The sequence below is a fragment of the Bactrocera neohumeralis genome, chromosome 2 (genome assembly GCF_024586455.1).
Source record: "Bactrocera neohumeralis isolate Rockhampton chromosome 2, APGP_CSIRO_Bneo_wtdbg2-racon-allhic-juicebox.fasta_v2, whole genome shotgun sequence".
In the NCBI taxonomy this organism is placed as follows: domain Eukaryota; kingdom Metazoa; phylum Arthropoda; class Insecta; order Diptera; family Tephritidae; genus Bactrocera; species Bactrocera neohumeralis.
The window spans coordinates 84,287,376-84,540,784 of NC_065919.1; the positions used below are offsets into that span (position 1 = coordinate 84,287,376).

Below are 253,409 nucleotides of genomic sequence, written 5' to 3' on the forward strand. Positions count from 1 at the left end.
CGAGTGGTTTCAACGTTTTCAAAGTGGTCGTGAGAACATAAATGACGATCAGCATGTGGGCCAATCAAAATCCGTGATCACCGGAAATTCCATCGAAACTTTGCGTGAATTCATCAAAAATCCGACGAAATCATCATTGAAATTCATGGAAATGGAATTGAACATCTCCAAGACATCGATTTATCGCATTTTGACCGAATATTTGGGCTTACGAAAGGTGTGAGCACGGTTTGTTTCGCACAAATTGACTGATGACCAAAAAATGCTCAGAATACGTCTCATCGATCGACACTTCTGATCGATTATTTGACCAAAAATCACATTTTAACCCTTAACCATTCCCCGTATTCACCTAATTTGTTCTGTTGGAACGCTTCTTGTAGTAGATTGAAATTTCGATTAAGTAGTGAAACTATATTGCCTAAAGATTTCAAATGGAATATTTATAGAAATTATCTTAGAGAAAAATAAGACATTTTCGGTTTATAATCGTACTCAATACCTCTTTTCGAAATTTAAGTACTTTTCAGTCTCTAATATGAATTTCAGACTAGCACCTTTAGCATTTCTGTGTGCTTCTTATCATTTAACTCAATATGAACGTAGACGTTATTTTTCCAAATATCGAAGTTGAACATTTATCACGAACTGGAGAGAGACTCTTCAGTTAATTCATTTGATCGATATGTGAGGCAATAAACACACAACAAACGGACCAACCACATTTCAATGCCTTCAATGCTATGTCGTATGGGTATTCAATACCTATTTCCAGAGACCAAAACTCTCACAATCAACATTTAACATAGTAAGAACCCAACGTCAAACAGTTTTCCATATCTCTCTTATGACCAAACAGCCTTCATTATTATGAAGGGCAAAAAAAATTAACCAGTTCGGATAACCAAATTTATATACATAATTTTTTTTTATAAAACACTTACAATTTTATTTATTGGTCTTAGAATAAAATTTAACAAACAACAATAACAAAGATCCCTAGAAATATATCACTGCATAACAATAAACCTATTCTCACGCAAATTATTTTCGGATAATCGAGGAAGGCAAGTATGAAGCGCCTGGAGCGCTTATTGGACGGGCAGCTGGTCGCGAGGCAGGAGACGAAAAGTCATGAACTGGTGCGGCGCCACCATCGTGCGATTGAGAGTTGCCACCCAATTGATCGTATTGCGATTGAATAGCACGTTGGGCATTGGCAGCATCCTCTGGTGTGCGGTACTTGACGAAGTGTACATCGGGTTTGTGACCTGTAAGGTCGTGTTGAGACTGCAATTTGTTGGCCAAATCACCCAAGTCGGCTTGTTTTTGTAGAACATAGATTGCGGTCTTCTGTTCGGCAGCAAGTTTGGCAAGATTGAGGGCGGCGTTCTCCAAACCATTATTTTCGGGTCCCTTAACGAAGACAACACGCAGATTCTTCTTCAATGCAGCTTCCAGTTGTTCACTGCCGGCGGGTTCATTGAAATCATCTTCATCAGCGCTGTAAGTGTAGAACTCCTTATCGAATTCAGCAGCGGGTGCGGAGTAAGAAGGTGATACTTGTGTCGCTGCACCTCCTGGGCCACCATAACTACCCAGACCACCAAGTCCACCACTGCTGCCACCTGGTGCAAACGAGAGACCGGCGTCTGAGTGTCCTTCCGGGCGATAGTTGTAGCCCAAGTTGTCGGCACAGGCAACGGCGAATAAACAGAGGACGAAGAAGGCACGCATTTTGAAACGGTCGAAGGTGGTTTGAAACTAAATTTAATCCAATGATTGCACTGTAATGGTTGTGGTTGGAATGATTAACGTACTTGAGTAGTTTCACTTTTATATGATCGCAACATTTTTTTAAGAATGAGTTCTCAAACGCCCAAGAACAAAATGCATTCAATTGTGTAAAAAAATGTCGAAAATGCATTCTACAATATTTCTTGGCGCCAAGAGACAAATACATATATCTATAGCTACTGCTAACGAATGATGAATACAAAGGGAAAAAACGTATTAGAGAGCATGAATGACTCTCTGTTATACATAGAAAAATGAATTTGAAAATGAAATATTAAATAATGCAAATTAATTTATTTTTTCTTTTGTCAATTTTCGCAATTGTTATTTTTTGCTATAACATTTTTGAAATTTTACTTGAACTGGTCCATAAATGGAACCGATTCATATTTTTTTTACTATCTATGACTATCAACTATTAGGTCCACATTAGGCAGTGTGATTGCTTGTGGATTTGGAATGTATGTATTCATGGGTGCATAGAATAGGTTATGTTAAGAGCTATATAAGTAATTTTTTTGCCAGACTTTGGAGGAATATAATTCATTTTACGGACAAATACTTATTTTATAAGGAAAATGATCATCGTTTTCTGTAAGAATAGTTCATTCTAGCTTAGTATGATAATATAGTCGTAATTAGGTGAACAAGTACTTCAAAGTCAATACTTTGTATACGCTTTTAACATGTTGCTAAAGAGTATGATAGTTTTGTTCGCCTAACTGTTGTTTGTAACGCCTTAAACTAATTATCTGTCCGTCCATGTAAGCTGTTACTTGTGTAAATATTAAGATGTATTGATGACATTTGTAGCACATGTTCCCTGACACCAAAAAAAAAAGGTATTATAAATGAGCGTAGTCCCAGCCTGCAAAACGTTAAAACCCTATAAACTGCCATAATTGAGCCAAAAGTTAAGATATAAAACTGTAATTTGGTACACGGGATTGCAGTATCAAGGGGTACTAGTGGTTTGACAATTTTTGAAAAGAGGAAGTAGTCACGCACTATAATAGTGTATATATCTCACAAATCCATTCATGCAATTTTGCAAATTATCAATCCTTTCGATAACTCCTACGACGGAGTGAAACTAGGTGAAATCGAATAATAACCTCACCCCTCCCTCGCATCGCCCACCTTTAGGTGAAATCACATATTTCAGGACATACTCGATCAACTATGTATAACTAAATTCGGTAAATAACTTTATCCTGACATTTAAATGTAACCTGTCTCTGCTCCTAATACACTCTGTACAGTGATTTCCTAATTTACAATTTGGAGATGATTTCAAAAGACAACTGGTAACCCCCTTTATTTGCTTCATAAGATCAAGGTGGATATTACAAACATAGAAACATCTAACAAGTTACAGATATTAATCCAAGTAAAAAATTACAATAGTTTTTTTCTAACAGATCATGCGTGAGTTTCACCATTGTTTCTCGTTTTATCATGAAAAAACTTACACCTGAACAAAGTTTACAAATCGTTCAACTTTATTACAAAAATTCACGCTCTGTAAAGAATGTGTTTCGCGCGCTTCACTCAACTTATGTTCAATATAATGGGTCTACTGAGTGTACTATTCGCAACACCATTACCCATTTTGAGACGCAGCATTCATTATTGGATAATATTCGAGCGAATAGACCACGTCCAGCGCACAGTGAAAAAATATAGCAGCTGTAGCTGAGAGTGTACACGAAGATCGTGGAGAGTCGATTCAGCGCCGTTCGCAGTTACTCGGATGATGTATGGAACAACTTTTACGTCAAGATCTTAAATAAAAAGCATGCAAAATACAGCTTGTGCAAGAACTAAAGCTGCTCAACTTTCCAAAGCGACATCTCTCTATGGGCTCTTGAAAAGTTCCAATCAGATTTGAAGGTTTCGAGTAAAATTTTGTTCAACGCTGAGGCATTGAGGATTGATGACAGTAACCTGAAGAAATTCAAAAGCTGTCAATTCATCCAGAAAAAACTATGGGTTTTTATAGTTTGTGATGCGGTGAAATCAACGGTCTATGTTTTTTAAACGCATGTGAGAACGCAACCATCAATGGGGACTGTTATGGCGCCATGATGCCTAAAATTGAAGCTCGTGATCTCGACATCTTGGTTTCAACAAAACGAAGTCACTTTTCACACAACGCATCAATCAATGGATTTATTGAGAGAACTCTTGGGTGAGCAAATAATTTCACGTTTTGGGCCAGCCGATTGACCACCAAGATCGTTTTATATCACACTGTTAGCCTTTTTTCTGTGGGGATATGTAAAATCTAAAGTCTTCGATTCCGGCCTTAGAGAAAAACACATCGTGTCATTAGTCAGGTATCAGTCGAAATATTCAAACAAGTCATCGAAAATTGGACTCAACGTATGGGCCATTCCCATAGTGATAACGACTTGCATCTCACGATAAAAAATTTAAATGCATATACCATATGTAGTTAATGTATTCGCACACAAGTTTCATTTCTTTAATTGTCCATTCTGCTTTTTTAATATTAATTAATTGCGGAAGACATAAAAACATTTCTTTCCGGTTGAACATATGAAACTGGATCTGCACTGCAGAAATGGAACAATATCTACATATAAAACAGATAAACATGAGTATCAACATGTATATATATGTATGTACATATGTACAAGCTAACAAAATATGAAACAAATAAGCAGTCGGATTTTATTATCTAATAATTTTAATGATATCATAAACTTTTGTCTCTTCGAATAGAGTTAAGTGCAAATTATGTTCAATTAACAGTGACAGCTAATAGAATACTATAAAACCGCGACACACACACACACTCAAAAGTATGCTTTAATGCCATAGTTGGTGAAACGAAGCAAACTACAAAGCAGAACTATGATTTTCTGCCAATCACGTTATGCAAATCGCCAAGCGTGAAAGAAGTCTCTAAAGTTGTCAAAGTCGGAAACGTCCTTGTTGTTTGTTATTTTTATTCATTTCTGTTTTTGGTTCTAGAGGAATGTTGGCCGATAATAAGAACATTAAGCCACAAATTAGAATTAATTAAGCGTTCACAGTCTTTTATGGCCGCCGCGAACAATTTTGCCTGCACCGCGGTTGCTCACCGACTGTGGCGCTGATGCATAAACACTTTTTATTTGAATTAATGACAACGAGATGACTCGTGCACACACACACACACCAGCCAATCTAACTGAACAAATAAAGTATATATACATATGTACATATGTATGTGTGTGCACCCAAAATATTTACATAATTACATGTAGCTACATTAGTACCATAGGTATTTAAATATCCGCTGAGATCCAAAATAGTTATTTTTTGGTTTCACCGCATAAATTAATCGGTGCTGCGCTGCGTTCGCACGGCTGTGAACCGGACAATGTGCAGATTTGCATACGAAATCTTGTGCGGCGCGTTGACAATGCGGCATTCGGATCCAGCGATTGACTGGCGATATACAAAACAACAACAGCGGCGCGTCCGCTATCTGAGCGCTGGCATCAGCTCGGCTTAGATGATTTCGGCGTATTCGATTTTGGCTGCGTTTTGTTTATGGTTTTTTTGCTGGTTCACCGTTTCGTTGGTGCTGCTATTAATAAACATATGTGGCTTCTGCTGCAGCATCTTATTTTAAACTTGACCTCTGTGCTGACGCTGCGCGTCCAAGACCTTGAAAATTCAGCTAGTTTTAGTTTCGATTTCGTTGTTTACATTTCGGGTATTTCGTTTGCATATGGCATTGCTGATCCAGTTTGGCGTGTTTAAGTTTGGACTAATGAAATTTGTATTTGCCCACATACCGTACATATGTATGTACATATGGAGCTTAGGTAAGATTTGTAAGTATGCATAAATCATTACAGAATTCTTTCTGAACATATACATAGATACATTTGTAATTAGGTATAGAAATTGTAAATGTATGTATGTTCAAAGAAATTCCTATTAAATTTTGATTTTTCATGGTACAGTAGAGGCCCGCTAATCCGGACATGGCCTAATCCGGATTCCACTGTAATCCGGACAGGGTTAAAAAACTCAAAATTTCTATTATGTCCCTTGTAATCCGGACCGACATTCCCTATCCGTATTCTCTAATCCAGATTAAATGTTTATTATTCATTACATTCGCTTTTGTGCTTTATTGGTTTCAGCTTTTTTTGTTTTTTTTTTTGGTACATGTGTATTATTTGTTATAATAAACAAACAGAAATTTATAAATATTTTTTCATAATACATAGTTCTGATATGTCTTTGGTAATCCGGATTTCCTTATATTCCGGATAGGGGCCGGTTTTAATTGATCCGGATTAGCGGGCCTCTACTGTACTAAGTTCCAAACGGCCGAGAAATGCTGCTGTACTGTGACTAAGAAAAGCATAATTTCTCTACAAAAATGTGATAAAAAACTTTTGACCATCTTGTTGGGGTATAATCAAGCAGTTTAGACCCCTTCAACAATTTCAGTAAAAAGGCCTAGTAACATTTTCTTAGTCAATCACTTATCTTACGTCACTGACAATAAGATAGATGCATTATTTTTAGTCATCATCAAGAACTTGGTTTCACAATGTGTAGCTTCTTGGCGAGAAAGGGACTTGAGCAAATTTTCTGATCAATATCTCAAAAACTGTAAAACTAGTTAGCATATATACAGATAGACAGTCATGACTAAATCGATTCAGCTCATCACGCTAATCATTTAAAGGATGGTCCAAACGAGGTTCTCTACTTTTTTAAAGAAACCCCACACAAACTTAAAATTTAATGGAGAACGTGTATTACTATTCGAAACAACATTCTTTGACATTTCTTTTTAGAAGATTATCTTATTCAAATGTTGACCACGCCTTCATCTCAGATGGTCCATCCGTTGATTCTAATTTTCTCTGACTCCCTCGAGCCTTTCGACTGGTAACTGGCGAATGACATGCGTTATGGTTTGCTTTAAGGCCTGAATCGAAATGGGTTTGTGCGCATAGACATTACACTATACATATCCCCGCAGGAAAAAGTTTAATGGTGTGATATCACACGATCTTGGTCGCAAATCGACCAGCCCAAAACGTTAAATTATCTGCTCATCGAAGTAATCTTTTAATAAATACATTAATTCATGCGATGTATAGGAAATGGAGCCGTTTTGTTGAAACCAAATGTCGCCGAGATCGCGAGCTTCAATTTTAGGCGTCAAATAGTCGGTTATCTTGGCACGATAACGGTCGTCGTTGACGTTTACGGTCTACCGGCATCATTTTTGAAGAAATATGGACCGATAATTTCTCCAGCCCACAAATCACACCAAAATATTGTTTTTTTTCTAAATGAAATGGCAGCTCTTGATCTCTTCGTCCCAAATGGGTAAATTTTGCTTCTTAACATACCAATTGAGCCACAAATGGGACTCATTGCAGAACGAAATTTGGCTTGAAAATGTCGGATCTTCTTGGACCTTTCAAGAGCCCGCAGAGCGAAGCGATGTCACTTGGGAAGGTCGAGTGGCTTCAGTTTTTCTTTATAGGGGTCTCCGACGGTTTCCCCAGCCTATTACAAAATTCGGGGTAAACTTAAAGTACCCTGTTCAGAGTATAAAAATTAACAAGGAGTGTCATAGAACTATGACTTCGAACAAAATCAAACTACAATCACCAAAGCAGGGCCAAATGAAAGAAATGTTGCTCCCTGGAGAAAGCAATGATAGTTCGCGGTAGGCGCTATCACAGATATTTTCTTCTTATTTATTCACATAGACAACGCTTGCGCGGTTATAGCCGAGTTTACAACAGGTCGCCAGTCGTTCTTCCTTTTCGCTGCTTGGCGCCAATTGGAGATTCCAAGTACAGCCGGGTCCTTCTTCACCTGGTCTTTCTAACGGAGTGGAGGTCTTCCTCTTCCTCTGCTTTCCCCAACGGGTACTGTGTCGAATACTTTCAGAGCTGGAGGGTTTTACCCATTCGGACGACAAGACCTAGACATCGTATATCACATACAGCTCAGCGCTCTATCAGCACCAAGATACACAGACGAAATTATCCACAACTTCGAAGTTATGACTGCCAACAGTGAAGTTGGAGCCAAGGAGTCGCCTTGTGTTCTAACTAGTCTTAGACCTTCGGCTGGTTGAAAGAATACGAGGTTAAAGATGATATGATGATCAGATATACGGCCAAGACAAATTTGTAAAGGGTTCAAGGCCCTTAAAATACAATTATAGGAGTTACTTTTTGGCTTCACAAAGATTTGAACTTAACAATCCAGGTTAGATTCCCTGTTTGAGATTCCCTAATAACACTTTTAGATAAATACACCACAAGGTGTCTAAATTCCGGCTTAAAACATACTAAAAATGGTTTAAAGTCTTGAATATGAAAACTAACTTGTACTTCATAATAATCTGCTTCAGAAATATACATCACCAGCACACACAAAGCCGAGCGTTTGTTTTAATTTTGGATACTATGACGCATCTTAAGCAAGTTTGTATGCCCGTGTTCAAGGATTTTACACAAGTTGCTTTTATCTTCGCTAAGTATGCCAAAATATGAATTGCTGTCGAATTCCAAACACTGGTTTTTCTTTCCTAAGTCTTATAGCTACTACATAGTAGCATGACGCAGCAGGTTACTTGGAATTTCCCAAAATAAACACCACATACTTATACACTATTGTTTGTTATAATCTGATAACACCATCTGTCGACTGCAACTGGATGCTCCGATCGCAACTGTTTTTTTTTCTGTTTTTAAATCAGTTTTGCATATCTTCGCGTCGTTTTACCTGTCTGTGACACCAAGAAACTTGACATTATATCTGCTACTCAAAATCTTCCATGTCGGATTAGCCACCTGTGGCGATGACTTGACCGGCGCCGACTTTGACACGCCGATGATGATTGTGACTAGGTAATGACTAATTTAATTAAGACTTTAATCTGCAACAAAAAATGTTGTAAAGGGTTGATTGTGCAGAGATTGACGACGTCTTTTTTTTTACTGGCGGGTCAGATTTGCATTTGCATAGACGATGTCATAACTTTGATAAAACACAAGACTTTACTACTGTGATGGTCAACCCACAGCGGCGAAACACAAACTCATACATATGTTTGGCGCATAGCTCTTTGTTGTGCGCTCGCATTTGCACTGTTCTGCATATATCGAAGTTGTGGGAGAGAAACTACTCTGAGCCTATTGAATTTTTATTTGAGCAAACGTTAAAAAATATTAACCGTTAATATTTGAACTATAATCTCATCAATTTAGTATATAAGCACGTTCGAAACTTTAGTTATATCAGAAACAAAACATTCTTCAAAGCAAAAGAACTTCAAGATGCGTGCATTCTTTGTAAGTTGTCAAAGTGCTGACTTTAATACAATTTTGTGTGCCACGATCTACATTTCCGGAGTATGATAAACAATCATGTTTTATTTTCTAGGTGTTGTGTTTGGCTACTGTGGCTTATGCCGATAAATTGGGCTACAACTATCGTCCAGTAGGACACTCTGACTCCGGACTGTCCTTTGCACCAGGTGGCTCCTCAGGACTCGGTGGTCTTGGCGGTAGTGGCGGTTTAGGAGGCAGCGGTGGTCTCGGTGGATTGGGTGGATTAGGTAGCGGTGGCAGCCTTGGTGGACTAGGAGGCAGTGGTGGTCTTGGAGGAAGTGGTAGCGGTCTTGGTGGACTCGGTGGTTCAAGTGGCGGTTTGGGTGGTCTTGGCGGTTCAGGTGATATCGGTAACTCCGGCAGCGTAGGACCATCATACTCAGCTCCCGCAGCTCCCGCTGAATTCAACAAGGAATTCTTCTCCTACACCGCTCCCGAAGAAGAATTCAATGATGCTGATGCCGGTCAAGATATTGCCAACTCACTGAAGAAGAACCTCCGTGTTATCTTCATCAAGGGACCCGAAAACCGTGGACTCGAAAACGCTGCCCTCCAATTGGCTAAACATGCTGCTGATGACCAAACCGCCATCTATGTTTTGCAGAAACAAAGCGATATCGGAGACTTGGCTAAGAAACTCAACTCTATCAACAGCCAAAGCGCACACAAACCCGAAGTACACTTCGTCAAATACCGCACACCTGAGGATGCTGCCAACGCTCAACGTGCTATCCAATCCCAATACGACCAATTGGGCGGTCCCTCTCAATCGCACGATGGTGGTGCCGCACCAGTGCACAACTTCGCATCGCAAGCTCCAGTTCAAGCACCCGAAGTGCATGCTCCCCGTAACTCCTACTTGCCCTCTTCCATCATCCGTGTTTAAGATGGATTATTGATCGGAGGACTGAACCTTTGCCTCACTGAAGAACTGATTTGTTAAATTTATCACAAGAAATATGTAGAAATGTTTCGAAATTGTTGTTGAACCATGCTAGTTATTGTTATTGTTAACGATTATATTAAAATATTTACAAAAGAGTTTTGCAATGTTTTACTGTTCAGAATGAACTATTCTTTTGAGTTTCGAAAATTCGTATGAGTTTTCTAAGGACTTAGCTTTAGTTTGGAAAAGCGGAACAGTCAAATGGAATGTGCAAAAATGTTATTTCACCCTCAATATGATTTCTAATTAGTAACCGTTCAGTTCAGTTCGAGGAACAAGAAAAAATCCAACGAAGCCAAATCTGTGAATACGGTGGTTGATCGATGGAATTCATTGCGTTTTCGCCTTTAAATTCGGTCACAATCGTGGCTCGATGCGATGGTGCATTATTATCGTTTAAAATTCATGAATTGTTCTTCCACAATTTTGGCCGTTTTCGACGTATGTTCTCATGCAAACGCCTCAGTACGGCCAGATCGAACTCCTTACTGACCGTCTGTCCCTCCGGAACAAATTTATAATGCACCAAACCACGAATCTCGAACAAAAACAATGAGATTCACCACGATTTTTGAGGGACTTTAGCTTTTTTTTTGGTTTCGGCTCCATGGTTCCCTCCATTCCGATGATTGTTGACTTATTTGCATGTCAAACTCATAAACCCATGTCTCATGGGTAGATGATGCTTTCCATGAGTGACCTGTACAGTACTCTTTCAAGCAAGAACGCGTTTCTTACCCAAAACTCGAATTCTCTTGCTATCTCTCTAACACTTGCCTATCGTCCAAAACGAAGTATGTCTTTAACGATCTCTCGGCCGTCTTTGAAGGCTTTGTACAACCCGTAGGCTTGTGTTTTCGATAAAACTGAATCACCCTAAGCTTTTTCCAACATTCGCTATGGTTTTGCACACAAATGCGTTCTTCCATATTTTCGACTTAAGCAGCTGGTGTAAAAAAACTTGTAGACGGATCGCACTTATATTTGGCATAGTTATTAAAGACAGTCTTATCAACTCAGCAAAGTACAACTTTTACGCGCGGAATTTAATTACAATTTCCTGGTGATTTTATCACAATGAAGAATAACATTGTATGTGATGACTCTGTGCTTAAGAAGCAATGAAGAAATAGAGGACAGATGAAAGTGCTAATATTTTGACCAAATATTATTTACTAACCTTCTCTTAAGTTCTCGGATGCATATCTGTTTAGTAGGTAAACGTTTTGTATGATACTTCATATTACTAAAACATATATTACAAGTACAATATCACAAGTACGTATCACAATCTATTGGTCGAGTATCAACATGTTGAAAAAAATTCGCCCAATGCATAAATAATGTTTATATATGGATATGTAATTTATATTTTTAGAAAGATATTTTATTTATTAACCTCTATACATTGAAAAGGAGATCCACAAATTGACCAATCTTTGTCGGCACAGGCTGATTCGCAAATAAGCCCTCATTAGAAACACACAATTTCTAAGAAACCTTTATACTCTAATAGTTTAATGTTCTGTCAATGTGTAAAAATTTAGCTTATTTCCATGGGCACTCTTAAAAAACACATACATTATGACAGCTTAGAATAAAGGCGAATTTCGTGAACTAAAAAAAAATTACTTCATCAAATGTTTTATCATTTTTAGGGTATAGGGCTAAAATCGGCTGCAACCGAACATTTGATACTCTTGCAACTTGCAAGAATCAAAGGCGAGGAAAATTGATTTTTTTCGAATTATATTTGATAGGTAGTATACCGATATTTTCGGTAAAAAGTTCTCAATAGGAACTGGAACAGTTGTAGTCCGATTTTGACAAATTCTAGTCGTAAAGCGATACACTTGAAGTGACGTGCAAAATTTTATGTCGATAAATTAATTGGGGCTTGGTTCGTATTCCGCAAAGTGAAAGTATCAGTAGTAGGTAATTAAAAACTGTGTTGTATGGGAAGTAGGCGTGGTTGCAGTTCGATTGCGCTCACTTTCAGTATGAAATATCGGATCCCTAACATAATGTTATGTATCGAATTTGGTTTGAAACCGGCTCCTATAAAAACATCTCGGGTGTAAAAGTTAATGTATCTGACACAATTATTATTTCTTTAGAGCGATTCCTTGTACCAAATAACAGTTTTGTATCTTATTGTGGTACGTAGTCATGACCCTTTATACGTTTTCAACTAAATGCGTTTTGGAGTCATGGCAATGTTTTGATTCCGCTCATCTGCAATAGGAACCCTCTTGAGTGCTACGGAACATGTGTACAAATTTTCATCTAGATAATTCAATTTTACCCAATTTATCGCTTGCACAGACTAACGAATAGACAGCCGGACGAACCATTAGACAGACAGTATTAGATTACAACTCAGCTCATCATCCTTGTCATTAAAAAAATCTAAAATTCACAAAGTGGCAGTTTGGATAGTTTTTCAGATGCTTGAACTGTCCTACTATTTGAAATATCGATTATAGTAAGCTATTTTTAAAGATTTAATCGATTCAAATAAGATTGAATTCTTCTAATTTCCTCTAGGTGTGCCGTGTGAACTTCACACGAACCTTACAGCTGTTGCTCCAACCAACATCCAGGTCAAAAGTACCGATCTCGTAATCTAAAACAAGAAATACTGAAGAAAGTTCGTAGAATATATTTACTTTAAGGACTTATTTGTGAGTTTCGAAATAAATCATATCAATCCCTATAACTTTATGTTTCCTCTTTCCGCGTAAATATAACCATATTTCATGTATCCAAATGTACCATATGTACACATAATACTTGTATATATGTATGTACATACGTTCTGCCTTAAATGCTTGAATTCTTGCGTTTGCTTTTGCTGCAATAGCGAAGCTTGTAAAGCGATCGCCACTAATTATATTAAGTCTTTAATCTTAATACTAAAACTATCGACTACGTCGTTCGTTGAGCACCGTTTCGGATTTGAATTTGCATAAATGATTTCATAATTTAGCTGAAACGCAGGAACTAGAGAAGTGTGGTATAATATTATGTGTGAATATTGTGATGGTCAACTAGAGATGACGCAGCAGACGCATTGATATGGTTCGCAAAATAGCTATTGATTTTCTGTAGATGAACTTTTTGCCGCTTCCTCTCAATTACAAGGTCTTGCATTTGCTCATTATGTTGGTAAGAGATTTCATTGTGCTTTAAGTAGAAGATGCTAACGCAAACATACACATTTAACTGTATTTTTGGTGACTTATAGTTTTTGATTTTGAGTCATAATCACAACGGTGTAGTATATATAGCACGTTTCACAATTGATCAAATCAGAAACAAAACATTCTTCAAAGCAAAAGAACTTCAAGATGCGTGCATTCTTTGTAAGTTGCCGAAGTGCGAACTTTAATTCAAGATCTGTGCCAAGATCTACATTTCCGGAGTATGATAAACAATCATGTTTTATTTTCTAGGTGTTGTGTTTGGCTACTGTGGCTTATGCCGATAAATTGGGCTACAACTATCGCCCAGTAGGACACTCTGACTCCGGACTGTCCTTTGCACCAGGTGGCTCCTCAGGACTCGGTGGTCTCGGCGGCAGTGGCGGATTAGGAGGCAGCGGTGGTCTCGGTGGATTGGGTGGATTAGGTAGCGGTGGCAGCCTTGGTGGACTGGGCGGCTCAAGTGGCGGCTTGGGTGGTCTAGGTGGACTCGGTGGTTCAAATGGCGGTTTGGGTGGTCTTGGCGGTTCAGGTGATATCGGTAACTCTGGAAGCGTAGGACCATCATACTCAGCTCCCGCAGCTCCCGCTGAATTCAATAAGGAATTCTTCTCCTACACCGCTCCCGAAGAAGAATTCAATGATGCTGATGCCGGTCAAGATATTGCCAGCTCACTGAAGAAGAACCTCCGTGTTATCTTCATCAAAGGACCCGAAAACAAGGGACTCGAAAATGCTGCCCTCCAATTGGCTAAACATGCTGCTGAAGACCAAACCGCCATCTATGTTTTGCAGAAACAAAGCGATATCGGAGACTTGGCTAAGAAACTCAACGCTATCAACAGCCAGAGCGCACACAAACCCGAAGTACACTTCGTCAAATACCGCACACCTGAGGATGCTGCCAACGCTCAACGTGCTATCCAATCGCAATACGACCAATTGGGCGGTCCCTCTCAATCGCACGATGGTGGTGCCGCACCAGTGCACAACTTCGCATCGCAAGCTCCAGTTCAAGCACCCGAAGTGCATGCTCCCCGCAACTCCTACTTGCCCTCTTCCATCATCCGTGTTTAAGATGGATTATTGATCGGAGAACTGAACCTTTGCCTCACTGAAGAACTGATTTGTTAAATTTATCACAAGAAATATGTAGAAATGTTTCGAAATTGTTGTTGAACCATGCTAGTTATTGTTATTGTTAACGATTAAATTAAAATATTTACAAAAGAATTTGAATTTATGATTTTTTGTTTGTATTACTCTCCGTGCGAGACAGAAATTGTTATATTTCGCACGCAGGAAAGAGTTATTCATACTTATATCCACGGTCTTGATAGTAATCAAGAATACTTTTTTCAAGATCCTAGCTCCGCATTTCATATTAGCAAAGCTTCTAAGGCTTTTAGTTCAGAAACGTTAGAAGTTCAATTATAATATGACATTCTTTCCACATTTTTTAAAGACTAGATTTAGTTAAGTGGCACAATCAGCTTGACCTTCCACAACACCTGCCAAAGCACTCCTAAAATTCCGACACTAATATCTCAAAAGAATTTTTATGGACTCAGTTTTTTCCATTTTGTTTTTATTATTCGCAGTTTAGTGGCGTCAAATAAAAATTCAACCCATAGCCTGAACAAATCGTTTTTGTTACCAATAAAGTCGCTGTGTGGGCAACGCGTCAAGTGTAAATTGTTTTTTAATTTTTCACCTAAGCCTCAGCGGCTTCTCTTTAAGTCGGGCGAGAAAAAAAAAAACAAGTTTGCCGCAAGAGCATGTAAGGTATGCCAGTTTTTAGTTAAGGTGCAGACACCATTAATATAATTATAAATTCATAATCGCTCGTAGATATTTAATAAAACGATGATATAAAGGCCATAATTCCATAATGTTCACATTTACATTCGGCATTATTTAAATGAAGCAGTCATTATGTCAAAAGCGCAACAATCGTTTTTGTTTTTTTTTTTTGTAGAAAATATGCATTACTATAGTATACTACTTTAAGAGGCTCTAGTAATATTTTATACCCAACGCCTATGCCAATGTGGTAGGGTATTTGAAACTAGTAGCGTGGTCAATGTGAACGGAACTGCTTTTGTGATTCAAGATTTCATATTCAACGTCATCTTCACAATGGAACAGTCCAGGCGTCTCTCATAGACTTCGGACTGCTCGTATTATATTGCGGTATTACAATACATATGTACATATCTGTTATTGGAAATGGAATAAGACGCTAGTATTAAAAAAAAGTAATAATGCAAAAGTCCAGAAAACTTGTTAGAACTAATTTTCAACCAAATTTGTCAAGTTTTCCTGAAGCTTCTCATATTCTAAAGACTGTTCGCAATGTATTGAAGAGCATACCATTTAAAAATACCTTAGTATTAGATAGTTGAAAAAGTCTTTTCGTATTTTTAATCAAACTTTTTTTATATTTATAACGAACTTGAATCAAATATGTACCATTTTGGTCGACCACATTTTGCCATTTTACTGTTAGAGACATTATTCCATCAGTGTACAAATTTTCTGTTTTCTCGGCGAAAAACTGCGACAAGTAGTTTTCACAGGTTTCAATTGAAGCCAACTTTACTCCATTAAAGGAATTCTACATTGACCGAAACAAATGGTAGTCCAATGGCGCAAGGTCAGAGCTATATGGTGGATGCATCAAAACTTCAAAGCCAAGCTCTCCCAGTTTTTGCTGCGTCGTCAAAGATGTTTGCTTCAATCTTAATACTTGTTGACAGTCAAGCGTAGAATCTACCAGGCTGGAGCAGCTCATATTCGATAACTCTTTTCCAATACCACCACACACTCAGCATAACATTTCGATGCGCCAATATTGGCTTTGCGACCATTTGTTGAGCTTCACCACGCTTGGACCAAAATCTTTTTCGCTCATTATTGTTGTACTTGATCCACGCTTTGTCTTCTGTTACCATTCGCTTCAGAAATAGTTTGATTTCATTTCGTTTCAACAAAGAATCGCAGATGTGAATTCGGTCCTTTAAATTTTTCACAGACAATTCATGTGGTACCCAAATCTTGAGCTTCTTTTTGTAGCCAGCCTTCTTTAAATGGTTCAAAACAGTTTGATAATGAATGTTGAATTCCTTAGCTATATCAGGGCTACATATTTATGCGACGGTCTTAGTTTATATTTTCTATAATTTGATAGACTTTTTCAACGTTACATCTTTCACATCGAAATTTGCAGAACCGAAGCGAACGAACCATGCACGAACTAATACAGCGTCGTCTCCGTAAACTTCCCAACGACATCTATTGACAAAAGACTTCTCCGACTACCCATTAAAATTCTCAACAAATAATATTTTGTACGTTGGGTATAACAATATGAGAGAGCGCAGCGTGAGGTCAATATTGATTTCTTTTCTTGCTGATACGAGTAGGGTCGAAGTATTTTGATCTCCCGCTGCTTCCTTTGCCAGTTACACGCTTTTCATGCTTATCGATTATTTTTTGTGTTATTATAAAATATTATAATACTAATGGAGGCTATAGCAGCATTGTAACTTGACATTAACGGGCCTATCAAGATAAATGAATTAAATAAATTTAATAAATTTTCCCCGAGTCTATTGTGAGCAACTTGACACGGAAGGTTGTAAGGCGGCCGAAATAAAGAAAATAATGCACATTCAAACTAAAAGGGCAACAATAACAATGAAACAAAAACAAAACAAAGTGATTTTCGATTCCAAATTATGGACGATATGAACTCGTAGCCGAATTAGGCAGATTGAGGCGTGTACACTTGGGACACTTTGATGGCTTAAAATTTGCATCTGCAAGTTCGAACTCAAGACACTTACATGTATATAAACTTTGTAAGTTTTACTTTTTAGGCATTCTAAGTGAGCAGCTCGAGTGTGAATCAAAGGTCGAGGAATCAGAAGATTAATTAAAAAAAATATAAAAATGCGTGCGTTCATTATTTTATCTTTGGCGGCAGTCGTGTGCGCTGACGTCGGTTACAATTACAAAGCCGGTGGTGGCAGTCCTGCTACAGGAGGTCACAACGGTGGTGGCTCCAGCGGTTTGGGTACACACGGTGGTTCCAGCCTTAGCGGACACGGTAGTTCGATCGGATTAGGTGGACTCGGCGGTAATGGTGGCTCCAGCGGTTTGGGTAGTATTGGTAGTTCCAACATTGGCGGCAATTCGGGTGTCGGCGCTGGTTCCAGTGCTCCAGTTGCAGTTAGTCCAGCTGCTCCAGCCACATACGAAAAGGAATTCTACACCTTCAGTGCTCCCGAAAGTGAATTCAATAATGATAACGCAGGGCAACAAATTGCCAGTGTTAAGAAAAACTTGCGCGTAATTTTCATTAAATCACCTGAAAGTAAGGGGCTTGAGAATGCCGCGGTACAATTAGCCAAGCAGGCTGCTGAGGATAAGACTGCCATTTATGTGCTTACCAAACAACCTGACATCGGCAATTTGGCTCAACAATTACAAAACATCCAGTCGCAACAGAGCCATAAGCCCGAAGTACACTTTGTCAAGTACCGTACACCTGAGGATGCTGCCAATGCCCAGAAGGCCATTCAATCGGAATACGATCAATTAGCGGGCAAATCTCAGGCTCATAACGGTGGTGTAGCGCCAGTGTTGAACTTCGCTTCTCGTGCTCCTGTTGCTCAAGGTCCCGCACCTAAAGCGCCAGCAAATTCCTACCTGCCTTCATCGGTTCTGCGCTTATTCCGTAAATAGGTTTTTGAGTGAAGTTTAGCTTGGAATATACAGTAGTTAAGCTTGGAATATACAATGTTTACTGTTTGTTATAATTGTTGTTATTTCTTATGTATTTTTTGTTATATAAAATATTATGTTTTTAAATGAAATGCAAAACGAAGAATTTGCTCAAAAATTATGTATAATCTTTTATTTACTTCCACCAATGCTTTTTTGGAGACTTTTGTCGATACCAAGTGCAGTCAGGTCCTTCTTCATCTGATCTATCCAACGGAATGGCGATCTTTCTCTTTCTCTGCGTCCACCGGCCGATACTGAATTGAAAGCCTTCAAAACTGGAGTATTCTTTTCCATCCGGACGACATAATCCAACCAGTGGAACCGCTATTTTTTGATTCGTTAAAATACGTCAATGTCGTCATATATATCTCGTACAGTTCATTGTTCCATCGAATGAAATAATCGCCGTTGCCAATACGCAAAGTATCTATAGTAAGTCTTCCACAAAACATTTTTCTCGAATACTTCTAAAGCTGACTCACCAGATTATGTCATTATCCATGCCTGGCGCACCATGTAGTAGGACGGGAATAGTAAGGGACTTTTAGAGTTTGGCAAGAGTGTTGTTGTTGATACTGGTTCTAAGATCAATGAAATTATCTACATATATCAAAGTTATGACTGTTAACAGTGACGTGGGAGCCAAATCGGGAATGCGATGACTGTTTGTTTAATGATAGAAGATATTTCGTCTTACCCTCCTTCACTACCAGACTCACACGCTTCGCTTCTTTATCCAGTCTAGACAAAGCAGAACTACCGGCGCGGTTGTTGTGGCCAATGATATCGCAACGCCTATTATTTTCTTCAGCATTTGACTGAAAAAGTCACACGATAGGGAGCCTCCTTTTCTGAAACCTAACTTGATTTCGAACGGCTCGGTGAGGTGCTTCCCGATCCTGACGGAGCTTTTGGTGTTAGTCAAAGTTAGTTTAAGCAGCCGTATTAGGTGTGTGCCGATCTTACTTTCACGGCTCTTTTCCAAGATTTGGCGGATGGTGAAAATAGAGTGGATAGAAGTTGCCACACTGATAAGGTCCAATCAGTTTGTTGACTACGGCTGCCATCATCGCGGTTCAAAAAATGCGATGGATAATTTCTATTACTTGGCTTAAAAATAAATCATCTTCCAAATCTTAGCAGCTTTGCTTAGTGAATATGGGAAAAGGTATGGTCTATATAAGGTGTCAATAAACCTTGACGAACAAAATACTTTTTGCGAAATACACACAAATTTTTTTGCAAACATTTTTGTAACACAAAACATATAATTTAGATTAAATTTCTGCAATTACCAACAGGGTTCAATAACCGTATGAATTTTTAATATTTTTTTGTGATTTTTTATTTCTAAGTTTCTTTTAGCTCTATGTGAACGCTTAATTTAATATGGACGCATTATCAAATGCGCTACCAACGTTTAGCAGATCAAAGGCACTATTCGAATTTTATGAAAATGCGAATGGTCTCTGTAGTATAAAGCCTGATTTATTGGACAGTTATTGGTAAGTAGAGCGCTGATATCAAATAAAAGTTGTTGGTAGTTTCTTCACAGTTTTCGGTGCTTCAGATAATAATTGAATGCGACAAATAAGTGTTGTTTTTGTTTTCTAAGATAATTTGGAAATAAATTGCAGCAATCAAATGCATTTTTGCAACCTCGATACATCTTTAGAGTTTAGGAAGCTGCTCGGTTTCATATAAATATTGCCGAATCACAAGGAGTAAATCAGTTCAAAGTATACCTTTGAGAGCTAAATACATCTTCTATCGATTTGGAAGTTATATAACAAGCAACTAATACAAAATGCGTGTCTTTCTCGTCGTCTGCCTCATCACCGTTGCATATGCGGACAAACTGGGCTACAACTATCGTCCTGTAGCACACTCGGACAGCGGACTTTCATTTCCACCAGGTGGCTCCTCAGGACTCGGTGGTCCCGGCAGCAGTGGCGGATCGGGTGGTGTTGGCCCAGCCGAGTCCGGTCCTTCGTACAATGCCCCAGCTGCTGAATATGAAAAGGAATTCTACACATATACTGCCGATGAAAGCGAGTTCAGCGAACCAGCTGATAATGGTCGTGCCATCGAATCATTGAAGAAAAACTTGCGTGTCATCTTCATCAAGGGACCCGAAGGCAATGGCTTGGAGAAAGCTGCCGCCGACCTCGCCAGACACGCTGGAGAAGAGAAGACCGCTATTTATGTGCTGCAGAAACAAGCTGACTTGGGCGATTTGGCTAACAAATTACAGGCTGAAAACGATGTGCAACGTCACAAACCCGAAGTACACTTTGTCAAATACCGTACACCCGAGGATGCAACCAACGCTCAGCGCGCCATCCAACAGCAATACGATCAGTTGGGTGGAAAGTCTCAATCGCACGATGGTGGCGCTGCTCCAGTTCACGACTTTGCCTCTCCGGCAGCTCGCCCAGCACCACGTCCTGTTAGCGCTCCCGGTGCTGCTTATCTGCCATCCTCCATTCTCCGCTTCTAAGGTGATATGAAGTAACTAGTAATTTTGTTGACTACGAATATATGCAGACTGATGTTGTTATTGATTGTTGATTAGTGTTAATAAATAATATTTTTAAAGATTTTGCCCAAAATTATATGTGTTCTTACTGTACTTCTTTCTAACAGCCATTTATTTAAGTATTTTCATAGATCCAAGTATTTTACTTAAAATTTATCGGAACAAAGTGGGTCTACAAGTTCAAATATTAGGGTTTATCAAATATATTATACATTTATATACTCGTATTATGTATTTAAAAGTCCAGGGTCCCTGAGCCCTTAATCTGCATTCATTCACTGGAAATTTGTTGCGGAGAGCGATGCTGAAAGAAAAATGACACGAAAATGCTGATTCTTTTCATTCTTATTCTCACTGTAAGAAAATATAAGGTTTTATATGTATCATGTAAAGGGTGATCCATTTCGAAGTTCCCTACTTTTTTAAAGAAAATCACAGAAACTTCAAATTTAATGGGGAATTTTATTCTAAAGACCATTCTTTGGCAATTATTTCTTGAAGATTATCGAAGCGGGATCGTCTGCACAAACTTTAGACTTTACGTATTCCCACAGGAAAAAAGGTGGTCTAACGGTGTGACACGATCCTGGTGGCAAATCGACCGGCCCAAAACGTGAAATTATCTGCTTACCGAAGTGTTCTCTCAATAAATCCATTGATTTATGCGAAGTTTGGGAAGTGGCGCCGTCTTCTTGAAACCCTTTATCGCCGAGAACATGAGCTTTAATTTCCAGGCAACAAATAGTCTGTCTCATGGTGCCAAACCGGTCGCTATTGGCTATTATTATTTGAAGAAATATGGACCGATGATTCCACCATTCATTCTTTACAGAACGTGGGTTTTCGTAATACAGTTGATGGATTTGTAAACGTTTTTCAGTTGTAAGTTTGTCCTCGATAAATTGCCAAACAATACTGAACAAAAATAGCATGACAGAGCACACTATCTGTCAAAAAGAGGTTTTTCATATGATAGATATGATATGATTCAAGAAGTAAAATTAGCTGAAATAGGCATCGTTTTGTTGAATATCTTGTAGCCATTTTGTCCTTATTGTCAAGAAAAATTGAGTGAGCTTTTGTCAAGCTACTACTGCTGTTAGTGGCCTGGTGATATACTGATGCATTGCTATTCCTCTCATATTTGCTAAAGTTACACGCTTCTAGGCAACTACTTCCTTCAGACGGTTCAAATTAACCCTAGATGCGCATTGAGAGTGGGGATTCCCTGCTTTCCCGGCTTGGCAACTGTTGTGACGCCTCATCCCTATTATACCGTGACCGTTTTCGAACGAGACGGTGCTTTTTTGACTTTATTCGAATTATTCTGAGTTGCCTATTTAATCCTTCGCTTGAAGTTGACATACTTGTAAATGAATAGGTTTTCATCACCAGTAATCATCCGTGTCAGAGCGTGAATAGCATGAATAATTGGAGCCGCATAAGTCTCCTTTGACACTTGCAGATATGTACCAAAAAGTATGTTCGAATTGCAAACAATATTGCAAATAAATTCCGTCCAATAAATCAACTTTTTTTTTACAAAAAATACAAAATTTTATTACCAATGAGCTTATAGCATAAAAACAATAACAAAGAGCCTAAGAATTATATCTCAGAAAAGCATTAACAACAACTCTACTTAAATTATTTACGGATAATCGAGGAAGGCAAGTATGAAGCGCCTGGAGCGCTTACTGGACGGGCAGCTGGTCGCGAGGCAGGAGACGAAAAGTCATGGACTGGTGCGGCGCCACCATCGTGCGATTGAGAGTTGCCACCCAATTGATCGTATTGCGATTGAATAGCACGTTGGGCATTGGCAGCATCCTCTGGTGTGCGGTACTTGACGAAGTGTACATCGGGTTTGTGACCTGTAAGGTCGTGTTGAGACTGCAATTTGTTGGCCAAATCACCCAAGTCGGCTTGTTTTTGTAGAACATAGATGGCGGTCTTCTTTTCGGCAGCAAGTCTGGCAAGATTGAGGGCGGCGTTCTCCAAACCATTATTTTCGGGTCCCTTAACGAAGACAACACGCAGATTCTTCTTCAATAAAGCATCCAGTTGTTCGCTGCCGGCGGGTTCATTGAAGTCATTCTCATCAGCGCTGTAGGTGTAGAATTCCTTGTCGAATTCAGCGGCGGGTGCGGAGTAAGAAGGTGAAACTTGTGTCGCTGCACCTCCTGGTCCACCATAACTACCCAGACCACCAAGTCCACCACTGCTGCCACCTAATCCACCAAACCCACTATCGCCTAATCCGCCGCTGCCGAGACCACCGAATCCTGAGGAACCACCTGGTGCAAACGAGAGTCCAGCGTCTGAGTGTCCTACAGGGCGATAGTTGTAGCCCAACTTATCCGCACATGCAACGGTGAATAAACAGAGGACGATAAAGGCACGCATTTTTGTAGAGTAAAAGTTGGCTTGAAAGGGATTTAGTTGAATGATTACTCTGTAATGGTTGTGTTTGGAATGATTTAGGTATTTAAGTAGTTTCACTTTTATATGATCTCAAAATTTGTTCTGCAAAGTTTTAGTTTTCTGAAGTCCAAAAACAAATTGCATTCGAAGTGTGGGGAAATGCATTCAGCAAAACTTCTTGGCGCCAGTAATTTGGCATCTTCGTGCGTGTGCAAAATGAAATATGCGAAATATGCATAAATAATAACTAGCGGAGATGATATCAGTTTTCTTTTCTCACACGTTAATTGGCTTGTTAGCTGCTATTTATAAACTAGAGTAAATTTATGCGCAACAAAATGTCAAATATTATGTTTACTATAAATGTTTTGCATAATCAATGCAAAAACGAATATATTTGTAACCCATTATATATATTATAGTACATATATATTTATATCGTTACCTAAAATAGTAAACAACGTATCATCAAAAAAATCGAAATTGAGTTTTTTTATCGCTTACGATTCATTACATCATATTATGTATATGTAGCGTTAAATTTTCAGCTTCCGCTGTCAGATGTAACCGATATATAACCATTTTATAACCCCTTTATAACCACTTTATAACCATTTTGTAACCCCTTTATAACCACTTTATAACCATTTTATAACCACTTTATAACCACTTTATAATCGCTTTTTAACCAATTTATAACCATTTTATACCCAAAACGCAACTTTTGTTTCAATACATATAAGTGGTTTCTATTATATCGTTTTTCCTTCGCCTGTAAACTTATGAAAAGTGATGTTACGGTATTTTGCATATTAGGTGACGATATGTAGTCCATTAAGTGTAACACGTGCTGATTCGGCACCTTTGTGACTCATTCATCCTTAGCCGCAATCAATGAAGGTTTGAGGAGTCTAAGTAATCGGAACGCACCCGGATTTCTTCCGGTCAAATACTGTCAACTCGACACCTTATTCCTTAAAATAACTTCAGAAAGGTATACTGCCGCCACTGCTACAACAACAACAACAACAAGGTTTATCATTTTTATTGCCTAAGTATAAACCAACATTTCCTTTTCATCATCTTATTTGAACTCAACATGGAAAAAATTTCGAGCTTTCTGTTCACGTGACTACGCTTACACATCCACAACATAGTTTGTAACCAGCCCCTTGTGAAATAAACGGCCTTGAGCTCTTTTGTTTGTACCAATTCTCAAACCTATAAACCTAATTCTGAGCAAATTCCAACAGTTTTGTTTTATTTTTTGCTTTACCGTCGCATATTATTAATTTTCTATCGTGTTTAATTGCCTCCATTGTTTGCTCTGCCAACTGATCCGAACATTCAATGTCCCCATCTATAGAAATACACGCGATAAAAATACAAACTTGTATGCAAATAAACCGGTTTCGCCAAATTTACTTTGCTTGGCGTTTCCTTCTGGCGCTTTGTTGTTCGTTGCCGCCGGTCGAAATTTATTTTATTATGCATTTTTTTATAGCCGCTTTTATATGGTTGTGTGAATGAATGTGTTTCTCATACCAACTATGCGGGTGGAATGACCTCTAAAAGTCGCACCGGAAGTGATCAGGCGAGCTGGTAATCGTTTGTGCTATCGGATATCGAGTGTCGGATGTTGGATGTCGCTATGCATCGTTTGACGTAAATTCGCGAGACGTAAACACACACACAGATATGGAGATATAGATGCTTCGATAATGTCTGCGCCGTCTATGAACGCGATGGCTGATAATAATTTAAATGCGGCAGCAAGCAGCTTCTCAGCCGAATTCATCGCTAAAAATAGTGCCATATACATGCACATTTGCATATAGTTGTATATACCGTTATAAGTAACGGTAAATAAGTAACTATGAAGAGCGCATAATTATATGCTCACATTTTTATACAGTTTTGCATATGCAATACTCTTCGATACATATCGCTAAGTATGTATATAAAAATGTACATAAGTACATATACTATATACAAGTATATGCATTCGTTTTTTCATGTCTCACATTCCACCAGATAATTCGCTAATTGGCCTTTTATCGTAGCGTGAATGATTGGTTGTTTAGCTCATTAGATTAATTGCTTGGCGCCACTCATTAGCGGTTTTTTCACGAATTAGAAAATTGCATATGCCGATTAAAACATTATTCATATTTAATCATTTGCAGCTTCTCTCGGAAAGTGTAATAATAGCTAAAATTAGTTTAAGTGCTATTTAATAGTTAGGTTTAAAAAAACGTTAGCTCCGCCTCACCGAAACTATAATATAATACCCTTTACAAGAGCATTTTTTTATCATAGAAGGGTATAAATAGATGTGTAAATTGATTTTGATCGGTCAGTTTGTATGAATGATATACGCTATAGCGATCCGATCTGAAATTTTGGTCAAAGATTGTCTTTAACAAATTTTGAGAATTGTTATTTTTGACATAAAAAAGTTTTCCACACAAGGATTTAATTTCGATTATTCAGTTGGTATATCATCTTCTTCTTTAAGAGGACAAAGGCATGTGTAGAAGTTCATGCAAGTGAGGAAAGTCCTCTGAGTACCATACGCTTGGGAGTGGCCATAAACGATTCTTTTATATTTGGCTCAAGCAGTTCACGACTTACGGTCTTAGACCAAGTTTAAGAGTAGCAAAGGCATGTGTAGACCCGCTACGTGAAAAAACCTTCGGTTTAGAGACCCCCTTTTGTATGGCTGCTATATACCGAGTTTTCCAATAGGGTTGATAAAAGTAATGAAAATATTGCTGTCGTTTAGGCAAGTGTTGCTGAAGATCTTATCGGCTCCAAGCCGTTCTCAGGAATTTGGACTGTCTCAAACTACAACCTGGCGGATTTTGAGAAAGGATTTGGGCTTGCATCCATACAAAACTTTTCTTAGTCGTGAATTTGCTAAATTTGCCTTGGAACAACTTGAAAACGATAACAATTTTTTTAAGAAAATGGAAGCTGGTGACACCGTTACTGTCAATAAAGAAAGGTTTAGATCGATGATAACCAACTGCTTATGGCCGCAATTGAAACAAGTTGATCTTGATATCTGGTTTCAACAAGACGGACCTTTTATCAACAATTTTTTTCTCATATAAAAAATGGAATATTTTGTTAGAATTTTTAGTGTTACAAACATACATTAATAACAAAAAAATTCTGAAATTTTTGGAAATTTTTTTAAACTCGGCTTTTGCGACGTCATTTCCGGTGACCCCTCGGAAAAAAGGTGCTCCCGCATTGGCAAGATAATTCCTTACAGGATCATCTAAAGTGAAAAAATCCATGTTTTAGTTAAAACTTTAATTTAGAACTTGGACGTGGAAAAAAACTGAAAATTGGATTCTTGGCAAACATTTTTACAAAAAATTAAAATTTCTGTGAAATCTTCGCGATTTTTTTTTTTCAAATAGTTTTAATCGAAAAAAAAACTCCTTCGTCCAAGTCTTTAAGAGTTGTATCCCAAGGACCTGTGTAAAATTTTATGAAGATCGCTTTAGTAGTTCTCGAGAAGACTTGCCAACCGACTTCAAAAGCACAGTTTCATGAAAAGCGCGTTTTAAATCGGCGCACTTAGCCTAGATAGCCTCGAGCGCACAAGTTCTCAAAGCCGTTTCTCCGAAACTATTACTGGGATCAACTTGAAAATGAAGGACAATATTCTAGAGGTGTTGTAGAATTTAATAAAATAATAAAAAAGTTCGCTTTTTTTAAACCAGTATACCCATGTAACCCCTTAACAAAAAGAGTGTGAAAAGAAACCAAATCTACATAAAATCACATACCTAAGTACTTATACATATTGAGTTATTTTATGAGTTGAACAAAAAAAAAAACAAACAAGGAGACAAAATCTAAGGCAGAAAAGTGAAAAATTAATTCCCCAAAAACCTTTGGCGGAAAATAGTGTGGTCCGTGTTGTTGTTTACTTCGCGCGCTATATATGGGAAAGAGAGATCGGAAAGAGCAGAATTAAGACTTCTCAACTATATACTATAATATTTTGACTAATGCCCCTCAAACGCAAAAGTTTTGAACTCATTTAATGAGAAATACACAGAAATATATACAGATATATGTAGATATGTATGCATATAGCCTACAAAGCTGCATTTCATAATTTCACAACAACATCAAACACTTTGTTGCCGACCACGAAGATATGAATAAATTTTACGCTCAGCTCGAATGAATTAGCATAAACATAACTAAAAATGTAGTGTGCAAATTATTGTCATAAAATAAATGCCTAATTATGACAATGACGATGAGATACAAAAGAGTTCTTCGGCAATATGTGAGAGTTGCAAAACCAAATGATTGGTAATGAACTCTCAACCGAATGTCCAACCGACGTAGCAGACGACAGATGCGAAGATGAAACAGCAAATTGATAAGATTATTATTTGATGTGTGCTCGTATAAATATGAAAAGTCGCAGACAAGAAATCATCATAAACAAATAATATTTCCAACAAGTAACTAGTAACAACTAAAATCTAAAAATGCGTGCCTTCATCGTAAGTGTTCCTACTGTGTATAGGCAAGTGGTCAAAAATAAAGTTTTCGTTTTAATTTTTCGCAGGTCCTGTGTTTAGTGGCTGCAGCCTCTGCTGATAAGTTGGGCTACAACTACCGACCAGTGGGTCACTCCGACTCTGGACTCTCGTTTGCACCAGGTGGCTCCTCAGGACTCGGTGGTCTCGGCGGCAGTGGCGGATTAGGCGATAGTGGGTTGGGAGGATTAGGTGGCAGCCTTGGTGGACTAGGCGGCAGTGGTGGTCTTGGAGGCAGTGGTAGCGGTTTAGGTGGTCTTGGTGGACTCGGCGGTTCAAGTGGCGGTTTGGGTGGTCTTGGCGGTTCAGGCGATATCGGTAACTCCGGCAGCGTAGGACCATCATACTCAGCCCCCGCAGCTCCCGCTGAATTCAATAAGGAATTCTTCTCCTACACCGCTCCCGAAGGCGAATTCGATGATGCTGATGCCGGTCAAGATGTTGCCAACTTACTGAAAAAGAACCTCCGTGTTGTCTTCATTAAGGGACCTGAAAACCGTGGACTCGAAAACGCTGCCCTTCAATTGGCTAAACATGCTGCTGATGACCAAACCGCCATTTATGTTTTGCAGAAACAAAGCGATATCGGAGACTTGGCTAAGAAACTCAACTCTATCAACAGCCAAAGCGCACACAAACCCGAAGTACACTTCGTCAAATACCGCACACCTGAGGATGCCGCCAACGCTCAACGTGCTATCCAATCGCAATACGACCAATTGGGCGGTCCCTCTCAATCGCACGATGGTGGTGCCGCACCAGTGCACAACTTCGCATCCCAAGCTCCAGTTCAAGCACCCGAAGTGCATGCTCCCCGCAACTCCTACTTGCCCTCTTCCATCATCCGTGTTTAAGTAGAAACGACATAAAACCAAATCACACTTGTTATCTATTTTGTCTAATTGAAAGAACTGATTTGTTAAGTTTGTTTTACGAAACGTTTGAACCAACTTACGAATATGGACTACGCTTATTATTGTTATTGTTGCTAAATTTAAATATATACAAAATTACGATTTTTAATTCATACTTTTATTGTTTTAATTCTTTTTTTAAGATTCCACATTGATCAGCTAAATTTTACGATATTTAAAAAACTTATTGGTTATAAAAACCAAGTAATGAGCTAATACTTCTCCAATCTTTATTCACTAATTAAGCTGTGGCAGCTATAGTAGTAGAAAAAAAGCAAAATAGGAATTAAGTCGATATATTTTTGTTTGTGTTATTAAAAAAGATGTCATATCTTCAATCAACATATTTGCCGCATAATTTTATTGAAAAGCGAAGAAAACATCAAAATATGTTCTGTCTGAGATCTCTCTCCCACAGATGACACTCAATAAAAATTCTCTTAGTCAGCCCAAACCTTTTTCTAATGTTACATTCGCTGAAAAATGTGCTTGAATCATTCTTTACGAGAACACTCTAAAATATTCTCAACAGTATCGTTTTTGGTTTTTTTTACGCAAAATTTAAGACAATACATAAAGACGTACCATATGACAAAAAAAATTTATTTTATTTTTATACTCTCGCAACAATGTTGCTAAGGAGAGTATTATAGTTTTGTTCACATAACGGTTGTTTGTAACTCCTAAAACTAAAAGAGTCAGATATAGGGTTATATATACCAAAGTGATCAGGGTGACGAGTAGAGTTGAAATCCGGATGTCTGTCTGTCCGTCCGTCTGTCCGTCCGTCCGTCCGTGCAAGCTGTAACTTGAGTAAAAATTGAGATATCATGATGAAACTTGGTACACGTATTTCTTGGCTCCATAAGAAGGTTAAGTTCGAAGATGGGCAAAATCGGCCCACTGCCACGCCCACAAAATGGCGGAAACCGAAAACCTATAAAGTGTCATAACTAAGCCATAAATAAAGATATTAAAGTGAAATTTGGCACAAAGGATCGCATTAGGGAGGGACATATTTGGACGTAATTTGTTTGGAAAAGTGGGCGTGGCCCCCTACTAAGTTTTTTGTACATATCTCGGAATTTACTATAGCTATGTCAACCAAACTCTACAGAGTCGTTTTCTTCAGGCATTTCCATATACAGTTCAAAAATGGAAGAAATCGGATAATAACCACGCCCACCTCCCATACAAAGGTTATGTTGAAAATCACTAAAAGTGCGTTAACCGACTAACAAAAACGTCAGAAACACTAAATTTTACGAAGGAAGCTGCACCCAGGCTTTTTTTAAATTGAAAATGGGCGTGGCGTCGCCCACTTATGGACCAAAAACCATAACTCAGGAACTACTAGACCGATTTCAATGAAATTCGGTACATAATATTTTCTTAACACCCTGAACATGTACGAAATATGGGTGAAATCGGTTCACAACTACGCCTTCTTCCAATATAGCGCTATTTTGAATTCCATCTGACGCCTTCTCTGTATGTATAATATGTACATTATATACATTCGGAACCAATGATGATAGCGGAATAAAACTTTACACAAATACGGTATTTGAGCTGAGGTATCCCTTGTGGAAAAATTGTCGTGATCGGACTATAACTTTTCAAGGTCCCTGATATCGACCCCGAAGAACTCAGTGCCTAACCTAACCTAACCTAATTTTTCACCGAAAATATCGGTAAATCTCTCAGATATTTTCATGTAATTCAGAGGGCATCATTTTTATACTCTCGAAATAAAGTTGCTAATAACGGTATCTCGATTATCACTTTATCATGCGAGAGTATAAAATGTTCGGTGACACCCGAACTTAGCTCTTCCTTACTTGTTAAATATTGATGTTGGTTCATGAAATCATCGATGGGAACCGAATCTCGCACCCTATTATACTTGTAAGATATGCATTGCCGAAATATGAAATTTCTGCCAACATGGCTAACGTTTTCTGTGAACATTTGTATTTACTCCTACATACACCTTTATAGGCGATGAATGGTATTTAAAAGAACTTTCTTCAGTTCAAAGGATATTACGCCAACATTCAAGGGGCTTATTTATGAATTTTTTGGCAAATGCCAACCTTTTAATTTTGTTTCTAAGGCCTATGAAGGGGATTGTTATTGTTATATATTGTATAAAGTTATTTTATTAATAATTTATTATTTTCTTTCAACCGCCTGCGAATTGTTCTTTCACTAATGGAAACACTTTTGTCCTTATTCCATTTCAATGCGAACATTTTTGCCGTTTTAAGGGGATGCTTTTTGATTTCTTGCAAAATCAAATGTTCTTCATTTTCTGTTGTGATACGATTCCTGCCTGCTCGATGTATGTATGTTATGTGTATCCTCTGTATTTTTATATTTTTTAATATGATAATAAATAGTTTGGCGTGAAAAATTAGATTCTTCAGCGATATTTATAAAGGAAAACCCGATCAAACAAGCCTAAAACGAAGAGATATGCCTGCGTACTAAAGAGCAACGTAACACCAAACCAGTTTTTAAATAGATTTAAGATTTTATAACTTATTGTTGTACTTTAAAAAAATATATCAGATCCAATAAATATAGAAACATTAAAAAAAAAGACTTTTAACGCTGGCAACGTGTGGGTCCATAATGGAGTAGATGCTCAGCAAAACGGTGTGTAAAAAGAAAAATTGCAATACTTTATTTCTAACTAAAGCATAATTGTCAACAACCATCCATTAATTGCAAAAAATTAAAAATTATAACCAATGATAAACGTAACGGATTGTTGCATGAGCATAAATGCACATTAATGCTACCGAAATATACATATTTACGAGCAGAAGACTGTTGCTACGAGTCCGCGGTTGTTTTGTTGATTTCGCAGCAATATTAAGTAAGTTAAAGACTGATGCTTGCAATAAAAGTATAATAAATCTTTATTGTGAATTTAGTGTTTATTTTGATGAAAATCAAATCACGATGTTAAAAAGTCGTGGTGACGACTCATGTCATTTTAATTTCAGTTTTTTAATGGATGCTGCTGAAGACATGCACACTTTGAATGGTAAGTGCATTTGAAGACTTGGAGACTTAAAATATGCAGAGGCTTGGCCAAAGTGTTCAAAGAAGATTGAAGTAGAAGTGACGTGTCTGCTCATTTATAGTCAAAGCCAAATTTATGACCTGCGCGTTGACAAGTGGAGCAAAGAGCGTGAAGCTTTTGGTTGCGGAACATCAAATAAAATTCAAAATCGATATGCCCATTGAAGTCAGCTCCAAGCATTTTTGGTTAACCAAAGTAGAGGAAACTGAATAAAATATCATTCGATACAGATATAAATATTTTATCCATAAATAAAAAAGCTTAGCATTTTGGGTTTTTTATAAAGATTTGGAATTGGATTTGTATAAAAGATGGTGTATCGATGATGGCAAATCATTCCGAACGCGACCATTTCAGAGTCTTAAGAGACAACCGCGAAAAGAAGCCAAATAGTGAAATAATTTACCAAGTGCCAAAATATAAAGAATAAAAAATGCGTGCTTTTATCGTCCTGTGTGTATTAGCCTCTGCCTACGCCGATAAATTGGGCTACAACTATCGTCCTGTTGGCCATTCCGATAGCGGACTCTCATTTACGCCCGGTGGTGGCGCAGGTGGACTAGGTGGTATCGGCAGTGTTGGTGGACTTGGCGGCAGTATTGGTGGACGCGGCGGTAGCGGTGGCGTTGGTCCTGCTGCACCTGCACCTGTTTATCAGGCACCAGTTGCCGAGTACGAAAAGGAGTTCTTCACATACACTGCCGATGAAAAAGAGTTCAGTGAACCAGCCGACAATGGTCAAGTGATTGAATCGTTGAAAAAGAACTTGCGCGTGATCTTCATCAAGGGACCCGAAGGCAATGGCTTGGAGAAGGCCGCTATCAATCTCGCTAAACACGCTGGAGAAGAGAAGACCGCTATCTACGTGTTGCAGAAACAAGCTGACTTGGGCGATTTGGCCAACAAATTACAGGCTGAAAACGATGTGCAACGTCACAAGCCCGAAGTACACTTTGTCAAATACCGCACACCCGAGGATGCGGTCAACGCTCAGCGTGCCATTCAATCGCAATACGATCAATTGGGCGGCAATTCTCAAAGCTACAATGGCGGTGATGCTCCAGTACACAACTTTGCTTCCCCAGCTGCGCGACCAGCTCCACGCCCAGTTAGCGCTCCCGGCGCTGCTTATCTGCCTTCATCAATTTTCCGTGTCTAAAGGTTATAGACAAGCGTGTTAGGGAAACTGAAATCGACTCTGAAATGTTGTTATATATAGACTGATGATTCTTGTTAATTGTTGTTATCTACTCTTAATAAACTGTTTACTTAGTAATGCATAATTAAAGAAATTGGTGAAATTTATTACCGGTTAATGGAGTGTACAATAAGGTAATGAGGAAGATTCCAACATTTAACGAGTTTCAAAGAATTTTTGAAAGTTGAATTATGTATATATTTAAACATTATTTTTATTATACATAGTTCATTATTTATTTACCTGAAAGTGGTACTTACGCAGTTGAAACACCGGACTTTTGTGATACCAAAAACTCCAAGTAATGAGTCTATTAAAAATCGGTTGTGGTGGACGATTTTTCAATACGAGACATTAGATTATTGCGAAGAAAAGTTTCATTATTCTAATGTCAATAGAGTAGACTTAAAGAACATAAGTTCTAGAACAACAAACTAACATGATTGAGTTGTAGACAATGACTTCAATTTCCGGAAAGCAATGAAGTTCTCTCTGTACCAAACGGTCATTATAATAACTTAGGATGAGTTAAAATTTAAGAACTGGGGACTTTCAACGAACTAAACTAACATGAACAAAAACAACTATGACAACATTTGATGAGATGATACTTGGAGAGTTTGAGAGAAAAATTATTCGAGAAATCATTATGCCTCACTCATTGACAATACTGAATTTCAATAAGATTGATTGGTTTCCTGGCTAAAAACGTTGGAATGAGCGCAGAGCTTTCATTGCGGTAACTAGTGATAATACAAGAGGAACAGAAAATGCCGTGGAGATAGACCAATCTTCGGTCCATTTAGTTTATTAAATTTGTTTAGAACTTCTAGCATATTTTACTATTTGCGGACTCAGAAAGCTTTGCTTACGGGGTTACAGCGAGAACAGGTAGAAGAAGAAAAATATGATTTTGGCAACTACTTAAGCAAATACGTGAGTCTTTCCTCTGTCCTCTTGGTAATACCAATTTATTTACTTTTTTTTTACATTCGAAGTTCAAGGTCACACGTGCGGGGAAATAAATTCAAATTTACATCACCTAGTATGCGCAACAATTTAATGGATGTAGTGTTATTATAGTAAAGTGCATTATGCAAAATAAGTGTCCAATGTGTTGACAGTAAAAGCTGCACAAACTAAATTCATCGAAATATTAAAGTTGCTGGTGAAAAACTAGTTGATTTCATTAGCATAACTTTTTCTGAAGATATGTGGCTATATAGTATATGTTTGTATGTACGCTTGTAGCGAAGAAATACCGGAATAATAATTCTATAATTTATTGATTATGTAGGTTTCATAACCATAACAAACCTGTTGTTTTATGCTAGAGTAATTATGAGTTGTAGGCATGTTGTTCCGAAATTTTGTGTTAACCCATTGTGAGCCAGAAGATAGAAGAGGGTTTAAAGTATTTTCAAAATTAATTTATAAATAACAATTTCAGAAGAACAAGTTCGTATTTCCAGATCTCCACATTTTCACCGATTTAAAAAAGTGTGTAGGCAAATAAATAAATTTGTATTCCATAATCCCTGGAGTTCCTACAGGAGAGCGATTCCAGCAACGTGGCTATTGCTTCTATATTTTGAATAAGTGAGATCCTCGCCGATGACATTGATATCATTGGCTTCAACATGCGCGCCGTTAGTTCTGCTTTCTCCAGACTGGAGAAAGAATCGAAGCATATGAGTCTGGTAGTGAACGAAATACCTCCTGATGTGGTTCCCATGTCACTGTTGACTGGCATAACTTCGAAGTCGTAGATAATTTCGTCTATCTTGGGACCAGTATTAACACCAACAATAATCTCATGCTCGAAATCCAACGCAGAATAACTCTTGCCAACAGGAGCTGGTTCGAACTATGTAGGCAATTGAAAAGTAAAATCCTCTCTCGACGAACAAAAACCAAACTCTATAAGTCGCTCATTATTCCCGTCCTGCTATATGATACAGAGGCATGGACGATGACAACATCTGATGAGTAGACGTTACGAGTTTTCGAGCTAAGGTTCTGCGAAAGATTAATGGTACTTTGCGCTTTGGCAACGGCGAATATCGCATTCGTTGGAACGAGGAGCTGTCTGAGTTCCACGACGACATTGACATAGTTCAGCGAATTAAGAGACAGCGGCTTCGGTGGCAAGGTATTATCGTCCGAATGGATGAAAACGCTTCAGCTCTGAAAATATTCGACGCAGTACCTGCCGGGGGAAGCAGAGAAAGTGGAAGATCTCCACTCCATTAGAAAGACCAGGTGGAGAAGAACCTGTCAACCAACTTTATTTCGAGTATGAAAAATCATAAACATATCAAACTGCCCCCGTAAGTATTTACGTACTGTTGTCTCTAACTCTTATGGAATGCTTCATTATGTTGTAATTTTCGTTTTCCAAGTTCCGTAAAAGCTTTCATTATAAATTCACATAAGTAAGTCGTTTTTAAGAATGCCAAATTAAAGATTTCAGTCTAGTCAGATCCTTTAGTGATATTCGTTTACCAGCACATACTTGTCATGAATTTACTAACAACATTATGTTAAAACTATTTTGGGATGTGGCTAGTTTTCTGCATTTTAATGGACTAATTTCGCTAGTTTCTGGTATGCTCGCTATATTTGCGGTATTTTGCATATTGACCGGCTTCATGAAACCACAAACAGACCGCTTTGCCGGTTCGGCTTTTGTGACGTCTTGCCTAATCGTATTCATATTAGCACCGGGCTCGCCTGTAGAATGCGGCTTGCGAATCCACTTTGAGTGGAACTAATTCCGCATTTCTATGAATATTAATTTTCATTTTCTCACCCAATTCATTTGTACTTTTGTTTTCGTTAGAGATTAAGAAAATAAACTACTAAAATCGTCACAGTGCAGCGCAGCGCACATTTCAGGAGTTCTGGTATTGTGGTCGCGCCAAATAAAGACTTTGTCTCGAACAAAACAATGCTGGCGTTCATAAATTTACTAATAACTAAAATTATGCGCCGCTACCGAAGTGTGGACTGGACCAAAGCAATTTTCTTCGCACAAACTACTTTTTTGGATGTGTGGGTGAGTGTGTCTTATACGAGGACGGGTTAGATCATTTGCATCAGAAAAGCTTTATGGCCACTAATATTCGTCACGTGTGTATGTCTGTGTGCTCTTGTTGAGAGATGCCTGAACTTGCGGTTAGTGGTTATAGGTACGCATATGTGATTTTCGCAAACTGGGTCCGGGTGCTGCGTACTTGTGGGAAGTCGCCGGATCACTTGTACGTCGAAAGCATAATAAAACCCGTTGGACATCAACAGGGAGAGTTGTTGTTATCTTTATGCTGAATTGGGCAAAAATCGATATTCAGGCATTGTATATAAAGAGGCTGCTGTTCCAGCAAGAATTATTCTCAGTTCGCAACTTCAGAGTAAATTAACAAATTTTACGGGCATCATGCGTTTCTTCATTATTTTGTGTTTGGCGGCCGCCGTATCCGCAGACAAATTGGGCTACAATTATCGACCTGTAGACCATTCTTCGTCCGGACTCTCCTTCACACCCGGCAGTTCTGGTGTAGGTGGTGTTAGTGGCGGCATTGGTGGAGGTAGCGATGGTTTCGGCTCTGGCGGTCTCAGCAGCTTTGCCCCTGGTGGCGATGATGGTAGCTACGGCAGCTCTGGAAGTCTCGGTGGACTTACTGGTGTCGGCAGTGGATTCGATTCTGGCGCTCAAAGTATTGTGTCACCTGTCACACAGGAAGCCAACAAAGAATTCTTCTCCTTCTCTGCTCCTGAAGATGAATTTGAAGATGCCGAAGGTGCCCAACAATTGGCTAATTCTCTGAAAAAGAACGTTCGTGTCATCTTCATCAAGGGACCTGAAAACAATGGCTTAGAAAAGGCTGCCCTTGCTCTGGCCAGAAACGCTGCCGAACAGAAGACTGCCATCTATGTGCTGCAGAAGCAACATGACATTGCTGATTTGGCTAACAAATTGCAGTCTGTCAATGATAACCGCAACCACCATCCAGAGGTGCACTTTGTCAAATACCGCAACCAAAACGATCTTGTCAACGCCAAGCAAACCATCCAATCGCAATACGATAAAGAGCCCGGTGCATCCCAAAACTACAATCACGCTGTTGCTCCAGTGATCAACTTTGCCTCGCCATCCGCCCCAATTCAGTCGTACGGCCAACAGCAACAATACTACAACCCAGCTGCGTCCAACACAAATACAAACTACTTGCCACCCTCGCTGTTGAGACGTCTCCGTTTCTAAATGCTAACTTGTACCTAAATATTTACTTAAATAATTTTTTTCGAAAACAACAAAAATAAATAAAAAATATAAACTAATTAACAGAATTTTATTTAATATCTTCTGAAGAACCTCTCCGAAGAAGTATTCGCAATTTGTTAGTAAAATATATAAATATGGATTATAAAATAGCATGGGCAAGGATTAATTGTCTCGAAAGAAAAAGGAGATAGAATATCTAACTCTTCCCAGAAGAATAGATATTAACTTTAAGTAAATAAATTATATAAGTTACTCTCACAAAGAAAGCGAAATCTCGAACATAGTAACAAGTTTATGTTTCACAAACTTTTTAAAATTACTTTCCGAAAGTACTTTACTTTCGATGTCAAATTCTGTATACAACATGTATTTATTGAAAACACTTCTCTATCGTGATACTTATGTATGTACATTCGAAGAGTGTACAAGTTTCATAAGCTTTAAAATTTTTATTATGTCGTTTAACACAACTACATTTAAATAAAATGTAAATATAGTCATTTATAGCTATAAAAAAGAGGCGATTAAAACCGAGAACATCCTTGTGATTAACACTTTAAGAAACTCGATCATTGTGATTGTTGTTAAGTTTTATTTGTGCAAATCACTTTGTTCATTTAAAGCCTTTACTTCTTTGTTTCATAAAATTATGTTCAAATATTTACTACAGAAATGCATATAAGTATATGTACATACTTACAACATATAATGTAAAATTAATATTGATGCATATTAATATTTTAAGTAAAATTATGCACTTACCAGTTTTCGTTTATTTGGTCATAAATGTATCATAAATGTAGTATAGTATGTTAAATCATTGAATCCAACGACCAAATGGAATAATTGTATCATCATTAACATTAACATTTTTCTAAACTCACATCATACTGATAACGCACAAGATTGAGCATTTCATAACAATAACACATTTCATTTAAAACATGTCAAAACATGTTTGGTAAAGCGGCACTTTTTTCTATATCGCATGAGTATATTGCATTGATGCACTTTTGCTTTGATTGATTGTAGCATAACTTATTATAATTTTGATAAGATTCCTATACTGGTTTATATTTTTATTATTATAACAATTTACTTCACTAATATTAATATTTTTCTAACTACAAAATTTGATCCCAACCACGAACCGATGCAGCACTCAAGCGAAGAATGTTAACGCACATAAATGAAAATGCATTAACATTCGGCTCTGGTATAATTGTTGCAGTGCTACACATTGCGACCATTCGGCAAAAAACTAGCATGCGACATTGCAGTTTATTATTTGACTCTGCAATATCATGAAAATAATATATTACATGCTATTGCGAAGAATAACCAAAGCAATAGAATTAAAATTGTAGAATTTTTTGGATGTTCAGCCGGCGTTTCTCCAAGCGGTTGTAGAGTTATACAAAAAAGATGAAACCCATCTACAGCATCTTTAGAACAATTAGGGCCGTTTCCAATGTCTGGTTAATCACAAAGTTACATTCTCACATCATCATGTTAAAACATGTTTGGTAAACCGGCACATTTTTCCACACAATCACCTATTTCCACTTATGTACATATGTATGTATGTATGCACTTTTGCTTTGATTAGTTGTAGCATAAATTATAATTATGGCCCGACACTTATATTATATTTATATTATTATAACAATTAATCTCATCAATACTAATATTTAACAAAAATTTACTCACGACCACGAACCGACGCAGCACCCCGGCGAAAAACGTTAACGTACATGAATGAAAATGCATTAACATTCCCTGGCTCGGCTATATTTGTTGCAGTGTTCTGTACTGCGACAATTCGGGAAAAAACTATCATGCGCGATTGCAGTGGTTTACTCGGCTGCACAGTATCATGATCAAAGCATGTGCAAGTTAACAGAGTCGTTCTTCCTGTCACGTATGCTGGGTTAAGTCACCGACATTGGCGCACATTCATACATACATCATCATCCGCATTATGGTCACGATCACCAGCGTAATCAATTGCACTTGACAACAGCGTACCAACGCTCTCGATCTTTTCATGTTTTCGACGCGCTTAAATATCGGGACTACATATTATAAAAAATGTACCCACGCTTACGGTAGCCAACCCAAGCTCTTTATGCTGCAACAACACTAAGAGAATGCAGGCTAGTTTTTACCGACAGCTGCGCACCAACGCACATACATTATTCATCAGCGTAAGCAATTGCAGACAACAGCGTACCAACTCTCTCAACATTTCCTTGCTGCTGATGCGCCAAAATATCGGGACTATGATAAAAATACACCCACGCTTACGGCAGTTAAGCCGAGCCCTTTTATGCTCCTCGTTCGTGGCAACAACACTGACACCTAAAGCAGACTAGTTTTGTAAGTTTAGAGTTAGAAACAAGCAGTTTAAGAATCTAATTGTAAAGTTGAGTTGAAAGAGGCGAGTTGTATCGCCATCAATAAATCAGCCAAAAAAGCAATTATTAACTTACATAAAAACGTTTTGTTGCGATTTCGTGTTGTAACACAATCATGTTCTGTTAGATTAACATAAATGCTGCTAAAAAGCAAGGAGGTGGATACCTTTTCATAATGTTAAGCCCATAAGTATTTTTACAGAAAATGCTTTCGACAAAAAATGAGAGAAAAGCGAAAAATGGCAGAAATACAATCTATTTTTTTAATAAACAAGAACCAAATTTAATAATTTATATGGTCATGAAACTCGGTAATTACAACATAAAATTTTAAACGTTATGCTAACAAAATTAATTTATAATTAGAACAAAACATAGTATTTAGAAGCTGAATGAGCAATATATAGTTCATTTCAATGAAAATTCTATAATAAAACATAATTGCATGTGCACTTTTTGTATAAATATGTTGATTAAATTGATCATTTAAGTTTATTATTAGCAATTATGCAAAGCATTCTGCTTGAACTTTGGCAAACGGTCAAAAACGGTAGATCTACTTGCGACTTTTGCCGGCTAGAATTAGCATAATTTCTGCAAAGTTCGTGCAATTCTCACAACTCAAGTGAGAAAAATTAATATTAAACACTCATAAAATATATTTGGCCTGGTCGCCGGATAAAGGTAATGCACGAACCAAATTTTCTATTGATAATTTATGTTTAATAGGTTGAAGTAGATTCTACGCAAGTTATGGAAGTGGCTGGTAGCAATATTTCTGCATACGCACATATTTAAATCGCATATTAGTGGGAGATTATCATATTCACATGACCACAGAGTCCAAACCAAATAGGAAGCGGATGACTTTTTGTCACTGATTATTAACATATTGACGTTGATTTGCAACCAAAACCGCACTGTTTGCATATTCCACTGATTGGTATCGATTTAACTATAAATTTGGGCTGCATGTTATGAATTTTTGTACTCAAACAAGAGTTTTCAAATAACGAACATCGTTTCCAACTAAAAACGGAAGTACATAGATCAATAAAAACTTCTGAAAGATGCGTGCTTTTGTGGTGAGTTATACTCATTCATATTTATATAGGATATAGGAAATGTTTTCGGAGCTACAAAGCTTTTACTCTATTTCAGGTCATGTGCTTCGTGGCTTTAACCACTGCCGATAAACTGGGCTACAACTATCAGCCTGTGGGACACTCGGATAGCGGATTGTCCTTCAGCCCTGGCAGCAGCGGATTGGGCGGTGGCTTATCTGGCGGTCTTGGTGGTCTTAGCGGCGGCTCTTCTGCTGGATTAGGAGGTCTCAGCGGAAGCTTAGGCGGCTCGTTAGGTGGTCTAGGCGGTGGTTTATCTGGTGGTCTCAGTGGTACCGGTGGTCTGAGCGGGTTGAAGGGATACGGCGGTTTGGGCGATGGTGCATTAGGTGGTTTGGGCAGTCTTGGTGGCTCCATAGGAGGCCTGGCTGGCCCAAGCGGTGGTCTTGGTGGCTTGAGTGATGGCTTAGCAGGCAATCTCGGCGGCCTAGGTGGTAGCTCTTCGGGTAGTCTCGAAAGTAACTCAGATGGTAATGACAGCAGTGATTCTAGTAGTAGCAGTGGACCTAATAGCAGCAGCAGCAGCTCAGCTGGTGCACCAGGCGCAGTGGAATACGAAAAGGAGTTCTACACATACACTGCTGATGACAATGACTTCGATGAACCCGAAGCCAATGATCAAGCAAGCCGCTCAGCAAAGAAGAACATTCGCGTTATTTTCATCAAGGGACCCGAAAACAATGCTTTGGAGAATGCTGCCATCAATTTGGCCAGACAAGCGTCGGAACAGAGAACCGCCATTTATGTGTTGCAGAAACAAACTTCTGTGAGTGATTTAGCCAATAAACTGCAGGATTCACATGACGCCCAGACTCATCAGCCCGAGGTGCACTTTGTCAAGTACCGTACGCCAGAAGATGCGGCCAACGCACAAAAGGCCATTCAAGCTCAATATGATCAACTGGATGGACCATCGCAAGCGCATGATGGTGGTATAGCTCCAGTGCATAACTTCGCATCGCCTGCTGCGCACGGTGGTCCGTCAGGTGCCGATGACGGTGTGTCTGGCCCAGCAGGTGGTGTATCAGGTGGAAACGGGCAATTTGGTGGCCTTTCGGGTGGCCCTGGAAAGAGTGCACCAAGCGCAACATATTTGCCTGCCGCAATTCTGCGCAAACTTCGTTTTTAAGTTACTACTTCGCTCTTTGTTATTGTTATTTCCTGTTATGACTGTTATGTTCGAATAAAACTTTTATATTTTAACTTTAATTAGCAGTTTCTTCTTTTTTCGTTGGAATATTGAGGTACTGTTTTAACCTCTGGAATCATAAGACGATAATAATATAAAATATTTTCCGAAAAATATCAAAATTCTCTTCATTGAAAGTATAAAAAATACAGCTTCTGCAAGAACTAAGGCCGCTCGACCTTCCCAAAAGATATCACTTCACTCTGTGGGCTCTTGAAAAGTTCAAAAGAAGATCCGTCGTTTTCGAGTCAAATTTTGTGCAGTGATGAAGGCCATTTCGAGTAATCAAAAGGAATTTACACTGCACAAATTTCAATATATAAGTTTTCCAATGTTCGAATGGATACGATTAACCTAAATCTAAGTTGAAAAACAAAAATATTTACTTTTTTCTTATTTTTATTGATTTTTAGTTTCACTATTGTTATCAGCGTCAGTATTTCCACCAGAGAAAACATCCGCGATCGCATCTCTTTCCTCTGCCTTGTTGTCGATACCAATTATCGTAGTATTCGCAGGCGCCTCAATTAAGAATATCCGTCTTGGACTTAATAGCTCAAGCAAGTTTTCAATTTTCTCTTCGTCCTCGCTTTCATCTTCCTCAGGCGCACTGAAGGTCAAGAACTCAGCATTGAGTCGCTCTTTAGATTTCAGAAAGTCTTCATCACTGTTATTCTTCTCTGCCTCCCCAACATTGTCTTCTTCCATACTGGAGGAGGCCTTCTCCATCTCTTTCGATGTGTCTGTTGTTTCTGCAGATTTGCTAAGCACTGGCAAAATGAGGCAGCTAATTAACTGAATTATTTATATTATAGAAAAACCTTGGATAGTAATACATCACTTGTAGCACTTACAAACAGGAGTATGCAGGTAACGCGGCAATCCATGACAGCTATTTACGCCCGCAATCCACGAAAACTGGTCAATAAATGAAGCGCCCGATGCAAGATTCGTGCTTTTATAGCCGCGTGATAGTTATTCTTGATTTCAAATGTGACGATACTTCACTTAATATGGCTTACGTCCGATTGGCACTCACTCTCAAAAGTTATTATTCCGGCTTAAGATTAAATTTTCTTGTAAGGTCTTTTCGAATTTGGTGAGTAGTCTTCCGCAAGTCACGAAAATAAATCTTCCATGCTTCATGTGGGTGTTAATATTTTTATCATTCAGCTACCTGAAATCTTTAGTTGCATTTCCTTTTTTGTCGGCTGATCAATATACCAATTTCTAAACAATTCAAGAAAAAAGTTATTGAAATTATGTTATTAGTGTTAAGCGACACAACTTAAACCTTTAAGGTATTTCTGTTGAAAAATCGATACAAATCTTTTTCGCAAATGGTTGAAACCAGTTCCTTTAGTTTTAAGTGCAACCTAAGAGAAATTATTAGCTAGCTATTAAAATATTTACTTTATGTAAATAGGAGTTAAATTCGTATGGATCATAAAAAACTTTTCCTAAAGCTAAGTCTTCTATGTAAGTGGTCTATGTAAGTTGGAGGTACACAAGATATCCTGTATATGAAAGTCTAGAACAAAATTTTTTCTGAAAGATCAATACATTTCAAACTCGTCATCTTTTCGAAGCTTTTATGGTTGATTAGATCACTATTTTTTGGACAGTTACTTGTATATCGGAGGATGAGTGTTTCTCGTTACAAAACTAGAATAACATACTTTCATTTTCTTATAAAGTGTAAAACTGGATGTTACCGAACTAAGATAAGGGTGCATAAGAAGTTGTATGTATGTTCAAATTTGATCCGGGTAACAAGAAAGACTAAATGAACCAATACAAGCAATCTAGAGAATGACGCTCTAAAAATACGCCGAAAACGAAAAAACCAAAATTCGTTTAAGGAGTTTCATGGATTTACGGGTTTAAAAAAAATCGATTTTTTTATTATCTAATTAAATTCTACAACACCTCTAGAATATTGTCCTAAATTTTCAAGTTGATTTGAGAAATAGTTTCGGAGATACAGCCTTGAGAACTTGTGCGCTCGAGGCTAGCTGGGCCAAGTGCGCTGTCTTTAAACGCGTTTTTCTTGAAACTGTGTTTTTGAAGCCGGTTGGCAGGATTTCTCAAGAACTCCTCAACCGATTTCATTGAAATTTTACACAGATCTTTGAGATGCAATTCTTAAAGATTTGGATGAAGAATCTTTTTCGATTACAACTATTGCAAAATAAAAAATGTCGCGAAATTCTCACTGAAAATTTAATTTTTTTGTAAAAATGTCTGCCAAAAATAGTTTTTTTTTCTTCGTACAAATTCTAAGTTAAGGTTCTACCTGAAATACATATTCTTTTACTTTAGCTGATCCTGTAAGGAGTTATTCTGCCAATGCCAAAAAATTTCCGAAATGTTTAATTTTTATAAGAGAAAATTTTTTTTGAAAAAAACGCAGTTTTTTACCCGAAGAAACCCATCTAACCTTTTAGACATTGAAGATCTTCCCAGATGTACGCCGTAAGTATTAACAAGTGTATGACAAATTGGATTAATTGTTAGCTTGTTGGACAGTTTCGACGTCAGATTCAGAAATTCACGTTTCGTTACCAACAATGACGCCTTTGGCGATTGCAGGGTCCTCAGCTACATTGTCAAGCATGGAATTTCCGACCTCGTCTCGAAGTCGTTTTTGCAAAAGATTCAGACACTTATCAATATCAAATCATTTACTAAAATGTTTCAAATCAACCTATAAGAGATGTTGAGATCCTCTGCGCACTCTCTCCTGCCAATAATGTATTTCAAGTTCCGTTTCTTTAACTTTTTTGATGTTACAGACAAAGTGTTTTTGACAGAGTTGGACGGGACTCTCACTTGAGGTAAGTCTTTGATTATTTGTGATGATGATTCATTTCGTGGCGTAAACAAAGAGCTCCCAAACAGTTCTTAATAGACATATGGAAATAAAATAAACGGGACTATAACAAAAAAAAATTGTACCAATTTAGGAAAATATTTTTTATCGATTCGGTTTGCGGGCGAATTTATATGGACCCGTCATATGGATTCAATGCCGAGCTCAGTATTCCTCATAGATCTTTTGACGATCAAAGGTTTTATTCGTCTACTGAAAATTTTGAGAGTTGCCGTAGATATTTTGTTAATATTATTTTCAGGTATTCTCCTAACCTAAATAATCTTGAAATGTTACTTCAGCATTATACATATGTATATACATACTATGAATATGTATTGAGAGATATTGACATTGATTTATAGTATTTCTGAAATATTCATGATAATGATATCATCGGCCTCAACACCCGCGCCGTCAGTTCTGCTTTCTCCAGGCTGGACAAGGAAGCACAAAAAATGGGTCTGGCAGTGAACAAGGGCAAGACGAAATATCTCCTGTCATCAAACAAACAGTCGATGCACTCGCGACTTGTCTCTCACGTCACTGTTGACAGTCACAACTTTGAAGTTGTAGATAATTTCGTCTATTTAGGAACCAGTATTAACACCACCAACAATATCAGCCTGGAAATCCTGCGCAGAATAACTCTTGTCAACAGGTGCTACTTCGGACTGAGTAGGCAATTGAAAAGTAAAATCCTCTCTCGACGAACAAAAACCAAACTCTATAAGTCGCTCATAATTCCCGTCCTGCTATATGGTGCAGAGGCTTGGACGATGACAGCAACCGATGAGTCGACGTTACGAGTTTTCGAGAGAAAGGTTCTGTGAAAGATTTATGGTCCTTTGCACATTGGCCACGGCGAATATCGCATTCAATGGAACGATGAGCTGTACGAGATATACGACGACATTGACACAGTTCAGCGAATTAAAAGACAGCGGCTACGCTGGCTAGGTCATGCTGTCCGGATGAACGAAAACACTCCAGCTCTGAAAGTATTCGACGCAGTACCCGCCGTGGGAAGCAGAGGAAGAGGAAAACCTCCACTCCGTTGGAAGGACCAAGTGGAGAGGGACCTGGCTTCGCTTGGAATATCCAATTGGCGTCACGTAGCGAAAAGAAGAAACGACTGGCGCGCTGTTGTTAACTCGGCGAAGAAGAAGAAATTATCTAAACAAAGCAAGGTGGAGGTAACAAAAGGCCGAATCGAGTCGAGTCAAAACAGTAAGGAAAATGTGGTTAGGATCATAATTGAAATTTGATTCTGAAATTTGATTATTGAAAAATTGCGTGAAAAAATCATACAAACCTGCTGTAATAATTTCTTTTATCGCACATTTATTTTTCTGTCGAACTACTTGTTCCAACAATATCAAAATATGCATAGCTTACCTGAATATTCACTCAAAAATTATAACTGTGTTTCTATGTAAATCTTCATATGCGCAAACTGTGTACTTTGTGCTAGAAAAAACAACGTGGTAATAATAAAAAACAATATGGTAATAATAATTAAATAAATTTAAATTCATGGAACTTTCGTACTCTCGCAGGATATTAACACATACAGACCGCTTTGGTCGCCGCGCAGCTTGCTTCTTTGGAGCGCAAGCTGCTTTTTCTCAACTCGCGTGCTCGCACGTATAATTAATTATTTGTTAAGCTAAAAAATATGCAAAAGAATTTCCGTCCGCCGCGCACTATAACACCGGAAGCCAAGGCAGCCCCACCAGCAGCAACAATCACACACTCTCTCACGAAGGCAACCGACACCGGCAAATACTTGAGTATACAAAGTAATGGCTCATAACAACCTACAACACATACATACACAGTAACATACAGTGTTGTTGATATATGTTTAAAATGTTTATAAATATAAGAGCGCTTTCTAGTGAAGAATGATGATGGCTGAGAAAGTTGCTTTGTGTGGACATGAGTTAGCATGCCTTTAAGGCTAGCTGCTCTTCTTGTGTTAACCACGGTAAATTTCTTAAAGCCATATGATATTTAGAGAAAAGAATAGTTTATTTGTTAAAAATGTTTGCTTTTACAAAATATTTTTGAAATTTCACATAAAAATATAATGCTTACTTTGGCATATTTTGATTCGGTGTTAAGATCATATGATACCGATCTATAATTTCAGATAACCCCTATTGTGATTATGGGGTCTTCCGATGTTATTGTTGTTGTAATGGCAGAAAAAATTCTTGAAATAATATTGAAAATTTCTACCTAGTTGACAGTCTTTGGCTGGATAAAAATCCGAGTATGTTCCGGTTACGTAGACCCGACTGTTGTGGAAATAGCAGTCTCCTGATAGTTCGACTGACTTGAAAATCGTTATTAGGTTTATAAAAGCGCTTAAAGTAAGTAAGAAGAACTAGGTCCGGTTTCAAAAAAAGCTTTATGATCTTTATTTTATTCGCTTGATCCCTAACCTGACCTCGCTTGATTCCGAAAGTGTTCTCCTGTATGACCTCTAATTACCATGAACATCGCTTGCGGATCAGCTGGTGCTTCTTTGAGCTCCGTCTTAACTTCCCTTGACTAGTACTTGTTTGCGCTTGACTACTGATTTGTTCTCACAGCACCCCTAACTTGTTCTCACCAACATACAAGTATAATGCGGGCTAGACTTCGATTAACCCATAGTTGAACCTTTTTACCTCTAACGTGGCCTTCTTTAATCTTAAGCTCGCTAGACTATTCGCAAGAACCGATGCAAATATTTCAAACTTTATTATTGCTATATAAGAACACCTTTGTGATTGCGGTAGGTATGAGTAACCTAAAAGCCTATCTAATAGACTTTCAGGGTTAAGGGGTTACATGGATTTACGGGTTTCAAAATATCGATTTGTTTTTTATCTTATTAAATTTTACAACACCTCCAGAATATTTTTCTAAATTTTCAAGTTGATCCGAGTAATAATTTCGGAGATACAGTCTTGAGAACTTGTGCGCTTGAGGCTAGCTAGGCTAAGTGTGCCGTCTTTAAACACGTTTTTCTCGAAACTGTGTTCTTGAAGTCGGTTGGCAAGATTTCTTGAGAATTAGTCAACCGATCATCATGAAATTTTACACAGGTCTTTAAGATACAATTCTTAAAGACTTGAAAGAAGGTTTTTTTTTCGTATACAACTATTTGAAAAAAAATATCGCGAAGTTTTACTGAAATTTTAATTTTTTGTAAAAATGTTTGCCAAGAATCCAATTTTCAGTTTTTTTCCTTCGTCCAAATTCTAAATTAAGGGTTTAACTAAAACACATATTTTTTCATTTTAGATGATCCTGTTAGGAGTTGTCCTGCGAATGCGGGCGCCTCTTTTTTCCGAGGGATCACCGGAAATGGCGTCGCAATGGCCATGATAAATATTTTTAAAAAAAATTTCAGAATTTTGTTGTTAATAGTGTACGAGTATGTTTGTGAGCATAAAAAATTTTAATAAAATATTTCATTTTTTATATGAGAAAAAAAAGAAGGCTGTATTTTACCCGAGGAAACCCATGTAACCCTTTAATGAAATTCGAAGAAGTGTTTTATAGTTGAGTCCCACAAATGTTTACAGGATTGCCGCAAAACTACAGTAACTACTCAGATATACAAACGCATATATGTATGTAAACTCGTATAAATACAGTTACATTATTTCCGAAAGCGTCCTGATTTGAAATTCATGAGCTGTTAGAGTGAACGCTAAGTAGATAATTTTAATAGTGCGAATTAATTGAAGCAAGGATAAAAGTGTAAAATTGTGAAGTTCTTATTTATTCGCTACCTCTTAACTACCTTCGCATGACCTTTCACGTGTAAACAGTTAAGTGGGGCGAGCATTGCAAAAGTTCTACAGAATTTCGCTTCCTTTTGCCCTGCCAATGTGGCTGCTAGTTTTTTGTTGCAAATCGCTTAGCAAAAATGTACAGGTATGTTTTTGCGAAAACAACAACAATATGGCGGGGAGCAGCGCACACCGTCTGTCGGTGTTAAGATAAATGCTGCAGATATTGTAATTTATTGTACACCCGTCCGACGCGGCGAAAGGACGCTGCTGGCTGGGCTGAGTAGAGCAGCGAGTCTGGCACTTAGTCAGGTATCGTGAGTAGCTCAAAAGCGAGGTAAATAAATGCCAAGCGCGTGTATACTTAACAGATGCACGTACATATATATGGTATGTAAATGCAAATGTGATAGTAAATGTAAGCGTACAGGTGTTGGTGCTTGCTCCATGCGGGAGGAGGCTGTGTACATACGCTTGCACTGATGTTCGTCTTGTATACAGACTAAACGAAGTATGTATGTATGTGTATGGGCGTGCACTATTTTATGTACTCATGTGTAGTTGTATGTGCTTTACGTCTAGTAGAAATTGCTTTCAACTCTCTTTTAGAGGGGTTTGTTTCGAAGTCATTAAAAAGTGGTGGAGTGAGGATATGCTGAAATTCTAATGTGTCAGCTTGATGTATTAGAGTGATTGAAGGAAGCTTAAATTTTATATTAAAACTAAAGGGAAAAATTTTTAAATTGCTCAAAAAATTGTCTTGAAAAACAGTCAAACCAAAAAAATGTTAATTGCGGCGGCACCGAAGCTATTGTGTCCTTCCCAGATACATTTCTTATGGTATATACAGACAGCCCCACTGTGTTGAGATCACTAAAGTATATTAAATAATGTCTTGATCTCTTAGTATATCAAACATCCTACATAAAACTGCAATGGCTTCCTGGGCATAGTGATATCCCTGGGAACTGTGAAGCAGATGAACTAACCAGTACATACACCACCCTACAATTAGATTCCGTACTACTTGCAGACATTTAACATAATCGACAACTATGTTATACCGTAAACATAGCCGAGTTTCGGTAGAATCAATCCCTGACTTGTTTATTGGAAAAAATAGCAACCATTAGTCGAGGGTTTCTTGGCAACGTCGCGTAAGTAGTAGTTTCTAAGCTAATAGGGAGGTTTCAATAATGCACGTGCTCGACGAAATATGAGTTGGGAAACCCCACCAGATGGAGTTCTCTCCCCTCTCCTTTGGATCCTGGTCGTTAACGACCTGCTTAAAAAACTTGAATACCGCGGCTGCCGGGTGATTGCCTATGAAGACGTTGTCGCGTTCAACATTGATTTTCAAAAGAAAGAAGAGTAAAAATAGTGCGATAACCGTTTGTTTTTTTGTTTGGAAGCTTGGATATTAAAGAGGTCGCGAAGTGAAATCTCGATCTACTTAGTGGGTGTCAAGTCCAAAACGGAACAATGTGCATAAAGAGTGTTGAAATCATATAATCAAACTCGGAAATCCTTACTCACTTTGACTTCATACCGGATCTCTTGGATCATGGAGTTGCCAAACTGAACTCTGACGGTTGCTTTTTTATCCATACACCGGCGAAAGTGGCAGTGTGCTTCTTTACGGATGAGTCAAAGCTTGAGGGAAGGTTGGTGGAGGGATTTACAGTCAGGAACTCCCTATCAATTCCAGCTTCTGACTTCCTGACTATTACAATGTCTTCCAGACAAACGTAGCAGCAGATTTACTGTACCAGAGTGCAACCTCTTTCGGAGAAGTGACCATCCATCAGAGAACGTTGGTTTAAGAAACGCTTTATTATTCTTTCTTCATCACCATCAACTGATCACCTGATAAATTGACGAATTTTGAAAAATAATATCTGTACTGACCCAATTTTATACCTAATAAGTTTTACTCTGTTTTCTACATATGAGGTATAAAACAGTCATTCCAATGAAAATTTTTCGTAATCTTACCTCGTCAGACATAGCAATTATGAAATTATTAAAAGGTTAAGTGATTAAGTTTATGCGCACACGAGCAAATTACATTTCATACAATAATCTCTATCGCAGGCTTCAGCGTCGTCTCAAACATTTTTAACTCTACTTACCATTATTTGCGAAATTCGCCTATAAAAATGCTTTCACTCACAACCAATTTTAAATTAATATTTCGGACAGGGTTACTTGAAATTCTTCAACTTTAAAGCCCCTAGAACTTATAGGAAAATGCAAATTTTTGTGCAACACATATACGAAAATAAAAACGTACAAATTTCGAGCTCATTTAAGTATGTAAGTAATTTGTTAGAGCATCTCAAATCCTGTCCACAACTCAATTAAATAAAATTCTGCACGCTCTACGCCCGTTATCCCATTGCTCTTGTTTCACTTCAACTTGAAAAGAAAAGCTGGCCATCCTTAAAACGCTCAGTTCGTCTAATCCCGCATTTCAACAAGTTTTAGAAGCGTACGCACTTTGGCATCTGGGACTATGCATTCTCTACTCATATTAAAAACATTTTTGCGAAACCCAAAAACTTTGCAGATTTGCTTACAAACCGTCTTCAAAATTTGTATTTCCCTTTTTCGAAGGAAAAACCCACAAAAAAAGTTGCGTTGCTTAAAGTTTTCTCGGCATTTTTGCCTTTTGATTTGCTCTTTGTCTTGATTTTGTTTTTGTTTTTGTTGTGCTTCCTTCACTTGCCTTTACTTAGCCGCCTCTTCACAAGCTCTAATTTGTGTTTCTCATGTTTCTTGTGGTGTTTTTAAGGGCGTGATTACTTATTTGTCAAAAGTTTAAATTAGTTAAAGGATTGTTTGTTGTGAAAAAAGTTTAAAACACAAGTAAAAATTATAAAAAAAAATTTAAAAAGCGTAATTAAAAAGTAGCACTTCTAGACGGGTCGTGTCAAGTAGTCGTTAAAGTTATATAAAGAGGTGAAGAAAGATTTGTTTGGAACTTTATTAGTTAAGAATATTTCAGAAAAAAACGCAAGTGTTAGTATGGGGGTATGCAAATTGGGGCAAGCAAAGTATTGTAATTATACATTAGAATTTAGTTACATATACATTATTATTTTATTGGCTTAGTTTTCCTATAATAATGCGCTTCAAGGCTACTTTACAGAATACGATAAGAGAATCGAAGATAAATCCCATAAATATTTCTTTGCTCAAAGAAAGTGATTTTCTATATATTTTTCCTTGCATCTCAATGCAACCGCCAAAGTCAAGTGAATCAACAGCGTGAAACCACTAGTTAAGTAATCCCCTTTATGGGGAGCGAATGCTCTTGAAATACTTGTATGTCGACCAAACATCGAAAATATTTTTGATTTGAAATTCGATGAGTTGTATGAAGGCGGCTTTCTATTTTTGTGCCAATAATCTTATATAACTCGTTACAGAAAGTTTAGAAGCCAGAGTTCCATAACATTACTATATTGTTATTCCGTGTAGCTATAATTTTTTATAAGAAAAACTGTATGTATTTTCGTCGGCCACATCATTACTAACAAATCAGTATAATTCTGGTCATGTGCTATACCCACTACAAGTCAGTGCAGGATGCCTGAAGCATCATCTAAGGTATTAGCAGGTAAAAGCGGCATTTCTTTGGTGTAAAATTACTCCATCCTCAACTTTGGATTATGAAAACACAATCATAAAATTTAAATGAAGTGAAAATTATCGTTCCTGATTGATATTTGAGAAAATTACCTCATTACATGATAGTCATTTAAGCCTACGTAGCAACCATTCTCCGATTTCCGATCCGATTTACTAAGGCTACGTTTGAGCATAAATTGATTATTAGGGGTAAGAAGGTATCCCCAATGTATCAAAATTAATTTATAATCTATTTTGACTGTGCTTTGGAAAAATTTTGAGATTTCCCAGACTACTTCGCATTATTGCCAAACGTTTGTGTACGCGACAACGTTATTTCAGGTTGCCGATAAACAGGGTCCCCTCTATCTACATACATTTATCTTCCATTTTACACAGATGTGGCTAAGGAATTGACCTGTAATTTTATTGGACTCTATAATGGTATTTTCTTTTTCTTTACAGGCCGAATTAACAAAAGCGCGTCGAGATACCGAATGCAGCCGGGCTCTTCTCCACCTGATCTCTCCAACGGAGTGGATCTTCCTCTCCTTCCACCTTCAAAGTTTGAGTGTTCTCTTCCAGATAACATGATCTAGCCAGCTCAGTATATCTCTTATAGCTCACTGTTCCATCGACTGGGGTATTCGCCGTTACCAATGCGCAAAGGACCATAAAACTTCTGCAAAACGGCTCGGAGAGGTGCTCCCCGATCTTGACATAGTTTTTGTTGTTGCTCAACGTCAGCTTACGCAGCCGTATTAGCTTTGCGAAGAGATCTTTTCTACGACTTGGCGAATGGTAAAAGTCTGGTCAATAGTAGATTTTTCAGGTCAAAAGCCACGCTGATAATGTCCTATCAGTTAGTTGACGATCGGATTCAGTCTTTCACACACTACGTCCGATAGTACCATATTTGTGATATTAGGGAGATCTATTTCACGGCAATTGGCGCAGATTGTTATCAATTCTTCGCCGTCATATTTGAGAAGCTCGGCCGGCAATCCATCGGCCCCTGTCGCTTTGTTGTTTTTCAGGCAGGTAATTACTATCGAACATCATCATAGTCGGGCAATGGAATATCTATTCCAACGTCATCGATTGGGGGTCTTTTACCAAAGAGAAAACATAATCACGTGAAACTTTACAGTTTTTCTTCGAAATATTTATGCGTGATTCTGGTTTCGTCGATTTCATTCCCGGAATTTTGATATCAAAGATGTCCACTTACTGAATTACAAAATTGATGAATTTTTGTAGACGGGTCAAGCTGGATTAGCGATTAGGAAGAGTTCGCTTTGTGTTTGGTGGGATTGGCAGGGAATCATATACTATGAGCTGCTATACGGCAAGACTCTTAATTCGGACCTGTACCATCAACTACCAAACCGCTTGAAAAAGGCAATCGCTCAGAAGCGGCCAGCTTGCGGCAATTGGAATTGAAATTGTGTTCTGCAAGCGAGGCTACCCACATCAATAGCTTAGCTGAGAGGTGCATATACATATTTATTATATTCCGAGCCTGTCAGCTAGAGATTGCTTCGTGCTTCTGTCTATGGCTTTATGGTTTTGCTTAATAGCTTTACTAAAGATATTTTTCATTCATTTTAGGCAAAAAAAATTTACACAAAAAATTACACTCTCTAGCACACCTCCCTTAAGGCAACAGAAAACCAGAAAATAAACATTATCGAAATATTTTTATTTAAAGTATTTATTTATGCATATACCGAAATAGTTAGTGTCATCACTCCATTAATTTGCATAAATGTTGATGCATCGCTTCACCATCCACACTCCCTACAGGGTGTTTATGAATACATTGCTTTTGCGCTGCCGCAAGCCTTTTATGTCTGCGGTATGGAAATAAGCCAAGTGAGCAGCGGCTGTAGCTCAGCACAAACTAATGCATATTTATAACCTCAAAATGCATTAAAATAAAATCACACGCATAAACGGCGAGCTGGCTGAAGGGCATTCATTGAATGAAACAGCAGAGCCAATGCATGGAAAATAATGCCGATAACAAATCGACAGCATTGAGGCAAATATCGACAACAGCAACAACAAGAAAACACCAAAAACTAAGAAAAACTTTATGCTGAGTGTTGCTGGCTCGTAGGCGACACAGGTTACGGTGTCTTGGTGCAGAGGTGGGGAGTTTTCGTATGCTAATTTAAATTAGTGCAGTAAATTGCAGCTAATTTAAGCGAAATCAACTTTGAAAAACAAAAACAAAATATTAAATGATGAAATTAATGTGGGACAACATGTCAGCGCTGATAACAAGCAAATGCACGCACTTTCCATAGGGTCACACGCTTTATTGGCTTTGCCCAACCGCCTATGCAGCGACAAGCTCACACCCATATGTGGAAAGATGTGCTCATACACCAACACACACATACATATATATGTGTATCACTCGTAAACACGGTCTCAGGTATCTGTTGACGGCTTCATCCGATAAGGGTTTACATTTAAATTTGAACTTGTTTCCCTTCTCTGGACTTACTTACATGGCTTGTGCGGTTGTACAACCAGATGATATGGGTTTAGAGCTGCCACATATTTCTTCTTCGTGCATATTGACTAATTCAATTAGACGATGTTTTTATTTTTGAACTTGATTGAACTTGAAATTGGGTAGCGGCAGACAGGTGGTCGCTTGTACGCGCTACAAACTTACATACTTACATATTTAGGAGTTCAAATAATGGTTGTTGTTGTTGTTGTAAGGTTGGGATTGCGCAAGTTGATTACAGACTAGTTATATGTCACATGTGTCTTTGAGAGTTCGAAGGCAAACTCCGCATTTATGTATATAAAAGCTCTGCAGTCGCTGTGGCACCAACAGATTTCCTTTGTGGACTCAAGTGTCAACAACTAGTGTCGAACGTAACACGCGAAAAGCCGAAAAAAGTATAACAAACATGAGAAGCTTCATTGTGAGTGTTAGAGGATATTTACAAAATTATTGAAGGCGTTTGAAAACACTTGCGAAAACTCGAAAGAATTGTCATTTTAGAAGTTAAAGACGTTTTTTTTTCAACTTGCAAGATATTAACTTTTTTGTATAAAAATAGTGAAGTTATAACTATTCACGGTCTTCATAAGGATAGCTTGAATGCAACTTTCTATACTTTTTACTTGTAAATAGATTTTAAGTTCGATGAGGTGGCGGATTGCAGTACTCTTCTGAAAGGAACCCTAAATGTATGCTGCGAGTTCCAAAAAATTGCCAAAGTTCGTGAACCCAAATTTGATATGGGCCTCATAGTTGAGTGAAATACCGACGATCGAATGAAATGAAAGTTATATTCACACCTAAGCTGCATAGAAATCATTTAGGCTGAAGGGCGGCTGTGGAAGCGTTGGGATGCCGGCCTTGGATAGGTAGCTGTTCAGAAGAAAGGCGGTGTGTTGTCGTGGTGTAACTTCCAATCGGTTGCGATGTCTTGTCGGACCCCGTTTGATCCTTCCTTTGAGTCTCTCGAGGATTTCCACATAAAACTTTGCGTTGGTTTGTACAGGAGGAACAAATTAATGGTGGACAATGCCTTTGATGACAAAAAAGACAATGAGCATCGTTTTCTCTTTGGATTTGCTTGTACTTCCCTTCTCACTCACAGAAATACGTCGCGCGAAAAGGTTTGCCCTGACTCTCCAGGTGTTCGGAGACAACTGACCAGCCGCTCGTTCGTTAGTAGGAACATCAAAGCATTTAAAGCTAAAATAGAAATAAAACTTTGTTAACATTCTCTCATATCTATTATATGAACTTACATTTGTATTTAAATATTATTTATGATCCTTATACATATTGAAGAAATGTTATTTAATTTTCAGGTCCTTTGTTTGCTGGCCACAGCTTTTGCCGATAAACTAGGCTACAACTACCAACCAGTGCCGCATTCTTCAGAGGGCCTGTCCTTTACACCAGGCGCCCTTAGTATTGCAGCTCATCATGGTGTATCGCCTTTATCGCCGGAGAAATTAGCTCCAGTGGCTCATGCACCAGTTGCTCCAGCTCCAATTGCTCCTGTACCAGTTGTTCCTGCTCCCGTTGCTGCTCTCCCAATTGCTTCTGCTCCAATCGCTCCTGCACCAGTTGTTCCTGCTCCCGTTGCTCCTCTTGCTCACGCTCCGGTTGCTCCTGCTCCAGTTGGACCTGCTCCAAATACTCTTGCTCCAGTTGCTCCGGCTCCAGTTGCTTCAGCTCCAGTTGCCCCTGCCCCAGTCCAGATAGAATATGAGAAAGAGTTCTACACTTATACGGCGCCACAAGAAGAAACTAACGATGCTGCCGATATCGGAAACATTGCCAATTCATTGAAGAAAAATCTGCGTGTTATCTTCATCAGAGCGCCAGAAAATAAGGCTCTCGAAAATGCTGCTGTTAACCTGGCAAAACAAACGACTGAGGAGAAAACTGCCATCTATGTGCTCACCAAACAGGCTGACATTGGCAGCTTGGCGCAAAAATTGCAAAATATCGGAACACAATCCAGCTCCAAACCAGAAGTACACTTCGTGAAGTATCGTACACCACAAGATGCCGAAAAAGCCCAACAAGCTATCCAGCAACAGTATGAAAGTCTACCTGGCTCATCACATCACTCCAACGGGGGTTCTGCGCAAGTACTGAACTTTGCTTCGCAAGCGCCGGCAACAGCTGCACCAGCACCAGTTGCACCTGGCTCCCAATATCTACCAGCTAATGCAGTGCCTTCGGCAGCGTATCTGCCACCAAGTCTCCGCCGTTTCCGCAACTAAATACCATCTAACGGTGCATTTTCGTTCTATATTTTTAAGCACTCATTGTTAACTTGGTCTGGTACTAATCATAAATACATCCAAATATACCAAAACACCAAAGTGATTTTTTACACAACAACAAAAAAAGATAAACTTCTATCGTATTACGCACGTTATTTATGGGCCTCTCCTAACCATGCGCAATGCCTTGCGATGATACGAGTAGTGACAGTGGCAGTTAGGCGCAGTTGTTGAACGAATTCCTCTAATGCCCTCTCTAGTATAAACGCATATGTGTCATCGTTGTCGGCTACAAATTAAAATAAATCCATTAGCGCATCCTACAAACATTCGTCCTGAAAGCCGTGTGGAAGATTAATGCAGAAGCCCCGCGCTCCTTCTCTCTCCCTCTTCCCAGACTTTGCATAGTTTATATGCCAACCACTGAGCTTAATAGGGATGCGTGTGGATAATATGTACTTGGCTAGCGAGTGTGTTGCTAAATCCTACAGTTTGTAGTAATTGTTAAACATGTTGCCGCTTTATGCTCTGTGGCCTTGTTACGAAGGACATCATTTGCCGGGAGACTTGCCCTCGACTCTTTAGAAGAGTTCTGTAAATTGGCAAAGCACTGTTAAGCTGGGTAATAAGTCATTTGCTCGCATAAGCCACGAAATAGTTACATAGTTTTTTTAAGCCAACTTGCAAACGAAATAAGTGGTTTTAGGGAGTGGAGCCTGTTTTGTTTCTTAAACAGTGATACTTATGTTTACATCATTGGTTGCTCAAAGGAACGTAATTTAAGGGATTTAAAGGAAATAAAAAATAAGTTTGTGTAAAGACGCCAGATGGGTATGATGGAAAAGCTGCAGTAATTTTGTACGGCTTTATGATCTCTTATTTAAAAAAAAAATATTTCAAATGAGAATTTCTTTTAAGTTAACAAATTGCCCCTTGAAACAATGAATTGCAAAGTTTGCGAAGCTATAGGAAATAATTGAATGCAGCTTCTTTTCGTCTCAAATATTAATTTTTCAGAACCATCTCGAATAACTCTTTAAATAAATAATGAGAAGATTAAATTGAGAAACTTAAAAAAACTGCTAAAAATTGCTTTACCCTGAACAGGGTGTATTGAGTTTGCCAAGAAATTTGAAACACCCAGAAGATTTGAAATTAAATTTTGCATACCTTCTTTTCTCCCTAGTAAGCTCCTCATTTCCTTTTCATTGGGGGTGTTTTTTACGTGGCGGTTCCCAAACCCAGCGCACAACCCTATATGGGGGATGTTTCGCCTTCTCACTTTAGCTCGCCTTCGAACGGATGTTCTTAGGCTACCCAGAGGATACTTGGTCAAAGACCGGAAGTTGTGAGCTGCTTGAGCCATGTGTAAAATAATCGTTTCTGGCCACTCCCAAGTGAATGGCGATCAGAGAACTTTCCTCACTTGCGTGAACTTCTACACATGACTCCATTATCCAGCATTTCTGGTAAGAAGCCCTTGAAAAAAATATATATATTATATACGACGACATTGACATAGTTCAGCGAATTAAATGACAGCGGCTACGCTGGCTAGGTCATGTTGTCCGGATGGACGAAAACACTCCAGCTCTGAAAGTATTCGACGCAGTACCCGCCGCGGGAAGCAGAGGAAGAGGAAGACCTCCACTCCGTTGGAAGGACCAAGTGGAGAAGGACCAGGCTGTTGTTAACTGGCGCGCTGTTGTTAACTCGGCTATAATCGCGTAAGCCGTGTCTACGCCAATTAAGAAGAAGAAGAAGCTCCTCATGTCGGAACCGCCGATATCGTGCCATTATAGTATATAGCTGCGAAGCAAACTGTCGAAGGCCCATTTATGCTATTAAAATGTGTATCGGGTGCGCTAAATATAAAGTTAGCTTTTTTATTTATGCTTTTTCATTACATACTATATTTCCAAAACCGGAACCCAAATCTGGCTCCACGAAATTCTATTTGAATATTGACGCAATTTGGGTTTTACTTGTAGATAATTATATTTCTATGACAACAAAGAATAACTGTATAAATCGTTATTCCTTATGGAGAGTAGTTACTCTCCTTTCCTCCTCTCTTCGGTTATACGAATTTTTAGCCACAGCTGTGTTGTGAATATTCTTTATTATTTGAGAATTTATAATTATTTATTCGAGAATTTTTCTAACTTCGAAAGATTGAAAATGTGGTGAGTGGAGAGAAATGTATTATATCGATGATACTTAGACTTTAAAAGATGTTTGAAAACTGGTTTGAAAACTTTTTTTTTTTTTATGCCGTAAACTTGGTAATGTGGGGCAACCAGTGCCATTAAGCGAAAAACTATAAAGGTTATCTAAGCACTGAATTTTTAGATATAAAATTGTTATTACCGGCAAAAAAATCGTCTTCAAGAATGTATCACCAAAATGAAGACAATACTGATTTGTTTTTACGATTCCGAGGGTATTGTACATATCTTCGAGATATTCCCATTAAAGATACAACAACACAATTTAATGCTGTATTATATAAGAACTCTTGGTGTGAAATGGATGAGATCGTCTTTTGTCACGCTCTATTCGTCATGCTCGACCACAAAATTGCGATAAATCAATAGCTAAATACGCGACGACATGGAGGCAGCGGCGAAAAATTGGACCTCACATGCGATCAAAAAGTGACACCAGTGTTGCACGACTCAATTTAGTACGTGGCATTCTTCTCATATTCCCATGTCATAGTACTAAAATGTGAATCGGGTAACAAACGCCTATTTCCCATATAACAAAGTTTTAGATGCGCCGTAATCATCGGTTGACGCTAGGCACTGGTTTCGGTTTTCCACAAAAAACTCCTTATTATGGATATATTCACGCAAATTTGAGTCATCCAGTGACTAACCTGATCTTTCACCCTGTGACCTTTTACATATAAATGAGCCTGTTTGAAACTTCATTTGCCCATGAAAGGACATTTCAGCTATCCAATGACCAATATTCTCAAGAGCATTCCGAAAAATGACCTTAAACACTCATTTGAAATGCTAATTGATCGGGCTAAACGCTGTATCGAAGCACAAGGAAACTACTTTGAATAAAAAAATATAACTTTTGAAAAACATTAATTTTTTGTTGTTTTTTAACAGTCCTGTTTCTTTTGCCACAGACCTTGTATATATAAAATTTCTTAGATTCCGATCCTCTGGTTGACGTTCTACATCGTAAGGTATTTCCCTGGCTTTACATCCTGCAAGTTGCAAGAGTATAAAATGTTCGATTGCACCCGAACTGAGACCTTTCTTACTAGTTTGATAATAACTCTGATCTTTTAAGCCACTCTAAAGGTCTCAAGTTTTCACAAAAAAGACTATTTTTTTGGAGAGTCGACATTTGGTCAAAGTCTTTTTTTACTTCTATCACTACTAGTATTTACTCAAAATTTTCAAATTGAGTTGCCGAGTATTAAAATACTCTAAACTCTTTTTATATAAAATAAATACATCTTCAAAACAAAAGCATAAAAGGCACATGCTTCTGACTTGCAAGTGAACACAATTTAATATATTGACAATATGACTTAAGATAAATTATTGCTTACTATTGATTTACATATGTATGTTATTTATTACGAAATGTCCAGTATTAATATTCTAATGTATTCCCAATACAATATAATCTTTAATTAAGCATAATACAAAAGTCAAATTTTCCTTTAATATTTGTGTATAAATTAACTGCAGATGCTCCCCTTTCAGCATGAGATTACCATACACAAAGTAAAAATATTTTCATTTACTTAAGACTCCTTAAGCCTATATTTAATATAATCAGGCAGAGTGTGTGTGCCTGTGTGATTGCGCATGTGTTCTGTGATGTACTAACGACGCTTGGGCGTATCTTAAAACCTGCTTAATACATCTTACCTTAAAGGTAATAATTTCTTGTTAATGTGCTCAACAGGCTAAAGTCTGCTTATAAATAAAAGCTGTCGGCCAAGTCTAGTATCTACAAACAGCTGAAATATCCGTAGTTGCTGATGATTTTTATGCAGGTGGCAAGTGTTGTGTTACGAGTAGTTTTATGCGCTCGCGATTCCTTTTAGTCAACAAAATTTCACACACTCACCCACACACACGCACATAAATCTGTCGTTAGTGATTTCTATGTGCTTATAATGTATGTATGTTGGTGCACAAAAGATGTAGGCGTCTTATGGATGCAGCACGAGTTTGGATTACGTCCGATTCCGTTCTAGTTCCACTTATGTCTTTCTATATTATATAAGCATTAATGTGTGTGTATGGATATGTGGTTGTGTGGGTGTGTAGAAGGCGACATAAACGTTGATTATGTGGCATGAAAAAGAATTTACGACGGTGTTGAGTGGAGTGCTTACATTTCACTTACAACGACATAAATGCGGAGATAAGTGCATTGCGTAGGTAGCTGAGAATGGGGAGTGGCGAGAGGCGAGCTAAGGCGCCGAAAATGGAGAAAACATATCAAGCATTTAAAGCGTTTGGGTATATAGACTCGTAAAGTGCTTACACGCTTGGACCTACATTTTCATTACGCATCCTTTCAAGTATCGGTGTGTGCTGCCATCTAGAGCTAGCAACGGCATCTGCCTTTGCTGGCTTCCTAATTTACTTTTAAAAGCTTTGTGCCGCCGTTCTGTCCATATCTCTCTCTCCCTACGTGTGTGTATGTAAATATATATACACATGTGTGCGTAAGTGCATTTGTATTTGGATATATGAGTGCTATTATTTGCCTTAAGGTGCTTCAAATTAAGGTCCACACCTAAGACTCCTGTTTGTTGCCAGCTGAGTATCTTTGTACTTATGTGTGTATGTATGTGTGCGCTGGTGTTGATGACAGCGTTGAAAGCATGAAACTTTTGTAAATGTTTCGAATTATTTCCGTTTCCCTTTTTCGCTGACATCATTCTAGTCGCCTCTAATTACTTGCAGAGCTCTTTGTATATGAGCACAGTCGTGAAAGTGAGAAGAAAGTAGAGTTGTTAAATATGAAATGACTTCAAGAGGTGGCGTTTATACTAAACATGAGGTTCGTGTGAAATTAGATATTTGTTTTTTTCTTATTATATGAAAAGTCGATTTCGTCAACAACAAAAAGTACTTAATTTCAACAATATTCTTACTAATTTTATTAATTCTTCTTCTTCCTAATTGTCGGAGACGGCGCTTACACACCTATTGCCGAGTTGTGTAGTCAGATCTTTCCAACGAACTGGAGGTCTTCCTCTTCCTCTGCATCCCCGGCGGGTGCTGACATGACCTAGCCAGTTGAGCTGCTGCCTCTTAATTCGTTGAACCGAACATGAATTATGTAGCCTGCAACTATATTCATGCCTTTTGCAAAGAGATGGCGTAACTTGATTATTTTTTGAATGTACTAATATTCCGAATATGAGCTGGAATACATATGTCATTTATTTGGCGCGTAAAAATCAATTTTTTCACTCAAATATGTCTAAGTTTGTGCCTGGAAAAATGTTTTTGAGGGAGTCCTCTTTCATTACTTTAATACGGAGAAAATCTCACCCAAAAGTCATCGTATTTTATTGGAAGTTTATTGTGAACATGCTCTCTAACAAAACGAACGTGACAGAAATGGGTTGACGAACGACTTGAAAGTGGTGACTATGGCTTAGAAGATGAAGAACGTGCTGGGCGGCCATAAAAGTTTGAAGATGAGAAACTGGACGAAGCTTATTGACAAACACGAGATGAACTGACAGAATTTTTGAGAGTCATTCAAGCAGCCATTTCAAAACATTTAAAAGCAGCCGAATACATTATCAGACAAGGAAATTGGTAAAGCGCCCAATTGCCGGAAAATGTCAAGAAGTGTCGACTAAACACGAAATAATAATTTTTCATCAAGGCAACACTCGGTCATATGTTGCAAAACCGGGTTAAAAACCGGCAAAGAACGGCTGAAATGCTTTGCCTCTTCCAATTTAGAACCCAGTCCTTGTTATTTTCATTATCATTGCAAAAATCGTTCGTGGATGTTTGTTCGAGACGTCACTCTTTAACTTTTGCCGAGTCGAAGGCAACGAACTATATGCATATTGAATTTAAGAAATGTAAGAGAACTTCATTTTTCTGCAGCAATAACTTAACATTATGCTGTAATGTAAATAACAATGTTATTCACCAACATACCATATATAAAATGCGGCCTGAGTTTTAATAAGGAATAACACATCTCGGCAAGTTGCATCATACAATAAACATTTCCAACTCTTATTGCGAATATAAGAAGCAATGTGTGTTCCACAGCAAACATACCCACGCACCCAGGTGGCTGAGTAAGTTGAGCATGTGTTAATGAGCAACCTGCAGAGAAAATAAATTATTAAAATTGCTTTTACGCCCACAACGCATGCAACTGTGAGCTTTCAACCGCCCGCATGCTTCTTGCAAGTGCTTTAGCAATCGCTTATGCATTGCTGCGCCTGTAGTGGTAAAGGTGTACATATGTGTGTGGGTATGTAAATAATCAGTGGAAGGTGTTGTGGCTGAAGGCGTGTATATTGGTTTAAATATGAGAATTTGCAGGAAACAATTAGGCTACTTTTGGGTCAATGTTATATGTATGCCAAGGATTGATCGATTTTCCTTAAATACTTGATATTAGTTTTGGATGGGAGGAGCAACACCTACCTACCTACCTATAACTATATTAACATACTATTATATTATACCCAATATACTACAATTTTCATTATGTGCAAAATTTATTCATAACAGATCTTCTAGATGTGCTATTTTGGTTTCGAAAACCAGATAATGATCAGCGAGCTCATATGCTCATATAATCCAGCTGCAATCCTGCACCAGCGAACTCTTGACGTGTTGTACTGTTATTAAAATTAGATATTTTGTTCGAAGTAGCCGAATGGACGGAACTTGGAATAAGCTTTTCCTCACGTTGCCTTCTCAATAAAAAATTTTCTTAATGGATCTGAATACTGTTTCAGCCATTTGGAGGCGATATCCTGGCTCTCAGTTTGATCAATAAATACCACATTCAAAATTATTGAATATTATAGAAAACTTAATCATTCTAAGTCGTCTAAATTCTCTTAAAGGATAAGACACTTGAAATTATTCGCTTTGATTTCACATTCAAACTTAATTTTTTGATGCATTTTCAACGTAATATCTTTATTCAACCATACTTCAAAACAATTTGTTGTATTATTCTATACATATGTGGTATATATTGGTTAGTCTAAAAAGTCTTTTCGTATTCCTAATCAAACTTCAACTTATTTTTGTTTTATATTTATAATGAAGTTTAATGAACCAAGTATGTACCATTTCGGTCGACCATTTTTTGCTATTAGAGACATTATTCCATCAATGTAACACTTTTGTGGTTGCTCGGCGAAAAACTGCAACAAGTAATTTTCACAGGCTTCTCTTGAAGCGATTAAAGGATTTCTGCATTCACCGAACAAATGGTAGTCTGATGGTGCAAGGTCAGGGCTATATGGTGGATGCATCAAAACTTCCCAGCCAAGCTCTCCCAGTTTTTGCCGAGACATCAAAGGTATACGTGGTCTAGCGTTGTCTGATGGAAGACGAAGCCTTTTCTTTTGAGCAGTTCTGCCCGTTTTTTTCGATTGCCCTTTTCAATCTCATCCCTTGTTGACAGTAAAATGTATAATAAATCGTTCGATCAGGCTGGAGCAGCTCATAGTGGATGATGATGCCTTTCCAATTCCACCAAACACTCAGCATAACCTTTGGAGGCGGCAATCCTGACTTTTCGAACATTTGTTGAGCCTTACCACTATTGGACCATGATCGTTTTCGCACATTATTTTCATATTAGATCCACTTTTCGTCTCCTTTTACCATTCGCTTCTGATATGGTTCGATTTCATTTCGTTTCAACAAAGGATTGCAGATGTTAATTTCGTCCAATAAATTTTTCACAGACAATTCATTTGGTACCCAAACATCGAGCTGCTTTTTGTAGCCAGCCTTTTTAAATGGTTCAAAACCGTTTGATAATGAATGTTAAGTTCCTTAGCGATGTCATAGCTGCTTATCGGACGGTCCTGGTCAACGACATCTATTGACAAAATATGAAAAGCCTCTGCGACTATCCAATATATATATAGTTATACCTGTGTGTTACTAAATTTGGTAAGCAAACAAACAAGCTTCACTAGCATCTAGTCTCTGTCTTTTGCAACTGTTTCCGTTTCCTTTCTTTTTTCACTTTACTCAAAATGTTTATTTACGCGGTTTGTATTAAGAACCCCACAGCAATTTCATTTTGTATATACCTAAGTGTATATACTACAGTTGAGTGAGAATCTCGCACCACGAAATAAATAGTAGTGAAACCAGATCGAAAATATTTTTCTTTACTGTGATGACCATCTTGCTATCATTTCTTTTTAATTACAACAACTTTCAACGAATCTCCTTCTTAAATTCAGTTTTGAAATTATATTCTCCCAATCCTATCATGCCTTCTTTTCTCTCAAAAGCATCACTTTTCCTACAGTCTTCGCAGTAAAGCACACTATTTCTCTCCATCATTTCTACGAAATTGTATATTGTTGCTATTCTATTCGTTTCTTGAAATGTCACTTGTTTGGTACAAGTTTTTGGGCGCGAGCGAAATTTTTCTGCTATAATGAAAATAAGTTAGCGAAGTTGATGTGTAACAAAGTGAGCGCAAGAAAAACTTTTTTAAAATGTACAAAACTTATGTGTCACTTCTGAAGTATTGGCTGACACCTAGCGTTAAGTGCAGAACCGTTGCCTTAGCAGTAGAGAGAGAAAAATCGATCTGGAGAAAATCGCGGCAAGTCCAAATTAAATTGAAACTTTTTGGTTTATTGTGGAAATGGCTACCACCTCAATGCTTATACTATACTTGTATATCTTTAACTTTGAAAATAGGCAACTAGGTATTTACTATTATAGTGATTCCCAACCATGCGACATAAGAAAAAATAATATAAAATTTGGTAAGATATACCATAAGAATCTCCACATATAAAAAATTTGCCATGCAAGAACTTTATTTTGTTTGATCAGTTTGTAGAGCAGCTGTGGGCTATAGTGGTCCGATTTCGACGGCTCAGACAAACGAGTATATTCTTGGGAAGAAAAGCAAAATGTTTAGTTCGATGTCTCAAAGATTGAATAACCAGTTTATATATCGGGTGATTTTTTAAGAGCTTGATAACTTTTTTTTAAAAAAAAACGCATAAAATTTGCAAAATCTCATCGGTTCTTTATTTGAAACGTTAGATTGGTTCATGACATTTACTTTTTGAAGACAATTTCATTTAAATGTTGACCGCGGCTGTGTCTTAGGTGGTCCATTCGGAAAGTCCAATTTTGGGCAACTTTTTCGAGCATTTCGGCCGGAATAGCCCGAATTTCTTCGGAAATGTTGTCTTCCAAAGCTGGAATAGTTGCTGGCTTATTTCTGTAGACTTTAGACTTGACGTAGCCCCACAAAAAATAGTCTAAAGGCGTTAAATCGCATGATCTTGGTGGCCAACTTACGGGTCCATTTCTTGAGATGAATTGTTCTCCGAAGTTTTCCCTCAAAATGGCCATAGAATCGCGAGCTGTGTGGCATGTAGCGCCATCTTGTTGAAACCACATGTCAACCAAGTTCAGTTCTTCCATTTTTGGCAACAAAAAGTTTGTTAGCATCGAACGATAGCGATCGCCATTCACCGTAACGTTGCGTCCAACAGCATCTTTGAAAAAATACGGTCCAATGATTCCACCAGCGTACAAACCACACCAAACAGTGCATTTTTCGGGATGCATGGGCAGTTGGCCACCAAGATCATGCGATTTAACGCCTTTAGACTATTTTTTGTGGGGCTACGTCAAGTCTAAAGTCTACAGAAATAAGCCAGCAACTATTCCAGCTTTGGAAGACAACATTTCCGAAGAAATTCGGGCTATTCCGGCCGAAATACTCGAAAAAGTTGCCCAAAATTGGACTTTCCAAATGGACCACCTAAGACGCAGCCGCGGTCAACATTTAAATGAAATTATCTTCAAAAAGTAAATGTCATGAACCAATCTAACGTTTCAAATAAAGAACCGATGAGATTTTGCAACTTTTATGCGTTTTTTTTTAAAAAAAAGTTATCAAGCTCTTAAAAAATCACCCGATATAAGTATAGAAGCAGACAGACGGGCACACAGACACTGGGAAAAACTCTTCAAAATGTCCACGGAAAAAAACACGTCAAAATGTCAAAGTGTCGAACCTAAGGCAGAGCATAAACTCTCATTTGAGGTCGTAAACCAACTACTAACTGGTACGCGCGCTTGCAGTACTTGCTACATCAAAGTTCCCACACAACCCACGGACGCTCATCGTGGTACTTCAGTCTTGTAAAGTTGTGCAAAAGTGTCGATTGTCAAATAGAAAACTGTACATTCGAACAACTCTCTACGTGTGTGTGGCAGTTGCTCCAGGTGCTGAGTGAATTCGTGTGGTCATAGAGTCCTACAGAGCTGGCAGCAAGCGAAGCAAATAAGCACAACCCGTCAGAAAGCTTTGTAAATTGAAGCCAACGTCCAAAACACCGGCTACTCACAAGCCGCTGGTGCTGTGAACTTCCAATTTGACAGTCACACATTTTGGGGAGAGTACCCGTAGCACACGAGAATAAATATTCAGAATAAATAAAAAATTTAAATTAGTGGTTTAGTCTTTCAAAGTTTTTGGAACTGTGTGATCGCTGAAGTTAACTAAAAACCACTGTGGAGTTTACATACTGACCAGCTGAGAATATTGGAAACTCTATGTTGGTGCTGCAGGCATCAAAGAAATGTTGTCAGTCCTCTTGGGCAGCTCACAATAACAAAAGGGAGCGATTGGAGTTTTTAGGTTGGTTGAGTTAAGTAAAAAAAAAATGTTACAAATACCAAGTTTGACGCCAAAACTTACAGAATAACATAAGCTTCGCTGCTCTAACGTATAGACTTTAATATTAGTAGATTATAAATAGAAAGTAGGTATATAATTGCTCCCACGCCCCGACGGAAGAGAAGGACGATGTGACTAAAAATGTCTTTTATGAGCGCTTGGAGCGCACCTATGGGAGCTGCCCCCGCCACGATATCAAAATCGTTCTTGGCGACCTAAACGCCAGGGTGGGGTGGGCCTCCACGACGAAACATTCCCAAATGGATCGAGGCTGATCGACTTCGCCAGGCCCGAAATATGGTTATTTGTGGTACTAGATTCCAGCATAAGAAAATTCATCAAGCCACCTGGCTGTCTCCGGATCCAAAAACCAATAAAGAAGAAGAAGAGGTATATAATGCCACTGAGCTAACAAATGATAGTCGAATACAAAATTTGCCAAAATTCGGCTTTGTTGTCTTGACTAATTTGGCGAAAATATTGTTCGGAGACAACCAAGAGGATTGAGGGAAACTTAATTGGAAAGAAATGTGAAAAAATTCACTATTTATCAATGATAACGGCAGTCGACTCTTTGCTTCAGACTCTTCTTCTTCTTTGGCTCTGAAACCGAGGGTCGGTCTGGACCGAGAACACAATACTTCGCCAGTTGCCTCTGTCCTTTGCAAGGCCAGTTGTACATCTCAAATAATGGCAGACTGCTATGGACTGGCTCCATCTATTGGATGCGTGGGCACTCTTGCTGTTGTTTTTATCCATGGGTCTCGAGTCGAGCAGCATTTCGCTGGAACATCATCTTCCTTGCAAATGGTATGGCCTAATCACTCCTTGAATTTTTATGCGCAATATCTTTATCGTTCGTAGAGCTCATATAGTTCATGCTTTCTGTTTCTTCGATATTCATCACTCACGAAAACGGCTCCAAAGCTCTTGCGAAGAACAGTTCTTTCGAATGTTCCAAGCGCTTTTTCCTCTCGGTTCATCATCGTGCATGTTTCTCATACAGTTCGTAGTTCCAGCTTCTTCGATATTCATCATTCACGAGGACGGCTTCAAAGATCTTGCGTTTGAACAGTTCTCTGGAATGTTCCCAGTGCTTTCTCAACATCTTTTCTGTTTCTGCGCTGTATAATAAGACAGGATTATTGATAGAATTATAGAGCACAATTTTTGTTTGTGTCCCGGCTGTAAGTAGTATTGCCCAAAGTGTTCGGAGATTACATAAAACATCAGATTTCATCACATTTTTTTCACTTTTAAAGTACTTTTGATCAATATATTAGTATTAGACCATATCGAAGAGTAATTTTATTTTTTTTTTTTTTTAGCCTCGTAACCTCCTTCTAACAGCGGCTTACAGCAGTTAATGAGACATGAAAATTGATTTTCACTACGCCTTATCGCTGTCAAGACGCAACGAGCACATCGGAAACAAGGCAATCGGAAAGTGCGTATTCGTACCACTCAACAAATTACACGACAAATGACATTTCACACAGCGCTGATTGAGGTTGAGATGACGGCAGCTGAAATTTAGAAGGTCATTATATTTTATTATTTCATTAAATCGCCATCGGTTATGACGGTGCGACGCGGCGTTGTTGTTAACAACCGAAATTTAGTACAAATTATATTTCAACACTTGTCACCGCTGCTGCTGGCTAATAACAATTCAAAGCCATTTGTTAGGACAGTTGCCACAAAGTCACTCAACATTTCCGTTTCACTCAGCTTCAAAGTATATACATTGTACATAGGTACATACTTATATAACCAACCGAGCAGTTGTTGGAGTTGGTGGCATCCTTTCGTTTGAATACATTAATTCAGAATTGCTTTGGTAAATTGCCGCCGACGAACACACTCCAAGCGACCTTTCGCTCGCACCTACAAAGTTGTATTAAAGACTGAGGACCGTTAGCCAGGCTGCCGTCCGCACTCGACGCCTTAATTTTAAGTAAGTTTGCGTAATTTAAGTTTATGGTCTATGATGTGAATTTCAGCGTTGTTTGTTGTTGCCTAAGTAGTCAAATTGTTCGGTTGACGAGCGTAAAGCGTTGTGTACACAGACTACTGTCCTTAAACTCTCTAAACACTCACACACACACACACAGCGGCAAATAGTTTGATATCTTTGTACAGTCTTGTTGAAATAATTTATTACACGAAACGAGTGGCAACCAAGATTGCGGGCATTCGCACCTTTGTTGTTGTGGCGACGTGAATTAATTATTTAAATGATTACACCGCCAAGAGAGGGTTTGTGGTGTTGGTGTGCTTTGGTGCTTAACATCTTCACTACAGTGCTGTGCATGCATAAGCGTTGTGTTGCTCATTGAAACAAGCCGGCGAAAGGTTTATGCATTGCAAACAACGTGTTGTCTCAGCTGTTTAAATTTGCTTAAAGTTTATCTGCTTCAAATTGCCAACAAGTTGCAACGGGCTATTTGTAATTCGTTTTGTATTTTAGACTTAAATTTAAGAAAGCACAGTTAAGTAATTCTCTGAGGAGTTAGAAGCTGTGTAACGGCTGAAGTTCGTTAAAGCACTGAAGTTGATGAAATAGGTATTTGACATCATTATATTTCGTTTAATATAGACATATGAATTTTCTTAGTTTTATTTTATCATTATTCGTCAATTGAAGAGTATTTTCTCATCTCTCTACATTTTAGATCCCTTGCTGCTAATATAATATCGGGAACTATTATATACTTCGCCACATTGAATTGAATGAATGAACTTCAATATTAATGACCGAAAACATTAGTAAATATTTAAGCTTTGCAAATAGTAGTAGTATCAGCTTAGAGAATTGCTTGCGAATCGAACGAACGACTGCCTCAAATCAAGTAGAGGGAACATACCATATACTTGTTTATATTTTCATTTTTTACGATGTATAGTGGCCAGAAAATAGTATACATAAGCTGATTTCTATTGAATAACTTTGTTGTCTTGAATCGATTACTACCGATTTGAATAAATTTACGTTGATTTTTATCAAAAAGTAAATCCATGGACAATTGTGAACCTTACAGGTACGCAGTCAGTATAATAAGGAAACAATTCATAAGAAATGATTCTCTACCAATCCCACCAAACATATGGAAAATTTTCCTGATCGGTAATGCTGGCTTGTCCTACTGTTTGCACTGACTTACCTCGGTTCGTTCAGGACCGTCTTCGTAAGTGGCCCATTTTTCATCACCTTAAACAAAAAAATAGATTTTAAAACAATTCAGCATCGATTCTTTGTAGCGTGCACAAGAAATACTGAGTAAAATAATTAGTAAAAAGTGATCCATTTCGAGGTTCCTTACTTAAAAGAAAAAAGAAAAACAGAAAGTTCAAAATAATGGGGAATGTTTATTATTTTTCGAAAGAACATTTTTGGCATTTATTTTTTGAAGATTATCTCTTTCAAATGTTGGTCGCGGATACGCCTCAGATGGTCCATCCTTTGGATCTAAATACTCATTCGAGCATTTTGATTGGTAATATGGCTTGAAAACGTCGGTTCTTTTTGGAACTTTTCAAGAGTTCACAGAGCAAAGCGATGTAGCTTGGGAATATGGAAAAGCGACGATGCGCCAAGTTGTTCCATACATAAGTCCAAATCGACTCGACACAGTCTTCGTGTACACTCCCATCTGCGGTTGCTATATTTTCTTCACTGCGTGCAGGACGTGGTCTATTCGGTCGAATACTATTCAATAAAGAATGTTGGGTCTCCAGAGAGGTTGAAGAAGTTGCGAATAGTTCGCGAAGTAGGCCGATTATGTTGATCATAAGTTGAGTGAAGCGCTCGAAACACATTCTTTACAGAACGTGAATTTTCATAATAACGTTGAACGATTTGCAAACTTTGTACAGGCGCAACTCTTTCCGTGATGAAATGTATGCACGTCTCACGCATGATCGTGATCTGTCAAAAAAGGACTATTTTTAAAAGTACCTCTGCATAGATCACCCGTTAAATTTCAAAAAAGTTTTTAAAACAGAATTAAAAAAAGTGTTCTTAAAAAAATGAAAACAGTTATTTTGTAGAATTAGCTGCAAATAGTTTTGTCGTTTTTTTTTTTTGGAAAATTTACTGTAATGAATACACACTTTTATACCGTTATAAAACGAGAAAAAATCCAACCTTTCAAAATATCTGATATTGGGACGCTTTTTACATTTTTTAATCATGTAAATTGGTTATTTTGACTTTTCAAATACATTTTGAGGTTATGAAAAAGGAATTAATACGAAAGTTGTAGATTTCATGATTACCTACAACTTTGTCTTATAACTTTTATTCATCGGACTCGTAGTTTAGTTATTGTGATTGTTAAATAATAAAAACGGGGTTTTTCAAGGATTTCTTACCAGGAAAGATTTTTGTAGATCTTTTTTCAGGTTCATCATCAGATTAGTTTAATTTTCTTTCTGTATATGTAGGCATCGCCACTTTTTGAACTTGATAAGGGAAAACATTATATACGTTCATAAGTTAAGAAGACAGTACCTTCACTGATTAGCTCTAGAAAGTCATTAGTTTAAAAATAAAAATTGTTTGCAACCATCGACAGTTTTCCAAAGGCTGACGAACTCAGAGAGCTAAAAATATTTTACTAAAAAATCTTTTATGATCTATTTGGTAAATTAAAAAAACAAATGAAAAATTATGCTTACGATTAGAAACAAATAATAATATTAATCTTAATTAAAAATAAAAACGTTGCTTTATAAATAATAATACATATGTATGTAGTATATACTGCATAATTAGCAAAAATACCACGATATCGATTTAACATAACATGAAATAATATAACATATGTAAATAAGTCATGATCCATCAGTAATGTTAATGACAGAAAATGAAGCCTTCTGCTTAATAGCTGTTTTTAACCTTCATGGATGATGTTCTTTAACAGCTGTTTTTAACATTTATGCCTGATGTTAACATAAAATGACAAACATTGCCGACTTTTATGCGAAATTCCGTAGTTGAGTGAAAGTCATGGTTCAGATTTTTTAACATTTATTTCTTTTGAATATCCACAATAAATATTCGCATACTGCAGCTTCTCCACTTTAATTTATGTTTGTTGTTTTATTTGCTTGTTTATTTAAGTTTTTCACATTTCTGTTACGCACGCATGCTTTTTACAGTCATTTAAATTTAACTGCTATTCATTTTGTTGTCGGTTGGTTTTTACATTTGTTACAGTTTTTTATTATTATAAGAATATTTAGTGTTTTGCTATCAATTGCCGATTTGTTTGTTCATATTTCAATTACATTTACTTATGGCTGTATGCACAATAGCTATGCATGTATGTATGTATATTTATTAATATCTTTTTTGTATATTTATTTAATTTTTTGCTGTATATTATATATATATATATATTTAATATTTAATCTTTACTTTTTTACATTAAGTTTTTGTGTATTTTTTACAAAATTTTATTTTTAATTTACGCATAATTTTTGTTTTTGTTTTGTTTTTGTTATGTAGTGTCGACTTTTTGTGTTCTCATACCGTTAATTTAATTAATTTATGTATGCAGCCTCGTATGGCATAATTATTTCTGCTTACTTCCTTTTATGCAAAAAAAGTTTTTTTGTTTTTGGAATGTTTGTATGTTTATGTATGCTTTTTTTGTGTTTTAATACATCAATTCTTGTTTGTTTATTTATTTATTTGTTGGATTTTGGTATATCTGTATCTCCAAATAAAATGCGATGACAATGTGCGTATGTATATGTGAGTGATGTGTAGTTTTATAAAATTTGCAAATTAAATGGTTTTTGTAATTGCAATTGTAATTGCGCATATTCATTTCTCAACGCATTATGCATTTGTTCTTTTGTGTACTTCAGTTCGCTTGTGTAATAATATTTCTTGTTAGATTTAGCCGGCGGCCGCTTGTTAGCAAAAATTACGTTTTTTTTCGTTATTTGTCAATCTATCAGCCAATTTAATGCTCAATTAATAAAATTAATTAGCTCATGCGTGTGTGCGTGCAAATATATGTAGGCATGAATGCACTGGTAAATTTGTCCTGCCGTCCGATTTAATTTTCTTCGACAATTAATGCATTGGCTGCTGCACTTTTGAACCGATTTGGTAAAAATATTAAAGTTTTCTTTTGCGTTTCTTAAATTTATTTAAAAATAAAATTTTGTTTGAAGATCTATACTGGTATTTACTGCCGGTGATGCTGTTGTTGTTGCTGTTGTTCACGGTATTCAAGTAATTAGTGTCACTATATGATGGACGAATTGTGTTTAAGAGCCTTTTGAAGACCAAACATCTCTAAGGAAAACTAAAAATAAACATGTTCTGTTTCTTTGCTTAAGAGGCTTCTGAAGCCTAACCGGCTCTAATAACAGCTAAAATAAAACATTTTAACGTTATCATCATCGAAATGAGTCAGAAAACTCGTTAGATCTGACGTAGTGTACTAAACACCATATACTTGGTAGCAGCCTAAAGGTATACAACAGATTATATTGTCACCTAAAATGCAAAACAACGTATCATCAAAACAAAAAAAATTGAAAATCGTTAACAGATATAATAACCAGTATGTAAGCATTTTATAACGAAAATTGTAATTTTTTCAATATGATAGCATAACCCCTCCTATAACCAAAACTCAAAATTCATTTTAATATTATTGGTTTCTATTATATCGTTTTCTCTTTAAATTTTAGGTGACGATATGTAAAACCCGAATTTATAAATTATTTAAAGTTTTTCTGTGCCATATACTGAAATTTTGTAAGAACAAATTTTTTGAGTTACAGTCTTTTGAATTATAACCTTTCTATCGGTTAGTCTTCAATTAAAAAAAAAAATTAAACCGATATATTTTCTGCGGATAGTATTTTGCGGTGTAATTTACGAAGAAGGCCAAACTCACTGCAGCAGTGAAGACCTTTTTTATGAACTTCTGAGATCGCGTCTAATACGAAAAATGATTAATTTACTCCTAAAATTTGAAAATACACGAATACGAGTTTTCTAAATCACAAAAATCGCCTCTCATTAGGCAGTCATAATGTATATGTTCCTCATTACATAAATTAATTTAAACAAAAAAGTTCTTTCTTTAGCAAAGCTTTATACCTAAAAGTTCAAAAATAACCTCTTGGGAGCTCTAATGACGCCATTTTCATTTTTCCTTCCTTGAACTGGTATGAAACTGATTTCTTTCTGGTCTGTATATAATATAGATAACCCGTTTGTTTCTGGTATTTATACCATATAGATAACTAACTTCTTTCTGGTATATGTACGATATAGATAACTGGTTTGTTTCTGTTATATATATGGTATAGATGGTTTGTTTCTGGTTTTCATCTGGTATATATATTTTCTGAAATCAATTAAATAGATGGTTCGTTTCTGTTATATATATGGTATAGATAACTGGTTTGTTTCTGGTCTAAATCTCTTATAGATACCTTACGAAATCATTAAAATTACAAATACTTATTTAAAATAAAGCTGAATGAGCACCTTTTATTTATATATGACTTATAAAAATATAAATTTATTATTTCGGGTGATTTCCTTTGCCATATCCCGTCACCTACGAACACATGTTCGTAAACTTCCTCACAAGGCCATAAAGTAACTATAATTTTATTATCGGCACTAAAATATAATGAATTGGAAAACTCTTTTAGTACAATTGAAAACTGAATTAATTGGGGAAGTGGTAAACGGTATATAACTACATATATATAACGGTAACCAAATGCAGTTAGACATGAAACGCACGCATACATATGTACTGACAAATGCACAAGCGTACAATTATTTCCTTGTATAACAATAGCAGCAACAACAACAAGTACAAGTACAAAAAGTTATAAAAAAGTACAGTAAAAACAAAACAACATTGCCAGCTTTTATTTCGAGCAAACTGCCAAGTCACGCAAATGCATGAATTTTATGGTAATTCGTAATGCTCGTTTCCTCGTATATAAGCCAGCACTTCAACGCCTAAATTCAATGCTCAGCTCCAACTACTTTCACTTCGCCAGCGCAGCTGTGTATGTGTGGGTGTGTGTGTTGCCGTGGCAGGAAATTTATTCCGTTTTATCTTTTGCATATAAATAAAATTGCGTTATGCAACTCTTCTTTGCTTTGCGCTGACATTTATGTGACACTTGACATTTTTGTGACATCTACGAGTTGCACACACACACACACACACATTAGCATTATGTAGCCTTCGTGAGTGTGGGTGCTGTGACCTTCCACATACACACGCATTGATTGGCGCTTGCCGCCGCTTTCTCCGGCTCCGTGCCGCCACGTCGACTGTGACGTTAGATTGCCGAACGGATATAGACACAAACACATTTACATATCTTACACGCACGCACCGCCGACGCGCTGTTTAATTACTCATACGCAGTGTGCTACATTACGTATACGCCTCGGTGGCAGTTGTAGGCCGAAGGAAACGTTTGTTTTCGTTTTTGTTCTTGTTTTGCTTTTGGTTCAGGTTCACCTGCGTAAAGTTTTGCTTTGCATACGTTATCTTTATTTGCATTGCGTCACAAATACAAAGTACACCAATTAAACATATTTCTTAAGATTTCAACTTCTCACACACACACACATATGTTGTATTCATGTATTAATGGCGTATATGGTACATAGATATTTTTGGATGTGTATACAGTTATGTATGTACATTGGCGCTTGTCGCCATTTATTATTACTATTAAATACATAAATACAAGTATGTACACGTAGATATTAACGGTATTGGTTTTGGTGCACTTATATTCGGTATTTGTATGTATGTATAATATGTATGAGTTCATTTGGAGTTGTGTGCATCCACCACATTAGCATTAACACAGTAAATTACAACATTTATGATATGTTTTGCATATTGCTATGACACTTATGTTCTTCTCATTAAACGCGTTTGACGTGTAAATGTTATGATGTCGATTATGAGACTTCAGGCATATACTTTTTTTGGCTTAAATTTTTTTCTTTAATTCTTTTTTTATTCTTGCATTTTATATAATTGATTTTTATTCATTAAAAAATGAATTTTGTGATAAAGCATTACAATAATAAAAGGCAACTGAGCGCTCGCTAACGAGTGTTGGAATTCTGAATGTGAGCAAAGCTGTGTTTCGAAACAAAAAATCTCTGAGAAATGGAAATGGAGTAGTTGCAAAATGAAAGGAGTGAAGTGGTTTAAACTTCTGAATGCGCTTTGGTGAAAATATGAAATGAAAATTTATAAATCTATTTTAATGAATGTAAAAACTTGCAGTTATAAGACTCTGTTTTTAACATTCTCGTTCAGGACTCTCCTCCTTACTTTACCAAGCGCTTGCAGAAATTTTTAGAGCTTTTTAGAAAATTATAATTTTTTAAGAAATAGTTAAAAGAAATTATAAGAACTTAAGAAGCAGTTTTTAATTTAGAATATTTCAATATGATATAATCTTTTTTAATCTTTTGACTTTGTGTGAAATTTTTAATTTTTTTTACATATTGGTGATCTATATTTTTAAAACTATGTTACTGAAACTTTTAGTAGATATTTCCAATAGCTTTTGAGTTGCAGCCTTCTAAATTGAACAACAAGAATTTTTTTAGCGTAAAGAACACGCAAAAAATGTCAATTGTTTAGCAAAAAATTAAATAAAAATTCAAAAGATATTATTATTTAAACAAATGGATCGTGAAAAATGTGTATGATGTAGCACAAAGATTTTTCTTTGACTTTAAAAATTTTACAGATTTATCTCCAGTATTTTATTAGAAAATAATTTTAAAATTTTTTTCAATAACTTTCACAAAAAAGGAATTCTGGTCCCCTTCCTAATGAACTGCTAATTTTCACAATCAGTGATTTTGCAAAATTTTCACTACTGCCTACACATATGTATGTTGCATAAAATTGTCAGCTTCCGGTGTTCGATATAACCAATATATAACCAATATATAACCAACATATAACCACTATATAAGCAATATATAACCATTTTATAACCAAAACTCAAATTTTGTTCCAATATGAGTGGATTTTTACATCGTTTTACCTTTGCCTGTAAACTTATGAAAAGTGATATTAAGTTATTTTTGAATTTTGGTGACAATATATAACCTTATAATTTTATTTTTTTATAAAAAAAAATTGATTTTATATTGACATAACACTGGATTTGCTCCTTAACACAAGATGTGCGGGATTCCGCTTTCTTGGAATAAATTGTTTGAAATACAGGGTACCCAGAAGGGCTTTTGACATATGTACGTGATTTAGAAAACATAAACTATATAAGAACTATGAGATTTACACTGTTGGATATAAAACATATTGGATTATTTCAAGTTATGAAATATAACAAGAAAAAACGTTAACTTCGGCTGCACTGAAGCTAATATACCCTTCACAGGTGCATTTCTTTTAGTAACTATGTATTCAGTATGTATGGAAGCTATATGCTATAGTACTTCGATCTGAACAATTTTTTCGGAGATTACATTGTTGCCTTAGAAAATAATCTATACCAAATTTGATGAAGATACATTGTCAAATGTGAAAGTTTTCCATACAAGAACTTGATTCCGATCGTTCAGTTTGTATGGTAGCTATATGTTTAACAATTTCTTCGGAGATTACATTGTTGCCTTAGAGTTATAAATTTGTGAAGATACATTGTCAAATGTAAAAGTTTTCCATACAAGAACTTGATTCCGATCGTACAGTTTATATGGCAGTTATATGTTATAGTGGTCCGTTATCGGCCGTTTCGACAAATGAGCAGCTTTTTGAAGAGAAAGGGACGTTTGCAAAATTTCAAAAGGATATCTTAAAAACTCAGGGACTAGTTCGTATATATACAGACGGACGAACGGACGGACAGACGGACATGGTTAAATCGACTCAGCTCAACATACTGATCATATATATATATACTTTATAGGGTCTCTGACGCTTCTTTCCGGGTGTTACAAACATCGTGACAAACTTATTATGCCCTGTTCAGGGTATAAATATATCTCAAAGTCGATTTAAGCGAAGACAAATATCTAAATCGGTGCCATTAATGGAATCAACATTATTTAAAACAATATTTCTGTGGTCATTTTTAAAGTGATTTTGACGATTTAAAGGGTTATATCCACTTCTGAATGTCAAAAGCTCTCTTCGTCATATATTTAAAATTATTCTCCAAAAATTCAAACACTGATAAACAGTTTCGGAGATATGAGATATTGGTAAGATTTTTTTTTGAGTAAGTTGACTTCATAGTGTTTCCATTTTTCGATGTGTGTTCATCAATTGAACCTTTTTTGCTTTGGCTTAACTCGCTGAAACAATTACAACCATTGTCTTCTCTTAAACTATACGCACGAAGTCAATTTTTTTCTAGTTGAGAGGAGTTTATGTGAACACATGACTGAATTAAGTGCGATACCTTTCCTTAGCATGACAAAAGAGCATATACAAGTGGAACTGTAGCAATATTTTCGCTCCACTATCGCCGCTATTGCCCTTATCTCAAATTTAAAGCCGCCAGCGTTGATGCATATTTCTATCAGAGCAGATCAGATTAAGCCCAATAGCATCATGGACAGATAAAATATCTTCAACTTTTTCCATTTTTAAGTTGAAGCTATACTTCTAACCCTTTATAGTTTAAATAGTTACCTCTAACCCTTTTCTAAGTTCGTCAAATTCTTTGTCAAGAGACGCTAACTTGCTAAAGTATCGGAAGATCGCTCAAACCTATTTAAAAAGTAAGAGTAAGCGTGAGATTTTTGTTGGAATGAACACTTTTTTGTTTTTTTTTTCTCTAAGTGAAATCAACATAGAAATATTTGCACTGAAAATTATATTGGAGCAGTCTGAAGCTGTTAAGTGATTTCTTAAATAACTCAAAATGTATGAAAACCAAAAATGGTAACAAAGCGCACTCACTAATTTAGTTCTTAAAGCAAGCCAATATACTTTTTACAAAATCAAAGCAATGTGGATGTAATGATTTTAAGTAAAGTCTGCAGTTGTGAAAATTATTTGTAGAAAAATTTGTTTTTAGTGTTTTGAGTATTTTTCGAGTGTGTTAGTATGTATGCAGCACTTTTAGATATAATGTGTTTGTAAATTGATGTCAATTCATATTTATATTATATATTAATTAAATAAAAAAATAATCTCATTGTTGTTTTTGGTTTTGTTCAATACAATATATACGAGTATGTATGTATGTATGCACTTTTTATACGTTTTGTGTAATAAAAAATTTAAACTAACGCTAATATTTCATATTCAATATTTTATAATATTTCATATATATAATTATGTATATATATATATATATATATAAGTATATACATATATGTATATGTATTCATTCAGTATTTAAATACGCCTAAGATTATGCTTGCGCGCAGCAAGTGTTTAAGTTTATCTCTTTGGATTTGTAGTATGCGCTCTTTATACGCCTCTCTTTATCTCGTATATATAATAAGTTATTCATATTCTCTTTCATTTGTTATACCTAAATTGTAAATGTATAATTAATGCAAATAATTACTATATATATTCAGTTTTTATGTTTTTTGTTTTTTGGTTTTCTCTTTTTGTTTCTTTTTTTGTTTTTATTTTGTTTTTTGTTACTGTTGTTTAGTTAATAATAGACAGCGTAGCATAGGAAGACGTCAATACCTGCATAAGACATTTTAGCCATTTTTTCTTTGTTTTTGTAATTTTTTTTCTTTTTTTGTTTTTATTTTTTGGTTTTTGTTTTTCTTTATTTGTAATGATATTCATTTGTTTTGTTGTTGTTTTTATCTTTTATATATTTATATGCTCATTAAAAACTCGTTTTGCTCTCCTCTCTCTGTTATTTAATTGTTGTTTCTCTACAGTTTTTGTGTTACTTGAATTATTCCAATTGACTAAAAAGTAATTATTTTAATTATTTTAAGAGAGTTTGCGGCTTGTGTGCCAAAATTTAGGTTTTGTATGTTGAATTTGACTATTTGCACCACCGCTAACGGTTAATTGTTTTGAAACTCAAGTTATTTGGTGGTTGTTGTTTAATCGACATTAATGTTTTGGATATGTTTGTGTGTATATTTCAATATTTTGTTTGCTTTTGTTAAGCTTTTGGGGGCTTTTAACAACCATTTAGTGTTCTCTTATGTATGATTTCGTTTTGTTTCGGAATAAATTTGCTTATTTCTTTATTTTCTGTCTGCACTTGGAGATACGGCTTCAGTTTTGTTTCTTTACAATTTTTTTGTAGAATTTTTTTTCGCAGGCTCATACATTTACTTACATATACATATATATAGGAGTTCATATTTGTGTTTTTTTATTAATTTGTTTTTGTTTTTTTGCTTTGTTTTTGTAAAGAAGCTTACCAATATAAAATACCTAAATATAGTACTCTTTTAGGAAATCCATTAATTTTCGGTTTTTTTCGGTTTAAATTTGAATTTTTCATACCAACTTGCAATGATTATTTCATATTCATGCTATTTATGTGTGTATGTATGTATGCATAGGTTTAACTATTTCTATGTAGACATTTAAAGCATTAAGATGATTTGTTCGCCCTCAAGTGTTGTTGTGGTATGGCTTGTTTCTTTGCTTACAAAAACTTTATACATATTCGCGCATATGTCTACATACTTTTATTCGCCAAATATTTGCTATAACGGCATTTAATTATTATTTATTTTGCTTTTTACACATTGATCTACACAAATTGTTTCTATTAATTTAACCTAACTACACTCAGCGCTCACTGCTACCATTCTGCTATAGACAATTAACTATATTTTATGATTTTTATTTCTTTTTTAAAAATATGTGCTGCAAACCAAAGCGTCGACATTACAAATACAAACACAATGCCACCATAAAAAATCAGACAAGTCAACAATTTTTGCGCTAAATAAATCTAACCACATCGGCATCCCTAATGGCTGGCGCTTAACACACAACATATACATATGTGTACATATGTATATATATAATATAACACATATGTATTATATGCTAACACTCATACAAATATGTGTGCAATTTGCGTATTTACTAAAAATGTAAATATCTCACTTGCTTTTGTTTTTGTAAATGGGCAACTTGACTAAGTTTGGTATTCACTTTGTTCTCAACATTGATTGTATTCTTAAGCTTCTTGGGTATTCATTGGATATTATCTGGCTATATGTATGATTTTTGTTGTTGTAATTTTGCTTTCATGCCTCGGACGCACTGAAAAGCAACTATTCTGCGCATTTGTTTCCTCTTTTTGTTTTTGCTTAGCTATATGTGTTGTTGTTTTTATGCGCATATGTTGCTGCCTGCCACATACATATCCATATATGCATGTATGTATTACTGTTTGTATGTACTATAGGTATTTTAATTGTTATCTAGAAGGTAAACTTTTACTTGAATATTTTTCCTAGAGTTTTGGTTATTTGCTTGCACATACATATTTATAGTTATGTACAGACATATATGTTGCTATGTATTTCTTTGTAAATAGTTTTGGAGTAACACACACATCGAAAAATATGGAAAATTGTTCGCTACTTCATTTGCTAATGCGTTGCAGCATTGCCTTTAACTAACTACTAGGTTTGTATGTATGTATGTATATTATTTGTGTGGGTGGATATTTTGCTTGTAGTTTGGAAAACACTGTAAACTGCTCTAATAAATTAATGTCTATTCGCATAATTCTGCAATGGATTCAATTTTTGCGCAGCAAAAGCCTCGTTTTCTTTGAAAACTGCCGAGAAACTTTAAAAAAATTAAAATATTAAAAAAAAATAAATTTATAGAAAGATTTTCTGAATTGAAAAACACATACATAAAATAAAAAAAATAAACAAATAAAATAAAAAAATTAATTAATTAAATTAAAATAAAATATAATAAAATAAGATAAATAAAGTTAATGAAAAAATTAAAATTTTATTTAAACTATAAATTAAATTACAACAAATGAAAGCAAAATAAAATAATTTAAATTAAACTAAAGACTAAAATAAATACAAGTAATTTTAAGTGAAATTAATATTAAAATAAAGATTTAAATTAAAAACTAAAATTAAGATAAAAATTAACAAATTGATATGAAAATCAAATTTAAAATTAATATCAAACTTAAAAAAGAAAATAAATTATATTAAAATAATATAAAATTATTATTAAAATAAATTAAGACAAAATAAATAAAAATAAAATAATTTGAATTAAAATTATGATTAAAAAATTACAATAAAAAAATTAAAGTTAAAGTTAAAATCAAAGTAAACCTTAATTTGTATTAAAATAAGTTAGAACGATATAAAATAAAATAAATTAAATTTAAAATTAAGAACTAAATTAAAATTAAAATACATTAATGCAAAAAATAATATATATTTAAGTTAAACTAAAACAAAAATCAAATTAAAGTTAAAATTAGATTTATTAAAGCAAAAATTCTTTTCGCTACGTGGCACCAATTGGTCTACGCCACTTAAGAAGAAGAAAGCAAAAATTAAAACTAAAACAAAATTTAAAATTAAAATTACGATTAAAATGAAAAATTTCGAAATTTGTAACAAAAATAATATTTTAAATAAAACAAAGGTTGGGAATAAAAATAAATTAAAATTAATTATAAAATTAAAAATAAAAATTTGTAATTAATATAAAAAAATATAAGATAATATAATAATAAATATAAATTCAAAATCAAAATTATAATTAATATTAAAGATAAACTTTGAAATTAAAAATTAAAACTAAAATTTTAATTAAAATTAAAATCAAAATTATTACTACAAAAATTAAACACGTAATTAATATTACAAAAATTAAAAAAAATTAAATCAAAATAAAATAGTTTAAAATTAATTAAATATTTTTTTGCTTTATTTCTAACTTAAATGATGTTAAAATTTAATTACAATAACAAAAGAAAAAACAAAAAAAAATGAATGAAATAAGATAAACAAAGTGAGAATAAAAAAAATTAACTTTCGTTATACAACAAATTTCTATTTAAATACAAAAATTAAAGCCAAATTAAAAAAAAAAAAACAAAAAATTGAACAAATAAGAATCATTCACTTAGAATTAAATTATTTTACAAAAACACAAAAAAAATATTATTAAAATTAAGATCAAAATTCATATTACACAAATTAAAAAAGTAATTAATATTACAAAAATTAAAATAATTTAAAGCAAAATAAATTAGCTTAAAATGAAAAAAAATTGGCTTTATTTCATTTAGGAAGATTATTGGATTTTATTTTATTTTGTAATAAAAATGTTGTTAAAATTTAGTTAAAATAACAAAAGAAAAAAAAAAAAAAAAATTGAATAAAATAAGATAAACTAAAATATTAATATACGTTATACACAAATAGAAAAATACAAAAATTAAAGCCAAATTAAAAAACAAACAAAAAATTGAGCAAATAAAAATCATTTACTTAGAATTAAATAATTAAATTATGTTATAAAAACACAAAAAAAAAATATTATTAAAATTAAGAAAAATTCATATTACGCAAATTGAAAAAGTAATTAATATTACAAAAATTAAAATGAAAAAAAATGCTTTGTTTCATTTAGGAAGAGTATTGAATTTTATTTTATTTTGAAATAAAAATGTTGTTAAAATTTAGTTAAAATAATAAAATAAAAAACAAAAAATTTGAATGAAATAAGATAAACTAAATGAATATAAAAAATTTACTTGAATCATACAGAATATAGAAAAAAAATTAAAGTCAAATAAAAAACAAAATTGAAAAAATTAAATAAGGCAAATAAAAATAATTCAGTCATAATTAAATAATTGAGCTATGTTACAAAAAAAAAAAAAAAAATTAATTAAGCTAATTGGGAATAAGTTTATCTAATTGAAATATTAAAAAAAAAAAATTATAAAACTAACCACTGAAAAGGAAAGGAAAAAATCTAAACATTAACAAAAAAGTTCATAAAAGTAAGCACACATGTGCTTGGCTTATTCACATCGATTATCTAACAACGGTAATTATTTTATGACACACAAGCAAATTTGTAAGCACTGCTCTCAATTTCACAAAAAAAAAATAAATACTGCAAATTTCTGAAGAAAGTAGTTGCAAATACACAAAATTCTTTTAATTTACTTTTTTCCACAACATTGCGCTAAAATGTACACAAAACTTGCAACACTTTTGCTAGCGTACGAGTATTTTACTATATAAATATATATGTATGTATGTGTGTATGTATGAAAATGCTACTCGTCTAGGTAAAAAACTTTGCCAATTCCACTACTGACTTGGAAGCTTACCGCCAAATGTGTGCTTCGTAAAATGGTTGCATTTAAAAAATTATTATCCTTTGACTACCCTTTTTATTACTGTTTATTACAAGTTACAAAAACACACCGCACATGCACACTTCGAGCACAGCTCTGTAGATTTCGGATGGCTAACTTTTCCTCTTCATTGAAACTTTACGCTCAACTAATGCTCTATGTTGCGTCACTCTGTTGTTTTTCTTGTTTTTGTTTTTGTTAATTTGCTATTTTTGTTTTTAGTCATTTATTTTCACTTGAATTTTTATTTGTATTTCAATTTTCATAGAAAAGAAAAATTATTGTTTTATTTCGTCTTACATTGCGAGCAAATAAGCAAAGCTTCTCAAAAGTTCCCTCGCCCCCTACAACAACGAAGTCTGCGCCGTTGTTTACACATGTACATATACACCTACAGTTTTGCACACCTATACAACTAAATACAAGCACAAGCACAAACACTTACATTTACACTTACACATACATATGTATGTATGTTGTGCTCGGCGCACAGTCGTCAGTCGCTCGTCGCCGGTGGGGCGGACGTTTCGCCTCATTTCTTTTGTGCAATTAAGTTTAGTCTGTTCGTTTTCCGGTTCTCCGGTTGCCTCGTAGTTTAGACTCGTATATATTTGTTGTTTGTGTATGTGTGTGTGTTTTCCCTTTAAAGTTCACAAAGTTTTTCAGTTAAAATTTCAATTTCTTTCTTGTTTTTTTTCGGTGCATTTAGTTGTCTTTTGTTGCTTTTCCCTTTTAGCAGCTGCCTGCTTTACTTGTTCTAATTTGATATATTTTTATATTTATTATGCTATACTACTTCTGCTCCCGCCTCGTCTGATTCTTCTTCTTCTGCTACACTTTTAATTCCTACTTTTTACATGCAGTCATTATCCATTGTTTGCCGCCCGGCTGCCCAGCTCCTTGGCCAGCCGGCACTGACAACGGCAGCGGCACCGCCCAGGCCCTTTACCTTTAACAAAAACAACAACAACAGTGCAAGTACACAATCACCGCTTCACCTTTTCGCATTTTGATTTTTCCATTTTACGTTTCACCGTTTCATTTTTATTTTTATGCGCACTCGTCTGCCCCTCCCCTGCGCCTGCACCTGCTAAATATGCACGGCTGTTCCTAAGTGTGCGTGTGTATGCATGTATGTGTGTACTTTTGTTTTGCCTGTTTGTTTCTGTACTCTGCTTCGCGTTTTGTTGAAGAAATGGAGATGGATATTTTTCAAAAGGTACATATCAGCTGGGTCAAATTGTAGTTGTAGTTGCAGCTACAGCGGGCCTTTTATTTTGTCTATATTTTCCATTACCTTCGGTCGGTGGTTCGGTGGGCCGTCGCAGGTCTGCAGCACAAACCGAAGGCGGTGGCACTCAACGGCGGCGGGCCGGTGCCGCTGCCCTTTGTAGCTTCCTATTGGCGCCTTCAATAGCACAACATCTGCAACACAGCTGCCAGCGTTGCCACTGTGACCCATGTGTAGCGGGTGCCGAATGTTAGGCTCATTGTTGGCCGTCCCGCCGCCGCTGTTTCCGCGGCATGTGAGGCGCCGTTCCCTAATGCTGCCATCCCTATGCTGGGTGCCGTTGTTGTTGTCGACGAAGTTTCCGCTCGCATGAGTTCAACTGTGGTGGGTAGCCGGGCGTAGTTCGTCAGCCGGTGTATAAGTATTTGGTAGCATGTGCGGTGATTTAAAGGTGACGCAAGCGGTGGTGGTGCGGCACATGGAAGAGAAAATAGAAAGAAAGAAATAAAAATTAATTTGGAGGTAAATTTCAAAAGCGTTCAAAATACACTCCAACCCGCGCTTAGCTTCGCCTCATTGCCGGCTGCTGGCAGTGGTGGCGCCGTAACTGCCGAAATTGGTTGCTAAAGTATTAGATTGACATTTGGAGCGAAGGTAAATTGATGAAATTAATTGAGCAATGGCGGCGAAGCTAAGCCGCCAAGCTTTGAGAACACCCAGACACATCTTTTTATATGGTATATATAAATGGTATATATATATGGTATATATAAATTTTTAGATATATTAAATAGTCTGTGTAACTGTGCTTTTGGTTGGCATTACAAGTAAGGTCTTCAGTTATTTTAAGTGCAGCACTTAAGCCGTCCGTAGAAGTAACTGAGCTCCGGCAGTTAAAAAAGGTCACTTGCTAAGTGGCTGTGCGATGCTTCTAATAAGCAAACTAAATGAATCAGTCATGAGTTAAAAATAACCAAAAGGCGAAAGCACCAACCGTCTACTTAATGAACTAATGCAGGAAATTTGGCAAAACAAAAAAATTGCTGAAAGGGTATGAAATGTGAACTACATTAAACTTCTGATAAAGCAAAAATACCTGATGACCTTTCTGATGAAACAAAAATACTTTTCATATATGCATAGCAAAAGAAACTTTATTTCGATTTTGATCAACCATATAGTATGACAGCTATGTATATGCTATAGTATGCCGCTCTGAATAATATATTGGAAGAGTATAGCGCTGGCCAAATTTGCCAAATTTCCTTAATATTTCTTGTTAAATAAGAGAGTTCTCCTTATGGGTAGCTATATCCTATAGTGGCCTAATATGTTTCCGAGGAAGCTTCTTGGGTAGAATTTGCGACATTTCAGATCGATATCTCAAAATTTGATAAACTAGTATGAGTATGCAGAAACACAGACATGGCTAAGACAGCTCAGTTTGTCAAGCTAAGCATTTACACATTTACTTCATAGTGCCTCTGAAGTTTTCTTCTGGGTGTTACCATCTTCGTGGCAAACTAAACATATTCTGTTTGCGATATAAAAACAGAAAAAGTCACGTTCTAACATATGTATACATATATTTATATAAATTCTGTAAAAACATTCTAAGTCATCTTAAGAATAAAGCATGCTCAAAAAGTTTGATCACCAACAAGTTTTTTCGGTAACAGTAACCACACGGTAAGTAATGGCAAACTTGTTAACGTATGATTGTCATGAAAAAGATATCTTAAGGTCAGGTTAGTTTAGATGGCTGATCAAACAACGCACGAGGACTGCTATATGTAGTTCTTTGTGAAGCCATAGAAAAGAAGTACACATGTGTTCCAACTTATAAATTAGCAAAACGCTTCGTAGAAAATACACATTTGCACAGGCGTTAAATTTCCACTTCCACCAGTTGGGTGGGATGTCTGAAGGTATGCGCTCCCAAGTGTTTAAGTCTTGACCTCCCAAACGCGGGACCGACAAGAAGGAAGTGTTGAGTTGTTTCCACCTCACCTTTTTCCATACAGCTTCCGCAGATGGCGTCTAGTAAGATCCCCAACCTTACAGCATGGATGTCAATAGGACGAGAGACTCTTACTGAAATCAAAGAGATCACTAGATCTGTTGCGGTCCATCAGAGGGCCGGAAGGCTTTTGCGACAGCGCATGTACCGATGATGGCCCAGCTATATAGTAGTAAAACACAAGAAGATACGGGAGAATCGATCCGCTTCCATTCTACCGATAGCAGTTTTAGTGTGCCTTTCCTTGCCAGTTCATCAGCTTTGCAATTTCCTGCTATTCCGCTGTGGCTTGGCACCCATACCAGTCTTATCACAAAGACACTCGATGCTATTGATAGCGAGGCTATAATCGCCGCTCTGCTATGTGAGTGAATAATCACTTCTCTGAAGGAGGCTGCACCCTGCAGCAGTAAATCTACTCTTACCTAAATGACTGCAACCTCAGCTTGGAAAACTTTGCAATAGTCAGAATGTCTGAAGCTGGAATTGGCAGAACTCCTGATAGTAAACCCCTCTACAAACCTTCCCCGTGAGCTTTGACCCATCCGCAAAGCAGCTCACTGCCCCTCTTCGGTATATGGGCAGAGAAGAAGCCGGCAGAGTTCGGTTTGGAGACTCCATGATCCAAGTGAGCCGGTATGAAGTCAAAGACGATATCCCAGTTTTCAGAGTTCTTTTAAGAACCCAGATTCTCTCAGTTTGCCACTTTCGCAGCCATACACCTCCGACGGGCACTATGTATAAGATGGCGTTAAGTGCAATGGTTGGGGTGGACCTGCTGATGAGCGCCACCCGTTGATAACTCTCGAGGTTGTTTGCGAGTATGGTATTTTCTAGAGCACTCCACTACTTCAAGATCTCGTAAAGTCCATTAAACTTTCAGAGCTACTTGGCTTTCTCAACAATAAAAATGTTCTTCACCATATTATTCTCGTTTGCAGTGTACTTTTGACTTTCTCCGTAAGGGATAAAAAGAGAGACAGTCGAAAACTAAATGTTTTAGCAGTTCAAGACTTAATACATTAGTTGATTTGAGGATTCAATGCCTCTACAATATGCAAATTCCAATTATTTACTACCAGCAATGACTGGAGGATTGTAATATCCGATTTCTATTTTCTCATTAATCCCACACAAAGTCGCCTTTAATATTGTTGCTACTTTATAAAAGGAAAAACAAACTTTTCACCAAATTTGTTACACGAATGCGTACTACTTGCCACACGACTGAGATTTTTTAACTGACAATAAGATTCTTAATCCGGCTAACACTTTAAAAATATTGAATATTAAATTTCAACATCAGGCACACGCACAGATAGAAGACAACGCTTAAGCGAAAGAAGAGGCGACACGAGTATTTATTTGAATTTCATATTCAAGCCCACGGGATATGAGCTAACGAATATCCGTCCAGCTATGACTGCTTGATTGATGGCGTGGATTCAGTTTTAAATAATTGAAATATGAAAACGAAAAAAGGTTGAGCCGAATAAATGCGTGTTAACTTGACCCAAATTCACTCGAGCAACTCATACTCGTACAGCTGGTGTGAATATCCACAAACGAAATTCCAAGTCAACTTCAACCGAAACTTTGCCAGATACCAGAAAATACTGTCGACAAGCATTCAACAGCGCCTTTGTGCAATTGAAACCCGAAACAAAAATGTCAACAAAACAAACAAGGATTAAGCAGGAACACACTCGGCAGCTTACCGCGCTCAAAGCAGCACTCAGCTGTCTCAGCTGTGCGACAAACCCATTTGGCACAGAAGAAGAGGGGGCTTCGTGGTGGTTGGAAAAGCAATTGGCAATTGCTGGCTAAACGCGGGATTTGTGGGAAAGGTCAGTCGAAAGAAATATTCGGAAAGCAATTCAATCCAATGACTGACTAAAGGATTTTCTATGTTCTGATTTGTTGCCCATTTGTACGTGCATTTGGCGGATTAGAAGTGAAAGTGAAAGTGAAACTTTGTTCGGCTAATCTCTGCTGGCAGCGATGATTGGTCGACAATACGGGTGAGCGCCTGAGAGGTGGTGTTGTTGGTTTGGCAGGCCATCAGTTTGTCCAATTGTTGTTGGATGTGGAAGTTGAGCAGTGATCGGAGTGACAGCAGAGGCATTAAATACCGTTTTGCCTTGGCACATCGCATTGACAGGCTGCACAATTAATTATTTATGAGTTGAGATGTGAAGGCGTTGTTGTTGTTGCTATTGCAACTTTGCTCGCACTTTTACTTTATTTCACTTTTAGCACATAAACTGCCGAAAAACTAAACAAAATGGCAGTAAAGACACGCACACACATGCAAACGAACTCCACAATGTGCTTCTGTGTAGGCTACACACACACATACAAATGTAGATGGTTCACAGTTTGTTTAATGCCTTGTTGTTGTGTGCGGTGGCTTTTGTGGTTAATGCAAATTAATTTTCTACGCATTTTCCGAAAGACGAAAGCAAAGAAATTGAGCCCTTCGCCGCCCGCGTGTATATGTGTGTGTGTAATAAATTACTAGGATCCTTTGCCGCATAATAGGCCTCTCAGCCGCATGACTAGGCGCCATTCATTTCCCTGTCCGCCCAGCTCGTCAAGCAGTCACAATAACAGCAGCAAAGGCAAAGGCGAAGGCAAAAACAAAAACGATATTTTAATGCAAAGCAAAGGACAGCCTGACTGCTTACTGTTGCTGATTACAACAGGTGAAAGTCGTAATGTTTGTAAGAAGTAAGAAAAGGGCGGTGCGGTGTGTGAGCTGTGAATGCCTGCTCTGCCATAGCTCATGAGGCGGCGTTGCTCGTTAGTCCGCAGAAACAATGGCTCACAATTATTTCTCACAATTTACGACAGTTTTGACGCCAACTCAGTAACGGTACACAGCGCACACCCACCAGCAATACAGCGATATGCATACGTGTGTGCGTTTCACTTTTCTCCTTGAAAGCGCCCATTTAATGTACAACTTAATGACTTCCTATGAGGTTTACTGTGCCATATATTCAGTGGAGTCATAAAATATACATATATACAAATATACACATGTACATATGTACTTTTTATAAAGTATTGGTATTTTCGTGTAGGCATGCTTAAATAATGCCAATGCATCAAATCTGAAGAGGTGTCTTTTCGGGCATGCGGATGAAAAACTTAGCATGAAATAAAGCCGGAAATACAAGGTCTGTCGCAAAAGAAACAGGACTGTTAAAGAAAACAACAAAAAACTAAAATATTTTTCAAAAGTTATATTTTTTTATTCAAAGTAGTTTTTTTGTGCTTTGATATAGCGTTTAGCCCGGTCAATTAGCATTTCAAATGAGTGTTTTAGGTCATTTTTCGGAATGCTCTTGAGAATATCGGTCGTCGCCAGTGTTCTTTCAAGGGCAAATGAAGTTTTCCAAATAGGTAAAAATCACAGGGTGCTAGATCAGGTAAGTAGGGTGAGTGATTAATGGTTAATATGGAGTTTTTTGTCAAAAAATCAGTGACAAGCGTCGACCGATGACACGGCGCATTATCGTGCAACAGGCGCCAGACCCTTTTGCTCACGGTATTGTGGTCGAGCACGACGAATACGTGACAAAAGACGCTTCATTACACTAAGGTAAAACACAGCATTAATCTTTTGGCCAGGTGGGACGAACTCTCGGTGTACAATACCCTCGGAAGCGTAAAAAAATGAGCATTGTCTTTATTTTTGACTTCTGAAGACGACGGTATTTTCGAGCATATGATGCGTGACAAAAGACGTCATAAACTTAAAACACTTAATCTTTTGGCCATTTGACGAACTCTCGGTGTGACAAATTTGCGAAAAAAATGAGCATTGTCTTTATTTTTGATTTTTATTCGGCACAGAGGTACATACCTTCTTGGAATCGCTTAAACCACGCATGCACCATTTGAAATGTTTCAGTAAACGCTTTCCCAAGTTTAAAACAAAATTTAATATTTACTCTTTGTTCAAAATGCATTTTACGACCGATGACCAAAAGCTGCTGTCACTTTTTGATCGATAACATCGATTGTAGTTATCCAATTGTCTTAAAATTTTTACGAAATGTCAACAAGAGATCAAACTTTTTATTTCATATACCCAGGTATAGGTGGCGCCACCAGATATATTTAAAACGTTCTGTTTCTTTAGCGACAGACCTTGTAGATTTTTCGTTTGTTGATTAGGGTGAGTGTTTCTCTGTTATGAATGTCCTAGTTTTTGTCGTTTATTTTAGGTTGGATAGAATATAAAGAATATTAACGCTAAATTAATATACAAAAACATGTATTAAGTGTTGCTGGTGAAAAGGCTTATGGTACAAAGCCTTCAAAGACGGTCTAAAGATCGTTGAAGACATGCCTCGTTCGGAATGATGTGGTGGTTGAAAATCGTCAGGCTAGTGTTAGAGAGATAGCAAGAGAGCTCGACATCTCTCTTGACTGACCGATCAAATTTAAGTTCTTGTAAGGGATATTTTGTATTTGAGTTGGCTAAGGGACCGAAATTTACGTTTTTTCGTGTTGTTTTTTTTTTTTTATTTTAAATCGGCGTATATACTTAGGAGGTAAGTAGGATGTTGTGCGCCTTAATGTTTATTTTAAACTTCCTTAGAACGGCAGAGGAATCCCAAGATTCGTATTTCGATTTCGAAACAAGTTCACTTTGCCCTTATATGTCACTACCATTATGAACAACACTATATCCCAGAGTTGCCGCTACGATAAATAATTACTTTAAAGGTATTTTTCATATAAAATCTTTAGAACAACTTAGTTTTTGAATATTATATATCTGACTTTCAGAATATAGCATTTCGCTTTATAGTATGGTAGAATATTTAAGGGGTCAGTAGGGTAATCTGGCCTGTTTTTTGACATTTTTTTCATAGAAATTTTTATTCTGCAATAAAACTTTTTTCATACATATATCATGAGGAATATCGTGGAGTGTATAAGCAAATTTTTTCGGAATTTTTTGATGACATCTGTGGGAGAAACGGCCGGGTGAATGAGATGCGTTTTTTCATTGGCGAACACGATTTCTCATAATTGGATCATCTGAAACACAAAAACCCAATTTATTCTTAAAAAGTACGTGAATGGTTATCGTACCTACTAGAATCATGAAAAAATATTGATAAATAAAAAAGTAATTAACATTTTTTTTTTAATTTTTCCCCATGTTTTTTTACATAAATTTTGTCATAACATTGTCAAAAAATTATAAAAAATTATGAATCTAGTAGAGACGATAGCCAGTCGTTTTGTGAACATTTAAAAAAAAAAATAAGCAAATCGGTTGAGTAGTTGAGTAATGGTAAAGTGTGTTTCTACATGAATTCTAAGGGTATAAGGGATCAGAAAATGCAAAAAAAAAAATTTAAAAAAGATTGCCCTACTGACCCTTTAAAAGGAAGTTCTAGCTGATAAAATTTTGTAAGTAAGATTTGCCTTTTTATTATGTCACGTCTCGCTTTGGTATAAACCTTCGGATTATTGGTCAAATTCTCAAGTGAGGCCGATAACTGGCTTAATGGCTGCGTCAACAAACAAAATTGTCGCTATTGGGGTGAGTCAAATACGCCTGGGGTTCAGAAAACTCAATTGCAAAGCCAAAAATTTACAGTTTAGTGGGGATTGTTGTATGGCGGCATCAGAGGGCCTTGTTTGAAGACGGCGCGCCGCTTCATTTTTTGCGTCTAAACACGGACCCATTGCGTGCAAAGTTTGGCGACTATTTAATTTTGAGAAATGTCCCAGGTAAATGGCTGCCAACCATTACCCCAAATAACCAACAACGATCGAGCAGCTCGAAGGCAACATTCAGCGCACTATAGCCGAAATTCCAGCAGAAATGCTCCACTGGGTCATCGAAAATGACGTAAATGGGTGGAGATATGCAAACGGAGCTGCTGTGGCCATTTGGTCATTAAGCATTGTGACCGGTTTCGATTAAGCACACCCGTTTCCTTATTGTTACTCGAGTGGTTCTTTAACATTTTCATGTAAAGAGTGATCCATTTCCAGGTTCCCAACATTTTTAAAGAAAAAATAATAATTTTTCATCATTTATTAATCCATTGATTGATGCGATTGGAGGAAAGTGGCGCCATCTTGTTGAAACCAAATGTAGCTGAGATCACGAGCTTCAATTTCAGGCATCAAATTGTCGGTTATCATGGCGCGATAACGGTCACCATTGACGGTTACTCTCTCACCGGCATCATTTTTGAAGAAATGTGGACCGATGATTCCACCGGCTCTCCAGCTCTTTAATCTCTTCAGGTTGCTCTTCATCCAAGTTGCAGAAATTTTGCTTGTTTACATCGTCATTCAGCCAGAAATGAGCCCCATCGTTGTCTCGAATACTTATTTTGTACGCTTTCAGTTTATAATCAATCTAATTGATTTCTACAATATTTCTTAAAAATGTATTATTGATATCACAATGTGTGTTTGAATACTTTCCATTCATTTCAATGAAATTCTTGTACATACTTAATATCAACACAATCTAATTAACGGCTATAAAATTATAAAATGAAATAGAAACTGATTTTATTGGACACTCAACTGTATGCAGACTGTGCGTATGCGTTATTAACTCGCTATTTGCTACATCCACATCCGTCCACATCAAACGTCGCACCCTAATGTTGACAATTCCGAGTTTTTACGTGTAAACATCACAGAAATATGAGCAGAACCCTAAAACAAAGGCAAACATTTGCCCAAGCATTATCTACGCACACGTGTACTCATCCATAGTACTCGTATGTATGTTTGTATGCATGTAGCAAGCTTGTTCAACAGCCAAATATTTGTATGCGGGAGGAAAGGCATTGCGTGGATTCTGCTTAAAAATAAATTATTTTAGACAGCCAAAATTGCGAACGCGAAACAGTTGAATTATACCTCTAGGCACACACACACAAACAAAACGACGGCAGCGCCAACAATAATAGCATGAGTGATAAGGATAATTTGGTCGCTGCGGCAGCACAAAATGATGATGACAATGATGAGGTACGCATTGTCTTGCCGCTGCTCTGCTGCTTTTGACTATTTAAATATAAATTTAACAAACATAAATGATTGTCATTAGAAATTGCTTTCAAGTTGTCAACACATTTGGACACAAATCTTTTGTGGCGGGATAAGCGTAGGAGCAGTTAGCCACGTGCCACTTCCGGCGGTCTTTTTTATGTTAGCACTTCAAAGTATACAGCAACATGTACTTTACATACATTTTAGTCGGAGCTAAATTTTTATTTATGTTTGTAAATATACTACAAGTATATATGGGGATACAGATTTAATAAAAGGAGCGTAGGATTTGAATGTGTTTTGATATTTAATAAGAAAGTTCTATATTTGAAACAAGCTGTAAGGATTTATAAAATTTTCAAGTTGGTATGAGGGGTGCCTTTTGTATTTCGGCATTATTTTTTTCAAAATATAATCAATTATAATTTGTGCACTTTTGTATTAATTGAATCCAATTGTTGTAAGAATTTTGCACTCTCATTGAGTTTATTCAAAACAATGAGGACGCATCAACCGCCTTACCGTTTATGTTTCACATACGGGAGTAAAACAAAGTAATTCGGACCAAGTCAGGTGAATGACTTATCAAATCAATGCAAGTTTCTGTCGATGTTAACCGTGACAAATCTATTTCGGGTTTTTTTTTATTTTGATTCTAAAGTCTTGTAAACAACTCCAATCGTGTTAAAACGTTCTTTACGTTAAAGCGGTTGCTTTTCCTGATTTAAATTGAGAGAACACAGGCAAATAATGTTTTCATCATCATTCACTCGATAATCGTCGTCTGATAATCAAGGCGTATATTAATTTTTCACAAGTTAAACAGGGCGTTTGTTCCTGTGGAGATTCACACTCGAAGGTTTTTCTCTTTAACTGAGCACTTTTCGATGCGAAAATTACAAATGTTCTTATAAATAAGTTATAATATTTTAAGCTAAACCTCCTTACTCATTATACTTTATATCTTTGTGTTTAGTCCAGTCATACACATCGCATCAATGCCTGTCGTTTATTGAGAGAACACTAAAATCAATATGCTATGATTGTACTTTGGGCTTGCCTCAAGGTTTTAGCATGTCTTGTTAAAGTTGAACTTTTTCCTGTGGAGATTTGCGAAGTCTAAAGTTTATGCGGACAACATTTAATTCATAAATAGACCTTGCAAAACGCGTGTCATGTCAGTTACCAGTCGAAAGAATGTCTTCGAAAATGGTACTCAAGACGTACCGCGGCCAACATTAGATAACCTTGAAAAAATGAATGCCAAAATTTCTGTTGTATTTTTAGAATTTCTGTGGTTTTGAATCTCGTAATGGATTACCCTTTAGTATATTGGCATAAGTCGAGTTTTTTTAAAATTTCTACTATGATTAAAATGTTGTTCCATTATTTTTTTAACTTACGTGGCTATACGCGAGCTTTTATAAAGCTTGGAATTCAATTACATGGTTTTTCTCTTCACAATACGATAAAAGTGAGCAATGAAATCAGTGACACGGAAGATGTGACTCACTAACCAATACCTGAACCTTAACTTGAAGTAACTCTCCTTGTCAATTGTAAAACTTGAGAATTTCAAATTATTTGCTCTTTCTAATTCGTATCAACAAATTCGTTGAATAAGTGTGATTAATAGGCTGACCGGCTGAAGAAAAATGGCAAAACCCTCAATTATTTTGTTTTCCAAATTTACGCCTACATAAATCACTTCAGAGTGCAATGAAACTCACCAAAACCTCATAAGCTATTCATAGCAGTCACTGTCCCTGTCCGCACCTGAGTTATGGATACGAAGAACGTGCAACAGTAAAGCTAAGAGCGCCCAATTTTAAGCCTCGCAGGAACATTGTTTTTATATACATATCTAGGAAAATATGTATGTATAAACATCGACTAAGCTTAAATGTTTCGTTGGTAAAATTGCACTTGGTTCGGGTTTTAACAGCCAACAAATCTCTAACACCGCATACATAACTGTACGTGGTATGTATAACAAGTCGTGCAACCTGTGCTTTCATTTTTACCTACGCTTTGAGCGCCCATCAATATCTAAGCACACACATAATTGCCTACATACATACTAGCTATAACATTTATTAGGGTCTGCTGTCGGTGAGGTTTGAGTTTGAAGCATCTGTCAATAATGTGGCAGAAATTACGGTAGAATTTGATGGGTTAACCTAAGTACTCACCTTTTACCGAGTACGTCTTGTAATCAGCAAACTGCTCTCCTTGACCTATGGCTGATGGTATTGTGGACAAGCACGTCAGTTCCATGCGTCCATTATTGTTATGCGCCTCCTCCAAGTCTATATTGAGTTGGCTAAGCGAGAACATGCCACGCTCTTTAGTCGCTGCCGCAACGGCAGCAGCTGCTGCTGCCACACCCATGCCACCGCCGGCATGTGATATGGGGCGTCCATAGCCGGCGGCCAGTTGGCTCATCGGTCCTGCATTCGCTGGTATGCCGAGCTCGTTGTTGAGGTTAGGCGGCTGTGGGCCAAAACCGCCGCTATTCAGTGTGCTGCGTATTATGCCGAGAGCATTCTCGTTGATGTGCCGTCGATATTTCTGTTTTGATGAGTTTCTGTGAAAAGTGCAAGCAAATAATGCAAAATGAATTTGAAATCTAGTTATAACGGTACCATAGTTGCAGTGCAAATCGCTTAGGGGCGATAAGTTTGTTTGTGTGCGTCATAATGCTCGAGTGTTAAAGTGTTTTTAAATGGATTTTAGATAGGTCAAGTGACTAAAGTTTAACACTCAGAAATTTACTGTTTTAAAGTTTTATTGTTTTATTATACTCTTATATAACGGAAACAATAGGAATAATAATTTAAATTACAATTTTAGGGTCCAACAAAGGAGGAAGCAAGTGAAATGAGCACCGAAGACAGTGAACGCAGTGGACTCCCAAAAGAGGTTGTCACCGACGAAAACGTAAAAAAGTCTACAAATTTCTTGGAATGACCATAAAGTGAAGTTGTTCGAGATATTAGGCACTCTCATTCACGACTATTTGGGTATGAGAAAGCTTTGTGCAAAGTGGGTGTCGTCCGAGCTCACTTTTGACTAAAACGAAGAGCTGATGATTCGGAGCAGTGCTTGCAGATGTTCAAGTGTAAACCTAAAGTTTTGCGCCACTATATGACAATGGATGAAACATGGCTCCAAGAATTTCACTCCGAAGCCCTTTCCATCGCGATTGACGATGAACTCCCTCCAAAGCGTGGAAAAACGCAATAGTCGGCTGGCAAGTTTATGGCGTATTTTTTTATTTTTTTTATGAAGGGAAAAGCATCAAACGCCGGAGTGCGGAACTTCAATCCGCTAAACCTAACCTGCTCCGAACTCCAGACTCTCCCACGGATCCACCTGATTAAGCACATTTGAAGTGATAAGACTCCTCCATGGCACGGACTGACGGATGTCCAATCTGCTCTATATGTCTTAGGTTTGTCACGTCTGAGGCTGGCGCTTCGATGACAGCTTTCCAGTTCCGTAAAACTATCACCGAGTGTAGTTTCCAAGTCTTTCCCTTGTACTTAAAAAGCGAGACCAATAAAAGAATACATGCTCAAAGCCTTCAAAGCACTCTGAACACGTCGGAAAATTCGGAAATCTGTATAGATAGCTTCTAAAGCACCTATGTTTACTAAGCAGTTAGGTTAGGTGGAAATCCAGCTCCCCATGTCGTCTGTCTATCCACCAGTGGATGTCCGGTATCAGTTTGTGGATCCACCATCGTTTGAGTGAGGTTTGTCACCGCTGCTACTATATTGATAACTTGTATACCCACTCGTATTCGTCACCCTGGATGTCAATGGGCATCATACTGTCTATGACTTCAACAGCATCGCTAGCATTGTTCGGAAAGCACTGATAACTCATTAGAACCTGTGCACTGTCTTATTACCTTTATGCTTCTTATTTGCATTATTCTTGATAAGGCGTTTAATACATTTTATTCGCTTTACCTGCACTGTATTCTAGGTGATCCTTAAATTCGAGTCTTGAGTCTATTATTACTCCCAGATTCCTTAGTTGTGGTTGTGAATGATATACTTAGAGATATACTTTCCTCTACTTTTCTAGTATTTATGAGCAACACTTCTGTTTTGGGATGTATATAATGGCAAAAATTCATGAATTGATCTTCTAATTGTTGCCGCACCCACTACATTCTCCAGATCTGACCCCAACGACTATTTCCTAATCGCTGGCGAAATTTTCGTCGAATGAAGAAGTGGTCGCTAAACTGATGCCTCAAACGTTTTTTTTTTTATATCCGTTGAGCGTCATCTACAAAGATCTCAATATCTGTTTCCAGAAGTATTACTTTCAGGGCGAAAGCCATCCATAACATTCTGGGAGTTTTAAGTATAACAACACTATCCCAATTTGGAAGCCATCAACGAGGAATAATGTAAGCGATCTAATCATTAAACTGTTTTTTGAAAAGATGTTGTCCAAAAGTTGGCATGGATTATTATATAAAGCAACGGTACAACTTCCGAACAAGTCCTTCAGATCTTTGCCAAACAAAGGTGCCACTTTTTCCAATTACATGCCAAGTATTAGTTTAGACAGTGTGACTCGCTAAAGAAATTTCTAATAATATAAAAATTAAATCAATATTTTCACGCTTTTAAAGCTTCAAGTCTCGCAGGTTTCTACTAAACCAAGTACATTCGCAATTTAACACCCCAATATTTTAAAGCTCGTTGCTTTCTTAACTGCTGCAAACGCAAACAAATGCTCAACACTTTAACGAACGCTCACATTCGCGCGCCAGATACACAACTCAACGCCCATTTCCGTGCTTCCTTCTTATCACTGCCATCCGCCGCGCAACTAACGGTAATCAGTTATAATATCGCGAAGCACATAAATTTTTATTGCATTATTGCGCAGCCAAGTTGGCAGTGGCGGTAATTTCATCGTCATTCTGCATTCGTAATGACTCAACACTTCGACATTTTTGTGTGGCAATACGTAGTACTCCAACCGCGCTCACGCAGCCGCCCAACCGCCCCCCACCAACTCCTAAGTGGCTGCATTACGATGAGCTTGGCGTGCTTCCGGCGTAATTACGAGCGTGAATTGAAAAGAAGCAGCGCTCGACACACGTACAAGAATACACACACACCCACACGCACACACACATGGCATGGCGACAAAATTATCGATGCAACAAATGTCACCGCCGCCGACACGGCGTCGCCAACCGCCCTGTTATCCACACGGCGTATTGCGGGCGCAACGAAACGAAGTATTTTGCCCGGGGCTTGAAGTCCAACCGCCGCGGTTGTGGTGCTGGTGGAGCGGTGGTTCGGTGGAGTTGGGTGATACATATTTCGTATGCAATTCATGCTTGTGTGGCAAGTGTGGCACATTCGCTCGCTGCCAGTCATGTACTCCACATAGAATTATTAAATTTGCTCCAATATTTTACATGAACTCGTACGGGCGTGTACTTGTTTGTTATTGCGTGTATTTTCACGTGGCCGTGTATGTGTGTTTATGGGTGGCACTTCAAGTGAGGTGGCATATACAAACTCATGTGTGTTCGTTTATGCAAGCAATAAATATTTTGCACTCCGCTAAACTAAACAAGACTTTGACGAAATTGACTGAAGCATACAAATTGACAGCGATAACTTCATTAAGGACATGATTAGAAGGAAGTTAGTGTAAGTTTTTGGCAAAATTGACTAAACTTTATGAGATATTAACATCGAAAACAAGTTTTGCATAAACTTGAATTAAAATTGATCCATGCGTATTTTTACTTCAACCAAAAGGCTTAAATTATATGTTTGATAAGAACCATTAGTAAAGTCAATGATGGGCTTTCTAATTCCGAAGTAAATGTACTGAACACCTTTCCTAAGACTAATTTTCAAACTATCGCTATCTGAATCGGCAAATTTTTGTTTTCCAGAAACACTAAATAATACTCCAGCAACTCAGTCTGAAAGGTATGAGTAATTTTACTATGTTGCGACCGACACTAGGTTGTTGAGTAGATTATTTTAGTAATCTGCTAGATTTAGCAAGATTTTGCCGCATAAAAATTGCATTTGTTAAACTCGTCATCAAGGAGATTTGAAGCTAATCTACTGAAATTTTCCGTCACCTTTTCTCTTTTAACCCTAAAAATGCTTGAAAAAGCTTCATTTTATTTCCGATTTTTTTCATTCTTAATCCAAATATGTAAAATAAGATTTAATGGACACCTTTCGGCTTTCCTTAGTCTATAATTTATTTCTCATGTCTATAACTTATTCTGGTGTGATCTGAATATAAATAGTTTCATTAGTAATAGTAACACAAGTCGACTCAACAGTTTGCTATCGAAGAGCTGCAACTAGCCACTGACAAGTTCAAGACCATTAAATCACGCCCCCGGACGAGATCCCAGCAGAAATCCTGAAAATAATCGCTGCACAACAGTCGGCAGTACTATTGAATATGTACAACGCCTGCCTCGAAGCCGGAATATTCCCTGAACCCTAGAAAAGGCAACTGTTGGTGTTAATCAGTAAGTTTAGACTCGGCAGATCAACTCTAGGAGCTGTAAAATGCGTCATTGAAAGTGTAGAAACCGCACATCGCAGATGACATGAAAACAAAATAATAGTGTTGCTGGATGACTTTAGATGTTAGAAACGCCTTCAACAGCGGTCGTTGAGTGGATTTGATTGACGCTATCAAAATAGTTTAAAAAATCCCCGACTACATGAGAACTATGTTGCGGAGCTACCTTAGTAACAGAAAACTATTGTACCAAACTAGAGAGAGATCACGACAAATAGCGGTCATCATCAGGAGCAGCACAAGCATCCATTCTAGGCCCAGACTTGTAGAACATCAGCTACGATGCTATACTAAAACTCACAATGCCAAAAGAATCGTACTTAATAGACTAAGCGGAAGGTATTGCAATAGTAATTACAGCAAGAAACACAGAAGTAGCGAGAAGAAAACATAATTAGGTCATGGTACGCACCCAAGAATGGCTCGACTCACACAACCTCCAGCTCGCTACGGAAAAAAAAGAGCTACTACTGGTAACAAATAAGCACATACGAGTATCACTCGAAGTAAGTATGCAAACGGCTATGGATATACTTAGGCCATAAAAAGCAGTAAACTACCTAGGCGTAAGACTGGACATCAGACTAACCGTCTGGATACAAATCCAGCACGCCGCAGGAAAGGCAGCGAAAACTACCTCCCAACTTAGCGGACTAATGGGCAACATGGGGCTCCAGCCAAAAAAGTGACCTACAGGTGGCACATACCGTTGCTTTGACGATAGCAATTATTTTGCGGAAGGCATAATTTCCGTCGACTTTTTTTGTTTTGATTGAGAAACTCTGGACTGTGTAGTAAGCTACACTCCAAAGCAATACTTTTCAAACAAAGGCAATTGGTCGATTCCGTATAGATTCTTCAGTATCTACAGGAAAGAGAGAGAGAGTAATCACTGCTGTCTCGTCCGGATTATAAGACAAATGCATAAAAACCTCGCAACCAAGATATCTTAGCTTCTGGCGAATCACTATGTACGAATAGAGGTCTGCCTTTGTCCTAATGGTCTTAAAGCGGCTCCCATTGGCCGAAGCGGACCGCTTCTGAGTTATTGCTGTTTTCAGACCGAACAATTGTTAAGGCTACAGGTCTGAATTCAAAGGTCATTCAAATATTTATTATATTTTGCATTTTCCAACACAAACTAGCCAACGATTCAAAGGTCATTCAAATATTTATTAGTTTTGCATTTTCCTCTACAGCCCCTCTCATGCCACCCTAAAGGGAAAATGCGCGAACACAATAAAATTACACATACACAAGTCGATAAAGAGAAAATCGCGTTTTTAAGCACCGTCCAGTCGTCCTTCGCTGTCGGTACGTCCCTAGGAAGGGGCGCGAATTAAATACTTTGTGAAAATGCGATTTCGCTGTTTACTTATGCAGGGACATGGGTTTTTGCGGACATGTACTCGGAACGACACATGCACACACACACACGTGCGCTGCGACTATCTGCTGAGTGGTTGCTCATTTATGTATTTTGTATTGTGGAAACGATATTCACACATCAATCATAAAGTACAAATATTTGCGATATTATTATTTATTCGCTCGTTTTTATGGCACTCGACGTTATTGCAACGCATTGCACTCACGCTCTCCGTGTATATGTGTTTATGTGAATGTGTGGGTATGTGGGCGCAAACGTTGGTTTTCGCAAAATCTAATGCACGATTGGGGGAATCTTCCGAAATATGGCGCCATGAAATAACTGTTTAAGTGCGTCGTAAAAATGTGCGAAATTTTGCCAATACATCCATCGCCGGTTTAAACCGCTATCGATTTTGTTTTATGTACAACAAGCAGCAAAGCGGACACAAGCGCTGCGGCGTGGCGCTTGAAATGTGAATATTAGCACTTCGAATCAGCAGAAACCAGAACCAGAACCCATTTGCACTGTCATCTGTTGCAAGCAAGCAGGAATTTGTTTGAATGTGTGTTTTTGTGTAAATTGTGAGGAGATTTCATTGCTCAATGTTTACAGAATTATGACATGATAATGAGCTGAGGGCATATGCTTAAATTGGGGTAAGCTTAGTTCTGCAAAAAGGAAAGTCCATACATAAATATGAATTTTTCGTTTATTTCAGTGGCTTCAAAATTCTTTGCGCGTTGTATTAAAGATAATCTTAGGATTAAAACAAAATATTGAAATGGCATATAAGCCGAATCTTACTGAAATTATTATTTATAAAGGCGTACTACAATTACACATGTATATATTACTATTATTAATTTTTAATTATATATTGTAATTAGACAAAGCCTTATAAGTTCTATAATATTTTATTAATCCTACACATGTACTCGGAGTTTACTCGTACTTCACTTTTCGAAAACTCTATATTTGTTGAAAAAATTAACATTTTAAAAGAGAAGCATAAAGAAGTTCGATTTAGAAGCATCTATGAAAGTCGATTCGAAATTTCTCAGAAAAATATCATTCGAAATTAGGGGAGGCTTATAACGAATTCAGTAATATTTTGGTACAAAAACCACAAATCATAGAAGATAACTGAGTCTCTACGTTACATATCTGAATATAAAAATCAAAAAAATTTTTAGAGCTTTCCGTATCAATGAGAGTCTACCGCAATCGAAGAATTCGAAAGAAGTATGAAAAATATTTTGGCTTAATACAAAGGTTTGAGAAATTACTAAGAATACTGTGGTGTCTCCTGTACAGAACTTCGGAGTTACAGAATACTACCGTGAAAAAAACCTATTAATTTCAATTTCGCTCGAAAACCCATTCGCCGAAAATTTCTTTTTCTTGGTTGGTATGACTGTCAGTGACATCTGTGTCAAGAATCACGTCAAAATAACACTGGTAAATAAAAATCCACTGGTTTTTTGTGACATGAACAGAACAAAGTGTTTATTTTGTAAAAATTGCCACAAATGCAGAAAGTAGCTACAGATTTCCTATAGTTTTTTTTACTATGAGGATTTTTGTTAAAAAAAAACACCGATAGATATATTATTGTCTTATAATATTATTAACCAAAGAGTACCTTAAAATGTTACTATCGATGTTTTTCGGCGATATTTTGTTTTTGAAGTATCCCTTAACAATGTCCAGCAGTAATCGGCAAGCAAACTGGCACTCCACTTGCCTTGGTACCGTTTCACCATAGCAGCAATGTATTAGCGGAACCGTTCCCCATGTTCGTCCCTTACGGTCCCTAAATGTTCGTCTCCCCCGTTCGTGTTTCAGATACAAGAACCCTCTTCCATTTCTGTCCATTGCCTTAACAAAACACTTCATTAAAACCAATTTAACATGCATAGGTGGTAGAAATACATTTTTGGGACCAACTAGAGGTTCACCTGTAACGTTTTTTTGTCCCGGAGTGAGTGCCTGACGTACGGGCCTGTGTCATGCGAATTTGCTGAATAGCCAGAAAGTACAAGAAGGTAAATCAGGCGAATGCGGTGGTTGCGGCACGATATTAGTTGAAAAAGTGGCGAAATGATCACGAATAACCTATGCAGGATGATGGATTATCGCACTTGTTTGTTCAATAAATTCAGACATAGTAAAAATTCACTTTGAGAACCTCACAAAACGACGCGTATCTTAAATACTAAACAATATTTTGACGTGAAATTTAGCAAAGATGTCACTAACAGTACTACCAACTTAAAGAAAAAAAATTTACCGATTCGAAATACACGCGAAGTATAAATTCTAACTGAATATCTGTGGGTGATAGATTTGTTTTCCGAATTGACTTCAGGGTATCAAACTGCATTAAAACAGTGTTATTGAGGTGAAGTCTGTTTAAGTGTTTTGTGCCTTTTGACGAATTTCAACCAATAGCGTGTCGCAATCCCTATTTAGCTCCGTGTGACTTCTGGCTATTCAGCCAACTCAAACGACTGCTCCGGGGAAACGGTTTTGAAAAAACGTCGGCACAAATGCATTGAGATCAATGGTATTACTTTGAGGCGGACGAAATAGATGTTGATGAATAAATTATGAATTTTAAAATTATGAACATTGTCGAACTATTTTTTGCTCATACTAGTACAGGAGTTTTTTTCTCAATAAACATAATCCAAATTGGTTCATTTACAAAACAAATCAAGCGAACTCAAAAATTAATAATTTGCTACTTCCTTCAAAAAAACGATTGTAGAAACATGGTTTGAATGCTCTCTGATCGCTGGCTGCGCCCGCCTGCATCGAGAAGACTGCAGGAAATATCAAGAGCAATACACCAGAGAAGCAATGGAATATCTCTTGTGCATTAACCCCATAGTTAAAAAACATGCTTTCAGAATTTATAGGCTCTATAGTATGAAACAATGGAAGAGGTACCTTTTATAGGGCCACCAAACCTGCTGAAATTCGCTACAAGCGCTGGCATACTAAGGGATTGCTACTCCTCCTGGAATGCTTGCCATTCCGCCATCTGATATTACTAAAAACCAAAGCTTGTCTTATAAGCTTAGCAGACTAACTACTTATCAGCAGTGTATATAATGTTGGCTTCATCGAAATTTTGATAATTTGTCCCATTTGGCGCACAATTACAGCATAAGAAAATATATGTTTAAATTATACTAAAGGTATATATGTACGTATATATCAAGATCTTTCGAAACGCTTCACCGCTTACTCGAACTAATGTAAACAAACGCAAATGCATGGTCTTGAACTAAACGTTATTTATGAGAACACATACAAAGAAATATGTAAATTACAATACTTTTTTTTATATTTTACACTTTCCTACTACTTCCGAGAAAATTTCAAACTACTTTGTTTCCAATTCTAACTACATGGACCAACAGTTTGTCAGCAAAATTAAGAGTCTGCCTGCCGAGCGAGCGAGAAAATTCCCAGAACGTTTAAGAACGTTTAAAAATGCTTTATGCAAATTTTCTCTCTGACTTCCGAAGTAATTTCTTAAATATTTGCATACATTACGGCGCACAAGCGAAAACAACGTCATTTCAACAGAAAGAAGTTCAGCAGAAAATGTTCCTTTTGTGGAGCGCGTTGTTTTTGTCTTTGCATGCAACGCACACATATACACAAACGCTCTGGTTAACATGCCCCTGTCTGTGTGCACAAACGCATTGTTTATGTATGCACTTGACTAGACTTCGTTGACGGATGCACTCGTGTATGCAGCAAAGTGCGGCCGCTTGCAACGCTCCGAGTGTCATGAGTACTTCTACGCAAACATCAAACAAACAACAGCAGCAACAATGAAAGCAAAGCACACACGTAATGATCATCTTTTTCGTCAAGCAGCCATCATCGTCGGCATTTCAAGACAACAAAGCTGTAAACAACGACAAAAACGATTGCAGTTAGTAGAGCAGAGGGTAAATACGATTAGAGCAACAACAGTGTCATAAACCAGATCGGTCCGTTATCGTGTTTTACTTTTAGTCGGTTTTCCATCTAAGCTCTCTCAGTTTCTTACGAGTAGTGAGTGCCCTGCAGGAAAATATTTCTTGTTAGCTCCTCAGCTTTACAGTTTCCTGTGATTTCTTTGCTGTGGTCTGTTACTCATTCAAGCCTTATCACACAGACACTCGATGCTATTGATAGCGAGCTTAGGAACTCTTTGACCAGCCCTGAGTGTCACTTCTCTGAAGGAGGCTGCACTCCGGAGCAGTAAATCTGCTGCTACCTTAATGGCTGAAACCTCGGCCTGGAATACACTGCAATAGTCGGAAGTCTAAAACTGCAGTTGATAGAGAGCTCTTGACGTTAGATCCCTACACCAACCTTCCCTCCAAGCATTTGACCCATCCGTGAATAAGCTCATTGCCCCTCTCCTCCAAAGGCTTCTTCCCACCCACAACTCCTTCGCCGGTATATTGTTGAAGAAGGAGCCGTCAGAGTTCAGTTTAGAGACTCCATGATCCAAGTGACGCGGTATGAAGTCGAAATGAGTGAGGATTTCGGAGTGTTCAGACCCGTGTTCAAGACTTTCTCAGTCTGATGATAGCTTTCGCAGTCGTACACCTTCCGGCGATGTTCATGGGCAGTACGTACAGGATGGCGTTAAGTGCCATGGTTGGGGTGGACCTTAGTGCACTAGAGCCCTTCATAACATAAAGACTCCATAGAACATAATGGGCTTGACTGTGGTGCCTTAAAGCTAGAGGAGGCAAGCGTTAAAATTCCGAGAAAACATTTGAAATAAAAGGGCTTCTTAAAACCCCTTTTTCAAATGTTAGCATATATTAAAGACTTCCTTATAACCGGTACCTTTCAAGGTCTCCTCGAGCTTATATAAATTGCAACAGTTTCGAACTTGAAACCCCTTTTTAACTTCTTCAAGATTTCCATGCTGGTCTTACCACACAAGTGCCCATATATATGCCTGTATGCCTTAAGTGGATTATCTAACAATATGCAAACTAAGAAACAACAACAACAACACAAGTTGCGAACAATAGTCGGTTTCTACACAACAAAAATAACAACAAGAGTAAGCAAAAGAAACATTAGTGCAAATACATACAAAAAAGGCTGCGGGCTATTGAGCCACTCTTCTTGCCGTTGCCGCAGCAGCACGCACAAGGCCACCATAGTTGGGATAACCACCAAGCAAGTGCATGCAAACAGCAGACAAGGACGATGCTGCTGCTGTTGCAGTTAAACCGAAGAAGAAACTCTTTAAGTTGAGGAATAATAAAGTTCTTGTCAAACTACCGGTTCGAGGCGGACCGAGAGGCAGCCATGCAAATCAGGCGGAAATGTTGCGACTTCCTCGTTGCATGCATGGCGAACGACAAAGGAGTGCAGCGTTGGAGGGGTGGACGAAACAACAGCCACAGCTGCCATGCTGGTTAGGGGAAACATTAGACGACGGCAGGAAGCTGCAAAGAGCCAGCGGCTGTAGTCCGCACACAGGCACACACACACACAGCTATCTCCAAGGACATAGCAGACACATTCTTTGCGCGCTTGTGTGTGCCAGTGCTGCCATGAAGATGATTAGCCCAGCCTTGGCAGGGGTGTAGCCCTACATACCACACTCACCACAATTTAAATACCACACATACATCTATACCTCAACCACCAAGCCACCAACAACTGGCATAGCAGACTGCTTTCTCACAATTTATTTGTCCTATTGGCCTAGTTTAAGAATAAAATACTAATTTATTAAATTGAATTGGATGAGCAGGATGTATGCTCAGGAAATTTATTGAAAAGGATTGCAATTGTAGAAGAAGTGAAGATTTGCTTAGCAGAATACTACTTTATTTCATTCGGTTACATCATTCTTCATTTGGTCTATAACATTCGATGATGATCTAATTGATTTTTATTGCGAAACAGTTGTATGGAATTAATGTTGAGGTGGAGGGTTACCAATAAAGGGAATTTAGTTGACAGCTAGAAAAGGCGCTGAAACTTCGTCTAACTTCGGAACTAGGAACAATGCTGACTACTGAGAATTCTGGTCGAATATGATTTCCAAACAAACTTTGAAGTCGACATCGTTCTTGTTGATGACTCTAGACCCTTTGTTGGATGGCAACGGGTTTATGAGTTTTAAGATTAATTACTTTTAAGAATTATTTTCTTTCATTTATTACCAAATAGAGATACCAGCTATTGTCGCCTGCGTCAATAGAAATTAAAGTTGCCCAGCAAAACTTGAGGTTACATGAGCACTTGCAAAGTTCCAAGACCATTCTCAGACCATTGGAATTGCAGTCGATGGCGTTAAAATTTCAACAGTCAATAACACTAAGGTTTTAGGTGTGACATTCGACAGCCGCTTCACTCCTCACATGACCGCGATTTTTGCCAAAGTACAGAGCCGCAACAAATTCTCAAGTTACTAGCCGGCAGCACATAGGGAAAATACTAAGAAACGTTGTTGGCAACATACAAGGCAATCAGCCGGCCACTCTGTAACTACGCCGTACCAATATGTTCGCTTGGATGTAGTGAAACGCAGACGAGGAAACTACAGACATGTCAGAACACCGGACTACAACGGGATACCTCTTGATGTCTCCCAGCGAACACCTAATCAGTGAGACTCCCAGTTAAAGAGCATAATGAACTCTTCTTGAAGCATTTTCTGCGTAGGTGCTTTCGTAGAAATCATACCTGCAGTCACCTGCCTGTAGCGGAACCACCGCCCAGGAACATTAAGGGGTACTTCCTTAACTACGTTGTCGACATAGAAAAATACATGGATCAAACTTCGGGACGCAACAAACTTCAGACATGTACTGACCGCCATTCACAGTGGAGTCATTAACAACTTCACCGACTCCCTCTCAGTGAAAGCGTACTTGGAGTCAAACCACCATCCTATTTGCCACCACCTATTTGCATGCCCTGCTAATCGTACACATCTGATACCCCTCTCCCCATGGTCCCGGCCCCGTCGAAACAGTACGTTTCCTGAACCAACTTATCTAATGTAAGTATTATTATCCTCTTCGAATGATTAGATGATATACATATGTTAGTGAGATAGTGTTTTGTGGCATGTGTATATACATACATATGTAAGAGAATAGTTAGTGTGTCAGGTTTTAAGGAAATACTATATGTATTCACTGGTATCGACTGAATCCCATGGACGAATCGGATTATTCACTTAACATTTATAAATTTAACTATGATTTCAGCTTAAGTTCCGTTCTTTTGGCACAATTGTCATGAAATATTGTTTATCCAACATATCATCTCAATTAAGCAAGCTACCGTTTTAAAGTCGACCTCAACTTGCCAGCGCATCGGTATATAATATTTTTACGCACGCCTTTTGCATATCTCTTATGTGTGGCCTACATTTGAATTCTTTAGGGGCCTGTTTACCGGTGTTGTGTGCGTACTTAAGGAACGATCGTTTTTCAATGTCTGATTTGTTTCCTTTAACTGTCATTCGCCTTTGCAAACACTTGCAGTGTAAAGTTTCAATTCACCAACCCAATCACTCTAATGAACCCATTTAGATAATGCTTCTTTCCTTCTGTCTCATAAGCGGCGCAACAAAAGGTAAACAATTCATTACACTAAAAAAACATTGAAAGTAATGCTTTGAGGTTACAACGCACTCGATATTTTTCCTATATGTGTACACGAAATACACAAAATAGGCTATGAAAATACTAAATACGAGAGTGGATGGATAAGTCAGTGACTTTTTGGAACGCTTTGTACCCTTTTAGGAATGCCTTAAAATACTCGTTTTTGTTTTCAATTTTTGAGACATAATTTAAAGCTATAAAATAAAAACCTTCTATACATGTACTTTTTCGGAGGACTCCTTAGTGATTTTCAGCAAAAATTTGGTTTTTTCTGCGAAAACTTATGTAAAACCTCTAGTACTAATTTATGTATATTTATACTTTTTACTTTCAAAATACAGCAAAAAATTTTATTTGTTTCAATTGAAAATTTCGATAAGGTGGCAACTCTAAAAAATTTAGTTATGCGACGTAAAACGCTTGGCTTTCATATCGTATTAAATTATCGCATACTTTTTTTAAAAAGGTGGCAACTCTTTGTTTTTACAAGACCCTTCCCTTACTTTTTCGGAAGAGTATTAAGTGAGCTTCAGCAATAACTTGGATTTTTTCCTGGAAAAATTGTGTAAAACCAGTACTAGATATATTTTAATTTTCATAAACAGCAAAAAAATACAATTTCTTTGAATTGAAAATTTCAAAAAGGTGGCAACCCTAAAAAATTAATTTATGCGATACAAATCGCATTGCTTTTATAACGAACTAAATGAACGCATAAAATGTTTAAAAAGGTGGCAACTCTTTTTTAAAAAATATTTGTGACTTTTTTTAATTTGACAACCATAACGAAACAATTTATTTATTTTATCAATAAAAAAATATTATTTTATTTTAAATTGTTTTTAAAGTTGGCAACATTGGTGAAAAAAATTTTAACTTCTTAACTTTTTGTTGATTGCTTCCAGCGAAGACTGAAGAAAAACTAACTGACTCTCTCAGTTATCCTTGTACTTATCAACATACATACATATGTATGCATGCACATACATGCATATGTACATATGTATGTGGGTAGTATGTCTGTATTTTTACTTACTTATATATATGTATTTATATTTACGAAGAGGGCAAGTCTCTACGTATAAAAAGCCACGGCAGTAGAGCAACGAAAATGCTAACATTATTGTGGTAATATTATATACATATATACATACATATATGCACAAAAACAGAGGCACACACACATACACACACAGCTATGTTTATGTTAAGGTTGGCATTCAGGCCGGTGTGTTGTTTCCAATGTTGTTATTGTCATTAATTTTCCTGACATATTTGTTACTTTGGCGCACCTTGAAATACGAGCTTACACACACACATACAAATACAGAAATACATATTGACACAAACACAAACAATAAGGAGCGCAAACAAATTTATATTTATTGTTGACTATACATATGTATATGTGAGTGTGTGTGCTTGTACTTTGCTAACAACTAACTTCGTTCATTAGGACCGGACGCACTGCGCCACGAGACGCACAGCGCCGCCAACTGACGCCATCACGTATTTATAAATGTGTGTGTATGTATTTGTATATACTTGCACATGGGAAGTGTGTGTGTATGCAATAGTGTTTGTCGCACAACCGCTAGACCTGGCTAAAGGGAGCGCATGCACAGGTGTAGACAATTTAGAATTTCGCATTGCCGGCAAAGACGGCGACAACAATAACAATAATAGCAATGCTTTTTCTTGCAACAACATGCTAGCCAGGCGTCAGTGCTCAAAGGCTTCCGACATAGTTTAAAGCCGATTACCAAATATAAGGTCAAATTATAGGCGTTGAAGAAGGCCGACGCAACGCAGCTAGTTCCAGCGCTGCAGCCTTAAAGCACCAGTTGCGGTGTGTCCACCCCTGCCTTCGCCTGCGCCTGCGATTTAGCTAAGTGCTGAGACCTTGAACGCGCAAGTTGACGTGGTGACGAAATGTCTGGCAATAAAACGGTAAATATGCGAACCCACGAAACTTGTACTCCGAGTTTAACTCATTTTCGCTCACGGTGGATCGCATGACTTGGCGTAATTTGCCCGCATACATTTCCGATAGCATAAAATTTAATGTTTTCTGAACGGCTTTTCGTTACTTTTAGTTAGGAATGTTGGATTTACTTAATGGTAGGGACTTTTTAACTGAGAAGCCAGTAGAAAAAAGTCATCTAGATGGATATCAGCTATTCTGATGCAGCTGGAATGCAGTCTTACTGTTTAAATCTCAATCAGACAGTGTAAGGTTAGAGCTCTTTCAACCATTAGAATGTTGAAGTTGCTAAAAGCGAAGAGGACAGTGCCCGATTTTAGCTCCTACAATCATTGAACGGTGGACATTGCTAGATCACTTACGGTATACCCTAGAGCAGAAGAGCCTTGTCACTGCACAACTGGTCGTAGTTTAACATGCTTACTGAGTTGATCTGAAGTCCAGCAGTCCAGTAGTAAACCACAAGAAGCCAACGGAGCTATTTACCTTTTCCCATTCCGCAGTTATTGAAATTAAATTAACTGTCCTAATAAGCTCATCAGCCTTACAGTTTTCTACAATATCGCTGTGGCCAGGTACCCAAATCAATCTAATCAAAAAATAACTTGATGATAGAGATAAGGAATTCAGGCATCTCATCGCTAGTCTCAAGCTCAAGGGTAATATCGCTGCCGAAGACCCAATAATAAGCCATAAGTTTTAGCAGATAATTTGAAATGAAAATCAAACATAAAGTTTTTAGTTTCTAAATAGAGATGGTTGAAAATCTCACTTGCAAAAGCTTTCTTAAAGTTGATATGAAAGAAGGTAATGACTTGTTAGAACCCCTACCACTAGGAAAGCCTTACAGAGAGCGGAAAACCTTAGAAGATTTTAAGTCAACATTATCTTTCGACAGCGCAAGGTTCGTTCCTTAACTAGCCTTAAAAGCACGGTTAGTGAGCTCAAGACTTGGGCAGAGAAAATTCTGCCTGAGTTTGCTCAAAGCGTGCGGGGATTCTTGAGTGTTCAGATACATATTTGAAGGGTACAAGAGTACATAACTATTTTTTTTAACTGGACAATGGATGGCCCATCTTTGTCAGATATAAATCGTGAAGTCATAGTCCATCAAAATTTCTGTAATAGTGAAGAATACCTCTTGGCACTAGCCAGTGCTCAAATCTAAAGATGCCTCGGGAAACGTATTTAAAGAAAACACCGTTAATCATTTACCAGTGCGCCACAATCCAACCGTTAACGCGAATTTCCTCTAATTACCAACATCTAACATATTTGCGCTCACATATGTGGAAACCAGTTGTACATAAAGTGAATTATACAAGGCTCCTGATTAGCCCTAAAATGAACTCATCCACTCCCATCGAAATTAATTCGGCATTATTCTTCTCTACAAACCGCGAACGCCATGCCTTTCAGAGCAGAGGCTTTGTGTTTGTTGAATTTCGCGCGTGCTTCGGCGGTGTTGGTTGCCTTTCAATTAGAAGTGTCTGCTTTGTGGCCGACAACCGCCTGGTAACAAACGATAGTAGGCAACAAAGCGATCGCGCACTCACACGCACACATACCATCATGGCCTCACATACTTGCGAGTGTGACGAGTACGTTAGCACCAGCTTGTGGGAGGGTGGGGGTACGCACAACCGTTTGAATACTAAACAGCTTTTAACGAGTGTCGGGGTAGGATACGTATGTGTGTGTGTGTAAAAAGCGAGCATTTTTAGGCCAGCAAGGCATGGGTGTCACTAATGAATACAAACAAAGAATACTTTCGGAAGTGTACCAGCGAGCACGTTCAACACGTGCCCGATATGCCAGCACTACTACAATATATGTATATAAAGTGGGAAGTAGGGTTTTTTGGACTCCTTTTGGTACCTCATCGTGAGGAGAGTTAATTGTACTTGTTGCTGGTGTTGTTGCCTGTGTTGGAGCTTGATGATTTTAAGTTTAAGAAGAACTAATATTTTTCCTAACATATCGATCTAGATATTCCTAGCACCCCGTTAAGTTTTGCTGCACCAAGACTCTAATACCCTTCACATCTTTGTTTTTTCGGCATAAAAGGGTATTGATTTTGATCATTCAGTTTTTACGCCAGCTATGAGCTATAGAGGTCTGATTTGAACAAAATGTTTGGAGATGTCTTTTACAGAAATCCAAGCCATATTGGATTAAGATATTTTATCAAATAACAAATAAGGAAGAGCTAAGTTCAGCACACACCGCATACACCGTTATAAAAAAACGTCATTACGTTACTTGCTTCTTGATTTGTTTAAGGAAAGATAAAGAATCAAGTGGAATTTAAAATTGTGGTATATCGGAAGTAGACCTGGTTGAGGACAGATTTCACACTGTAAAATGGGAATGTCAATAGAATTTCATACTTTGAATTTGGTTAAAATCGGTCGGGCGGGTCTCGAGATATGTAATAAGATAAGTAAGATTTCTCCAAAGGTGAGCGCACATCGTTCAATTTTGACCCGACATATACAGGTAATACATACATACGGGCAGACGGTAATAGGTAAATCGACGGAGCTTGGCGCGCTGATCATTTATATATGTTTAGGGTGGGTAAACAAAACTATTTTTTCCCCCTTAGTGCTCTGAAAACAAAGTTCTTAGACACCTCTTAGAAAGCCTCTCCAAGCATGAACTCTTAATTGTTTAATATGTTAATAAATGATCAGCTTAACGAGCTGAGTCGATTTAGCTATGCCTGATTATCCGTCTGTATATACGCAAACTAGTATTTCAGTTTTTGAGATATAGATCGAAAATTTGTACACGCTTTCTTCTCTTGAAGAATTTGATAATTTGTCGGAACCGTCGATATCGGACCACTATTTCAAATTGCAACCATACAAACTGGCGGATCGAAATACAAGTAAAGTCCTTTTACAAGTGGAAAACTTTCTTAATAAACAGCATGTCTTTCTAAAATTTAGCACGGAACAGATTAATGTTCAAAGTAATACTACAATATGGACTTTATCAATGTGCTTGGACTAAGTGAGTCTTTGTGATTTAGGAGATAAGATCGGGGTGCATTCCTCTTTTATCAATCTAATCTTATACCACAATACTTAACAAATTGTTCAGATCGCATCACATTTTTTACATTATAAATGAACTTCTCACTGTTGACTTTCAATTTGTCAGAATCAGTCAAATGCTCTTTTACAAGTCTTAAGAATCTCGCATTTTTTGAGTTTCGTTCTTTAGCCCTAACTTTCGATTTGAACTCTCTCAAAATTATTATTCGAGGTAATAAATTTAACCTACTAACTTTTGGGAATTTTACTGAAAGCGTCTTTATATCAATAGTAGTAGTAGTAAAAGCAGTTTTTCCCATTCCAAATATATTTTTAGGAAAAATTCTTGCTGGCTTTAAATTTGTGGGTTTGCGAGTTATACGAGCTTTGCCCCTTTACTTCAATAAAACTGCAAAGAAAGTAGTTTTCTTGTTACGACGGGTCAATCGAGTTATTATTATTATCATGATGATTGCAGATTAACACATCTGTAGAATCATCTGTGGGGAAATTTGTGAAAATGGCACTATAACTTGTCAGTAAATTTATTAAATTTTAAAATCCGTAATTTTTCTCATAGTGAAAGCGTGTGATAACACTAACTTAGAAACTTAGCTTTGTTATTCATTAATTTCGGAGCCACTAATGGTTTTTTCTACTTTGACACGCGCAGCCTTGCTCGATCCAATAGTTAAATATTCACATTAGGTGAAACTATAATGCGTTTGAATACTGTTAGTTTTAATTAAATTCGTTGCGCTTTGCCTTTACATATTTATTTTAGTGAAAAATTTAAATTTTTTCTCAATGATACCGTTTGTCAATTTTGTGGCCATTAGATTGCTCATTCATTTGCGAATTCGACTTTAATTCAGATTTGCTCCATTCACAAAATGCCAGTTGAATTAAATTTTTTGCCAATTAAATATATAAAAACACACAATTTTTGCTAGGCTATTATATGCCTACTAACATAAATTAACACATATTAAGTTCGTAAATGTGATAAAAAAATATTCCAACATTTTGCGGTTTGTTTGTTTAGTCGATTTGGCTTTTTATTCAGAAATCGATCCAATATTGTCAGTCAACATTTAAATTCCTGTTATTGTAATTAAATGCTAATTTTTCACGGATTTCGTTGCGCTGTGATTAGCACCGGTAAATCGCCTAATTTACATAAATTTTGGGTTTCGCAAATATGTGTGCTTGTATGTGTGCATATATAAGGTTCTAAAGTGATTGTAAAAAAATTATAAAAAACGATTTAAATAGAAACTTTGACACATTTCTTTCCGCTATAAAATACTATAATCATCATTAAGCTCGCTTTGGTATGATTAGTGGTTTGAACGTTCAACTTCAACAACCAAATATATGTCATTTTTTTATAATTTTGATGCCCTCTAGCGGGATTATATAATGCCTATAATCCTATCCCACACAGTTTTTTCATTACAGTTATTCAACTGATAAATTATTTGCAAATCACTTCTATTATAGTCATTGGCAACCCTAAGCCAATTTTCTTTAATATTTGCATTATTGACATTATATTGTTCAGGTTGTTATAACCTCTTAATATCTATTCTTTATTTTACTGAAAACAGGTGGCAATGCGGTGAAAAGGGTATTTCAACCCTTTTGTGTAACCTGCACAGGTTTCAATGTTTGAAACATACAAACAGCCATTTTTTCCACTTGCTACTCAGGAAAATGATCTCTTAGACCTTCCCGTAAAGGGTTTCAGACGTTTTCTTCTGGAAAAGCATAGTGTTCGCTGTTCAGAGCATATATGTATATATTCGCTCAAGTCCATACAAAAAAGTCCGGTCCTTATCCTCGACCGAATCAGACCTTCTTTAGTGAATTTCCTTTTAGTTTCTTAAATTGGCATATAATACATTCAGTGGTGCGTATCTTCGACAAAATAAAGCAAGTAAGGAAGGGCTAAGTTCGGGTGTCACCGAACATTTTATACTCTCGCACGATAAAGTGATAATCGAGATTTCATTATCAGTCATTAACATATTTTTCAAATACCGTATTTGTGTAAAGTTTTATTCCGCTATCATCATTGGTTCCTAATGTATATGCTCGTATTATACAGAGAAGGCATCAGAGGGAATTCAAAATAGCGTTATATTGGAAGAGGCGTGGTTGTGAACCGATTTCACCCATATTTCGTACATGTCATCAGGGTGTTAAGAAAATATTATAAACCGAATTTCATTGAAATCGGTAGAGTAGTTCCTGAGATATGGTTTTTGGTCCATAAGTGGGCGACGCCACGCCCATTTTCAATTTAAAAAAAGCCTCGGGTGCACCGTAAAATTTAGTGTTTCTGACGTTTTTTGTTAGTCGGTTAACGCACTTTTAGTGATTTTCAACATAACCTTTGTATGGGAGGTGGGCGAGGTTGTTATCCGATTTCTTCCATTTTTGAACTGTATATGGAAATGCCTGAAGAAAACGACTCTATAGACTTTGGTTGACATAGCTATAGTAGTTTCCGAGATATGTACAAAAAACTTAGTAGGGGACGGGGCCACGCCCACTTTTCCAAAAAATTACTTCCAACTATGCCCCTCCCTAATGCGGTTTTAGGACTTACAAACAACCGTTATGTGAACAAAACTATAATACTCTCCTTAGCAACTTTGTTGCGAGAGTATAAAAATAAAGAAAAGCCAAATATGGAGAATTGGAAGAACTTTATGTTGTATTTCGTAGAGAAGCATATTTTTTCCGGACTCTAATCGACTCTATTTCCACAAAATATGCGGGGATTTTCAAACTTACCAACTGGGGACACATTTTATAACTAATAATTTAACCAAAATGTCAAGTAAATCATACTAAGAATTTCTGCTTGGAATCTAGCTATAATTGAAGTAATCCGATTTCAACTCAGCTTATGATCTATCCTCGAACGAAAGGTAACCTCATTTTCTAATTGGACTACCTCCGTGTCATAAGTGCTTAAGATAAATTTAGTATATCTACTATGTAATCAATAAAACACAACTAGGGTCGCTTTCTCAATATCTATTTAGCAGCCATGAGCCAGTTCTGTTCTGGTTAACTTAGCCAAGACTCCTACTTTCAGTAAAGAACACTTCTTTTAACCAAAACTTAACTGTCAGATGGCTGCTAACCAGACAAACGGCCTTAGAGAGGCGAATATTAATAAAAAAATGAAAAGAAGTATATATTTTATATTCAAATTAGTACATGTGTTAGCAGATAACCCAAAAAAAAGTGTAAAACACGGAGCAGAGCATATTCGATCGTCTTGTCAAATCCACACATCGAACATCCATAACTACGTGTGTGTACCTACCTAAACGTATGTTTCAGCTCGCGTGATCGAGAGCCAGCAAAAATGAATTCGTATTGCACAGCTGTGAGACGCGACTGAACTTATTTAAATTGATCCGTGTAGCTGGGCGTTTTGCTGATAACAAAAATAACAACATCTATCCATTAATTATTAATCACTTAACTAATTTGCAAAGTTTTTAGCGAATCTGTTACGAATTTTAATGAGTCCATACTAAGTGGCGGCGGCTGCCCCTTATCAAGACATCAATATCACAAGTTATTTGGACTGAGTGAGTATGCAATACTGCGCGTCCCATTTGCGAGACATGAACTTGAGCATTATACGAATTTATTGCTTCAACTGCTTTGCGAAAGCTCTTGTTGTAGGTGGACTAAATAAGTGAACTTCATTTTTGATATAAAATAACCGCGGAGATCTACAACTGACATCACAAACAGTTCATCTCTCTCAAGTCGAGCATCACACTTGCACTCGAGGAAACCGATAATGCGTGCCTTCATTGTGAGTAGAATTGTTGGACTTATTCAAAGCACAATATAAACAAAAAATGTCCTATTCTCAATTTCCAGGTATTAGCTTTGTTCGCCGTAGCGCGTGCTGATGTTGGTGGCTACAACTACCCATCTGCAGGCGGTTCCCTTGGCGGTTTGGGTGGCTCCCACGGCAGCGATGGCGCTGCGCACTTGAGTGCACCCATTGGCGGTCATGGTGCTGGACCCGTGAGCAGTGGCGGTATTGGTGATTTCGGTAGCCCACTCAGTGCGCCTGTTGATGCCGGTCACGCAGCACCAGCTCCGGCTGCACCTGAATTCCAGAAGGAATTCTTCACCTACACCGCACCAGAAGCTGACTTCGATGATGATAAGTCTCTGGGTGATTTGTCTGGCTCGTTGAAGAAGAACTTGCGTGTCGTCTTCATTAAGGGACCCGAAAACAATGGACTCTCAGATGCTGCCCTCCAACTGGCTAAACACGCCGGTGAAGAGAGAACCGCCATTTATGTGTTGCAGAAACAAAACGACATCTCTGGCTTGGCTCAGCAATTGCAGAACCTCAACAGACAGAACACCAACAAACCCGAAGTGCACTTCGTTAAATACCGCACACCCGAAGATGCGGCTCACGCTCAACATGCCATCCAACAGCAATACGACGATTTGGGTGGAAAGTCCGTGTCGCATGACGGTGGCTTGGCCCCAGTGCATAACTATGCTTCCCCAGCTGCACCTGCTGCACCCGTCGCTCCCTCCAACTCATACATTCCTCCCGCAGCACCCGTAGCCAATGCTGCTCCAGTCGCTCCAGTTGCGCCATCGAACTCGTACATTCCACCTGCAGCACCAGCCAACACCTACATTCCTCCCGCCAGCCAGCCACAGGCACCAAGCAACGCCTACTTGCCAATCCTGAAGTTCTAAGGTGATTGTTGACGTAAGCGACTTTTTGAGTTATGGTCGTACAAAGTAACAGACAAATCTCCCGCTTACCCTCATTGTATAATAATGTTCATGAATGTGTTACACAACTAGTTTTATTTTGTACATAATTAGTTAATAAAAAACTTAAATCAATTTTAACAAACTTTGTCTCATTTAAATATTTTATCTGCGCATAATTTGTATTCCGTTCGTAACCCTGACCTTCGTCAAGTGATGCTGAGGAACACGTGTAAAATGTTGTTGTTATCTAAGCGCAGCTTCATTTGCATACAGAAAATTTGCCTTAAACACACAACAAATAAAACAAACAACACAACCAAAGTAAGGTGAGCATCTTCAAAAATCTGAATATTCATTGCTTGCTAAGTGATTCGCGCGCTGAAATGAGGTAAAGTGGATCAAAAAAGTCGGTTGACAAATTAATGAAGTTTAGAAGGCAGCTACTACTTGGTTGTTAACAACTAGACGGGTAGCAATATTTGATTTTAGTTAGGCAAGGGTTATACTGTGGGCAAAAAATAGTAAGACTTTTTAGTTTAAATTTCGAACGAAAATCCAGAGTAATACGATTGGTTCCAAATCACTTCATTTTTTCGAAAAACAGCGTCACGTTAACTTCTGTAAGCAATGCCTTCTGACTACCACGAGGTCAAGAAACACATTATTACTACCGATGAGTCTTGAATCTATGCTGACGACCCGGAAACAGACGATAGATCGGCCGAATATCGTGACGAAGTTGAGCCGAAGCCGAAAAAACTATGTCAAAGCAGGTCAAAAATCAAGGCTATGTTGGCAGTTTTGAAATTTTGCGGTCAAGTGTGGCTTATTTATACGGAGCAATTGGTAACAAATTACATGTTATAGTGTCTGTCAAGTTATGTTATACAGTCTCTCAACTAAGAGATATGAACTATGCCATATAAAGTCCACCAGTATACGCAAATTTTATTCTTAAGACATAACGATGGTTAGATCCCATTACTTGTACTAATTTCGCCAAAATGCGAAGTGATAGGGGTACCTTCTTTTATTCTCTTTATTCAAAAGCTAAACTATTTGATCAAATTTAGCACGGACTGGTTCATATAAACTGTGAGCGGAAAGCAAATCGATTGCAAATTTTTTCCTAGATTGATGTCATCTTTATGCTTCTGTGAAGTTCGATTTCCATATGTCAGTTAATTTGAGAGCCGTTGGCTTACGGTAACGATTTTGGTTGACAGTTTGTGTTTTATATCATGGTTTTGGGTTGCCTTGTTTATCACGAAAATAAGTATTTGAGCCGCAAAAAGCTTTCAGTGATGGCCGTGAAGCCATTGAGAGAGACTCATTTGAGCTGCCTATTGAAAAATTACAGAAATAGTGCTTGAAGAGAATGAGATTTGCATCAGTAAGATAGCAGAGATACTCAATATCTATTATGGATCATGTAAGCTTTTTGGTTAATGTTTTGGGTATGAAACTTGTCAATGCTGAACCCGTACCAAGAGTTCTGATATTTTTCTGCAAAAACGAGGTCGCTTAGATATAGCAAATGGGATGCTTGTTAACGAAACTCAATTCCTCAAACGCAATATTACTGATGACGACACGTGGCTTATGACTATCACATCAAAAATATCCAACAAACTAAAAATTGGCGCTGAAAACTGAGACGAAACCGGAAAAAATGAACAATGAGCACCTACCAGAGGTTTTTAACAAGTACATAGGAATTGGATTAATCGTGGACATGCTTGTATTGACCCTAGAAGCCCATTTTGAAAGCGATAATAAGACATGCGAGAGAAATTAAAGCTTTCTTGTCAGTCCAGGTCAAATTTGATCAGCTGATATACAATGCACCGTATATTCATTGATTTCAATGATACTCTTAAATTTTTGTCAAACTTGTTATAATATGCCAAAGAAGTCAATTAATCGATCTGGAAGGTAGATTCAGCTCATAAGTTATTTTGGTTTAAGTGAGGTCATAAAAGGTAATGAAGCATGGGCATGAATCAATAAAATTAAGGCGTTCAAACACACAGCGAATAAAATGTTGTTATTTAACATAAGCATAGCTACACTAGACTCTAGTTTTAAGAGAGATTTTACAGATAAATTTGAGATAGAAAACGTTTGAAATTGGTGAGACCCTTTGAAGCTTCAACCAGCATTTTACAGTTCAATTAAGTCAAATAATATACGGATGGAAAAATAAACTTGCGAAATCACCCTTCCTTAATTTCCGCCCTATAAAGCTTTACACATATAAATAATTATATATGCAAGTAGTTATATAACGGGTGTTCTTTGAGACGTTAGTTCCAGTGCGGCAGTACTTCTTTCAGAGTTAGTCTCGTTGAAAGCTGTTACTTGATTTATACTCAGTTTGGTTTGCCATTTATAATGAGCAGACTTACTGTAAAAGAACGGTTGCAAATCTTGCAAAATTTATTACCAAAATAGTGACTCAGTAGGGGCGACGCATCGCGCGCTGTGTCCAATATTCGATCAACAAAACATAATAACCCTACACGGTTGGTAATTCAAGCAATCATGGATCAGTGTCACACTATGTTAACTCCAGAGAATATAAGCGAATAGAAAATTAAAGCCGGACGATCAATAAGCACGTCGCACGTCCGGTGTATGGGCCCCAAATGTGATGGCCAACGATCCCGATTTTCACAAGAATATTTTGTTCAGCAATGAAGCTCATTTTTGGTGGAATGGGTTTATTAATTAAAAAAATTGTTCCTCATTTAGAGTGATGATAATTCACAAGTCATTATTGAGACTCTATGAACAGAATTTCCATATTTATCCATATTTATTTATAAATGAAACCGCCCATAGTATTACACTTAATGGGAAAAACAATAAAGCCATAATTAATTACTTTTTCGTGTTTGAATTTGATAATCTTGATGTTGATGACCTTTGATTCCAACAAGACGTCGCTACATATCATACAGCCAACGAAACAATCCACAATTTATTGAAGGCAACTTTTGGTAAGCACAATATTTAACCTTACACCTGTGTCGTGCCTTCAAGATCATGCAATTTTGCGCCGCTGGACTATTTTTAATGAGGTTTTGTGAAGTCGCTGGTCTATGACGATAAGTCTGAGACCAGGGACGTCTTGAAAGAGACAATTCAGCGCTTGGTCGAAAAATGGACCTCTCGGCTATAATTTATTAAAACCAACCATGGTGGTAGCTTCCCCGATATTATTTTTAAAATATAATGGCAACTCTTGTATTTATAATAAAGCTAAACTCTTGGCCATAACATTAAATTTATGCGTTTTATTTCTTCTTAAAAACCATATTACTAAAACAACACCCTTTATTGACAATATTAAAATATACACACTCACTATTCCATATATGGAATTAAAAAGTTATGCTGCCTGTCAAGCTTTCGCTCACAGGATTAACCTGTCTGAATACTGTCATTTGTATATATTTTTTGCCTGGCAGCTAATGCGGGCTGCCTGCCGCAAGAAAAACATTACTATGCACAAAAACAAGCTGCCAACTAATCCACTTATGGCTTCGGCAAAACATCGACAGAGAGCCAAACAACAACAACAACAAAAACCAGCAACAACAAAGTGTGTGTGGCGATAAAAGGTGGGTGTGTGAAAGCTATTAATTTGTAAAAGTGTCAATTAATAGCGGCAGTTTGGGGCAGCAAGTTGAGGTGTGTGAACCAGACAAGCCGGCGCTTCGTGAATTTACGACCGAAAATAAATTAGTAAACTAGCAGATGTATGTATGTATTTAAATGCGTGAAGCGCGTACATTATATATGATTAGAGGATATAAATTGCATGAAAAAGCGCTTTGCCACAAGCCAAGTGAAATAAGCGGCAATAACCTTAAGTAAGTGCGTGCGTGTGTGTGTTTAATAGATAAGCTTTAAATACATAAACCTGAAGCATAACCCAATTTATTTGCAAACTCAAATGCACAACTTTTTATGCTCAGCGCGCTTTAAAGCAAAGCGACGAAGGCGGCAGCCCGTACGTGCCACGTGTGGCGAGGCGTGTTAAAAACGGGAAGCTGCGTGCAACGAAAGTCAATACATAATGTTGAGTGTTACTAAACTGCGCTGCAACAGTTGTTGTTGTCGTTGTCGTTGTTTTTTTTTTGCATTTTTCCCCCACTTGTTTCAGCGTTTTGTCTTTATTTTGAAGCGGTCAAAAAGTACTTTACACGTTGTTGCACAATTTATGATTGTGCAGCGTGCAGACGCTTCCTGTTGCATTTTTATCGCTGCCACGTTTTAATGCGGTGGCGCTGTGTGCGCGTCTGCCTTTCTTGCTCGATGGCTTTTTGCAGTTGATTTTCGGTTTGCTATTTTAGTCCTTGGTAGGTGGTGGTCGGAGCTGCAGAGCAAAGTAATACTCATAAAGGGCGGACACACGTGTCTACATTCCACTGATAACCCAATAAACCAAACATTAATGAAGAAAAGAATATTAAAATATGCAGTTAGATGTAACAAACGCGAGAGTGGTTTAGTTCGCGACAGACTCTGGAGGGACTTGTTTAAGTGAGACACTGTGCTTGGAACTTGTGGAGCATTTCAATGGACCCGAAATAATCAAGGGATATTGGAGAGGTCTCTATATGTTATCAAGTATGAGAAAAAACGTTTAATATTCAGAATTCAGAAAAACTCAAATTTCAAAAACTTTAACTCCTATAACGCAATGCCACTGAGTGATAGTCTGATTTATGTTCACTTTAAGGATCGAAAAACTATTATTTGTTAGTAAATCTTCTTCTTCTTTAATGGCGTAGTCACCGCTTACCCGTCAATTCGTGATACCAAGTGCAGTCAACTCTTTCTCCACTTGATCTCTCCAACGGAGTGGAGGTCTTTCCCTTCCTCTGCTTCCCATGGCGGTCGAATACTTTCAGAGCTGGAGTGCTTTCATCCATACGGACGACATGAACTAGCCAGCGCAGCTGCTGTCTCTAATTCGCTGAACTATGTCAAGAGATCATCGTTCCACTGAAAGCGCTATTCGCCTTTGTCAATCCGTAAAGGACCATCAATCTTCCGCAGAAACTTTCATTCGAAAACTCGTAAATCGCCTCATCAGATGTTGTCATCGTCCACGCCTCTGCACCATTAAGCAGGACGGGAATAATGAGTGACTTATAGAGTTTGGTTTTTGTTCGACTTTATTCTCAATTGCCTATTCAGTCCGAAGTAGCACCTGTTGGCAAGAGTTATACTGCGTTGGATTTCGAGGCTGACATTGTTGTTGTTGCCAATGCTGGTTTCAAGATAGACGATATTATCTACGACTTCGAAGTTATGACTACCCACAGCCCTGGTTCACTGCCAGACCTATTTGCTTTGCTCCTCTATCTTGTTAGTAAGTAGTTACCTAAAAAATTCCAAGAAAAATCTAGCCTTGAAATTTCATAATCTCGATAACCTACTCCAGTTGATTAGCGAGAACAAACTTTCACTTAGTTCATATGAAATATGGAAAATTTTTAAATAAACCATGCTGTCCTTGCACAAATATTAGATTTCGGTCCAAACAGAAACGGTCTGACTGATAATATGTCAGCAATCATTAACCCCCATAACTCCAAAACCGCGTCAAAGAATCTTTTCTACTTTTGCCTCGAAGTGCGACTCATACAGTTTTCTATTGCTCACTAGGTTCAGTAACAACCAACAAAAAACCCACACACACGCACATTTGAAAAAAAAGCCAACACTTCCTGCTAGAAAGACTTGTTCAACAATTGCGCACACAGTTGGTTTTCTCTTCTAAGTAAACCTTTTTATCGACGGCAAGTCTGTGAGCATGTTTTGCAGGTGTTAAAACAAAAGCAACCGCAGGTCCCGACCTCACGACCCCACGACCCAACAGCTCACCTGTTCATTCAATCAAGCCGCCTAACTGCCCGAGCCTTAGCACCTAACCAAGGAAACGCATTACGCCCAACGGCACACAGGTTATGTGTTAAGGGCAGCAATTGTATTCAGTGCCCTTGTCGGCGGGCTTCACACTTCGCTGGTCAGCGATTCACGTGCTTGGCGGTAACAGCGGCGCGCAACAGGAAGCTCAAAAGTGCTCGAATGCATGCTTGACCAAGAGAGCAACGAATTGTAAGTAATTGCTCTTGAGGATTTTTTGTTGCTGCTGTTAGAACTATTGTTGTAGTTGTTTAACTAGGTATAAGAAAATGAATTTCATTGTTTTTACAACAAGATAAAGTGAAATATTTTTCGCAACTTTTACGTACCTCTCAAGTTATGGTACATGCAAAAAGTGAATTTTAAGTATTTTCGTAAAATGACTTAGAAGATACTTGGTGCTTTTAAAGCGATGCTTATTGTCATTGGAACCATTATTTTACTAAGTTGTCTGAACCGAACCGAATTATTTATATTACATGCTTAGTCCTATTGGCAGTCTCAAAAATTTTGGCGAATCGAAAGAGTCTTTTGCTAGTATTTTCTCGAATCTTGAATGAACGCTAAGAAATACTGTGATATATGGCCGGAAATTTAAGAATATCTATTGGTCATATTAAATCGATAAATATTTGTGTGATAATCAGTTCAATTTACAATATGAAGACCTTGCTCGGTTACTGATTTAAACACTGATACAGAAAATCAGAGTGGACTAAGATCCATAAGGCCACCAACTTAGCGATACGATGAAACCTCTGATGACAATTAACTCGATGGCTCGTCTTTGTTGGTCATTTAATATCACTTCAATGGATTACCAGCCTTGAAACCGCGATGTTGGGTTGCTAAAGATTACTTCAGTTTAAATTGGTAGGCCAATAAGCCAAGCATAGACCAGTTTTGGTCCTTTGCGTTACCAGATGAGTTTAGTTCTTAGGTCCTAGAGAAGTAGTCATCCTTTAGGATGCCTGTGTCCGCTTCGTTCCTTTTTTGTCCTCCATGTTGACTTTTAAATTCAGGGGTCCCTACATCTAGCATTTTACACCCACCGCCAGGTACCTCGTTAGCAATGGCCGTTGTACTACCCATACACCTACTTCTGAGGATGCATGTAAAGCAGTTCAACATAAGGAGATGATACAGCTCAGAGGATTTTTGCCGTTAATAAAAGGAAGACCTCTAAATTTTTCATGGATGTCAGCAAATTCTTATAAGAATGGATAACACATTTGCCCAATCGCATTTAATTTATCACAAGTATACTACTTTTCCTTGTCTTAAATTAGAGCTCGGAACGCGGAAAATGAAGACCCAAATATATTAAAAGTATAAGAAAAAGGGCTCATGTAATCTAGTATTTACGAACAGGAGACTCTGTAAAGCTCCGTTAGATAGCGCTAAAGTCATTGTTTCAAATTCGAAAGGAGATGTGATGAGGGTTAAGAAAGTTCTGGAGGGAGGTAAAGTAGGTAAATTTGACAGTTTTAAATGAGGACTATTTTAGTATTTTAGAAAAGTAAATCCAAAAAATATCGGTTGTTGAACATAAGTAAACCACGGTAAGTTTGAGATTTGATGAGGACTATAATTTGAAAGCAAATTTAAACAGCTGTTTTAGCAACTTTTTCTCTGGTATTAGCACTCTCGCATACCTTTCTCGGTTGAGACAACCTATAGCGCCAACTCCAGCTAATTGGTTAATTAAGGGGTACGAATAAAACCTCAAATGAAAAAGATTCAAAGCAGTAAGGCACTGAAATCCTTAAATCAATATAATTTCTATTATTAGTCTCGTTTTGTAAAAAATTTCCACTACAAGGAAATTTGTTGCTAACAAATTATACTTCGGAAATCGCGTGCCACTTGTTACCGTAATAATTTTACAACAAAAGAACATCCTTTCCTCGATAAGCATTAGCTACACGAGCATATACAAATATACATCTAAGCCAAGGTATGTGTTACAAACCGAAATCCCTACCTAATATATAGTACATATTTAGACCCCTAGGCAAGGGTCACTTTAATTTAGTGCCCGGTTAATCGTCTGGCTTTTAATTGCTCCATTTTATTACACTTTTCTGCTTCGCTTGTAGCTGAGTTGAAGCGTTTCATTGGCGTTACTTCATCAGATTGGCAAACCGACATTACCATATCGAGACCGAAATGCGAATGCGAATATTTCTACCATACCGACAGGCACACGAACCCGCACATTATATGGGCGCATATAATGCATGTGCCGGTTCGTAAGAATTTACAGCTTTTTGAGGCACAAACGTCCGCAATGTCACGCACCATTTGCGTGCCAAAATGTGTGCAAATTACTGTGTATTTGTATGGTACATAAACAAATCTACCAGCCTATGAGGGTCACTAATAGTGGTCAGTGATTTCTCAATATTAGTCATTTGCTGTTGGGCCCTTGGCTAAGGCTAATGTACTGCCGACCGCCGGACTTAAAATTTTATATTGCTCATTTTGCTTCGCAACATATGATATTGTACCGTTATAAAAGCAAATGTCATTGAAATACATAAGATGTCTACTTAATGGAGAACAAAATCCAAGGTCAGTTAAGACAGCGTTGCAAATCGCTTGTGAGTGGAGTGGGTATCTTTGTCACCCATGCTCGTACGTACTGCTGTATAAAAGAAACTGTAAAGAAATATTTTATAAGCCATTAAGATTCGAATATCTTTTAGCAGTAGCTTTTTTAAAGGTCGTTCCACATAGTTCAATATTTTATACCCGCTTAATGTGCAGTTTTTACGATGTAGCACAAGAGTTTATGACAACTTGACACCAATGACTTTTCTTTTTCTCTTTTCATTTACGGTTTAAAAATACTGTATATTAGAAATCAAGAGCCTGTAAAGCTAGGACCCCAAAAAAATCAAAAATGTAATGTGTGTGGTCTAGCGTTGTCCTGATGGAAGACGAAGCCCTTTCTGTTGATCAGTTCTGGCCCTTTTTTCGATTTCTTGCTTCAATCTTATCAGTTGTTGGCAGGAAAATGTAGAATCAATCGTTCGATCAGGCTGGAGCAGGTTATAGTAGATGACTCCTTTCCAATACCACCAAACACTCTGCTTAACCTTTCGAGGGGTCAATCCAGGCTTTGCGACCATTTGTTAGGCTTCACCACGCTTACACCATTATCTTTTTCGCACATTATTGTTGTATGTGATCCACTTTTCGTCTCCTGTTACCATTCGCTTCAGAAATGGTTCGATTTCATTTCGTTTCAGCAAAGAAGCGCAGATGCCACTTAGATCCATTGAATTTTTCAAAACAATTCAAATAGTACCCAAACATAGAGCTTCTTTTTGCAACCAGCCTTTTTTAAATAGTTCAAAACCGTTTGATGCTGAATTTTAAGTTATCGATATCATGGTTATGATATATGGTTAATTCTCTATCATTTCTTCGACTTTTGCGATAGGTGCAGGCTACATAATCAGATCCATCTTTCACATCGAAATTTCCAGAACGGAAGCAAGCGAACTATTATTGTGCTACTAGAACTGAATACAGCATCGTCTCTGTAAACTTCACAAATTTCATTGGTGGCTTGCGTTACATTCTTTTCTTTTTTATATAAAAATTTTTAAATATAGCGGTTTCTTAATTATTTCCATTCATTTTTGAAAAGCTGTAACTTTTTTTCAACTTCGCCGAATTTAATTTCATTTGGTTAAATGAAGCCTAAAATCTCACCTTTCCAACACTATTTTATGGTATAACACAATGTGATTGGTAGCACTGGCGATACCGACTGCTGTATTGACAAAATACGAAAGTACTCTTTCTACTACTTTATTTTAATATTCTTCTGGGTGTGTTGTAAGGCATGACTAAATTTTCTCAAGATAATCTCTAAAACTGAAGACTCTGTTTCGCATAATTAGTTTTTCGAATGCTTTCAGAAAGCTCCAAAATTAAATCAGAGTAAGTGTAGAGAGAGAGAGAGAGAGTCAGAGAGATCATACAAGGCTAGTAAATTATTGAATATGTATTTGGCAAAATCAGCAGAAATAAAGTATCATAGAAGCAATCTGATCGATTAGTAAAAGAAGGAAATTGATGCTTTAGAGGTCAGAAGTATGTAGATATGTAGGGATTCTGCTAAGAAGGCTTATAAGCCTCGTTTCTTGCGAAACCAGTTGTAGCTTGGAATTTCAATAGCTGAATCATCGATCCCTGGCAGGGACTACGTAGGCTGAACTAACATCATAATGAGTCAAACCTAGAAGATCCTATATCTGTATCTCTTGTATCAAATGCGCATTTGCTATAAGCTTTATTCTTCGTAAAATGTTGACTAAAACCAAAAAAGAAAATAAGTTATATTTTTAAATTCGTTCTTTCCACTTAAACAAATAAGTACCTTAATTATTTACCCCGAACAAAAAAGCAAGCTTTTGCATTAACAATTCGCCAAATACTTAAATGGCCAATTGTACTTAAATGGGTACACTTTTTCAAATATAATACAAATACAATTCGCAAGGTCAAATAACAGATGGGAGCGTCTTCTACAACATTCACCTCGTGGTGCAACCAATAACCATGAACCGCATTATATCGGCTGCGGTATGAATAGTAAATAACGGAGGTAGACAATGTGTGCGAATATATGTTTATGTACTATATATGTTCAAAGGTTAATATATATAGGCACATACAGGTATGCAATGCCATAGATAACTACCATATACACAAGCAGAAGTTCAACCACACCGCCACACAAATGTCTACACCATGCCACACCGTGAACAAAGGCGAAATTATGGTGGCGGAGACATGCTATACACCACTTCTCTACATTCCAGCCCGAATTTGAAGTTAGCTGAAGCGAATACTTGTAGATATTGGAAAAGTTTTCCGTTGATTTTTAATATCGCAGGTGGGTGTAAATAATTTATGGCATTAATTTACGTCTCACATCCAATCGTGCGAAGAACCAGCAGCCAAAAACCGAAAACTAAAACACACGACCCCTGCAGCACCTACAACAACGAACTATGCACGTGTATATATATGTATGTATATTTGCATGCATAAGCATATCCAGTATAGACGCCAAGCTCGGGTCACACATTCATGGCAACTTCCCTGCGATGAGCACACACATGCCGCAAAGTTGGGGAAGAGCAATCAGCGGAGAGTGTCTGTGCATGCCGGTGGCTCGGTGAATACATTTATTGGTGAGCTACCGTGTTTCGGAGCGTGATTTTCACGCAAATTTTAATCAGATTAATTAATTTTAAGAATATTGTAAATATTTCGGACAGACTCATTTATATTTTCATTGTTCTTTGACGCTTTAGTTTTTGGAACATATTTGTATTTCCTTAGTAAGAATTGCCGGAAGGTACTGATTTTGAGTGTGTTTAATTTTATCTGGTATTTAACTGTTGTATATACAAATATGAATAATTGGGTTGCCGAAAAAGTATTTTCGTATTTTGGCAATAGATGTTGTTGCAGTCGTATATCTTCAGTGCTACCAATCACATTGTGTCATACCATAAATTTAGATAGTTGGAAAGGTGAGATTTTAAGCTTCATTTACCCAAAAAAATTAATTCTTGGGAAAAAGTGCTGTTCAAAAATGCTAAAATAATGAAGTTTGTATATTTTGAAAAAAGGAGAAAAATGCCACGCAAGCCACCAATAAAATTTGTGAAGTTGACGGGAGACAATGCTGTATTAGTTCGTGTAGCACAACAATGGTTCCCTCGCTTCCGTTCTGGAAATTTCAAAGTTTCGATTTACACTGTTGGAATAATGCCTCTAGCGGAAAAATGGCAAAAAGTGGTCGACCAAAATAGTACATATATGTTTATTTATATATTATTATAAATATAAAAAAATTAGTTGAAGTTTGATTCGAAATACGAAAAGACTTTTTCGACCATCTATATTGTAGTTCCTTTAAAGTATTTTTAGGATTAAGATGGAGAACCGTTCCAAGTATACTTCATCGGAGCGATATTAATCAATTATTTATTAATTTACTTACACATAACCTCCATGCTAAAACAAGTCTGGTATAATTTCAGGATTTTTCGGATATTATATTATTACATATTTTGCAACACAGTTGCCAACAGCTGCACTGTTACATTACTTGAAAAAGTTCCCGAATGTTTTTCGGAAATATTTCTTAGATAGATAGACGAGTAATGACTGCTACCTTGAGTCTTTTGTGCTCTCTGCTCTGCTCTCTGCTAAATCACAAAGACTCACCTGGCACCAGCACACAGATAAAGTCCATTATACTGCTGAGTGCTAGCAAAGCGATGTGATCTCTATATGGAAGCATGGACGGAAGGGCCTTTCTTACTTGCATTATGTTTGACACATAATTTTCTCGGTATAATTTTTTTACAGATGGCAAGTCCTTTCCAAAAACGCTTAAAGAAACTTAATATGTTGAAAAGTTGGCAACTCTATAACATAACTTAATTGAATTAACAACTTTTTGGAATACTGTGTCTTTGAGTTTTATTTTCTTTTGACAGGTGGCAACTCTAACTTCACCAAAGTAAAGATTTTCAAAACAATTTCCTTTAGGTATACATATTATATAATTTTATCACCTGCTTGTGCATTACCTCGAACCTACAACCGATTGAACCGATTGAGATTCCATAATGCAGCAAAACCCTTCATTTCTAAAATATTCCCTAATGTCCCAGTGTGCTGCTATTTCTTGTTGCCGACGTCGGAAACGTATGCGTACACAATCACTCATATACACACACATCAACACATACATATGAGCGCATTTGTTCCAGGTGAAAACTTTTGAAATTTACCTCAATATTGCGGCACCCAAGCGAAGTTGTTGTTCAAAAGTGATGCACAAACATACATACTTTGCTGAAAGCACGTGTATGTATAGGTATATGTGAATATACATATGTATATACAGGTGCAGCCAGTCAAAGGGTAACGAAACTAGCCCGACATATGCATGTAGATGGTATATGTTTGAAAGAGGGTTAGGGAAATTAGTAATTTTCTGCATGAACAGCTCCAAACGACGCCCCTTTTCAAAAGCATATAAAGGGAATTTTGACTTTGCGCTTAAGAAGTTAAGTTTTTAATTTCCGCGTTCATAAATCAAAATCCCGAACATAAATTGACTGCAAACGATTCACTGCTGACGAAAACAGCAATTAGTTGAAGATTGTGCATAAAATTGCTAAAAAGGATATGCCCTTAAACGCACACTGCTGCAGCAGATGAATTGAAAATTCCACAGAAATGCTGTTTTGCACGGAAATCACTTTTTGTACGCCATTTTAAGATAGAAAAAAAAATATTTACAGCATGAATATTCTTAAATTATACACTTTTAGAATATAATTTGCATTATGAACACATTTCAATTACCTTTGTGCCGTATTAACGTGCTTTTTTATCTTTGCCTTGCACTTACCTATGCTTCTTCGATTCCCTCGGTTTATTGTCGTAGTTCCGCTGATGTATCTCATGGTTATCATAAACTTCGTGCATGTTGGCCAAGGAGCTGAAGGGATTATTGTAAATGTTCGCAGAATGATGATGACCATCATGATGGTATGAGCTGTGCGAAGTGAAATCGTCTTTAGCGAAGCAGAGGAGCGAAAGAAAAATAAATATTATAATTAATCAAAGGGAAACTAGCAGGTTAGCATAATTAAATACGTGCATATGCGCAGTTAATCTAATTAATAAAGTTTCTTATATCTCTTTACGGAGCGACTCTTAGAGCTAAACCGCTGGCTAGTTTTATAACAACCAAGTAGGAAATTGCATACATTTTTTTTTAATGAAGTTAACACTGAACAGAGTATGTTAAGTTTACTAGGAAGTTTGTAACACACAGATGGGAACGTCAGAGGATCTATAAAATATATATGTAAATCATCAGTGAAAGGAGCTGAATCGATTAAATAATATCCGTATGTCTGTCCGTCTGAATATACGCCAATTAGTCCCTCATCTTTTTTAAATAGCGATCTAACTTTCGCACACGTCTATTTGTCCCCAAGAAGCTGCTTATTTGTTGGAATCGCCGATATATAATCACTGACCCATCTAGCTAAAATATCTTCACGAGATTTGAAGAAGTTTATTAATAATTAATCTTCGAACAAATTATTCAAAGCAGAGTACTATAGCAAATAGCTACCCTATAAAGTAACCGATAAAAATATATACCTTGTACGGATTATTTTTATTCGTGCAGGGCATTTGTGCTGCGGTATAACCGAAGTTAACGTTATCTCTTGTTATTTCGCTTAATTTCTCACTGGGTACTCAAATTCACTGCCTACATAGCTCCATTAAAATATTACGTGCGCATAAAAAATTTGAAGGCTCATGGCAAATACGGGTTATTACTGCATTATTATTACCTTCACTTTTACTAAGAATTTTATTATATTTTCTGGCATCCCGTAAGCCTCTCTTACCGTTTACGACAAGGACATATAATTTCAGAAAAATAATTCTCCTTTGAGTATAAATCTGCCAACAAACTCAACCACCTGCACATACACATTTATTATTTACATTTGTTGCACATCTTTCTAAGCGTCTGCTGTACTTCCAGCGCCCACGCTCAGCCATGTCGTGCTCAAAAGGCAGTTGAATGCCATACGGAGTAATGGAAGAGCTGGAATCAAAGCAGGTACCAGCAGATGCTCAATTGTGCTATTTCATTGGCCATGAAAGCTTGTATGGAGACACCCATACTTCTATATCCAAACATTTTATTAGTCGTACAAGTGTTTGTCGGTTTATTTGTAGTCATAAAAAATTTGCACATTTCATCATGTTAGACGGAATGACCACTGAAAATGCCAAAAAATGCGACTCAACAATTCAGATTGCTTATTTGAGTCGACAAAGAAAGCAACTCTAGGCCAGCGCAGTGGATAGATTGATCAAGTTGAAGCCATTATATTATTGATGTAAAAAGTTATAAATATCTATAGTTAATCGGTTAGCCAATCGGTTATTGATATCGGTTATCACTTGTGTTTTAATTAAGTGTTTTTTAAAGGAATAATATCGGTTTCTGGCTTATTGTATGGCATTCGTTTTGACTTTCGATTAAATTTTTAGAGATTTCCGTACTTTTTTTCTCAAAACATTTAAACAAAAAGTTTTTAAATGGGTGTTTATTTAATTTTTTCATTCACTTTTTCATTTCTTTATTTGAAAAAATATAAAAAATATATTTATCGATAGTTTAATCGGTTTCATTTTGATTTTCAATTACATTTAAATCGTCTTTAGCAAACTTTTTCGTTAAAATTCATTTCATTGAAGACAAATACCGAATCAAATGTCTACATTTTTAACTTCCAATATTTAATTTTCAATTTTTTCTAACTCACCAGGTCGTCCGCCGCTCCTGCGTAAGCTCTTGTCATATCGATCGATCAAATATGGTACATGATATTCCTGTTGCTGATGCTGATTGTAGTATTGTTGTTGGTAGTATTTTTGTTGCAACAATTGCTGTTGTATTTGCTGTTGTTGCTGCGTTCGTCGATGACCTTTATTGGTCATTGAGTAGGCGTGATGCGTGCGCACATATTTATCGTCCACCTGGAAGTGAGTGTGAGGAATGATTTACCTGTACCATACATATGTATATTTATGTTATATATGTACTATATATATCACTATATTATGTATATCACATAACTTAAAGTGACGAAAATAAAAATTCAAAAAAAAATAATAAATTGATGGTCGAAAAAGTATTTTCGTATTTTGGTCAACCACCTTTTGTCATTTTTCCGCTAGAGACATTATTCCATGAGTGTAAAACTTTTACGGTTTCTTGGCGAAAAACTGCAACAAGTAATTTTCACAGGCTTCTCTTGAAGCCAATTTTACTCCATTAAGGGAGTTCTGCATTGACATTGATACAGATGGTAGTCCGATGGTGCAAGTTCAGGACTATATTGGATATGCATTGAAAACTTCCCAGCCAAGCTCTCCTAGTTTTCGCCGAGTCATCAAAGATGTGAGTGGTCTAGCGTTATCCTGATGGAAGACAAAATCAGTTCTGACCTTTTTTTCGATTTCATGCTGCAATCCCATCAGTTGTTGATAGTAAAATGTAGAATCAATCGTTCGACCAGGCTGGAGCAGCTTATAGTGGATGATTCCTTTCCAATCCCACCAAACACTCAGCATAACCTTTCGAGGCGTCAATCATGGCTTTGCGACCATAATATTATTTTCACTTGAATACAGCGAGCTTTTCGGGTCTTTGGCTTTGATATCTTAATTTTATATCCATATTCTTATTCCAATGAAAGTGTCAAATATCTTAATTGGGCAATTAGTCTCAATTAAAAGGGTCAGCAAACTTTTAAACTCCAATTTGCGGATATTCCACGTGGTAACACTGACTATTAGCTATTTAATGCTTTGGCAGTCCTAATCTATGAAAATTGCTCTCAACCAATGAGTCATCAATGATAATTGTAATGTTTTGCCAATCAACATCATTGGGATCAAGCGGCAACAAAAAGTCATTTGATAAACTGTCTACTCACCTTCTTGCCATTGATGAGCCACGTGATGTGCGGTGCTGGGAATGCGCGTGTCGTGTTGCATAAAGCAAATAACTTTTCGCCGATGACAAATGGCATTCGCTTCCGGAATTTTATTATGGGCGGTCCAGTTTGCGGCACTAAAAGTGTAATGTGACACATAAATACAAATACATACAAACATACAAACAATAAGCATATCTTATTTCATTCGCTGCCTGCACTTACAGAATACTGATAATAATTCATCCACCGACGCCTCGGTGTAGATAGGCGCGTCCGTTGAAACCTCGCAGAAGAATTGTCCCGACAATTCAAAGTCAACATTTTTCAACGTCACCTGCGTCTCGTTGGAATTTTCCCACTGTTAAATATTCAAATTAAATGATGAGCTAAATAAATGGCTATCTATGGTGCGTAGAGAAATAATATGTACACACATAGTATGCATGTATGAGTGTGGTGTATAAGCTACACATTATTATCTGGTTAATTTAAATAATATATATGTGTCATTAATTATTAATAAAGTGGTTTGAAACATGAAAAAGTCATGAGAGGAGATTTTTTGTGAAATCGTGGGAAAAAGATATTGGAATAAATTAACTGATGTTCTTGTGCATCTGGTATTTGTTGGTAGTATTTTGATGTGTGGAGCTAAAATTACAAAAAACTTTTGCTGACAATTTATTGTACCCATTATATGAGCGCAAACACGATTTACAAAAGGTTACGTTAGGTTAAGAGGTTGATCCTAAGAAATATCTCACTTGGGCAGTTTATAACGCCGGTCCGCTGTGATTCTTAAATCTCCTAAATACTAGATCATAACACCCTTACAATTCGACAATTGACGATTTGAAAAAATTTAATCGTCCTGTGTGGTTTCGTTGGGAGAACCTAACAGATTGGCTTTGCCATGTAAAGCCACACATAGCCAAATATAACTTTAACACGGTATATTAAGTTCGCCACGATGTTTGCAACACTCCGAAGGAACCGTTGAAGACCCTATAAAATATATATCTCAATGATCAGCGTGTTGAGCTGGGTCGATTTAGGCATGTTCGTTTGTCTGTCTGTATATACGAGAACTAGTCTTTCAGTATTTAAGATATCGAATTAAGAATTAAGAATTGTGCCTATGTTCCTTTCTCCCGAAAAATCTGCTACTTTGACAGAACTGTCGATATCAGATCACTATTGCATATAACTGTCATGGATACTGAACGATCAAAATTAGGTCCTTATATGGAAGTCTTTTTTATTTGGTGGATTTCTGCACGAGATTTGGAATAGATAATTATTCAAGGTAAACCAGAAATCTTCAAAGATATTGTACAGATCGGACTAATGTAGGATATAAGAACAATCGGAACAGAGTTCTTGTAAGGAATTTTTTCTATCTGTGAAGTGTGTTATAGCTTGGATGCAACCGAGGTTTACATTTTTCCTTGTTTTCCTACCAATCCATTTCTAGCAAGTGTTCGATCGGTTTGCAATTCTTGTCTAAATATTACCATTTGATCAAATATGACCCGGACTGACGAAAAAAAAACTACATTTTTTCATATTTTAGTCCAAATCCTTATTAGCGTCTTAAACATATTTTTTTTAGGTTTCGGCTATTGGCTAGAATATTGAGCGGTTTCGTCTTGTCACCTTAATGCTGCGTTGGTTGAATGTTGGAAGATCTCAGCTACATTGTCAAGCATCTCTCTTGCTACCCCGACTCCATGTCGGTTTTGCGAAAGATTCTGATCTTGTGGTCCGACTCCAACCTTGACACGCTTCATACCATTAACATTAACCCAAATATTTTGAGTCAATCTATAGGACATGTTCTGACTCTTTCTGATGGCAACGCGAGGTATTTTTGTTATCGTTATTAAGAGAAGTGGATGAACAATTGACATGAGAGAAGTTTTTGTTGGATTTATGACCTGAATGCTTTGAGCTTTTGTTCGATACAATGTAGACACCCCAAAACACTACACTTTTTCAAAGATTCCCTAGACGTGATCCCAATATAAACTCAAAATTTCGTTCTCGTTGTTAAATTGCTTTTTCCATTGCTGAAATTTTCAGGCAAACGCCATAGTTCTGATGACAACAAAGTAAGAATTTGTCCTAAAAGGTCTCTACATAAAATGCAAAAAGCCTCACAATGTATAAAACCATCGAGTAAGAGATACGTTTGTTAGTATTTATTTCCCGAAATTGAGGTTTGAACATCCTGTACCATAAGTATAAATTTTACTCATCGAATTTTTCTCAGAAGTGAAAGTATAGACAATTCATAGAATCGTTCAAAAGGATTTCTCGCCATATTAATTTTACAGGAACATACATTGTATGTTGAGAATGACATTAGTTAATTCATGACATAAGAACGAAAGAATTGTTAGTTGTTTGTAAATATATAAACTGTTTATTAGCCTTTTAAATCAGCCATAAATGTCGGCTAACTTTTACAGCTTATGAAAAGCTAACAAAGTATGTATGCAAACTACATAACTAGTTTTATATACCCTATGTGCAACAAAACTTCCGCAAACAATTAAAAATATTAAAAGCTTAATATGGTAAAGTAATTACATCTGCTGTAAGGGAAACAAAACTCCCTTAATTGCTGTTTAATATGAAGTAAAATACAAAGTAACAGTTCAGAGTTATTAACGTAATCATATTGTACTATTTTGTATGTACTGTACACGAAGGAATATTGATGAAGAAGAGGTAACACATATTATTATTTTATATATCTTACCGATTTTATATAAATTATCACAGACAAAATTTGTACACAAAAGACATATTTATATAAATATATTACCTAGTGATAGGATCCGAAGAAAAATTAAACCGAAATCGGATTAAAAATTAAAAGAACTCGCTTGGTTACTAATTTTTTCATAGAAATTACATACTTGAAACCAAAGAAAAATTAAAACCGAAACCGAAGTCGAAGTCGAAACTATTCGTTTGGTCACTAGCATTAGTTTTGCATAGAAATTTCTTTGTAATTTAACACAGAAAAAAACTTAAGCCGAACCTGAAACCGAAAGCGAAGTCGAAACTATTAGCATGGAAACCGAAAGAAAACTTAAATACGTTTTGCACAGAAATTACTTACTTGAAAGCAAAAGGAAACTTAAACCGAAATCGAAATCAAAACTATTCGTTTCGAAAATGAAACTAGTTGATAGCAAAAAAAAGCTAAAACCGTACCCGGAACCAAATTCAAAACTATTCACTCGGAAACCGAAGAAAAACTTTAACTAAAACCGAAATTGAAAGTATACTTTCAGTCACTAGCATGAGTTTTGCATAAAATTGTTTTGCAATGTGAAGCCAAAGAAAAACTAAAACCGAAACCGAAACCAAAACCAAAACTATTCGGTCGATCACTAACATTAGTTTTGCATAGAAATTGTTTTGTAATTCCGCCCAACAAATGACTGAGGGCGTACAAAACGACGAACTACTAGTATTACAAAGGCAATGCACAGAGATTTGTAAGCACTAACGACAAACATTCTAAAATAAGCCATGGCATTTATAACTAAAACTTGTGTGGGTGGTTGCTATGTATGTAAATGAGAACTTGTTATAAATAGACATTAATTTCGGTGGCATACTTGTTTTGTGACTATTTATATCTCTTTATGCAATTATAAAAGATTATTAGTGTAGATTTGTATGAATGTCTTCATATTTAATGACGAGTGTAGATTTAAATAAACATTTATAATGGAATTCATGAATTCGTACTCACATCAATTTCACCGCCGCCAATGGATGTATTCCGGAATGGCGGATTCCGTCCATTTATGAATTCGAAGAATTTACCCTTGTCAACTTTGAGCCACGTCACCTGCAATTGATGGCAAGGAATGCCAAGATTTAATAAAAGTTAACAGAAATCTTATTGCTTGACAGTGATGTGCGCACACAACCACATACACACACATATGCATACAAGAGCAACTATAGCATATCATATCCGGTTACATTCATTTAGTTAACGGTATTGAAGGAATCTCGAGAATTTGGACACACCGCTTCATTTGGTTCGGGTTGAATTGATTGATAAATTCGACAGTGACAGTGATAGGCAGGAAAATCGCATGAGTGCATATGTAAAGCATTTGCTTGTAAATAAGTTATTGAACCGCTGCATGTGATGGTAATGTCTCTCTGTATATATAAAATATGGTGTCCGTTATTTCGCAAGTTGTTTTTTTTTCGTGGTACACCATGATATTGCAGTTTTTGCCCAAAAAAATTATTAAACGTAAATAAGCTTTTTATTTTCAATTTAAAACGTACCTAAATAATTTTACTTTACCCATGCGTTTGATAAGGAATTTTTGGATATTCTGCAATAAAAATTCAACTCCAAGGCAAGTAAAGGATAAAAAGGATATTCTAATACATTTTTTGCTACAAAAATAAACTTAGTGAATTTTGCCATAAAAACATTGATTCAAAAGTTACACGCAATTGAAGTTATGCTTCATTTACTGAATTCATATAGTACTACATTGCGTATGAGCAACATAAAATGTTTTGGACACTTACATACATATGTGTAGACTCAGTATATTTGATGTATCATTTTAACTGCAAATAGATCACAGCATCTCTATAAAAGAAGAAATCACCTATAAACTAAACAGAAATACTATCTTTGCCTATCATTATTTCTTAGCTAACGAGTCAAGCAACATAGTTCGGCTGGTCTTACTGTTGACTTGACGAAAAGCCTGGAGAGATCGCACGTGTTATTTCATATAAAAAGAAGAACGAACTTATAAATTAACAAAACGATGTCAAAATTCAACTCCCGCTGGACAGTCAAGAAGGTAGTATTGAGTTTTTTCCTGTTATTATTAAGGGCAAAGAGATCACTAGATCTGTTGCGATCGATCTTGGGCCAGAAAGCTTTTGCCACAGCAGCTCCGGAGAAGTCCAGGTATTTAGTAGTAGAACACAAGACGATACGGGAGCACCGACTCGGTCCCATTCTATTGATAGCAGTTCTAGGGGCCTTTCTTTGCTTGCTCATCATATTTACAACTTCCTGCCATTTCGCTGTGACCTGGAACCCATACTAGTCTTACCACAAAGAGACTCGATGCTATTTATAGAGAGGTTAGGCACTCCTTGACCAACCCTGAACGCGCTCTTCTGTGTAAGAGGCTGCACCACGGAGTAGTAAGTCCGCTGCACTGCAATAGTTAGGAACTCTGAAACTGGAGTTGATAGAGAGCTTCTGACAGTAAACCCCTCCACCAAACTTTTCCCAAAGCTTTGATCCATACCTAAAGAAGCTTGCTCTTCCGATTGTTCAGACACGTGTTCTTTTAGATACCCAGATTCTCTGAGTCTGATAGCTACTTTCGCAGCCATACACATTCCGACGACGTTTATGTGCACTATGTGCAAGATGGCGTTAAGTGCCATGGTTGGAAAGGACCTTAGTGTACTACCCATGCTGAGGAGCCGCCTTGATGTAGAAGCTAAAAAATTAACGCTCAACTTTTACTGATTGGGGTTAAGCTATCTTCTCACTGGTCACATCCGGGTTTCTAGTCTGCTGGAAAAAGCCTCAATTGACTACAGACAAAATTTTAAAATATTTTCTGATTTTTTCAAACAAAATAGTTCCGTTTTTCGGAGGTATTTTAATGAGTATCCGTCAAGTTCTTCAGCAGAAAATATCAAGAAACCGTTATATAATTCACTTACTCATTTTCCATTTTATATTCATAATTTTTTAATTTTTAAGTGTATTATAGTTTAAATAAATAAATAATAATTTAAAATATGTAGGTAGATACAATTTAGTTAGCAATTCATTTTATTTGTTATTTAATTGTATATTTAATTTGCACACAGTTCTATTACCGGCAATTAAAATAAAATTGTTCTGAGAATATCTCATGACATTTTCTATCGAGTGAAATTGCTAATTTGCAGCAATCAAGCAATGTGTTTCAGTTTTAATTACTTTGTAGGATCGATTAATAATGCCCAATTTCATCGAACTGAACGAAATATGCGCTTTCCATTACAGTTATTCCCCAAATACTCGAATGGTATCCAATGGTCAGTATTGCGATTACTAAGCCCACAAAAAAACACAAAAAAAATCGTAATTGACTTTTCATTTTCAGGCATGAGAAAGAGCACACTCATGCGTACATATTATCCATTTCAATTACATAAACTGAAGAGCTGGCGGACAGCTATAATCCATAGGATAGGTACCAGTGGCGGTTAGAACCTTTAAAAGGCCAAAAAGCGCTGCACTTTTGGGGCCCTTTTTCGAAAACTCATTTTGAAAGACTTTTAGGCTGATACTCAGATTAACAACTAATGCATATATACCAAATTAAATTACTCACAAACAAAAAACAACGCATTTGATGGTAAAAAGGTACTAAATCTGTTGAAGGGGGAGAACAGCAGAAGATCTGTCTTAAATGAAGACACCATCACCGGAACTCAGCATTCGTACATGCCGTCAATAGAACGGTAGTCACATACCTGACGCATGAAGCTACAGCCGTGACTTCTTTGTTTATGCTATATACCTATATTTACAGATGTCAGTGTGTTTGTGTGTAAGTGTGAATGTGTTGAATCGGAGTCAATCGGAGTGGAAAAAAGCACTTAATTTTCCGCACAATTGCGCTGCATTTACAGCAATCAACAAGTTCAAAGCACTAAAATGCAATATGAGGAAAATTTGTTTGGAAAAAAGATCCCCACCAGTTAAGTGGCGTAATAAAAATGATGGCCACAGCTGCGGCAAGGGATGACATGCATGTTGCATGTTGCATGTCATTGGAAAAAGTTAGTTTTTGAAGTATTAACAATTTGTATGTGGAAAAAACACACGAGCGGTAGAGTATAAATAATGAATTATAAATGGTTTTATATGAGCTTTGCTTTCGGCGACCAAGCGAGGGCAGCCAGATGTTGGCAAAAGTGTGCGCTGTGTGGGGTCTCTGGAAAGTGTTAAAGTCAATGTAACATAAAATTTTGTAGTATTTTTTTCTCAACACACGGAAGTTGCTTTTCAACACAGTGAAGTGGTGAGGAGTTAAAGCAATTAAAGTAGAAAATGGAATTATGTGCTATTTGTTTGCATAAATTTGTAATTTCTTTCGACATGTGTACATTGCCAAGACTGAAATTATTCAAGAAAGAAGTTCCACTAAATGTTGTGTCCGGAAGCAAATTTCTGATGCCGAAAGGTTTGAAAAATACCTTGGGTGTTAATTCTTTGTCGCGAGCAAATATTCAAAGAAGGACAAGAACGTATTGACGACGAACCACTTCCAGGACGACCATTAAGTTCAACTGATGATCAAAACGTCTATAGAATTAGAAGGGTTGGTGATTGTGAATCGAAGATCAACAGTTAGAGATCTTACTGGTTTCATTGACCTAAGAAAGGTGAAAGCTCGATTGATTCCAAATTCACTAATTTTTTTCCAAAAACAACATCGTGTTAACGTAACAATGCTTTCGGACTACCAGCATGTCATGAAACGTATTATTACTGGCGATGAGTCTTGGATCTATGTTTACGGTCCGGAATTAAATGATCAATGGACCGAATATCACGGTACAGTTGATTCAAAGTAGAAAAAACCACGTCAAAAATCAAGGCTATGTTGACAGTTTTCTTCGATTATCGAGACGTGGTGCACTCCGAATTACTTTTGAGCAACCAAACTCTCAAAAAGGAGTAAGGAGATCAAAAATCAAGGTAATTAAGTGTAAATTTTCACCAAAAACGAGTTTTGTGAATTAATAATCTAAACTAATTTTTTTGATTTGAAATAATTTTAAACAGAAAAATTTTTCTCACCGCCAGACAGCTTTTTTCGGATATCCTATTGTAGATTTTTCCAATTTTTGTTCCATTAAAATCTATAAATGAATGTATATTATTTTAATTTTTGGTTAAATTAAATGCCTCTATAAAAAAACATTGATAAAAAATGCGTTTTGTCTGACTTTCTAGTGGATATAACCCATAAGCAACTAAAATTCTAATAAATTTGAGAGTTTTGGAGAACCTTAACTAAAAAGTTTTTAATTGGCTCCCTTTGCCTGAGCTGCGTTAGTAGATTCATGCTAGCTATTCCGAAAAATCTAGCGTAGATAAGCACTTTCCCATCTTTATTGCAAAGGATGCTACCGAAAATGATGAATTTTTGTCATGAAATGACTCTTAAGGAGTGAGGAAATGAGTTTGACATGCAAACAAGTCAACGATCATCGGAATAGAGGGAAGAAAACGAACCGAAACCAAAAGAAAAACCAAAATTGCAATAATCAAGGTGATCCTCATTGTTTTTTTTTCGATATTCGTGGTTTGGTTCATGATGAATTTGTTTCGGAGGGACAGACAGTCAATAAGGAGTTCTATTTGGCCGTATTGAGGCGTTTTCGTGAGAATATCTGTCGAAAACGGTTGTAATTGTAGAGTTACAGTTTATGGATTTAAATGATGATAATGCAAAACACATTGAATGCCACCGATCAACCATCGCATTCACCAAATTTGGCTCCGAGTGATTTTTTCTTGTTCCCCAAACTGAAACTGAAATTGCCACTGGAACCCGTTTCCAATCCATCGTAGAGATAGTGAAACAAAATTCGAGAACTGAAAAAATCGTTGGCACAATTGTATTACACCTGTTGAGGATTAATTTAAAGGTGATCAAATAAATATTAATGAATAATTAAATAGTGTACGCTTTATAAACAACCGGGTACTGTTTTGTCACAATATCCAAATATAAATTCTTCACCTAACTCGAAAGAGCATTCGTTTGAGAACCACATTCGTCTGGACACATAATATCATTCGTATTTATACGATTATATTAAATGTCTGTATGTGCGGGTGTACACGAGGCAAAATAGAAATTGTCGCACGGAAAATTTCCAATGGATTCAGCGAAGCTTACCTACACGGGTATTATATAAAATTATTTGCAGAAGCCGCATGCCTTAATGGCATTAGAATTTCGCCACGAGCACAAATTTATTTAGAATTCCACCTAAAACCGCACACATATTCTCTATATTATAAAGGCATATTCGAAATATATTCAAAATGCATACTTCTGCCTACCCATGGGAATATTTTTAGCATTTGATGAACTTATAAAAATACATTTGCATTCCGCTGGCAAAAGTTGGATTATATGTATACATATGTACATATATTTATTTTGAATATGAATAGTTGAGTGGAATGTTTTTGTAGCGTCCAGTGTTAATGATTCATGCTATAATATCAATATGGTAACGAGATATTGGTTTTCGACGGTCTTTAGCTGTTGCAAATTTCACGTCAATATAAACGGTTTTTGTTTTTTATTTTGTTGCTGGAACTATTTTAAATTCAACGAGTTTATTTTGGTTTCTATAAAACTTTTGCATTTCAATGCGCTTCAATTTTGAGTGGAATGTTTTGGTCCAGATGCTTTTAAATTTTTACAAAAAGAGTTCCTTCTGCCACTTATTCCGTAAAACTTAGTGTTTCTGACGTTTTTTATTAGTCCGCACTTTTAGTGATTTTCAACATGGGAGGTCCGTGTAGGAAATTCGTCAGCGTTAATGATTCATGCTATAATATCAATATGGTAACAGTAGATATTCTTAAGGAAACAGTCGTTTTCGACGGTCTTTAGCACTACTTCACAGCGAGAAATGCATCGAACTCAACTTGAAGCTTTTGCTTGCAAATACCAAAAGTAGAAGTAAAAATGCCTGAGATATTTCATTGAAAAGGCACTGCTAGAGTTATCTTATTAGTGATAAGATTGATTAATTTTTCTTTGATGAGTACACTAAACACACATTGAACTTTAAAAGTGACTATAACACAGGCTTGAAGTATCGGTTTCAAATTGTGGAAATGTTGAAATTATGGTTCCGGCAAGTTGGTCATATTGTCTCAGAGCCCATGACACCATCCATGCTAATTCTGTAAGCACGTTATTAGCTTCGTTTAAATAATTCGCTATGAGTTCTAATTTAAAAACATCATACTTTCAACTCAATAAACCAGGAACACAATCACAACCAAAAAATTTAACCTTCTATGCAATTGTTAGCTTCATTTCAACACCTGCCTCCTTTGGTTCATATAATATTACACACACAAATTATTTATTAAATAATCTGTTTATTCAACTCCTAGGCATTTAAATTGATTATACAAGCCTTAATTATGTGTTATGAGGAATTACGGTTAATCCAATTGACAACTGCACTTGTGCTATCATTTATTAACACAGTTATATTAAAAACACAAAGCATAAATATTTAAAACTACCACAAAACTGAGAGCGCATTTATTCAGCAAAGTCATTCGAAATTCATATTAACTCACTAATCACGTGTGTGTTGTTTGGTAACGGTATAATGTGGCGGGAATATTGCAAATATTTTACCTCGTCCTTTAATAATTATACATTTGCAAACCCAGTATTGCGATTAGTCACAAAAGGGTCTCCGAGTCTCATTTTGGGTGTAACAAACTTCATGGCAAACTAAATATACCATGTTTAGGGTATAAAAATACATATCGTCAACTGATATGCAAAACAACGTATCCTCAAAAAAATCGCTATTGAGTTTTTTACTGCTAACGACTCACTAAATTATGTTGTATATGTGTAGCATAAAATGTTTAGCATCCGCTGTGAGATACAACCAATATATAACCATTTGATAACCAAAATCTTTTTCAGATATAATATATAACCATTTTATAACCAAAACTCAAATTGTGTATCAATATGATTGGTTTCTATTTTATCGTTTTTATACTCTCGCAACAATGTTGCTAAGGAGAGTATTATAGTTTCGTTCACATAACGGTTGTTTGTAAGTCCTAAAACTAAAAGAGTCAGATCTAGGGTTATATATACCAAAGTGATCAGGGTGACGAGTAGAGTCGAAATCCGGATGTCTGTCTGTCCGTTCGTCCGTCTGTCCGTCCGTCCATCCGTGCAAGCTGTAATTTGAGTAAAGATGATGAAACTTGGTACACATATTCCTTGGCTCCATAAGAAAGTTAAGTTCGAAGATGGGCAAAATCGGCCCACTGTCACGCCCACAAAATGGCGGAAACCAAAAACCTATAAAGTGTCATAACTAAGCCATAAATAAAGATATTAAAGTGAAATTTGGCACAAAGGATCGCATTAGGGAGGGGCATATTTGGACGTAATTTTTTTGGAAAAGTGGGCGTGGCCCCGCCCCTACTAAGTTTTTTGTACATATCTCGGAAACTACGATAGCTATGTCAACCAAACTCTACAAAGTCGTTTTCTTCAGGTATTTCCATATACAGTTCAAAAATGGAAGAAATCGGATAATAACCACGCCCACCTCCCATACAAAGGTTATGTTGAAAATCTCTAAAAGTGCGTTAACCGACTAACAAAAAACGTCAGAAACACTAAATTTTACGGAAGAAATTGCAGAAGGAAGCTGCACCCAGGCTTTTTTTTTAAATTGAAAATGGGTGTGGCCTCGCCCACTTATGGACCAAAAACCATATCTCAGGAACTACTTGACCGATTTCAATGAGATTCGGTATATAATATTTTCTTAACACCCTGATGACAAGTACGAAATATGGGTGAAATCGGTTAACAACCACGCCTTATTCCAATATAAAGCTATTTTGAATTCCATCTGATGCCTTCTCTGTATAATACGAGTATTTACATTAGGAACCAATGATGAAAGCGGAATAAAACTTTACAAAAATTCGGTATTTGAAAAATATGTAAATGACGTATAATGAAATCTCGATTATCACTTTATCATGTGAGAGTATAAAATGTTCGGTGACACCCGAACTTTGCCCTTCCTTACTTGTTTCTTTTGCCTTTAAACTTGAGAAAAGTGATGTTGCGTTATTTTTCATTTTATATGACGAAATACAAATCACCAGCTATCCAGTAAAGTTTCAGAATTAATTAGCTTTCCTTTTGTTTGACGAAATCAAGACTCTTACCAAAGTTACTGAGATTGACCACTAGTCATTTAACGTAATTCCGAGTAACCGCGTCGACTATAAATAAGCATATGTGTTGTATATAACCGTAGTTTAGGTTATCTGAGTTGCACATCCTTGAACTGAATATAATGGAAGAAATTTGAGGTTAGAATTATATATATAGTAAGTCTAGTAAGCTCTATTAGTACGAAGATTACGAGTGATTTGAGTGAAATACATATGAAATTGGTATTTTTACCAATTCATTAGATTGTTTTATACCCTGAACAGGGTATATTAAATTTGTCACGAAGTTTGTAACACCCAGAAGGAAGCGTCGAAGACCGTATAAAATATATATATAAATGATCAGTATGTTGAGCTGAGTCGACTTAGCCATGTCCGTCATTTTCTTGGTATAGGTTATTTCTAAAGCAACAATGTAATCTCCGAAGAAATTGTTCAGATCGGATTACTATAGTTTGTGGCTTCCATATAAACTGAACACATAGTTACTAAAAGAAATGCAAATGTGAAGGGTATATTAGCTTCGGTGCAGCCGAAGTTAACGTTTTTTCTTGTTTTCATCTATGAAACGGTGGCTCAAAAGAACGGAAAAAATTGTGTATGTCTTAAATACTCTATTTGGCACGTAAAATACTAAAATCTATTTTCAAAAATTTACATCGGTATGGGATCTCGGTGGAGCACCATTGGCAACCTGCTTCGTAATACTAGACCAAAGGATCTAACTTACACTTAGCAGGCACTGCTTTACTGAAGACCTTTTGAATTACTTGGCCTTAGCAAAGATCATCTTCTCGCATTAGTTGGGCTTCGTACCGGACATATAGAGTAAGGTGAAAACATCCTGGCACTTTCTCCTCCATTGTCCAGCATTTTAAAAACTGAGAATGACAGATTTGTGTAGTCCTACCATCCAAAAACCAAGAGACATAACCGAAACTTAGATGGACCGCCTCAACAATTCCTAGACAGAGATCTTCTAAATTACTTAACCTTTGCAAAGTTTATCTTCCCGCATTAGTGAGGGTTTCTACTAAACAGAGAGGGTGAGGTGGAAATATTCAGTCACTTTTTTCTCCATTTTCAAGTATTTTAAATACTGAGGATGACACATTTAGATAGTGTCACCTTCGGCGAACCAAGAGACTTAGCTGAAACGTACTTGGACGACAATTTTGTGAGAGCCTCAAAGCGCTTTGTCAATTCGTAAGGGTCTTTTGATCTATTATATAGGAGTTTTTCTTAGCTAATATAATGAGTCGACGTTCTAAGCTGTCCAAGAGAAATCCGTGTCAGTATCGACCTATTAACCTAACCTAACCTAACTAAAAGTAGGTATCAACACTTATTTTTTGGCAGAGAGGACTGTGTTAAAAGAGAAATGCGGTTGTTTAATATCTTGAATCACTTTCCGATTATTGCATGTTATCCCTTCCGTTCACCACTTTCGACCCACAACAAACTACCACACTGACGCGGTCCAACCCAAAATGGACTAGTTAAGTATGCGCATAAAGTCAACGCTTGTCGCTTCAAGCACAAAAGCCATTTGTTGTATTTGTGAAATTCTGATTGCTTGTGTCGAGCACTTTCGGTCAGTCGGTCTGTTTGTTTACCTTAGCGTGTACGTGTTTGTGTTTTTACTTCAGTCATTTGCTCATTTCCGGTATTCGTTTTTATCAACGCCGTAATTTTCGGTTGTGTTTCCATTGTCGCAGATCCCTGGTAATTTGAGCAGTGCTATGTTTATCTAATAAACAAAATAAACGAAGAGAATAAAGTCAAAACTAAACCAACAGGCCGTGGCCAAGCTTTGTTTACACACACACCCCCAAACACACACATGAGCTTCGCAGCGCCTTTGTGTAGTTATGCGTTGTGGTGTTGTTGGTTACCTGTGGCATGGTATAGGGCCATTTGCGCCTGTGTCTCTTAATTAGTTTACATATATAATTTATTTATACAACGCGCTGCACTTTATTTTCACAACCTGGAGTTTATTTACAATAAGGTACTTCAACATCGACTCGGTGTATCCAAAGGCTGAAAATTTACCCAGTCTGCTATTTTTCAATACCTAAAGAGACTAAAGAAAATTTGGATTCCATTTTTAGATGTCAAAATGATTGTGGATTTCCCGTGGCCATTCCTTTCCATGGACAAGACAGTGATTTCAATTCAAGATCCTTTTGGGGTTTGAGGTGTTAATTACGGCAAATTCTACAAATAATGGCTCAATAGCAGAAATAAATTTTCAGGTTATATTCAATACTTTAGTGAAGTAACACGGAACCACTTTTGTAATATCGAGCGATCCGACTTCCTCTTCGTGAGACTAGTACTAAACGAGTTCGAAGGTTGAAAAATGCTCCATTTTAATTATTAGCTCATATATTGTGTTTATCTTCCCCAGAGTATCGAATTCAGTTACCCTTTACTAAGACCATGCCTGGACCATATCAAAACATCCTACTCCTCATCGCAGGCCTTTCGCAATTCCTTCCGGAGAAGAAATCTTTGACGATCGTCACATTGCTCAAATTTGATACTAGACCAGTTCAGGGCCTAGCCTAGTTCAGGGATCCTTAACCAACATCAAGTCTCGGCCACACAAAAACGTCCAATTCCGCATCAAAACCCATTCGCAGTTCCTTTCGCAAAAATGAACATCAGGTCTTGTTGAAATTGCTCAAATTTGATACTAGACATAAGTTCACCATTTTACCTGCTTTTACAAAGTTAAACTAACCTAATTCTTACTTTTGTACCACATGTAGTATGATAATATGAGACTGAGTATTTATTTATGCCCTCAGAGCGTTTGATGTGCGATTTTTTCTGTGAACCTACATAAATGCCACCGAGGTCTATGCTCGTTAACTGCCATGAACACAGCAATTTAAGCCCGAAGCCTTTACATGTGCTCAACAACCGGCCTTTCATCAACAGAACCACCCTACTGAAGGTTCATAATTTCCTTGTATGCTCAAACCACGATTGCCTGCCAGCTGACTGTTTACCCATTTACATTTGTTTTTGTAGTTGCATGTGTGCTGTGGTCGCTGACGAGCTTTTCACTTACTTCCCTTTCCACATTTCCACTAACTCAGTTGTTCACCTTTATTTGCCTTTGCGCTGCCATTCCGCCACAATAACAAGGCAGTTTTTTCGTTCTTGGGCAAATTTGGTCAATTAATGAGTGTTCCGATATTCAGTTAATTATACTAATTAGACGCGGATTGCAATTAAAATAACGCGACCATAATTCCCGCGCCCCTACACATTAGCTGCGGCCTTTTGTGTGAATTTGATTTTCGTTTTTGTGACCTTTTTGTTGTTGGGGGATTTTGTTGCTTTTGTGTGGAAAATGCATACATTAAAGTAAATTGTGCAGATTAGCCGACGGGGCGGGGCCCCTTCATTGCATTTTCATTCGCGTCATTATAATACTTAATTGCTTGTAAAGTGGGCGTTGCCACGTTTTCGTCTTTATTGAGTAGTTTGTGCATATTTTTACTTCAAAAAACCACATTCGTACACAGATTATAAACGGAATATTTAGAATTTACTTTCACTTAAATAAATTTACATGAGACACAATTTGTAAAGCTAGCCTATAATGTTAGTTATGGGACATCTGAATCAAAATCACGTAAGCCGAAAGAAAATTTTGAAATGAAGCAATTAATACCGAGTTTTTTGAAGTATACTTTTATGCGCACTGTGATCAAATTAAGAAAACTAGTAAACGGTGGTGAGTGAAAGGTTGAAACAGAGGAAACAACAAATTGACGTTAGGGTCCCTGCTGTAAGACCAGACGAGGCTTCGATAGCACCTTATGACTATCTTTGTCAGTTGAAGTAGTTAGAAATGAAAATACTAATACGATTGAACCTAGTCTGTCTACTTTATTGAATAAGCCTCATTTCTTTGGATTTTGTTTTTCGACATAAGTCGCTTATTCGACAGGAACTCAAAACTATTCGAAAAAAAAGCTTTTTAATGTGTTAATATTTAGTTTAAATTTTTTTACAATATTTAGACACGAAACCAAATTGTCTTCAGAATATTTATACTTTAACAATTTCTGAATTGACTTTTTCTAATAGAGTTGCCACTTATTTTAATAAATTTATAATTAGTTTAAAATTTTTTTGCAATATTTGGACACGAAACCGAAGTGTCTTAAAAATGCTTATACTTCAACATTTTTCGAATTGATTATTTTTCAATAGAGTTGCCACCTATTTTAATTAATTTTTAATTATTTTTAAAGTTTTTAACATTATTTAGACACGAAACCAAGGTTTCTTAAGAATACTTATACTTTAACAAATTCTGAATGCGGTTTTTTTCAATAGAGTTGCCACCTATTTTAATCAGTTAATATGTAGTTTAACAAATTTTTACAATATTTAGACACGAAACCAAAGTGTCTTAAGAATGCTTATACTTTAACAATTTCTGAATGGGGTTGCCACCTATTAAAAAGGCTTTCAAATATAAATAAACGACAAATTACAGACAAGTATTACAGTCGAAAGCCATCACACCTCGTTAAAGAAGTTTTCTGTCGATGACCTTTTTGAAGGTGGTAAATAGTTCAGAAATTTCGTGTATATAACCTTTTATTTTTATTATCTAATTTTTTATTTAATCTTAAAATATTTTAATTCTCTTACGATTAATCTAAAAATAAAATCACTAAAATACCCATTGTAAACGATTTCCGAAAATAGCAGACTTTCATCCTCAAAGCCTCAGAGTTTACACGTCATTTACGAGTATACTCAATAATACTCTCTCATTTGTCCGTCGTTTAATTTCAGATTTCTTTGAAAGTGATTTTCGTTGAAAGCAAAGATGACCCAATTAACTTCCACGTAAGTAAATACTCGTATGACATTGCACCAAATTTCACAGCTGGAAAACATACAATATTCGTATGGCTTATACATATGTTTCTCAACTTCTCCTCTGTCATTCGTGTCGATAATAACCTACTGAAGTGAAATTAATTGGCACATTCACGAACAGAACTTGGACGCTGGCGAAGCTACGGCGTGACAGCCGACTCTGACTGGCTGACAGAAACTTTCTTAAGTAAGCATGCAATTCAGGCAATTCAGGCAATTGATGGTATTGTCGGTTTGAATTTATCAGTGAAAAGGCAGCTGGTTGTGCGTGAGTGGGTTCTTAAATAGTCAGTATGAACAGTGTTGAAGCCATCACCAAAAGTAGTAACGTTTTTTCTTACAGAGAAGAGAATATAAATATAATTTAAAAATATTTTACTTGCACTAATCTGGTATCTGTCTGACTTTAATTACTTAGAAAAAACAAAATGCCTCCTTCAATGACGAAAATATCGTGCTCACTTTCTCACAAATTTTATTTGATAATTGTCTTCCGCTTAAATCCCACAATGGCACCTTTTGTTGGAAGTGTGAGTAAAAAGTTTCCTGGCAGACTTTTGGCTAAAGAGCTAGCACTCTGACCTCGAACTAGTCGAACCAATGCGAAGCTTGAAAGAAAAGTTGCACAAAGCTAAGGTCGAAAGTGCCAAATTCGAAACGAGATTGCACAGGCGCTTCGCTCAAGTATTTATAAATAGTTGAAAACTTAATCTGAAGCAATGCCTTGCTACGTCTCTTCTTTCCTTCACTCTTCTCTGCTTTCTTTAATTTCTCGAATTTTTGTATTTTTCATTAACTTGAGCGGCAGCAAGCTTAAAGTTATCCGGCTAAGGGATTTTTGTGGAATTAGTGCGACTTTTTTTCTGCTTTGAGCTAATTAGCAGGAAAAGGAAATTACTCCGCAGTCAAAGCCAAAGCAAATGTTATGTAAATTACTGAAAGGCGTCAAGCAAAGGAATTTAAGAGCACGAAAAAGCGCCTTTGATGCTTTGCGCACAAGAAGACTTGTGTTTGTGTGTGTGCGTTCATTCGGTTAAAATTTAACTAGAGATACTCGTATAATCATATTTAGAAGAAGCATGAGTTAATAAAGCTAAAATACTTAAATTAGTTAAAGTGGATCACACAAGGCATACGAAAATTATTTTAAAGTTAAAACTAAGGGACAGCTGGACTTTCAGATAAGTATATTAAATGTATAATAAAGTATAATAAATGTATCTTCTAGGCCGAACTTATTGACAACACAGCATTTCGCATCATTTTTGACCAAAAACAAAATACAAATTTGTTTTAGAAATGTGGCAACTCTGGTTTAATATTTTTTAAAGTATGTACTCTCAAGCAAGTTTACTAAATATTTTTTATTTGGTAAATTTAATTTACATATAAATTAATTTTGTTTTTTTCAAACAGGTGGCAACTCAAAAAATTTAAAGTTTAAACTCTTTATTTATTTACATATATTATTATATTCAAATGTTATTCGGAGTCTTTAAGAAACCTATCTACAAACATAAATACATTATTAAATTTAAATACATTAGGGTGGGTGAAATTTTTTTTTTTTTTCCTTCGTACTTTAAAAAACTGGTAGATAAGCATCTTTAAATAAGGCTCTTAAAGTGTGAACTTTTAATTTTAACGGTAACGTCGTCGGCTAACAGTTTTCTATTCTGTCCTTATTACCTGATAGAAAAATCTCGCTTCCAAGTTTTGAAAACATATTTCATTTTGTGGATTTTGTAAGGTTTTGTCTGATATTTTCGTAAATCCAAACGTTTAAAGGACATTATACTAATAACAAGAAAAAATAGAAATCCGTTAGGCGAAACACCTTCTCGTTATAATCAAGAGCTCGTACTTAGAAAACATTTCTTATACATAGAGGTGTCTATGAAGCAGTTTTTCAAAGTAACAAGCGAAAAGAAAATATCATTTGCTGTTTTTTTGAACCACCCTAATATACAAGTACATATATGTATATACCTACAAATAAAGGTAGTGAATACACAGGATTTCATTTGTAGTGAGCACCAGTTGTTACTTCGTATGTACTTTCTCCTCCTTGCATTTCTTTTCATTTGCATTCACTACTTTAGCTTTCGTAAAGTCACTTTTTTATAATCCCTTCCCAGCAACTGTACATTACCCCGAGTGGACAAATAAAAACTATTAACACGGCAGAAATTGCAAGCTGCATCTGTTGCTAACCATTATCTTAAAATTTTTTTTTAGAAAGAAGGAAGTTACCGTTTGCTTACCTTATAAAGTATTTCCGGTCGCACATTGTGCTTGCATTTCATCGTGGCGCTGGAGCCGCGCTCCACATACCGCGGCACCACTAATTGCACATCCAGCTCAGATTGTCCATCTAGAAAGGGAGAAGTGAGAAAAATCAACGTAAGAAGTGCTATCAAAAAAGAGTTTAAGGTTGTCGCACATATTTTAGTCTTAGACATTATTCTTTTGGGAAACTTTTTGCCCAAAAATGTGTAGAGCGCAGTTTTAATGACAAGTGCTAAAGACACAAAAATTAGTTTGGATGAAACAGTAAATCAAATAGATAATCTGGCAGCTCAACGTAAAAGCAAATGTATTCCCACCAGAGAATTAGTCAACGAATAATTGTTTTTAGTTTTAAAGAAGCGGAAAATAGTAATTTTAGATATCTGTAAATTACATTTTGCTGGAAAAATTAAAAAAAAAGATCCAAGGAACATCTGAGTTGAAGTAATTGATTAGTCTGTACATCTAGACATGAATAAATCGAGTAAATATTGAGCTTTGAATTCCATTAGAGCCCACATTTCAAACTAAAACCCTTCTAAAATCTTCACAAAACGACCTCCATAAAAATAGTAATTTCTTAAGATACTATTTCTCAACTCGAATTCGAACACACAATTCATTTATATCGTTTTAAGCTAGAATACGAGTAGTCCATATTGATCCAAGAACTGAGATATCGACATGGCTGCCCTTTAAACGCTCGAAATATAAACACATACGGAAATATTCAATTACATCAATAGATTTGTAAGTAGTACATTTATATATACAACCTATCCATCTAGTCAATTAATTATTCATAAGCATAATAGATGTATAAGCAGTCGCTGTGGTAATGGATTCCGTGTATACAAGTTAATCCCTGACAAGGCGTTGACATGACATTTCGCACACATGTGATTTGTTGCTGATGCCAAGTAATGCCAGAGAGTGTGGAATACATTACTTATATAATGCTTAGCTGGTAAGCGCCAGAGCATTTTTAAAAATATTTGCACTAAAAATTTAAAGCACATAGAAACATATGTATGTATGTATACGAGAGTAGGAAAAGCGCACATGCCCAGTGGCAATGTGAAGGCAAAAGTTACTTTGTATGTCTAAGATGTGAAGCGCACTTGATACTAGTGGTTATGCACCTTGTTAAGTTTCCTGTTTGAAACAGTCTTTAAGATGCCGCTGGTAGTTGAAACTTAAAAGCCTCAAAACAATGGCTAATCAAAACAGCTGGGGCTTGACTTTTACTACAGTTGAGGTATCAATATCAATGGAAACGTTTATGGTCTTGTTAAAGAAACTTCTTCTTATTCTTTATTGGCGAAGAAAATTACTTTTCTATTTATTTGTTCGAAACAAAAGACCTTATCTTTATTAATAGTATTTATGCAATTTTAGTTTGTTTTTTGAAAATATTTAAGTTTTCTGAAACGCTTTAATCAGAAGAAATAAAAATTTTGAAAAAAACAGCTGTCACTGCTCGTCATTTTCCCAATAATGATGAACGCTTTACAATTCCTACTGGGTATGAGCTTATAATACACATGTCTTCCTCTTCCATGATGATCCATTTATGAGTAGATATATGTGTGCCATATAAAAATATTATCATTTCTATAAAAAGCGAAAGCTGTATTGGTTTAAGCTTATCGAAATTTACTTTAAGCGTCTATAAAAGCTAATACGATGCACATAAAGAGAAATTATACATAATATGTATGAACAGTTGTGTGCAGTATGGTATGAAGATTGCGTACAAACTAAGGCAGTTTTAGTATGCGAATTTGTCACATAAAAAATTTAAACAATTTTGCTAAACGACTGATAAATTCTGAAATATTTACTAAGTTGCTAAAGTCATGCTTCCAACAAGTAAATATTTTACCGTTAAATATAAAGTACAGATATTATATGATTTTCATGGCTTTAAAAATTAGGTCCGTAAACAAGTTACTTGTATATGCTTATGATGAAAATGTTGAGTTCTAATATTTTAAGATGATTTAATGTTTGGATAAGTAACGATAAGTTAAAACAGTGGAACTTATCGTAGTTATAATGATAGGAAGACTCCATGTCTGAAACCTCGTTTACGGAACGGCTCGGAGAGGTCCTCCCCGATCCTGATTAAGCTTTTGGTGTTTCTCGACGTCACCTTACACAGGCGCATTAGCTTTGCGGATATACCAAGTTCAGACGGGTTTCACGGGTCTTTTCAAGAATTATCGCATTGTAAAAATCTGGCCAGTAGAAGATTTTTAAGATGTAAAGAATCAGTTTGTTGACGGTGGGTTTCAGTTTTTCACACACTACACTCAGATTATGGAGTCCCAGAAGTCGAGGTATATCTTACACAGCTCATCGTTCCATCGAATGCGGCATTCGCCATGGCCTATGCGCAAAGGACCATAAATCTTCCACCGAAGCTTTCTCTCGAAAACTCGTAACTCTATGCCTTTGCACCATATAACAGGACGGGAATAATGATTGACTTATAGAGTTTAGTTTTTGTTCGTCGAGGGAGGACTTTACTTCTCAATTGCCTATTCAGTTCGAAGTGGCACCTGTTGGCAAGAATTATTCTGTGTTAGATTCCGAGGCTGACATTGTTGTTGGTGTTAATAATGACTCCAAGATATACGAAGAATCTATTATATACCGCTCCACAGTTCCCTTATACCAAGTTGCTAATGAGTTCTTTCAGAGAGCAGGAGCTCAAGTCGAGTAGAAAATCGTTTTGTTGTAGGTTGTGATAGTAGCTTCCTTGTGTTCGTTAACGGGAGTGCTTTGCTGTTCAGAGGCGGGCGCGTACCTTTGCTACAACAAAATTGTTGTACGTGTCGATATTAGGTCTTCGGAGCGTACGCACGTCAGGGGCACTGGAGACGTATCGTCCATCTATCACAACATGATCGATCTGGTTAAGAACATTTCGATTCGGAGACATCCAAGTAGCTTCATAAATTTTGCTGTGCTGGAATCTGATATTTCAGTCAACAATATTTCAAGCCCCTGCGAAATTGATCAGCCTCAACTAATTTCTTTAATCATATCGTCCTTCTCTTGGACGGCGGCGATATCAGCCTTAACTTTTACGAGGACATCAACCTGCTTTGTAGCGGCCCATTCCAAATTTAGGGATCGGACATTCCAGGTGAATATCCTTAAATCACAGTCTTATTACGTTTACTGTGGTCGTCATCAAAAGTGAGGTCTTTCATCCGAGGCTATTGTTTCTTTTTCATTGGGAGTGGTTTATACGTGGCGGGTCAAAAACCCACCGCACAACCTCGCTAAGCGACTAATATAAAGTTTTAAACACATTTATATATCGACTTGGTCATTTCAAGACTGACGCCCGCTCGCAGCCGCACCTCTGCTAAACAGAAGCTGCAATTAAAATTCAACGAACCCTTAAATCGAATATGTCGGAGTAGTTTCGCTCAAGCTTCCTCTCTTCAAGCCATGACCCCAAGCTCCACACCGCTAGGCTACCACATCTTGTACGATGGTTGCTCTCGTCTTCATGGTGCAAGGCGAGGACACCAGAGTGGGATTTGGGTATAGCACCTACGACTGTAACCTTGCTTTGATAGAAGCATGTCTCTACCCCATTACACCAGCTTACACTCGAAAAAAGTTCTTAGTACTCCAAAAATGTATTTGTGGTTCACTTGTCCCAGTTTTCAAACCTAAACACGCACTCACGTATTCAAATATTTGTATATATAATACGTAGGGTATACACTAAAGTACATTTTCGAGGAACCTTTCGCAATTCACATTAATAGAAAAAGGGATGCCGCGAAAGTGCGGTTTCGTGAAAATATTGTCATTGTAAACCCAAAGCTGCTGCTAAGACGATTGCGGGCCGTAAAGTCAATGACAGGCATTACACACTTGATCGCTTCTGCGTTTGGGTTGCTCATTTTGCCCTTTTGCCAGCAATTTTCTCTCAGCCCTTTTTTGCCAATTTTCAATTCACCGCTATTCTTAACCAAATAGTAAACACTTTGCATCTCGTTCAATGTCGTTGATGACTTTTTCCGAGCGCACGAATGACAATGACTATGGACTAAATGGATGGGAAACAGCGAAATGACAGTAGCAGCCACTCAACTCGCTCTCTAACGGTAGCGGCGGCGGAGGCTAGATTAAGAAAAATACACTTGCGCTGGAAAAAATGGAAAGAAAAATCGATTTCCAATTTATGAGCAGATTTATGGGTTTATTAAAAGCCATTGTAGCGCGATTTTATGGCCATTTGGGTATAGTTATGCTCTCACAACAACAACAGCAACATAAAACAGGTAGGTAAAAATACAAAACATATACGAATACACAAATATATTGTTTGGATATATATACGTGTGTATGTGTTGCATAGATCCAGCAGCGGCACGAATCGCCTAACAGTTAGCGATTTTATCTGGTAAAAATATTGTGCCAACTGTTACCCGCTTATTAATCATTCAATTAAGCGCCTTTTCGGCCCAAACGCTGCCGCCAGCATCGCCAATGAATGTCGGATCGGATCGGATCGACTATTACTTGCGCTTACTACAGTTGAATATTAAACACGCCAGTCATTTTGAAGCACTCCGCTGAGGAAACGCGGCAAGTCGATTGCCGATACCGGAACTGGTCGCCGGCGTACACGAGTTAGTACCGTTGCCCATATGGTCATAAATCTTCTTAATCCCAACCAAATAAACATTGAGCTTACAAACGCAACACAACACAACAACATGAGCATAAGCTTAAACAACAACAATAGTACAATAACAAATCGCATTTAAATGGCAAATCACAAAGCGGGCATAATAAATTTGAATGCTATAAATTGGCCACAATGGAGGAAAAGCCAACACAAAGAGACCAAGACAGCCTGACACTCGTACAATACTCCTACATTCTTGGCTGCAGCGAAAGCCTAAAAAATCGTTGAGGCAGAAAGCGAAGCAAAAAGAATGAGCCGAACAAGTGTGGACGCAACGAGTGACAAAGCAAACTTATGGGAGTAGCAGGCTCCCACCAATCTGGGTACGATTGCATCGCTTAAGTTTGCTTGGCTTTTCTTCTCGCTAGATTCCTTTAAGCTACTCGAAATGAAGCAAAGTGACTGCTCAGCCGACCGTTAATTATTTCAAAATATTGCGTTGCGCCACAAAGCAGTTGGCAGTACTGAGGACGAGCAGAGGGAGAGAGAGAGTAAAGATGGTGGTAGCCCCGATAACGGTTTGGTTCACTCGACGGTTTGCATTTTTGCCACAGCGCTTCCAGATGGCCATTAAGGCTTTATCGGCGCCGGTTCCTTTTTAATTTCTACTTTTGCTGTTATGCAATGCAAATAGTGCCTAGAAAAATAGATTTGGAGAAGGCTCGAAAAAAGAGTAATCGTAAGAGCAACATTCAACACCAATTGAAATATATTGGTTTGTCACCAACAACACATGTGGGAGTAAGGGTGAGCGAAAAATAACGAAAAATCTTTGGTAAGCATGAATGTGGTGATTTGGACAGAATTTAGTGGTGTCCGCTCACACTTCCATCAGTATAATTCCCTTTTAGAAGTTAGTGTCGCGGCAGTAATTTGCTTATTTTAGTTATCAGAGTCTTATGAAGTTGAAGGTCTTATATTAAATGTCTCAAATGACAATAGTAAATATTTGATTTTTTCATGAAACGCTGGTCCTAAGAACCTGTTTTAGCTGACGAAATCAAACCATCGAAAAATTTCGGTAAAAATGCTGCTCTTTCAGTGGCTTGGTACCAGGAATGGAACCATCCGCATAATATATTTTAAATTCCTAATACTATATATTTTGATAGGGATGATACGATTAACAATTACCCGTCTGAAGAACAACAAAGCGGCGGAAGCCGATTAATTTCCTACCGAGCTATTCAAATATGCCGACGAAGAACTGATAAGGAGAATGCAACAGCTTCTTTGTAAAATATGGTCGGACGAAAGCATGCCCAACGATTGGAATCCACAAAACGGGAGGCCGCACGAACTGGGCCAAGGAATTAGCCTCATCAAAATCGCATATGAGGTTCTATCGAGCGTATTGTGTGAAAGTATAAAGCCATACCAGTGTGTCTTTTGGCCTGGAAAATCAACAACCGGCCATCGTCGACCTATTCGACGATTTCAAAGCTGCTTTTGACAGCACGAAAACAAGCTGCATTTATGCCGCGATGTCTGAATTTGGTATCCCCACAAAACTAATACGGCTGACATTGAGCAACACCAAAATCTCCCTCAGGATCAGGGAAGGTACTCTCCGAGCCGGTCGATACCAAAAGAGGTTTCACTCAAGGCGACTCCTTTTCAAGCGACTTCTTCAGTCTACTCTTGGAGAAAAAAAATGGAGCTGCAGAGCTTAATCGATCAGGTACAATCTTCAATAAGAGTGCTGCTGGCGTAAGCCGACGATATTGATATCATTGTCTTCAATACCTGCGCTGTTAGTTCTGCTTTCTCCAGACTGGATAAGGAAGCGAAGCAAATAGGTCTGGTAGTGTACGAGGGCAAGATGAAATATCTTCTGACTTGCGACTAGGCTTCCACTGTACTGTTGACAGTCATAACATAAGGAAAGCAGAGGAAGACTTCCACTCCGTTGGAAAGGCCAGGTGGAGAAGGGCTTGGCTTCCCTTATAATCACCAATTCGCAAACTGGGCTATAATTCCGTAATAAAGAGGAAAAAGATGATCCTTAGCACCTGACTTGGACTTTTTGAAGAGAAAGTAGTATTGTGAATCGCCTCTAAAGATAAAAGAACAAACACAACTTTGATAAAAACACAATCGAACAATTTCACCATTATGAATGATTCCGAAAAAAAATTTCCAGAAAGCGTAGCTAACCTGAAATCGAAAGCCTCCAAACTTTTTCGACATAATCGTGGTCAAGCAATTCGTAAAGAAACATACTACCATTGTGATCAAAACCTTTGGCGAAATTCCCGGGCATCAGGAAGATAGGCATATTTTTCTTAAGGTTGGTAGTACGGTCTACAACGTACGCTAAGCGTCTTTGGGTTAAAATATTAGAAGTGTTTTTGTAAACAACCAAAAATGCATTTTTCATGTTTATAATGGTTTTGAAAACGCTGTAGAATGCCTTGGTGATCAAACTATAGCATAAAAAAATCATTTATAAGTGGCACAACCGAGTTCAAAGAAGATCGAGAACTTGTTAAATACGAACCGCGCTCTGGACGACCACTAACCTCTATCAATGAGGGCCACGCCCAAACAAATCATAGACTTGGCGCTTGAAAATCGTCGATTGACAATTAGAGACCTCGCTGTTAGTATTGGAGTATCACCAAACCGGTCAAGTCTCTATAGGTTCCTTCATCACTATAATACACGATCATACTGCATTGGTTCTTGCCGATTTTTTTGTCAAAAACTCGACTCACATCATACCGCAACCATGGTGTTCACCTAGGTTATTTGTTAACCTATCTTCACCAGATTTGGCATAGATTATTGTCCAAGATAACGCTACAATCTCCGAACAAATTGTTCAGACCAGACCACTACACAGATATACATAACTGTTATTCAAATTAATTGTTCTAAATTAAGTTAAAAATCTGTTTTTGATACTCATTTAGCTATAAAAGATGAAATACTGATAGGTTATTGTTGTTGTAGCGGCAGAAAACATTTATAACATAATTTCGTGGAATAGTTCAGAGTTGACAGTTCTTGGTGGAATAAAAACCCGTCCTTTAGGGCTACTTAGACCCAACTATTGTTGGAACGGGCCTGTGATGGGTATTATAGCTTTGATGTAGCCGAAGTTAATAAAGAGACGCTTATTTTAAAACAAACCCCACTGAAATCATTTAGAAAACTAGTCGAGCTTTAGTTGTTGCATGTAAGTAGATATGTTCATTCCTTAAGAACTCTTTTGCAACTCGCTTAGAAAAGAACGCTTACAAGTTATAGAAAGTAATCAATTCATTAAATAAAAATATTATAAATAGTAAATATATTTGCAATAAATAGGGAAATGTATCAGAATTTGCCCGAAATGCAAATAATTACGAAGTTGCACAATTTCTTCGCTTTGAGCATGCCTTCATACACCCTTTAGTTCCTACGAGCACATACGCTGGAGCGCTGTAAGTAATTGGTGGCAAGCGGCCGGGACAAATATGCAGGAAGGACTTCCATCAATTAATTACGTACAAACATAATAGCAAACAAATAGCCGAATGCTTGCTCAAGAATACGTATGTATGTGAGTATGTGTGTGTGAGTGCACAAAAGCATTTGCTTATTGGCCAAAATATGGCCGCTTTGAGAGCAAACTTGTGGAATATTGAATGGTAAACAGTTTCTATAGAAACAATTAATACGCCGAGTAAACACGAACGCTTGCCAAACAGAATGTGCGAGCCGTCGGCACGGCGGGCGACTGCGGGCAGCAGGTAGCAACTGGAACATTTGACTATCAAGCCGGCTGATTGTGTACATGTACACACGGCTACAAGAGACCAACCTTCAATTTATTAAATTAAATTGGCAGCGTTGCTCGTTGAGTTGCTGCAACGAACTGCTCCTGCGGGACTATTTTAGCGAATCGCTCAGAATGAGGCCACATCATCGAGGCAATATGTGCGCATGTATGTGTGTACTAGATCAATTTAGAGGAGTGGCGCGCACAGCAAATTAATTGTGTGTAAGTGTGTATGTATTTGTGATTAGTAAACTCACCTGGACTCGCCCGGTACAGCAGACAAGCAGGCCGTCCAATGTAACATACATTTATGTATGCGTGTGTGTGTTCATATGTGTTTGTTTGCTATGCTGCCGGCTAAACCGTTGGAGTTGACCCAATAATCGATGATTACAGATTCAATATTAAGGCGGACGGTCAATTAGACGCTCGGCTAGTTGGGCAAATTATTGACGAACGCACCCATAAACCGATACAAACAAATCATTGGCATGGCGATACACAAATTTGTGATAATTGGCGCAAAATTTGCACTTTAATCGGAATTACTTAAGGGGCCATGGGACGAGCGGAATAAATTGCGCCATAATTTGGCATATTTATGACTAGCCAACCGTGTATCCGTAGTAGTCATATGTTGTCTACATACCTGTGAGTAAACATGTTGGTATTTGTTGCTATTTGATATACACACGTAGATATGTATGTGTGTTCACACACCTAGGCGTATATTTACTCGTGCATATGATTTGCCAATAGCTCCGGCTGGCCTCTGACAGTTTGGACATAATTGCTGAAAAAACTCCAACAAAATGGCGGATGTGCAAATTTATGCAAATTATTAGTGATAAGCATCTCGATTCCGCAATATAATGATTTCATAACAAATTTTTAAACACTTCATACTTCCAAAGAGCTTTAAAAATAGATAAGTATTGCATAAAGAAGAATCATTAGCAAAAAAAAAAATAAATATTGCTGATAATGATCACGAAAAGTAAAAGCAAAAATCCAAAAATTTCATAAAGTGGGTAATGGAAAAATTGTGTTAGTCTCAACACATCGAAAAAAGCAAGATAATATATTACATCCATCACTTATATCTGAATTCACCATACCAAGACAGAGAGGAAAGGTAATATTTTTCATTGCAATATAGATAAATAAAGCTGTATGTATTAGGTAAATAATTACTTTATTGCTGTCATACAAACTACACGAGTGTATTGTACGAAAATTTTTTCATTTTCCGAGGTATATTTAAGGGTTACATGAGCTTAGAGGTTTCAAAAAATCGATTTTTTTATTGTCTTACAACACCTCTGGAATATTGTTGTAAATTTTAAAGTTATTCCGAGTAATAGTTTCGGAGATACCGCCTTGAGCACTTGTGCACTTGAGGCTAGCTAGGCTAAGTGCGGCGTTTTTAAACGCACTTTTCTCGAAACTATGTTTTTGAAGTCAGTTGGCAAGATTTCTCGAGAAATTCTCGAAAACCTTCATAATATTTTACAAAGATCTTTGAGATACAAAAAAAAAGTTGCAAAATTCTCATTTTTTTGTAAAAATGTCTACCAGGGATCAATGTCTGCCAAAGATCAATTCTCAGTTTTTTCCTTCGCTTAAGTTCTAAGTTAAAACGTTTTAACTAAAACGCGTATCTTTCCATTTTATATGATCATTTAAAGAGTTATCCTGCTAACGCGGGCGCATCTTCTATCCCAAGAATTTAAAATATTTTTTATACCCTGAACAGCGTATATTAAGTTTGTCACGATGTTTGTAACACCCAGAAAGAAGCGTCGGAAACCCTATAAAGTATATATATAAAATGATCAGTATGTTGAGCCTGTATATAGTGCCTGTATATATACGAACTAGTCCCTCAGTTTTTAAGATATTCTTTTGAAATTTTGCAAACGTCATTTTCTCTTCAAGAAGCTGCTCATTTGTCGGAACGGCCGATATCGGACCACTATAACATATAGCTGCCATATAAACTGAACGATCGGAATCAAGTTCTTGTATGGAAAACTTTTACATTTGACAATGTATCTTCACCAAATTTGGTATAGATTATTTTCTAAGGCAACAATGTAATCTCTGAAGAAATTGTTCAGATCGGTTAGCTATAGCTTATAGCTACCATACAAGCTGAACGATCGGAATCAAGTTCTTGTATGGAAAACTTTCACATTTGACAATGTATCTTCACCAAATTTGGTATAGATTATTTTCTAAGGCAACAATGTAATCTCCAAAGAAATTGGTCAGATCGGTTAACTATAGCATATAGCTACCATACAAACTGAACACATAGTTACTAAAAGAAATGCACCTGTGAAGGGTATATTAGCTTCGGTGCAGCCGAAGTTAACGCTTTTCTTGTTTTTCAATAATTTCAGAATTTCTTTGTTAATAGTGCCTGTTTGTAACAATAAAAAATTCTAATAAAATATTTCATTTTTTATATGGCATATACCCGAGAAAACCCATGTAACCCCTTAAAAAATTGTTCAGATCGGACCACTTTAGCCTGTAACTGCCGAACAAATGACCGATGCAAATCAGAATAAAGATCTTTGTGTATACTTTTATAAAAAATACACCTAAGAAGGCTATTGTAGCTTTGGTGCAGGCGAAGTTAAGGTTTTTTTAACATAAAAGCGCTATATTGGCAAAAAATGTTCTCTTCTTTAAAAGAGTTTGCTGCCTGCTACTTTCGGGATCATATGCTCCAATTGATTTTGACAGGTCTAAACTTTTATATGAATAGCGCCAACAATGTGCATATTCAAAACATGTACAAAGTAATAATCTCATTTATATAATATAACTAAAACTTTCCAATATTACTTTCAGTTTTTCTATTTTAGCCAGTAATTATTAGCATCTATCTATTATTATTAAAAGTTAAATTTGTTTTTTTTTATTTTATATCTGTTGTACTGGCTCCTTTGCCTCCTTTCCCACATAATTTCCATTTCTTCTGTATTAAAATTTAAACGCGACTGAGTCAATTTGTATTTGCTGTGAATCACTTGGCATACTTGCAACATTAAACAGTGCCGCAGAAGTGAATTAACGAACGAATTCACTAATTTCATTTGTAAAGGAGGGGCTTGGCACCATCGGTCCGGAAGTGGGCAGTGCACATTAATTACCCGCATAATAGCAAAAAAGTAAAAATGAGAAAGTAGAGAACAAACGAAAATGGATAAAGTGAGTATAAAATATTTCAAAAATATTATTGTTAAGTACTTTTGTGTGCACTTGTGGCTCCCCAAATTGTTTTAGCAAACTTTTTGTTGCTTCCATTTTCGCTCATCTAATTTCTGCTTAACTATTTTAGCTCAAAAGTTTGAATTGAATTGAAAGAATTGTTTAACTGCAAATATGCCTTTGTGCAAGTGCTTAACTTTTATTCCAAGAGCCAAACAATTACACATATTTCCACTGAAAGTGCGGCTCAATTGTATATCTCTACATTATGGGTGTGTATGTATTAGTGGCTGGAGTATCCGTATATTGCCACAATCGCTTTTTGGTTTTTTATGCATAAAGCTCGTATATAAATTTGAATAAAGCCTCTATTATTATTAAGCACAGCAGTTTTGCCTGCCTTGTCTCTACGTTATTATTATTCCTGGCAATTCCGGTGGGAGATTTTGTATCGTTGAGAGCGTCCTTCTGACAATTACCGCGCATTTTTATTTTCTTTCCTTTTATTTTCATCGAGAATGTGCGAAGGCAAGTGTGCAACGGATTTACAAACACAAAGAAGAGGCATACTTATACGCGTTTACCGCTATGAAGTGTGTGTGGCTTTGGTTGAGAGAGTGGGTCTTGCGGCACAGTGTTTTGAGTGAGTTTAATACTAAATATTTTGTTGTGGTGTGATGAGCTCTAACCTATATTTTATCATAATATAATTCATTTTATATTATACGTATATGTCTCGAAAAATTTTTTGGTTTCTAGTTTCTAACTCTTCTTAAAAGCCTTTTTTTATGCGCTATAAAGCTCAGCAATTGCATCACTAAGGCAGAGTCATTGGAAACTAAATTTGTATATACAGACATTTTTCTTCTTCTTAAATGCTTTTATAAACGCCTGACATAGTCTAAAATCATAAGTCTGTCATCTCTTTGCTTCAATAACTTAAAACACCAACAGAAACCAAGTGCTGCTCAACTTCCCAGAGAGCACAAACATTAGTTATCGACTGTGTTGAGATTCATTAGATAACGATTTCTATTTCTATTATCTCTAGGGTTAGAGACCGAGAGAGAGAAAACTCATAATTCCCAAAAAATTTAACCAGACTTTTCCAATAGAATATACGTTTAGTTCTCTGCCGTTGATTTTCACTACAGCGACAGTTTAAGAAGGCACTGGGTCCATATAACCTCATAAACTTTGAATTGACCTGGACAGGCAAAAGTTTTTCTTATGTTTTTAGCATGAAAAGGAATTGAGCAAAGAGTTTGTTTCAAATTTTTTTGAGATTTGATCAAAACCACGACTTCTGAAACATTGAAAATATAGCAGAAATGGTTTTAAGAGTCTAATTTATCACGATCATAAGACTGGTGCATAGCATTCAGGGAAGGTCGAGAAGTTATCGATTCTTTTTCCTATGAGAGTCGTCAGACCACCACTCTTATTGACAATAACTTCAACAGCTGGTTCTACGTTACCGAAACTGACCTGAATTTTATCGGGCAAAGGCTGTTTTTTCGGAGATGTAACCCGGTAAATTCGAAAAAGTTGGAGAAACAGTGCTTGAAAATCGTCATGTTGGCATTAGAAAGGTAGCAAAGGATATCAATACCTCAATATCGAATCGACTCAATATGTTTTGTATTGGCTCAAGAACCTTTTTTGAAGGCAATAGCAAATCTTTTTTTATTAAATGTGTTTTTTGTCAGTCCGGGTCAAATTTGATCATATGGTATAAAAACTTCCTACTAAGCATATGTAAGTATATCATGCAGTGCGAAACAAAAGCTTGGTGTATAGTCAAAATTAAGTCGATTTTTAAATCGAAAGTGAATTCAAAAAATAAAGTATACCTATAGGCTAGCAAAAGTTAAGTGTAATATTGATATCTTATGGAAGTCAGACCGGAAACTACATTTCCAGTTCTCGTAAGTGCATTCAAAGTTCTATTTTTTTCGGAGATATCGGAGATATTTTTGTGAATTGGACTCTAAATTGTTTCGCCTGGAACGGAAACTTTAAAAACGCTTTTTTCGAAACTGTCTTTTTCAAAACTCACGTTTTCTCAGGTTCTATTCGACCGATTTACCAAAATTTTTTAATGAAAGAAAGTTGTAAAAAATGTTTTTTTTTTTCATTTAGTAGCCAGTTTGTGAAAATTTTTGTTTTCCTACTTCTCCGTAGATCAGGTTATAGCCACAATATTCTACATTATACTCTTTTTTATTGTTTCAGTTAGCTTCTTCTACTTCTTTGTTGGCGTAGACAAAGTTTCAGTTAGCTAGGAGGGTTGAAATCATGGGAATGGTCACGAACTAATTTTATGAGATCCTCCACTTGATCATCTCATCAAATTAGAAATATTCATGGCATTTTTTAAGACACTTCAAAAGTTATCTGATCATGCTCCAGACTAGACTATAGTACCTTTACATTTCAGTACTTGTCAGTCAAATTTTTTTTCTAGTAATATGCAACACGTACTTCTAACCACTTATCAAAAGGGTGGCTTAACTTGCAAGTAGTCTCTACGGGAGAATTAAGAGCAATATTAAAATATTATAATAAAATAATAAAATATTATTTTAATTATTTTAATTTAATAATAAAATATTTTTTTTAATTATTTTAATTTAGTAATAAAATATTATTTTAATTTCATTTTTTTTTTAATTTTCACCATAATTTGCTTGAGCCGAAAACACTGTAGATCAATTTTCGTGTGTTTACCGCAAGATAGACAACAATGTCATGCTCAGTTTCGCTAACAATCTCGTCGGAGAATATTTAAGTGAGTATACAAATATTGGGAATTGGTGTTTTGATTGCCACCGACCAAGCAGCAAGCAACAACACATACATATGTGTACATACTTAAATACATACATAATATATATGTACTACAGTAACTGGAAGGCAGTTGAAAGTGTGAAGACAAACGTATACGCACATTTTCCACTCTTCCGCGCATAGAACGCTTACTGAGCGTGCGGTTGGACATATGTATGTATAAATCTATAGATGTATGCATGTATACATGTGTATATTTGTATGTGGCTATGTTGTGCTTTATAGCGCGAATGTTAATGCTAGTTATTTCCCTTACCGTTTTTGTTGTTATAGCTGTTGTTGTTGTAGATAATGAAAGTTTATGTACCGTATTGTTTAAATCGAGCTGAAAATAAGTTCTGTAAAATTTTTCCAACAAGTCAGCAAGTTGTGCGCCTTAATCAGCCGCACTTAAAGAGGGCAGTGGGCGGGGTCTGACAGCGCCACCGCTATGAAAAGACCGCCAATTTAAGCGCGCTCACTTAGCTTGGCGGTTCGGTGGCGCGTATAAATCATACAGTGAATCCCCGTTGTAGCGCCTATTTCGCTGATGGCTGGCGGGCACTTTACACTTCACAGAGCCTTAATTTGAATCAGTATTTTAATAAAAGGGCGCAGCAGCGGCGTTGAGGTGCCATGACAGGCGGTGGTGATGGTGTTAGCGGTGGCAGGCGCACACTTACAAGTGTTGATGTGTCTTGCTGAAACAGTTGCTGTGTGTTGGTGTTTTAGTCATATTGATGCTTGATTCAGCGCAAGTCAGAGTCAGCGCGATTAACGCGTAATGCCACGCATTCATTTCGCTTGTGTATGTATGTATGTATGTATGAATATTATATGTATTTATGAAGGGCTTAAGCGTAATTATATATGAACCTTAATATATTAATTCACTTATATATGCATGAAAGTGTAATTACACACATACTGGCGCAGTTACTCAGTGCCAGTTACCAACTACCGGCACCCATACACACACTGACGCACACGTTAAGCAGCTAAGTATGAAGACGTTAGCGCAAAACCTTACATAAATAATATTAATTTAATTTTACGCATGAAATATTTCACTCATACATCACGAAGCTCACTTATGTTAAATAAATAATTCCCATCATCATCAACGCATCGTTTGTTAACCAGTCGAGGAGACGCAACGCAAGCGCAGCCAACGGTGCCACCATAAGTGGCAGGCACCGACTCGCTGCCGCCGAACACCAGAAATGCCAACTCACCTGACGAAAATTAACTGCAGGCATTAACTGTAATAAGAACGCGCTTCTCACACATGACCATGCAAATACGCTTGTAGTCACTTATGCACATATGTGTATGTATGTATGTACATAAGTGTAACATCTGGCCGAGTCATATGGCCCACTCGGCATTTTTTTGCCAATGTTGACTTTCACTAAATTAACGAAACGGCACTCAAATAAATGCGAAGGCTCGCATAAAGCCTTGTAACGGTATTCACGAAGTCGATTGAGGCGTTGTGCGGCTGGACGGCGTTGGGCGCCAAAATTATAGGATTTCAGCTGAATGCTAACCGGCCGCTTGGTGCGCTGCCGGGCGACATTTAAATGAAAATCAAACAAGTAAATGTCATGAACCAAGTCGGCTGTCACCGAACATTTTATAACTCGCGGTCATTTACATATAAATACCGTTTGTCAAGTTTTATTCCGATATTGATTCGTTCCTATATTAATTCATATACTTATATATGCATGAAAGTGTATCAGATGGAATTCACACATACTGGCGCATATTGAAGTGCCAGTTACCAACTACCGGCACCCATGCACACATCAGGGTGTTAAGAAAATGTTACTGTGCCGAATTTCATTGAAAATCGTTAGCAAAGAACATGGTAATATTTCGTAAAAAACGCATGAAATATTTTTAAAAGACCTGGGTGCATTGACGAAGCAATTTCTTTAAATTAGTGTTTCATGACGTTTTGTTTCGGTTAACACTCGAGGATTTTCAACGCAAACGGTGCCACCATAAGTGGCGTGCCAAATTTCTTGAACACCAGGCTGCCAATGCCGAAAAACGACTTTTCTTTTGATAAGAACGCGTTTCACACATGACCATGCAAATAGTAGGCTTGTAGTCACTTATACAAAAGTATGTATGTCCATAAGTGTAAAATCCTAATGTGTATCTTTCTTTTTTGCCATTTTCGACTTTTTGTGGGCGTAACGAAACGGCACCAAATAAATGCGAAGGCTTTTGTAACGGTATTTTCACATAGTCGATTGAGGCGTTGTGCAGCATTACGGCGACTTGGGCGCGCAACAAACTTTCAAATTAATTATACCCTGATTCTTGTGCTAACATTAACCCTATATGCGCTGGTGATATGGCCAACAACAACAAAATCAAGAATAAAAAAAGCTTCGGCTGCACCGAAACTTTAATAAATCACAGGTGTAATTCTTATGGCATATAAGTGTATAAAATGTTTTTAAGGTCGATTTTGAACGAACATTTTGTATGGCAGCTATATGCTATAGTGGTCTGATCTGAACAATATGTTCGGAATTTGTGGCGAAATCTTGAATAATGATTTGCGCCGAAATTACGTGAAAATATGCCTTCAAAGAAAAAAAAATTTCGTACAAAAACTTTATTTGGACCGGCCAGTTGGTATGGCAGCTATGTGCTATAGTGATTCGATCTGAACGATTTGTTTGTAGATTGCAACGCTGGCTCGTGCAATAATTCGTGCCAAATTTCGTGAAGATAGCTCGTCAAATAAAAAATGTTTTCTTACAAGCAGTTGATTCCGATCGTTCAGTTTATATGCTATAATGGCCCGATATTGATTATTCCGGCAAATGAGCAGCCACATTAGGAGAAAGAAATATGTGCAAAGTTTTAGACGAATATCTCAAAAACTGAGGGTCTTATTCGCGTATATACATACGATCTGGGATAAATCGAGTCTGATCGTCATGATGATGATTCAGTATGTATATTCTTCTTCTTAATTGGCGTAGAAACCGCTTAAGCGATTATAGCCGAGTTAACAACAGCGCACCAGTCGTTTCTTCTTCTCGCTACGTGGCGCCAATTGATATTCCAAGCGAAGCCAGGTCCTTCTCCACTTGGTCCTTCCAACGGAGTGAGTGTCTTCCTCTTTTTAGTGGCATTCTTCTGTGTTCCAACCAAAGGCGGGTCAAACAAACGGTGAAAAGGTCGATATTTTCAGAGCTGGAGTGTTTTCGTCCATCCGGACAACATGATAAACGATAGCCAGCGTATTGATTCGCTGAACTATTCGATGTCGTCGTATATCTCGTACAGCTCATCGTTCCATCGAATGCGGTATTCGCCGCTTTTAATAACGCGCAAAGGACCATAAATCTTTCGCATTTTCTCTCGAAAACTCGCAACGTCGACTCATCCGTTTGTTGACATCGTCCAAGACTCTGCACCATACAGCAGGACGGGAATTATGAGTGATCAAAAGGGGGGTCTCTCATCCGAGGCTGGTTGTAGCTCTTCACTGGGGGTGTTTTTTACGTGGCGGGTCCCAAACCCAGCGCACAACCCTTGTAGAATGTTTCGCCTTCTCACTTTAGCTCGCCTTCGAACGGATGTTCTTAGGCTACCCAGAGGATACTTGGTCAAAGACCGGATAGTGAGCTGCTTGAGCCATAAAAGAATCGTTTCTGGCCATAAGTGAATGGCGATCAGAGAACTTTCCTCACTTACGTGAACTTCTACACATGAGTCCATCCTCCAGTATGTATATACTTTATATAATTTATAGGGTATACATCGCTTCCTTATGGGCGTTACAAACTTCGAAGTACACTAAATATACAATATTCAGGGTATAACAAGCACATCCCATACAACAACAAGAACAACAAATACAACAAATCATATTTTCATGAAATTTCTCTTCAAATATGAGGCACCGTGCCACATACCTACAAACAGAATGAGTAAAACAAGTTCGCATATCAAATCTACACTCATAGCCACACACTCACACACCCTCACGCTTAGTGTATTTGCAGGATGCCGACAGTTAATGTGACATAAAAGTTCATTAATTTTCATGAAGTTTTAATACAAGCGAAAAGCTGACACACACCCAGTTGTACCTGCATACATGTGTGTATGTAATTCCATATGCTTAACTACTCATTTACATAATCGTGACATGAATGTGCACTGTGTGTGTGTGTGTGGCGTAATTTTGCATGATTTTAGTGGCATTCATTCATTTATGAATTAACAACAACAAAGGTTGCATGGAAATTAACATGAAAAGTCAAACAAACGGTGAAAAGGTGTAGCAAATCATCAACAACTTTGTGATGGCGACACGGTGTCAGCGGGACCGCTGGGCGTATGCGTTATGTGCCAATTCTGTGTTTGTGTGCGTCTAACAAATGTTTGGCTTTGTCAAAGTTAATATAAAATGCTTTTGAATAACTTCAAACACAAAAATGCATAAACGATGTAGTTGAACGGGAGTTCGCGTAATGTGAGCATTAATTTTGCATGGCAGTTAAGCCACATAATTAAATATGAATACAATTTAATAAGTCAGTGACCTGAATGAGATTTTTTTGGGTAAAAATGTGTTTGAATTTTAAATTATTTATACATGATCTGTGAAAAATTATTTTAATTTTGGTTTACTTTGTTTTATTTTAATAAGTTTTTAATTTTATTTTATTTAAAATTATTAAAATACATTTTATTTTGATTCAATATTTTTAACAACCCATTTTATTTAATTTAATTTTATTTTATTTCGTTTATATTAAATTAATCATTTTAATTTATTTTAATAATTAATTTTGCCTTATGTGATATTTTTTTTTATTTTTTAATTTTTATTTTTTTTTTTTTATTTTTTATTTTATTTTATTTTAGTTTCTTTTAATTTAATATAATTTTAATTTATTTTAGTAATTAAATTTATCTTATATGATTTTTTTTTATTTTTATTTTATTTTATTTTATTTTACTTTAATTTAATCATATATTATATTAGATTAATATTAATAATTAATTTTATCATATATGTTGTTTTTTTAGTTAGTGTTAGTTAATTTTTATCATATTCGTAATTTTTTTGTTTTATTTCTTTTATTTTACTTTAGTTTATATTAAATTAATAATTTTAATTTATTTTAATAATTAATTTTGCCTTTTTTGATATTTTTCTTATTTTTTTAATTTTTATTTTATTTTATTTTACTTTAATTTAATCATATATTATATTAGATTAATATTATTAATTAATTTTATCTTATACGTTGTTTTTTAGTTAATTTTTATTATATTCGTATTTTTTTTGTTTTATTTCTTTTATTTTATTTTAGTTTATATTAAATTAATCATTTTAATTTATTTTAATAATTAATTTTGCCTTATATGATATTTTTTTTAATTTTTATTTTTATTTTTTATTTTATTTTATGTTAGTTTCTTTTAATTTATTATAATTTTAATTTAATTTAATAATTAATTTTATCTTATATGATTTTTTTATTTTTATTTTATTTTATTTTGTTTAATTCAATTTATTATTTTTTTTTAACTTTTTCAATTCCTAACCTCAACCTTTTTCATTTCAAAAATGTTCAAATTTCACTCAACGAGACCAGCTCTGAGATCATACTTTTGAGCAACAATCCGCCAAATAATCATTAAGTCAAATAGAACATATTTATATATAAGCAATTTACATAAATATCTACTTGAGGCAATTTTATAGCAAACGCATAACTCTAGTTACGCACACAATCTTCAATATAATATACATAAATGTTACACACACACAATATTTTCAAATGGATGCCATCATCTTAAATGCGTTTATTTGCGATTTGCCGTAAATAAAGAAGCATTTGCCATAATCTGCGGAGCTTTGCAAATAATCGATTTATCTCAATCTGCAAATTATTCGATTAACATAAATACGAAATAAAACGATTTTAAAGTGACCGATTAAAGCATATTTACGGGCATAATCATAATACTATTAGCAAACAAATTTGTATATTGACGGCAAGCAAAAAGTTTCTTAAAATATTTCTGCTCTCTGCTGATATTTTGCTGCTTTATAGGGTAAAGAAGTAGTTTTTCGTGCAGCGACTACTAATTTAAGGCTTTCAATTTAAATAAATAACAATATTTTGAAGTGTGGTTGCGCACAGCGACCAAGGTTCGACTCAGACGGCCACCGTTTCAGAGAGAGTTTTCGAAAGTCTCTTTTAACAATTTTCCACATCACTTTTCATCACATGTGAAGACAAGATACTATAACCGGTTTGATATTAGAAATTTCCCAGATAGATTGAACGCAATTAAATACCAAATCACTTGTTGTATAATAGTTCGCTTCGATCATAATTCAATCGATATATTGGGTAGTCGAAAAAGGCTTTTCATATTTTGTCAATAGATGTCGTTGCAGTCGTATATCTCCAGTGCTACCAATCACATTATGTCATACCATAAAATAGTGTTGGAAAGGTGAGATTTTCAGCTCTCTTGAAGCAATAAAATAATTCGGGAAAGTTGAAAAAAGTTACAGCTCTCCAATAATCAGCGAAAATAATGAAGAAATGAAAGAATGCAACGCCAGCCACCAATGAAATTTGTGAAGTTTACGGAGACGATGCTGTATCAGTTCGTGTAGCACAACTATGGTTCGCTCGCTTCCGTTCTGGAAACTTCGATGTGAAAGATGCTACTCGATCTGGTCGACTTATCGTTGATAAAATCGATGAAATTATGGAGAAGATTGACCAGGACCGTCACATTAGCAGCCATGACATCGCTAAGGTGCTTTCATCATCAAACGGTTTTGAATCATTTAAAAACGGCTGGCTACAAAAAGAAGCTCGATGTTTGAGTACTACATGAATAGTCTGTGAAAAATTTAATGGACCGAATTAAAATTTGCGATTCTTTTAATCCTGAAACAAAATGAAATCGAACCATTTCTGAAGCGAATGGTAACAGGAGACGAAAAGTGGATCAAATATGACAATAATGTGCGAAAAAGATCATGGTCCAAGCGTGGTGAAGCTCAACAATGGTCGCAAAGCCAGGATTGACGCCTCGAAAGGTTTTGCTGAGTGTTTGGTGGGATTGGAAAGGAATCATCCACTATGAGCTGCTCCAGCCTGGTCGAACGATTGATTCTACAATTTACTGTCAACAACTGATGAGATTGAAGCAAACAATCGAAAAAAACGGCCAGAACTTATTTCGTCTTCCATCAGGACAACGCGCGACCACACACATTTTTGATGATTCGACAAAAACTGGGAGAGCTTGGCTGGGAAGTTTTGATGCATCCACCATATAGCCCTGACCTTGCACCATCGGACTACCATTTGTTTCGATCAACGCAAAACTCCCTTAATGGAGTGAAGATGACTGCGAAAGAAGCCTCTGGAAATTACTTGTCGCAGTTTTTCGCCGAGAAACCAGAAAAGTTTTACACTGATGGAATAATAGCTCTAGAGAAAAAATGGCAAAAAGTGGTCAACCAAAGTGTTACATATTTGGTTCATATAAAAAAATAAGTTGAAGTTTGATTAGAAATACGAAATTACTTTTTCGACTATCCAATATTATTTCCAGATCTCTCGCATTTGATATATATTGCAAATTATATAAAAATTTTTATTGAAATGTTTTAAATTTATTAAAAACTCACTAATATCTTGAATTTGATTAACCATTCAAAATCCCAAAAAATTAAATTTTTTCCAGCGCGGTTTTGACAGAATTTAAATTTTTATAATTTTTGAGTTACGACATTTTTCTGCCAAACCAGCGATATTCATAAGCTAAACGCAGAACTATTAATCATTATTCTAAGCTTTGATCCAAAAGCAAATCGCCACAAATCAATGCATGCCTTGCGGGTTCGCCATATGAAATCGACGAAAATCACAAATGGCTGCTTTTAATTTATAATATAAGAGCAAAAAGCAAAAAAGAAGCCGCCAACAAAACTACTTGTATAAGCACATGCATAACTGATGTGAAATTATTTGCGGATATGTCAAAAAGCACAACAAAAGGCAACACAAACATTACGTAGCCATCTGCGAGGAAGCATATGTGGGCTGTAAAGACTGCCAGCCGAATAACGAGCAGCCAACGAAGCGAGCAGCTGCGATGACAACCAGCCACAAAAAAAAAAAAAAAATACCAAAACAAAAAACAACATAAACAAAAACATAAACTATTTTAATATGCGCACGCAACAAAAAAGCTACGCCTACTAATGCACTCACACAACCAAAGCACGCACACACACACACACCCACACACATGGAGGACAATGCCAGGAGTAGACACAGCCCCGAATTGACAAGTTTTGCCAACGCTAACTGTTAGCAAGGCCCACACACACACATATGTGCATGAGACATGAAAGGCATAAAAATGGAAGAGAAATATTATTGTAATGCAAACAATAAAAGTAAAAAAGCGAAAAAATGTAAAAGTTGCAAAAACACAAGTGAAAGGTTGCGCAAAAGTGAGTGCTCAAGTGTGGGTGAGTGTGTGTTTGTGTGAAGGCATGTAAATAAGAGCAGCCCACGCAACCAACAAGCCTCAATACACTCAGCACGAGGATGAGGAGTATTCGGGTTGACCGTGTAAGTGGGCGGCATTGATTAAAACCGCAGTTATGTTTGGACGCACCGGAGTCAGCGCGTATTGTGATGAGCAAGGCTCGTATGCACTTACACACAGACAAACGAGACACTGCACAACAACAATTATGAAAGACTTATATTTAAAAGAAAAAAGTTAACTTCGATGGCACAGTGGCCTTCATAGCCAGTCTTCAGTGTATGAAGTTCCTGTTGCAATGACTCGATCTGTCTCCACTTTGATCGTCACTCCAAGGTTAGCAACTAACTCGCTCCGAATATGGGAAATATTACTTAACTAGGTAACTCATTAGTTGTAATAGTTTTTAGAATTTTTTTGTTAAAAGCTAATATAAAATTCAATTTCAGATGGTTACTTATAGTCCAGAAATCAAAAATATTTGGCCTGGTTTCGACAGTGTGGCGATTTTGACAGTATTAGTTCTCCTCTGCCGCCATATAATTCTTTGTTATTCTCAAACTCAATTCGTTTCTTCTACGAACCATCAATTTGAGGTTGAGATTATGTCTTGGAGCTCCGCCATATAATTCGTTGCTATTCTCAAACTCGATTCGTTTCTTCTCCGAACCATCAATTTGAGGTTGAGATTATGTCTTGGAGCTCCGTGCACGTTGCTGTGCCGGTAAAATTCACTGAAGTATACATTTTCCCTGATTTTACGTTCAATATTTCAAAGATTCATTAAACAAATCTAAGTGATGGTTGTCATCATGGCTCACAAGTATTTACATTCCAGTTCATAGACGTCAAATTATTAAACGTCATACGTGATACATCAATCAAAAAGTGTCATTTCGTTGATCAGTGTAGTAAAATGTGCATGAGTATGCGAGTCAGATGGTAAACACGAGAGAAAACATAAATATTCCTATGTATATAAATATATCACCAATTGTGAACCCTACAAGAAACAATCGTTTAAGATCTTGTGATATAGTAAAAGAGATGACGTAAGTTAACGGATGACGTTTCAGGACAATATTGATTAAGACTGTTAAAGCAAAAACGCAGTGTTGGTGGCAGACTTCCCAGAATATTCGGTTTAAAGAATGATGAAATCCACTGGTAAACACAGTTTAAGTCGCATGAAATTTGTGTTGATTTTTGTTTGAAGTTTTTTGTAAAAGCTATGTTTAAAGAGGGCAGTGGGTTTGTGTTTATATCTGAAAAAGGAATTTCCCAAACTCATGTAGGCAAAAATTAAAGAGGGAATATTTTTTGAAGATCCACAAATACAGCAACTAATAAATGACAAGAGCTTTGAAGAAAAACTGAATGATCAGGAAAAACTCGCTTGGAAATGTTTTGTAAAACTTGTCCAAACTTTTCTAGGAAACCGTAAATCGGAGAAATACAAAGTCTTAATAAATCAACTTACTAAGTATACATTATACTAGTATAATATAAAAAAAAAAGCTTTGGTGTGTAATATGTGCTTAGAAATACATATGCTGGAATCTCTTGTGGATTTCTTTCTGATTTGGGTGCTGTGAGTGCAAAAAAGGCGAGAGATTTCATTAAGACCTTTCCTCAATGGAGAAACGCTATCAAGAAAAATACAGCTTTGCAATTCTAGAAGATTATTGTATGAGACTTGAAAACGAACATCCAGAAGCCAAATCTTCAAAAAAATTATAGGTATTTTTTCATAAAATTTTTTTTCATATTATTGTGTAGTAGCTTTACTTAGTACTTTCGAAATTATATATGATATTTCATGTTACAAAAACAGTTAAAATCTTGATAACCTGTGTAATCTGAGATCATGCTAAGATTATATAAAACTTAAAATTTGATCTTATAAAAACTTTTCTTATTCAGTGTTCTAAAGTTCAAGAATGTAAACTGGATCTGGTAAATATCAGACATCATTGAATCTCAAATGCTATATTAAACGAGTGATCTCTGATCCTGGTAGTTAAAAGAGAAATCAATAAGGCTTATTGCATTTTGGAAAGCTTTGTGAATCTGCAAATTAGTAGTCTTTACCTTCTTATACATATAACAAGGTACAGACTTCTTTAAACCCGATTAAATTGTTGTGTTTTTTATATTTCATTACTTTAACTATTTCCAGATGCTGGAAATGTATTCCCTCAGAGAAAAAGACTAATATTCATGCATTTATGATTTCTGATCGAGCCACAAAAGTCGGTTTTCTAATTGATCTTTAATGAGATGTTAGTGACACGATTTCTTAAGAAATCTTTATTTCTTAAGAAAATTCATATGAAACGAAACTAGACTGAGCAAAGTGGAACAGTTTCCAAAAACCACTAAGTCTCCACATATTAATATTTATTACCGAATTTTATTTCCTATGGGGACTCTTATGTTTGTACTAAATAAGTATATATTTACACATTCTCTCACACATTCTAAGCTATGCGCATTCACTATTTTGTTGCATGCAAAACCTAAAATCAACGGCTGTCGGAGCTATGAAAACAATATGCAAATGCAAGTAAACATTATGGCTGTCCGCTTACATGCACACACACATACACGCCCACACACCAATACATGTATTTTTGGTTTGCTCACCGAATGCAAATTGGTCGTAAAGCAAGTTGGCTGGCAACTGTTGCCATCGGACACTAATAAAAGAAATTGTGGCGAGACGCTGAAAATTTTATGGGAAACGGAATATCAACATTTGGTAACAAAATACAAAGTAATGTACCGAAATTCCTTAAAATATCTTTTAGACTATAAAATGAGCCATGTGTAGAAATTCACGCAAATGAGGAAAGTTCTCTGAACGTCATTCACTTGGGAGTGGCCAGAATCGATTCTTTTACATGAGGCGCAAGCAGCTCACGACTTCCGCTCTTAGATCAAGTGTGCTCTGAGTAGCCAAAGAACATCCGTTTGAAGGCGAGCTAAAGTGAGAAGGCGATCCATTCCTCCTCAGGGTTGCGCGCTGGGTTTGGGACCCGGAACGTAAAAAACGACCACATTGAAAACGAAACAATAGCCTTGGATGATAGACCACCCCTTTGATAAACTAGTCACCAATAATCTGACTGAAGCCAATTCTTCTTCAATTATTAAACTTTAATTAAAAAGGCTATTGGACTAACTCCAAAATTTCTACGCAAGCGGAAAAAATATTCGCTGCTTTTAATCTGCCAACCAACAGCTGTCTGGCAGCACCAAGCATAACTGAATTATGTGCTCCGAAACAGAAAATATTGAAACGCACATGTTGCAAATTGTTGCTGAATTTTGAAGTAAGATAAAGTGGCTAGCCGTGTTGTGGTGCGATAGCAACAGCCGGGAAACTTTTATTTACACGATTACTGCTGTTCCGGCAACTTCTGTGGAATAATATTAAATATGTACAAAGGAAAGATTAGAAGGCAACAGCAACAGAAACTATATAAGACAAAAATGCCATAAACAAAAGCGGATGAGCAAAAGGTACCGAAAGGACGTGCTCAGAGTACAAGTGTCCGGCGGCAGCGTGAGCAATCAGGGTACGGCGCCGCCACGGGAGCGCAACTGATGACGACGATGATGATAATGAAGAAGCACAGAAGTTTTACTCCGACATTTGAGTCGCAGCAAATAACAATGCCTTCCACTTCACTTTTGTGTCATAAAACAAATGCGTTGACGGCGCGGTGAAAGCGGAGCAGACACCAGAGTGCACACATTCACACGTAGGGGCACCTTTCAACGAAAATGTGTGGAATACGGAACGCACACATATGTATGTTTGTGTGTATATAGTGCCTTTAACTACTTCGAAAACCAAAACCGGTCCGACGCAGCGCAGCAGCAACAAGAGACCGCCAGCAAAGTGCCTAGGTTGGACTAACGTAGGCCAGTTGCTTTCCCAAAGGCTGCTGGTAATTGGAGCTCAAGCTAATGCGCCCGCCGGGTGCAAAACTGTTGTGTGAATTATTGATTAGTGGCAACCCAAAGCGAACGAAGATGCCCGCAAAAGATGCTTAACAAACAAACAAGCAGTCGCCGATACATTTATTGGAAGCGCACTGTGTACTTTCGTGCCAGGCGGTGCTCAGGACTCCAACTACTTTATCATCGATGGGACTTTGAAGAGACAACAAGTGAGCACGCCAAGGGCAATAGAGCTGGTAATGGACTACCTTCGAGAAAATGAAAAACCAAAAAGGGATAAGCATAAGTTAGCTGATGGTCCGCAGTGAAAAGTTTCAAAAGCCCCAGCACTTAGTCAATATTTTAATAAAGCGAGCATGGAAAAGATTATGGAGTACTACTAGGCGAAGGTGGGTGGGCAAACTATGTATATGTGTATGTATATTTATTAGTTTACACAAGTATGTACAATATTTGTACCGTTAGGTGATTTTCTCTGTCGTAGCATCGTCCTTTGCTGGCTTGGCATTGACCTCTTCGGTCATCAAATGAAAGGTGAACTTTTGAATTCATTCATTTGGTATAGCAAATTACTAAAAAAATTTCCTTTTTTCATCCAAATCAGGTCAACAACTTTTGCTGAAAGCACGAAATTATCAAAAATAAAGCAAAATGGAATGAAGAAGCAACGAAAACCAGACGCCCAAGAATTTTAAGCACTGTATTAAATATTTCGTGTTTGCCTTTCGTGTAACGGCAAAAAGGCGAAAAGGATAACAGCAGCAACAAAAATAACAAGTGACGTTTTAAAGATTTTGAAACTTTTTCTACACTTGCTTTAATGAATTGCAGCTAAAATTTAAATTATTTCGAGTGATAATTATCTTTAAGGAGATGAAATAAAATCATTAGACTAGACTATACAACTGTAAAAGGTACCGGTATATGAAAGTAAATATTGTTATTTTCAATTTTCGATAATTATATTAGACGATAAATATGTAAGCAGGTCTTGTTTTTTAGAAAAAAATGTAAACTTTTATTGCTCGAAAAAGAGACTGTGGGAACATGATCGGAATACTAACTGGTCACTGTCTGGTGGCGACACACGCCCGCTGACTGACAGATCGAGATGACTGTAGGAAATATCTAGAGATCTGCCGATGATATTGATATCATCGGCCTTAACACCCGTTACTGCTTTCTCCAGACTAAGGAAGCAAAACAGGGCTGGCGTATGCCGATGATATCTCCTATCATCAAACAAACAGTCGTCGCGCTCGCGACTTGGCACTCACGTCACTGTTGACAGTCATAACTTTGAAGTTGTAGATAATTTCGTCTATCTTGGAACCAGCGTAAACACCACCAACAATGTCAGCCTAGAAATCCAACGCAGGATAACTTTTGCCAACAGGTGCTACTTCGGACTGAGTAGGCAATTGAGAAGCAAAGTCCTCTCTCGACAAACAAAAACCAAACTCTATAAGTCACTCATAATTCCCGTCCGGCTATATGGTGCAGAGTCTTGGACGATGTCAACAACGGATGAGTCGACGTTGCGAGTTTTCGAGAGAAAAGTTCTGCGAAAGATTTATGGTCCTTTGCGCGTCGGCCACGGCGAATACCGCATTCGATGGAACGAGGAGCTGTACGAGATATACGACGACATCGACATAGTTCAGCGAATTAAAAGACAGCGGCAACGCTGGCTAGGTCATGGTGTCCGGATGGACGAAAACACTCCAGCACTGAAAGTATCCGGGGGAAGCAGAGGAAGAGGAAGACCTCCACTCCGTTGGAAGGACCCAGTGGAGAAGGGCCTGGCTTCGCTTGGAATATCCAATTGGCGCCACGTAGCGAAAAGAAGAAACGACTGGCGCGCTGTTGTTAACTCGGCTATAATCGCGTAAGTGGTGTCTACGCCAATTAAGAAGAAGAAGAAGGCACCACGGAAACAATGGAGCATCTCCTGTGCACTAGTTCTGATTGGCAAGACTACGCTGTGAGCATATGGAGCTCTCATGGTATGATACACTGGAAGAGAGTGCACAGAGTCTATATGAAAATTGCGTCAAGCGCAGGCAACCCAAAGGATGACTACTCCTCATGGACCTAGAAACTGAACTCCATCTAGTATCGCAAAGAACCTAAACTGGTCTATGCGTGGCTCTTTGGCCTATCAAACTAATCTAACCTATTTTCAATGAATTAGTTTCAAGTGCCCCAACGACCTCAAATAACGTATCTGAAGCATGATTCCATCGATTGTTTGAGCAATTTTTGTATTTGCGGGTGTGTGCGATAATCCCCTTTGGTTCAGTCCTGACCTTGCACCAGAACTGCGTCAAGAAACACATATTGACGAAATGGGTCTTCACAGGTCTCCATTAGTGATCTAGTGCTAAACCAGACCAAATAGAATACAATCTTGGGATTGTGAATATCCTGCGTTTCTTTTCTCGTTTAATGCCAAAACTAACCGTCGATTTGCTTAATCAAATTTGGAACTAAAGACTGCTATAGTAATATCAATACCAATATCATTACCATTTTATCCAAAGCTAGATCAATGAAATTAAAAAGAACTTTTGTTCGACAAATAACTTTCTGGGTCAATGAATAGACCAAATTATTCATTGACCCAGAAGGTTATTTGTCATACTTTAGTATAAACAAATTCATCATTTCTAGAAATACTTTTGAACATGGTGTACTAAGACTAAGAATGCTTTCAAAGTCGATGGCCAAAATAATCTTTATGACTTCCTGGCTCAACGTTCAAGCAAGTCATTATCAAAGCGTAAGGGGGATGTAACACAGTGTATGTTAAGTTTTCCACAGAAATTCAGAGACCTTATAAATATTCAGCGCGAAGAGCTGAGTCGATTTACAGTCTGTCTGTCCGTCTGCATACATTCCACTAGTCTCTCAGTTTTTAAATATCGACCTGAAATTTTACGTCCGTCACTTTTTTACTAGGAAGCTGCTCATTCATCAGAATGGCCACCATAGCATATAGCTGCCGTACAAACTGAATCATTTTTGCATATCGCTGCCATATATTACTATGATCAAATCGAAAGGTGAATTTTGTCCATTTCATTTCCTTCAAATTAATCCCCTCCCGCTGCAATACACTTATGCCAACGAATTTTCCAGTCATCACAGCATTTGGAAAAATCCTCCGTCGTGATGGCCATCAGATCCTTTTCGATCCAGCTTATATATCCTCAATTGAGTCAAAACGGTGTCCTCGGAGTGGTCATATGAATTTGCTGACCTCAAGTTGGTTCTCCCACAGTTAGATATTAAACGCTAATATTTTTCTAAAAATATCATAAAGTCAGATAAACTTATATTGCCATTTCCAGCTTCTACTTTTTACGCCTGAAATTGACACATTTCACATGCACTTCCTGACTATGCAGCAATTATTGTCACCATGACAAGGTCACTAATAGTTTGCCGCAGCCCACTTGCTCGCTCGTCACCTCACCCCCGCATTCACCTATTCAAAATCAGTCATAAACGTGGAAAATGAATATTTTCTTTTGATAAGCTTTCGTATTTTTCCACACTTTTTATTGCAGCTACCTGCCAGCTCGGCGCCGAAGGCCAGCTAGCTTTCGCAGCAACAATGTTTGTTTTGCAAACCCAGTGAACTTGTTACCGGATTTGTTCGTTTTCATAGTTGACATTGTCAAAATAAGATAATACATTCTTCAGCCTGGCAGCAGGTGTTGCTAAATGTCAGCCGAAATTGCAAAAAAAGCACACACACACACAAACACACAACAGCAACAATACACGAGCACGTACATATGTGAGTATTAGAGCAGAAACAACAGCAACAAAGCGGGAAAAACGAGATATCACCACTACACTTACAGAGGTGGCAGCGGAGGTAACAAAAGGAGCAGCGAAAAAATGGAAAAAGCGCATCAACTTGTGGAATAAGCGGCGGTAGAGGGTTATAAAAAGCGAAAGCAAGTGAAACTAAAAAAAAAATGTGGAAAGTGCGCAATGGAGTTGTCGCCGGCAGTGTAGTAATACATTTATTGCCCCAGAAATGTGAGCCCAGATTTGGTTTGTGCTAAAAGGTTTTTCGCTTTGTCTGAAAATCGGGTGAATAAAATTGCAAACGAGAAGGGACATTTTAAACTAACCAATTTTGATGGCAACCTGAAAAAAGGACACGAACGAAAAAGCTCGCATTTTTTCATGCGCAGACACAACGGCATACAACTGTACATATGTATATGGATATACCGTTATAAATATATATTTCTGAAATATTGGCTGGTGAGTTTGCATAAAAAGCGCATACACCAATAAACTTATACCGCTATTTGTATGCAAACAATGTTTCGTTATTTACCCCGCGCCGCTGATGCGTTGATATTCGCAGGGGAATAAGTTTTCAACCGCAGCAAATAAAAACAACAAAATATTTAAGGTCTTAATTGGAGTGACAAAAAGGTTTTAAAATCATGATTTACGCACACACACATACAAACATATATTTGTATGTATACATGTGTACACATGTGTACTGGGAGGCACCCGCGTGTGTGTCGCCGCTCATTCGATCCCCAAATATGCAAAGCTGTAAAAGCAATAAACAAGAAATAAAAATATAAACAAATTTAAACTTATTGCTAACGTTTATTGCTTGCAAAGGCATTGCGTAATAGCCGGGATTTGCATATAAAGAGGTGTATTTTATATTCTTTGGCCTTTGTTTTGCCCAACTGCAAGTTATTGTTGCCAGCTTATTGGAAAGTACCCACTACCGCCAATTTTTTGGCAATTCACGCTGGAAATAAGTTTAGCCGAAGGCTATGTGTGCAAGATATTTTATATTTTTTTGCAAAAAGCTTGTTTTAAATATTAATTATATTTGTCAAATAGCGACGAATTGAGAAAAAAAATTTAAAAATTTGCTGTGGACTGTTGAAGTGAGTTTTTGCTTACAGCTGTTCTAGTCTTAAAGTTTAGTGCTTGCATAATTTCAGGCGCAAGCTTTTTCGTTTACTAAGACGTGTACTTCTCAACTGGTTGATGGTTGAACGTGTTTTATATAAAAGCCACTTATAATTTACTTTGTTATATGAGATTCTTTTGAGGGCCACTACCGTTCACAACTGAATCTTTCCCCTTCTCCCGCAAAATGCATTATAGGTTCATAACCATATGGTTGGCAACCGGTGTGGGGGGTTTTAGTCGATAGGCGCATCAAGCCAGTCCGACACTACCCGGCAGGGTGTCTTTCGAAGATTTACCCCCCACCAGCCCCCCCCCCCCCCTCCCAATTTTTGGAAATAAGTAATTTCAGTAACATGAAAAATGTGATAGCTAAGTTGAGAGGGTGAAATGAATTCAAACCCTTTTTAGCTCGATATTTCACAATAATTTTGAATGAAGTCAGGGCAGACTGCAAACTGTAAAAACAAATATTAAAATGTATGTAGTTCAATCCAGAAAGAACTGTGTTCATATATTAACTGTTTTCCTAAAAATGTATTAGTAATACTAAGACTTTGTGCAGTTGAATGGGAAAAGGTAAGATTTACAAGTGTGGCAGTCATGATGAGTCGAGGACATTTGGAGTTGGAAGCACTAAGCTCAGGCAAATTGAGATCCATATGGATCCATCAATATTTAAATGATGTTTGAAGACCAGTTTTGATCACTGAAGTAAATTCTAATAAATTGACTACATTATTTATTTAAAATCTATAAATTGATATATAATTACGTATAGAAAGTAAAACGAAAAGAAAAAATACCAAAAATTACTTACTTGTTCGGGTTATTTTCTGTCGAGTATCTTATGCTTACTCATGAGCCTTACCCATGCAATAAAATAGGCAGAATTAAAACGTTAAAAAAATGTCATTTTATCAAACAAAAGAAGCTGCAAATTTTTGAATGAAAAAAATTATAGGGAACTTGCCTACCTTCGTGCTTAAATTTCGGACCTACTTTCGATGATGTTTTGCACAAAAACTAGAAATGGTAATTTCAAAAGTTCACAACTAGTTATTAATATATAGAAAAACAAAAGAAAATTTCAAAACTCTGCCATTAGCGCATCCTTGAATACGCCTTTGCCGGTGAGAGAGGGAGATATTTTGTGAATCACTAACAATTTACAGATTTCTAGTATATTTTGTAGTTTTGTCAGAATGTGAAAAAAACACTTCTTCTTCTTACATTCGTTTCTTCTTTTTTGCTTTTGGCGAAATACCAAGTGCTGCCAAGTCCTTTTCCAATGGAGTAGAGGCCTTCTCCAACAAAGTGAGGGTCTTCCTCTTCATCTGCTTCTACTTGCAGGTACTGAATCGGAAAGCATCAAACCGGCAGTGTTTTCATCCATTCGGACGACATGAGTTATCCAGCGCAGCCGTTGTCTCATAATTCGCTGAATGTCGTCTTATAACTCATGCAGCCCATCGTTCCAAGCTGTTGTTTCCTTCTTATTAGGAGTGGTTTCTACGGGGCGGGTCCCAAACCCAGAGCACAGCCTCGCTAGGCCAGTAGTATAAAGCTTTATACACATTTTTATAACGAGCCGCTTGTTTCAAGATCGATGCCCACCTGCAGACGCATCGTCAGTGAACAGACGCTGCAATTATACATTAGGGAATCCTTAAACCGAATATGTCGGAGTGGATCCGCTAAAGCTTCCTCTCTTTTATTCGTGACCTTAAGATCCACAAGGTTTGAAAAAAGGTGTTTAAGGGTAGATGTGGTTTTCACAAATATTTTTTGTTTTTAACATATAGTATTTCGATAGTGTTTTCTTTTAAAAATACCATACTAAACTTCATAAAAATATATGAAATATTTTCTCAGCTACCGGCTTCACAAGTTTCAGTTGAATTAAATCTAAGTTTATTTTTACAAGCGTTTTTTCGAAACTGTATTTTTCGAATTTGCTGCAGTGATAACTCGGAGATCAATGATCCGATTATTATCATATCATGACCAATCAGGCCACAAACGACCAGAGTGCTGTCAATTTTGTAATTTTTCTTTGGAGCAAGTTCAAGTTTGGATCTCGATATCTCGTAAGCCAACAAATGTTTAATCAAAGTCTTTATAGGGTATTTTTCTGGTTATGTTTTCATTAGAAATATGCAGTACAAAATTTACTTTCTCGAACCGCAAAAGTAAACGACCCTTAAGCAAGTTTATTCATGTGAAAAGTATTCAACATGACGCTTCATGGTTTGATAGTTCAATGTTAATGAATTGAACGAAAATTAAATTATATAATGGCTAATATGGCTAATATGGCTAAGCAAAGTTATACTACTGAAAAAAATATTTATAAATAATTATGCTCGCAAGCGAATAAAAAATGACACTGACAACCAACTGTTAATTGATGGCTTCATAACAAATGTCAATGCTTGTCGAATTCGCTTTAAAAAATGCGAAAATATTTTTGAACAGATATAATGGCAACATGCTCATAAATCAATTAGAAAATCGGACATTATACGCACCGTTGAACAGCTCGAATTAATAACAAATTAGCAAGTTTACGATAGCATTTGAACAAGTGTAAATATGTATATGGCTGGCAAATATTGATAAATGAACAAAAACCGAAGCGTAGCCTATCAAAAACACCAGCGCCGCGCTAGAACAGATCAGATCAGATAACCTTTCATAGACAGATGAGCGATGAAAGGACGCTTGAGACGCGTTAACAACTAAATTGGACGGCCGTCAGACAGTCAGTCACACCAGCTGCTGAGGCGAAGGCAAACCAAAACGGATAATTGGTAAGAAAAACAAACAAGTTGTGCTGATGATTCACGTGGTGAAAATTTTCGCAAAGAAATCATCGAGCAGGCAGACCGCTGCCACTACTGATGGCTCGCTGGTAGAAGCTGCATAACGTTTGTACATATGTATGGTGTGTGTGGCTGCTGTGCGCATTATCATTCGCCAGCAGCGTGGAGCGACGACAAAAGCCAATGCAAACGAAAAACTCAATGGAATGATGACCATTAGTATGACTGGCCGCAGGCAAGCAAATGATTACAATGTCTGAAAGGCAATCAAGTATAATGATTCAGCAGACACACCAGCTCCATTGCACACGTACATATGTACAAGCATAAAGATGAAAGAAAAGGAAACCCAGCGAGTATTTTGTTAGTAGATGGGAGGGTTAGTCTGTGAAGTAGTTTTGTAAATTTTGGATAATTTTTTGAGTAGAGTGAGGCAAACATTTTCGGACGAGTGTTAATTAAATGAGAGACCTGAGTCAACCTAATCATAAACATACTCGCAGCTATCATCAGTTAAGTTGCTTTATTGGTGCTCGGTGGAGGCTCTTAAAACTCACTTTTCTATGATAAACCATCCGTGTAAAGCGCTGACACAGTATTTTCCTCAGTCTCAGGGTTGTATCCGCACCATCTTTGAAAAGCCAAGCAAACATGTTTGACCACAGCCTAAGGAGGCAGGAACTAATTACGAAATCCAAATGGAGACACAATTTTCTATTCTCAAATCAACGTACTTCAAGCTCAACTGAAGAAACAATGAGGAGGAATAAAAATCTTCCTTGTGGCTACTCAAAATTAAGCGAGTGGCGAATCGAACAAGCAACTGACGAGCATGAACCAAACGGAGAAAGCATAAAAAGTTAGTAGAAAACTTTCTTGCGGTATTTCTCGGCAACTTTTTAACACTTCTTCTCACAAATTAATGAAACGAAGACTAATATAAAACGTTAACTGGGTGTTGTGCTCTATACCAGTGCCTTTATATATAAAATTACATATATAGTACTTTTATACATATGTGACTGCAGAGATAATACTAGCCGTGTCATTGCAACAGGCGATTTCACGTCGAAGCACAAATCAATTTCCTCACATTCTTTAAATGACATGCCACCCGAACACACACACACAACAGAACACTGCGAGAGTACAAATGAACAGTGGCCATTTCAAGTGGTGGCCTTTTAGGCGATTACTCAATACTCGTTGAGTTGAGTTGAGTGGCCAGAATAACGGGGATTATTAGGCAGTTGAACGGCATTTCGGCATCGTGACGCGTGTGTAAATATTGATTGAACACGATTGGGGGTAAATCTGTGCAACAGCACACTAATTGTTAATTTCGGTCAGTCATGGCGCCGGTGGTGGGGCAGTGGTGTCGGTGTTTTTGTCGGTGTTAATATCAGTGGCCTTCATTAGGATTTGTGCTTCGCTCAGATAGCTAGTACGAGTATCATTAGTACTTTCACACTCAGTTTCCGTTCTTTTCACAATTTTGCTACAAATTTCGTATTTATGTATTGTGTACTTGTGCATGCGTGTGTTTACTTTACTGTTATTTGCTGGCGTGTTATTTAACCTATTATTTTTCATCTGCGACCACTAACGCCTTCTTGTCTGCTGGTAATGTGGCTTTAATTACGGTACTGTTTGTATGCGCTTACTGAAATTTCTTTAAAGATATGTATGTGTGTACATGTGTACTAATTGATTACCTTATAATTACTTTTCGTTGTCATTTAATATCGCATTTTTATTGCTAAAGCAAGTGTTTCTGAAATTTCAATAATAATCCTATTCATACATTACCCTCGGGACGATTAATGGAGTGAGAAGTGCTTGACTGAAACAAATACCTATTACGGTATTTTATGAAAGTGCTTAAGCGTTCGTATTAATTTATTTTAAGCTAAAAGTCATCAAATTGTCAATTTAGCTTCTATTTTTTTGAATAAAAATTGTTGACAGTTGGCAGTTTTCATCAATAATTATTCCAGAATGCCTTATATTAAGCAATTTAAAATTGTTATTCGCTTTGTAATAATGCGTTCATCTTCAATTTTTTATTCAATAAAATTTCAAACAGGTGGCAACACTCTGCAAAAAATTATTTCGAATATAAACGCCTTTAAGTTGACACACACACTGTATAAATGTCATTAACAACTAATTTTGTTGAACTAAAATTTTTGACAAGTGGCAACCCTACAAAAAAATCCTTTGTTAACTTGTTTTAACCAGCGAGAAACTGTGTTTTTTTTAATTATGTTTATCTTAACATTGAGTTGTTTAATCAAATTTCCCATCAGGTGGCAACTCTGCTCAAAAAAATAATTTTGTATTTTCTTAATGAAATTATTTACAGAGTGGTTTTTCATTAATAATGATTCCAATAGATATCTGATATAAAGTCACTTAGAATTGATATTATTGTAAAATAACGCGTTCATATTTAATTTTTTATTGAATAAAATTTCTCTGTACAAAAAAATATTTTAATATTAAAAATTAAAATAAAATTTCGAAGAGGTGGCTACTCTGTACAAAAAAATTATTTTACCTATAAACATCTTTAAGTAGACACACAGGCTGTAAAGTGCCATTGACGACATACTTAATTTTATTGAACTAAAATTTTTGACAGGTGGCAATACTACAAAAAACTCTATTGTAAACATTCCTCAATACAGCTAAAAATTTAAATTTTTTAAACTCGTTTATCTTATCATTCAATTTGTCTCATCAAAAATTTATGATAAATCTTATCTTAATTTAACCTGTATCAACTATATTCGACTTATTTGTTTGTCTTTTAAAATGTACAACACTAAAATTTTTAACAGGTGGCAATATTTCAAAAAACATTTCACTGTAAAACTTTTAAAATTTGTTTTAGAAACTAAATATATTATCAAATAATTGGATTAATCAAAAACTTCCACCAAATGGCAACACTGCTCAAAAACAAATATTGCACAATAGACTTTATGATATCTCTTAACTTAATTTAACCCATACTACTTATATTGAACTTATTTGTTTATCTTACAAAATTTGCAAAACTAAAATTTGTAACAGGTGGCAATACCCCAAAAAAACTTTCACTATAAAACTTTTAAAATTTGGTCAGCGTGGTAACGTATTTTAGAGAGTCGTTTGTGTTAACAAATAATGTTATTAAGGAAAAAATGTTCAACTGGTGGCAACACTGTTCAGAAAAAAATTTCGACTATGCATTTTATGACGCTTCTTTAGTGTATATATATGTATATTGCATTGATAAGTTGGTTTTTTGAAATTTATGGAACTGAAATTTGTCAACAGGTGGCAACACCCCCAAAAATTTTTCTACTTTCAGCTTTTTTAAAGAAAACTCAGAGTATGCCATACCGTATTATTGCTTAACTCTAACTCTAAAACTTATTTTTGAGTTCACTCGGTTTTAGCTGTGAAGATCTCTTTATACTCAGGAAATTGGCACACGAACGTTTTTAATGAAGTTTCACTTCAAAATAATTCCCGACTTACCACAATTGGTCGACACACAACCATTGCATTCAATCCTTCAAACCCTTCAGGCGAAATATTATACCGATTATTGTCTTCTGCTTTTTTTGCCTTAATTTTTCGTTTATTCTGTGACAAATATTGATTAATTTCTGGCGCTCCTAACCTAAATTTACGCTATTTACCTTTGAAGCAATACCTTAAACTGCACCAGATAATGACGGCCAGCCACTCCGCTGAAGCAATCGCGTGCTTTCCATTTACTAATATTGCTATTTGTTAGGTACAACGGTAAATGTGTGTTGATTAATGTTGATAAATCGATTGTTTGCGTTCGCTTGACACTTATTCGTGTTGCACAAGTAAGTGCCACTCGAGGTGGCATCACGCTCATTCAAATCGTCAATTTTTTGCCTTTATCGCATAGGCAGCGCCGAAGGGAGTCGCAAAGTGGGCAAAAAACTCAGCTCGTAAAAATGCAATGAAAATAGTTGAACGCTTATTTCTTGCATGTCAGATGTCAGCAGATGTGCTAATACTTCTACTTTATTTTATTTGCGGTTAAACACGCGCCATCATCGCTCGCCACCGCCCCCAGTGCCCCTAGCACCCCTAGTGCTTCGCTCCACGCCACACACACACATACTATATATAATATATCTGAAAGCGCCTTGCATTGACTGGTTCGGCAGGATAGTGCGGTGCGGCGCTGCGCGACCGTTATTGTGGCACGCCAAATTGCTGTGGCACATTGAAAGGCGACAAAGAAGGAAAAGTTGACAAATGGCAGCAAAAAGAGAAAGTTTCACACGCCGCCACAGCCACTTAGCCGCTTAGCTGCACGAAAGCCCAACTTTTGGCTACTTGCCAGCAGCAGCGAGCAAAAACATCTAAAAAGCACCACAAAAGCAAAACAACAGCGAAGTGAGAGAAAAAAGTTTGAGCCAGCAGCGCAGATGATGAAGACGGCAATGACTTTATCGACGGCGACAAAAAGTGGGTGCATTGAATGCGATTATAAAGAGCGTCTGCTGTGCACACAAACGCACTCACACACACACACACATCCGTGCATACTCACTTACATATTCAAAGCGGAATAGCAAAACGGCTGGCGGCTGGCGTTGTGTGCGTTGGCGCAGAAACCTTTCCACATAACTGATTGTGGCATTGATGAGTTATTCGTGTTACGTACAAGCGGGGCATCGGGGCGCTCATGCCACTCCACCTCCCTGATGTCGTCGTCGAACGTTCTGCGCCAATACATGCCCCTGCATATTAAAGCGATTGTGATTTCATGAATCTCTCGCTCGTTAGCGCGAAAATGCTTTCAAACGCAGATGAGATGAGACGGCTCTCTATGTGTGTATCTGTGTGTGTGCGCCGATTGATGAGCGTCTATATGTATGTGTATAAGGAGGTTGCTGCATTCACTGTATAAGCTAGTTGGGTGTGTGTGTGTGTGTGTGTGTGTGTGTGTGTGTGGGACATGAGCAATTTCGCTTGCAACAAGTTGTCGTGTGAAAGAAAACTCATTTTTCCACATCGTTGCCTATTTAGGTGCACCCCGCCGTCTGAAATCGACTGAAGTGTCGAGTGCTGAGTACTTCTCGATGACACTTTGCGTGACTGATGACGGAATAATTACGCAAATTAAGAAAAGTTGGCGCTCTTTAGAAATAAAATGTCTTCAGCCGTAGAAAAAGAAAGCAATTGGCTGCTTGAGAATGCACAGCTTTCTAGCTTACTAGCATTCCATGTACTTAGCGCTTCTTGGTGGGAAGTTTTATAAATGTTTTCCAAAGTTAGGGGTAATACATGCATTAGAAAGAATTTTGCTGTCTTTATAACTAGCATGTAGTAAAAACACAGTGAGAACTTAGTTGCCCATCTAACTAAGTTCTCGCTGTTTTGTTTTAATGAAAGTGCAATTATATAAGGAATCGCTAGTCCTAAATTTTTCCATCTGTTAATCTTATAATGTTATCCAAGAATCAAACCAGTTTTCGATTTCAGTGTAACTGTTTTTGAGCCTAATCATGAGCCCTCGAGAGGATTAAATAACAATCGGAAAGTGCGATATCTGAACAATATGGCTGGTGGGGTAGGTCCTCCCTTCTAAGCGTTTTCAGTTAGGCTTTAACGGGTTTGGCAACGTGAGGCCGAGCGTTTTCGTGCAGCTGTATCAGTTTTTTGTTCCTACCCTGGAGATCATTAGGAACCGATGTTTGAAGTAGGTTCTGAAGTTGTTGCTGAAAGCTTTCCAGCGCACGTAGTCGCTTTGGAATGTCTTGTTCGGTGACTCTTGCGCTGTTTTCGCGTTTGACGCGGATCCTCTTCGAGCAACAATTCCAATTAATCGTCTTTGAAGGTTTTTGGCCTTTATTCAAGGACGATCGTTAATAACGAAATCTAGGCTAGTGCGCCGTCTTTCAACACGGTTTTCTCGAAATCAGTTGAGAAGATTCGCTAGAAATACTCAACCAAGTACTTCATCCAAGTTCTAAGTTAAGGTTTTAACTAAAACACGTATTTTTTCATTTAAGATAATCCTGTAGGGAGTTATCCTGCCAACGTAGGCGCATCTTTTTTCCGCGTCGCAATGGCCGAGGTTAAAATATTTTTTTTTCTAAAAATTTCAGAATTTCTTTGTTAATAGTGTATGTTTGTAACAATAAAAAATTCTTATAAAATATTTCATTTTTATATGAGAAAAAAAATATTGAAAAAAGACTGTTTTTTCCAGAGGAAACCCATGTAATCCGTAAAGTGTATCACAGAAGGATATTTCTGATAACATTTTACATACATTTTAAAGAATTATCAAATAGTTTGAAACAACAACAAATAATAATAACTTCGGCTTCACCGAAACCATAACCCCTGTATATAAGTGAACAATTTCGATGTTCCCTACTTATTTAAAGCAGAAACAGGGAAACTTCAATTTCAATAGGAAATGTTTATTATCATTTGAAAGAACCTGTCTAAAAAAGGTATTGCAACAAGTACCTCTCTTTGAATCAGCCGCTGCTTTTATAAAAAAGCCTTCCATTGAAGAATTTGATTTTATTCGTCCAGTTTATATGACATATCTCTAATAGTTGCCTGGTAGTACTAAACATAATTAGGTATAAATACAGAAATATAGACATAGGAGTCCTACGAGTATCCTACGAAAAAGCTCTCCGATAGATGCCGCTGAAGATGAAACATATACATAGACCTACAGACATTCGGGCATGGCTAAGTTACGCTGATCATTTATATACTATATACTTTATAGGGTCTCCGAGGTTTCTTCCGAGTGCTAAAGGCTAAACATACACTATTTAGTGTATGAAAAAAGAAGTTTTCCTACGAAAAAGCTCTCCGATAGATGGCGCTGAAGTTGAAAATGATATTTTAAATATATATAAAATTGAAAAACAAAAAATACTTTATTACATTAAACTGAAACTCTCTGACCTTAAGACTCAAAGCTGTTGAATTACAACTACAGCGGAATATCCCAGCAAATTATTCTGCCATTCAAACTGGTAGTATAACGCAGCAGAGTAGACTATACCCTCGACAATGGAGCAAAAAGGCATGTCCATAAGCTCCAAACAACCTAAACTGGGCGTAGATTATTGCGGAAAATACTAAAGACTGCTTTGTGAGCCTAAGCAAGTTAAATCATGTCTAACCCAATCACAAAACACAGACTGTATAAATTTCCGAAAAGAAAAAGTTCATCAAATCATTCAGCACAAAATGAATAAGCTTTTACCTTCAATATACAATTTTAGTTAAGAGCGTTCTAAATATTTACTGCGAATCTATGCACTTAAGCTTCTCGCAAAATATTGATTTCATTCACATTATATGAAATGAATGGTTATTACTTTAAAGAAACGCCTCAAAGCGGCAGCACAATCCTATTGATGAACTTCGGCATATACTTCATACGAGAAAAGTAAGTTATACAAAACTAAGCACAAATAAAAAAATATATACGAAAATACTATCGGAAGTATAAATGTTCCATAAAGTTTAGTATCCTGGTTGAGTATCCTATTAATAATAGACTCAGCTAATAATAGTAAGTATCCTCTAGACTTTTCTGCTCTATATGGAATAAGAACGGACACGCCTATTCTACCTACCATTTAACGATATAAATAAATAAGTAATAATGTCAAACTGCTCTTCTGTGCTAATGTCTGCCGCAACCAGACAAAAGTAATAAATACTACGCTAGTTGAGCACGAACTTAATTTTTCGGAATAGTTTGCTGGCACTTCAACGCACACCACTCTCAGTGAAGACTTGCGTGCTTATTGAATGACATATGTATTTTCGGGTATTCATATGTATGATATGCATATACAATACTTTTCTACGCTAAGCATACATAAGATACAAAAATCAATAAAATATATATTCAAATATGTGTGGGAAGAGATTTAAGACACTTTGTGCATATGTGTATTTACCAGGCGTCAGTTACTTACTTCACTTTCGACATATGACAAAGCGATTAACAAAAGAAAAATCAAAAAGCACTCAAGAAATTAAGTATTTTGCGTGCTTTCTTACTCTCATGCACTTATCTCACAGCACAGCATAGCACTTACTCACTGTACTCACTTATGGCAATTACAGCACATATACATACATGTAGATTATCTTCACTGACAAATGCCACATTACTGATGGAAAGTCTAAAAACCGGACATTTAATGCACGATTGTGTCTAAAACCATTTTATTTATAAAACAGCACTTTGATGGTGATTGAAAAATAATTGGCCGCATGTCAAGCAACAATATTTCTACAACGCAATTGAGGTGAGAAAGAAAACTTACATACCGCCGCTCAACATGGCGTATGAGTAACATTTATTATTAAAGCACATGTGAAGTAAACATTTATGCATACACATGGTACGTGTATATGTGTGTGTTTGAGCGTGTGCGTGCATAAGTGTTAGATACATGTTTTGACACTGACGTTAATTTGCGCTAATGCCGAAATAATCGACGCCTCTCTGCATGCGGCAGCGTGTTAAAAGGCACAAAAACTTTTTCTATATCATTTGTGAAATTTAGCACTCGCACCTGCCGCATGCGTTCAGGCGTACCGTTGCTGCAGCGATATTTTATCATTACACAATTCGACAGCTGTTGCCAATCACAATTACGAGGCGCACATAATTTCCAATAATCATTTCAGTGCAATTAACCTAATTTCTGCGGCTGCCACAGGTGATGCAGAAGTAGAAGACGAAACCGCAAGTGCCGGCAAAAATCCGCAGGAGATAATTATCAGGGTGTTGCTGCACCAACAGGTCCTCCAAGTGGTATCAAGAGGTAGGTATTGCTCTTATCGAGGCGCTTGGTTGAAATATGGTTTCCTCTAACTGTCACTTCTACAAGGCAGTCATGTGTGTATGTATGGGTATGAGCTTGCATGTTTCAGTACTTTTATTAATACAAATGTTCAAACGCATTTAGCAGACAGTTTTTATCTTCAACGGCATTATTAGTTTACACAAGTAGTTAGATGTTATATTAAAATGAACTGCATATGCTTGTGTGGGTGTGTGTGGTGGTAGAGAGCGGACTTGCTACATGACATAAATTAAAGCATGACAACTTTTGCAATGGTTAAGGTCTTTTTTACTGTAATTTATGGTTCTAGAACAATGCTTTGTTCATAAATGGCATATAAAACAAGTTCACTAAATCTCGTAATCCAATTCTAGTCTAAAAATAAAAGTAATATGGAATAAATACTAATTACTATACAAAATAATTTTGAACCTAATTCACATTTTGGTAAAAAAAAAATATTTGCAAAGTGCACGATATGATATTCGAAGTACAGATATATGTACATATATACAGTGGCGTAGCTACAACTTCGGGCGCCCGGGGCCAAGGATGTTCTGAGGCCCCCTTTTATGATGATATGATATGTGATTTTGCAGCGATCATTGCTAGAAAAGTGCATCTTTAAGTTCTATCACTATTTTTAAGAGAGATATAAGCCAAAAGATATAAGACAAATTCAAAGACTGCAGAGTATTCGAGTAAAAATTAATATTTTTCCTTGTTATTCGGATTATTACATTGTGAGTGTACAACTCTTTATATTTTATAATAAATTTTGTAAAAAAAATTGTTGAAGTATTTTTCTGAATATTAAAAAACAGCGAAGATCGGTTTGCCGCCCCCAAGACATTGCGCCCGTGGCAACGTGAAAAGGCAAAAAATTCGAAAACAAGTTGGTACAAAAATGAGAGGGTTATAAAAAAATTTTTATTGAATTTTTAACTGGAAAATTTTTTAATGGTTGCCACTTTGTTTTTTTTAATAATTTATAGGAGAAAACGAGTTATTACAATATGGTTACTAAGAAGACATTTAGCTGAAAATATGTTTTGAACAGGGTTGCCTCCTATTCTTACCTATACTTTAAACAGGATATATTAAGCTTGCCAAGAAGTTTCTAGCATCCTGAAGGTAATGTTTATACTATATATACGCGAACTAGTTCCTCAGTTTTTAAGATATCGATCTGAAATTTTACCCACTTGCTTTTTCCGCCAAAGAAACTGCTTATTTGTTGGAAATGCGATATCGAACCGTTATAAAAGCATATGCTGCCATACGATCTAATCGTTCAAATACAATTTTTCTATTGAAAGCCTTTTTATTTTACAAAGATAGCTTCACAAAATTTGGCACAGATTATCGTACCAGAAAAAGTTCCAATTTCCAAACCAATTATTTAGATCAAACCATTATGTAGGTTAGGTTAGGCTACCCTGGCTGCCTGTTAGGCCATACATTCTTTGTAACGTCAGATGGAGATTTATTATTAATACGACCTAAAGTTTACATCGAGGAGGGCGTCAACGCTTTTTGCGAAGTGACTTGATATTCAATTCTAATACTTCCCTTGAACTGTGAAGCTACTTGTTATAAGAATCTATTAAACTTCGCAAAAAGCGTTAACGTCCTGCAGATGCGGTGGTCCAGTGTCTCTCTCATACCTACTTCCCTGCACTTTTCACATGTGTCATCATTAATGAAACCCAAACGGCTCGCTGCCAGTAAGTTGTGACCTGTGACTGGGACAACAACAGACCTGTGGTCTTTTTGAGACCCTGTGAGTCGAAAACTTGTTTTCCTTCCGCTCTTTTGCAAATCATCTTGACGATTCTGCTTGCCTCTAGGGCATTCCTTCTCATCTTGATTCATTTGTCAGCCGTTTCCGAAATTTCGTTGTATATCGTTTTCAATGATAGCTCCTGAACTGGTTCGTTAATAAAGCGAATGACACTTTTGCCATTCTCATCAGCTATTTCGCTTCACAGAACGCCTTTGTGGCTTGGAACCCAGTACAGCTGCCATACAAACTGACCAAACAAAATCAAGATAACATTTTTATACCTTTTTGCTATAGAAACCACAGCTGCGAAGGGCATTAAAGCTTCGGTACATACGAAGTTAAAGCTTTTTCTTGTTTTTTTTAGTTCAACTAAAATGCAAAAATAAAATAATAAATCATTTAATGAGCCCCAAACTTAAAATGAGATATTTTTGGCTACCCAACACATACTGATGAAATAAAATAATATACAATGCTGAAATCAAATGAAAGATACTTTCATATATAAAAATAATTTTAGCAGAATTCTTCCTTACTTTCCAATTACTTTCTTTTACCAATTTAAATTAAAGATTTCTTTCATTTTACTGCAGAAATCCACATTTACAGCTCATTCAACCAAAGTTTCGAGCTTCAAATTTTCAATTGTATGTCGTAGCAAAGCGATAAACTCTTTATGTACCAGCTTAAAAAATTATTAAAATTTTATTTACAACAAAAGCAATTTCCTTTGCACAATTCCAAAACAACGCATAAATCATTTTAAATGAAAGGCACTTCCTACACATCACGACAGTGACAACCCAATTTCACATGTACCTCTGGCGCTCACCTATGTATATATCTGCAGATGTGTGCGTGTGTGCGTGCCAGCCACAAATGTGACTCACTCAAATTTAATTGAAAGCATTTGGCCGCACATTTATGGTAGCATTTAAACCGAAAAACAACTTTTATGCGCCCCTTGCCCCGCTGCGGCATCCGCAAGCCTCTACAAAAATGAAAGCGTATCTTCAGCTGCAGCCACTGCGGGCCAAACAATTTCTCAACCAACCAACAAGTTTGCAGTTGCCACACAATGCCACATGCAATGTGCTAGTGTGTGTGTGTGTGTGGCATACGAAAGGCATGCCAGCCAGCCTACCTGGGAAATCTCACAAATGTGGCGCGGCACACACCGGAATTGGCATTTCAATTTTTGAAAAGTTCAAATCGAGCAGTCGAAAGCTTAAAACTTTCGCTTTGCCACATTGGTGTGACCTTACGGAACCAGTTGCATGCCACAGCTTTAAACTCAGCCAATGCAAGTGTGTATGTAAGTGCCTACAGGCTTTGTAACTGTATTTAGTAGTGCAGCAATTGGCTGCTATTTTGGCTCTGACCGCTTTTTTGTGCCCTTCTGCTTTGCTGCCATGCTTCTTTTGTGCTTTGGCGGTTTTCGTGGCCGAAAAAACATTCGCGTGCACTTTGCAAACAAATTAAGATTTATAGCCAAGAATGTGGCCAGCAACACAGGCAATGCCACAAGCAGACATTCTTCGGCTTCGCATGCGGCGGAATTTATAACCGTTGTTTATGTGTGTTTGTGTGTGTGCTTCGTCTGTTTGTATGTGTGCGGATATTGCTTACACGAGAGTGATGGCTACTGTTGCACACAAAATATGTAAGTGCTTTGTTTTTTTTGTTTGTTTGGTGTTTTTCTCCATTTTGTTCTGCTCGACATGAAAATCGATCATTCTTAAGGTTGCATGCGGTGACAGACCTACAATCTCAACTCTTCTTTCAGCTTTTCGTTTTTGGTATGTAAATTTTGAATCTTTGTTGTTGTTTCGTTTGTTTGCCTTTGTTGTGTGCGAGCAAAATGAATGGAATTTTCAAGCGAATGAACGATTTACTCCACTCAATTTAAATTCGGCAACTATTTTCACACAAAATTTGTTATTGTAATTAGTCCACTGTATACTTAACTTTGTCGTTTCCGGAAACATCACTACATGTCAATCTACATATGCAGTATTTGCTTTGAATAATAACTCAAAGTTAATGATTTAATTAAGTAGTGAATTATTTGCCATAAATGCCGTTATAATGTCGGAACAACAATAACAACTCAGTTTGTGGTTAAATTGGAATTCCATCAATTTCGAAAGGAAGCATGCTCTTGAGACCTTACTAATAATAAGTATGTTATTGGAAAAGTAGTAGCAAAAACAAAGCTTGAGGGGTCTAGTCTCGAGGTCCGTAGTGGCGTTTTTGGACAATTAATTAAATAATACAATTGATATTTTTTTGTTATTACTATTTTTATCATTTTTTTATTTATATTTGAAGAGTAGAGTACACGAAACTAATTTAAAAAAAAATATTATTGAGTTATGCGTCCTTTAAGTAGAGGGATCACAATAGGCAGTTTGCTCGTCGTCAAGATTTCTACTCTTGTGGTCATTTGAAAAAATAAAACAAATGTTTCTTGATTGGTATAAATTTCACTATCTCAGGAAGCTGCGAAACTATACTTTTTTCATAACATGGCGACTACTCAAAAATAAAGGTCGACTTTTCACTTTGTCGAATTTTTGAAGAATGTTACAAATTTCAATTTTTTATTTTTGGTTGCTTCATGTGACAAAGAGATATTTAAAGAATATTCATGCCATGTTTTAAGCGGCAACTATTTCGAAAAAATAGTTTCGAAATGAACACGTTTAAAGTTTTAGTTTAACTTTCAGACAACGTAACTGATAGAATACCGATAGATCGGTTATCCAGTTGCTGCGACACCAACACGGCTATAACTTCGGAAATAATCTGAATTATGGAAAATTCTGTTAAGCAGATACTTTTGGATATCAAATTACTAAAAAAATCAATTTTTACAAATTTCTTAACTAGAATAACCCCTTAAGAAAGTATAATTTTATAACAATGTCCCCAATAAGATAAAACGGACGTAACCATTAACTTTTACTAGAATTGTATATCACAAATCCAATCGCATAATTATGACATATCGGTATGTAGTTAAGAGTCAGAATAATTTTTTTTAAAACTACAGAAAACCGTTGGTCGGATAATGGAGAGAAGCGATGATTTTGAATATGATGTAGTTGTCACCCTTCTTAACCCTGCCAGGCAAAAGGTTGAATGATTAATATTATACCCAATGCGAATAACGTGAGTGAAAGGTTTGAGGTAATTCGACCTTGTCAAGACGATTCCAATTGGAATGAAAATGATCAAGAGCCCATTATATGCTTTGCTAAACATTAAAGAGATTATCAAGGTTTTGGCGAACCAGTTTGAAAACGTTAGCGATTGGACCTCAGCGGACTTGTTTGAGAAATTGTTTGACATCGATATTTTTACGATGCTTGCTGAAAATATGGCTGTGTCCGCCAACCAAAGAAACAGCAGCGGAGAAGTGAAATGATTTTTGTGGGTTTTGGTTACTGGTGGTTATCACCTCCTAAATAACGGGCTTATTTGGGTGTAGATGACGATCTTCGTGTTCCAATGGTTTTAAATGCAATAAGTCGACATTTGTCTTTAAAAATTAAACGAAATCAGCATTTTATTGATAACAGTCTAGCCACTCGTTCAATTGACGAAATGTTTAAGGCTTTATATGAAATCTCATTCAGAAAACTCTAGCCGAGGAGGAGTTTTTTTAACAAAATACTTTCAGTAGTTAAGTCCATGATTAAATACTTTCACCGATATCCAGAACAACAATTTATAATGGGAAAACCAATTAGATGTACATAGATATCACAAGAAGGCAGCAACAAGTGCAGATGAATATTGCTATAACTTTGACGTGTACTGTGCTGAAATAAATTTTAATAATTTTTTTTGTCAACTGTGGATTATAGAGCTACTTGTACAAAACCAAAATATGAAAATTTAAATTCTTAAAATTTTATTTTTATTATGCTAAATTGAAAACCGCTGCCTCTTCTTATAAATAAGCAAATAAGTCACCAAGAAGAAGAGCAATGAAGTATTTTTGAAGGGCTTATTTTCACAAATGTTTGATTTTGAAAGCTTGGAGTTTTGAATTATCTGAAAAAGCTTGCTTTTTTACGATATTCGGTTTCTCCACATACATATATCTTCCAGCAAAAATATAACTTTATATTTTAAGTTCTGGAAATCTAATAATAGGAATTTCAATATTTCCACTCCTTAGGAATTTTCGATTGTTCAAAAAAATTAATTATTCAATAATATATATTTATATATTCGAACAACTTCTGCAATTCCGAAAGAATTACATATGTATGTACGATCTCGAAACTGTCTTTATCGAAATTAATTAGAATTAATTAACATTTAAGATTAGACTTCACTTTTAAGAAATTAAAAATACTAACATTGATATTTTCAGGTGTATATGTACATATTTCAGGAATACGTAATGAAACTTGTTAATGGTTAAAAGCCATCTCCCGAGCGCTAAACAACGCCAATTTTAAGAAATCAAAAGTTCAAAAATACTGTAACAATTGTTTTGATATTTTCAGGGTGTATTTCAATAATACCTAATGAAACTTTTGAAAAAAAAAACCTTAATATTTTACGAGTTAAAAGCCATCTCCCGAGCGCTACTAACAACGGCCTTCTAAAAAATTCTATACTAGAAAATAATATCGGTATTAATACCCGCAGTCAAAAAATAATCAAAAGTTCAGAAAATGGCGGCGTTTACAGAAGTTAATTTTTTGTTTTTTGTCTAGATTAAAACATAAACAAATTTTAGTTTTAGGACTTACAAACAACCGTTATGTGAACAAAACTATAATACTCTCTTTAGCAACTTTATTGCGAGAGTATAAAAACATTCAGCGTGTGTGAGTGATCTGATCATTTATCTTCTAGTAACCACTTCAGCAAATTCGTAAAATGTTGTTTCAAGAAAAATGGTTTTAAGGATAGGTTAGATTAGGTTAGGTTAATCTGGTAGGCCAATAAGCCACCCATAGACCAGTTTGGTCCTTTGCGATACCAGATGGAGTTCACTTGCTATGTCCAAGAGGAGTAGCCATCGTTTAGGATGCCTGCGCTTTACACGAATTTTAAAAGACACTGCGGCCTCACTGTCGATACCTTCTTCAGTGTACTTTATCATACTGTGGAGACCCCAAATGCCTACAGTGTAGTCTTGCCACGGCGCGACAAGTGAACAAGAGATGCTTCATTGTTTCCCTGGAGCCCTGCACTATGCATTTCCTGAAGTCTTCTCGATTTGTCAGCCCAGAACTAGAACTCATACAACACTTGAAATATTCATTCAAAATTTTAGTATGTCATTTTTGAAAGACGGTTGATATATGTAAGAATATACAATTTTACTTATGCAAAGTTTCACACAACTACCTACTACGTAGATGAGTACTTAAAATTGTTTTTTCCATTACATAAATTCGATAAATTTCTCTCATAACTGTATAAACATCACGTAATCTTCGCATAAGTTCGATTCACAACAAAAATAAATTATTGTTATCAAATTTTATTGCAATTTTTCCAAATCGAAATTCATTATAGCGAAAGTTAAAAGTTTTGCAATGATCTTTGAACGTGTCTCGGCCACCAAAGCTGTTTGGACTTATGACCGATTAATAGAGAAAACTTTTACTATTCACCAAATTTTCAATTCATTCCTCTGGGCATCGACGAAAATGCTATTTAATTCCACATTTCTCATAATCGGCACGAAATTTCGCACATTCCTCACACACACACACACACACACACATAGATTCAGACACCTACACAGCCGAAGGTATGAATTTGGCAAAAGTTTATCAGCTCATAACAGTTACAGCGGCATTCAAGTTCGACGCAAAACTTTATAAATTAATAACAAAATCTATTTGTAATCAAGCAAAGAAAAACAACGTTTTGTGTACCTTTGCTGGGCGCATTCTTATCGAAAAAGCTCACGGCACCAGCGTAAATCGCTAAGCCGACACGCAGGTGAGCGGCCAAGCGTTTATGAGTTGAGAAAGAGTGGAAAATTGCTAGCAGCCAGCAATCAGATTGAAAGTATTTCACGTGCAACAAATAATGCCAGATGCGACCGATGGTGAACGCAAATTTACGCTTCATCAATCCACTTTGCCTGGCACTTGGCACACCCGAAAGCAATACAAAATGGCGCAGCCTACATGCAGCACAGCCACACCTCAGCACAAATGGACACGGGCGGCGCTTTAGGAGGAGAAAACTTCATTTCTTTGACCCTACAGAAAAGATAAAATATTTGAAAAAAGTTCAGTTTCACATTTTGAAGCTCTGTTGAGAACTCAAGCAGAGTTATGTATTCCAATTCATCCATATGTCAAGTTCCAATATTTGAACGTCTTATTGACTGCTAAGCCACTGGATCTTGCCTAAAGATAACGTCTAATGTTAAAATGGTTTAACATAAACGGGCTGGCCCCCGCAACAATGGATTTCAGAGGTAATCCAACTTGGAGAGCCACAACGTATGTAGGTGCTTTTTGTTGCCCTTAACCTGTTGGTATGGATCATGAAGATGCTCAAAAATGGAAAAGCATTTCACCTTCAAGTTTCTTCAGACGGCTCATATCAATTCTCAGGTACCCAGGTGATTCATCCTCAACCTTGCCAAAAGCTGAACAACACGCCAGGAAATGTATATGTAGAATTTTCGACTTCGCCTTTCTCCATAAACTTCCACAATTTGCAAATTAAGATATTTTAGTAAAAATTAATTTAACCCTCCCACAAATCAGTCCAGCTACGCCACTGCACTCTCATGTAATATTTGTGATTCTAGGCTGTCGAAAGTATGCGCTGTTGAAAATTTTGCACCAAATTTCCACAAAGACAATCAAAAAGTTATAAAACATACTCAGCAAACAAATGCCTCAGCGCTCAAAATTTAATGCCGTGACGGCGCGATACAATGCCGTCGGGGTGAAGAATGGGTCACAATAGAAATAAACTTTGATATACTTAGACTTGGAGGCAAATACCTGAAAATATTATCTAGCCCATGTGGCAGCTAAGTTTGCACGAAATTCTACGCACACACGCATTGCGGGCTGTAAGTCGGTGTGTGTGCGTCGGGTAGTGTGAAACCGTGTACTTTCATTCACACCAACTAAACACACTTTGCCCTCATTGCCAAGCAAGCATGCGAGAGAGTCTATAAATGAGCGTCAAAACTTTGTTAAAGTCCCAAGGCAGTTTGTTTTGTCGGTCGTTTACTTGTTTCCTCGCTTATATGAATCTTAAGGTTGCGATTTCTTCGCTGTTTTTGTTTTCTTTGTCACTCTACACCAGCTCAGCGCGGCAGCGCAGAGAGGAGCTTAAGCGGCGGAACCATGTGAGTTTTGCTTATCAGCAATCCTCGTGCCGATGGTGACAATGATGTTGTCGATTGCGGTGGCAGCAACTGTTGGCTAAATTGGTGATAGAAAGTTGCTTATGCGACAAATTGTCACAGTGGGTATGTGAGAACCGCAAACTTTATGCGCATGTAAATCTAAGTATGTGTGTGTGTGTGTGTGCACTCTAGGAATGTGCTACTTCTTCAAGCGCGCACTAAGGGAAAATATGGAATGTTAGTCGTCCAACGAAGGTTAGGGTAATGGAGAGTGTATTAAATATTTATGAAAATTTAAGTTTAATTCGGTGTGCGTTAATGATGCAGGATTTCTATGAAGAGGCTTCTAGCTTTTGATCCACTTCGGAAGAATTTGACCTTTTTGAACATAAAAGATTAACGAAAAGTCAATATCTTGCAAAAACCCATCTTACGTCTTTGAAGTAAGCCTATCTTCAAAATAAACTGAGTATCAAGATCTTGGAATGTTTGGTTAAGTGAATTTTTTACTGTGTTTTTACTGAGATCAATCGGTTTCAATATAAATTCAGAGCATACTCGTATATATCAGAGGTATAGTAACCATTTTTTGCTAATACCAAAATATAAAAGTTCTCTTTAGCTATCTTAGAATCAATCGGCATTATAATGGTGTTCCCTGTTATCAACTAACCAACTCGGTACTAACTCATTTTACCATGGCTAAAATGCCATCGAATTCAGTTAATTTATCCAAAACTCCAGGCCCATTCGTAATAGGTATTACCCTATATATTTTTGTATAACTGGTGATCCAAATAGAGGTACTTTCTTCAATAGTATTTTTCGACAGATCCCCCGTCAGTCGTGTCAAGCTTTCTTTTTATTTTTGTTCAGTTTTGTTTGGCATTTTGTCATGGAAAGACTAACGCCTGAACAACGTTTACAAATCGCTCAACCTTGTTACGAAAATTCACGTTCTGTAAAGGATGTTTCTCGCGCTCTTCGCTCAACTTATGGTCAACATAATCGGCCTATTGAGCGTACTATTCTCAACACCATCATTCCTCCTAGTATTCATTATTGGATAAAATCTACCGAAAATACAACGGCAAGCACGCAGTAAAGAATATATAGTAGCCACTAGCAGCTGAGAGTGTACACGAAGGCCATGAAGAGTCGATACGGCGTCGTTCGCAGGAACTCGGACCGACGTATGGAACGGCGCTTGTGAAAGAACTGTATCCCTCGACCTTCCAAAGAGACATCGCTTACTCTGTGAGCTCTTTAAAAGTTCCATGAAGATCCAAAGTTTTCGAGCCGAGTTTTGTTTAGCGATGACGCCCATTTCTGGCTCAATGGGTGTGTAAACAAGCAAGATTGCCGCCGGAGAGTAACCTGAAGAGATCCAAGAACTGTCATTTTATCTAGAAAAAACAAGGGTTTGGTATTACTTGTTTGCCGGTAGAATCATCGGTCCATATTTCTTCAAACCCGACAATTTAATACTTGAAATTGAAGCTCGGGATCTCGGCGACATTTGGTTTCAACAAGACGGCGACACTTCCCACACGTCGCATCTGTCAATGGATTTATTGAGAGAACATTTCGGTGAGCAGATAATTTCACATTCTGGCCCGGTGGATTGACCACCAAGATCGTGTGATATCACACCGCTGGACTTTTATCCTGTGGGAATATATAAAGTCTAAAGTCTATGCGGACAATCCCGCATGTTCGAGTCAGGCCTTATAGCAAAACATCACGCGTGTCATTCGCCAGTTACCAGTCGAAAGGCTCGAACGAGTCATCGAAAATTGGGCTCAACGGATGGGTCATCTGAGAATGCTCTTATGAACGATAATAAACATTACCCACTAAATTTTTATTGATATTGATATTATTGGTATTCGAGTAAATAAAGCACTGAAACAAAAAGTAACATTACAAAACGCAACATAAACAAAATTTGCGGCAATTGTTTCCGTTCTTTGCAAGAAGTTTTTCTTCCTCATCTTTGTTCTGTTGACAATTTTCACTATTGACATCGTGTTAATACATAAATATTGTTCCTAGTGGCTCATCTCTTTATTTATTAGACTTTGTGAAAATGCGATTGCAACAAATAAGAAATTATGGCGCTAAATGAATTGACGTGGAATGGTTTTTACCTCAAATTATGGGGAAGACCGTCAATAGTAGTAGTTTTTATTATATAGAATACTTTTTCAATTTTCTTAAGAATTGAAGTAATTTACTTTCATTTGGTATTTGTTGAACATTTGGGGAACTAATAAATTCTTGGCATATTTATCATATAAAATTAGGAATAATTCAGATTAAAAAAATATTTTACTTTTATGTTTGATTTTTTTATACTTTAAAGTATATCAAATGAGTCGCTTTTTAAATTTTTTTTTTCGCTTTTAAATTTGCTAGAAAGTCGAACTCCCAATTAACAACCTTACCTTCCTGCATTAAAGTAATATAAAATATGTATGATTGTTTCTTCTATTATATGTGATGTGGAACGATAACGCTGGCCTACACTCATTTTGATGCCTAAGATTTTATACCTGATTTTGGATGTATTTTGTGAGCTGATACTAGAAAAAAAGTCACATTGTCCATATGAGATCTTGTTCATAAGAAAGAAGAAAAAACATCTAGTAGCGGGAATGTGGTTCATCCTACCTACTATACCGACTACTGATGGGCACAGAGCTGCACCAAACCAAAAATTTTTTTTGTAGGCCAGTGTAATTGGTTTATTCACATAAATTGCCAGAAGCCAATACTTGAAAAGGCTGACCTCATGCAGGACAGTACCATAAAAGCTTACATTACTTAGTGTATGCCAGGGCGTATGAGTGATGCGCGATGCGGTAGCTGGCAAGTGCTTGCAAACAAAGTATACGAGCAAATTAAAATGAGAATTGTAGGTAAACTAGAGCTGTCAGCGGGAATGTGGTTCATCCTACCTACTATACCGACTACTGATGCGCACAGAGCTGCACCAAATTTTTTTTGTAGGCCAGTGTAATTAAATAACTAGGAGTGATTGAGAAAGTCAAACACGCTTCGAGAGGTTTCGAGTTGTCACAGTTTTCTCAAGATCACATAGGCATATCTCTACAATAATAGCAAGTCGTACAGAAAGATATGTTTCAATAAGTTTTTAAATTTTTTTTGGAAAGAACTGTAAAACTCTTTTGTCTTAAGCCGAATAAACTAGGTTCATAAAAATTTTATTTTGAATTGGTAAAAAATTAAACAAATAATTCTGTTGTGGACATTTGACATAAGAAGAGGATGCACGTGAAAGTAACTATATTTCTGAAGTTATTCTACATAAGGACCGTTCAGCTGTTCAACACAGAACAGACTTATATTTAAAGGATTTCCAGACATTAAGGTGCACAGTTAGAGCGACGGCAGAAAATAGTGTGTTTTTGTCAAGAGAGACACTGTTATATTTTAGCGAGTTATTAGCTATTTCCCAAGTTACACTGCTGCAATGAAAGCAGCTTTCCCCTTTCACTGAAAAATAAATAACAAAAAAGATGTTTAATTCATGAGGAATTCCCTATGCTATGGGCTATAAAAAATATATAAAAAACTAACGAACTTTAAACTTTGATTAAAAAGATACCATCAAGATTATATTCTTTACACATTCGAAGAATTTTAAGGCAAACCTATCGAAAACAAATACCAACAAATAAGCAAGAGCTAAGTTCGGGTATAACCGAAAATTTCATACTCTTGCAACTTCCAAGGATTAAAGCCAGGGTAGTACGTTCATCTGTTATATGGGGTCTTGGGGAGTTTTCGCCCAATTTTATTTATTCTGAGCACAAATGAGCACCGTCATAAGAAAAACACACAACCTCAATTTATTTCCAAAAACGTACTTAATGGCCGATATAAATGGTATAAAGTCACCCGGAAGTAGGAATTATTATATTTTAGGTATATGGGCGCTATGGCCGCTACCCGATTCAACCCATTTGTAGCACACAGACTCTACTATCAGGAAAGCATTCTTTTGTATTTCAATCACAACTCTGACACATGGACTGATGCTTTCGGTCAAAAGTCAACTATAGTTACTGGGGTCCACATAGAGGTTTGAATTGTTTTGCTGGATTTGGACAACTTTCGGTTATAAAGTGGCATACTTTAAAGGAATTATCAGCGCAAAATTTAATCTCGTTATATTAATTACTTCTTGATTTGTGTTCTGGAAAGTGAAAGAATCAAATGAAATTTAAAATTGTGCTATATGGGTAGGTGTTTTTATAGTCCAAATTTAGTCGAAATTGGTGGGTCGTAATATGTGATTTCACCAAAGAGAGGGCGGTGGCACGTCCAATTTTCACACTGGCACTCATAAAGCCCTCTTATACCCTCTCGGAGGTAAAATCTCTAGCAACACGTTCCAAGAGTATAAAAATATCTGACTTGACTCCAATAAACACATTCCCTATTTATTTCTTCCCGCATCCTCTAATTGTGCATAATAGGTACTTAAAAACTTTTGAAACGTTGTGAAAATATATGAAGATAAAGACATACTTATGTATATATAAAGAGGAAAAACATAAATTGCACAGCTCTTAAATATTCAAGCTATAAAAAATGAGTGGAAGTAGATAATGCCGGCAACCAAATCACTTTGAAGTCATTACGAATTCTTAAAGCGCAGCTGGGTCCAAGGCAGCAAAATGGAGCACCTATCATAAATTATAAAGGAGAAAATCTACCAGCTGAATTTCTATGTGTTTTATTGTATCTTAAGGAAACTATTTGTTATTTTAGCAGCACATATTTCAAGTGATCAGAAACCGATGAGAAAGTTGTATCTAGAGAATAACATTTCAATAAATTTAATATGCCATTTAGCCACTTTCAACACACAGACATACACACACACATGCATGTACAATGTATATTTGTTTAAGTGGATTCTTTTTCGCTCGCTACACCCGAGGCACTGCTAAACACCGCCGCCGAGCATGTATCATTAGCTTTCAAAAGAAGCATAAAAGGAAGAGCGACTGATAGCGCAAAGAAGTGAAATTTCTGCAAACGAGCCAAAGAAAAGTCACTCATACGCCCCGAGGGGTTGTGGCAACACACGCTTTTAGCAGCTGCACAGCAAGCAGACAAGGTAACAAAAACAAGAAAAACAAGCGCAAAAAACGAATATGTTGCTCATGTGTGGTAGACACGCTATTTTACTTTCAATTTCAAATGTGAAAAGTTATGAACTCGACATTAACATACGCTCACATGCACGGGCATACATTTATACCATATATATGTGTGTGCCTTTGTGTGTTGCGAGTTCCTAGATAAGTGTGAAACGGATGAAATGTGAAGAGCTTCAAGAGCAGAGTGCCAACGAACCAACAAGCCAATGAGCGTTTGCCATAAAAGCTGTTTTCTTTCAGCATATCTACACATCTACATGTGTGCATGTATGCGCGTGAATGTGTGTACAGACAAAAGTAGCATATAAATAGCAGCACGACAGCCAGTCTAATGTGTGCACAGTATAGAAGAATGGAAAATATTTAGACAATCATTACGATTATGAGCGAGAGATATGCACGCAAGCTGAACTCATGGCAGGATGCACACATACAAATACATACATGCATACTTGTATATATTTAAGCATATAAGTGGCTCGAAAGAATAATTACATACAAGTGGCTTGCTGGTTTAAGCTGGTGCATCCGCTTAGGCGCCCTTTCAGCTGCTTATGCATATATATCTATACAAATAGAGCAACGTTTATGTATACTATATATACATACATATGTATGTAGATACTGCATGATACTGACAACTAGCGAAGCGCAGCAAGCATTACACGCTGCTGCATGCTGAGTTACAGTGAATGCCTCGCTTTTGTTCGCCAGTGGCCATGAGTCGCATCAGCTGGTTGGCCGAGCAGGCGGCGTGTGTAACGATATGGCGCCCGGTGACGCTGCTGAAGGACACTTCACTTTCATTCAGTGTATTATGTACATTGCCTGCAACTGTAAGCACACCAAAGTATAATACATATGGTAATGTGATTTGACATATATATTTACTTATACTATATATGTACATATATACAGGCACACAGGCTGACGTAGTGTAGGCAGCTTTCAGTGTGGAATGAGATTGACGCAAAACAACAGTCAGTCTGACTTTAATATTCACACGCGTGCACGTGTATAATGAGCGAATGAAAACAGAAATTCAGCAAGCACGCGCCTACAATTTGACTTCGACTCGATACAGGCACACGTTGCCATTTATTTATATATGGCACAGGGGTACCCAGTGAACTTAATGTAAGTTTTGAAATATAGTTCTTTATTATTAGATAAAACTAGTATTAAAGCTCAGCATTTTGAAGAGTACTAATTTTTTTACATAAAAAATTATTAATTTGATTAAATTTATTAACTAATATATATATTTTTTATTTTTTTAATTATTACTTTTTTCAAAATTTTTTTACTATCTTAAATTGAAGCTTTTTGTACAAAATTTTAGTTATTAAATACCTTTTAGAAAATAATGTTTTCCACAAATTCAAAAATTTTTAAATTCTGTTCAGAAATAATAATGTTGCGTATACGCACCGGCGGACCATAAATGGTCTGAATTACCAAAATTATCTTTATAAATTTAATAAATCATTATTTTGAAGAAATTTTACCCAAATCAGTGTATTAAATGTCTTTTCGACGAAACACTTTTAATTTTTTTTTATCATATGTATATATTTTTTATTCATTTTCTAATTGTAAGCCTCATCAGTTCAATACTTATATTAAATCGTTTCTGTATTTTTTCCTGACTTTTATGCACATATTTGTTATATTTTTATATAAAAATATATTTTAATCCAATGTAATTTATTAAACGGATAATAGTAAATCTTTATTTTACTTTTTTTTTAAATAACGGTATTTGCTGAGTCGTGCGCTTTCTAAGTAAATATGTAGTAATAAAATGTTCATGGCTGAAACACAAATCTGATTTTTAAAAAAAGTCACAAAGATAATGTATTTAAGCTTTTAAAAGAAAAAGCTTTCAAAGCTCAACAAGGTTTTGAAAGCTCAAGAGATTCATAAAATTAAAAAAATAGTTAAAGGTACGAAAAAACATTGTTCCAGCGAACTGAAAACATTTTCGAGAAAAAAGTTCACAAAATAGGTGGTTTGAATTTACACGAGAAGAAGGCATTCAAAGCTCAAAGGACCTTTTAAATTAAAAATAAGTTAATGGTGCGAAACGAACTTTTTTAAATCAAATTTTAAATTTCATAAAGAAAATTCTTTGAGCTTTTACAATAAAAAGCTTTCAAGGCTCAGAAAAATTTCTAAAATTAAGCGTATGTTAAGTGTTTGAAATGTTCAAATGACTACAACCGTTTTCGAAAACAATTGTCACAAAGATATTTATTCAAACTTTTACAGGAAAAGCTTTCAAAGCATAGGGAATTATCAGAATTTAAAACTAAATTAAGGATGCGAAATAACCACATTTTGCATCAAGTTTAAAATTTCACAAAGAAATGTTTTTGAGCTTTTACAAAGAACAAAAGAAAGAAAGGCTTTCAAGGCTCATACGACTTTTTAAAAGGAAAAATAAGTTTAGGGTTCGAAATAAACATTCTTACATCATCTCAGGATTTGAAATAAGTACTTTCCCAACAAATCGCAAACATTTTTGCAAAATGCGTCCGCCTTTACATATGAGTTTGCATATCTTTATGTAATTGGCACATTTATACGCTGAAATGAAATAAAATAAATCATCATCAGCGCGCATATTATGCGAGTGCACGTGACTGTATGCCGCCTTCGCTTCAGCAAGTCCACTTGCAAACAAACAAATGGTGTATGTATACGTGTGTGTGTGTGGGTGCGTACCCGCCTGTCTGCTTTGTTTTGATTGAAAAGAGCAGTAATTTCATTTTCAATTTACGTACATTTACGTAGGTACAGGCACATTTTATCTGAGAGCAATTGGACGCGTTTTAAAAAATTTATTACATTTCCTTTACAATCCCACTTATTCAATTCATCGCCCACACGTCTTACTTCGTTTGGTAAATTGCGCTCATTCACTTTAAATGCCTTCGATTAATAATTAAAAAGTCTGTTCTGCACAAAATCAAGGTCATTTCAATTCAACAAAGGCATTCGTGGAGCAAAGCTTTTCAATCAGGCGCACGCTCTGTGCATACAGTGGCGCAGAAAAGTTTTCGAACGGGTTTTCAAAAATAAGAATGTTGGGAAATAATAAAAATTAATAATTTTTCATTGATTTTATTGATATAGCTCTATTAGATTTCATAGCAAGGCTTCGGGTTAATGAATTAAAACGACTTATGTTGGGACAAGGTCATTGAAAAAACTCAAAAATTTTTATGTTAAAAACTATTTTGGAGAATTTAGCTATTTATAAATTTAAGATCAGAGAATTGGCAAATCTAACCGAAACTCTTAAGTACATACGATCGCTCATTACTGTTTTATGATTTGTACAGTGAAATTAGTTTTTTTAATGGATTGAAGTTTCATTGAAAAGTAAAGTGAAAAAAATGCATGCAAAGGAATTTCACGTGTTGATAAAGTATTGCCTTTCGAAGGGAAAAATGCAGTTGAAGCAAAAGCTTGGCTTGATGACGCATTTGAAAAAAAGTGGTATTTCACCAAGCCAGTGGACCGTGTCACAAGTCAATGAAAATGATGGCAAATATCCATGAATTGGTCTTTGAACTGCTTTCACATCCATTGTATTCTTGAGATCTGGCCACTATGGACTATCACCTATTCTTATATATATCACAAGAATGCTTGCTGGGAGGAAATTTTTGTGGAATAATAATACCCAACGATTACCCTCCTCCCGCCCAACCGACGCGAGGGGCGCAATCCGCGAACGAGCGGAATTAGCCGAGTCACAAAAGGCAAGAGAGTTTTAAGCGTTGCGATCTTAAGCTGCTCAGCTACAGAAACAAAAATTTCAACAGCCGAAATTAAGAATTAGATTAAAGTTTATAATTTTTAAATGTTACTTGTTAAGAGTAAATAAAATAATTTTTTTAATGGTAAAGAGTGAGTCTGTTAGATCAAATGTGCTGGAATGAAAATTGAAATCATGACATATACGGCGGAATGGTTCGTTTAACTCAAAATTTGTTCTAGAAAATTTTAAAATAAGGGTCTAAACTGCCTGGTGGGGCGAGCGGGAACGTTAAAATTAATATCAGATAAGAGAGATGGGCTACAGACTGACCCATTCATGAGTTTTACAAAAAATATTATACCAAGCATCTCCCTACGACTAGCGAGTGTCGGGAGATTTATAAGTTTTAAACGGTTAATGTAAGGGGGAAGATTTAAACTGGAATCCCAATGCAAATGATTTAAGGCAAAAAGTAAAAAATGTTTTTGAACGAACTCTAACTTATCCGAATGGACTTGGTAACTAGGGTTCCAAACCACAGAAGCATACTCCAATATAGGCCTCACCAGAGATGTAAAAAGAACTTTTGTAGTAAGCGGATCTCTAAATTCTTTAGACCAACGTTTAACAAAACTAAGAGCGCCTTTAGCTTTAAGAACCGTGGAAGATACGTGAAGATTAAAATTGAGTTTGGGGTCCATAGTTACTCCCAGATCAACAAAACTGCATACTTGCTCCAACCTAAAGGTTTCGTATTGCGTATGAGGTAGGGTCTACAGCTCTACGTGAAAAGCACATCGTTTTGCATTTTTTAAGGTTCAATGGCATGTCATTTCTATCACACCAAGAAACTAGGTTGTTTAAGTCTTAATGAAGTGATGATCACCGAAACTGATGCCTATTATGAAGCAAAGAACAAATCATATTGATTAAAAAGATGTTTCGAAAAGTTGGAGGGTGGCTATAAACACCTTTGAACTATGTTGAAAAAAACGAGTTTTGCCAAAAAATGCATTTTACTATGGTAGACCGTGAACTTTTCAGTTGACCTGTTAGGTATACTGGTGAAAGTTGACGAAAAGAACGCGGAATTTATACCTCAATAAATTCAACACTAATTATTTTATGGATGTTGATTGGTATTGAAAATATTTGGAAAAGTATTCCAAAGAAGTATTAAATAAAATGTGCATTTCGAAAAATATATATATTTGAGATCAATAAAAATTCAGAACTACAAAGTGCGTTTCAAACCGTGAACCGTGATCACCGGAAATTCCATTTTGAATTCATCAAAAATCAGCCGAAATCATCATTGAAATCATGGACATGGAATTGAACATCTCCAAAACATCGATTTATCGCATTTTAACCGAACATTTGGGACGTTTTTAAAACGGTTCGATTTTCGATCAGACCACAAAACTGGTAGTGCATTGTATAGAGAACTATGTGCCGAACATGCAGAAATATTGCAGTTTTGGTTGGTAATAATGTATTATCAATAATCTCCGAGTAATCACTCAAGAAAATTTGAAAAGTGTAGGTTTGAGAAACAAGCGTTTAAAGTTAACTAATGGAGTTGATTGAATCCACTGGCTAGCCTTTATAAGTACTTTGTAACTCTAAGGCTATTTGAGATATCGATTAAGAAAATTTACTATAATTTTTTTAAAGATATAATCTAACGAATTAATGAACTACTTGAAGAATTTACCACAAATTCAATTAAATTTTTATTTTTAAAGCCGCCGTTTTGTCAATTTTTGATTTTTGGTTCTGCTCGTAGGTCATTGTGCGGAGAATATCTTCTAGTTTAACGGGGTTTTTCTTTGTTTTTAAGTTTAATCCACGCAAAAAGACGATATCACTGTAGCAGTGAAGGACCTCCTTTTTTAGCGAAAACGAAGTTCTTGTATAACTCACAAAATAGCGAATATTCCAGAACTTTTTCGGAGAAATTTTTTAAACTTGTTGATCCAAAATTTTGTATACATATTATGGTAACTTTTATCTATATTTTAAGATTTAGTATAAGTAAAAATATTTATTTGGAAAGGAACCACAGCTGATGTCCGGGATCTCCCCTTAAAAAAGACGTTTTGTTAAAAAACCAGACAGATTTCGTTAGTAGTTAAATTTAGTAATTAATCGAAGAAATACACAAAATTAATTTTTTTGACAAAAAATCGATTTTTCGCCAAAGTTTTGGCCCTAAATTGTTTATAAAAAAAATTATCAATGCGAAAAAACCTTAAATGAATTGCTAAACATATATTTAAGAAGCTCGTGTTAAAATTTGAGACTAATCGGCTTAGCCGTTTTCGTGTAATGTGGTCACCGATTTTGAAAACATCATTTTGAGAAAAACGCGTTTAAAATTTAGTCTTGTACTTCCAAACACTCTCAAACGCCTTCTCGAATTTGCTTGTAACTTCGAAAATATTCACCGGAACGATGAAAAATTTTCTGTGTGCTCTTAAATATATGTTCTACATTAAGAAACTAAAATTAAAAAACAAAAATCGATATTTTGAAAATTTTCAAAAATTCAAAATAATTAATGCTGCATTTTTTTGTTAGTAAAATCGACATTTTTTCGGCTGTTACACTAGTTGTGACCCGAAACACCTAAAAACTTAAAAACAGTCAATATGAGACTACAACCACGGCTGCTCGGCATACAGTGATATATATAATTTCTTTCTTTCAAAATGGGTGAAATCGGTTTTTATCTATTCACTCCTTATCTTCATCCACTGCTCAAAATATTTCTGTTAAATTTAGACCATTTCCAACCATGTTACCTGCCGCTTTTATACCGCATATGTCGGTTTATGCACTGACCTTTACTTAACTTTCTAAAATCGGATTAAAAAACACTTTACTGCAACGCATCTACAGGTATAGTCTAAATTATTGTCAAAAATCAGTACTGTACCGTCGGTACACAACTCTGCCAGCTGTAAAAATAACTATTCTTGGATTTTGTGTGCACTTAGCTTTTGTTGTTGTTGTGAGCAATGAGACTACTGCTCATGCAGCTCAAAATGCTATGTTGCCAGACATTTTTAATCACTAAGTTTACCTAGCACTTGTGTGCGATCGTGAGTTATCAATAAGCAATTAACAAAACACAAATCCCACAAGACACAAAACACAACTGTAACAAGCACAACACTTTTGCAACAACAGAAAAATGCGAACAACAACAATGACGAGGAGCTTTTATTTTACTGGCGTTGGCACTGATGCACAAATGATAAGCAACTGCGACGTAAACACACACACATACAAACATCTTTGTCACTGCAGATGTGTGAAGACTTAACTACACACACACACACGCACACAGTCAATTGCTGTGCTACGAGTGTGTTTCGGCAATATTTAGAGATCGCAATACGTTTTCGCACTTCGCTTTCCGCTGTTTGTAGCTGCCACCGCAGTTATTTGCTTGTCTCTGTCAGTTGTTGGTGTGTCTGCTGGTCTGTCAGACTTATGGTTTGGCGGTTTACATACCCCCGCAAGTGAGTGTGTGAGTGTTGTGTGTGTACGGCTTTGTTTGTTTGCCTTGCTTTCTTCTCAACTGCTAAAGCCACGACCAGAGGCGCATCAGCAGCTGCCAAGTGCCGGGAGGAGGCAAATACATTGGCTTGCGCTTGTAGTGGTGTGAAATCAGCTGTTTATGTGTTTCGCCAACTAATGGTTGGCATTTGATTGCGGGTGAGTGTGTGTATGTTTGCTGTTGTTTGTACGTGCCAACAAGTACATCCATTGTAGCGCCGCTCAAATGAACACAGACGTACTAAATTTGTCAGTTTGTATGTATGTATGTACGTTTGCGCTGTTCGCAAGGCATAGAGCAGCATTTGTTTAACGTTACCACCAATAACAGCAACAAAATCATTTCCGCTTATTTCGTGCGCTTATAAATGCTCATGGCAGCCATTGCGTTTCGCAACTTATTTTTTCGCATTTCATTTCGATTGTGTTTTCAATTCGCTGTTTGTGCGAGGTTTTTCATTTCCCCATTGCCATCGTTGTCGATTTATTCTCATATTTATTTTGCTTGCAATTTTTTTCATTTTTTTATTTTTCTTAATTTTTTTATTTGTTGTTTTTGTTGTGCTTTATTTATTTCTATCACCATCTTTTTCGCCATTTTCTTGTTTTTACGTTCTCACTAGCTCCTACAGCTTATCACGTCGCCGCTGCTGCTACTAATTTTTGTTGCTGTTGCTGTTGTCGTTTCTGTTTTTTTTTTTTTTTGCTCTCAACTTATATCTTATTATTCGTGTATCTCATTGTGCGCTTCCTTTGCTTCCGTTGTTGCTCAATAAAGGTTCATTTCATTTAATGACTTGAAATTGATTTTGCTGCTGTTGCATCCCATAAACGCTGCGCCCAAGAAAATTGTCGGTACGTGCTAACTCCGCGCCATTACCGCCGTCACACGCTGAACGGACACAGCCAGCAGCAGGAAGCACACACACACCCCCGCATGCATTCACACATACATACATATAATGGTGGTTACGTGAATTCGCACTCAGCTTCCCTAATGTATCGTGGCAGCCTTGATGGGTATCGCAGCGAATTTTTGATTGCCTCTCAGCATTAAGGTGTAATGAAATTTAATTCTTGTGGCATACTTTCTGGCGTAATTAAAAAAGTGTGGGTTGTGTTATGGCGTACATGCCACTCAGGTGGGAATTTCGAAATTTGTTTCGACATAATTTTCCACACGAAAATTGCTAAATTATTTAATAATGCCACCGAACAGTGCTGATAAAATCCAAAGCATATGTGTGTGTGTCAAGACATGTAATTTTAGATATAATGTAATGCATTAGAGGCAGACTTTACTGCCAAGCTACTGAGTGTATAAAGCGGCAACGTTAATTTTTTCGAAGTTTATTTGACAATTGCGGCAGTTGTCTCAATAACTACCAAGCAAGCCAACTACCTGTTAAATTACTGGTTAACAGCCAAAAGCGCTACCAGAAATTTCTTTTGAAGTTCAATGAGCTTTTCAGGGCCGAATTAACAAATCTAGGCGAAACTCTTAAATGCATGTAATCGCCCATCACTCGCTTAGACAAAAGTCATATGAGTTGCACAGTGATTATAATTTTTTCACTGGATTAGAGTTTCGTTAATCGTGACTTGCCGGGTTTCGTTTAGAAAAGTTGTTCGTAGAAGCGGTCTTTGCTTGCTACAAATCAGTAGTCAGGCAGTTTGACGAGGATTTGTTCTCAGAATGTGATTGATGAACATTGGCTTCGTTAATCTGACAAAATCCGCTCAAAATTTTTGATTTCATTATGTCAATCTTGTCTCGCATTCATTTTATCGATACCCATTCTCTTAACAGACTCAGAAACTGCTCAGAACTGCCAGGCGAATATGTGTGATTTAAGTTAAATATTTCGTCATGTGAAATAAAGATTTTCTCTCTGTGCAAAACTTTCGTGGAATCTAAGGATTCCAATTATTTAGAGCAACTGGTAACAAATCTGTTCACAGCAAAAAATATTCTTCACCCAGTACTATAAACTAGTAAGCAAAATACATATCGTCAACTAAAATACAAAATAACGTAACATCACTTTTCATAAGCTTACAGAAATAAAAAACGATATACATTAATAGAAGCCACTAATATTGAAACAATATATGAGTTTTGGTTATAAAACAGCTATACAATAGTTATCATACACTCATATTAAAACAAATTTACAGTTTTCGGTATAAAATGGTTTTATATTGGTTATTGTATCTGACAACGATTTTCAATTTTTATTATTATTTTTTTTTTTCGATGATATGTTTTTTGCATTTTAAGTGAAGATATCTATGTACCTCGGTGCCTCTTCTTTATCTGCATTTTAACAAATTTTTTAAGCATGCTCTTTCTGCAATACCTCAGTCACTGATCAGCCGCAGACGTACGAAATTTATCATTGGAAAAAGTAATTTAGAAAGAGCTAAAAAGGCAAACCTTAACAAAAGTGGTCTAAATTAAAATCTTCATACAGCATAGGTTTTACACCATTCGAAGGATGAAAAGTTTTCTGTTAACGAATATCCCAATTTTTCACTAATTATATACAAATTGAGCTTGACTTTAATCAGTGCTTCGCCATTTAAATAAAAATGATAACTGAATGCGTCACACAAATAGCGCTGTCGTAATTAATTTTTCTATAAATACTGCTAAAGAATTTCAATGAGCTTTCACTTTATCATTTTACGAGTACTAAACTATTTATACAATATCCATGTGAGTGCACATAAATAAAAACGAATTATATTTTTAGTAAAGTGTGTCAATTCGAAAATGTTTACCTGCAACTTTGCCAAACAAGAGAACTGCGAACGAGCAAGTATGTAAATGCAACCTTCAGTAACCGCATGCAACAAGTCTCCAAAGTGGCATACATATTCTTGACACACTCACACTTTGCAATCACTAATAACTATTTTCAAAGCAGAATGTGACCTTCGCTAAATTTAAGTTATTTGCGCAAGAGAACTCACTTAACAGTTGTAACACAAATAGAAACCGCAATTTTCGAACAATTCCAAAATTAAATCACTATTTATTTCTAATTTTACACTAGCGGTGTGAAAGCAGCATCGGAACTGTTTAAATGGCGGCGGAAGTTTGACAGCACAAAGGGTTGCTTTTAGCACACATAAAATGGTAAAAGCAATTATTGCCATACTATATATATTATAAATGATAACCAGATAATAAAATATTATATATAAATTCATTAAAAGTATGAACTTATTTATACAAAGCAACTGCTTCATAAATTTAAAAAATCTTTATGTTTCGAAATAAAAATTTTTTTAATAGAAAAAAAATATGTGGGAATGATTTTTAAAAATTGCCGCAATCTAAATTTCTATAAAACTTTTTGAAATAAGCTTATTAAATTTAAATTCAATTTCGTTATCTTCAATTTAAAAATATTTTTTTTCGTTATTTTAGTTTCATAAAAATATCACTCAACAACAATTTTTCCAAGTGTTTCAGACAATTTGCATTAATTTCAGTTAGTTAGAAAAGTATTGCTTTGGGAGAACGAAGCTTAAAATGATATAATATGTATGTATCAGACTGATGGAGGTAACACTTGGCTTGTTTCAATAGACTAATGATCTGCTGATTCTTTATATAGAACCAATACTTCAGTTATGACACTTACAGTTCCAAATAATTGTAATGAAAACTGATATTTATCAGAATATTCAGATCTTGAATATACTCTCAAAATTGTAGAGTTAATAAAGGGATGCTTTGCTCGTAAGTTTATATCTTTACTGAAATTCACAAGTTTATATTGTCACATAAAACACAAAAAAACGTGCCATCAAAAAAATCGAAATTCATTTTTTATTACTTACGATTTCACTACATTATATTACATAAATAAATTCTCAGCCTGCGCTGTCAGATATGTCCATTTTATAACCAAAATATTTGTCAGATATAACCATTTTATAACTGGCGTATTTGTCAGATATAACCAATATATAACCATTTTATAACCAATATATAACCATTTTTTAACGAAAACTCAGATTTTGTTTCAATATAAGTGGCTTTTATTATATCGTTTTTCCTCCGTCTGTAAACTTATAAAAACTAATGTTACGTTATTTTACATTTTAGGTGACGATGTGGATAAATACATCAGCTCTGGTGCGTAGACAATTTACTATTTAAATTAAAATATTTTAATTAAAAAATTTCCAGCCCATTCTATGAGAGGTTGTATATAATTTTACCCTGAAAAGGTTCTATTAAGTTTTCCAAGATGTTTGTAACATCTAGAAAGAAAGAAGGAGCCTTTGAGCCTGTTTTTCAGTTGAAAAAAAAGGTTGCCTCAAAATGGCACACCCTAATGTACACGCCAGGCAAACTGAAAAAACGGAATCAAGTTTTTATAAGAAATTTTTTCAATCTGTGAAGTGTATTATAGCTTTGGTACAACCGAAGTTTACTACAAGCAGAATATAGGATAAAGTATTGAAGGCAATATTTTATCTGGTTACACGAATTCTTCGCAACAAAGGCGGAGCCCTGTTCATGTAAATCTTTGTTTCCAGTCAACTGCTGCTGACAGTTTCCATTAGCGCGCGTGAAAAATATTTGCCAGATGTTTGCTAAATTGTGAAAGTTATTAATTTCTTTTAAATGCAACTATTTTTGAGGTATTTTCTTTGTTGTAGCAATAATATAAAGTAACCGAACTCCATCTGGTATCGCAAAGGGCCAAAACTCGTATATTGGTGGCTCATTGGACTACCAGATTATCCTAACCTAACCTAATAATACAATGTGGGTTCGTTGGAAAATAAGCCAAACATGTAATGGCACATTGTTATTGGTGCATGAAAACCATTTTAGGAAATTGTGAGCTAAAGCGATTGGCGAAAATGTTTGTTAATGAGATTAGAAAAATATTTACTAATCGAACATATTCAATATATTTAACTGATTCCGAAAATCAAGCATATAAATATAAGGTGAGTGGCTTTATAAATAGATTGATTATTTGAAACGAGAGGTCGAAAAACTTCTTGGGCACAGACGGTCTCAGCAGCTTATTATGTTTCACAAAGCCTGCATGCTTTACGTAATAAGGCAACTACAACGAAATTTCTTGATTAAAAATCAGATAAGAAATCGAATATCGATAATATCTCTAACTCTCTTTTATTTTTAAATAAACAGTAACCATTTTAAAAATTACTATTTATCAATAATAAAAGAGTTAATTTAATCATTTTATTAACTCAATTTAACTTTTCTTTCTTTACTACCACTGACTCAATTATTTGAGCACTCTTTCATTTTGCCTTTTCATGCTTTCGCTCATTGTTGATGCACTGTCAGCTAGTTAACCCAGTCTGCCGTCTGCATCAACAAATCCAACTTAAATCATGCTTCAACGCTCCTCCAGCCGCAACGCTATCGAATTTGTGGCACACAACAACAACAGCTACCACAACGTTTCAGCTAATAAATACTGCTGCCTCCGTCGTGGCAATGGACCAGCCTTCAGCAACAAACAACTTAACTCTGTTGCTCAACAACCCGCCTAGTCAATGAACGCTTAGTGTTTGTTCTTGCAGCTTGCTGCTAAGTGAAAATCATGGTTTTAACATTTTTACACTCAATACAGTCGCAGGTCTAACTTTATGCTTTGCTTTTATGAATAATTCATTTTGCCATGACTTGTAAATTTGCTGGGTAAATATGTTTCAAGAACTTTTCCATTCATTTTATACTTGACTAATAATAGTAAATAAAATAAAAGTAGTATTAAGTAAGCTCTTTTATTTAAATTAAAGCACAGAGGGGTTGGAAATTAATTTTATTGACTTTTGAATCTGGGTTGCTATAAATAAATATTGAATTTGGCAATTATTAGTAGAAATGGATCGGATTCTTATTGGATTTATATATAAAGCATAGCATTTATAGAAATCCTAACTTGATATACTAAAAAAAGGCCATCCCGGAAAGTGACTACAACCAGTGTTTCGAAGATTGGAAAATCCGTTGGCATAAGTGCATTGCATCGGGAGGGGATTACTTTGAAGGAGATGAAATTGATTTGGAAGAATAAATAAAGAATTTTTAAAATAAATACAATGTCACCTTATTTTTTGGGCACAGTAGTATAAGGAATTCGTTTATTGATTTATATTCCGGAATTTTGTACTGTGATACAGTTGCAAGTCTCTTAGTTTAAGATTTTAAAATACATATATGCAGACTTTGTTTCAGAATAGTTACGAAATTTATGAGAAATTTATTTATTTTTAACTTTTTGTCTTTAAGTTATTAGCAAAAAAAAAACGACAATCGATTAATATTTAAGATATTCTCTATAAGTCAAGTGTCAGTTTATTTCAAGCAAAAAAAAAGAAAACAAAAGTTCCTTTTAGTTGTGTGACCTGCTAACTATCAGGTGACAAATTTGAGTCAATATTTTGTCTCTAAAAGTAGACACAGTTTTGTGAAAAGTAACTTGTCACAAATTAATTTACTTGAAAATGTCTCAAATAGTGACTAGAGACTGCTTACAGAATTACGCTAATAATATTATTAGACCTCAATAATAGGTAATCAATCCTTCAGATACAATTTTATGACGAATAATTTAAAAAAATTTTCGGATATTACACAATTACCTTAGGTAATAATCCATCCAAAATTTAGTGAAAATATCTCTAAAAATGAAAAAGTATACCATACAAGCACTCGACTGGGATCGTTCCCTTTGTATGACAGCTATATGCTATAGTGGGCTAATGTAGGCTGATCCGACAAATGAGCTGCTTTTTGATAAGAAAAGGACGGTTGCAAAATTTCAAAACAATAGCTGAAAACTGTAAACTCGTTCGTATATATACAGACAGACAAACAGGCGACTAAATCGACTCAGCTCGTCACGCTAATCATTTGTGAAGTATATATATTATAGGATCTCTTACGTTTCTTTTTGGGTATATGAAAGACTAAGTATTCCCTACTCAGGATAAAAAAACATGTTGAAAGGAATTGCTTGCCTGTAAAAAGAAGGAAATCCGGGGTATGCCACTGTTTCACATCTATTATTGTAAATAAAATCTGTATTTAATAAACATATTAACTTATGGGCTCCGAAAGCCACTTTTTAGAAGAAATTCTCACCAAGTTGTGCAGTTGTTGTTGTAACGGTTATCTAGTTATAGTTATCTGGTTCCCGTTAGGATGGTGAGGATTAGATAAATTTTCTGCGAGGTCATCCAACGGTAAGCACATGAAAAGAGGTGGTTGGGGACTCGTTGCACACTGGACATATGTTTGATACATCAAAATCAAGTCTGGATAAGTAGAAGTTTAACCTGCTACAGTATACAAAACAATTCCCACAACAGGTGCTTCTACGTTGCCGGAATTGACCCGGATTTTATCCGGCTAAGGGCTGTATTTTCGGAGACCTAACTTCGATTGGATCGGTAAGTTTTAGATTAGAATTATCAGCAATTGGTGCAGTAATCCTAATCGATCAATATAGGAATTATCACTGATAATCCTTGAAGTTTAAATATTTTTCTAAAAGGAATTGCTCATAATGAGTTAAAAAATCATCTATGAGGTAGTGTACTTAGCGCGTTTTTTTATATTTGTTTCCCCAGTAAGCACATTCTACAACTTTTTTCTCCACTTTTCAAAAAGCTTAAGAAATAAGAAAATCTAAGAATAATTCACCAAAATATTACAAAAAGCTCCGCATAAAATTTGAAAATATCTTTTTTAAATTTCGGTCAATAAAAATTGTCTTTTTACTTACATTTTACACTTAAGGTAGTAGTCTGGTAACTTGGGTTCGAAAAATCGAAAAAATTTTTTTTGCTTATAATAAAATATACTCTGAAAATTTCAGACATAAATTCGAATTATTTCGGGAGTTGTAACGAGTTTCCTAGAGCGACTCGGAGTCCAACTTTTAAGGTCGACCGAACTTTAAACGCGTTTTTCTCAAAACATCGTTTTTCTGCTCGGCCCGGGTCCTAACTTTTTTTCTACTTAACCGATTGTGTGAGTGTGTGATTGCTGTTTTACACACACTCTCCTCGGTACTAAAGAGAATTTTTTTCACCCCTAACTTTATATTTTACAACCCTTTCTTTGCTAAAATAAAAGGACTTTTTTTTCAACGTCCGCCATTTTGTTATTTACCCTTGAAATCTAACTTCAGTAGTTCCGACCAGAATGACATGTCTATATATTAAGAATAATCAAGAATATTTGATTTCAGATAACATTAAGAGCCAAAATCACCCGGGCCACCCACGTGCATTTTTTTTTTTTTTTTTGAGGTTCCAACTTCGAGTGACAGTAATAATAGTAATAAAGTATTAATTTTTTTTAAATACATTTTTTTTTATATTTTCAGTATGTAAATAAAAACACTCTAAATATTCAAGATAATTCATTTTTATTTTTCTATAAAAAATCCCCCTCCAAAGAAGTCATGAAAATAAGCATAAGTTACCAGACTACTACCTTAAAGGAAATTTAAACTATTTGCTTTAATATTACAACAAAAACAAACGGCAGACCTGTCGATCGGAAAACAGTTACTTTTGCATTACAATGCGCAATACGCTTACTTAACTTAAATATAACAAAAGCAATCGTTTAACGAGCAGCCATCCTTTCAATTTGATTTGGCAGGTTGTTATGTATGTGTGTGTGTCACAACCTTACAATTGCTTTTATGTAAACAAGCAACTAACAAAGTTAAATAACAAGCTTACGCAAAGTAAACAAACTCACTCGAGCTATCTAGCTGGATATACTATACTATATACTATATAAGTATGTGTATCCATAGATATATAGGTATGTATGCGAACGTAAGTGTAATGGAGTAATGGCAAGAATTGCACTTACTTATTGGCTTGGTTGCTAATAATCCTAGACATAAAACGATTATCCAAAAGTTATACATTTTCAGTTTGCTGCTACGGTAGCGGGTCGGTGGTGGTGACGTTGTGCCGGAATGGGGCGTTGGTTGATTGGTTGGTTGGTTAGCGTTGCTACTGGTGCAAAGCGCAGAGTAAGCAAATGCGTTTGCGTGCGAAATTCACTTGCAAATATTTTCAAAAATATAATTTACCAGCTGAGACGCGGTCGATTAAGATTGTTGGTTGATTATCTTCACAATATTTGATTTAAAAAATTTCGTTTTCTAATTAAGGGTGGGATTGCAATTTAAAATAATTACACGAAGAATTTCAAAACACTTCTTCGCACACTAATTTACCGTTGATTTGCTTTTCATAATATATGTATATAATTTTTCCAATAATTTTTTTTTACGTGCCAGGGTCAATCAAAATGTACTAAACTTGTGGGACTGTGGGGACTGTGCTGCTAAATCGTTGGGAACTTGTGCACGTTGCTTTTGTAGTTACATGTTTCGCCTAATAGCCTCTAGGGTGTGTATTCGAAATTGCAGTAGCCGTGTTTATCAACTCTTCAAAGTCATAACTTCCACTATCGATTGCCATTAAATTGCTTCCAAATTGGTTGCAACCGGTATCACTTGCAATTTCACAAAAATGCCAACAATTTCGACAACAAAAATTATCCGCGTGCAAATACAGCACTCAAACACTTTGTTCACTTGTTTGTTGGCTTAAAACAAAACCGTAATTATGTTCACTTTGCCCCGCGTAAGCGTAAGGCTTTGCAAACAAATCGCTGTTGCCACTGTGAGGGTGCGCCCGTGTACGTAGCACCGTACTAGTTGAGACCACCAGCAAAGCTATGCCACTTTATTTACGATTTAACACTTCCGTTGCGCTTGCACTTTCGCACACACACCCGCTAAGCGCGCGTTCGTACGAAAAACAGGCGCGCAGCACTTGCACACACACACGCGCGTATGCCGAGGAGAAGGGGAGACGCCACTCAAGCGTTTCGCTAACTTTCTCGCGCTTGACGTGTGATTCACCAAAAAACAACTGCGTAAAAAACACGAAAAAATTCCAAGGCAGGAAGAATGAATTTCAGAAATTACAATCACAAACACGCAAACGCGAAGTTGCCGTTAAAACGCGACGTAAAATTTGCTCTTCCGGATAAGTCGCTTATTTCCGTCGAATTCCAATGACTGGCGCAACAATCAGCAAATCGAAAGTAAACTTTAAAGTGACAGGTGAATGCGGCGCACCACCCCACAACCACCGTTATTGGCTGAGTAGCTAAGTCGTCTGGTGTGAATGTCGGCGGTTTGCGGCTGAGACGCGTCTAAAACTGGCATTAATCGCGGTTTTACCGTCGTTAGATACACTCACACGCACACACGGCGCTTAACGTTCAACGCGATTTGTGTGTCAGTTTGGCAAGTAAGTGGCAATGTTGCCGCTGTTGTTGTTGTTTTCGGTTTTTAGTGTCACACACCACTTTAGCACTTTCACTGCTCTTGTACTGAACCACTGTGTGTGTGAAGATTATTAGCACGCGCGCACTTGTTGTGCCCATCTGAAGCGTTTACCCTAGACTGACGGTGGCAAGAACCGTTTCGAAAATTTTTGTCAGCCAACAAACGTTAGAGACAGCCATGGACACGCAACACTTGCTGTTACGCCAACACCAGCAGCTGCAACACCAACACAACCAGCCAGCGCCGTCGTGGCAGAACAGCAGAAATAGCAACACCCACAACAAATTCGGCGGCAGTTAGTGAGCCTTGCTCTCCGCACATGTGTCGAAGAGCACGTAAGAGCGCCTGCAGGCCTGTTGGAGAGCGCGCGAGTGTGTCCTTTGCACTTTTGGGACAAATTTTCGTTGCTTTCGTTGTTGTTTGGCGCTGAAAGCTCTGCTCGCTGGCGGCGCGGAGCAACTGGCCAACAACGCAAACATTTGTTGCTTCCTTATCAATGCAGTTCCATTGTAAATGTACGTTGAGGGAGACACTTTGTTGCTTGTGCCTTTAGGGCCTTTCGTTGCTATCGACTTCCGCCTAGCTGTGGAAAACTAGCACTTTGCAAGAACGAGGAGTCTTGCAGTTTGTTCTTAACTGCGAAGTTTCACAAGGTCAAACTTTAAATGAAAAATCGAATACACACGAGCACCACTCCACTTCGTTTATATGTACTTATTCAGTTTGTATGCATGGACTGTGTATGAAGCAGGTTTAGAGTTTGTGTGTAGGAGAGATTTTAGGGCGTAAAATTGTTTTCGTAAATTCTATAAATATTCTTCGATGAAAGTAAAGAACTCAAATAAAAAAAAAAATAATAATATCTAATCCTGTTTCTTGACCTATTCCGTAATTCCTTACCTATGGATACGTGTCATATACATTAAGTATATGTGTGCTAGAACCATTCTATCTCCTACATAAGAAATAGTTGGTCGGACAGCTGTAAAATTTAGTCATCGAAGATCTAATAGGCCTTTTACTCCACTCTGAACTTTACCACATAAAAACATAAAAAATGCTTCATCAACTCTTCAAAAAAAAAATCAATTCCAAACCGATAAGTATTCCAGCTAGAGTCGAAATCCCCAAAAATATAATCCTCAAAATCCCCAAATTTACATCCCCATGTTCATTGTCTACAAAAATGTAGCCCAAATTTCACTTCTATTGATAAATCCCTGTGTTGGTTTGACCAGAGTTATTTTTTTGGACCAAAGTCAATCTATGAAGATATCAATCATAAAGAAATTTTACGAGAAAAACGAAGGACACTCCAGTGTTTGACCAACCAGGGTTATAGCGCGCTTAATGAAGTTGTACGTGAAAGAAGTGAAGAGACTCCGGTGTTGGTATTTGGAGGTTTTGAAATTGGAAGTTTCGAATTTGGAGATTTTGAATTTGGGAGTTTTGAATTTAGGGATTTTGAATTTGGAAATTGTGAAATTAGAGATTTTGAGAATTTTGACCATTATGATTCAGATTTTTTTGAAATCAGGGATTTCGAGCCTAACCCCTAGCCTTTGCATGTAAAAAATCCAAAGAAGAATTAATTTTGAAGACAGTAACATATTTTATTAGCATATTAAATCCTATAACTAATGTAAAATATAAGCTACATTAAACATAAATTCACCACATATTCACAAAACTTCAAAAACAATTCCCAGCGCTCCCATTTAACCGACTATGAAAAATAATAATAACCGAAATTTAAATATTCCTTTAAAAATGCAAACACTTTCACTGCGCGCGAGCCATAAACGGGACCCAAGCAAAGTAAAACTTTATTCCACGGCAGCGAATGCAACAAATATCAAGAGAGGCCTGGGCTACTGAGTATCGAAGGAGTAGCTCGATTCACACACATATGCACACTTGCAGAGACCAACAAATTTGCTCTCACAAATCCTTTTCACTTCCAGTGAAAGATACTCTCTGAACCGTTTCGCTCGCTCTCACGTTTTCGAACCGGAAAATTATTATTCGAGCTCCGTGCATACGGAGTGCTGGGAACACTGCCATGCGTGTTGACCTGTTGAAGCAACAGGCTGCTTGCTTGCAGCTCAATTTCGCCTTTCGTAACAGTTGCTTTTACAATACAAAAGGTTAGAATAAAATACATTAAAACTTGCCCACCCACGAGCCACCTCCACAAGCAGGCGCTCGTGGTTTTCCGTTAGACTTGGTGATTTCTTTAGCTCATTGGCTGCGCGTTAATGCTGCTTTGCTGCCTGCGGTTGTTCGAGAAAATGTGAAAATTCTTTGGGTTTCAGCTTGTTTGTTCAGCACACATAAGGCACATTCAAAACAATTTAGCTAAGCTAAATCAGTATTATTAAAGTGGAAGTTATGGAAATTTAATTTGCATATCAACAGCTAATTATAGCACTTTTTACTGGAGAATATATACCTTGACACCAAAAACATGATATGTATATATTTGTTTGTATTGTAACGATTTCTATAACAACTTACTAGAAACTGTTTTCCTAATATTAAAGGTCCTTTGCTGACAATGTTAGAATTCGAATTATAAATGAGTTCTGTAAAAGCGTCGAATAATAGTTCCCTTTTATATAGCTTTTACTTAAAATTTTCGGCTCTTCAAAATTAGAATTTCGAAGATTTCGAAGATAAATCACAAAATCATCCAAAGGGAGATCAATTTCAAGATTTTCTACCTTTTTAAAGAAAACAAGAAAAAACGTTAATTTCGGCTGCACCGAAGCTAATATACCCTTCACAGGTGCATTTCTTTTATTAACTATGTGTTCAGTTTGTATGGAAGCTATATGCTATAGTTAACCGATCTGACAATTTCTTCGGAGATTACATTGTTGTCTTAGAAAATAATCTATACCAAATTTCGTGAAAATACATTGTCAAATGTGAAAGATACAAGCTATTGATTCCGATCGTTGTATCGATATCGGCCGTTCCGACAAATGAGCAGCTTCTTGAAGAGAAAATGACGTTTGCTAAATTTCAAAAGGATATCTTAAAAACTGAGGGACTAGTTCGTATATATACAGACGGTCGGACGGACGGACAGACAGACGGACACGGTTAAATCGACTCAGCTCTACATACTGATCATTTATACATATACTTTATAGGGTCTCTGACGCTTCTTTCTGGGTGTTACAAACATCGTGACAAACTTAATATACCCTGTTCAGGGTATAAAAATACAGAAACTTCAAATTAAATGGGAAATGTTTCATATTATTCAAAAGAACATCCTTTGGTATTTATTTTTTGAAGATTACCTTTTTCAAATGTTGGCTGCGGTTTCGTTTCAGTTGGCCTATCCGCTATGTTCAATTATCGATGACTTATTCGAGCATTTCAACTGGTAATTGGCGAAAGACCCGCAAGAAGTTTTGCTCCAAGGCCTACTATAAACTTTACATATCCGCACAGGAAAAAGTCTAACTGTGTGATATCACAGGACCCAAAACGTGAAATTATCTGCTCACCGAAGTGTTCTCTCAATAAATCCCTTGATTGACGCAATGTGTGTGAAGTGGCAACATGAAACCAAATGTCGCCGAGATTGAGGACTTTAATTTCAAGCGTCAAATAGTCGGTTATCATGGCGCGATAACGGTCGCCATTGACGGTTACGATCTCATGGGCTAATTTTTCAATAAATATGGCCCGATGATTCCACCGACCTACAAACCACACCAAACCGTTGTTTTTGCTGGATGAAATGACCCCTCTTGAATCTTTTCAGGTATCTCTTCGTCCCAAATACGCCAATTTTGCTTGTTTCCGTACTCATTGAGCCAGAAATGGGCCTTTTCTCTGGGCAAAATTTATACAAAAACATCGGATCTTCTTGAAACTTTTCAAAAGCCCATAGAGCGAAACGATGTCGGTTAGATAGTTCGAGCGGCTTCATTTCTTGCACATTAAGCTGTATTTTGTAAGTTTCCAAAAAAAATCGTATCTTTTTGACGTGAAGTGCTTCAGTCGTTCTATACGTCTTTCAAATTTGATGCGAACGGCAAAATCGACTCTCCAAGGTCCTCGTGTACACTCTTAGCTACGGTCTTCACTGAGTGTTGGAATGGACCACATTCGGTTGGATATTATCCAATAATGAATGATGGGTCTCAAGATGGGTGATGGTGTTGCGAATAATACGCTTAGTAGACTGAATATGTTGATCATAAATTGAGCGAAGCGCGCGAAGCACAGTCCTTACAAAACGTTAACTTTCGTTCAAGGAAAGTTTTTCCACGATGAAATTTCAAAGAATGCTGAACAAAAATAACATGACATCTTGACACAACTCATACGTGATCTGTCAAAAAATGGCTTTAAAAAAAGTACCTCTACTTGCATCACCCGTAACCATTGTGCACTGAATGCACTCTTTATCATAAAGCTCAAAATCTTATTGGACCAAATGGTAAACCATAAGTTTCAAGCCAAGAACTTGCTGGAGCTTTAGAGCCGAGAGCTCTACAATTAACCTAAGTATACTGAATAGAGAAACATCCTCTCCAAGCTAAATCAGACAATCAGTCCAAATCTTTTAACGAGGCTAACAAAATGTCAATCCTGGATACAGAAATATCTACTCATACGTCTAAATGCTTTGAAATTTCCGCATCAAATCCATAATCTTTTAACGCTAACAATTTTTCAGCCCTTCAAAATATCTAAGTCTAAATGCCGAAATTATCTCCCACAATTTTTGCCGTGTATTTCGGGTGCGTGGTACGCCATTGCTTCGTCCGCTCTGACGCGTGCTGTTTTCGCAACTGTGTAAAATTCAGATTTAATTCTATTCTCGTTGTTTTCCTTCTCACTTTTTAATTATATGCAATTAAATCAGTCATCTGACCAACAGCAAAACAAAAACACCACCGACGTAACACAATGCAACAACAATAAAGCAATTTAAGAATTTTCATTTCACCGAAAACTACGAGCCGGAACAGGACAACCAACAGCGGCGCTTTTGCTTTTAGCAAATCACACTGTTGAATGTTGTCATTATCAACATGATAATTAAGATTTTGCCGACAACTTCATGATGCTCAGTACGCCCCTCATTATCCTCAGTGCCGGCTTCATTTATGCGAGTATGTCCTCATCATTGACGGAAGCTTAGAAGCGCCATGTGCCTGGCTGTCATGGTGTAGACGTGACACAGCGGTGCGACTGGTGTGCAAACTCGCTCATCGGGTGAAGGGGGTTAGCGCCCAGCCCCCACATCAACACATATTTCAGATGTTCGTCATAGAAGTGCGCCTTCAGTGGCCGCTGACGCCATACCGCAATACCATTTGGTAGTCATATTTAGCGGCGCCTCTTAGCGTCATTTAATGCTGATGTCGGGATGTATGCAAAACCAAAATTCTTTGGGTCCCATAATAAAGCACGGCTTATTTTGGTACTTCACCTAAATTGTTTTTGTATTTCTCACTGCAACTTCAAATTTGACTATTTTTGTTTGTGGCGAAATCGCCGGTGGCCGGGTAAATTGACGCACTTACAGTCCACGTCAGCAACAAAAGAGTTACCATTGTTTACCAATTGACGGGAATCACAGCTGTTATTTGAAAATTTTGTTGGTCTTCACTACGACATTGTTGAATATTAAATTAAGGCTAAGCAAAATGAAAACACTGCAAAGCAGACAAGCATAAACATGCCTCAAATAATGCATGAGAATTGTTCTAAATCATTTTTATTTGAGATACATTAAAGTATCTGGCGGTTTTTAATATTATAATGTTACTTCATATTCGCACAAAATTATGTAATGGAGTTCAGGTGAATGTATGTTTCCGGGTGTCTAAAACATGAAATCTTTTGTAAAAAGTATTCCATTTAGACACTGTTTTCAAGTATATTTCAACTAAAAAGTCCCAAAAAGATTTAATATCACCTTGCCAAAAGCTAGACATGATTCCAACGGGCCTCAAACAACAAAATGCGCCAAGTCATTTGAGCATCCTGCCACCCTACCGGATAATTCATCCGAACTGACGAAAAAGCCATAATTTTCAGATTCTTCAATACAAACCTTCATTATCGCCATCAAAATAGGATTCTGAGCAAATACGCTTAAGGGGTGTGACGCATGAAAAATTTGGCGATTTTCGTGAATTTTTTTTAATATAAATTACGCTATTGAATATTTCGAACTTCTTTGAGCGTAATAAGGTATATTTTCAGCTATATTTTAAGATTTTTTTTTTTAAATGTTGAAAAATAACGGAGTCATGGGCTGTCTTCGGAGGTGCCAAACAAAAAGTGCCTCAGTTAAAGTTTCACTTACATATGTTCGCACCTCCAAGCGGTAGCTCTTTAGAACGCTGCATCTAAAAACTATTCAAGATTTCACAAGATATTTTTGGAAATATAAACTATCGAAAAAGCAAATAAAAAAAAATTTTTTGAAAGAGTCACACTAGTACAGCCCCTTAGACTAAGGCTCTCTCCTCTTTCGGATTCGGCTCATTTTTGCGGCGCCATTCGCTAGATTTTTAGACAGTTTCAACGCCGTATTTATATATAAGCTCAGGTCTTGTCACCAGTAATGATGCATTTGATGCTTGTCGAGTCCTGAGCTATTATGTAAGGAATTCAAGCCGTTTGGTACTAGTGTAGCATTGACACGTTTCATAGCCAAAACAACAACCAAAGTGTGTTGAGTCGATCCATAAGAGATGTTGAGATCTTCTGCTATCTCTCCGATGCCAATATATCGAATTTCAAGCGCTCTTCCCTTTTATTTTTCGATGTTATCGTCATTAAAGGGACTGACATTTCTACCTTCGACCTTTACTCAATACTTTGTGCCCCTTAATTACTTGTGTTTGTGATAAAGTTAATCCCCAAAACACTTCTGCAACATTTTCAACGATTCCGTAGCATTTTGACAATGAAGATCAAATTTCACACGAACATAGAAAAAGTTTAAGAATATATTTTTTTATCAATTCGGCTTACGCGCAAACTAGTCCGGGTCAAATTTGATCAGATGGTATAGAGAATATAATATAGTGGGTTCACTTGTAGCTTGAATACCAAAAAAACATGTAGTTTTATAATTTCGGTCTTATCAGCTTCAGAAACTTGCTGTTCAAGGAACAGCAGAAAACTCACCAGCGTTTCTGTTCGAGATTCGTCTAATTTTTTTGGCAGGAAGTTTTTAGAGATGTTTCGAGAAAATATAGCAGCCGTAGCTGAGAGTATACACGAAGACTGTGGAGAGTCGATTCGGCACCGTTTACAACTCGGACTGAAGTATGGAACGACTTGGCGCATTTTACGTCGAGGTCTTAAATCGAATGCGTAGAAAATACAATTTGAGCAACAACTGAAGCCGTTCGAACTTTCCAAGCGACATCACTTCGCTATTTGGACTCTTGAAAAGTTTCAAGAAGATCCGACGTTTTCAAATCAAATTTTGTTCAAAGATGAGGCCCATTACTGGCTCAATGAGTGGTATGGAAACAAGTAAAATTGCCGCATTTGGGACGAAGAGCAACCTGAAGAGATTCAAGAGCTACTATTTCATCTAGAACAAATAATGGTTTGGTGTGGTTTGTGGACCGGTGGAATCATCGAAACATATTTCTTCAAAAATGATGTCGGTGATAACGTAACCGTCAATGGCGACCTTTATAGCGTCGTAATAACCGACGTTGATGCCTGAAAATGAAGTTCGTGATCTCGCTAGCATTGGATTTCAACAAGATGGCGCCACTTCCCACACATCGCATTAATCAATTGATTTATTAAGAGAACACTTAGGTGAGCAGATAATTTCACGTTTTGATGTCACACTGTTAGAGTTAAGTTACTGTATTTTTCTTAAAAAAAAAAAGTTGGGAATCTCGAAATGGATTACACTCTATATAACAAAACGGTTAGTTTTCCTTTTCAATGATCTCAATTAGTAGACCTGAACCTATAGCTGAACCTTTAAAGGTTAGCTAGAAAAGAAAAGCGAGCTGTAGTTTTCAAGGGAAGAAGAGTTTTCGGAAATATATTTATGTAAAAATATTATGATGCAAAAGTGATGTATTTTGCAGTGACAAGACCCAAGTGTAGTCGATCCAACTATAAACTTAAAAGCTGCGACCTGAACTAGAGTATTGCACTACATAATGAAGTAAACGTATAACAGCTCTTGCCGAAGAACTCTATATCTAAGTACTCAGTGAGGTAGGGAGATTTACAAATATAACTGAATTTTTTGAATCCTTTTGTATAAAAATTTTCTCTTGGTGAAAAGTTGAAAATGTATTTGTTGATACGTACTAATGATAGTAGTCAAAATGACCCACCTGTGCCAACCTTTTACCCCTACAGTAAGTTCAGTGTAAGTATAAATAAGTAATTAACGAAAACCACATATTATTGAAAATTATCCGCGGAAGGAAGTCTTTGAAAATTGTTTATACAAAACAATAATTGTTAATTTTGCCGGAAAATATTCGGTCTAAATGCAATTGCATTAACAAAGGAAAGTGAACCCTTCCATGTGCTATGAACCAACTGACTGTAGTCCGTTACATGTGCATGTAAGTATGTACATCGTACACTCGTACAAGTGTGTGTAGGGATGTGTATGTGTTGTCGTGTTTATACACTGCCCATTAACGTTTCGCAAAAGCCCATTTACACGGAAAATAAAGCAAGTGCAAAAACCATTTAAATGCAAATTAAGCCCAAAGTGAAAACATGTCTGGTCTGGTCGGGAAAATTTCGGAGAGCACAGGTAGCGTTTCAACATTGTGGCTGCTCTGAGAAGCTTTGTTTTAGGTTCGTACGTGCAGCAAAGCATACAGTAGTGTACAAAAGTATTCGGTTAAGTTGTTCAGCACAGCTTTTGCAACTTTCAGCTTTGAAATCTTTAAATATTTTGATACATTTTGTGAGTATACGTATGCCTTTTTTCAAGATAACAGTGAAAAATTATGCACAGTGCTTGAATCAACTTTAAAGGGCACATTTTCTGGGTGGTAACCAAGGACCCTTATCCAGCAGCTAAGAAGATTTGGTAAAAAAACATGATTTCCTTCCACCCCAGCTGCCCAATGTCTCTTAAGTTGGAGCATTGGAAACCTTGAAATATTATATGTCCCTATCTAATTCGGCTGAAGAACCTTCGCATAGACAATGTTCCAGTGTCTCATCATCCTCCGCACAAAGGCCACCGTCCCGCTTGCCAATCCACCATTCATGGATAGATAGACAACATGGGGACCTAGACTTCCACCTAACGCAAATACTGAGTGGAAGTGGATGCTTTAGAAGCCATCTGTTCCGATTCCATCACGACCTTAGTTCGTACTGTACGACGTGTACAGAGTGCATAGAAGACTCTGAGCATAATATGATAGGGAAAAGTTAAGAACTGCAATTGGCGGTAGTTTTTCTTTGGAAAATTTTACAACACTTATGTGTCCATACTCTGGTAAATAGAAAGCTGCCAGCGAAACGTCACCTCTAATTATGACAACACTAAGGTATATACAATATATTAGGCGTCAAGCAGTCCGTATGCTAGATGAGTAGTACTTCATCCGAAGGTTCCGTGGAAGAGATATGAGTTGGGACTAGGTTAGATTTAGTGGATTAAAAGTCCGCACTCCGGCTTTCGATGATTCCTCTTACAATAAAACCGGGTAAAAAAAGTCATCGCATGCTTTGCATTACGCCGAATCCACTTTTTCCTTTTTTTGAAATTGGGATTTTAAGAATCCTTTTGCCTAGAAGTAACAGCTTTTTGGTCTGTCGGCTATCAACACTACCCCAATGTAACTTTGTGGTATGCCCTGTGTTGCTTTTGTTCCAAGACCTGACGTGTTCCTTTAAGATCCATTGCTTCCAACAATCCTTGCCGGAACTGAATGGCCTGGACAGCTCAGGAGAAATATGTCACCAGCTGACAGCTAATTAACGTTTTCATTTCCTTCTATTCCTAAATGGCCTGGTATCCAAATGATACCTGTTTGCATAGGCTAACGCAATGATACTTAGTATGGAGCTACAGAGAGCCTAAATTGCCGCTTGGTTATTCACTAGAATGTTTGTGGATTTGCTGGTTAGAGCCCACAATTTCAATCTGGAAAACTGAATTATATTCATTTAGTTTGTAGTGGCCTTCTGTTTATGGATTACTAACCGAATCTGTTCCTATTTCATACTTTGTTGTGTTAGCGAATATTTAGACTTCAGCGTTAGAGTTGTCGATCATTGAACCATTGGTTCCTTTACTGGAGAATGAAATGATGTTTTTAATTCTTCACGTCTCTCCTTTTCTCAGTCGCATTTCCAGCTTAGCCTGAATTCATTAACAAGGTCTAGTACCATGCCTGTGGTGACGCCGAGTCTGGCTCCAATGGCCTATAATCTTGAGCCGTGTGACCGAATTATTGCCTCGTACTTCACTTATATGCGTATTGGCTGGATGTGGAGAATACCTTTTCTTAAAGGTGTTTTCATTGCACCCGTAATCTTCAGAAAGCAGGCCAATTGCAACTACTATAGAGCTTTAATAAGGGCACTTTTTTGATAATGCCATACACCTTACCATCGCTCTTTACTAATTTTCATAAAAAAAAATTTTATAAATTTCAAAATGTGCCTTTCTATGATGTACGAATTTTTATATGACGCACTGTATATTCATATGCCTTTACGCACAAATACAGTAAGGTCTTAGTTCCGTCAACAAACGAACAGTTACACAAACGCGTGCGTTTAAGCGCCCTTTTCACCATGTTATGCCTAATTACTATTTCCTTTCAACGGAATAAAGACTAATGAATTTAATTCGTTTAGACCGCACATTTTTGGCGCAGATTGTTGCTGGCAATTGCAGCGTATGTAAGGAAGCCAATAGCTGTATGCTACAAAGAATCTACGAACGGTATGACTTTTGTGCATATATGTATATATGTACATATATATGTATTAATAGAAACGCAAGGTAGACACGAAAATTCAGTATTCGATTTGTGAAATGGTTTTGAGTGTGTGTGAGTACATACTTCTGTAAATATTTATAATTATGAATTATGATAGAAAGCGATGTGAATTTTGTTTCCTATTTGTGAAATACTGCAAAGCATCCATGTGAAATAGTCCCTAATATATCCGTAGACTACGTACATAGCAAGCAGGCGAACATAGCAAACCGGGAAAACAATTTGTTTAACGTAATTTGCTTAAATTTCTAAACCTAAATTCGTTAACAAGCTTAATTGATGATAATGGCGTAAGCCACACAAATTAGCCGAAACTCAGTGTAAAGCAAGGATATTTACCGAATGAGTATTTGCCATAGCGAAATGTGCCATGACAGGTAGTGCATAAAGGAGTGAGTAATTTACGATGTCTAGAAACCATGGAGAATCTCAGCTGGAGCTCTCGGTAGGTTGGAAATACTATAATTGGAAATTATAGGGTCTAATTTTTTTTAGAAAATTGTTAGTCGAGTTTGAAGAATAAAAAGGCGAAAGTCTCTTAATGTGTATTATAAAGGAAATATATATATCTTTCACTCTAAGAACAGTGTCGGAAAAAAAGATTTTTTGCTTGAAAACACTCCACGGAAGTAGTATTATGTCACTGTGTGTTGAAAACAAGCACACCTATATCTTCAATCTTTCACGGTTGCATTTCAAAACTTTATTGCACCATATTTTGAAAGTATAGTTCAGGCATAGTATTATTGCTTTGTGATAAGTCAAATTAAGGGCGGAACCCGAGTGGAATTTTGGAGGGGAACTATATTATTTTGTACTTGCAAGCCCTTTTCTTCGCAAAGTGTCATTTATGATGGAAATAAGATATAACTTTTAACTCACCCCCCGTGTATCCGCCCCTGAGTCAAGTACTTATATAAACAATAAATAGCCGACTGATTCAAAAGAATTTTTTTACCCCCATTAAAGTTTACTCCAAAATGCTTTCATTTGGTATTAATATTATTGTTGTGTTCAACTAGTTTTGAAAATTTTGGTGCTGCCAGCCATTACAAAAAAACAAATTAGGAGACATCTTTCTTAGACCACGTTTGCTGCAATATTACAGCCATAATTATACATAAATTTTAATTAAACATTTTTTTACTATATGGCAACTCTTCCTTAATATAATTCAGCTTTAAGATTTTTCAACACTCTAAAATATAGGAATAAAATCTATCATTTGATTTAAATTTTATTGTTTAGTTTAATTAACTTTGTCAATTATGGTGTTGCCAGACTTTTCACGAAACTTATTTCAGCAGAAAACATATTTAGACCACGTCTGCTGCAATATTACACTCATACATCACACATAAATTTAAATTAACTATTTTTTTACTTTATGGCAACTCTTATTATATTTCAAATTTAAGTTTTTTCAACACACTATTGTTTTATTACATTATTATTAACATTTTTTAAATTCGATTTTTTCAATAAATGGCAACAATCGCCAAAAAATCATTTTAACTCTAAGCCATTTTAAACGTTTAATTTAATTCTTACGTTTACGTGTGACGTAAATTTTATTGAATTAAACTTTCGTAGTAAGGATCCACCCTCTTCAAAAAAATAATACAGTTATCATTTATTTGCTTGTTCTTGGTTACCAGCTCCAATTTTAGAAATGATTCTAAAAAATATTTTTCAAAAATGTGGCAACCTTCTACAAGTCTACAAAATTTGTGTACATCCAATCAATTCATACGATATTTGTAAAGCAATTGTTTAGGCAACTCTGTTTCCTCCAATCAAATTGTACTGAACCAGACCTGCAGTAATTTGGCGCTTGAATCATTCCCTACTGGGTACATACATGTGTATATAAGAGTGTCAATACAAAAGTTGGTGTTTGCCTAACATATGGCTTTTCACGAAACCCAACTACAAGCGTAGTATCAGGCCAAAAAGCCAAGGCTAAACGGTTGCGGCTAAAGTCACAACCCACATGGCAACCCTACACCGAACTGTAGTAGCCTGATTATGCCGTTACAAGAGCACATACATACATGTGTATGTATTGATTGCAATATGAGGTGATTGCATGTACAGCGGCGCTCTCGAATAGCATGTCCATATATTGGCAGTTTATGACATTGCGCCGATAGAGCAATTTTCTGCCTACAACCGGCCAGTGAAATGCACACTCACACACACATACATATATACAAATAAGCGAAAGGTATTAAGATGTGTAACATTTGTTGCTACACGGCTAACTCGCAGCGCTAGCTTAAGGCCGCCGGCAGATCCACTTTGCTGATGCTGGCATACGTGTGGACTTAGCCGACGAGCCTACGGAACGGCGAAATCATGACAAAATTACATTCGGGTTTTGGTTACAAATTAGAGACGAACGGCATACCAGTGTACGCAGCTAGAAATACTTGTATGTATATGTGTGTGCATGGGTATGCGAGGTGCTTGCAAGCACATAGTTTCACGTATCGTGGCATAATACCGTTAGCTCGGATGTCGCTGTTGCACGAGTGAACGTGTGCAACTATTTTTGTAGTTAGTCCACTAATCTGTGAGATTGACTTGCTGGCTGTATCGATTTGCGAAAACAGGGTTGCATTCGTTGCCACCGAATGTGCCACAAAATAGGCTGCACTTTGTTATTGCCTCATTTGGGACTATTTTCGAGGTCACTGTCGCCGTTGGTCACTTATGAGCGTAATAACCGAAAATGTATAGGCAGCCAACGCCATGTTATGTTACGTTATGTTAAGTGGCGTATGGGTGTGCTTGTGTGGTGAATTTATGCATACAATTTGTTGACGCTTATTTGACCGCACATGATGTATCTCGTCTACTTGTTGCCATTAAAAGTTAATAATACCCTCATCAAAGTTGTTGAGATTGTTGAGCGTTCGACATCACCTCTGGCTGGCCACTGAGCCGCATATGTGTGCCGAGGCCTTGCAGCGCTCACTGACAGCCACGACAGATTGTCGCCGTTGGCGCTTTGCGGTTTGTTGTTGACATTAATTAAAACTCCGTCGACTTTTGGCATAAATTTAAATGTGTGCATTCAATATTCATATATAGTTACGGCAGTATCAGCGTCCGAGGCATATATTATAGTCATGAATGAATGTGTAAAAATGTGCCATACGCGTGTACTCCAATTGGGAAATGTGTACACAAAATATAATTTATAATAATAATAATATAATAATTTCAAGTTAGGTTTATTCTCGTATCAAGTACGACATTACAATAAAAGAAATATCTTTTGAATTAAATTAAAGCTTTTATTGAGCAGAGTATGAAAGATCCTATTTAGGTCACATATGTCCCACTTTGTTCGATAACTTGTTGCTATTCTAAGGTAATTTCATGAAATTGCTCTCATAACAAATTTCGTCTCTATTGGCAAACCCTGACAGAGTCGATAAACAAGCTTTTCTTGAGACGAATTTTTCGCCAACAACACCATTCGTCAGAGACAGAAGTACCTAGTACCATAACCACTTACTTACAGATCCGGAATGTAATTTAGATTCTTACATGGTTTGTTGGGAAACTAATAGAACCGAGTCGATTTAAAAAAAAACTTATTGAACCAATCGTTACAATTTTTTAAAAACTTTCAAAATAGGCTTCTTCTGCGTCGATGCAGCGCTGCCAACGCGATTTCCAAGCATTGAAGGCGTCACGGAAGGCATTCTTCGGAATAGCCTTGAGAGCCGACGTGCATGCTGCTTAGATCATCACTGTCGTCTCAAAATGCTTGGAAGATTGTCTCTTTATCTCGGTATCGTACTCACACATCTATGACTCGTCACCTGTCATTCATTGTTTGGCGGTTATGTGGGAAGTTCAAATTTTCTTGGAAGACTTCCACTCACCGCAACTTCTGGTCGTCAGTGAGCACTTTTGGACTATCTTCGCGCACACCTTGCACATATACAAGTGCTCCGTCACAATGACATGAACCACAGATTTTGATAAATTTAACTTCTGGGCAATTAAACGAATACTTAGTCGACGGTCTGAGTTCAAAACTTTGCGCACACGAGTCACATTGTCGGTGTTTGTCGAATTCGCAGGTCTCTCAGTACGATCTTCATCAGCGACCTCTTCCCGGTCCTCCAAAAAGGCCGGGTGCCATCGAAACACACCGCTTGTTGCTAAAGCAATATCTGGGTAAGCCTGCTCGATCATATCAAACATCTCTGTCGCAGATTTACCGAGTTTCACACAGAATTTAATCGCGTACCTCTGCTCTAACGAACGCTGCATTTTCGGCTTGTACTACTCACAGAAACACGTAGCGCGAAAGTATTTGTGCTGACTCTCCAGGTGCTCGCAGACAACTGACCAGCCGCTCATTCGTTAGCTAGGAACGCCCTCTTCCGAATCCAGTCAGTGCGCGCACGCTCCGAAATACAGTCGTGGCGGCAGAAAATCAGTCCTATTACTTTTCGGACAAACTCTGTAAAAACCAACCAACAAAGTTCCGGGAACTTCTAGAGAGTCACTATCGATATCCGGTCCGGCATTGTCCTATTGAAACACAATTCCTCTCTATTTGCTAAAATCTGCCACTTTTGTACGATTAGTATTTTCAGATCATCGAATGGTTGACAGTACCTGTCCGAATTAAGCGCTTTTTAGTAGATGACTACCTGCCAAATCCACCAAACACATAGCAAAAGCTTGCTGACCATTAATTCTGCCTTGGCTACCGTTTGCGCCGGCTCATCGTGATTTGACCACGACCGTTTTCAATTGACATTATCACATATGATATGAAATCGGCCGATCAGAATGGGGCTCATACATTGAGCTTTTTTCTTCTTTCAACTTTTTTTAAATTTTTATATATAGGTTATGTTCAATGTTTAGGACCTGGGCAATCGAAAAAGTGCTCGGAATAGAAAAGAACACAAAACTGTCTGACTTGTGTCTTTTTAGTACACAATCTTATATACTATATATAAATGTGAGGTATTTATCACTAAAGCCATCTACTGAAAACATAATGGATTTATTTTTACTAAACTTTGATCTGGCTTATTAAAGCTCCTTAAAATTTAGCTAAACTTCATAACAATTTAGTCTCCGCAAACCGTTTACTAAGCTCATATTTGGTGCTAACTCACCCATACAATGGACAACGAAGTTTATTCAAGTCCAAGAGAACTTTTTTCTCAACTAATACCACCAATAAAACAAACTTTTCAACTAGAACGGGTGATTTTCATCCATTCAGCCGACTTCTACTTCTCATTGCCGGTGTTTTTTACGTGGCGAATCCAAAACCCAATGCACAACCCTGTAGAGGGATGCTTCGCCAACTCAATTTAACTCGCCTTCAAACGCATGTTTTTTGGTTACCCAGAGGATACTTGGTCCAAGACCAGAAGACGTGAGCTGCTTGAGCCACATGTAAAAGAATCGTTTCTCTCCACTTCCAAGTAAATGGCGAACTTTCTTCATTTGCGTAAACTTCTACACACGGCTCCATCCTTTACGTTTATTATCAACGTTATCAATAAAAACGCATCCATATAAGTATTCCTATTCTCGTCTCAATTCTTAATTCCCTAATCGAACCTATAAGCCCCATTTGTTGCTAAGCCGGGGGCTAAATTCTTATCACGAGCAATTTAATCGCATTATATCGAGAAGTGGCAGCATTGGCGCACGCAGCAAAACTCAATAAAAGCCAATGAAATCAAAAGCTAATGAGTTTCGATACAACTGGCTGAGTCCCAAAGCGCAACAATTCTAAGCTAACTGCCAGAGAAAGTCATAACGAGTGCCATGGCGAAAAAAAAAAATTGTGAACACGACATGTGGAGAGCCGCATGGCAAGAAAGGCGCTGCAGCAAACAAAAAGAAAGAAGAGAATGAAGAATGGAACGGCAAACGAGCAGCAAAATAAATTGACAAGCCACTCGCTTTTATGTGTCGCGCTCCAGCTCTGCCTGTTGCACATGCAACACTGCGTTCCGCATTCAGTTGCGCTTGAATGCTGTGCGACAGCAAGACATGCCATACATATGTATGTTGATATGGACATGTGGAACACGTGGTAAAACGTGCATCCGCTCCAGGGGAAAACAGGGGCAGGCAGCTCCTTTGCAAATGTTCACTTACGCGCTCCATTCATTTAATGTTTATAATGATATGGGCAACAACAAGGCCAACAACAGCAGTGATACATGGATGTGTGCCTTAACAATGCTGGCGTAGGTGACGGCCACAACAATTCCGTTCGGCGCTGTTGCTGCAGCTTGTTGCGTTTTGTTGCACGAACAATGCAAGTAGCGACGGAAATCGACGGCCATGCACGAATTGCATCTGAATGGCAATGGCAGTTGCCAGTTGATGGGTGACAGCTTGTTGACAGCAGTTGTCATACGCCAAGCAGTGTGCGCCGTTATGTGTGCACTGACAAACGTGCCTCAAGCACTCGGTGCAATATAAGTGCATAAAGTACGCAAGCATCGATGACAAACGCAACGAATGACGGAATCGTGCCTACAAGGCTTTGACATTGCATTTGAATGATCGATTTCATCAATACTTTTGCGCAAGCACAATGCGAAATTCACTAGATTAAAGTTTGTGTAAAGTATTTGTGGTGTGAGTGTTAGCTGGCATAACAAGAAACAAGAAAAACGTGAACTTCGGTTGTCCCGAAGCTATAATACCCTTCACAAATACAAAAGGTTCCATACACTGACCTTTGATCGATCAGTTTGTATGGCAGCTAAATGCTGTAGTGATCCGATCTGAAAAAATTCTTCGTAGATTGCACCGTTTCCTTGGCAATAACCCATGCCAAATGTATCTTGAACAAAGTTTTCTCGTGCTTTAGCTTTACTATTAATTATATGTAATCAAAATTTTCTAGTATCCGAGAAAGCGAGACAACTCGAATACTTCATAAAGTTAAGTAAAGATCTGATTCGGATTCACATTGTCCTTTTTATCGCACTTTCGACTGGTAACTGGCGAATGACAAGCTCCAAAGCCTGAATCGAAGCGGGTTTGTCGGCCTAGACTCTAGACTTTACATCACGAAAAACTCTATTGATGTGATATCACATGATCCGGTAACGGTCGCCTTTGACAATTAAGTTCTCACTAGCATCATTTTTAAAGAAATATGGTCCGATGAATCCTCCACCCCACAAACCGTTTGGTGTGGATGTGATTTTCTGGTTAAAATGGCAGCTCTTGAGTCTCTTCAGGTTGCTCTTCGTCCCAAATGCGTTAATTTTGCTTGTTTACATACCCGTTGAGCCAGAAATGGGCCTCATCGCTGAACAAAAGTTGGCCCGAAAACATCGGATCTTTTTGGAACTTTTCAAGAGGCCATAAAGCGAAGACATGTCGCTTGGGAATGTCGAACGGCTTCAGTTGTTGCACAAGCTATATTTTATATGCTTTCAATTTAAGATCTCGAAGTAAAATCGTTCCATACGTCAGTCCGAGTTGCCGCGAACGGCGCCGAACCGTCTCTCCACGGTCTTCGTGTACACACTCCGTCCTGGACGTGGACTATTCGGTAGAATATTATCCAATAATGAATTCTGGGTCTCAAGATGGGTAATAGTGTTGCGAATAGAATGCTCAGTAGGCCAAACAAAAATAACATGACAGCTTGAAACGACTCATGTGTGATCTGTCAACAAAAAGCTATCTATATTTAACCTGTTATTTGAATTCATGAGCTTTGGCATGATTAGGCTATATTTTGGGTTTTTGGCATTGTGATCAATATACCTAAGACTTCTTTTCTGAGGATCCCACAATTGTGGAACCATTACTAAACGTCTATATACTTTCAGTATTCACCTCAATTTGGCTTTGAACTTCCAACGCCCAATACGGAAGACAAAAATTCACAATGCACCGATATGTCAACCAACTGTTACTCTAACTGAACGAAAATCCTTTTAACTGCATGAAAGAATTCCTCTAAGATAGCAAATTTTTACAAGAAAAAGCATGTATTTATGTAAATAATATTACATATGAATACATATATGAATGTATGCCGACTCTAGCAATCTCAAATCAGCTGTTTCATTGAGCCGAGCCAAAGGCTAGGTAGGAATTCATTTAAATATGAGTTTCCGTCTGCTTATCCGCATTTATACACGCATAGCCCTTATATTCATGCGCGATTATTTTGTGTTTTTTTGCTGCGATAAATTCGCACATTTCATTTGAATTGCAAAAATAAACGCTCCGCATTTTTATTGACTTTTCACAACTTGTTAACGTGATTGATGTTTTTTTAAATGGCGACTACATGATTTTGCAATTTCGCCTGGAATGACACGGAACGTCAATCAATTGCACTTCTTATTATTCTTTATATATATGTATATATATACATTTATATGTAGGTGTGTTTGTATGTATTTTATTGCAGTGTTTCCACAGAATTTTTTTTTACCATTTGCCAAGTTGCGCACCACTTGTTGCTCGAACAATTATCCGAGTACACTTCAATGAAATGGATAAATAAATAAGTGAGTTTTTCCATTCGGTGTAACAGAAATGAAGGGGCGCGCCCAACTACAATTTTGCTTGTAAGTACGTATGTATGTAAGCCATTTAATCAGGTTTAATGTAAAGCATTTTCGTTTAGGGTCGGTAGGATACCGTGGCTATCAACGGAAGTAGGCGGAAGGGGTAGACGGTATTTCGAGGTCGGGAAAATACTATGAATAATGTTGCAATCGGGTTTATGTTCAAGCATGAGTTTCAATTTTAGTTTCGAATAAAAATACATAATGTATATTGGAGATAGTTTTATGTGAGAAAAAATCAAACGTTATGTTATAGTTTATAGCTTCCAAAATAATTTGAGTTTTGAAAAATCTTCTTGTAGACAAATTCTTGCATAGTTTAACTTTGAAAATCGATTTGTTTATTTTCCACACTCGAAAACCCCTCTTATAAAGACTTCGGGAACACTTCATTATTTTTAATTTTATTTAAGAAATCGAATGTTAGTCAATTTTAACTTCAAAATCCTGAAGCTAATTAAGAATTCTACTTCTACTTATATATAAAGAGACCTTCACAGCCTAAAAGGTCAGTAACTTGAAGCCCTCCTCGAAATGCAACCCTGTATAGACGCAGATTGCCGTATATATTGCCGAATATATTTACTTGCAAAATATTAATGTTTGTTCGAGGATACTACCGTTGTTATTTTAAAAATACATCTCAGTTATGTAAACTCGTCTGTTGGCAGACAATTGGAATACATGTTTACATACTGTACATATATATTTATGCATGTATAACTGTTGCTATGTAGTGGCAAATTGGCTTGCAAGCATTTTCTCCTTCAGTTTCAGCTGCAAGCATGTTTTCTTTGTGCTTTTATTTCACTTCGCTTCGATAAAATTCAGTTGCTTTAATTAAAAGCCAATATAATGGCCCTACGTACGCTGGAACTTTATATTTTGTAGTGTGAATTACTCACACAGTACATGACCCAGTTTAAAGCTCAGCACACCACGACCGTCACAATTCGTCAGGGTCCAAAAAGGACGAATGCAGTATTTTTAATTTTCTTGAATAATAAACCAGCGAGGATATTTTTGTTATTTTAAATGTATCAAAATGGATAAAGGCTATTATAAATATTTTAAGACCAACAGCATTTCATGGATCTATTTTACGCAAAGTTTTCATTATATAAGTAATATATTT

General features: G+C 36.7%; 14 protein-coding genes and 1 long non-coding RNA gene across 15 annotated transcripts; 10 read left to right on the top strand and 5 right to left on the bottom strand.

Annotated features, from left to right (window-relative positions):
- Nucleotides 1-1,044: 1,044 nt before the first annotated feature.
- On the bottom strand, nucleotides 1,045-1,737 carry LOC126758467 (uncharacterized). Its single transcript, XM_050472737.1, has one exon. It carries the CDS (start codon nucleotides 1,735-1,737, stop codon nucleotides 1,045-1,047), a length of 693 nt encoding a protein of 230 aa, XP_050328694.1.
- Nucleotides 1,738-9,140: 7,403 nt separating this feature from the next.
- Nucleotides 9,141-10,080, top strand: LOC126757321 (mesenchyme-specific cell surface glycoprotein-like). Its single transcript, XM_050471133.1, has 2 exons — nucleotides 9,141-9,155; nucleotides 9,247-10,080. Exons 1-2 carry the CDS (start codon nucleotides 9,141-9,143, stop codon nucleotides 10,078-10,080), a joined length of 849 nt encoding a protein of 282 aa, XP_050327090.1.
- Nucleotides 10,081-13,490: 3,410 nt separating this feature from the next.
- LOC126756960 (spidroin-1-like) lies at nucleotides 13,491-14,445 on the top strand. The gene is made up of 2 exons (XM_050470474.1): nucleotides 13,491-13,505; nucleotides 13,596-14,445. Exons 1-2 carry the CDS (start codon nucleotides 13,491-13,493, stop codon nucleotides 14,418-14,420), a joined length of 840 nt encoding a protein of 279 aa, XP_050326431.1. The 3' UTR covers nucleotides 14,421-14,445.
- Nucleotides 14,446-17,297: 2,852 nt separating this feature from the next.
- On the top strand, nucleotides 17,298-18,092 carry LOC126757240 (glycine, alanine and asparagine-rich protein-like). Its single transcript, XM_050470990.1, has one exon. It carries the CDS (start codon nucleotides 17,298-17,300, stop codon nucleotides 18,090-18,092), a length of 795 nt encoding a protein of 264 aa, XP_050326947.1.
- Nucleotides 18,093-19,929: 1,837 nt separating this feature from the next.
- On the top strand, nucleotides 19,930-20,634 carry LOC126758997 (uncharacterized). Its single transcript, XM_050473514.1, has one exon. The coding sequence runs from the start codon at nucleotides 19,942-19,944 to the stop codon at nucleotides 20,632-20,634; it is 693 nt and encodes a 230-aa protein (XP_050329471.1). The 5' UTR covers nucleotides 19,930-19,941.
- A 1,686-nt stretch (nucleotides 20,635-22,320) lies between these two features.
- Nucleotides 22,321-23,079, bottom strand: LOC126759395 (spidroin-1-like). The gene has a single exon (XM_050474170.1). It carries the CDS (start codon nucleotides 23,077-23,079, stop codon nucleotides 22,321-22,323), a length of 759 nt encoding a protein of 252 aa, XP_050330127.1.
- A 4,541-nt stretch (nucleotides 23,080-27,620) lies between these two features.
- On the top strand, nucleotides 27,621-28,525 carry LOC126757234 (mesenchyme-specific cell surface glycoprotein-like). The gene is made up of 2 exons (XM_050470976.1): nucleotides 27,621-27,635; nucleotides 27,701-28,525. Exons 1-2 carry the CDS (start codon nucleotides 27,621-27,623, stop codon nucleotides 28,523-28,525), a joined length of 840 nt encoding a protein of 279 aa, XP_050326933.1.
- A 3,587-nt stretch (nucleotides 28,526-32,112) lies between these two features.
- Nucleotides 32,113-32,838, top strand: LOC126758575 (uncharacterized). The gene has a single exon (XM_050472903.1). It carries the CDS (start codon nucleotides 32,113-32,115, stop codon nucleotides 32,836-32,838), a length of 726 nt encoding a protein of 241 aa, XP_050328860.1.
- Nucleotides 32,839-36,313: 3,475 nt separating this feature from the next.
- Nucleotides 36,314-37,141, top strand: LOC126759020 (keratin, type II cytoskeletal 3-like). Its single transcript, XM_050473552.1, has one exon. The coding sequence runs from the start codon at nucleotides 36,314-36,316 to the stop codon at nucleotides 37,139-37,141; it is 828 nt and encodes a 275-aa protein (XP_050329509.1).
- Nucleotides 37,142-40,649: 3,508 nt separating this feature from the next.
- On the top strand, nucleotides 40,650-41,832 carry LOC126765603 (uncharacterized transmembrane protein DDB_G0289901-like). Its single transcript, XM_050483218.1, has 4 exons — nucleotides 40,650-40,664; nucleotides 40,741-40,981; nucleotides 41,033-41,086; nucleotides 41,117-41,832. The coding sequence occupies exons 1-4, from the start codon at nucleotides 40,650-40,652 to the stop codon at nucleotides 41,830-41,832; spliced, it is 1,026 nt and encodes a 341-aa protein (XP_050339175.1).
- Nucleotides 41,833-42,291: 459 nt separating this feature from the next.
- On the bottom strand, nucleotides 42,292-42,779 carry LOC126765672 (uncharacterized). The gene is made up of 2 exons (XM_050483356.1): nucleotides 42,747-42,779; nucleotides 42,292-42,687 (listed from the first exon to the last, which is right to left on the bottom strand). The coding sequence occupies exons 1-2, from the start codon at nucleotides 42,777-42,779 to the stop codon at nucleotides 42,292-42,294; spliced, it is 429 nt and encodes a 142-aa protein (XP_050339313.1).
- Nucleotides 42,780-56,019: 13,240 nt separating this feature from the next.
- On the top strand, nucleotides 56,020-56,999 carry LOC126765697 (microtubule-actin cross-linking factor 1, isoforms 6/7-like). Its single transcript, XM_050483455.1, has one exon. It carries the CDS (start codon nucleotides 56,020-56,022, stop codon nucleotides 56,962-56,964), a length of 945 nt encoding a protein of 314 aa, XP_050339412.1. The 3' UTR covers nucleotides 56,965-56,999.
- A 15,924-nt stretch (nucleotides 57,000-72,923) lies between these two features.
- On the bottom strand, nucleotides 72,924-78,546 carry LOC126751722 (uncharacterized). The gene is made up of 2 exons (XR_007665915.1): nucleotides 77,891-78,546; nucleotides 72,924-77,823 (listed from the first exon to the last, which is right to left on the bottom strand). It is a non-coding gene; the product is annotated as an uncharacterized LOC126751722 (long non-coding RNA).
- A 6,326-nt stretch (nucleotides 78,547-84,872) lies between these two features.
- On the bottom strand, nucleotides 84,873-232,757 carry LOC126751715 (uncharacterized). The gene is made up of 9 exons (XM_050462201.1): nucleotides 231,162-232,757; nucleotides 156,806-156,915; nucleotides 141,327-141,425; nucleotides 137,777-137,912; nucleotides 137,552-137,688; nucleotides 136,376-136,589; nucleotides 134,428-134,593; nucleotides 97,781-98,175; nucleotides 84,873-86,900 (listed from the first exon to the last, which is right to left on the bottom strand). Exons 1-9 carry the CDS (start codon nucleotides 231,217-231,219, stop codon nucleotides 86,701-86,703), a joined length of 1,515 nt encoding a protein of 504 aa, XP_050318158.1. The 5' UTR covers nucleotides 231,220-232,757; the 3' UTR covers nucleotides 84,873-86,700.
- LOC126751719 (uncharacterized) lies at nucleotides 120,076-121,064 on the top strand. The gene is made up of 2 exons (XM_050462206.1): nucleotides 120,076-120,090; nucleotides 120,159-121,064. Exons 1-2 carry the CDS (start codon nucleotides 120,076-120,078, stop codon nucleotides 121,005-121,007), a joined length of 864 nt encoding a protein of 287 aa, XP_050318163.1. The 3' UTR covers nucleotides 121,008-121,064.
- Nucleotides 232,758-253,409: the final 20,652 nt, after the last annotated feature.

Bases quoted from the DNA above. Each gene is read 5' to 3' on its own strand.
- LOC126758467 (XM_050472737.1), bottom strand. From the start codon at position 1,737: ATGCGTGCCTTCTTCGTCCTCTGTTTATTCGCCGTTGCCTGTGCCGAC.
- LOC126757240 (XM_050470990.1), top strand. From the start codon at position 17,298: ATGCGTGCGTTCATTATTTTATCTTTGGCGGCAGTCGTGTGCGCTGAC.
- LOC126758997 (XM_050473514.1), top strand. From the start codon at position 19,942: ATGCGTGTCTTTCTCGTCGTCTGCCTCATCACCGTTGCATATGCGGAC.
- LOC126759395 (XM_050474170.1), bottom strand. From the start codon at position 23,079: ATGCGTGCCTTTATCGTCCTCTGTTTATTCACCGTTGCATGTGCGGAT.
- LOC126758575 (XM_050472903.1), top strand. From the start codon at position 32,113: ATGCGTGCTTTTATCGTCCTGTGTGTATTAGCCTCTGCCTACGCCGAT.
- LOC126759020 (XM_050473552.1), top strand. From the start codon at position 36,314: ATGCGTTTCTTCATTATTTTGTGTTTGGCGGCCGCCGTATCCGCAGAC.
- LOC126765603 (XM_050483218.1), top strand. The intron at 40,982-41,032 runs GTGGTCTGAGCG...ATGGTGCATTAG, and splicing joins TGGTGGTCTCAGTGGTACCG to GTGGTTTGGGCAGTCTTGGT. The intron at 41,087-41,116 runs GTCTTGGTGGCT...ATGGCTTAGCAG, and splicing joins CCTGGCTGGCCCAAGCGGTG to GCAATCTCGGCGGCCTAGGT.
- LOC126765672 (XM_050483356.1), bottom strand. From the start codon at position 42,779: ATGGATTGCCGCGTTACCTGCATACTCCTGTTT. The intron at 42,688-42,746 runs GTAAGTGCTACA...TAAATAATTCAG, and splicing joins TTACCTGCATACTCCTGTTT to TTAATTAGCTGCCTCATTTT.
- LOC126765697 (XM_050483455.1), top strand. From the start codon at position 56,020: ATGTTATTTAATTTTCAGGTCCTTTGTTTGCTGGCCACAGCTTTTGCC.
- LOC126751715 (XM_050462201.1), bottom strand. From the start codon at position 231,219: ATGTATAACTTTTGGATAATCGTTTTATGTCTAGGATTATTAGCAACC. The intron at 141,426-156,805 runs GTAAGCAAACGG...CATCAATTGCAG, and splicing joins GACCGGAAATACTTTATAAG to GTGACGTGGCTCAAAGTTGA. The intron at 134,594-136,375 runs GTGAGTTAGAAA...GCTTCGCTAAAG, and splicing joins CAGGAGCGGCGGACGACCTG to ACGATTTCACTTCGCACAGC.